Here is a 278,732-nt window from a genome sequence, read left to right on the forward strand (position 1 = left end):
TCCACCTAATCAATAAAATTTAAGATTATAACGTTCTAATTTTACCATATTTACATTTTTATGTAATAGTTTAACTAATGTACATTTTTTGTAACGTTCCTGCATAGTGGTGACTTTGGAGGGGGAAATTTTCATCCAAAATAATATTACATCGAAATTATTTCATATGTAATGTATGTTAATAAATACGTTATGCTTACACTAGTACATATATGTTTAAACAGTCTGAAATATAAAAAGAGTGTATTAGATTATTAAAATAATTGTTAATTAATCGTCGAAAATGTATATTGTAATCCAAAAGCACGGATTTTGCTTTCGATGTTCTTTTTTCTTCGAAATCTTCTGTTAGACTTATACGTTGTTACATAAAATAGTTTTTATTATCGAAAGTTTTTTATATGGCTTTCTGGAAGTTGCGCATGTGTGCATATCGAAAATATTAATTGTCATTAATAGAAATTAGGATTATAAAGTTATGATTTTCCTTTTTTTAAATTTCATATAATTGTTTAAATTAATATAAATATGTTTTAAATTTTCTGTGCAGTGCTGACTGTGGAGGGGGATATTCTCATCAAAAAGAATATTATTATAATATATTGTAGGAGACGGTAAGCGTAGMCGTCTTATCTTTTAGATCTGCCGACAAAGACGCTGGTTTTTTAGCATAAGACGATAGGCATTTGTTCGATTTTAAGTAACCGAATAAAACGGACGAAATAAAGGACGTTGTGGATGCGACGAATGAATGCACGAGCGACAAAGGAGAGTGAGTGTTGAGCAAGTAAAGAAAGAGGTTCTGCGTTTTGTAATAGAGATTAAAATAAAACTGTTTTTGCCATTAAAAATCCTACACTATTTTTATGTTTTTTTTTTTTAAAGACGTTTTTCGTATATTAAAGATAAGAAGAGCATATTAGATTCAATTAGATTTTACTCAGTTTTTCATACATATTTTTTCTTCACACATATTTTGTATAATATATATTAAATTATTATGATGCAATATATTTATATATTTTTATGTATTAATTCACATTCACAGTTTACAGTATTGCAATCTCTATTATTTGTTTAAAAAGTTTCTGTACAATATACATTTAAATTTCTGTTTCAGTTTTCAATATTTCTGAAATCAATGCAGAGTAGTTTCATGCCTATTACTATCGTTACAAAAATGTCTAATCTAAAAGAAAGTATCAGTCGCAAACAAACGCGGAACGTTATAAGGCGTAGAGGCTGCGAAAAAAAATGTTTTGTTACGCGAAAAAAGTATAACTTCTCACGTACGTACTTAAGTCCACACACCAGTCTTTTTTTTGTGGTGTTGAGCCTAATTATAAAGAAAATTGATTTTATATATAAAAAAGTGAATATGGATGAATAGGTGTAATAATAACATATGCAAACATTTAAAAATTAGAACTAATTGTGGTTTTTTATAAAAAGGCTTGAATGACAAGATTTAACACTTAAGGCATCGCACGAATGAGTAACAGTTTTTATTTTCGTAATAACAATAATGTTATTCTATATATGAATTCAAATCGCATAGGGCTTTCAACGTGACGATGATTTTGAAATATTATTTTGAACATTACGAAATGTACGAATCACTTGAAGAAAAGTCAAAGAGAAATCAAAATTGTCAAGTGCCCGAATAGCTTAGTCGTTGCAGTTATTTGAGAAGAGTAAAGACGATCGTGATAAAGAATAATAAGAAGAAAAAGTACGAAATCGGGCTGGTATAAGTCGAGTTCGAGGAGCATAAAGGTAGGAGAGGAATTGCGAGGGAACTCGAAGCAAGATCGGTTAGAAATTCGAAGAGGTGGGAGATTAACGGGCAGCAGTATCTCTTCGCGCGCCGTACAGACCCTACGTGCTTTTATTGCTTGTATTCTAGTCGATTTCTTCAAAGGACTCGCATCCTTTCTTCTTTAGTTCAAAATAATATTCTTAAGCTAATCAATTTCCTTCCGTGTTTATGTAGATTTATTTATCAAAATAATTTCGTTTATGAAAATAACTATTAATGAAATTGTTACTTTGTTTTTTTTTCTATAGAAAATATACAGAATAATACGTGTAAGATCACGCGATGAAATTTCTTATATTAACAGAAAAATTGTTAAATTTAAAAATTGTTAACAAAATTTTTCAAATAATTGACAAACGACTTTTGAATTTGTGGATAAAGAAAAAAAAAAAGGAGGCCAACGATGGGGAATGATGGTCCGTGTCAAGATTTGACGTATATGGAAAACGTTTGACGTTTAAAACGAAGCGGAGGTTCCAACGTTTTCAGTTACTTTAACCGTATGAAGCCGTGTATCACGAAGGATTTGGTTTAAATTTCCAACGAAGTCGAGTCGGTAACGTTTTTGTTACGAGTTGTGTCGTTCAGATAAGAAGAAAAAGGAGCAAGAAAAGTAACATAAGAAGAAGAGGAGAAGAAGGTGAGAAAAAGAAGAAGAAGAGTAAGGGAAGAGGAAGAGGAAGAGGAAGAATGGAGAAAAGCCATCCAGCAGCATATAGCGAATATACTTAGGAAAAAGAAGAAGAAGAAAAGAAAGAGGATAGCGTCTCTTCACAGGTGTCGCTCTGGAGCACTACTACTCGAAAGGCCACACTTGCTGCTGCTGGTACCGCGAACGCGGACGGTAAACCGGTGCACCAATGTCGCTCGGAAATTATATTGCAAATCAATATTAATCGCCGTAAACTTTAATCCATCGCGTAAGACGTATAAAATAATCCTTCTAATCATCAGCATAATATCACTTATGAAGACCATAAACAAAAATAAACAGCTACATTAATACTATGTAAACAAGTATTGGTGAATTGCGTGAAAATAAAGTAAAAGTTACAATAAAATGAACATTTTAGATTGCAGATAGATTACTTTAGATTCATGCCGAATGTGTGTGTATAGAAATGAAGTCAACTATTTTCAATTGTGGGAAAAAGAACATGAGTTTGTTTCCGATATGAATAGAACTGAAAATTTGTTTATTCTTTGATGAAGAAGAAGAAGGGGACAGAAGGAAAACTTTTTTTTTTTTTTTTGTTTTGAGTTTGTTAGGCAAGGTGCAAGGTGCAAGGTGCAAGGTGCGATCGGGTGAGGATCGTTTGGAGGGACGAGAAGACCGGTCTCTCGGTAAATCCACGAGGTAAATATCGTGCGTGCATGCGTACTCGGTGCGATTGCTGTTATGTAATTGGCTCAACTCGACGCCACGCGAACGAGCAACAAAGTAAAAATTGAAAGTAATCGACCGATATGAATCGTTTCGATTTTCATGGAAAAAATTATCTCCCGAATTATGGAAATGATCGATACCGATCATCGTAGTCTGTTTACAGTTCCATCGATTTTATTTAGCAAGTCAATTTTCTAATTAGGTTAACAAAAATCTACTCTTGTTAAGAGCGATCTGATGAACTGCTGTAACTCATCGATAAGATATGGACGACGACGACGACGTGCAGAATAGTCTACATTCGGAACAATGGTTTTCGATGTTTGAGAAAGGAGATAAGCGACCAAGTTCCATCGGTAGCGGCGCTCTACGTTTCATTCATACTCGCAACAGCATTCGAAAAGATCTTAAGAAGCACAACAATAGGTACGATTTTAATATCAATTCAATTTTAGATTCTATTAGGTTTTGTGTAAAAATAATTGCTGCTTTTAAATATTCAATTTTTTAAAGCATGCCTTGTTTCTTGTACTAATATTATATTTTTTAAGAATCTTTAATGATTGTGGCATGAAAGGATAATTTGTAATATATTAGTTTGTTTAAATGAAGAATGCTTAGTTCTTTGGCAATTTCTCGACTTGTTTTATTGATTTCCGTTTTACTAAACCTGAAATTGATTTGTTTCAAAGTATTTGTAAATATACGAATCTCGAGCGGAAACATAATTATAATAATTATTACCGACAAGTTCGTTATATCCGTATCTCCAAGCGAGAAATTTCAAGTCTTCTTATGTCGCAAATTATCACTCATGTTGACTCCTCACGAATGTAATTACCTATGATTACTCAGCAGATGTATGTATATTGATTGGTTGTCATACATATCCATTTTTAGAAACTTTAAATGCATAATTTAAAGTCGTTTATGATCCTTCTTGAGTTACTTTTATTCACTATTGCACTCTAATTCGATACAAAAATGGAATATACTCGTCTTACAATTTATGATACATTGCTTTTTCTTGGCTACGTATTTTCCTCAAAAAATAACGAAAAGAATAAAGAAATAAAATAAAAGTAGACAGAAACAAAAATTAAATGATCGGATAGAAATAATAGACCGGCATGGGCATTCTCCATGCAGTAAATCGTCGCGGGAACGATCACAACGTTTCTCCTCAAAAGGAAAAGCATCCAACAACCGGCTTTAGCCTTCAATCCTTTTTAAACGAGAGCCGATGAACGAAAGGGCTAATGGAGTGTAACAATGGTAAGAGTATCATCAAGAAAAATGTTCTACCTGGTAAACTTTTAACAAGCGAATCTAGTTTTTTCTAATATCGATGCGAGAATTAGTTTTATTCTACTTGACTTTAAAATTAATGTTTACATGCTTATTTAGATTGATTTGGTTCATACTTTATCGTCAAATGTATTGGAGTAATTGGAGAAGTATATTGCGCTCTTTCTCTCTCTCTCTCTCTCTCTTCAAAGAGCCCCCTAACGAATCCGTTAAATAAAACAATCCCTTGAATCAATCGACAGAATGAAAATGGAGAAGACTGATCTACCGGAGCATGTTCGGATACCTGTATGTAAATCTAAGATTCCGTGGCATGTATGGTTCAGTCAAGATCCATCTCGAACCATTACTTCTCATAGTCATTACTATGTAATGTTGAATTCGGGCAACAATATTATCCGATAAAGACTGATAAGCTTTTTAGACGGTTTCTCGCGTATTCTATACTAGCTTGCCGCAAAAATAACAAAACAGCACAGTACTCGTAAATTCTGTGAGTGAAGACAAGCCTCTACTAAAAAGTTGCTATCGTTATGAGTTTGCAAGATTAGATATTGTACAGAAATAACGAACAATAACATAATTATCTACCTGTCGTTGCTAGAAACTAATTGCTTCCAGAGTAGGAAATAAAATAAGCTCTCGTCGATCATGATACAACGATCCGTGAAAAATTCAACCATATTTATAAGTTTTCTTGCATGTTCTTATTAAATTCTTTGTGTGTGCGTGTACGCATAAGTGATGTACCGTTATCAGCCCTGATCCAATCGCGAGAAACGTCAAGGAAGAGAACGCAATGATAAATAACATTGCAAGATCTTCTCTTCCTCTCTTTCTATCCCCCTTTTCTTCTTCCCTTTCCTCTCTTTCTAACCCCCTTTTCTTCCTCCCTTTCACTCTTCCTTCTTCTTGTTCTTCTGTTTCTTCTTCTTTTTCTTCTTTTTCTTCTTCTACTTCTTCTTCTTCTTTTTCTTCTTCTTCTTCTTCTTCTTCCCTTTCCTATCCTTTCCTGCTATAAGCCGAGAAACGACGTTTCGGCTTTCTTCAAAGTAACCAGCCTTCAAATAACGGGGCAAACCTCTTCGAAAGCAACCGAAATCTTGCTCATACATGTACACAATATTCACTATGCACCTTCTTACTGTCTGAACCTCCTCAAAATATTAAACCTTATGCGTATTTAGGAAAATATTTTTCATAAATGTTTCATAATCATTTCTTTTCTCACTCGCATTCGCATTCACGACCGAGAGACTCTAAGATAACGCACAATAGTTCGCTCGCGTGTAAAGACCGACAAAGAGACGGGGCTTGTCTCCTACTCTTAAAAAAAATTTTACCAATATTTCTCGCTTATTTTTGCAAATACGAAGATACACCTTACAACATTTTTTATGTATTTTTCAATTTTGCACAACTTTTGTTTGAAACTTTTTTCGATTAAATACCTAGATTCTAAGATATGGCTTTTTTACCCTTTTTCTCATAAATGCGCCATCCAATTGCAAAAAGATATGCACGAATCGGTTCAGCGTCGTCGATTACCATTAAATCAAGTTTTACCAAATTTAACAAATTGTCAGTTTTCCTTTATTTGAGTGGACTATAAAAAAATATCCTTATTCTGAGATGCGGGATCATAGTATCCGCACTAGGTTTATGTAACATCGCTTCTGATTCACCCTGTATATATGCATGTACCTATATACATATGTAAGTACGTTGAGCCATACTCTAAGGAAGATCCTTAAATATAAGAAAGTAACGAAGGTAAAGGTTTTTCCGTTACGTCCGCTCCGTTTGGAGCCGTCAGGGGTCAGTGAGCGGCTCCGGTCGGCCAAGCTGGTTCTGAATTCTCTCTTCTTCTTCTTCTTCTTCTTCTTCTTCTTCTTCTTCTTCTTCTTCTTCTTCGTCTCCTTCTATTCCTCCTCCTCCTCCTCTTGCTCCTCCTTCTTCTTCTTTATCCTCAGCTTCTCCGTCCGCTTTTTTTCTTTCTATCTTCTCACTCGTGCGGGCTTCTTTCCCCGTTTGTGTCGACTTCTCAACATGTCTTGAACGAATGTCCGAGTCCAATAAGTCTCGCACTTCTATTGCCAAGCTCCAGAGTCACAGGCTTCTTCTTTCTTTCTTTCTTTCTTCTTTTACCAGTGAAAACAATTAAACATGGTCCACCAGCGCCACCAGTCCATCAGAGGTTAATCGGAGTATGCCAAGTGTTGCGATTCGTCTTGATCTTGCATATACTCTTGTGAAAATTATAAGAGTGGTGTAAAATTCTAGTAACAGGCTAAATAAGAAAATAAATATATATTGATAACGCGTAACTGGAGTAATATTAATCGAAACTGACGATACTTGCGTCAGGGTTGCGCAAATCGTAGAGTTATTGGAAATAAAAGTTGTGATATTAGCTTATTCATTGACAGTCAAAAGTTATTGCGTCTGGAAAGTGTGTGAGTGAAAATAAAGACGAAATTTATAATATACACATAATTTGATATTTCTGACAGATACATATTATGCATATTCAATAATACATAAAGAAGAAATATATGATAAATCGCGTTTTTTAAATAGTACTAATAATCAGCTAATCGATCAGATTCATTCGCGTAGCCATTTCTATGGATATGAAAGCGTTATCCATAAGAGATGTTTAATTAATCATGCTTACGTCGTGGTAGTTTCTACTGGTGGGAATACAACATAAAGAACAAAGTATACTTTATAGCAGAGACGCGCGTGTGGCATTTCAGTGGTACGGAAATTAACAGAGATGTGTATGTAAAGTTTAAAATCGGGCAAAGGTTCATATTCAAGGTTTCGGGCTTAAGTTCGAACCAAAGTTGCAGACCCCAGAAGTTGAATATAATTGAACGTAGTGCTCCCTATTTACCGCTTGATCAACGCCGTTGACAATGATGCTGAGGTAGGTGGGGCAAGGCGTTATCCTTTCCAGTTGCACGAACTTCTACAACGGGAAGGTCTATGGGTGGAGCAAAGTTCACTAGGTCGGGTCAAACGAACAAGAGCTTAAACATTACAAAGATATCGAGTCGTGTCTTTTCCTTTTCAAAATAAAACGGAAAATTTGACAAGAATCAAAATTAAGAAGTTTTAAGTTGTTTATGATTTTTAAGAGAAATTTTAGTATAAGGATTATATGTGTATTTCGAAGATTATCTTGTTAGTTAAACAAGTTTTTTCAATATTTTCTATCGAGCAATCTTCAATGTTTAGTTGTCTTTAGTAGTCTTTAATTCATGACAGTTTATGACCGCCAATTTTGTCCATAAATTTATCGGCGAAAGGTTGATAAAATCTTATAGTCGACCAGAGCGAAGTATATCGTAGATATCTCAAAATTACCAGATATTTATATTACAAATATTATATTAATTACCATGAATAATTTGTTAAACTCATTCTTTTTTTTTCCTAATAAAATTTCATAATGTATCATATAATTTTGCCTTTATTTTCACTCAATTCAAATACATAATAACTTTTGACTGAATTATTAAAAATATCTCATTTCATTTTTAATCTTTTTATGGAGCGAATTTGTTTCTTGACTATAGAAAAATGTATGAAACGTTAAATCATCCAATAGCGACCTATAATTAAAGATTAACAAGAAATTCAACAGTTTCAACAATTTTATTAAAATGAATACATATTGTAACTATGAATTGAAACGACGACTTGCAATGTCTGCACTTTTATGGGTATAAAAGCTTACTTATGGTATTCCATAATACAATTTGCGTATGAAACATCAGAAATATTGATGTACGTTGCAAGAATTTCACGTAGGATCGAAAAAATATCATACAAATGTTACCGATTACCAATTCTTCCACAAGCATTTTCAAAGACACGAATCTTATTTTGTATTCATCCTGATCAAGAATGGCAATCCTTTTCCGTGACGCATGATAATACATAGTAAATGATCATTGGTGGTATTCGTGAGCACGATGCAAAGGAGAAAATGTTTCCGAGTAAGGAGAACAGTGACAAGAGCGTGCCGTGTGAATGCAGGACTCTTGAATGATCCATCGGATGGTCGTTATTTTGGTCGTTATTTTGGCCGTTGTTTGGCCATTGTTTATTCGCTGTTTGTTCGCACACATGCTCCCAAAGTTTCACATTGTCTGTTCGTGCTGAATCTTCTCAGGTATATTTGCTATCACTGTGCAAACAGAGAGCCTAGAGCTTTCGGAATCGTGTTCATTGCGATCACCATGATGATCATAAGCATCACGATCGTGTTCTAAGGTATCCCTAGGAAGACGTTAACAAAACGTGAGCGTGCTTTTGTTCTAGCACCCACACGTCATCCTCTTTAATCGGTGTGGTACACGTTTGTGTTCATCCTCTTTTTCTTCTTCTCTTGTTATTTCAAATAGACAAAGCGGGATCTAAAGTGTACGTATACGTATATAGGTGTACACATCCACTGTTGTGGAGTTCCAATGACCTGAAAGCGAGAAAACGTAATGAATATTTTATAAGGAGCAAAACTAACTTTATAGATATCCTTATATATATATATATATATATATAAGGATACCGAGTGGCGGCACTGAGCATAATGCTGTCACAGCCTTAGGGAAGACGTTATTCCGCCGTTCGATCGTTATAGCCAAATGAATTCACTGCAAACGCGATTTGCATGATACCTTTTAACCAAATTATTCATATTACGCATGCCTTCCTTTCGGCTATACGAGCATACATATCTAGTCGATTTATGCAATTAAAGTGAGAACGGTCAATTTATCGACGAACGCAAAACAAACGAAAAGGATCTCGCGCGGCATCCTTGGTGTCGTCGTTCGAGAATTCTTATTCTCTATTACCGTTGCTTAAAAGTGCTTTAATTTATTGGTAGAAAGTGTCAATAATTAAGGAGCCATGTCATTTATTCTCTCCATTTGTTTTGTCGCTGTTATGAAAGATCGTATCATATGGGTTCAGTCGTAGAATGACTTATCTATAAAAGAAAATACTCAGAAAATGATCGTAAGAATAAATATAAATAAAAATAAATAAATAAAGGAAATATAGAGAGAGCTTTTTTGGATGTTTTTAGGAATAGCTGAAGTGTAGTGGCAGCTGTACGACGAGCTTATCTCTGCTCGAGACTCGTTGGAAAAGTAAGAGGAGTCTTTTCTGCCACTGCAAAGACCAAGATCGGATACGATCTATTCCAAAGTTGTTGTTGCGTTACGCTGCTGGGATACGATCGTTGTCAATGTGGTCGTCGTTGTAGTAGACTGCCTGAAGTCTCAATCTCTTCTTGTTCCTTAAGGAATCACCGCTAATACAATCATAGTATCCAAGCACATATATCCATGTATGTGTGCATATACATATTAACATATGAGACAGCACGTAAAGCACGTAGGTACGTGGATAATCGCGTTCACGCCGAAGCATCAGCGTGATCGGTACGTATTTCATGCTATGCAGCTGGGATCATTTCAATCGAACATTATCAAGCTGGAGTAGAGTCACGTAACGAGCCCACGTAGAGTTAGCTACGGGGCAATCAATAGAACGAGCGACCGCGTGTGCCTTGTTTTAAGTATATGCCTATGTATGAGTTTCATATGTTGGTATATACGTGCGTAGGTGTTACATATACATTCGTAGTGATACTTACATAGAAGTATATACGCGTTGTACAACGCTCTCTTGCTTCCCTGAGCTTTCCTTCGAGGGAACAGCCAAGAGGTCAGAGCCCTACGTATTCGTACTCTTTTATTTTCCAATATTTTTCCCTTGTTTCGTTTCATTTCTACTGGATAGTTCCGCTTTGAAAGATTTAATACGACCTTTTTTCTTGGATCATTCTCACTAATAATTTTCCTAATTATTATGTAATATAAATATTATTTCTTATATCGTTTATGGCTTATTCAACATCTTTGATTTTCTTTACTTTATTACTTTAGTTCATGGTAGTTATAATGTTAGTTATATTACTATATAAGCAGTACTTTCATTACTTTATAATATTTAGATCTTATATTGATTTTTCCACAGGATCTTCAGATGAAAACATTTGATTTCTTTATTACTTAAAATGAAATTATTTAAAAATATTTTCTATAGCTTACGCTATTTTCCTTTTACATATTTACTATCCTATACGAGCTTGTGTCCTATCGAAAGGAATGTACATAAGTTCTTCACATGTATTGTCCTACGGTAATGTTTCCACAGTATTCCATACTACACCGAGCGGATAGGGACCTTCTTAGATAGGTTCCTCCCTTTGTGCGTATACAAATTATACGCTTAACATAACTACATATCGTAACGTCTGGCAGCGATTTCGTTGCACTCTTTATTGTCTGCTCGCACGACACCAAGGAATTACGCGATGTAGCTGAGGTTTAAGGTAAGAAAACTTCGTCTACCGCATACTTTATATTCTCAAGAAGGGTTACTAGTCTCATATATGAAAGGTTCCACCTTTGTGAAACGTCGATTGGCTTTCACAATGAACACGAAATATGATCGATAAAAATTTACAATGGTTTCGTAGATTATCGTTTAATTTACCATCTTCGCCATAATATACTTAAGAATTTACAAGTAGATACTATCGTAATATCGTACATGATCAAAGGTGCATTGGCACCGTGCATAGGCACTAAGCAATCAACTGCAACATTCTTTATTTTTCTTCTTTCTAATCCAATGTAATTGTTTATAAACTTTCTGATTGTTTTAGTTCGCACCATTTTGAAAAAAATTGTTCATAAATTGTTCGAACTGCACATATCTAGCCTAACTTTTTGTATAATATAAATATTAAATAAATCCATCTAATAAATATTTGTCCTCATTAAGGATTCATAAAGCGGCACTTTACTTTTCGGACAATATTTGCATTCGTAAGAAATATTATAATACATTCCTTCATAAACTAAAATATCCAATAGAATTAACTATTCGGAGTTTTGCTGGAAGGAGTTAAATTGTAAGCGAAGAATTTTCCTCGAAATATTAAAACTTTGTGCGAATACTGTGATTTAATATAAGTCGTTGATTACATTGCGATCGTTAGGATACCAGTATGCTAACGAAAGAAAGCATGAATCTCGTACTCCTACAACCTTCCTACGCTGGTTAGAAGAGTTCGACGACTTTTCTTAAGCAATTAAGAGAAGAACGTATAACAGAGAAAATTGATGTACTTGCATACCAGTCGATAATCCAGTGGTTTTGTTTCTCTAAAACCACCAGTCGTGGTGTATAATAGAATTTATTACAATATTATAGACAAAATTTCAATGATTTTAGTAAAGTATAGTACAGGGGTGTGGGGTAAGTGCAGAAATAATTTCCATGGAACAATTCAAGTAATTTTAATGAAACAATCATGAAAATAATTATACATATATAATGAAAATACTTTTCTTTATTTAAATTATGATAAAGGATTTTGTAATTATTTTTTGTCTAGCTATGATTTAAAATTAAAAACACCTTGGATGCTTTGAAAGAACTGCGATAGTTACGTTTAAAGGAAACAAGCATTTTAGTAATATTAAGAATAACAATCTACGTAAATTTGAAAAAGCAAAAGGAAATAAACCTTCCATGAACATACCACGTCCATTACGATGTACAACGTTCGGAATTCTCTATACGGTCGGAAGAACAATTTATGCGAAATGTAGAAGGGTGTGTGTAACAGGGAATCGAGAGTTCACTATACGCAAGAAACATGAATTTCCTTCGTTTTGGTAAGTCGTAAAACCGAATGATAACGACGCTTAAAATCCCATCGATGTATCCATTAAAACCTATTGTGCTGCTACTCGTGTAAAAATCGAATTCCATTTTAAGTTATCTGTTTTATTTTCAAATACATATCAGAGATAAAATATTTGATTGAACATGATAAAGAAGCTTATGGGAAAATTGCAAGATTCAAATGTGAAAGTAACAATAACGTGTATTAGTCTGCCTGTTAGCTTCTCAAACGTTTTTTTTCCCCGACACGCAATTGTTCGTAAATTTTTCTTACTGTTTGAAGTTTGGAGTAAAAATTGATAGTACAAATAAGTCTCCGACGTTTTAATTAAAAAATTGGACATTTATAGTGAAATAACGGTATTTAATGTTTTATTCGAAATATTGTCCATCACCAGCTACTACTTTTTTCCATCTTTCTGATAATATACGGATGTCGTTTTAACGCTTTTGACGCTTAATCTTTTGAAACTATCATCCACGAATCGACCCAATTTTTGGTATCTTCATATGATGTGAAGGGCTGCTCAGACAGATTCAGATTTCGATCATTATCATTAATTGCAGATTAATTTATCTAAAAAAGGAGAATCGGTTAAGGGTTTGATAGTAATTGTTAAAAGGAAGATCGTAAGTTACGATTTGCCAGCGCGTGTTAAAGCGAATGTATCATATTTACAGATCGCAAGGATATGCATATGTATTACATGAGCTGGATATGTGTAATGAGGTAAGAAGGAAAGTTAAGGAATGGAGAAGTACTACCGAGAAGTAAAATAAAACGAACATAAAGAAGAAGACAAAAGAGAAAAATAAAGAAGAAGGATGAGAATAAAGAGGTGGAGGATAAGAAGGAAAGCAGACAATAATAGCCAAGGACAAGCAGTATTCAAATACGATCGCCACTGTCATTGCTCGCACAGAGAGAAACATTTTTGCAGACTATCATGGTTACAGGACAAGCATCATTTATTCTTTTTTTCTTTTCTTTCTCTCTCTTTTCTCTCTTCTCTTTCTCTCTCTTTCTCTCTCTCTCTCTCTCTCTCTCTCTCTCTCTCTATCTCTCTTTCTCTCTTTCTCTCTTTCTCTCACCCTTCTTCGTGTATCTCTTTCAATACTTTTTCCAAGACCTTCCGTTGATTTCTCCTGCGCAAAGAGAAATGAACTTTTAGGCCGTACATCAGTAGGCTTTACTACCCATATATAGTTCTGTGTACGTAGTACACGGCGGTGACGCGTAAACATAAGTCCATCCTTCCAATGGCAATTCTTTTAAGAAAGGATTCTCTACTGTTCATTACAATTCTTTTTCTTAAGATTTCGAAAGGCAAGCTTTTAAAGCAATCTCGTGACGTGTACAAAGATGTTCTCAAAAAGTTACACTACACCTACCTTGAATTCGTATTTAGACTAAACAGCAGGACAATAAGATAGATAAAAATACACGATAATAATTAACGGATCAGGATAATTCAATGGTTTGAAGATATTATCGGGATATGAAGCATATAAAAATAGTTTGAACTGAAATTTGATTGATTTAATTAATACAATTTAAATGATTGATCCAGTGTCATCGAAATATTTGAACACATGTGATATTTTGTATCCATAGAAAAAAAGTTTTTTGAGTTCTGCTGATAACATATTTAATTTTATGTATTTAATAAAAATCTCATGATGATGTCTATGCTTTTCCATAATCTGTCGACATTTAACAAGTCTTTCAGTTGATTTACCAACATAAGTGGAATAACGTGCATCAAAATTAAGATTGAAATAAATATAGGTGACGTCGTTGGGAGGATTTAACTGGATGGTAAATTAATAAACGAGAATAACATGAACTTGCTTCCTCGGAGGATCCTAAGGAGAAGAAGAAGAAGATTCAGGGTCAGCAAGTTTCGGATGAGCAAAAGAAAGCGAGTGAACATGTAAAAGGATGCTTGCTAAGGATAGGAACATAGTCGGGAAAAGACATACGCTTGTCGCGACCACGAGAAAAGCAAAGAGAGAAAGATAAACGAATAGGATAGAGAAAGAGAAGAAGATGCTGTTTGTGAACTAGAAACATGGAGAAGGAAGAAAATGGAAAGTGTGAATGAGAGAAAGAAAGAGAGTAGGATGGAGAAGAAGATGCTGTTCCGAAGCTAAAAAAGAGAGAAAGATGAATGTTCGAAGGAGTATGCGAAAAAGAGAAGAGAGAAGAAAACGCGAAGAAAGAGAAAAACAAAAACTGCCATGAAGCTCAAGCCACACAAAACCCGAAGAGACGGACGGAGAGTAAGAACTAGAACCAGCCCGAGAGTCTTCAGACTATACAACCAGCCATGGAAAGGTGTAGGGCGAAAGTGGTAGATTCTATACAGGGTGCTCCGTAAAATTGCGAGTTTTCATGTGCTTCGGCCATACCCAAGGGTATTTTGAAAGAGTAAATCGAGAAATTAAAAAGCAAGTAGTTTTCATTCGTATGATTATTTCGTATTTAAATCACGTTAAGCATGATGTTTGATGGAAACATTTATTATGTTTTGCATAAAGGCTGATTAATATTTTGAGTTATTATTATGTGGAAAATGTAATGTTTGCGACTCTTTAACGCTTATAAGTTTCGACGTTAAAGTCGTATGTCTTTTGTAATGTAGTCGTCTTCGTCGTAGTCGTCGTCGTCTTTGTCGGAGATCGAACGGTAATCAAAGTAAACGTGTTACAATCGGCGATACTTGAATAAAATAAAAATGAGAGAAAGAAAGGAGAATAAAAAGACACGATGCTTCGTCGTAATTCAGTCGAGGAAAGTTGCCAGGACGTCACGTAGAGATATACTCTCATTGTTTCATTTTAGATCGTAAAGTTTGATTAATATGAAATAACATTGGTAGGAAGTTTGAAACCATATCGGTTGCTTTCATAACGGATTGGAAGAAAACGCTGTTAAATGCTATCGTCCGCACGATTATAACTATATCATTTATTATTATGATAAAAATATAAGAAAAGGGAGTATAAATAATCGAAACGATAAGTGAACATGGATATTAAGAATATTTCTAATTTTGATCAATTGCGATTACTCTAATTAATCTCGAGGTTACTTCAGGAATAGTTATACGGTCCTTTTTGAAGATCCACAAGACGACGACGAGAATGACGACGACGACAACAACAGCAACAGCAACAACAACAACAACAACGGCAGCGGCAATGGCGACGACAGAGAAGTACAAAAAGGAAGGATGTGAAAAAAGACGAAGAGATAAAGTGGTGTACTGTAGGGGAAGGGGCACCCTTAAGACCGGACCGGGAAGAAGACCGGACCTGCGGTGTAGGCAGGGCCGAAGAACCGGAATTTTCAACAGTGGCGTAACACGCCAGATAATACACTCGCTGGAGTCACGAAACTTGCTGTCGATGTACCGAACCATTCCCTTTCTTTTTCTCTCCTTCTCTTTTGCTTTTTTCCTTTCTCGAGGTCGAGATCTCCATGTCCGATTAGAGCCTTGGCCGAGGTTAACCATTCCTTTTATCACGAAGCTCAGAGACTTGTTCCTTCCCGATCAATTAAGTAACCTGCGTTACGCGGCTAATTAATTTCAGCGCAATTAATTAGGCCCATCTTGGTCAAATCGCTCACAAGGAGACGGTCAGTAAGTCTCACCTCAGATTTTTGAAGTTATACTTCTTTTGGCGCGTTTGGGAAAAAGTGATGAGAGTGAATTTTACAATGCGACCGAAAAATCGACACTACGAAGTTGTAGATATTTACGATGCGTGGGCAAAGTAATATTCTACACGTAGACAAAAGAGCGTACTTTAATTTAATATAAGATTCATTAAAATCTATTCATTTTTAGTATACTAAATATTTACCGAAACATTTCAAAGAAATTGCAAAGATGCACAATTAGCAGCATTACATTCTCTGACATTTAATGAACCTTTGCAAATCGATTTATAACTCAATAACGTATACGCATAGACAAAAGAGTGTACTTTAATTTAATATAAGAGTCATTAAAATCTATTCACTCTTAGTATAAAAAATATTTACAGAAACTTTTCAAAGAAATATCAGAGATTGCAATGCTGTAAATTGTACAACTTTGCTATTCCTTTGAAAAGTTTCAGTAAAAATTTATTATACATACAATTAAGGATTATAGTAGGATTTTAATTAGACTGGGCTGTATTAAGCTTGCTCGACGCGCGTGCGAGATGCGACAGTATGGGGGTTAGACAGCATTGATATAATATTTTTTTTTGTTTACGCTATTGGTATTACCGATAAAGAAGAAATTCATGAAGATGGTCAACGAAGTTGGGATACCAGTAAGAGTGGAGTCGCGGTGCTGAACGGTGATGGCTCCTAGTGGCGTTGGCCAGAAGTACCAGTGACCTTGCCAAGGTCATCCTGTCCTAACTACTTCTCGACCCTTACCGTCCCTCCTCTTTGTCGCTGACTCTCTCTCTCTCTCTCTCTCTCTCTCTCTCTCTCTCTCTCACTCGCCCCCCCACCCCCTCAACCCCTCACCACTTCCTTAACCATCTCCTTCTGCCTCTCTCACTTCCTCTTCGTTACACAGTCAGCCCTTATTATTATAAAGCATTCGTCCTGATTCCCCCTGAGGCCCGTGTCCGTGTCCTTATACCATTCATACACCTCCCTCCCCCCTTTGTTTTCCACACTCGTCTCGTTATTCTCGTTCAACCTCTTCTCTCCTACTTAACCAAACTTTCTTACTTTTACTCTTTTTTCTTTCCATTTTGTCTCTTTTACCGAAATCGGAACCACTGAACATAGACCATCGTTATGGGGATCATCTATTCTACAATTCGACTTTATTCCCGATATAGGGATGCGTATAGAAAATTCATTTTTAAATATTTCCTTGTTTTAAAGTTTATTTCTTTTTTGTACAGTCAAACTCTATAAGAGAGAGAGGAGATGTCGAATTTTGGTTTATATTTTTACTCGTCGCGTTTGCTTTACCTTTGATTATCAATGATTAACATATTTTTTGTTGTATTTTACAGAAACAAATCAGGTTGCTCGCATATCGGAAATAGTGTTGAAAATAACGGTGGCGGAGGTGGAATAGGAAAATGGCTGCGGGATCATTTAGGAAGCGGTTCAAAAGGAAGCCACGATATTAATTCGTCATCGGCATGTAAAACAAATATTATAAATCTCGTAAACGTCAGTTACGAAGAAAAGTATTTTTCTCGAGAAACCGCATGCACATCGGAAAATCTTTACTGCAGCCTGCCAAGAGATCATGGACGTCACGATTATAACAGCATACGAAAGATCTTTCATGAAAATGATTGGAAGTCTCGAGGTCAGGATAAGCCGCGATCTAGTGGTTTTAACTATCACGAGAAGTTCATTGGCGTTGATTCAGGTGGTTTGACGAGAGGTGGATCAATTTACAGCAGCGAAGGTAAAAGTTTGAAGAAACGAAATCGCGATCGGCGTAGGCATTCGTTGAACGAGCTTCGCGTACACGATCGGCAACGTCGTAGAAGGTGAGTAATGATATTTTATTTAATCCTCCTGTCGGATAAGATCAATGATTATTTATCGCTGAAAAAAAAAATTACAAAGTCATTACGGGGACATCTGGATCGAGATTAACGGTTTTAAATAGTATAAGAGGGATATCAAGAAAAGTTTTCTTGCTAAATCTATCGATAAATCTTACCTTTCCTTTTTGTTAAAATGAGCTGGCCTTTATCGTTCACGATGACATAGCAACGAACGGGACTTATTGACGCGATGTCGTTTGTTTTTAAGCCTAGCCTCTGTTCGTCGAGGTGCGTAGAAGGTTTAAGGTTTCGTAGAAAAACGAAACAGGAAGCACACGTCCAAATCGATAATCTCCGTCTAAAAGATGTCCTTTCAATCGACGCGGAACAAAATCTAACGTATCGAGATGCTAATACCTCTCGCGGAATAAACAAACGAGAACCTCATTCTGATTTATTTCTTGTAATAACAGAATTATAATCTAAGTTAGATCGTAAAGCAGTTTTAATTCTAAAGGCTCTTAAATTCGAGCTAAAAGCTCTTTTATTTGAGTATACTTACATACGTTTGTTCAATTCAACCGTCAACGAATCGAGGCGAATTATTGCCTCGTCATCGGAGCTTGCGATCGTAGCAGCATGTTCGCAAAACGGGGCGGGGGAGGAAAAGAGTTGTTGTTGGATTGAATGCGCTTTAATGCCAATTCATCGAACGAAATTATAAAATACACAGGCGGCCTCCTCGTGTACTCGTCTTCTTTTGTTTCGTTTCCTCACGTTTGGCAAGGTCGCGCGCCAACGTTCGACGTTTCAATGGGGGACAGCGTGCGAGAGTCGGAGATACAATGATCCTCGATTTTGTGCTATTTTCCTTTACTCCCCTTTTATAAAGCCAGGATGCGTGATTACTCTCTCCCTCTATCACCCGGTCGGGCGTGTAACTTGCTTCGTGTTTGAAAACCGCCCCTTCGTATACCATCGGTTTCTATTTCTGTCTCCTTAAATTACAAGCCTGTCCAGAATGATTCAGTGCATCTGCGTAAGACGCGTGTTATGGTTAAAGAGAGAGAGAGAGAGAGAGCTAGGAACGAATTTCTCGTTCGAAAAGTGGCTCTTTCGCATAACCGAGCTCTCGGAGATAGTTCCTCTGTTCCTCTGTTCCTCGTTGACACAGCATCGTCAAAGTGGAATTCACTTGACTAGGATGATTTATTATCAAATACGTGTACGTACACATATTTCTGACTCTCCTCGATGATTACCGCGTCGCAGTAGGGAAAGACATTTTTGTATTATTTAACAATCCCTTTCTCTTGTACTTAACACTTACGTTAATGTTTTCTTTTGTCCGAGCATTGTCGCGTACAGAAGGATGGATCGACCACGTAGAGTTACGTTTGAACGTTTCGGGAAAACAAAAGTTATCGAAACGTGGAATGTTTGTGGGATCGGTTAGGATGATTTAGCGCGGCAGTCATTTTGCGCCCTCGCGAATGCCCGGCGGTCATGGCAGTGGCTTCAACATTGGACCCCGTACACCGGTTGTAAGTGTCCACGTCTAGTATGCGGCCGGTGTGTACATTCAGAATATATGGCTGTCTTCGTGCTCGTCCCTCGTATAAGTTTCCTCTTCCTCGTGGCACGTAAAACAGAGAAAATAAGAAGAAGAAGAAGACAAAAAAAGACATTTACTTGGACAGTATCTCTTCTCCGCGAGACCGCGAAATACCAGCATGGCCAGGTCGGGTTCATCGTACGTAACCCAGAAGAGTGAGAGTGGAAAAGGGAAGAGATTTCAAAAAATAAGCGAGTGGGAAAGAGCTGGAATCTCCTACGGTCTTCGAAAGTAAAAAGAGAGTGTAAGAAAGAGAAAGAAAGAGAAAGAAAGAGACTAAAAACTAGTGTTGTTGGGAAGCTGAATTTACGACTAAGGACGCGATAACCTCGATAGTCCGACACGGGCATATAGTCACCCCGTAACCAGCGAAACGTCTATCCCTGTCTCTCTTCTTTTACCTTGAAACTTTACGTTCGCCCGGTTATCGTACCACGGAAGTCTCCTAGACACTGCTACCAACACTCGCTAACGCAGGAATATAAACTGCCACTTTGAGAGTGAATACAGGTGTCAATGACTTTACATTTCAACTTGGAATTTTTTACCAGATGAGAGATTTTGTGCATACGATTAAACTTTGCATGATTTGATTTTTTTTTGTGTTTTATTTTTTTTTTTCTTTTTTTTAACAATCTAATTAAATATTACGACAGCAACACATACTCTCTGTTTGACGCATTAACGTTTTATTTTTCCTTATTTTGCTTTATTTTGCTTTCTTGCTTATCTAATATTAGATTCAACGTTTTAGCAGAATCATTTGAAGAGAAAAATTTAAAGCACCAAAAATGTTTTTAATTCAAAAATTGTGAATTACGAATCATGTATCGTTAATCCTATAAATTATAAAATGATCGGACATGTAAGTAGAAAACGTAAGTAGAAACCTTTTGCGTTTCAAATAATATAAATAGAATACCCTCGTGGTTCGGGATGACTGGAAATTTTCTTCCTTTTCTTCTTCCTTTATTTTTCATCTTCCCTGCTTTCTTCTTCATCCTTACTCTTCCTTTCTTTCTCTCTTTAAACTTCCAATTCCCTAAGCACCATGACTTCACTAGTTCCCCGAAACTCTTTTATCTTTCTTACAATCCACTCCACGACTTTAACACCTTTCCTTCTTACTTTCTTGACAGCCCCCACAGGGGGAATTCGAGTCCTTCGATAGAGGGTCGACGACATCGAAGATTATTCCACAGGCTATCTGCTAAACTTTCTGGGACACGGAGATATTGTGCGATTAAGATTACGAAAATATCTGAGAACGTTTAAACCGTTATCTGTATATCCTATTACAAAACAAACTCTTGCTCGACCAAAAAAACATTAAATATCGATGTCATATCCCAAATTCTGGTAGGAGCGAGTAACACACCAATCAACCAACGAATTATTCTTAATAGAATAGATAGGGAAGGACTTTTTTTCGTGAAAAATTAAACAGGGACTCCAACGAGGCCGTACTTTGCACAATATCTTTCGTTTATCATCACGTGCGGAGGTGGGAGGAAAAGGAGATCGAAGTAGAAGAAACGAGTAAATTAAAAATCTCTCAAAAAAACCTAAAAAATATTACAAAAATAAAAAGAAGGAGAGGGGCCCTCGTTGGGGCTCTAGATTCGAACCTGGCCAGGGACGGCGTATCGATGGGACTAATGGTAGTGACATCTCGCTCGTGGCCAGATGAGATTCTCCATCCCACGCTGTGAGCAAGAGAGAGAGAGAGAGAGAGAGAGAGAGAGAGTGAGAGAGAGATCCGGAGGAAGAAGCAGCAAAGGAAGAAGATGAAGATAAGAAGCAAGAGAAGGGATGAAAAGAAGGGCCAGAGGGGGGAGAGACATGGGTACTGGTGAGAAGGAGGGGTAGAGGGGACTTTACTCGATACAAGGCGAGTACGTTGACCTTAAGATTCAAGCCACGTCCTTGAGGATACCAAGATGGCGGGTTTATGCAACCGGCCACAATGGTGTCCGGGCAACATTTCTCCCTCTCGCTCGCTCTGTTTCTTAACTTCCTTTCTCCGTGTATTCTCTCGCGTCGCATTCTATTTGACGCAGAACGATTCGACGCGCTCTTGCATTCTCGAGTGAGATAGAGAGAGAAATCAAAAATGAGCGAGTGGGAGAGGGGTTGAAAATAGGTGCGCGTTCCTGTAGACGTACACACGCCCGAAGTTAAGAGACGCGCGCGTTTAAGCCAGTTTCCATCGTAGCCTGCACAGACGAGCCTAGAATAAGCGGCAATTCGAAAGGAAATCAAATCTGAGGAAAGGCCAACGAACGGCCCAACAAACGGCCCAACAAATGGCCACGCTTATGATACCGCTCGCTCGTTTGCATTTTTCTCGCATGCGCGTGTCACCCGATGTTACGTCGCAACCGACACACTGATACTTGCATAAAAACTCTCTATAGCATCCGAGTTTAAGCTATAACTTGTACCTTTCTATTTGTCGATTAAAATTCTCATTTTATCCTTCTTTTTAGAAATTTGTCGTCAAATTTATGTAATGTATGTAAAATAAGAAAATAATAATGATTGTGTGCTCTTTTTATTAAAAGAGATATCTTTTACAAAAATTGAATGCTCGTTATATACAAAGTTTAGAAATAATAGATAAGATTGATTTTATGAAAGATTTGATTAAGATTGTTTGATAGATATATTTGAAAAGTAAGATATAGAACAATAATGTATTATAAAAGTTTTCTTACAAGGGTTTTTATGGTTTTATGCATGGAGAGGTTGAAATGAAAACTTTGGGATAAATTCGTTTGAGGTCTCCTTCCTCCTCTCGACTTGGAAACTTCCCGAGTAGGAACTCACGAAATTGGTACGTCAGTGTCATCGGCGCGGAAAAACTTGCTCCGCGAGTCGAAACTTGGAGCCGCGAGAAAAAAGCAGTCGGGTCTGATACACGCTGAAGGAGAGGCCAACACGGCATGGCGTTCACGTTCGAATCCTACTACGAGAGAGACGACGAACTCCTTGGCGCGTTCTACGTTCGCGACATGCATGATGCACCTACGAGATGAAGAAGGGAGGACAGAAGAGGAGAAGAAGGATCCTTGATCCTACAGGAATGTAGCGGTGGCGATCCACGCGCCCTCCGCTAGCCCCACCCCTCTCTCTCTCTCTCTCTCAACCCTCTTAGTCGCAGTTTTTCTTTCTCTTTTTATCTTTCATATCTCCTATCTTTCATCTTCGCATTCACGAGATCTAATCCATGTATGGGCACTTATGCGAACGCTCATAGCGCGATACGGCTCGACTCGTTCTCTTCTTGGCTTGTTTTTCATCCTACCAGAACCTGTAATCGGGCTAATGGTTAGTGCAGCACCTCTTGTAAATCTCATCTTCTTACCTCATTCTGTGCTGTTTTGATCTTAATTAGAGTATTTATGTACCTATCTAAAGGAATGTTCAATTACGTGCTGCTAGCCTAAATCTTATCTGATCTACATATTTTGGATCTTTCAAATAATTATCCTCATATAATATTCGAGTGATGATATCTGTGTTTATATTAAATACATGAGTTAGAGGGTGTATAGGGTCTACAGGGTGTATAGGGTCTACAGGATGATTTTGGAAAATGGGCTAAGTTACCTACTCCTATTTCTTAAGTCAAAATAGAGAAAAATTCTATGGCGTCATACGTTTCAACTTCCTATAACTCAATATTTGCTCATACGATAATTTATACCAGATAAAAATATGATATGAAAATTCTTCAAAGTATTTGACAATTATTCTTCTTATTGCTTCTAATCATTAGTAAAGTTTCAACATTTAAAAAAATCTGGATGCTAGCACCCTCTTGCAAGTACTGCACACTAATACTTGTTGGAATCTAGCGTCGTTTCGATGGTTAACGATAATAAAAGAACAAACTGACATCGTGTGGGAAAATTTGTGACGAGAGCTTGAGAAACTCTCCGGTTAACTCAAACGAGAAGAAATATAAGAAAGATAGAGAATGAAACAGATTTATCGTTAAACTTGATGTTTGATCGGTCAATTAACCCAGTCAAAAATGTATAATGTTTACTCTTCTAGACTTTTACAATCGATAAAAGTAAAAGCGGTTGTCTGAACGTGGCATGATCAACTTACAAATAATCATGGGCGATTATCTTAATTTTTCTTTCCGTAAAAACCATCTACAAAGTATTAGAAAACTTAAAAAGAAAAGATGAGAATGAAAGTATGAGTAAAGTTGTTCTCAAGTTATGGCGTGACCAAGGGAAACAGGGATTCATTTTTATATAATATATAGATAGATTATAGAGAATTCGTTCAACTGTTTCCGTCGAGTCACAGCTGTCAAAAGCGTTGGAAAACCTTCTTATCGTTGGAAAAACTTTTTATCGTTGGAAAAACTTTTTATCGTTGGAAAAGTTTCGTACCGTAATTTTCCAATCTCAAAAGAATCTCTTCGATAACCAAATAACATAATAAAAAACGATGGAAACCGAAAATGAAATAACTGAATTTAATCTGAATATCGACAATGAAAATCCTAACGTCTTTTCACATATTTTTCACAACAACGATGACGACGACGACGACGACGACGACGAAGAAGAAGAAGAAGAAGAAGAAGAAGAAGAAGAAGAAAACCGAAAGGGCAACGATAAAGAAGAGAACAAAATTTATCTGACGTGGGACGAGTCAAGCATCTTTAGAGAGGAAGAGGAATACGAATACGAGTTTGAGAAGAGGGAAGAGAGCACAACAACGCCACGAGTTTCTCCAGCAACGATGGAAAAGTCCAAAGAGGATGAGAAGGAGGAGGAAGTTCGAGACTCGGTAGAGCCCGATTACGTGCTCGCCGAGATACCTGCAGAGGTTCGCATAAACCTGTCATTCTCTTTCGTTTTGCCCATAGAATTGCTATTCCTCACGACCTTCGTAATACCCTAAGACCCTTCCCATTTTCTTCCATCTTCCACCTACGCGTACCTAAACCTTCGAACCTTTCCCCAACAACAATCCCACCCCTTGCTGTTAACCACCTCCCCAAACCTCTCCCCAACCCTGTTCCTGTCTCTTTCCGCCATTTCTACACGTTACTATCCATCATTATTTGTTATCTCTTACGAGCCAGGACTAAGCCAATAAAAGGATTACACTTTGAGAATCCATCATAACGTATCTAAAGAGATAATATATCAATATTTTTCTTTTCCTTTTCTTTCTTATTATATAGGTTTTAGATGATCGGGAAGCCACGATCGATATGATGAAAGGATTGATTTCGGAAATGAGATTACTCAGGAGAAGGAATAAATTTTTGGAACGTCGCGTTTATCAACACTTCCAAAAGGTCCACTTTTGAAACAACTTTAGATGGAATTATTTTGATTGAATTTATCTTTTATTGAATAATTTGAATAAATTTTAATTTTGAATTCGTTTGAAAACAAATTTTCGCGTATAGATGCAACAAAAAGTAACAGCCAGTGAGATCAAAATTAAAACGGCCGAAGAAATGGAGAAAATTTATGGAGAAGCTTTAGAAGCTTACAAATTGCAGATCGACGAGGCAGTTGCAAAGGAAATGCAATTTTTCTTCGAGATAGAGAATTACAAGGACAAGGTCGAAACCTTGAAAGACGAGGATGAACGCCTTTTCAAAGAACTTCTCGCACGGGAGAAAGAGATTGCCGTAGGTCTATTTTACGTTAAGACTGGAGGAAAGATCTCGGAGAAAGTCGTCGATGTGATCGCAAGACGTCAGGTTTTATTTATCATCTTAGTCCATTATGTTTATTTTTTCCAAGTACAAGACAAGACAATTTATTCAACGATACAGCGGTCAATTTATGTTAGACGGTACGCCGAAAGGTATTAGCACGTGATCGTTTTGAAAACATCGTTCTCCAGCACCGTTTTGACCGTATCGATAAATTCCAACAAAATCTCGAAGTTTTAGGAGAAGGTATGACGACTGCGGATTATGAGACTCTTCGCATGGCAAATGTTAATCACGTTGACAAACTTGACGAGCGCGTGCGGGATCTGGAAAAATTACGGATCCTGTACGTTATCAAATTTTTATAATATACGATAGATATTTTCACCATATCCGAATAATTAAAATATAGTAGAGCTCCGATTACCATAAACTTTATTATTTAAAAGGTGTATGAGTAATTACTAATGTGTAATTGCACGCACAAGTGCATTACTACTAATTTAAAAAAATTCATATTTGAGATACTTCAAATATGTATCCACACACAATTTCATCAAATAATTCATATTTCTTTACACACAGCTTGGTATTATTAAAAGTAATAGAAATATTTAAGTATTCTTGTATAATTAATTATCATAATTAATTGATGAATAGACTTGTAGAAATGATAAATGCGCTGGCTCATTTAAAAGAGAAAGAAGTATGCGTTGTAGAAGACATGGAACGCGAACGAAATAAATTGACGAAATCACGCGAAGATACTACAAAGGTTAGAGAACAGTTAAATCATTTTCTTCTATCACTACGAGATTTAAGAGAAGAGTATAGTTATAAAAGAGAAGAAGCTGGTATGCTGGGAGTACAGTGAGTTTCCAATATTCTGACAAATTCAAATGAATTATTTGAATCGTATATTCATCATTCTCCATTCATGTTTAGGCCTATTTTGCGTGAGATGGATAAAGCAACAAGATTGCGAGATAATTTGATTAACGATATTGAAAGAATAAAATCTGTATTAGAAGAATATAAACTTGCACCTGAGAAAAAGAAAAAAACTGCTTCGAATTTATCATCTGGAACGAATTATTCTAATTCAAGTTATTTAAATTTGTTTTTTACTTAAGTGGTAAATAGCTTACTTTTGAAACTTTTTGTGGGAATATGGTAAGTGCAAGGAAAAATTCGTTTAGAGGTCTCTTTTATTTGCTTTTTCTTTTCTTTCAACAACGTGCAATGCAAATTTTTCCTATTGATCATGTTTTATAATGAAAATATTGAAAAGCATAGATTTATTTGATGAAAGAATAAATTCGTTTGAGAACGTATACTAAAGGAATGAATAAATTGATTTGAAAAATTTCTGATCGGTCGAATCGTCGACAAAACAAGTCTATGAAATTAGATTTAATTAGATTTATTTAAATAGTTTCGCGAGTCACTGCGTATATAGACATACTCTTGAATGAATCATAGTAAATTCTAAAGCGAAACTTTTCCTCTCCTAGTATAAAAAGCACGCGAGCGATCTTTGGTACGATAATGCAGACGTTTTGCATAGTTAAGGCGCGAGACAACTTAATATCGTATGAGACGAGTATGGCAATGAGTATAAACCATTCGCCTTGATCATAAACGTCAAAGAGGACGTCATAGTATCGTTAATAAATCACCAATTGTGCGCGATAATTATCGATATTGTTCGGTCAAGTATCGATACCTAGGGTATCCAATCGCGAATATGCGAGCGACGCCGATGAGATGTTGTTTAAAGTACCTATCGTTTTCCACGCGAACCTTTTCGACGTGCTATAAACGGGAAACATGGGATTTACATCGGGTTTTACACGAGAGTTTATAATTTATCGCATCGATCGATATAGAACTATACTAATGTAAGATTGTAGTGAACCGTTTAGCATGTTATCGATGTTGATAATAATAATAATGATTCGATAATAAGATGTCCGAATTATTTATACAGAGAATAAGTCGATTTATACAACTCATGATTTTCATGAGGCGACACATGGGATAAATATATGTCCCATGCATATCGCTCTTATGTTATTACGTAGCACAGGATGCACCGATTAATATGCCGATGAAGAGTACACAACATCTGAGGTTACAAGTTAATATGTCAAATAGAATGCGTATTAAAAGGGTTAACCGCAATTCCATTTAGTACAACTGTTCAATCTTCAGATTTATTTTCCATTTCTTTTTATACCAATCACTTTGGATTCAATTTCAAGAAGGCGCTACAACTAAAATCATAATTATGTTTTTGCTGGATATTTTATTATACCGAGGATAATAATATTTTTGTTTGATTTATTTTACAATTATACCATTGAAAATGATCTGCTCTCATTCATTAGATGTGTCTCTTTTAATAAAGTCGTTTTATCTTTGTTAAATAAAATGTTTCATAAAATTAAAAATGATGGAAGTATTGAGGTATTTCAAGTGATACAGTTAAATGTTACACTCATCTCCAACATAAGAGTTGAAATACAAGAAACGTTGGATCGATTCAGGTGACTCATACATAATTGTAGCATGCTTGCGCTTAATCGTCGTGCACACGTAGCTCATTAATTTATTATCTCCTCGCAGCAGGATCGTTCGAATCTCGATTACACGATTTTTCTCTTTAAAACGGACTCGTTTCGTTCAGTGATCCGTTGAAACGCCTACGAACCTTTTAAGCGGACTACGTCGACCCGCACGCGCGCACACCCACACGCACACACACGTTATATGATCGTATTAGGTAGATAGTAGAGAATATCAGGTGAGTTCGTTGAAACGTCTTTTGACGCAAACAGCCTCAGTTAGAATACGTATTAATGATGGGTTTTACCATGGAAAGAATAAATCTGCATGGCAATTTGAAAGACCAGCCGAAGGATTTACAGAGCCCCCATCGCGTGACTTCTTTCGAGCTCCTGGTTAACTGGATTACTGCATTAAACTGAATGCACATCTTGTCATCGAATTTACAATTTTTTATGCTAATCGTTCCGATACATAGGAAAAGAATCTAAATAAGTCGGGTGGGTCTAACGTCGATTACAGAAGTGTATTATTAATCGATTAATGCAACTGCAGTGTTGATGTTCGAGCCTCGGATGTTCGAGTTAATTGGAATAAAATTTCTGTCGATAATGAGTTTTTTGCATAAACGGTCTCTGAAATAATCCAATTGGTTATTAAATGAAAAATTAAGCAATTCTTTATAATCCGCGAATGATCTACACATATATAAGTAAACGAATAATAATTTATTGAAAAGTTGTTCGACTTTTCGTGTGTATCGAAGGATGAAAGTAAAGTACGTTTCTCTTTTCCCGGACGATTAAAACGTTCTGTCATAAATCCATCCACTACTCATTGCCAAGCTTCATAGAGCAGGATCCACGCGACCCCTTTCCTTTTGCAAGTGAATTCGTAAGCCCTTTCCTATTGCTGCTTCATTCTATAAGTATTACGTTATGACGTCTTTTTTTACAAACTAGTCACATCCAATTAGTATTCTATTATTTAAGAGAAAGTTATGCTATACGATGATACAATTGATATGATACAATTGATATGATACAATTTTCGATAATTTATCATATGTAAATGTTGTTTGGTTCTTAACATATTGAGCGCCGGCGTTTACATTGCTTGAACTGTACGTCGTCCAAACGGATACTGACCGATGAAAAAGAAAAGGTTTAGTGTTAACAAATGACTTTAGCTAACCTAAAATATCTAACATGTTACAGCAGATTACTTGGAACACCCTGTATAAACGTAAATTTATACTCTACCCAACAAGTTGACCGATTTCACGTAGGCGTAGAATTAGCTTGGCTTATGGCGATGCTAAGGTATACATATGTAATATTGAGAAAAGAAAAGGGGAAAGGGAGCGAAAGAGGGGATGAAGGCGGGACGGTTGTTCATTTTTTTGTTTCTACAGTTCTCTTTTTTCATTCGTTCTTCTCTTACCTTAGGCAGGAATCTTCGTCGTCGTCGTCGTCGTCGTCGTCGTCGTCGTCGTCGTCGTCGTCCTCGTGGTTCGATCGAAAAGGGCGCGGCATGTATCGAAAAGGGATCTCTTGAGCTTCCTTTCCATCTTCTCTTTTCCTCGGATGATTTGGGGGGCCAATTAGGGCCGGCGTTGAAGCCATTAATCCTTTTTGGTAATTTGTCCGTACTCGGAATTGATTTAAGGCCGACGCGTGGACGAAGGAGGAGGGCAAGGGTAAGGGTAAGGGTAAGACGAATGTGTATTCGTAAGGTGTATATACTACGAAAAGAGATAACGTGTCAATTAAGCTACCCTGCAATTCACCGCGGGAAATTATGTACAGAGGGCATGACACGCGAGACGATAAATCACATACGAATAAGCCGCTAACTTCTGTCCTCCTTTCAACGAATATTTATATCATGTCCGATTTAAGAATGATAACCTATCTTTTACTTTTCTACTCGTTTATTATTATTATAAGCACATATTAACTTTATTTTATTCACAAATAAATAATAAGATACGCCTAAAAATGTCCGTTACTTATAATCATTGAATTAATTCCAATTGACTTAATTACAATTTCCAAAAAAACTTTCCAATTCTTCATAAATTGTTAAAAGTTGCATGTTATCCTATTTGCTTATATAGACCCTATATAAATCCGTCTAAACGTTTAGATACTAAACTGGATACACCTATACATATTGAAATTCGAATACGTAACATTAAGCTTCAAAACGTTCTTTTGATACGTCAAGTCAAACGGCAATCGTCTGTAACACCTTTCGCTTACTTCGAGATTGTAAGTAATTCTTTGCAATGTAACCTAAAAAGCAAACAGATCGATCGATCGAAATCGGCGTAAGCCGAGTGGCCGGCCAAGACAAAACCGTGGAAAACTGAGAGAAATCTTGTGGCAAATTATGCAGATCGATATAGATTTGCATTCACTTAGCATACACCCTGGTCGTTTCAACATGCGCCCACACTTTGTAGAAGACTTTCATCTGTTTACCATAGGAAAAATATATGCTATCTAATCCGGATGGATCTTGTGATTAAAGTTGCTCTCACGGCACCTTGTCTTGTTCCGATAGTTCTCCGAGAATCTCGAGGTATCAATTCGTTCAACGATCTTACACCTTTTTTTATAATACTTTAATAGATTCTTGTCACACGGTGTGTGCGTATTCTTTCTGTTTAAAGTATTACTGCGATTATGCACTGCTATCTCCAACAATCTTATTTTAAAGAACTCATCTAATCTATTTAACTTGCGATATATTTTTCTTCTTACTTGGGTAAAAAAAGTATTTTAAAGTCTCGTCTCCGTGAACCCTTTGCATTCTAGGCCTTTTTCGTTCGGATGAACCAGCAACTCGAGGTGATTTTTGTTTTGATTATTATCGTATTATATTATTGATAACGAATCGCTCTATTAATTTATCTATAGACAGGAAAGAAAAGAAAAAGAATTGAAACAGTTAGGCGCATACTTAATATAGAATTTAAGCGTGTGCGAGAGACAGCTGGTCTGCTCACGAAACGAGACGGTGCCGACTCGGCGCGGTGCGTTCGAATTTTGCAAGTCGACCGATATAACTCTGCAATTACCCGACACGCGGAACCCTTCCGTAAAAGGGAAAACGCAGGTTAAGGAATCATGTCCATTCTCAAGGTCGACCGGTATCCTACCGGCTCTCTTACCGCGAACTACATAACGCGTTTCTATTACGCGGTCATTTGCGGCGATTGTTGCGTGTCTCTTGTAATCAGTGCCTCTTGCAATCAATGCCTCGTTCTTAGCTACACACCGCTGCTTTCTCCTTCTTCGCTTATCTCATGCTCGCCCTTTCTCCTTTCTCTTCCTTTTCCTCTTCCTCTTCCTCTTCCTCTTCCTTTTCCACTCTTCTTGAACGGGAAACTTACTTAGACTTATATACAAATATAGTAGATGACTAATGTAGGCTATTATTAAATTAGGCTGAATTAAATCAAATTTCAGGATCATATAGCCAAAACATATTTCTATTTTGGCACCAATTTACCCATTTCTATCTAACATTACAAGTCGAGCTAGAAAAAAAGGGAAGAAGCAGAAGAAGATAACAAGGCCGTTCGGTGATACCACGAGCGTTATCGGAGATCGAAGAAGGTTTTAGTCGTGGCAATAATCGAATCGACCTCGGGTCAGAAGCAGCATCAACGTACTAGACGTCCTTGGCCAGAGACGGCAGATGGTCGGCAAGGAGATACTCGGTGCACAGCGCGCGCACACGCATACACACACTACACAATAAACCATCCTAACTCGTATTCGTGAATACATACGGGTATAACTTACGGACTAACGTCTCCTTTCTTCCGATCTTCCATCCAGAGGGAGAGAGAGAATGAATGTTCGTTCGTCCAACGAACAAGAGCAAGAGAAAGATCGTGGGCGCCTCGAGTACCTCGAGAAGCACGAGAATTTCCTCGAGGGTGTATCGTATCGTCGTTGCTTCTTCTCGAACGACAACTTTACATCAGCCCCCTCTTAATCCCACGAAAGTCCCCTTTCTCTCCTCTTCTTCTAACTATATGCAACTGGTATTCCTTCGATAACACTGTGTATGTTCACAGCTAGCTACGAGGAGATTTCTGGCTAAAAGTATTCATAGTTTCTTCAGAATTTACTGTGTTAGTACAGTGTTTAGTACGTTAAAATTTCGTGCAGGTGAAAGTTGTCCATGTCGTATCAAATGTGGGGAAAAATATCTTATGATATTTTCTATTGCTTGCTATATAAATTGTAATGTTGATATATATTACATTATTACTTTCCTTTTTAAGGATTTAAGGAATTTTCCTATGACACGGTGTTCTGAAGCGGTCACTCTTTAAAATGCCAAAACCAAAATGCTCTAGCCAGGTCCAAAAAAATATTCCGGTACCGGGAATCGAACCCGAGCCTCCTGGGTGAAAGCCAGGTATCCTAGCCACTAGACCATACCGGATTTATATTAGAATAAAACTCATGTATATATAATTAAAATAAAATAACCAAAATTTGATCGATAGGACACCTATGTAAACATTTTTATAAAACGATAAAGTAGGTTAATTGGAATAAAACAGAAGAAATTGTGAATATCATCGTTCCACGATCGAATTTCTCAGCTATTTATTGCACCTCGGAAAGATAAATCGCCTTGTCGAACTAATTTTAATATCGCGAAAGGCCTTGTCGTCGTCTACATTCCAATCTTTGAGCAGGAAGAACGCGACGTATTCGTTAGATCTTACTCGTTTATGTAAATCGCTTAAAGCCTCGCTTTTTTATTAAAACAATTTATATAAAGAAAAATTGTTTTTCTACACTTTTAGAAATGTACAGTATTAGAAAATCAGAAAAAATAAACTCGAGGAAAAATTGCAAACGGTGTAATAATTAATAAGAAGAGCCGTTAGAGTTAGAAAAATATATTGAAGCGAGATAGAGACAGTGGCAAAGGGAAAGGCGAAGGGAAAGGCAAAGGCAAAGGCAAAGGCAAAGGCAAAGGCAAAGGCAAAGGCAAAGGCAAAGGCAAAGGCAGAGGCAGAGGCAAAGGCAAAGGCAAAGGAAAAGCCAATGGCAAAGGCAAAGGCAAAGCCAATGGCAAAAGTAAAGAAAGAGAAGAAGTAAAAGTGGACGGGGTAAGAGGTCCACAGAAGTGGAAGAAACGAAGCGGGTAGAGCGGTCGTTTGCCTTGGATCGAGGTTCGAAGCAGTGCACCGGTATAGAGTATACCATGCGTGCGGTTTTGTACAGCGCGCATGGTAAGGTCCGGTGTGCCTCACGGCGGCAACTTCGATCCCGATTCGAAGCCGCGCGCATTCCATTTCTTCGTTCGTGAGTAGTCGTTGATATTCGGTCGGGCTCGTCGATTATCGGCGTTACTCGGCTTCTTACCGGTACGATCCATCCTTTCGGCCATGTTCGGCAACAGTCGTGTATCGACGCTCGTTCGGAGTGGAACGTCGGTTCTCTTGCTTTCTCGGCAACGTATGGTGGTAGTTGCGATGCTGCTGCTGGCGCTCTTCTCGGCACGGGACAATGTCGTGGCCCGAATTGTTTTCTTCTAATCGTTATTTCCAAATATTTCTTTACTTTTTTTATTCGTCGCGATCAAATCATTTTTCTTCTAAAATTTAGCGAAAATCGTTTATTCGTTGTGTTTAATCAAAGAGCAGTCAAAGACAGTGTTCAAGGATTGACTCGTTTAGTGATCTTTTTTGATTCTCTATTTTTTTTCGTTTCTTTTTTTTTGTTTATCTTATAATCATATATTCTGTGACGTGGGTTGTGTACAGTGGATGTGCTTCGATCCTTTATTCTTAAACTATTGAAATTAATATACTCTTCAATACTTTTCCCAGTTATTATTTTCTTATATCAACAACCCCCCTACCTCTCGCCCCATTTCTGGTGTTCATTCTTTTCGAATTTTCCTGTGCTACACACACCGTGCTTGGAAGATATACGACAGAAGAGTGGCTTGGATAAAGCCAAAAGAAGAGCTATTTCCATCGAGAGAACTCCTTCAGCAAGAGAGAGAGAGAATCAACAGGTGGGAACCTGCTTGCTCACAGGTATTCTTTCTTTTTCCTTGCCGCCACCTGGCAACGCAAGAACGAAACGACGAAAGAATATTTTCTTATTCAATCGGACCAAATATTTGCAATTTTATTTTTTTTCTTTTATATTTTTTCACGCTTTCCTCAATATTATCATATAAAACGGCAACAACTACGAGGAGTCATCTTTTTTTATTTGGATTATAAAATTCTTTCGTTTTCTCGCGTATAACTGAAGTTGTTCTTAACGTTTCTTTAACATTTGTTTACCGTGAGAATCTAACAATAAAGGTAGAATGCAATTCTCGTATCTTCGCACGATTCTTTTTAATTCATTCGCACATGGTCATGAATATTTACACGATTACGGTATCGTAATGAGGATATTTTTTTATTGAAAAATGTATTTAATCTTCGAATCGTAAGAAATTTGCAATTTTACAGTCGAGACTCCTTTGAACGGTCCCAGACTTGTTGGCTTCGTTTCATTTTTGCTTGATTTCATTTCGAGACGGATTAAATATTTTCAAATTTGACGTAAAAATCTTTGAAAATGGATAATGGAAAATGGTTAGGTAGATGTGAATGTAACGGACATTGGTTTTTAGTTTATAAACCAACTACTGCATGAATTTTAATGAGTTCCTCTTGTTCTTGTACAATTTCTTTTTCTGCTTCGTCTTCGCCTTCGTCTTCGTCTTCGTCTTCGTCTTCGTGGTCGTGGTCGTCTTCTTTAGTGCGAGCAAGTTATAGATAACGATCCTTACCGGATCTTCGGCGTTCGCGCATTTTCTCGTGAGCCAACTTAGGGTCAACAACAAGAACAGGATATGAATGTTTCTTTTCTTGTATTTGATTATTGTTCTATTATTATATTGTGAAATGAAAACAATTATGAATCGGAATCGATTACAATTATATTCCTAAATTAACGTAATTTAAATCAAATATTTGGATTTCTTTTTTATAATAAATATTTGCAGCTTCAAAATTTATCTATATGTTTATTTACTTCAATTTTTTTTTTTTCCAAAAGAAAATATTTATTTCCTTGTATTTTATGTAAATTATTCTTTTGTAAAGAAAAGAAATTGAATTATCATTTTTTAGCTTAAAATCACATTTTCTTATTCTTATCAAATTTTCCTACATTTTATTGGCGTAAAAAATATTGCTGAAAAATAATTATCCGAAGAAGTGTTTAGAAACTTTTGACCCACCCTATAAAGAGAATGAATTTCATTTTAATTACATACGACGTTTGAAAATCTATCTTATTTTTCTGATTAAATATAAATACATTCATTTCGACATGATTTAAATGGAATATAAAATCGGGAAAAAAACTAAACATTACCGTAGCAAAGCTTAAAAGTTGTAGGTAATATTTTTTAACGTAACCAAAGAACGTTAGCGTATTCGTGGATAGAAAAGAAAGACGAGAATTGCTACGCGTGCAGCAATACGATCGCGTTAAGCCGCCATTAGCGAGACGCTTGACATTCTCTGGATATTTTTCTCCCACAAAGTAAAAGAGTATGCGATTTTGCCTGCACGCATATTTTCCCATTGGATCGAACAATTTCTTTACTCCTTCAAAACGAATCGATTCTAAATAAGTAGGTACAATAAAATAAAAAGAAAAGAAAGTTAATCGAATTATCGAAGATTTTCTTCGATTTTGTTTTTCCTCTGTTGACTTTGAATTTTGTCCGAAGAATACTTTGCCATTTATTTTATCGAAATTATTAAATAACATTTGATGACAATTTTTATGTATTGTAACGTAAGAAATTTGAAATAATTTTTGGTTTATTTAGAAAATTATGAAAATATGTTTAGAGAGAAATCATAAATAACACGTAGTAGAGAGAAAGTGTAATTAATTCTGTTTCAAATTTCTCTAATTAATATCTCATCGACCGGTATCTGTATCCTTCAAATAGAGAGATGGCAAACGCATGCATTTTATGTAACGTACATAAATTGAGAAACAATTAAAATAACCGAAGATTTTTGCCTCGACATATTTAACTTGCAATCTTTACGAGGATAACATATTTTCTATCTCACTTTTCTTAAGTTACAGATAATGCAAAATAAATCTTATTAAAAGTAAAGATCATTATATTAATGAAAAAAAAGACAATCGGGACGAAAAATGACCAGTTTCATTCTTCTCAATTCGAAAGAAGAAGTTTGAAATGTATAGTTCGTTTCTATTTCACGCTTTCAACGCTTATTATTATTGCGGTTTTGTATTTGCTATATTTTTTCATCATCATGTTCATTCCTCCTCTGGGAAGATATAAAACAAGCTCGTTTATCGTTGGTAGTAGAAATCATGCTCGGAAACAAGTTTAGCATAGTAGTTTTCGAGTCGGCCTTGACGTGAATATTCGAAGGTACGGTGTATTTGAAAGATCTTTACTTAACTCACTGTATATAAGATCGAGGACTACAAAAGTTAACCGCTGAGGGTTCTTCTTTTCTTCTTGTTCTTTCTATGTCGATCGAAGGTTTCTTTCTCTCTCTCTCTCTCTCTCTTCCTCTCATATCAGTTGCTTTCTCATGAATGAATCATGACTACCTTTAAGAACGAAGAATTCTGCCGTACGAGGAGAATGCTCACTTGCGGGTACGAGCATGGATACAGGTAGCTACCTGCTGTTGTTAATTATGGACGAGCAGCAGACGTACAGAGCTATGGCATCTCAGAGGGTCCAAACGTAACGCTTATTAAAATACCATCAGCCAAATGCGTCGATCGTTGTACTCTCGATGTGGACCCTAGGTCGTGACCCTTTTCCTACTCCTTTTTCTTTGGTTCCTTTATTTTTTACTGCTTGGGACGTTTCTTTGACACCTTTTACGAAGGGCCTACCTTCGTAAAAAAAAAAAGAAGGAGATGAAAGGAAAGTCGAATTCTACAGTTTTATGACTTTCTTACCTGTATGTGTGCGTGTATTTGGAACAAAGACTACAAAAATAAGAAGAGAAAAATAGAAGTGTGCAAAAGTTTCTTTCCGTATGAGAGAAAAATTGTGCTGTCTCATTATTTGCACGAGTTCGCTGTCGACGTACCGACAACAATCACACTACGAATGGCGATTGCTATTCCTATGGTACAACTATTGTTCCGTGTACGCTATCGCTTTCTTGCACAAGTTCGTGTTGCTTCTATCGTCGAGTTGCCTTGCGTTTTTTTCATTTTTTTTATAGTATCGTCGTTTTCCCGTAAACGTTCTCATACTATCCTCAGATTATCCTTGTCCACGAACTCGACTTTATATAAATAAGTCTGTACGGTTAAGAACTGGAGGAAAAATGCGATGAAAAAAGTTTTAGATAGTACTCGTTTAATGTATCTTCTACCTGAATGATCCTGTATAGGATCAACTCGACGAACTTTAAAGGATAATAGATCTTCCAGGATGATTCATTGTAGAAAAAAGTAATCCAAAATGTTGAGAAATATTGACCGCGCAGAATAGAAACGAATGGATTTTATTGAAAAATATTTTGTCAAAACAAAATCGAAAGACGATAATACACGGAGGAGAATGATTTCTTTATAGTAATTATCGATTCGATTTCGATAAAAAAAGTGAATTTGAATGGTAATGTTCAGCCATTGTAGCGACAATCGAGCGTCCTCAGGGAGCGTAGGTGAAACTTGATTACTTCGAAAAGAGCAAGCGCGTTTCTCTTTATCGATGGGTGCCCTTGTGTGCGGGAGGTCTCTCTCTTCGATTATGACAACGTAGGATAGTGGGCGGCGAGTGTCTAGCCAGATCTTGGTTCCTTGGTTCTGATATATTATGTTTCCTCTTCTCAATCGATTTCATTTCCAATCGGAATACTTTTCCAATCAATTTCAAATACTTTCTTTACGTGACGAAATACAGAATGGTTTTTTGACTTTACATTTATTGGCTTGCGCCGAAGGTTTTGGCTATTCATCGTTTATTTAACTATTTTCTACTATTTTTTTCTTTTCAATTATACGGGGATGGATATACTCGTCGTAATCCAACCACACTTCGTAATTTCTACAAACGAACCTGGCTGTTAAGTTACATTTATGCGACCATACCTTAGCAACTAAGTATGTTCAATAGAAACGGTACTCTTAATGAGACGCGGTTTAGGGTCGATAAAATATGATTCGAAGGTAGAAAGATGAACGATTGTCCTACTTTGAAGAACTTTATTACGCTAGATTCGTCGGAATCTGGACTAATATGTATCTAACTATAACTCATATTTTCATCCGTAACTTTTATAGAATGGATATGTTCAATTACGTAGTATATTTTGCGCGTGTGCGTGTGCGTATACGTAGTTATGTGGAACGCATAATTCCAAACACTTTATTTTTCTTCATTTGTGTGATTTAACATCTTGACTACAGACGATAGTCACCACAGCCAGTTTTCTCTCATTAGAGTCAGGATGCTCACTGATAATTAATTATAATAAATTTTCAAAGTCTATTTGTTAGTCAAATGTATATCGCGAAGAACAAATTTTTAATTGCACAAATAAGTATAAAGTGTCTTTATTCATAGTTGTTATTAATAATTATACAGAAATGAATTTTGAATAATAAGAAAAATTTCATTTTTCTACTTAAAATATTTATTTAATTCACTTAACGCGTTTGATTTGTTAATAGTATCATCGTTACTACAATGGTGTGAAGAGATTAATGAAATATAGAATACATAAAAATAGTTACATTTATAAATGTAGCATCTATGTTTAAATATTGTGCACACATATTGGGATTTAAAAAAATTAGTTTAACTTAAATTTGATGTACGAAGTATTATCGGTGTAAATTAAAAGATAGTCTTACAATTACACTACTCAATAATGTATTATTAAATGCTATTTTGACCTGAGGCATAAAGAATTCAAAGATTCGCATAAAATGTATTGAACATATTTATGATTGCAACGGCAATGTTTAAGATCAAAATCATTTGAAATATTTTATTCAAGGTAATGCACCGAACAAAGAGTTAAATCTCGAATAAAGCATATATTCCGAATTAAAAAGAAATTTGTTCTTTTACTTACATTGTGCATACGTATACGTTGTAAGAAAAGGAAAAAAAGAAAGATAAAGATGCGGGGGTGGGAGTAGAAGAGACCGGATGTCCTTCGTAAAAGAAAGAGAAAGAGAAGGATTCGAGTCGTAGTATGAGAATAGAAGGAAACAGAATAAGAGAGAAAGGGAAAAAGAGGAAAGCGAGATGGTGCACGCGCAGGCTAACCTATTTCGCATTAATATTCCCGTTGGCAGGCAATAGCCATTGAAATTGCGAGGTTCCAGAGCGAGCATAATCGGGGAACGGTCCGTAATCTTGGGAATCGATACGAGCGCCCATTTGTTCTTGTGCTGAAACTATAGCGAGAAAGAGGAAGGGAAAAGAGAGGAAGAAGGTAAAAAAGAAGAAAGAAGAAGAAGAAGAAGAAAAAGGTGGAAGGCGTAGATATGCATGTTGATGCCTTCGGCTATCGTCGGTAAGCGTTCGTTCGTTTGTTCGTTCGTTCGTTTGTTCGTTCGTTCGTTTGTTCGTTCGTTCGCTCGTTCGCTCTCGTCTTTGATTTAAGAGTCACTGGTACAAGATGCTACTTGCTAAAATAACGTATCGCGAAAATCATGTACATATGTTTGTATTTTGTCTATATAATATTGTTTATTTTTAGAAATAAATTTGTAGAAATAAAACACTTGTTCATTGAAGCACGTGTATTTTTTTTATCTACGATATTTTTTATCTCATTAAATGCACTTGAGTTTTTCATTTTCTCTCTCTCCCTCTCTCTCTCTCTCTCTCTCTCTCTCTCTCATTCCGTCTTGTATAACTTACATTAGCTATTAACCAAATGGAGAACTCGTGCGGAGATCTACCGATCTGATCTGTTCGAAGCAAAAGGCGATTTATAACGCACCGATAATAGATAATGGCGGCACGGCGATTGTGGTTAGTCGATTTTATGGGCTCGCAGAGTCATTTTGCACGGTGCCAAGTCGAAGTAGAGTTTTTCCTAGCTAACTCACAATCAGAGTCATTTGCGACAATAAGCGATTCCGCAAATGTCGATGACACGGCCTCGTGAACGGAAGGGTCATTATATCCGCGGTTAGCTCGCGAACCGTGAACGATCCTTGGAAAATTATCCTTCCACGCGTCACCGGTCGCTGCCCACTGTCCGCTGCCCACTGCCCGCTGCCCACCCACTCGACCACCAGTTTCATTTTTCTCTTTATATCGCCGTTTTCTTCTTTGACGTTTCATCAGAAACTAGTGGGCTTCTGTTTTCAACCGGACGTTTAAAGGAATCAAAAAGGGAGACCGTTTAATCGATGATTATTATCCAAGTATGTACATATTATGAAAATGATTTAGTCGAATGCGTCTTTCAACACATAGCCAAGTTCTAAATTCCGACCGACAACGAGGAAATAATCTTCCAATTGCAAATCACTCACTTATATCTTCAGGATTCTAACGATTCTAATTATTATTTTCTGCTATATATTATTTGATCTGTCGCGAGCAGCTGTTACGCGTAACGGTTACTTTTCAACGGCATACTAACATAAGAAGTACGATCGACTATACGATTTAACGGCTCTTTATTAGTTTTTTTGTTGTTGTGTTGGTGCGTAGTTTAACGTAATACCAACTTATAGCATAGTTTAACGATCGAGGATGACGATGCTTCGATTTTATTATCTCTCAACGCTAATACGATCTTCGTGTTTAACTGCAGGAAAATGCTAAAGACCCGAATTCAAGGAAAAAATGTTGAGCAAAAAATTCATGCGTGTTGAAAATGTTGTTTGCTAGCAATTGGAACATTACTTCAGAGTGAATGGTCTAGTTTTAGGACTAATGTTGGGTGCTATAACTACTTGAAATTTTGGATTATTTGTACAGTTGTAGTTAGTTGTAGTTATGCTTTCTGTAATACATAAGGAGTTATATTTTCGCGATACACGTGTACAATCAATATCATAATCTGCAAATCCGGTTGCATTCTTGAACTATCGCGTTTCACTCGAGTAAACTTGATAGACTCTATTACAGAAAATCGTATTGATACATGTATATCGATATTGATGATCGTAAAAATTTATAGTCCTTGACTTCATTAGAGATCACGTATTACTTACTTACTGGTATAATTACTCATCGTTATTTCCATTTTATTTAAATCTCTATTTGAAGAAATTTTACAAGATTTCAAAGTATATATGCTTTTAATAAACAGTAGGTACATTTTAATCGTCTTCTTTAAGACTTACTTTTTATAAAAATACAATGTAAATTGTAGAAGAAGGCTTCCGAATTATTGGATTGTTATTCAATATGGTATAAATAATATATGGATTGAACATTACATTCTTATTAACGTACTTTCAATATTAAATAATTTTGATGTGATATTCTTTTCGATAAAAATTTCCCCCTCCAAAGTCAGCAGGACTGCACGGGAACGTTTAAACAATTACATAAAAATTGAAATAATGCTAAAATCAGAACGTTTTAATCTTAAATTCTATTGATTAGTAGAATACTTGATTATTCTCTTTATACACATGCGCAACGTTCGGAAAATCATATAAACTACATTTAATAAAAGTAATTTAATAGATGACAATGACTCACAATCAGTTCAACGGCGAATTTCGAAGATTGGATTGTTACTCAATATAGTTTATATCACTCACAAGTATTTTCTTTTAGTTTGCTTTTTTATTGTAGCGTGTAAAAGAATGTTGAGGGATAACTAAATGAATTTTTAAATGCTTTGCAGCGAATATCTACTGGTGAAATATATGCAACTTAAATGGTAATATGTTTAGCTTGAAAAAGTAAAGAAAGATTGTAGATCCTCATAAATGTGAGATTCCTCAGATTTTTTTTCCTTCTTTATTTTTTGAGGTAAGTTTGTTAAGGTTAAACGCATCGATCGTATTACCCAATGATCCAACTCCATCCACTTTCTTTCGATTTCTCGTTCTCCTGTGTTTGGAATGTAGATCGATTTTTGAACTCGTGGATTGTTGGGAGCCAGCTTAGGACGTGATCTCATTATAGGTATAATTATGAGCAATTACGCGAAGCTCTCCGTGCTATCTATTGCTGTTACCATTTCGAGACTCTCTCCTTCGATTCGCGAAGAATGCCAACGATTAGACTTGTTCTTTCGTTATTTCTAATCCTCTCGTCATAGTCATCGGATAACTCTCTTCTACTAATTCATCTTCTTATTCTTCCATTCTATTCGTATTCAAACGTAATCTGTATTCATAGCAGTTGCTACTTACCTTTATCTTTCTCGATTAGTAATACTTGAAGTTGAGTTAAAGAAGATGCATCAGCAATCCACTTGCTGTTGATTCTAAGCCTTTCTACGAGTTATGCGTTCGCAGATAATAACCATTGCTAGAAGAGAACACAATTAAAGAAAACGGGTGCTCGTCGTGTTTCCCTCGTATATTTTAGCAAGCATCAATTGCACAAGATTTTATTCTTGCGACAGACAATTCCTTGAATGTCAGGTTGAACATAGAAACGGCGGCAACTTCTAGTGTCAGATGTCTCACTGTCAGGTGTTCAAATCCGAGAAATGTTCGAATAGAGAGAGGACGATCTTGTTAACGAGTAATTAGGATAAATACATTTTTACATTTATGAACTATCCAAATCGTTTTTATGGCTCTTTATCGTAAAAAATAAAGGGAGAAAGAGAAGGAATAAATTTAACTAGGATGAGAACATTTGTACGATGATCTTTAGTACGTAGATCAAATATCTTTAGTACCGAATCTTTAAGAAGTATTGTTAACTTGTGCAGGTATTCAAGGTTTCGTTGATTTAGGCTCGTGAGTAGTATAAATAAAAACTGGTTATTATCTTCTCCTTTTACTATGGTGACTCACAAGGAACAATTTACTCGGCTGATCTTGCTCCATCGTGTCAAACATCGACTTTGATTATCGTCGTGGCAATTCGATCTCTGTTTTTTCCTTCCTTCCTTCCTTCCTTCCTTCCTTGATACGCGATTTACGATTACGATAATGCGCGCGACGTTTATGGCGATTGGAACGTTTGTTTCGTTTACGCGTTTCAACCTTTTTGCACTTTGCTTCCGACGTACATCTTGAAAGACAACCGTGTTCCTACGTCGTCACTTGAATTCGTCACTAATTTATTTCTCTAATATTTTCTTACTTTTTATTTTACTGTTACTTTCAATAATCAATTTATTGGTCATGCAAGAAACTGTACTTCGCTTCAATTATAGAATATAAAATCAAGAGAGAGTTGTTCAAGATTCGAACCAGGAAGATTAAACTCACGTGCGCGAGATTTTACGCGTGCGACTAAATTTTAAATTGTTTTAACATCTTAACGTGTACTTGCTCGCTTATCGTAAATTTCCTGATAAAATCAGAGGAGCCACGTTGGGTCTGTAATTTCATTTGCCATACGCGATAACGGAGTATGCGCTTAGAAATGAACGATGCGTTAAGAAGCATCGGCGGGCATGCCTTTCGAGCCTATTTAATCGGTTCGGTGTAAGATATGAAAATAAACAAAAATAATCGGAAGAAGAACAAAAATAGAAATCTTAATGGAGCACGGAATGATCGGCTCCGGTTACCGATTATTGCCGAGTTAACTCCGAGGACGCATTCTTGCGTAGAACCACACGGCAAAATCTTTCATTTCCTTTTCCGTTCTTCATTTTAAAATCCCACATCGAGTATGACAAATATTTTTTATCCAAGTTTAAACGTATTTCCGTATCACCCAAACACAAGGCACTTATCTTATCGCTTATATTCTTGAGTGTAGCGTTGTTTTCTCAATGGCTCATTCTTCAAAGATTTACGATATTCGTGTAGCTTTTATCGCTTTTGAAAACATTCTTGCCAATGTCACCTAAGGAAAGGAAAGTGGGCGTAGACTCTCTCAACATTTTGCGGTTTACGTAAATGTTTTTTCACCAATCTACTTGGCGTTTAATAATATAAGAAAATTTCATTGGTTCGATTTGTTTTTTATTTAAATAAACGGGAATTTTGTATCAAACACTACGCTACACTAGTCGAATGACTATGATTATTTTCAACTTGAAAATTTACAAACTATAAAATAACACATTTTTAATGATTATTTTCATAACCAATAATTTTGTTCATTTAGAACTCGCGGATTTTGTAGTCTTCTTATCAGAAACACGAGTCAAATAAAAGAATCAAGCTATCAACATTCAAAACGATACATTGATTATATTCATTTACGTATGCCAAAGACTCGGCACATCGAGAAATGTAATAAAAAGCTTAGCCCAGAACATTTTGATATTTAAATACAATGTATTCGCTTTAATGCGATCGTAAATAGGCATCTCGAGTTGTTTTCAAAGAGCTATCAAGCAGCAGTCGGGTTGGTTGGTTCGTGCCAGTGTTCAAATCGAATCGAGTAGTGGTGTGTCGATAGCACGAACACGTTCGAGACCATTTAGCACTGTCATACTTCGCGAGCTAGCGTTTATTCCGCACGACACTCGTAACTTTCTCCCTTATCCTACACCCTCTTCCCTCTTAACCCTCTTATCCCTCCAGCCCCCTCCGCAATACCAGACACACGTTGACCTCCTGGTACTGCAATTTTGCACTCACACGCACACTTACATTTAGTACAACGTATCAGAATTGACATTTGGAATGCTAATGTCGATTAGCGAAATCGATATTATCGCACGCGAGTACTTACGTATGTTTTTTCGATTACGAACCACGAAATACGTATTTATCTATCTGTATACGAGTAATATATTTTCGTCCTGTTCTGTACCTTCTCTTGCGGAAAAGATAAAGCAAAATAATAGCTGAATTTGTTGTATTGGACATTTTTGGATTTTTAACAAAATACTACACAGTTGTAGACAAAAAAATAAAATTATAGAAAAAAAATATACACAAGCGGGTTGAAAAGTTTCGAGCTTAATTTCAACTATGGATTCACAGTCACAGCAAAGTTCATAGTTATGTTTATACGTATTGTCAGTTATCTTCGAACGCTGAGAAAAGGATATAGAAAAGATAAAAAGGATATTAGAAAAGTATCAAATTATTTCGCGTATATGTGTGCGCTGTGTTTTGTTGCTATGCAAGTGATATGCATATATGCGCGAATGTGTAACATATATATGATATGATATGTAAGTACTTATGTTGTCCACGAACGATGGCTCTAATGTAAGTAAGAAACGAAGAGAGAAGGATAAAGGCTTATCGGTTGTGAATGCGAATAGGGTCGTAAAATAATAGGACAGATGACTGTTGGATGTTGCGTCACGTTCTTCGTTGTACTCGGTGTTCGTGACACCATTCCTGTGGATTATTACGATTAAAGAATCAAGATTAGAACTCTTAATATCACTAAGTCTAAGTGCAGTTTCGAATTAGAATTATTTTTTTGTTACTTTATTTTTTATCTCATATCTTCCGCAATACGATAATATCGTATCTAAGATAGAAAATAACGCTTCCTCTTACAATTTAATTGAATATTTTGTTCTTTTGGTTTTTAAGATCAGAAAATGTTGTTTGCAGCAGCAAGTCACGTTCGTATCTAACAAAACGTACAAAATTTCAAGATAAAAGTTCTACGTATAATATTAAATCGAAGTAGTCGATAATTAGAGCGAGTTGAGATTTGCGCGTACACGTGCACCAACTAATATCTCCTGAACGTGCCTCTCGATATTGTATAACACCTACGCGCCACGTGTCCTAATAGGATTTGTGTTTACCGCCTTTGGTGTCATAACGCGCGCGCGCGCGCGCGCGTGCACACACACACACACAGAGTCGAGAGCCTTGACGTCGTGTCCAAAGAGAGACACGAAATTAATTTGTTACCGGAAGACGTAGGCACGTTCGTATCTGCCCCTGGGGGGCCTTAATACGTAAATATCCCGCTAACATCCTGATGGAATACGCCGACGATCGATAAGTTTTGTTGCCAGGTGTATTTATAGCACACCAAAGGGATCCCATAAGTATGTACTGTGGATCGATAAGTACGCATACTGTAAAAGAAAATATTTTATTCTGAAAGGTTTTATTTATTTTTGATTGTCTTGTGTTATTTATTTTGACTAGAATGATTTTTGTTCGTAATGCGATTGAAAATGTTTTCAATGATTAAAATCGAATATGTTGTTTAGTTTTATCGTTAGTTCACTTTCGCCGTCTCCCCAGCAACATAAATTTCAAATCGTAAATATCATTATTGGAAGATGGAGGACTAGTATATGCATTACAATAAAACGACTTGTCGTCTTATAGCGTGTAGAAAAGGAAAGCATAATACGAGTCCATATCATTACTGCTAAGAAACGCGGTAGACAGTTATTACGGATCCTCCGGGTGTTCTTTCTTGAGCACAAAGGCGTATTTACCATCTCTCGTTGTTTCTCTTTCAGAGTTTTGCTCCTTTTGCTTCCTTTCAGCCACGCAAAGATCGAACGGCTCTATAGCCTTGAGCTAAAAGTATAGAAAAGAAGAAAAAAATGAAAAAAGAGAAAGAGAAAGGGCGGGAAAATTTGTTGTCTATTGAAAAAGAATCGATTGGCAAAGCAATACTAAGAAATTGAAAGTTTGGCAACGATTAGAGAAAATGCTATAATAATATGGCCGAGAGGCATCTTTTCCCGAATATCTTAATACTTCAAATCGAGTCTTGATTAGTCAACTATCGAAGCAGATAACCATAATACTGTGGAAAAATGCAAGTCTGTCACCTTGTTCTACCGTTTTACGAGGAACAGTTTAAGCGAACTTATTTTACGCTTTAACCGCAAAATTCCGCTAGAACTTTTCGACTTTCCCATTTTTAGTAGTTGGGATTGCGTAGTACCGTTAAACGTCTCTCGTCTTCGTTGTCGTCGTTGTTCTTTTTAGCGTTATTCTTCTTAGCGTTGTTCTTCTTAGCGTTGTTCTTCTTAGCGTTGTTCTTCTTAGCGTTGTTCTCTTTCTCTTACGGGAAAGAGAAGAAGGCATTCTTTCAAAGAAATAATCGTCGAATACTCAAGCTACTCGAGAGTAAAGCCAATGGAGGTCGGATAGAATTTCTCACGGATCGGTCTCTTACGAGATTCTATTTTCCACGGGCAAGCATGATGCTCTCGTTTCCGCTCGTGGTAGTTCAATGAAAGGCCCCATCCCGGTTGTAATTTATCTTGATGCATTGCGGAAAGAGAGTTAAGAAGCCTTTACGACGAACAGTAGCCAACCACTTTAATAATTCGTGCTCTTCTACGCAATCATCTACATAACCGAGTAACCCATTCGATTTTGTTTCTACGTGTTAAATAAGTCACACGCCTGATTTTTGATGACTTACTTACATCAGGGAGATTACGGCCAACGTTACATGCTAACGTTACATGCTAACACGCAACAACATGAGCTTAAACGATCGTTAAGGTGGTTTTAATGTGATTTAACAAAAGGTACGTGCGATCGCTGGCATAATTCGACTTTAAATAAGATTCATATTGTCATAATTATTCCTTTTTTACATTATTGGTTAAAAAAATGAGTGAAAAATCAATATTGCGATTGATTTTATAATACAATTATTATATTATATTAGAATTAGAAACGAATTGGATGGATTTTTCTAAAGCAATGTATGATTTTGTCAAGCAACCGAATGAATTTCAACACGTTTAATTCGCTATTGTAATTATCGGCATGCGAGGGCGTTCGAACGGATGCTCGTCCGTTCGTCGGAAACGTACATAGTGTTGTATATATCTGGACAGAATCGAAAATGACATCACGCGGTGTTATCTGCCGGTCATGGTCACGAGGATAAAAGCTTTGCCGCTCTTCCCAGATAGACTTGGAAATGTGTTCTTTTGTGCGTGCGTCTGCGATACGCCCGTCTTTTAATTATGTCAGTATTTCGTAAGATAGAGAAAGAGGGAAAAAGAAGGCGCGCGCACACACACACACACTCTCGGACAGCAGAGTTGTTCAAGCAGATCTAACAATTTCTTCAAACAAAAATTAAATGAATAATCACTTTTCTATTATCGTATATTTAATATTAATTGCAAGTGCATTTTTTCCTTCATAATTTCTATCCTTTGTTAATTAAAAAGAACAAGTTATAGGAGAGAAAATATAAGAATAAAATTAATGAGACACGTGGAAGGTTAACCGGAAGTTGGAATATTTCTCGAAAGAAAGGAAGTACGATCTTGTTCAAGCTCCCTTCCTTCCGGTCAATCATAGGAGACTGGCAGTGACCTCGTTGTCTCATTTGTTCAATAGGATATCGGGTGTCCAAGGTATCGACTGCTGCTTCGTCGGTACCAGTGGATGTAAATAAAACACGTGGTCTACCGCATTCGTGTCACTAATACGGCATCCGCTCATTGCCTGTCGCAAGCCTTTTTTGTTACACGTATGTACACACACGCAGGAGATGAAGTAGCAAACTGTGCGGAAGCCATGTTAGCAGCGAATCTAGTTTGCAGTAAGTTCTTAAAGTCTTAACCGATTCTGGAACGAGTTGTACGACAAAACGCGAGTATCCATCGTTACCGTGTGTTGTCCTATCGATGACGACCATGGAAAGATAAAAAAAGGAGAACGTCGGTGGATTATGACGAGTAGTTCGTTGTAGCCTAGGAAAAAGAGATTTCATTCGACTTTAATAGAATCTTTTCTAATTGGTGTCAATCTTGTCATTTATGTTTTCTCATGTTAACCAGTTTGAATTTATTTTATTATCGTCCAATTATAATAGTATGATTGCTTAGAAAATATAACATACATTAAGCATTCAAGTTTCTCTAACAGTTTCATTTTTAACAGTCTAATTTTAGATCTATTCATAATTTTCAAGAGATTAAGGTATTCGAAAAGTAAAATAGATTCTATGAGAAAAAGTTGATCATAAAATTGGAGAAAAGTAAACAACATCGAAATAGAGCCAATTCTTCTATCGCGAAAATTCAAATCATATACCAAATAGCATAAATCATAAATCGTTACGGTACCGTAATCTTAACAGAACGACTCAATCTCCTTAGCCTACTTACTAAGGTATAATCAAGGAGATAAAGTTACTTTGGAAGAAAATAAAAAACAATAGAAAAAAAAATATTACAAAGGATTGTTTGCAATAGTATAATACACGCCTGAGCGTCTAGTTGTAGTTGTACTATAAATCGTGCATCGAGTTAGAACTTGGAACGTATACTTTGGTACTGACGTCATCCCGATCCAGCGAACTTTACGATCGGCGACCGATCGATAATCGTGAGCTGTGCGAATTCCTTAGTATGTGGAAGAGGTGTTAAGGCGCGAACCGAGAATAATCGCATGCACCTGACGAGAAAACAGGAAGAATTCACTTTTTACAAGAATTACAAACAACTTTTCTTTAGTTTGTTATTTGATCATTTTTAATTATTTCAATAGGGCTACATAAAGCCCTTTCACACCCTAAAGGAATGTAAAATAAGTAGGAAGATGGCAAGATATTTCGATCTCGATTTCAATACATTGAACGAACTTGTATCATGAACAGTTTCGAAACCTGCGAATCTGGTTTTTCTTCCTTCGTCCAGCATGGCGCATTAGCATTCGTCAACGATTATGCGAATTCTCGCGAAGACTACGAGCGTCGACGAAAGATTTCTCTCTCTCTCTCTCTCTCTCTCTCTCTCTCTCTCTCTCTCTCTCTCTCTCTCTCTCTCTCTCTCAGGTTGGTCTTGGATCCATCCCGAGAAAGTCAACGTCCTACGTGTTCGTAAATTTCGCGAGCGTGAAATTCCCAGATCTTGTCGTCGACTCGACGATTCCATATTCCTCGAATCTGACGAAGTGATCGCTAAGAAAAAAGAGAAGAAAATTCAAATGTAGGTATTTTATGAACTTCTGATTTTATTTGTACAAAGAAAGAGGAATAAGATACAAAGTTGGCACGGTACGAGGATTCGAGGTGACGTTTGCGATTCGCATCGAACGTAAGGAGAACAAGATATAAAAGGCGACACTCTCTCGAATCCGGAATGTTTTTCCGTTGACAATAATAACCGCTTGGCGGGGCAAAGTGTAACTGGACGCGGATGAATTTGAGTGGAAAGTAACACCCGAATGCACGACGTGTGCCAAGGTAGGCAACAATCAAACTAACCAAGCAAACAAACAACAACCGAGACTGTGGGAGTTCATATCGAGCGTATTCATCTTTCGTGTAAGACACGGCCCTGTCGTGTCGATCCTTGCTCCATTTTGCCCTGGTAACATCCGCTAGGCTAAGTTAAGTTAGGCTAAGTTAAGTTAGGCTCGCATCGCATCGCATCGCATCGCATCGCACCGCACGAATAGTTTCCTTCGTGGCGTAGGTCACGAGGTGGAGATCTCTCAATGTGCCAAGAGTTTGCCACGGCATCACGAGAACTCGCCTGCCGCAACAACTTTAACGATTTACTTCTTATTGTAACATTTGTGTGTATGCGCGCACCAATAGTTGTGCTTGATACAAATACGAGTTCCGCTTGAGAACGTGACCCTGACTATCGCGCACGATTCCTTCTCAGAGGAACTCATCGATACTCTGCTCTTTTTCCTTTTTCAGTTCTCTTTTTATTCGTCACTGCTGACGATTATTTCCTGAGATAATCTGTAGGTAGTTATAACGTCGGGATTGGATTCTTAGATTTATAGATCGATTGTAATATATTACTTGTCAATTCCACAAAATAAACTTTACATATTTTAACCGAAGAAGCTTCCGGTGTCAGTCATAAAATAAGAAAGAATCAGTTTATCATGAATGGATGGATGGATGGATGGATAAGAAACACAAAATCCTATTGACGTATTTGCTTTCGATGATATTCGATAGTTCAATGCCATGACATCGACGACCGGATAATATTCCAATTCATTGACTCGTGGAGAGGAGAAGATGAAGCCCTGATGCTGGTGCCCCAAAGCACCATTTTGCTTTGAATGTACAATAGATAAACGTATGACCACCATTGTGACAGAGTCCGTCGTACAAATATTGATTCCCGTCGAGAGGAAGACCACCTTCTTGGCTTGTTTTATTCACTTTCCCTTCCTTTTTTCTTTCTATCTTCATGAAACCAAGATAAGAAATTATCGAGACGAGTCAAAGACCCATATGGTCGAAGCTGACATTTTTTCTTTCTTATCTTCTTTATGACAATACCAATTTATCATATGTTGGATTTCGGAGATTTTTTGTTTTGAACCAAAATTTTCAATAGGTTTAACATCCGTTTCTTTTTGCTTCTTTTCGTTTTTCTCATTTATCATTCTCGTTTGTCTTCGCTCCTTGCAGATTAGGATATCTTATCTATGGCGCGTGTCGTGTTTTCGGTGACGATCAAAAATCGAAGAATCCATTTGTTGCGTATTCTTATATTATATCATCACTTTGCTTATCAATTTACGATGATTTTTTTTTTTTGACGATGAAAACTCGACGAATCTATTTACCGTACATCCTTGTTAGTCATCCGCATAAAAGAGGAAAACGGGGAGAAAGTAGTTTTCCTTAATTTATTATTCGAGTATACATGCATTTCTATTACTTCATATATTGGAAACTTTACTTTTTCATGTAATCGAAAGATTATGCTTCGCACGTTTATTTAATAAAAGAATTTCATTCAAAGATATGTTTATTACTTAAGAATTAGTCATTTGATAGGTTCGGCAAGTTTCATGAAACTTCAAGAAACTATTAGAATTTCTTCTTCTTTATTGACAAGACCACCATGGAACTTGGATAAATGTTTCTTTCTTGTGTACATTTTAGTGTAAATTTCATCGGAACGAACGACACCTGCGTATTGCCGATTCGTTATGGTGGATACTGCGACGCCGACAAAGTGCATTTTTGCACGTACGTCTTGGCGATAAATTTGCCGTGAAAACAGGTCCTCTAATCTGAGCGACGGTTATCTTATCGCCTACACCGCCGACTGCACCGCCGACTGCACCGCCGACTGCACCGCCGACTGCACCGCCAACTGCACCGCCGATTGCACCGCCAACTGCACCGCCAACTGCACCGCCAACTGCAACGACTACGCGATCCTCTTGGTCATCTGGATTGCCACTTTTATAGCAACGATTCTTGGCTTCCTCTTTCGTGTTTCCTTTTATCCTTAATATCTTTTTCTTTCCATTTCGAAAGGAAAGACGAAAGGAAATCTCGATCTTAGGACGGAAAAGAACGAAGAAAGGAAGTTCTCAAAGGAAATAACGCGTTAGAAAGGGTCGATCTTTTCTTTGTAAAGTCCCCCCGCCCCCCTTTCCGGCATCGTCCGGCGAGGATGCGAAACTCGATCGTGCATCCATCAACAACCTTGACGAAATTCTTTACCGCCAATGCTTTCGCTAAACTATCATCGATTCTATTTCTATTTTACATCTTTATTTCGTTCTTTATCGTTACTAGAAAATATTATTGAAATTTAGTTGGAAAATTAACGAAATTTTCGCTAATTACGGCGAGTTTATTCAATCGTAATATTCACTGATAACAGTAAGAAGCGTGTCGGTTCTTTATAATTTCTTATCGCATTTACAAATAATCTTGCATACCATACTAGTGATAGATTATTTTTGATTGAAAAGAAGAGGTAGACAAAGAAAAATATAAAAAGGTAAAATGTGGGAAATAATAGGAATATGTCGGAGTATTCGATAATTATTGCACTAAGGAATCCGCGGCCTTGAACGCGTTCGCGCTCTCGATCACGCTAATTCACCTAGCACTTGCGTGTGTCGTACTTGTCGATATGCGTCCTCACTAGTATTTCTATAGCTATGGTATTAAGTCGGAAGAGAGAGAGAGAAATAAAGGAAGAAGTGCACGAGGCGTTCTTGAGTTTGGAATGTCGTTCCTTTCCGTTGACGACGCTCAACGATTCTCGTTTCTTATCTACCTAAGGTAGCTCGTATTGACGAGTATCTTCTTTATGGACTTGTTTATTATTATGGGGTAAAGTCGGTGTGTGCGTGCGTCGATATTTACTTTTATTGCCGTTTATTCGAATACTCGACGATTCTTACATATCTTCGAAACTTGAACTATAATATGTATAGGATGTTTAATTAGATCCAAAATAATAGTCTTAGCGTGAATTTCGAGTTGAAAGTTTGGCTGGCACGACGGACACTCTGATCCTTTGCCGAGTGAATCAAGTATGTGCACCAGGATGGTGTGGCGTGGGCGAGAGCGTCGACAAGAGCTCTCTCTTCGTCGTATATGGCGAGAAGAGAGTCGAAGGGCACAGGATGCGCCATTTATTTATGACTTATTTCCTCTCCCTTCTTTCTTTACTAACATAAGCGTGTTATCGCGTTGCGATCATTAGTCCTCTGCATTGGTCCAACGAACTGGAGATCGTGGGTCGAAGGATCGAAAGGACGATCGAATCAATGGATTCTTTCGACGAGCTCTTATTTATGACTGTCAATTAAACTCCAAGAATAATTGTTCTACCAGCCGAACCTCTCTCCTCTCTCTCTCTCTCTCTCTCGCACGCGTATTTTCTATTAATATTAGTCGCGCGCGCGATGATCTTGAATATCATTAGATACCGTCAAACTTTTTAAGGATAACAAAGAACATATTTTTTCTTCCTGTCCAAGCTGGGGGAAATTTCAAATGATGATTTATGGGATTTATAGGATTTATTCGATAAAGGGAATATAAATAATAGTGCAACGTTTATTCTTCCTAATTCTTATCTTACGTGAGTTTATTAGATACAGGATGTCGACTTATCAGTACAACGCCAAAAAATCAGTCTTTCATTTTAATGAGATTTTGTAGATTGATATGGAAAGGAAGATTGAAACTTTTGTGTCAAGTAAGTGTTTATTAAAAATAAACAAAGAAAGGATTAAATCGAAAGTCTTAGAATGATAACTCGAGGAAGGGCACGGCACGCCCGGCAACCGCTAGTTCCACTGTTCATTATCCTACGGCTCAATGCAGGATTATTTTTAGTGCACGCGTGGGCATAAATCGGCGCATAAAAATGCACATACCTGCCGTCAGCTTGTTCGCCTGCCCCCCCCCCACCCCCCGGATCACCGATCTGAGCGAGCTACGACCGACGGAGATAGAATGTGAAAGAAGAAGGAGATATTTCTCGGCGCTAAAAGAGAAAAGAGAGAAAGTGATAAGACCATTCGGAGAGACAAATGTGCAACCTAAAAGTCAAGATATTCAACCGAACAAAGTATTGGCGCCATTGTAAGTGTTTCACGCTTGTCCAAATATTAGACAAGATCAAAGTTTTCAGGTGATTTTAAATATCAATCATTTCCTTTCGTGATTTTCTAGGCCAATTTTTTGTTACTTACTAATGCCACTTTCGAACTTCATAAAGTTGATAGAAAATATTGTTCTGCGTCAAATTATCTTGTTCTAAAAACACGTATCAATGTTTCTTTTCTAACATGTTAATTAATTTAATCTTTTAATTGGGAACTCGCGTCCTACTGACCGCTATTAGTAAGCAAGCAGGGAAATCGAATGAAAGCATTCAATACGTTATTCTATACGTCTATGACTCGATAAGTAAGCATCAAGGAAGAAGTTGTCGTAATGTAGAAGATTTGAAGTAACAGGTCAATGGACTCTTGTTCCAAGGCAGTTGGGTTGAGAAACAGCAGCAAATTCCATTACTCGTGTGGACAAGAACGAGTAGCTAAAGCTCGCGAGTTTCGTAATACACGACACGCATTTGCAATTTCACGATCGTCCGATGCATCGACGCACGATGACTCAAATCTCCTTGTTGCGTACGTTGATCGTAAGCAATACGATCGAGAGATACAGAAATACCTTTCTGAATCATCGCGTCTTCTGTCGGTCCATAAATCGAGGTCACAAGTTGGCTCGAATCTTTCCTCTGGGTCCCCTGGAGATGGGATTTCCGGTTCGGTCGAATGCTTCTGCGCTGAATCACTAAATCCAACGACCACTTGAGAATCTAAAGTATAGGGAGAGGGAGAAACGTAATATATTTCTGAGGAGTCCCACGAGCCTTGGTAATCAACAACGGAGAGAAAAAACAAAGGAAATAAAAAATAAAGAAAAGAAAATGATAGGTTTGACCAAGAAACGTTTCTAATAGTAATGTATAACATTTCGTATGATTAGACTATATATATCAGGAAACAAATAAGATTATTTACAATTCGAGCAACGTTAAAAGACAACACGTGTCAGAGTTTCTCTAGTCGCGTTATTTAAGAGCGTGGCATTAGGATTCGTTTAGTTGGTATTTTCGATAACCATCGGAGAGGATTCTCGCTGGAGGGACGAGTCCAGCAAAGACGACGAGGAGGAGGTCCCGAAGGTCGTTCCTTGACTTTCCACACGGTCGTTGCAAGACTCCTCCTGTAAGATCTTGTCCTATTATATACCACTTTTTCCACGAATTTTGTCATCTTCTTCGTCGAAAGATGCAGAAAAACGCATAAAAAGACGAAAGGATTGGAATGAATCTTGGAGCTGGTCGTATATCGTTATTATAGTCCGATCTGTTTTCTCGTCCTTCGATATTCGTTCGTTTTTTTCTTATTGTTAGTCGAAGGAGTGCTCGGTTTTAATTGGATGGACGCTACGAATAATCCACGATCGGCCATCGAAATAGCTCGAGCGTGACGGGCAGACCCCATGGAGGACGTCAATTAGAAAGGAAAGATAGTCGGAGGGTTGGCCTGGCCTGGCCTGGCCTGGTCGCCCCCCTGGCCTGGCCTGGTCGCCCCCCTGGCCTGGCCTGGTCGCCCCCCTGGCCTGGCCTGGTCGCCCCCCTGGCCTGGCCTGGTCGCCCCCCTGGTCTGGCCTGGTCGCCCGCTGCTCTCGCAGAAAGGCTTGTAAATTTAAGCGAGGACGTTTCGCAAGTCACCGTCTCGTCGCGTACCAACCCGTGCAAATACGATCGCTAATAGAACGATAATAGCTGAATTACAAGTCCTATCTTACGATGAGTCCACGTAAGCGAGAAATTATATCCCTTTTTGATAGCTTTAATGCACGCGACTGCTGCAATGGCTTATCGAACTAACAATAAGATAAATTTCAACGCCCTATTTATAAGGATGAAATTTTACAAAGACGAGTTTTGCCCACGTTTTCTCGATTAAAAAGAAAAAAGACCCCTCGGTATTCATATTATTTCTTTACTTTTCTGTTGCAGGTACGTTCAAAAGAAAAATAACATAGAAACATTTCAGTAGGGGTAATGTACTATCATTTTTTTTTCATTCTATATGTAATATTTTATTTTATTTCTGGTATGTTAAAACAAGTCTTGAAAAGTGAATAGTTGTTTTGATAAAGTAAGGATAGATTTACAACAGGGATGTCTAACATGCGGGCAGTGGCTTGAAATTTGATACGAGTTAATACGAGAAACTTTTTCTCTTCGGAATACTTCATTATTTTTTTTCCATAGCTCTTACCATTAGACTTTCTTAATCCATTTGCATCATAGGAAAGAATAACAAATGATTCTTATGATGAAACATATTTGAATATGTAGTATACATTCCAGTAACTTGTAGCAATAATCTATCATATACAAATATATATTAGTTTAATCAGAATAATTCGATGTCATCTATACAGGAAGACGTTACCGTTCGACTCGCATAACCGCTTAATTTAATCGAGTTTTCTCGGTCCGTCGCACTCGCGTCTATTAATAGTACCGCTCGGAATCGGAATGTGATTCAGGACTTTCACTGTCACCTTCCTCGCGTGAGGTCCATGCGCGCCCGAGTTCCTGTCCATTTACTCATTGCCCCCTCTACCTAACTTTGAGCTTCTTTTTCTTCTTTCTAACTTATTTTTCCTTGCTTTGACGCGCTTCGTCATGGCAAATTTCGATGGTGGTGCATCACGAATCATTACATATGCGTCGAAATATTTCTTTTTTCTTTATTTTTCTTTTTTCTTTTTTCGTCGTTAGAGGTTAATGTCTGGCTTAATGCATAACCGGCTGTGCATAATGCAATTAATTCAATTCCAGTACTACTCTACTCTCTAGTAAGAGAAAATCGTAAAAGCAAATAGTGCTTCTGCTTCGGATTTCCTTTTTAAGTAATAATTATTCTTAAAAAGTTATTATCTCATTATATCATTTCTCGTTTTCTCGGTACAATTGAGCCCTTGCAATTTCGAGAAAAAAATCTGCCTGTATAGCCGAAGGGCAAACCTTGCACGCAGAAACGGAAACACAAAGAAACGCAGGAAAAAAGATCTCTGATAGTTCACTAATTTCGTGCTCGAGAAAAGGACATCGATGGATTCTCGTTGCGTATCGAAGGATTCTCGTGCTCGGGCGTGAACGTTCGCGAGGATGAAAAGATCATTCGTCCGGTTTGTTCTCCTTCTCGCATTTTTTTGCTTTTCAAAGACAGAACGTAGAAGAATCGCGTGAGAGCATGCCGTTTCGTTTCCTTTCCTTTCCATGCCATTACGAGAGAGAAAGAGAAACAAGGAACGTCCTACTCGTCCAATCAGAACCCTCGGGCTACCTTCCATCGTTTAACTTAACAGAAGGTTTAAAACTCGCTTTTCACGAGCGTTCGTCTTGCGGAAAGGAACGCTCTTCGAATTCCTTCTTACGGACATAGGAGCAGACCTACGGACCTGTGCGGAAGATCGGACCGCACCGATAAAAGGACTTTACTATTTCTTCATTCTCTTCGTTCCACGACCTGTTTTCCTATCTCCTTTCATTTACTTTTTCTTCTTCTTCTTCTTCTTCTTCTTCTTCTTCTTCTTCTTCTTCTCCTTCTTCCCTTCTTGCGTGTGCCCCTGAAGATACTCGACTGTGTTACTTACCACATTGCTATTTTACTGTTTGTCCCTTCTTTACATACGTCCAACTGGTTTCAATCTAGATATAAGTCGACTTGAAATGATGTCATTACTATCCTACTTACGTTAATATCTGCGTCCAAGTCATTAAGTATTTAAGAATATCGATAGGAGATGTAACTCGTCCATCCTTTTCTAATTTGTCTGAGTCATTTTTTATAATGTCTACGAGTAATCGAGGTTGCAAGATTTTCAATTTTTCCACCAATAGAAAAATCATATTCCATTTCTTTCCCAATACTTGTCAAACTATATTTAGCTCATCTAGATATGAAGAAATCGCACGTGTAATCGTGTCGGATTAAAGTAGTGTAGAAGTATCTATAAAAGAGAGGCGTAATAACAGTGAGTTTATTCTTCAGGCGGCCCTGATAATCGAGCGAAACGGAATTGTCCGTAAGTAATAATCGCGGTAAGAATAAGACTGCGGGTGCACTCTAAAGACCACCTCTATCGGTATTTATACTCGTGAACACCACGTGCTCTAGGTCGGACACCACGCTTGATCCAGGTGAAAGTATGCACTTATGAGCCACGGTGCGTCTAACGCGAGATTAAGGTGCACGCAGCAAGCTTTAATTATCCGCTTTGCGTGCCGTCCTGACGCCAACTCGCGGGCTTAAAAAACACACGGAAAGAAAACAAAAGGAAAATGACGCGGGGTTACATATCGCCCCCTCTCATGATACTTTATTTTCCTATTTTTTCGTCCTCTTTAGATTCGTGTCGCTCGCTTTGGGAATGAAAACCAGTTTCCTCTTATACGTCGAGTTCCACGGAAGACGAAATTTCGTCGACCTCCGCGAAGGAAGGTTCCGTGGGACCGCGTACGCGTTACTTTCGAGTGACCTTTTCATGAACACGCATCGCCCCGAAGAAAACGATCTGATGATTTTACCTGGGAAACCTGAGCTCACTTTTTTACTATTTTTTTTTTCTTTCTGAGAGATATTCTCATAACATAATAATTGTTTAAACGTTCTTTAGAATTTTGTCGGCCTATGGTCGAGAGCCCTTTGCGTTTGTAATCTGAAAAATTGGAGATTTGATTTAAGACTTATATTGTGTCGAAGTAACAGAGAAGTTTCGAAGAGAGTGTTAGACGCGCGTTTAGTTCAGATCCTTCGAATTAACAAGATATGCCGTGAGCTTAGCTTCCTCTCGAATTATAATCTAATAAATTGCGCTTGGTCAACGGGATTGCTAACTAGAATTTAGACTAGCTCCATTGTTTTGAGCACACATTCTTTGAGTAGGATTGATCGTTTCCTTTTTCGAAGGTTTCGCTTCGCTTGCCCGCATACGCATATACCTTCGCAAATATGTACATGGCAATCCAGTTACCAACAAGATGGAATATAATACGTAACACGATGACTTATGAGGATGTTAATAACCGCGACGATCTTTCGTACGACGAGAATTACTTTAGAGGTGTATCGTTACGCGTGGGTAGCTGCTACGATCGCGAATATTTCGTAACGTCGACCGGTTCTGATTTTACGTTCGCTAATTTATTATAATTTCATCGATAAACGATTAAACGCGCCGCGACTTTCTCGCCTGACAACGGTGAATCGGTCTTACAATTTTCCTCTCCAAGATTATGACGCTGAATAGGAAATAAAATCTATGTTTAATTATTTGTGGGCTGGGGTATGAGCCTATTATTCTTCTCAAATGAAAATAATACAGGCCTATTATTTGAAATATTTATTTGATCGATAATCGTGACAAGTATGACACTGGAATTATTTCGAAAGAAGTTTAACGAGAGTAAAGATTGCCTCTCGTTGTCGAATTTATGGCACGAGCATAAGAGCAACCGCATCGTCGGGAGCTTCTTCATACATTTCCATAACAATGCTTTTAGTTTCTTCTTCTTACTCGGAGAAGTTCTCTCTTTGGATGTGTGCTCGAATCTCCGCTAGTTGGCAAGATTCAATGGCTCCTCAGGATGTATCTACCCTGTTCCAATCCCCCTTTATTCCCCGCAAATCCTACCACCGTCCCTACCGCCGTCCCTACCAATGCAACAAGAGTCGTTGCACGTTTTGTCTCTGTCGAGTAGCTCGAGTAGCCCGTATAGGGATCTACTAACGCGATACGATCTTTCTCTTCTTGAAAATTTAATCCTTCCGTTCTGGGGAAATTAAAGTGGATACTGTGCTTTCAAATAAATCGCGTCGCGAATCGCTAAGAAAGTACATAGAGCTACGTTTAACGCTCCTCTTCGTAATTCGTTCCACCGTATTTTCTACGCATATTATTTTTCATCATTTTCTTATCGTCGAACCGTGACTGACCATCTTACTGACGGCCATCTTGGATGCTTGCCAAAGATTCTACATATTTTTTAAGAACAAATATATATTTCTTTCGGTTAAAAATATATATCGTAGACTTTTAAATGTATGACCGGAGAAAGAGTTTTCTTATGTTATCCAGATTCTCAAAGGTATAGGAACGTGTAAGTAATGAGTGTGGATTTCTTTCGTACTATTTCAGATATCAATTAATTTCCCCCTACCCTTTTGATTTTTCTTTTGTTCTAACATAAGAAAAAACTTGTATGCATGATGGATTTCTTAAAAGATTCAAATAAATGAAATTGATGAAACCTTGTGACGGATATCTTTGAGGTTAAAAAATGACAGTGATAAAATCTGAAAGAATTAAAAGAAAAAAATAAGGGGCTAGAAGAGGAGAAGCGATGCAAATTTTCGAGCGGTCGTTCGCTTCCTTTCGTCCGGTCGACCTCGATGCAAGTCATACTAGGGAGAGGGAGAGAGAGTCTACTAAGAGAGAGGAGACCGTCTGAAAGAAGCTTATGCTTCCCTCTTTGAAACACAGCAAAGGTTTGCGCGCGTCTGCGATCGAGGATAATCCTGGACGGTAGCCGGCGACCTTGAAAGGGTCTCTTCGAGTCGCGTGCCCTTCTTCTCTCTTTGTCGCTGCCTTCAGGCAGGCACATCGATTCCAATGCAGGATTGCTCGGCTACTGCATTTCGAGCCTTCTACCTTCTACCTTTCTTATACGGAATATCTACAAAGTCCTGTTTTTATTTTCAAGCAATTTTACAGGTTGATCGAGCAAATGATAATAACAGATAAATATGATATAAATGAAATAATTAATAATGAATCCACCATTGCGAATATGATTGCCGTCGGAGGTGCATTAATTGATCGCGTTCCTCTTATTTTTTTTCCAAGGTGACAAACGAGCCGCGAAATTTGGATAATTCGGAGCGTTTTACTGATCGATTTTATTCGAGTTAGTACTTGCAATCCTTTTATTCGTAGCGAGAGAAAGAGGAGGGAGGATTACGAAAGGATTGTTCGATGGAACGAAATGGTATGACGCGACGACGCATCGATCCATCCGATCCTCTTTCAGACGATAATGATTATTATCGTCTGTCGGTAAAGGTACGCGAATATAATAGGACACGAGTGACCGTAGATTAATGATCTCTCGGTAATTAACAGCACGTATTAATATCGTATAATTTATAATCTAAAGGTCTTCAACGATGAGAGGTAAAAAAGAAACGGAAGAAAAGAGAAAAGGGAAGAGGATCGATGTTAAAATCGTCTATCATCCACCGACGATTTTGTTCACATGCAATGTACTAAGAAAGTATCCTGCTTTCGGTAATATATATTATAATATTCAAAATGAACGCGATTTTATTCGTACTGTTATGTGCAGTAATCATGTTAATGCATTTGAACATGCAAAGAAGAAAATAAAGAATCGGTTATATTATATATTTATTGTATTTTCTCTTGATATTCTCTACTAGAGGAATGAAAAGGAATAGAGTTGATTATAAATTTGAAAGGGAAGAAAATGATTGAAACGATAATACTTTATTATCGTCGTAAAAGCAGAGCCAAGTTGAACTATGTAGTAGGTACTCGTACGGATTTGGTTCGATCGAGTGGCTTCGTCTTGACCACAGTGTAAATCCTAGTAGAATCTTATTTTGTGGTCTGGGAGATATATCTCGAAAGGACGTTTTCTGCGGTGAGTGACACCGTACCTCCCTCTCGTTGAAGTCTCCAAGTTAAACTCGAACTCGACCACACGCGGATAGGAGAATACGACCGACTACTCTCCCTTTCCATCGGAAACTCTAATCCTGAGAACGCTTCCGTTCTCTCTTCTATTTTGTTCGAGCGCGTTCGATTAGTAAAAAAATGATCTTTCGATTTGAAGTTGGTTCCTATCGATGTTCATATCATCGCGTGGAATGGCGTTTGACCTTAGGATCGTTCGCCGATCGGTAAGGAAAGTAACGACGAGACAGACTGCGTTACCGGATGATTCATTGCCTCTATTGGCGCGAACGCCCTGAGGTCTCTTCTTTCCTTCTCTTTCTCCTTCCCGCCTGAAAGAACTTTACGCTACTCTAGCGTAATATTAAATACTGAGCGTATTATTACTGTGAAATTCTCTAAACCGTTTTCCGAACATTTAACGGTAAAACTTACTGCGGACTACCAGCGAGCAGCAACATCGTTCATTTGGGGTCGGGCCCTTTTAATTCTTCTTACTCTTAACTTTATAATAGTTTCTGACACGGCACATGATAATCCGTCCCTTCGTGACCGAATCTTCGCGGTTCAGAAATCGTTAACCCTGTTGTTACTTATTTTCTTCCAATCTGTAGTCTCGCACTCCTAAATGTTGTCTGTATTGCTTTATTTTCTTCTCACGATACTTATCATTTGTCCGTATCCGAAGCCTATAATATTTGCCACAAGTACCTATCCGTTTAATACAATTTAATTATATTAATCAAAGTATTTATTGTATAACATAGATTTTGTTAGACGCAGAGTAGTGTAGATTCAAGGCTCAGTTTTTCCTACCTATCTATCTCTCTTCAAAAAGAAATAATAATATAAAAGATCTAGCAGATCGTGAGTTCGACATTTGATATTTCCCCGATCCTATTTCCTTTTCTTATCTCGCATCATCAATTTTGAAATTGAAATCAAACCGAACTTCCGCCTCGTTACTCGACAGTCCCCATTGCTGTTACGCAAGATGAGAAAGGAAGGAAAATTTGAAATAAAAATAAAAGAATCGAAGAAACTTGTACGGGACGACAACGCAAGTCGTGCCGAACAAACGACCGTGATCTATCCGTGCACGATCTCGAGATCTATGGTGCAGAATGAATAGCCATGAGGAGGACTAATAGCGACTCGCGCGAGTGCTCTTATAATATCGGGGATCACTTTCACGGAGAAGAAACCGTGAAACGAGGCCGCCGACTCCCACGGTGTTACATCGTGAGGCCTCGTCCCCATACTTCTCCTACTTCTTTTCTCTTTTTTTTTTCAAACTTGACTCCGCTTTTTTTTTTTATCTTTTTCCTCTCCTATCCATTTGCATTTGACAACGAAGCCGGGGCTGAAGCGTAAAGTTCCTTATACTTACAATAAATATACAAAATAAGTAGCAATAAAAATGTTTAAAGAGAAGATAAGAAAAACAAAGTTATAGAATTAAAGTCAGTTATAATTTTACTCTTGCACTTTTTTAAATAAATTGTATATGATTATTACCTCGGGTTGTGAATTATGTTCATATTATTGTTTTGATTTATTTTGTGTTAACGTTGAATAGAGTATATAATAATTTGAAAAATTGAATCATGTAGTAGAAGATGAAAGGAAAAGAAGGATCGTGATCGGTCGATTAATTGTTCGATAGACTCGGCAGCTGTTGTGTTAGAGGACGAGTCGAGTCGAGTCGAGTCGAAGAGAATGTCATTAGCCAGGAATTGACCATGCTCAACGTCTACACGGATAATGTTCTCATTAAGTGTCCTTAGCAATTAAGTAGCCACAACGTAGTCTTTTGCAGTTAATGGTCGATAAAAAAAAAAGCTTTTAGCGATTATTTCGCGCCTCGCTCGAGTGTTACTTGTACTCGCATTAATTTAGTCGTTTTACGCGATCTTTCGAGATAATCTTCTTTAATTCTCCATGTTTTCAATCTTTAGGGAGTGTCGGAACATTTATCGATCATTCTTGACACATGCATATAATTATGAAACATATTTCTTCATGATATATTTGTAATAAACGTTCCTATGCTGATTAATGGACGAAGAGGAGACTAATTATTTATTATTAAAAGATTATTTAATCAACTTATTTAACTAGTTAACTGTATGGACTCCTTTGCAAAGTGTGTACCTAAATTATTGTTTTAACGTTTCTGGCCAGTGATGAATTTGAAATGTTCATCTGATATATTATCAGGTCGAAATCGTTTAATATTTCAATTATATTAATAGTCGTAAAATGAAGGAAAGTCGAATCCGTTGATCGCTTTGATTAATAAAAAAGGAAGACGTTTCGCTTAAGAGGAAGATCGGAGGTCGTTGTTTGCCTACGGCGATGGAAGGTAAAGTCGATGATAATTTCCAGCTGCGAGCGCACGCGTTGTCGATGTGTGGCCCTCGCGCAGGATGGAACGAAGGCTAAGTTCGCACGCCCTGCGTTCTTAGGACGATCCCCGGTTATAGCTTTCTGTAAACTCGAACAGGTCATTCCATTAGTGGTTACAGAGAAAGAGTGGGTGTGTGTTACGGTGCCGCGTGCAACAGAGTTTATCCAAGTTTTTACAGTTATCTTAGGATTGTCCTCGACGAGACCAACGCATACGATTATTTATTTACTAACTCTCCTTCTATCCTTATTTCCTTATTTATTTATTTATTTCTCTTTTAGCTGTGTTTCTTTTTAGAGCGACGGAACGATCAATGATTATTTTCTTCCGTTGATTCTCTTACGCGGACAAATTGATGGCATTTGAACAAGTCTTGATATATGTATAAGTAAACCAACAACAAATAACACTTTTTTTTACAATTAGTTGACAAATAAAATAGTCTTCAAAGCGAGAAGGGCTTGGGATATCGTAACAGTTTTCGACCTACCGCAAATGAAAATTATTCTTAGGTAATTTGCTGACACCTTGATAAAAACCTACTTATTCTGCGTGTCAGTCCGGGATCAGGTCTAACGTATCTCATCTCTTGCTTAAAACCGCAAATTATTTCCGTTACGTTAAGACGTTGTACCCCTCTATGAACGTACCTACCAACCTAACACATAAATTGCATTTCGTTGACACGTACCTATGCAGGCAGAGTTCAAGAATATACTGCTGTATTTTGTCGTAGAGTTGATTTCACGGAGTCGCATGACCGTCGCTAAACTTACCGCTAGTCGGTCGCATTTACTTTGAATCCTCCTAATGCGACACCTTTCTCATTGTTTCGCATCTTCAAACGCATAGAGGATTCGTCTCTGATTCATGGTTTATTCGTAAATCATATAGCATGGTTACGTGAGTCTCCAAGAATGTAGCCAATGAATTCCTTTAATAATATTGTTATGCAACAAATTATAAACTCCCGTTGATGCAACTCGTTAGTTCGATCAAAATTATTCAAATATTTTTAGGTTTGATATGATTATCATAATTAAGAGATATAATAATAGATCAATAAAAGAAGACATCAACAAAAATAAGCATAACAAAGTGTATGGGGTTTTTATTTTGAATAGAGATCGTTAATTCATCTCATTGTATCATGCTATTATCCATGCCTAAGTAAGTACTTACTTACGTGCACATGTTTAAAAAGGACAAGAGATTGGCTCGAGGCACGACTTTGTAGTGCGATTGTCCGCGATCTAAATTAAGATATATATCTCTGTGCAATTAAGAGCCAATCTCATCGGTAGGAGTCCTAAGGGGCCATTATTATCACGGCAATGAAATTGCCGTTCGAAACACACGGTGAACCATCGATTATCCTGCGTAAGAAAGTGCCGTTAGGAGAAGTAATAATAATCGCGCTACGGGATGATCGAATTCCCATACGTTTCTACCTTGCATTTTTATCAACTTTTCTCTCTCTCTCTCTCTCTCTCTCTCTCTCTCTCTCTCTCTCTTTCTCTTTCTTTCTTTCTCCGATTGTGAGTAATTCCCTAATCGTTTCTTCGAAATTACAAAACGTAGTACTTTGATGATCGTTCCCGTCGCTACAGATTGCCATAAGTTATCAAGGTTAGAGATCAAATTCAAAAGATCGCTCTCAATCTTGCCGTTCAAATCATTCAATTTTGCGTGTTACTATTATGAATTTTACTTGGCATCGCTACCTAGGTTGGTAGAATGATAGTATTTTTTTAACTAACTTCACTTATAATATTCCTTTTTCCAGAGTGATCTAAAAAATAACATCAAACACATAAGTAAAAATTCTAGTTTTGTAACCTTCAAAAAAGTTCTTTAATTATACGTTACAATCACAAACGAACTGTAGAGAAATAAAACATCAATTCCTGAAGGATTTACCGTATATGGAGTCGAACTCGTGTTGCGTCCTGTGTATTCTTGAACCCGGCACGTAACAACTCTTTCATTCGCTGTACATATATTTTTTCTTCTATATCTTCAGGTTGTTAGAAGTTGCGAACAATAGGAAATAGTTTTTCTTCGGTTAGAATCCGTTACTTGGTTTCGCGCTTTGGGATTCCTAAAGAACGAAAGAACTGTGAAGCAAGCGGAAAGCGCATACCTACCAAACGTTGCTAAAGTTCGAAAGAGCGGGCACGCCTCGTAAACCGGCATTCGAACCATGCAAATCGTCGTGTTAGCCTCTAAGAATCTTTGAGGTCGTGCGAACCGTAAATTTTAATCCTTGTCCGCATAAGGGTAAGGCCGTACTCTCTTTTCCGAATGGTTGGAATCATCGAATCGTCAAATTTCTGTTTCATGTCGAAGATATAAATCGGAGGAAACGGTTTAAATGGCGATTTATAGCCAATAGCTTGCCGTCAATTTCTAAGTCGGTGAGAAATAAGTCAGATGGAAGGAGACTCGTTTCGTCTCGTAGGTGGCGAGACGATTTCTTTGCTGGATTTCATCGTTCCACCTTAAAAACTCATTTCACCTTCCGTTAACGTTTTCTACGACGAGCGGCACCAAGAGAAAAAGAGGAGAGAAACATCGATCTTCTTTATTTATAGCCGACCTTAACGGCGCGGCAGCTATGTTATTTGTTCGTTCGTTCGTTCGTTCGTTCGTTCGTTCGTTCGTTCGTTCGTTCGTTCGTTCGTTCGTTCGTTCGTTCGTTCGTTCGTTCGTTCGTTCGNCGTTCGTTCGTTCGTTCGTTCGTTCGTTCGTTCGTTCGTTCGTTCGTTCGTTCGTTCGTTCGTTCGTTCGTTCGTTCGTTCGTTCGTTCGTTCGTTCGCGTTCGTTCATTCGTTCTTCTACTTCTTCTTCTTTATGTCTTTGGCATTCGTGGAGAGAAGATTCCTGAGCCATTAGGACGCCGCGATTTTTGTACGATTTTTGTCTCTCTTTTCTCGTGTTAGTCAACCGAAGACGTAACTGGGCTGATTGATTTTCTCAGAAAATCTAGTCATGTTTTTAATACAAAGATACTTGACTTTTTAATATTTATCTTGGTGTTTTTTGGACGGCAACAGCGCCGTTGCGCGAAATCTTTCCGAAACGTAGGAATCTCTATATTCCAAGGGACGAACACGGCTAGTATATCCACATAGCTTACACATGTATATTAAATATAATATATAATATAAAAGTTCTGCTTACCACAGGTGGTCTCAGAAATGACGCGTTGGCTCTACATTCAAAGGGTCTGCTCGGTTCGTTCTTATTGCTTCTCGGTTTACATCCTATACATATACCATCTATCCACCAAGAAACGTCTCGATATACGCGTAGGACCTTCGACGAAGGGAATGCTTTGAACTTTCCATTTCGTAATAAAAAGAAGCGAACTTTTATGACGAAGGGAGAGTTTGTAGATGAACAGGAGAAGGTGTCGAATTTCAGTTAAGAATTTAGTTTGCAGGTGGGCTCCTCTTCTTCCTCCTCCACCTCCTCCTCCTTCTCCTTATGTACATCAAATTTTTATATTACCAATCTAGTAGCGAATTATTGCTTGATAATTTGGTAGAAATTCTATTTATGCAATATTTTGCGATGTAATATTTCATTAGATATTTGTAAATTAAAATCGCTGGCAGATGCCCATATCTGTATTCCGTTAGTTCGTATAAAGAAAGTCTAGAAATTTGATTAACTTCGTGGCTTATCAAATTTTAGCCAATCGCAGCTCGTTTTCATTCCGGTCGGGAAAGTAAGTAAGTGCGGAGATAACAAAAGAGCAATATCGTCGTTAAGACGCGCCGAGGTTCATGAATATTGTCCGCAATTACGTATATGTGCGGGAATATACATTGCTCGGGGATATAATTAAGGAGAATGGTGAAGAAACGAGGAATAGGGATTCCATGTGGTTTTACGCTCGAAGTTGGCTCGTGATAGCACCGGCCACAGAAAAGAACGGGAGGAGGAGAAAAAGGAGGAAAAAATAAAGGAGGGGTTGGAAGTATCTCTACGTGCACCGACCTACCTGCACTTAATTGGACAGTCTTCCTTCCATATATACACTGGGGAGTGCATAGGTGAATGCGCATAGTTTTATCGTTAAATCATCTTCCAGGGCTCGCGGCAGGTCATCGTTAGGTTATTGTCTCGATTTCATCGACAGACGACGATCTGGAATGTTCAACCTCCTCCCCGTTGTAAAAGTTACAAAAGGAGAAACTTCCGGATCTCGAGATCTGAGTTGATCTCCAAGAGAACAGAATGCAACGTTGAAGCTTTCGCTTTCCCTCGAAAGTCTTCGCCAAGCATCTCTCAATTTTCACGCTCGTTAGAACCTCTTTGAACGTTAGATCGATGATTTCGTTTAGTTGCTTGGTTCATGAGAAAAGGAATAAAGGAAATAAAAAAAGAAAGAGAGAGAGAGTCGTTTAAACGGTCAACCACAGAAGGTCGAAGGAATTTGGTCGAGTTTCTCGTTGGAAAGATAACCCTTTTCTCTCTCTTTCTTCTCGTTCGAGGTCGTAGGTAGCCACGTGCTCTGTACGATCCTTGCCGGATAAAAGGAGAGGAATCTCCGGGTTCAGAACAAGCGGGTCACGAGCGTCACCCCGTCGCCGTTGTCTCCACCCACCCACCCTGTCTTTCTCCCGCTACCAACACAACCAAAACGATTCGAAATCTGGGCTAGGCGGAGTACACTGCTGTAGCCAAGCAACCAATTCCCCTTTCCTTCTTTTCTCTTCTCTTCTTGTTTTTTCTTCCTTCTTCTGTCTTTCTTGCGAGCAAGGCAATTTAGTATACGCATATCTGGAATGACGTATGGTTCTCCAGTCTTGCAACATTCTCTTTCTTTCTCCCTCTTTCTCTTTTTTTCTTTCTTTCCATATAACTACGGGCAATCCTGTGTCTACCTTCCTTCGTCTACCTTCCTTCGTCTACCTTCCTTCGTCTACCTTCCTTCGTCTACCTTCCTCCGTCTATCTTCATCTTTCTCTTTCGCGTCTCGACTCTCGGTCGCCTTCGTGTCTGCTACTTGGCTGCTGCACCGTTACCTAACCTCCAACACCCAGGACGCGCGAGTGCGATTACACGCATGCAGCGACTCCTCTTGCTAATCTTTAACTTAAACTATTATCTTTTGTCTACGTCCGTTGTGTTATGACATTTTTCTTCTTAACACGATCTATCATTTAAATCTATTTGCACCAACTATACTACTTCGGGTAGAGAAAAATATTTTTATTTTTGAAGAGGAACATTAGAACATATAAATCCACGGGAGCATAAAATTTGAGTAATAAGCCAACTGGTTTAAACGGAGACTAACGTTTAAATATTATTGCACAATACGCACACTGTTAAGACGCGATCTCGCATCGAGCATAGAAGTTTTCTAACTTCGTGACTCGTGGCTTGCGTTCGAACGTTTAACCGGTCATAATAATCCACGATTACAGATGCAATCTCTTTGGTAAGTGATGTAATTGTAATATGTCACGAGTATGGATTTAGATGCGTTGTATAGCATTGCTATATGACCGACATATTATTCTGTCACTCGGCGCGACAATAGGCTCGTGGGGAACACCTTTTACGAGTTGCGTAAAAGACCATTGGGTCTTGGATTGCGTAATAGGTATATAGTATATAATATAAGGCTTCCTTCTCTACGATCTATGTTTTTCTTCTTTATCTTCTTTATTGAATTCATTTCTACACAATATCCTACGTGTCGAACATATCCGTTACCGGATGACGCTCATTTTTCTTTCATCGAAATCTAAGTATATATATAGTATATTTATATGTACGAGTCCAATAGTAGTGGTACTGTGGTTTAAAACAGTCATCCTCCTTTTACTTCCTACCGATATGCATCTGGATCGTCTAAGAACGATATCCTCTCGGAATAATCGCGGGTATCCGCCTGGCCGGACAATCGGTTCAACGTAAACGAGATTCGTAATTAGTATAATTAGCGTTATCGTATTGTAATTGCAGCTTCAAGCCAAAACGCTCTAGTCGTAAACGTTCCAAGCTTCGTTAAATGAGAAGACACATTTTTTTCTTTTTCTATTTTATGTTCTTAAATAATATGCTTCTTTACGTTTTTCGAATTAAAGACCTCTAGAGTACATCAGAGTCATCATTTTGCAAAATGTAATAAAATCTTTTCTACAATTTTGCTCTTTTAAATGTAATAAAGAAAGATTGGCAATAAGGTTATTATTTTGTATTCCTCTTTATGATGCAAATAAGGTAGACACCATTGAATTAGATATTCCTAAGCTATCGATTATGCGTAGAATGGAATAAATATATATGCGTATTTGACGGAGATTGCGTAACCTGGATTTCGCAAGATTATTACTTTTTCTCTCTCTCTCTTTCTCTCTCTCTCTCTCTCTCTCTCTCTCTCTCTCTCTCTCTCTCGTGACGTCGAAAGGCCGTGAAGGTTGTAGATTATCCACGGGTTGAGGTGACCGTACGGTACTCGCATTTAAAAAGTATATTGACCTGGTAATACGTGGGAACATTTAGAAACGAGCGTACTTCTCGGTTACTCATGGATGCATCTAACGTTCCTTTGTGTGTTGTGCGTTTTAGTTTGAGCGTGACGTACTGCTATATAAGTAACATAAGATTTCACAGACGCGCTCGTGAATTATTACGCATTTAGTTGAACCCCAAACGACTTTTTCTCGCTATCGTTTTCATCATTATCATCTAAGACTACTTTTTTTTCCTCTCAATTATTCAATCTAACGAACCGTGCATACGCATGCATCATTTTCTTTCGCTTATTATTACAAGTCGCGAAAGTGTTTGTTTCCATTAAACAAAATAAAGTCGATGGACGTTCGTCAAAGGATGTTCCGAATGTTTTCGAGAATAATAAGTTGAAAAATTAATCAAGTACGCGTGCGTGCACGCACTCGATGCAGTTTCATTATCTTACCCCAGAGCATTAATATAAGTAAAGTATACAAGCATAGTATAGAGATTGTTGAAAATAGATGATTCTCTGTGTGCGATCGTGGATAGAAAAGCGGATGTCGTGATTCTCCCTTCGAAATCCGTCCACTGGGTATATTTCACTTGTTAACACGGATCTCGCGGTTTTATCTGCCGCGTGAAATCTTCGTGAAACTAACGCCTGATTAATTAGCACTGCTCGATTGCATTGGTGCATGCACGTGAATCTTAGCGTTGGTATATAGTAACATGAGTATAGAGTAAGCAATATTCAACGTTGGTTATTCGTCGTTAAACGGGTTGCACATCCTAACCAGTCTGGCTTGTGCTACGTTAGAAGGATTTGTGGTTTATTTCCAATTCAATATACGATGGAAGTTTCTAATTTGCATTTTATAGATCCTAACTGTGGATCGTTAACATATTTATAGAATAATTTGGAGAAGGACGTCGTTTACATAAATCTTTACATTTAAAATGTCATTATTATATGTTCATGAAAATGAACAAACAGGTGGTTTGTTTAACGGAAACTGTAGTAAATATAGTAAGTGAATAATGTTGGTAATAAAATGAAGGTTTTCATTTAAAAATATGTAGAAAATTGTTGATAATTATACGATTGGAATAACGTTACCCCTAGCACGACATCATTGTATTGTTAAAAAGACTCGACAATTAACCAAAGAAACGAAGAAGAAAGCTTTTAATCGATCGATCTCTCGAAGGTGGTCGAGGTGACCCTCGAGCATCCGTGTTTCTTCTTCTTCTTCTTCTTCTTCTTCTTCTTCTTCTTCTTCTTCTTCTTCTTCTTCTTCTTCTTCTTCTTCTTCTTCTTCTTCTTCTTCTTCTTTCTCTTGTTCTTCCTTTTCTTCTTCGACTACTTCTTCATCGTCTCCTTCAGTTTGTCGCGAGCATAAGTTTACGTCCGATGGCAGTTGGAAACCCGCATTTCCGGCTTCTTCTTCACGGTTCTGCTGACCTCGCTAAAGGGAACGAAGACATATATAGGCAAATGTAGACGCGTATACGTATATACTTGTCTGCATTGCATCTATTTCTTAACAAAAAAATTGCAATCAAATATGCACACATAGGTAATATAAGTTTGAACGTGTAAACGTGTAGAAACGCGTGTTTTGTGTCGATTTACTGCGACGTTCTGCATTGCCCTCCTCCTGCTCCTCCCTCAAGCACCCCCTTATACATTCACATCGGGAGACCTGAAGCAACGTCGGGAAGATTCTTTCTTTCTTTTTCCATTTACTCGGCAAAAGGAATTCGCTAAATGGTCGACAGGAGTGCAGAAATGCTGTACGGAATTGCGATTATCAAAGTTTTATTTCTATGAGCATTTACTATAACCTGAAGTTAGAATTTTTTCATGAGCTTCCGCACACTCGATTCGTTTAACGCGAATCCCGTTGTCCGACATTCGATAATCTTTGTTAAGTTACCCCATGTACGACTAATTATTTTCATGGTTGTTAATTAAAAATCGACTTTAAATGTGACACTCATCCGATTAACGTCTTATTGGACTAAGTAAGTGGATCGTAAGCAGCAGGCCGTGCCACATTTTCGAGAGAAAACCGTATGATCTCCTTTTAGAGTACGCTAAGATTCGTGGAACTCTTAGCTATTTTGTTGTCTTCTTTATGTGTTTTTATATATAACCCGTACGTGTACGCGTACACCTATACTATGCGTATACAAGGTGTCCCAAAAGTCGCTTTACCTAGAAAAAAGAAAAACGAAACAAAAGAATATTATTAGTTTAATAATATTTAACGCGTTTAATGTGACAATCATTTTGCATTGTTTTACCTGTGCGACGCTAATGAAAATTAATTATTAATAGCAGCTGAAAAATAATTGAAGATTTTGAGTTAGGTAAAGTTACTTCTGGGACATCCTGTATGTACGCTCATCTCTTTCTTTCTTTTTGCGTTACTCTCTTTTTTCGGTACAAAATAAAAGTACTGTGTACTACGATGTTACGATGTAGGTGCGATAAGTCCTCTCCATTTATTCCAAACTAGGAAGGCAAGAGAACGTAATCCAGTTCTTTCCCTCGTATCGTGAGAATTTGTCTTTATGTGTTGCTCGGTAAATGCGTATACACTTAAATACTTGCACAGGTAAGAATCTCCAGAAAGATGATACGAAGATTCGTGTCACTAGGTGACAGAAGTTTAATTCTCGTCCTTCCTCCTTCTCTTGACTCTCTTTTTATTTCTTCTTTACCTTCTTCTTCTTCTTCTTCTTCTTGTTTTTCCTTTTCTTCTTTATATCTTTCTTCTTTCTTCTCCTCCTAAATAGCAAGCCGACACAAAGAATCGTCAAGTTGGCATGCTCGGAGATCCGGTTTTTCTTTTATTATCTTTTCGACATCGTACCATTCTGTTTGGTGGCGGATCGAGTAGAGAAGAAACAGGAACGATGCTTATGCGTTTAATATTTCAATGATTTTAACACAATGCCGATCTTTAAATTTATTTATCGAAATTGATCTTAGTTTCTTAAGGTTTCTATTGAAGTAATGCTAAGTAATATCCAAGCACTGGCTTTTTATTGAGATATATGAGCGCAGAGGAAAAGATATGTTGCTTAAATTAAAAGCGAAGTAGGGAAAACTGGTTTTCTTGGCCTGCTTCTTTTATTTTCGTCATGAAATTTTAGTCCAAGTCGTGGATTTTCTATTTGAGAAGTTGCATAATTGCTAAAAGCTTTGTTTATTATATTATTTGTTTTTAATTAAAGATAAAAAAGAACAAATCCGTTACTGTCAGTGTGCAAGGCAAGAATTGAAGGCAAACGCAGTAAGTAAGAAACGAGATATCGATCACCTAAGGAGTATATGTTACCGATAGCACTTATCGATTTCAAATGTCCAACAACTCGACATCGTTCCGCAGTCGTCGTCGTTGTCTTTGCCTAAGATCGTCGCCGAGGTAAACTCGTTCCTCCTTCTCCTCCTGTTCCTAGCAAGAAATTGATAAATCTACTTTCGGTTTTACGATTGCACATCGTGTGCAACTACGAATATATATGTATACGAACCACCACGTGAGCTACATATAAGGTAACGGAGAGTACAAGAAGTTATAATCTCAAAGTTGGCGCTGTGCACCAGTACGAAACTAAACGAACGAAAAGTTACGTCAAGAGTCCAACGGAGACTTTCTGTGAGAACGCGTCTCTTTCAATTATCTTTTAAAAGTTGCATAAATACGCGAGCCTAGTCACCGGCCGTCGTGAATAATACGAGATACGCGATCATCGTGCTCGAGGCGGATGGCCTTTCTTACTTACTTGGATTTTATATCATCCGTCAAACCTGTAATTATCTCTATGGAAAGCAGTTAACGCTTCCATCGATCAAACGACCCTTTTCCTCGTTATAGATTCTAAAGAAAATAAATCAAAATAAAATAAGAAAGAAGAGAGAAAGAGGAGAGAAAGAAGAGAGGAATTGTAATTACGTAAATTTCCTTGCCGTTCTTTGATTTTTCACGCTAGTTTAATGGCCAGTAAAGTGTAGTTTCGCGGAGATAAAGTCTTGTGCGGGAAACTTCGATGCCCGCAACGGCGGTGACACTCCTCTTTCCCGTCCTCCATTAATATAACCAGCGTACCGAACGCGATATCTTAATGCACGCGCGTGCTAGGACGACGATGATACTTTAATTTAATATAAGTTTCATTAAAATCTATTCACACTTTCAGTATAAAAAATATTTACCAAAACTTTTCAAAGAAATAGCAAAGTTTTACAATTGACAGCATTGCAATCTCTGATATTGTGTGATCGTATGGCTGCGTGTGTCTGTGTCTGAGAATGTATTCTTTTCAACGTTGTTTAAATAGTTATTTGATATTCTATAGAATATCAAAGTATTATGTTCGATGCCTACGAAAAACTCTCCAAAATGTCTTATTTCCGACTTCGTCTGAAGGCTCTTTGCATTCATAGTAATGCCGAGGCATTGACTGATTTCTGGCTTTGACGGTAATATATATATATATATATTATAGTATACGAGTTGTACTCTTTGCATTATATTCGCGAGGGCGAGGTTCATCCAAGGAACGTCGTAAACGTTGACTTTCGCATAAATACTTAAAGATGGTTTAATCGAGCCGAATTTGCTAGTAAATCGAAATATATGTACAATAGTTTTGAATTATTTCAAAGTATTTGAACGAGTAATTTTGAAACGGAACGAAGCTTTACGATTGGAAAGGACGTCTTAGAGAGACGTCGAGCTTGTTCGAGATGTAAGGCGTAGGCCAAATAATAAAATCGATGCATTGTGTGTCGGTTATAGAAGCGCATAAATAGAAGGGTTCGCGTGCACGCGCGAGTTACAACTCCGACCATGGCCGCCCACGCGTTGAACGCACGCACACACACGCGCGCAGGTCAATGTATCCGTGTATGTGGCCTAAGTGTTGCTTTAAAGCCGACTGGTTTACCTGGCTTGACCGATCACGATGCTTCCAAATGGACAATGGACGCCCAATTCTAGGCGCGAAAGAGACACACCGGGGGGTGAGGAAAGTTCAGTAGCTATTTTCGCTCTTGTAGGAGTAGAAAGAGATAAGTGGGCGTCCCTCCCTTTCGTTTCGTCGATGATACAATCGCCGAGATCTACGGCTGTCCCTTTTCGTCCGTGACACAAGTTATCCTTTTCTCGAAGACGTTCCACCATCACTCGACAATGTAGATATCTGTATATATTTAACTCGACTTACTAGAAACTCCTTCTCTCATGGTTATTTATTTTCTTGTGTTTGGAAGACAGTGTTAATCGTAAGATGATTCGTTCCGCTAGTAATTCGTTTCCTAGTTCCTTAGATTTATCGCTAGATCGGATTGAGAGTTGTTCCTTGAACACAGTTTATAAACGTTAGGATGTAGTGACTGATGATTGTTGTCTGGCTTGTTACGATCTTGAAGTTATCATTTTTATTTTAGTAACATATATAATAAGAAATTAAATCAACTATTGTTTTATTTATATATTTTTGAGACGACAAAAATGAAAAGGCGATAACCCGTTGATCTCGTTCTTTTCCCGCTAGGCCTTTCAGCAGCATCAAAACGTTTTCATCCGGTCTACTGTCTTTCTCTCTCTTTTTTTTCTGTCTTTTTCTCTCTCTCATTACTTACCTAATGAATAGCAATAGCATAAAAGATAATCCATTATGAAATACGTTAATACTTCGGTAGCTTTCTACAGAAGCTAAGAACGCCTTTAAAAGATCTCACAAGTAACATGCTTCGTGGATTTAAAAGCTGACTATTCAAGTGTACTCGCTACTTATAATAATCCATCTTATTGTTAGATTTATCGATCGCATTAACACCTTCCCATTAGAGATTCACTTTCGCGATGCTAAAGTAATCATAATCTTCATTGCGAAATGACTCAACCACGTACGCGGTAGATTTCATTTGACGAGTCTCAAAAGAAACGAATTCTCATCAAAATTTTCTCTCATTATCAACGCAATAGAGATTCGTTCGTATCGTATATTAATCGATAAAAGATTTCATCTGGAATATTTGCGTTAATAAAGTTTCATTGTATCGGCCCCACGAGATAAACCTAGGAGTGGAGTTGAATGGAGTGGAGGGAGGAGAAGAGTTTCAAACCGAGTCAGTCAATGCAACATGGAAAGAAAAAGAAGCGCGTGGCGCGCATTTTAATAGCATACTTTTTCGAGTCATTATGTCAATTATCCTCCCCCTCTACCCTTCCACACTGTCTTTCTTTCTATAGTATATGGAAGGCGCAGGGTGTCTCTGTAATTATAAAACGTTTTACATCGCACGGGTCTAAGACGAGAAACTGCGAACGAGGGCGTTAAAGAGAAAGAACGCAAGAATTGTGTGTGTGTGTGTTTCTTTCTCTCTCTCTTTTTCTTTCTCGCGGAGACCGTAGAACTCGTAAGAAGGACAATCGTAACGAGCTTCTTCCTCTTGGTCTAAAGTGTTTCTCACTCGGAGGAAGGTTTTTCTTCTTGTTGGAAAAAGATGAGGAAGAGAAAAGTTCCGAAGATAAGTTCCGAGGAAGTTTAGATTCCTAGTTGGTCGTAGTAGAAGAATTCACGACTCGTTGTCAAGTTTCTTGATGTTTTCTATTTCTCTCTTCTTTCGTGGTTTTTTTATTTGATTCCTAAGAACGTTCGGATGATGGGAAAAACGTGGAATGTCACGGGATTAATTGAAATCAGCATAGCTCGGCGCTGTGGTAAACGTTCCTTCGAAGAAACTCCAGCGACGATTAATGACCACGATCGTTTCATTCATCCTTCCTTTGGATTGAACTAACGCCGAGTGCTTTCGTGTCAAAGGTCAATGCCAAGCCCTTACTTTTCTCTCCCTCTTTATTTCATCGAAGGAATTCCTTATTTTCTTCATTCGCTTTTCCTGGCAGACATCGACGTCGACGACGACGACGACGACGACGACGACGACGACGACGACGACGACGACGACGACGACGACGACCATGCGAGAGCTCGCAATTATTCCTCAAATTACGATCGGAAGGTGGAAAGGGGATTGGGAGGTTCGAGCTCGCACGAGAAACGGCGGTTACCTTGCTAAATTATAATTCTAGATTCACATTTTCAGTTTGAGAGTAGATAAACGTCGAAAGGAGAAGTTTTACGATCCTACTCGGCCTTTAACACAATGTTAAGTATCATACTCTTCTCGACGCATGCGCGCGTCTACTTTTAGTAAGGGCGAGAGAGAAAGGTAGAGATAGTCTGAAGAGGTAGTGCAGAAGCATGGTACACCTCACAAAGCCCATTGTTCTACCTCCCTGCGGTAACACGTCGCTAAATTTTAATACCAAGTGCAACTAATTGTCTTTATGGCGGTACACGCGTTCCGCACAATCACCTCTGCTAACACGGAATTAATGTTCGTGTTCTTCCCGTTCCTTTTCCAACGTTCCGTACCACGTGTCCTAGGAAAATATCATTTATCTCGCGTATTTTATTTATGCGTTATTGATCGATATCGAAATGTTTTCTACTCGATACGTAAGACTTTATTTAGTTTGAATATAGTGGAGGTAAATAGTTGAGGATTCGTGTTCATTTCCAAAGGGAAGAAAAGTCGCGCGACACAGCATGAAATCGAAGCTGGGAACGAAGTTGGATAAGGCGCGCAAGGTGTGGCTAAACGCTTGCAACGAGCAATCATGTGCTATTAAATGGTGCAACCCGAGAGAACGGCCGGCGGAACGGCCGGCGGAACGGCCGGCGGAACGGCCGATGGAACACACCACCACCACCGCTGGTCGTCGTCTCTTTCTCTTCTAACAGCAACCAAGTTTTCTGCTAAGGACTCGTCAAAGAAATTTATGTGTGCGTATCAAACGACGTCCATTACTTTCCTCTTGAAAAGCTCCCTCGAGAATCATGGCCTCGACCCGAGATATTAACCGTCTGTCTTTTTCCTTCCACCGTAGGAAGCTTCAATCTCTATTGTTCTCTCTTGTTTTTTCTCTTCTATCATACTTAGTCATTGTTGACAATGGGAATCTCGTTAAAACGTTACTTTATTGCAGAAGAAAATTATTGATAATAGGAATGAGAATCCTAAAATGGAACGTAATAAAAAGCATTTTCGTGGAAAGTAACTGGAGCAGTTTTCGAGGCGAGCATGAATTTAGTCAAATGCAAGCGTCGAGAATAGAAAGAGTGTAATTGCGCGCGCGATTTACGACAATTTGTACGACGTCGTGTCCGTGCCGCGCAAGAGTTACGCCAGCATATATTTGACGCTGTGCCACGTAACTTCGATGTAACCACAACGCCGTCGTCTTTTTATTTCCTTACGTTTCGTTCCTCCTCCTTTTCTCTCTCGCGGTTTATTCCTGCGAATGGTCCACCGTCGATCGATCCTTTTCTTTCTTTCTACGAAACGACACCCACGCAACTCGACTCTTGTATGGCCCACCGAAAAAGCAAACTTGAATTTCAATCCTCTCGCTTTCTCTCCATTTACCGATCTTGATGTGCCAACCACGGAACAAGTAACTCTACGATTCACGATCGAAACTTTCTTAACGAGTTACAAACGTGTCCGAATAAATTTCAGATAATTGGATAACATTGGCTATATCGTCCTTGCGAAAAATTTCAAATCAAAGCCAGATCGCATTTGAAACGGTACGTTTGAGAAATGCCCTTACGCCCGGGGGTTGGAAATGGCATCGCGTTGTTGTCGCTTCATTTCGACGAGGACGCTGCAATCGGTAATCGTATCGATCGCAATTACTGCTGACCAACGGACAAAACGAACCACATTTTACGCCACGCACTCTCTTCCGCGAGAACGCGGAACAACCCGGGAACAGATGTCGTTCCAAGGAATGCCGAGTAGGGCCGAAGAATCAAGTTCTTCCTCGTTTCTTTCCTTTGCTCGAACCAGATACAGGAATCGAGTTCTCCGAACTTGCATCCTCTGATATAGGTTGTATATTAATTCCATTTTCCACAATCTTCCTTTCCATCCGATCGCGAACTCTAAATCTACGTTACATCGTTATTCATAAATAATCGACATAATCGATTTTACTTTCATCTTTTACACGCGCGATCATCGACTGGCCCGCCGAATTCCAACGTCCATACTTTATACATTTAGGTGTGTTTTTTTTCTCCTTATAGTTGTCCGCTAAAATGGGTCATGGATAGACCGAGATTCGGTTTCCAGCATTTTGTGGGCGGTGCTTCAGCCGACTAAATTATGCAAGGCCCCGTTAACTTTGCCATTTCGAAACCTTTTTATATAGGGTGTCTTCGCGTTTAAAAGAAAATACTTTGATAAAGAAGAATTTTGATTGAAATAATTTAGAATTTTGTCAAGGTGTCGTGCAATAAATTCCATTACTCGTTCTCTTTCTCTCTCTTCGCCAGTCAGTTAATAATGACGCGAGATACGCTCGTGCCACTGCACACGTTAAAGGAAAGGGATCGTGAGGGTGCACACACATCGTACCAACCTCTACGTGATAAAGTCGCTGAAGTAAGTATTTATCTTCCTGAGGTATCCTCTTTCTTCTCTCTTTATCTTACTACACTTCTCCTTCGGATTGGCGTCCTGCCGTGAAAAAGAAGGTCCTGGCCATGCACCACCACTAGTGATTCTTCTCTCTCTCTCTCTCTCTCTCTCTCTCTGTCTGTCCCATCGCGACGATAAATCCTCGTTCGTTCTCGCGCGAGCGAGTGTGCAACAATGAGCCCCCAGATTTCCCTTTCTTAAGAAAAAAAGAGAGAGAAGGAGAGAGTTTAGCTCCCCCGACCAAAGAAACGGAGAAACGAAAGAACGGCTGATGGTTGGCGGCAGAGGGGGGGGGTTAGAAGAGACTAGTATACGCTTCGAGTATATACCAACGTATCTGATAGTTCGAGCGTGAGTTATTAGTGTAGGGTGTATATAGCATCGTAAAAGAGCGCAAAACTCGCCTTTACGCCATGGACCTTGAAAAAGAGTAGAGTCGTGTATACACCACTCTCGGCAGATCCACCGATAGTTGCAAGAAACGACGTGAAATTACGGCGCGAGACTCTTTGCACCGATTTAATGGAAACCTTTTCTCTCTTTCTATCCTTGTTCGGTCACCGCTCGATGATCATTTTTCTTCCCCTTTCGTTCCGAGTCCCTTGAGCCTTTACAAGTCCTGGAGAAGTTTTCGTGTCTCCGAGAGTCGGACAGAAGATTTAGATTTCAAGGAGGGAGACTTGGACGATCTTGGATACGTTGTCTTTCTTTCTATTTTTTCTTAGCGTCAGGCTCGCGTTTGGACTTTTACCTATCTTCTCTTGCGAATAGTCGATTAATCGTTCGACAATTCCGTTCGTTCTTTTCTTTTAAACAGGACGAATTTCTTGCGTTATCTCGTGTCCGTATGTTGTTTAAATAAAATGTGTGGCAGAAGTGTGTCCGAGAAAGAAAGAAGAGGGGTGGGTTTGTGTTAAGTGGAATTCTGCAGGAAGTAGAAAGGACAGAAAATACGATGGTAATAAAAAGTTTTCTCTCGGCGTAGAGACACAGGTGGAACTTTATTATCTGGTTCGTTTGTTTTTTCTTCTTTTTTTTTTTGTCTACTTTATTACATCCGATAAAGCAATTTTCGATCGTTCAATTAGGTGACCGTAGCAGGGTTGATTTTTGTTCTCGTAATTCGTTCAGAAAGATCTCGTTTCTCATCGCGTCCGGTAAGAGGACAAGTTCATTGTCGCACATCGAAAACGATCGATTAATAGGTGCAGTCTTCCGATAGGTATACATAAACCAACAACTGCGGCTGCTGATGTTACTGTTGCCACGACTTCGATTTACTTTCTTCCTTCGTTAAATGACCAGTTTATGGTATTAGTTTCAGCGGTTTTGCAATTGATTACAATAATGATCAAATTAAAATTGTTTGTTCTTCTAATTCTTTCGTGACTTCAACAGAGAGCCACAAAAAAGTGGCTCATATTATGATGATGGCGATAATAGTAGCGTCTTATTTGTCGAATCAACATTAAGAGAAATCCTTAGAAGACTGAAAAAAAGGAAAGAGATTTCGAGATCGTTTATTATGGCGTTGCTTCATAGATGCGAACCTTGATGCTCGTATGTTTTTCTATAGCTACCAAAGGCGCTGGTACCGCGAGTTTTTAGCGCGTATACCGTGCAACGAGACGGGAATAACAAGGATAGTATTTGATTTTTGGAGCAGCACGTGTCGACGTATTCGAACGAACGAAGAAGGTGTCGCTACCTCATACGGTCCCGACATCGTGCCTTCTTGCTTCTCGAAAGACCGCTTCTTGTAACCCTCGCGAAACCTTACAAGGGACGAAAGGCTGCGGCCCGAACCGAGAAAGAGACGTACTCGGTGCATCACGTTCTTGGCCTTGCACGGTGACAGAGACTTGACTTTTTGGAATCCTCTCTGTTAACCCCTTAACCCACTTGATCTCACGGAACCTCGAGCTCCCTCGACCTCTCAAAACTCATCCTTCTTATCTCTAACCGTAAATTCATTTTCCTCATTTTTAACGCCACATTTATTTTCTTCCTTTCTAATCTAAAATACGATCTCTTCATTTACTTTTGTATTTAATGGAGGAAAAAAATATATTTATAAATAAAAGTTAATAGATCAATCCTTTACCATTCTGGTATTTAATCTCATCAGGCTATTTTCTTGGTCGATGTTCGTCTCATAAAGCCGACTGGATCTGAAAGACGTTCCGCGAGTCTGACAGGCAAGCTCTTGGAAGCAACACGAGGTATTCGAAGACTGAAACCGATACCGTCGTATTAAAGTCGTGTCCTCCGCTTGCCTTTTTCCGCGAGGTTGCCTTGGCCGATGACATCTGGACGACGGTCAGGAATGCCGAGCAATAACCGGTCCCCCTTTTCTCTCTCTCACTCACTTACTCACGGGGTGCATTTCAACCTAGCTGAAATTCCTAAAGAACGGACACGAGTACGTGTCCAATGTGAAACTCGTGCAGACTTCCAGTTGTCGTCGTTAGGTTCTTACGATCGAACGAACGAAAGATCTTCGTTGATCTTTGAGAACTTAACAAAAGTATACTAATAATTATAATGATACAAGACTTAATTTGATAGTTGATAAGATACAATTAACGTATTACGAGTAACAAAAATTTGATTATTTTGAGAATAATTATTCCCATCCAGTGTTACTCAACCATTAATATTAGTACATTTCTTAGTATGGTAGGGCTTGTTTCAGTCTCTAGGTCATACGTTTAGAAGGTCCCTCGAAGCATAAAGAGGAAGAAGTAGGTTCCACCCTGACCTTATGCGTGTCTCGTAGCAGCTGCACTTCTGCTGCCGGAAACCAGGCAGGTGGGATGCAAATTATTCAATTAACGTTCGAAGCCGTGGGTCTCGACGCTGTTGGGTTTCTGTCGTTGTCTTTTCGATGGCTACTAAAAAACAGACGAAGAAAAAGAGATTAAGTGGACATTTTGATTGGCAGAACGCGTATCTCTTCGTAAAGACAGTCTATCTCTCTCTCTCTCTCTCTCTCTCTCTCTCTCTCTCTCTCTTTCTCTCTCTCTCTCTCTCTCTTTGGAAAGACAGCTAACATCGTCGTTTATCTTAAGACTCGAAGCAAGGATTCTGAATTCCTTACGCTCGACCCGCATTCGCCTAATTAGCATTAAACTCGGGAAAAGAGTCAGCGATAGGAAATAAGACACGTGAACGTAAAAATATCTACACCATGAGTCAAAGTCAATGGGTGTTCAATCTAGGCTGAATTTTTGTTCTTTTTAGCAAGTTTTGTACTGAATGATTATTGCTAGAATTACTCTATGCGGCTGAAGTAAGATAAAAGGTTGGTCATCCTTGGTGTAGATGGAAACGGGAGAGAAAGTGGTGGGTGGGTATTGAGACGATATCAGAAACGATCCTTGCCGGTGTTCGTTTCTTTTCTTCGACCTGACCTCGTCGTTGATGTTCCTCTCCCACTCCTCCCTCATTCTCTCATGGACACTCATAAATCCAGCCTTTGGCGATGTTAATCGGCATTAATTAAATTACAGCGCTTATGGGAGGCGCCGCGTGCCTTCGCATTACCGTTATACTATAAGTACTACACTGTTTATTATAGTATAGTATAGCATACGTAGACACTTACACCAAGTTAGTATATGAATGTAATTAGTAACTCTCGCGGGTTTTCTGTCTGGTTTTGAACGCTCGCTTGCTATGTGCTATGTCGAGCGACTTGGAATGTCCATTAATTTGTCAGCCGGTTCTAAACGATCCTTATTATTTCGTAGAGTTTATTAAATAGCAGAGAGGACGATTTACGTTGCTCTTTGATCGGCCTCGATCGTGGAAATCGTCTAGCTTTTTCTTCTCACGTTGTCGCACGCCTGTCCTTCGAGATTCTTCCGAGGTTAGTTTCCTTCGACGATTCTGCGCCAGCAATGCCACGGACATCCCTCCAAATCGTAAAGAGCTCGAAAGGAGTCGCCGTTTATTCCTTTTACTCTATATAGTACTGGAGATAATTCCGGGTGCTGTAGTGGCATTCGCTTACTACTACTAACCTTTTTCACCTACTTCTGTGATCCAATCGAAGTATCCTTCGCGATTTTTTAATTTGTCTTACTTTTCTGTTGCAGGTACGTTCGATTCAAAAGGAAAGAAAAATAACAGAGAAACGTATCGCTTTGCGAGGGTAATGTACTATTATTTGATAATATCATAAACTTTATTTCGGATGGGAAATAATTCGGATTAGCATGGGAGCTGAAGCCATGAACGACTTGCTCATCTTCTTCGAATAATAGGTGATCAACTAGGCAGAACGAAGACTGAAAGAGTAAAAGTCCAGTTGTAAACGGTAATCGAAACGGATCTCTATCTAGTAGTATCACCGTTCCCTCTTTATGGCTGCAACTTCGATAGAATAGGGCAATGTCAGAAACGTCTTTGTAATAATCCGCGAACAACATCGTTACCACTGACAATGCGAAATCCTCTCGCGACTAGTCGAGATATTCTGGGAAATATTGGTGAGAGGCGCCTTCGAGGAAGGATAGGTAATAAAGTCTAAGGCGCAACCTAGTTGGTTCAAAGAGATATAGTAGCGGCACACAGATCTCATAGATATTTTATTATCGCACATTGAGTAACGACCGGCCAAAGGCGATGTTCGTCTTTCACCTTGGCAACCGATCTCGACGCTCGAGACTTCTACTATCCATCATGATGCGTAATGGATCTCCTCGAGTAACAGGGAAAGAAAAGGGAAAGAAGAGACGAATAACAGACGCGAATGCAAATCGCTTCTAAGATTATTCTTCGTTGACCCAGGCGTCCATATCTCCACTCTCGTATTCCTACCTCAGGCCGATTTGAAATCTAGGCGAGCGAGATAAAAAGTGTGTTCACGGGGCAGAGCAAACAGAACCGAGGAGCAGCTACTCTCCAAGCTAGCTCTCTTAGGGTCTTCTCTGTCAGCGAGTGCTGCCACGACGGTTAACAGTATCTTACTCCCACCATATATTTTGCCTGCTCGAATGATATGCGAGCAACGAGTAATTCTTCTTACTCTCGCAGGTGGGTGTATATAGATAGTATATGTTTTGCTCATGCGAAAGATGCGCTTTTAAGATTTAAATTAGAGAGAAAGAGAGGAGTTTGGTTATGTTCGCTTGACAGCACGTTGACAATGGGGTAGTGATCTAACGGCACTCCTCCCATTTACGTATCGCAGTTCTTCTTCTTCATCTTCTTCTTCTTCTTCTTCTTCTTCTTCTTCTTCTCCTTCTTYTTCTTCTTCTTCTTCTTCTTCTTCTTCGGAAGCATTTCTAAACGCGATCCTCTTTCCCCATCTTTCTTCCTATCCCAGAGTCTCGCGTGGGTGGCTTCGATTACCATCCTCCTTACTTTTCTAACTCCATTTCCCCGTTTCTCGGATTCTTCAGTTAGAATTACCGATCCAATGTCGAGTCTTTCGAATCGATTGAATTACTCAAAACGGTTGTTGCCTTAGTCGTGAAATCGATACGTCAAGTTCTACAAATTCTTTGCTTTTTTCTTCAACAAAGGTAGGTTGAAAAGTTTTTAACTCAAGATGGAAACAATTTATTAGTCTTCTTTCAAGTCCAGTGGATCCTGGTGGCAAAGTCACGTCTTATCGAAATTTCTTAACACACCATATATCATTTGAAAGACTTGGGAACGTCGATAAATAATTGTAATATTTTTCAAAAGGAGAATATTTATTTTTGCGTATATGCGCAAGTGTTATCGAAAGAGATTAGATAATTTGAAAGTGGGACGAGTTGAAGTTAAATCGTTAAATTATGCGATAGTTTACGTTCGATAAAAAAGACTAACGCGATTTCCAATGTTTATTTTATCTATATTTGTGTAGCCGGGAAGAACGGGAAACGATCTCGACAGTTTGACTTATTATAATATGACACGGAAGAGAGTACTCGCGAGTTAGAATTTCGAAATCTCGTTTGTAATCTACTTACATATTTCTTTTTGCGTAAGTACGTATTTCTGCGAGCTTCCAGCTAGTAGGAACACAGCCTGGTGTTAATAATCTTCTGGAAAAATCTTTAATTGACAACGTTATTAGGATTTTAGGTCGACAGAATATGGTAGGGTGTTGGGAGATTTACACTGAAACTCGATTACTTGATACGTATTTTACACGTACTCCGCTTTCTGCGTACAGCTTTTAACACGCGATCGAAAGTAGGAGAGATTCATTATGTCTCGTAATTGATCTTTCCTTCGTTATACGCGAGCACAATGACACTTACAGGAGGGAGTAGCTAAATTTTCTTTTCTCTTTCTTATTTCTTACTTTTCAGCACGCATACAAAATACATACATATATCATACTAAATGGGTCGTTCTAATATATGTTATTGGCTATATCTCGAGCTCAAGGAAAGCAGGATTTAGAATGTTACTGTATACGACGATAGGTGAAATTATGAACCAATCTACAATACTATATGACGATTTTTTTCTCTATGAAATTGTACGATAAATAATTAGTTAATTTTGCTGTTCTTCCTAAAAATCATTTGCTTATGTATTCATGACTGTGTAACATTTGCACATCGGTGCCAATATTTTAGCTGCTCAAGAAGATACCGACAATACATACATACCTACAAGCATCCTGACTCGACAAAACGCGATCGAATGTAGAAGAGATTCATTACGGCTTGTAATTGATCTCTCGTTCATTATACTCTCGCGTAATGACATTTACCGAGGGGTGGGGAAAGGAATATTTTTTGTCAACGTTTTTTTGCACGCTTTTATTTTGAACACGCATACAAGATGTATCTCGCTAAACGGGCCAGGGTTAACGACCTCGACGAAGAGAGGAAGAAGCAACGGAAGAGGAGAAGAAGAAGAAGAACCAACGGCGAAAAGATACCTCCTCGATTCTGCGTGCGTGGTGTTTCGAGTTAATCGTGCATGTCCATACCCTTGCTTTTACCGTTCGTTCGTATAATAATAATGATAGTAAACTTCTTGAAGGATTTGAAACGATGGTGATCGGTAGGACAAGGTAATTCGCGCTTTGTTTCATCTCATCTCCGGTTTACAAACAAGGAAAGTGCCAAAGGGAAGTAACTTCTTAGATATATCCGTGATAGAGTTATAATATTGGGTTAAGTTAAAAGTTTCTTTGTATTTTCCCGTTGGATACCTTCAGAATCAAATGACTGCGAATATTACAAAGGTGCTAAACAAATTTGATGATTTTCATTTTATGAATACGTTTGACAAAAGGCTGCTTTATGTTTTTTCAATGTGGAAACTCGAATGTAATATTTTAGCTACTTCAAAAAATATATATATATATATATATTACATACAAACTACATAAACCTAAATCTATTCAGACTCAACAAAACACAGCACTCTATCATTCATTCGATATCTTCTGAAGCAACATCAAAGTAGGTATTGTTGCATTGTTAATTCTTTCAAATACATTACTTACGTTCACCTTTCATATTCTACACTACTTTTCTTGTTCAATTACATTCTATGGAACTATACTTTAAGAATCGTTCGCTACTCTATGTATAATATCAAAGATTTATGAGATGACAAGGAGAAAAGTGGTCGTTGCACGTATTCATCTTCATCGACTAATTATCCAGTTAATTACATCGACGAGGTAACGTGTTTCGAGTTTGCGCCTACCCTTAGAATCTCTATGTCAATGGATATTATAAGAAAAGAGAAATATTAAAGTGTGCTTATAATTGGATCGCGAGAATATAGTGGTATAGTTGGCGTTTGTGCAACAAAATCACTCGTCTGGAATGGATACACGAAGGGTGATCAATTTATTTTTATGACAACATTACTTGCACAATTCTATTATAATATTTCTAATAGGATAAACAAAATCAATTGATTTTTAATTGAAATATAGAACAAAAAATGAAAACTAATATTTAACTTGAATTCTAAGACCAGCAAAACACCAATAAATCACAGGAAAATGAGCTAAATATAATTACCCTAATTGTGTGTAAAGGCTACTTAAATAAAAATAATAATGAAACGATGGTCGTAAAAGTAATAGATATCGTCATTGGCAATAAATAATAATCGGTAAGCTAATCGTCATCTATTTGCTCGGTTGTGCTCCAATTATATTCTAGTCTCGAAACTGTTTGACTTACGCAAGAACGACGAACGACGAACGACGTTGTAGAACTGAAAGAAGCAAGTAAAAGGAGCAACCTTGCGTCGCAAGAATCGTGGTAGGAACCGTGGTAGGAACCGTGGTAGGAACCGTGGTAGGAACCGTGGTAGGAATAGTGGTAAGAATCGAGCACCCACGCCAACAGTATTCCTTCCTTTTTCTTTCTTATTGTTAGGTGCCTTTCTCTCTCTCTCTCTCTCTCTCTCTCTCTCTCTCTCTCTCTTACATTAGTCGGTAGTCCAGTCGAGCGAGTCCTTACTCGAGGAGTCGACCAAGCCAAGGAAGGAACCAACCGGTTCTCTCTCTTCTCGACTCCATACGGCTTTCCCCTCTCCACCCTTTGCTCCACTCAGTTACCTCGATCCGCAAGACCTTCTCTCCTCTTCTCTTTTGCCAAGCCTTGCGCTCTTTTCTTCGTTAAGTTCTTCGACAACGAACGACGTGAACTAACTTCGAAGCTCCAGCAGGGCCTGTCCGACGACGACCTTGAGCCACCGATATGGGTTCAAGTCGGTTTATGAGAATTCTGATGACTTCTACCAGGTTGTGGTGTGTCTTAATGTTCCTAGAGTTCGCATTGAGTTTTATTTTGTTACGTTGCTCTTGTACGAAGGTATCTTGAGAGAAGTATTTAAATTTAGTTTTATTGCAAATATTTCATTAGATCTCCGAGAACTTTATGCCAGGGTTTAGAGCCACCCTGTATAAGATTCGATCGTAGAATTCGACGGTGGTATGGTATGGTATTTCCAAAAGAAAATGTAATTCCTTTATTGTAAAATTGGATATTTGAAATAGCAAGAGACCAAGTTGATATTAAACATACCTAACTGGTTGCAGTGTAGACTTTATAAATGATTCCGCCTCGACCTCGAGGCCGGCTTTCCTGCACCTGGACTATAAGAAGAACGAATCGGCTTTCTTTGATTACTCTTCTGCGCGGCTTACTGGTGTGTTGTACATAGGAGCGCGTATAGAAGCTTCGGTAACCACTGTAGGAGGTAGAAACAAGCTCTACCCTCGGCCTTTTTCTCGCTCTGCTTGACGCGATGGAGCACGCTAGCAGCGTTCGATAACTCGCCAGGGCCGTGCTTGATAACTCGCCAGGGCCGTGCTTACGCAGCAGGACGATACCGATCGCCCCGATAAGAGTTCCTTTCTCGATAAGGAAATACGTCTTTAACTGAGATCATATCCTTCGAGAATAGCTAACCTATGCGACTGCTCAATTAATCAATATAATACAAATATTTTCTAGTAGAATGCGTAGTCAGTTTAGGGCCGTGGATTAAATTTCGAATTTTTATTAAATGATCTTCCTAGAGAAAATTTAATACAACGATTTCTATGACACATCGTCCTGTTCTATTCAACTTTGACTACTATTTCATTACAATGGAGTTGGCTACATAGTTCTCGAGAACATCAGCATGCAAAGTCTGCCTCCTTTGTCTTTGAAAGTTCTCGGTGGGTTCCTCCTGTATCTTCGTACTGCTCGAGAAAGACGAACGACCAACTACAGCACGCGAAGTGCTGTCGCATAATCAAGCTGGGAGTCTTTTAATAGATTACGTTAACTGGGCCCACCCATCTATACTAACATGAGTACTTGCTCCCTTGTGTCTCTTTGCATACGAAGACATTGGCCGATTAAAGTTATTAGGAAAGTACGTATATATTTTAGATAATTTTGTGTGTGTATGTGTGTGAATAAATGAGCAAATAGATTTTTCTCAGATAATATGTTTTATTTTCGTTTCGATAGACAAACATATCAATCACGTCAAACCTAATCGAATTAACATATATATAGTGTTATGTAATTTTTCAATAAATCCGGTTCCACGAGCCAACCCGGATATAATAACTATTAATCATATACTATAAGTTTTCTATTGGCTAAGCTAATGCGTTGTAAAATCTAACTAAAGGAATTATTTACCGTTTGCTGAAAGATTGTAATGTACCTACTCTAATATTAGTGAAACTTAAGTTAATATAAAGTAAATAAATCCGTAATAAAAAATGTCAGAAACAATGATGAAACATTTTGTCTTCGTGTCTTTCGTTGTTTTCCTAAAATTAGTGAGAAATAGGAGGAAAGAAAGCATGATGACATCATAATGGTCGAAGCCGTTACTCGAGGAAATCGTAGCCAACTCGATATAGTAATCGAGGATCGTACGCAATACATTGATATATGTGTAGACATTCGAATCCCATAAAGACATTTAAGAAAGTAACGCTAGGCGTCTGGACTACGTTGTCATGGCTTTTTCTTTCTCCATTTTCGCGAGGAAGAACGCACACGAAGACGAGTTTAAACGCGTAGATAAAGAGAGTTCAGCCGTGGGAGGAAAGAGAACTCGGCGAATCGTGGCGAATCGCGAAGCTTAGTGCTGAGAGCCTTTTCAAGTTTCCACGATGTTGGTGTTTCATACAAACGAGTGTAGTAGTCGATCGCGAAATACCTATCCTCTTCCGGATGAGGGAATTTCTTTGTGAAAAGTATTGTAAAATAGTACTGACGGGAAAACGCGATGTTACTTTGAAAAGCATTACTATGATAAGCTATTTCAAAGATGTCAGAATGCGGATGGACTTTTACGTAACTGTTTAGTAAGAGTTCACATACGCGAGGAGAACACAATTGCCCGATGGTTGGATAGATGAAATGATTACTTAGGGTGAGATTATATTTAAATGTGACTCAGTTTACATCGTATATGTTATGAATTTGATATTCAATTTATCTGGATTGATTTATTATTATATTTTTTGATAAATAACAATTTTATAATAGGACAATTCACGAAATGTTATGTCAGGAATATGTTATTCGATTTTCATAAGAAAATCGTCCTGTGCTCGTAAACATTTCCGTAGATAGACATTTGTTTCCTCCACAAGTATGGTTTTATCCAATTTTTCCCACGATTTCTCGAACATCTGTAAAGTAAAAAATCATGTTTCGAAAATGTGCGTTAAAAGAAGGTTAACGTTTATCTGAAAAGAGATTTCTAGCCAAGATTCCAGAATCCGAAGTACTCTAGCGAGTCATCGTGCGCGCGTAACTTCTTGCAGTAAGCTTCTAAAGAACCCGTTCCAATCGTCTACTCGACCAAATCGACTAAATTCATAATTGTAAAACTCGAATGGTTAGCCGACAAGAGTAAGACCCGTTACTCTTAACATTTCTACGAGTTGAGATCTTTCTGCGAAAGAATAGAAGCTACGTTAGCAAATGCAATGGTATCTATGAAACGTTTACAAGCAATTGCTTTTAAAATCCAAAAAATATCCCAATAATTAATTAATTCATTGAATTCGGACACGAAAAAGTTTGAAATATGTACGAAAAAAGAATTTGGGTTGCTACAAAATTGTAGTGTCATTGTATCACGATTGATATGAAAATTGCAGAAGTACAATGATGTGCTGAAAACGAGCAGAAGAATTTTTCACTTTCCTACGAACAGTTCTGTGCAGATTTATTTCCACGTGTATATAAGAGTACATGGAAGGAATCTTCGTAAAACGAAACGAAATGTGGACGACGAGATAGAAGAGAAGAAGCTGCACCTGCATGGGAATAAATTTAACGATAGTCGTTAAAGTATCGAATTACAGCGATCAAAGATAATTAGCGCGTTGAGAAGCTTCCGAGAAATTGCGAGAAAAGACGAACGATGTACTTTTTTTTTATTTAATCCGGTATATTTATTTCCTTCATAGATATAGTCATTTGAAATGATTTTGGAACTGAAAATAATAATGCATGTATCGGTCTCGGACTTGAGAAAATCCCGATTGACGTCGATCACATTTCGCACTCGGTGAAGGTAAATCTCACGTGGCATGGTAGATAGAGCTTAATTGAACGTTGTTGGACCACTGTTGAGTAGTCTTGCAGTAGATCAGTATACTTAATTCCTCTTCGCTAAAAGAGATTACTTTTGGAATCTGAGAATGCTACGCGAGTCTCGCACAAATACAGAAACGCACACATGCATATTTCTCGCTTTCCTTTCAATAGAAATTTCCTTCAGTGCGGTGGATAATTCGAAGAGAGGATAATAAGCCGAGAATCTTGAAGATAGAAGGTTTATCGTCGATTCCATCTTGGCGAGAATTAGTTCAATGAACCGTTAGCCCTTCTCCTGATTCTCCTCGGCATAAAAAGAGAACCCTTCCTTTTTTTGCCGTGATCGTTGTCCTTCGTCTTAGAGAGAGAGTCTTTCTCAGAGGGAATTTCTTCTTGCGAAAGTCAGTCCTCGGGGTTTGAATGTATCGCACGTAAACCACCAAACGGGCCTTCCGAGTTATGGTCGGCCGTTTTGAAAGGGAACATCGGCCCTCGCTTCGCGCCGACCAGAACAGAAAGAAATTACGATCTGTTCGTCCGTTGGTTCGCGTGCGAATGTGCGATACCTCGTATTTCCTCGATTTGTCCTTTTTCCTTTTTCCTTTTTTTTTTTTTTTATATTTTTACTATTTTATTTATTTCACCCCAGCTTTTTTTCCCTTAACGTATACTTTTACCTCTTTGCCTCTTCATCCTTGCTCGTCTTATCCGTTTCGAAGTCGAGAAATGTGTCGCCCACGAGAACGTACGCCGTAAACAGTGTTCTTCTTTCGATCGTTCCTTTTCCTTTCGATAAAGGAAAAAGAACGATCTTTACGTCTTCTTGATAATAAACGACGAGCCGAGTCGAAACTTTCCAACGCACCTAATAAAGGATACCAAAATTATATGCTGTGTCAATATCTCTTTGCTAAGCTTTCTTTTTTATTTCTTTACAAGCAAAATATATTAGCAAATAATTACCAAATTGTAATAACTTTCAAATCTATCGATTAATTGATATCTCCTATTGACTAAAAACATGCAATCAATGTCCTTTGAACAATCTTTTGTTAAAGATGAATTACACGTCTAGAAAGTTGAATAGCGAAACGATCTCACGATTCATTGTTCCCATCGCAAATGACAACGGTATTGTTATCATGTTGAAGTTTCACGGCTTTTTGATAAATTTTCCTTTCGGTTGACGATCTACTTCCGGATAAAAACTCGGAACTTTACTTTTATGGAAAGAACAGAGAAAGTTATTTCCTCGCTCTACTTTTGTTTTATTAGACAAAGTCGCACGAGTTGATCACCAGGATTTTGTTTGTATACATGTTTCGACTAAATTATGCAATTTTTTGTTTTAATTAGTATCTGCTGCTTGAAGAGAAATATTTTGCAAATGAATATGCAAAGGGTAGAATCTGTTCAGACCATGTTACGAATGACGTTAGCAGGTACCACCTCTGGTTACGATAAAAATCGACATGACTGGTCGATAATAAAATGACTCCATTATATGTTCTTGTAACTGTATGCCATCTAACCGATTTCCAATCTGATTGTGAACCGTTCATTTGCCAAAACGAAAAGAGTATAATAAAATGAACAGTCAATCCATTTGTTTGACACTAAAATTTATAATAATTCTAAAAGTGAACTTAATCGGTTTAGCTTGTGAGCAGCTAATAGAATTTTCTCTTCTGTCTCTCCTTCTCTGCTACCTGCCCGAACTTGGATATCTTCCAGATAAAATCACTTCGAAAGCAACATAAGGATTAGCAAACTCATCTTGACACTTAGTTTAAACGGTCTTAGTTGCACTAACACAATTTAACATTTTTGTATATCTTGCAGATATACTTGACAGACTCTTTACTAAGTTAAAACCGAGACGTTTGAATAAATAGGAAGTAATCTCTCTTTCCTTTCCGAACGATTTAACTACCCACTCGTCTCGATGACTTTAACGCACAGGCGTAGCTATTTCAATCTCGGTCGGTGATCAGGATTCTCTGCAAAAGCCGCTTCAATGACGAAACGCTGACTACTTTGATGAAATCAAATCCCGCAGACCTTTTTGTTTAAGGCTGAATTAATATGCATGAAAATAAAAAAGAGAGATAGGTGATAGAAAGAAAAATTCAATCGTAAGAGTTGGAGGAAAGATCTCGGGGAAGGATGTCGAAGGTGCGATCAAAACAACCATAAGTTTGAGAGTTAACGATCGAATGCTCGGCCCAATGTTGAAAACTGACGTAAGAGGGGGACACTGGTTTAACGGCAGAAACGAGTTTTGAAAAAGTTCGCTTATAAAGTAGCTTCACCTTAACCCTACTCTCCTCTCTTTAAGAGTAGCCCTTAATAAAATGGAATATCGCGGTTAAAAGTCGTAAGCAAATGATCGCAAGAGAAGGATTTATGGCGAGTGAATTTAGATATACGACGTGGCATTTACAAGCGGACACATGTAAACGAGGAAGCTAAGTTTGCTTAAATTCCGTCAAATTCGAATAATCCAGCAATAATATAGCAATAAATAGATAAACCTGAAAGAAATCTATGATAAGAATCTCTTTATCTACGACGATAATTCATTTTCTTTAGACCCGTTGAGATTTACAAGCAAGAGCTTTTTAAATATTTCTTCTATGCGAGCACGTGTGTTGCAAATTCGAAAAATTAAGAAAAAATTCGAAAATTAGAGCTAATCGGATCTTTGAGCTCATATCTCATTCATAGTATGTTCAGTAATAAAAAAGTCAACTTGTCCTCTTAAACTTTACGACTCTTCCAACCATAAAATAGATCAATTAAGATAAAGTAATTGGATGATTCAGTAGGAAAGCATACTTTTCTTCTTGAATAGTAAACAAAAGAAGAGGATATTTAAAAGATAAGATAGGTTAATTAAAACTCAGAGAGTAGAAAGTTGCCTTACGCCACTTAAAACAACGGTCCAGCAATCTCTCGATGCATTTGAGATGCACGTCCGAGTCGCATTTTCGTGTCATCCTGATGGCTACTGTTGAGACAACGAATTATATACATACGCGAGTGGAGATCGTTCGTGACTACCAAGGACCCACGCAAAACTTATTCTTTCGAGCATGACTCCAACGCTAAACGCCAACGCTGTCTTCTGCACCAGGCAACATCATTCTTGCCAACGTACTATGCACAAAAAATATTAAACCTAACAAAAATTAGACTTGTAATACAGACGAAGCCAAATTAAAAACGTTTGCTGCACGTTTTAAAGATACTCGATGTATTGTCACAGTTAATATTTTAATAGCAATATGAATTTGCATTTAACTTAAATTCTTACCATAACCCCTTATTAATCAAAGAAGATGACTAAACTCGTTTAAAGATTTGATTTCTTTAATAATACCGGAATAAATAAATCATTTGTTTCTCACGTCTATTAAAAAGACATTATACTCCGTGATTTATCTTTTTACAAATCATTAACTCGTGCAAAGCTTCCTGTCATCATTCATACTAGTTCATTCTGAATTCAAATTTCATATTTCTAAGTAAAATGATTAATAATCTCCACATTTAAATTAATATTATACATTTTTTTATGATATAAAATTTGTCCACCTTAACCGATCGAAAATCTTGTTAATTAACTAGCTAATGGATTTTTTCTCTTACCATTCATGAATGAATCCGTACTTTCTTGTCTTCATTTTTATCATTTTATCATGAATGAAAATAAATTTCATACCTGCACGTTAACTTATCAAATATTTCCGTAATAAAAAAGTTGCTATAGTTGTTAGGACACAAATGCTGGCAGTATTATTCGGAGACTCACCCGGTACATAAGTATACATATATTTACATATATTTGGATGAAGATTCCGCAAGTAACAGGAAAGACATTTACGTGGCTTGGTCCTCTGTCGCCAAAGATTTTCTTCCTCTCGCTTCATATAGTATAGCACACTATCGTTCCCCGGAATTACGCGTACACACTGAGTTACCACAGTCAACGAACTCGACGCGCATTAATTACGTGACGTAAGAGAAAAAGAAGGAGAGCGAGAGAGAGAGAGAGAGAGAGAGAGAGAGAGAGAGAGAGAGAGAGAGAGAGAGAGAGAAAGAGTCCTGTTTATATACAGTGTGATTCATAAATGTATGTCAATACTTCAGTAGGCAAATTTGAATCCTTATCATAGAAGTCAGGAAAGTCTGGTACAGTGTACGAAACCATGATTATTAGAAAAATACAATCTCATTATCAGTAAATTTAAAATAAGCGTTGGATTCAACGTGTAGATTTATTCCATGAAGCATTGACATTTATTTATGAAGCGGCTTGTATATCTACAATTCTTTCTCCTTCTCTTTATTCTCTTATTTGCCTCTGTGGATCACGGATAAGGGCGTGGTTCTTTTCTTTGGATACTCCCTCGTACTTCTTCCCCTCCAGCAGCTTTCGCAGTTGGCTCATGTAATTCTTTAGGAAGCGGCACCAAGCATGGAGAACATTAACGAAGTGGATCGTCGTCGGTGCACGACTTACATGTTTGCAACGTAGGTATTGTCCTTTAGCAAATGCATTCGTGTGCATTAATCGAGCTCCACCAGTGTGCTCGATTAATTCTCCTGTCTCTTAAAACCGAAGAAAAGTGTGTCTCTGCTATAGTTGAATTGAAAAAAAGGAAAACGCAATAAACTCGTTAACGTTCTTAGAAATTTTCATAAAAAATTATGTAACCTTGGTATTCTGATTAAGAGAAAACATCTTTGGTGGGCAATTCCAGTCGTAAGATTATAGGATTTAATGTACCCAATGGTAAAAGGGTCTTTTCAACGTTCACGTTAACTGGGTTGCGAGAGAAGAAAGCTCACGACAAGTGGCAATTAAAGGGTGTGATTTAGGGGCACGAATGAACTGCCTTTAATGCACGAGTCACTTCTAAACGCGCGATTTCATAGAAACGTGAGAACCTTCTGGGGTCGGTAAAAAGAAATTCTTTCGCATAACAGCTTGCTGGTATGCTAGTTGCACCACTTTCGTAGCACCTAACATTTAAGCATTCTAACCATTAATCGTCTCTTAATATTACTCTTAAAATAGTCGAGAAAACATACAGCATTCCAAGCTCGAAAAATTTGTCATACAAAAGTTTCTTGTATTTCTTCGAATCTGCTAAAGTTTTATATAATGAGTCCTTTTCCTCATTGCACTTTATATACATACATTCGTGCTTACATTCTAACGATGACGTCAGATTTTCGGAGAAACTCATGTGCAACGTAAGATTCAACGTACGTTTACGCGTACATACAAGGTGTCCCAGGATTTACCAAGCAATTGCGGGAACATATTTTACAAGAGTATGTTCGTGCAGTTTGGGAGGTAAACTTCGGGACACCCTGTTTGTACATACGTGTACCTTGGTGTATTATTATACAATGTAGGTATATACATATGTATATACATACGTAACTATACTTATAGTTATGTACGTGGACTGAAACGCGAGCGGCTTGCGTTTGGTCCTGACTTTATTAAGTCCGTACACGGAGGAGGACACGAACGTAATCGAGATCGTATTTTATCTTGGTCCAAGAGTACTCTAAGAGATAAATGTCCCGCTAAATTTATTCAGAGAACGACAAGAAACGACGAGAAACGACAACTCTTATCTTACCTTCTCGTACCGTAGATGCACGTAGATATTGGCTTGCCCACAAACTTCATCCCAATTTTTAAATATGTACCTTCAAAATCCAAAAATATGTAAGTACTTTTTAAGGAATTAACATTATTGTTTACATATATTTATTAAAAATCAGTGAAAAATAAGAAAATTGGGAGAAGAACTGTGTTTTGACATCTTTCTTATGTTGTCACACAACGTACTTGTTTAGGACTCTTGGATGATCATAACTTTATTTTACGTAGACCAGTTCTTATTATGCAAAACTAGCAACACCGACACGCCTACAACGACAAATCCAATTTAACGTAGACCGCTATCGAGAATTCCTAATGCGCTCTGATCTCGACTTTACATTCAATTTATTATCGAGTTCGTTTACTGACATTTTTTATTAACGATATGGATCGGGAAATGTATCTTTCTTAAGGCTAAGATCTTACACGTTCGGTGCCACGTGTTACCAGATAATTGAAGAACTAGTACTACAGAACTAGCAAAGCTTTGCGAAATGTAATGGCATAGAGAGATACTAAAATGATCACAAATTAAATGGAAAAATGTTATTTAAATATATTTAATGTAACTTAAAATTGATCTTAAATGAAATTTAATTTAGGAAGTTAAAAAAAGTTAGTCAGCAAAGATTGTAGCAAGTACCGTTATCGGAACACGTGTTCTGCTAATGACACTTGCTCAAAAACGGCGTAGCACAAAACGTGTTAAAACCTAACGTCTTTCAAACCTTGACGAGAAACGCCTCCACTCGTTCCCACTATCTTTCCTCTTCCTTTTTCTTCGAACAATTTTATCGTTACATTAAAATCTAATACTTCATTATTTTATTCGTTTACTCGTTAAATGAAATGCGTAGGAAATTCCCTGTATGGTCATTTCAGTAATTCTCTTGGTTCCAATTAAAACGCACGAACTTTACTACGATTATTTACGAACGTCTTCTCGTATATCAAATACTTTAATACCAATTTGGCTCCTGTAGTACGAAGTAAGTCCTAGGTATTTACGTATTTCTAGCGTGTGGATAGGTACGTATCGTTCCATGTTTGCTAAAGTTGCTCTCTAAAATTGCTACATTGCTCTCTTGGCTATTAACCTCGTTGCGAAAGTCTCCCTTTTTTCATTTCCTATTAATATCGCTATTCTCAATATAGTTGCGATAGTCACGATGAGTTATGTTGATGGCATATGTTAATTATAAATAATATATGTTTGACATCTGAAAAATTGCAACTCTCGTTTCACTAGCCTATAGTTGATTTTACAATAGAACTACAATTACGAAATGTAAATGACCACTAACTATAAAATAAACATACTATTGATAAGAATCTAATTTCATTAAATCATAATACACAATAACTTGTGATATGTTTATAATAATAAAAAATTTCTGAAGACTGCAAGAGTGAAACGTAGGAAAGTTGCATGTCACTGACACGCGTGTTAACACGCGAATGAATCAACGAATATTTCTCAACTCGGTATAATAAAAAATCACGAGGAGAAGAGCTTCGAAAGATCGGTTCGATATAAATACGATCGTAATTCGATTTCATCCGAGTGAGTGAGGAAAAATTTAGGACGATCGTACGTCGTGTACAAGGAACACGGTGACGGACGCATTTCGGACGAACAATTGCCGATAAATCATCGAAATGGATCGTACGTATCGTGATACGAACGAAAAGATCGTCCCAGATTCTTTTTTCACTGATAGCCCCAACCAACCACATCCCGAATCTTCGAATACAATCGTCGTCGTTATTCCCGAGAGAGGATCAAGATCGATGACATTATGGGCCAGAAGATTTCGTATCGTCTTACGAGTAACGTTTTAATATCGTTTGTTACCTTTTTGACGACGACGACGACGACGACGACGACGACGACGACGACGACGACGAGTCATCGACTGCAAACGTTAAACTTCATAAACAAAATATTTAATATGCAGGTTGGGGCAAATTAATCCTTTCTCAAATCAATTTCAACTATTTACAATTGTAATTCACCCTTTGGCAAGTCATATTATCTAATTATTTGCATTTATACAAATTTTCTATTCGATGACATTTAACTTACAGTAGTGAACTCTACGAATGTAGTGATTGCGATCACCGATGAATACAATGGCTTCTGAAAAGAAAAAAATAAGAACGGGCAATGATTGCGTATAGCCACCATGACAGACAATATGTAAAACATCACCGAAATGGAAGATCGAGGTAGTGGAAGTTGGCTCAATCGGTAGTAACGAAGGCGTGGCATACGAGATCAAGCACGTTCTTGCTTCTCAACACCCCTGAGCATAGTCTAACTCCCGAAGAGAACAATGTATCGACTTCGTCGATCATGCTAATGCCGTCATTAACGCCGATTATTGCTTCTTCTCTCTCCTCATCCTCCTCTTTCTCCTCTTAACCATGGCGCTGTACTTTGACTCTCTCTTTCTTTCTCTTAAAGGTTAAGTAACCAGTCCTATGAAGTTTCCATGGACTTTATCGTCTCAACCGACATGCCTTCCATCCAGTTCTACAAGCTCACGCTTACCGGTAGATAATGTAATTCAAGCCGCGAACAAATTGATTCTTATGGTATGTACATACTACCTGTACGCGAACCATGTTCGCACCCAAACCGTTCCGAGATTTCCAAGAATTTCATATCTGAGTTGCCTGTTAAATTCATCGCTTTGTAATCGAACGTTTTGAAAAATATTTGCACTGTGCGAGAAGCTACGATTTAATCGCGTTTGCTATGCTCTTTATTACGATGTATCTGGATTTATCGATCTTCCTTAGAACACTTGTGATCCTTACGTTTCTACATTTATCTTGTCGGATTTTGTTGCTCTTCCATTTATTTCTCAAGTTTTAACTGTCTACGGTTTATTGCTAGTCATTTATCCTTATTTAAAAAAGAAATACAAAAAGATTTGATTACTGGATATTACTTCAATTATTACCAGTCAAATCGGTATGGACTTTTTGGTCAAGCCAATAAAAATGCTAGAAAAATATCTAAAGTATGTGCAATACTTAGTAAAACTTTGAATGACTTATTTTCGCTGTGTAATCTATGTCGTAGGTGTATCCCGGATGGCGGGGACGTCGGTTACACGATGACGGAATTGCAACCGTCGCCGCCAGGATATCGTGTACAGGATGAGGCCCCAGGTCCACCTTCCTGTCTCTCGGGGACCTACAAGTATACGAGTCACGGGCATGACACCGAGACTACCAATTTCAAGGGTGCCACGTCGTATACTCAGGAAGGCTATGGCCATAAGAAGAGTCCGTCCAGGACGGTGCCGTCTAACCAATACTATCGCCGCAGAAACGACGGCAGGAGGTCAACGGATAACGAACACGAAGGCACTAACAACGTCGCAAGCAAAAAGACCCCGATTGCCGGTTACAACGAGAGTAACAAGAAGAATACTCCGGGCTACAAGAACGACAGCGGGTAATTTTAACCATATCAAAGTCTTTAAGATTGAACATTGGTGAAACCTAATATTGATCAAAATCGAGTAGAACAGAACATGATTTTTTTATATCTCTTTCATCTTGGTAGTTTTCATCGTTTACTTATATAATCTACGAATCATCGCAGTAGGACGCAATTTGTCTTATGTTAATTTCACTAGTTAGGCTCGTTATTCCAGTATTAATAACATTGAAACCGGAGGAGGAAAAAAGTCCGAGATAATTGTAGGTCGGTTCTATGGTCGTCCGTCCGTCCGTCCTGGTTGCTGCGCTTCCAGTTACATCGAACTTATTGACTATTCCATAAATTATGCGGCGTGCACATATCCTGGTAATAAAGTGGTTCAATGACACCGTATAAGAACGCGTTCGCTTGCTCGCTGACTTCGCTGTCGGGATTACCACGTATCGTAAGTGATTCATCGCGTTAAGCGCTAATAACAAGTCTCCGTCGTATTCATTCGTTCTTGTTCCCACGCAGAACGATGCGCGCGCTAAGATTGTCGTCTTATTGTAGTGTTTATGTTCTCTTTATAATTGATTGCTTTTCGCACAAAGGCCTAATCGATATTCCGGAATAAATTATACGAAATTTATCAATTATACCTTTTGCCTGTGTATACCTTTAACAAACGATTCATCAATGACATTGATGATTACAACTCGTTCTACTGCAAACTCGATAGCATTCATTAATTTCTGCATTTTTATTATTCATAGGAGAATTAATTCGAACGATTTGTAAGTAATACAACAACAACTCTTGGATTCTGTTAGGTACAGCGAGACACTTGGATTCGAGAGTTTCACTCTCGCACTCAACGAGCGGGACGAAGCCTCGCCACCACCAACACCACCAGTCAGAGACGCATCCAGTCTCAAAGGTGTCTGCTACGGACCAGGACACGAAAAATATCCGTCCTGGCCGAGCGCACCCGAACGACATCCAGACGAAGAAATCCACAATTTGAGTCACAATGGATCGCATCGTTCTAAATCCTGGACCGATCATACCAATTATCCGAAAGAGAAACCAGCTCAGTATACCAGACCACATACGAAGAGACCTAATCCGGCCTTCACTCAGCAGGTGAATTCTTCAAAGAGCATGCATGCAGATATTTAACACGTGTTTTATTATCTTTCAATGCAATTACACAAGTCGTCGTTTATTTGCATAAATCATCAGACAAATAATACGTATACCGTTTAATAATCTCGAGATTGTGGTCGAGAATTATATTGAAAAATTCTTATCGATAAACGTCACGTTTATTCAAGAAGCATTTATATATTGTCCGATGATACTTTGATTATGAAATTTTGCTTAAATAATCAGCGCTGTTTTGATATCAGAGTGAAATTATTTCTCTTCTTTTCTCTGTGTAATGACATACGAAACACGTCAGTTGGCCTCAAACCGTTGTCGAGTCTCCGCGACAAGAAATAATATCGAATCGCGCTATGTGATCGTTGTTTTAATGTTAAAACATATATGACATTTTTCATACGTAATATATTGAGTCGCAATATCGCTAAACTTTCGTCAATTTTCCTTGCGCATCGACGGGCTCGATAAAATCTTTCTAGACGCACAGTCTCCTTTCTCTCGATGACGTAATCAAATGCTAGGAAATATCTACCGTCATTGGCTAAAAGTGAATCCGCACTTAGGGATTTAATGGTCTCTTTGCTCGCGTATATTTGCAATTAGATGTGTACTTGGTGTAGCTATTTGCCACACCGATGCAATTTAAACGTTCTCCCGGTCTAGTAGGATGACTAAGAGACATCGTGCTAAAAAATAAAATTAAATCAAATGGTGTAAGCTTGAAAGGCAGCACTGCTCGCACGAGGAAAGTTTACTTTACTACGAGTTACTAACGCGAGGTTCTCTTTTACAGTTGAAAACGGTGATGGAACGTTGTGAGAAAATACCAGCCGAGACTTTCGAGTCGCGTAACAGAAAAAGCGTCGAGGATGAGCCACGTTTGTGGCCTCGCGTAGATCGCGAAGGCAAGGTATTGGGAGACGCTGAATACGTGGTTCCGTCACCACCGGAAAGAGAACAACAGTCGGCTCAAACTCTTAGCCATGCGGATCTTGAAGCCTATGTTAGAAGTTACCAAGATCCTCAAGTATCGCAGGTAATTGAATTACACATTAATTGCTAATATTATGAAAAGTACAGGAATTTTGGCGCAAACTCTGTAAACGAATTTTTCGATTAGGTGGATTTGTACAGAGAAACAGCATTGACGCAAGCAGGTTTGGAAGAATACACGAGGGTTCAGCATTCTCAACAAGCCAGCTACGCACAATCCGAGGGCTATCACAGTTACGTTTCCAGCGTTGATTCCACTACCAACACACCATTCCTCGACAGGTAACTTCAATGTGTCATTATTTATAACGCCATGATCTATTTATGTGTTTCAATGAATTTGTCATTTTGAACAGACTACGAAGAGACAGCGAAGCTGTTGCGCAAAGATCAACACCTTCTTGGGAAGACACGTCTCGAGAGGGCCGAGACAGTGTGGTGACAACGTCGAGCGGCAGCGCGTCTAGCAGTGAAACATTAAAATGGCATGGCTCGATGTCAGACGTAAGCGTCTCTAGTGGATTACCAGCGAGACAAAGTACATCGGATAGGTGGCATCATGGCTCGATGTCCGACGTCAGTAGCGTCAATGGTGGGATTATGACTCAAAAGTCGAATAACGTTTGTCACGATAAGTGGCAAGATTCTATGAGCGACGTCAGTACCAGCGGTTTGTTGCCAACGACTAAAGGAAGGCATAGCGAAAAGTGGCCGGACAAATGGCAGGCTTCGATGAACGATCGGAATAAACAAGCCCAAACTCGAACAAGTTTACCGGCAGTTATTGCTCACTGCGTGGCTTCTACTTCTGTTGGAGATATTTGTCAATCATCGACTGTTCGAGAAACCAATTGGCAGGAGTCCAGTATCGACGAGGTTTCTCTTGATAGATCGCAAAATAACCATACTTGGGATGGTTCTATTTCATTGGACAATGATAAATATAGATCGGTTTCTCAGCCAATGCCGCAAAGTCCGACCAGACAACAAGTTGTATCTACGAGTCCACTAAGTCCCGATGGTTGGGATGCTATTCATGGTTCAATGTCTGATGTAAGTCAGACGAACGGCGTGCAGTGCAACAAGCAGTTAATCGCTTACAGCGCCAGAGTGCAGACACCGCAACGACATCTTTCGGAGAGTGTATTATACTTGGATCGCGAACGTAATCAACGGAAATTGTATCCTATTAGTACTACACAGCCTCAGGAATCGCCACAGTCCTCTAGGTATTAAGTGCTTTTTAATATCATTGATGGAAGATATATGGGAGCATTAACCTTTGAATTTTATTTTTAGAATGGCACCCACGTCACCGCAGCAATCCCCATTGTCGGTAGCTGAACGAATTAGCGAATTGGAGAAGCAGCAGCAGCAACAACAACAACAACAACAACAACAGCAGCAACAACAACAACAAATGCGTTACACGTATTTAGATCCTGAGAAACGACACAGAGTTTCTGACCCGACTTTAAAAGCTATTCAAAAGAAAGCACTGTTATCTTTTTACGAAAGACACCACCAAGGTTCTTGGAGATCGGAACCCCAATTAGCCCAAGGCTCAGGATCCTCTCCGCAAAGTCCTCCACCGCAACCTCCACCACGACCAAGACCMCCTTCGTCGAGACGAGCCAGTTCTGCGTCCGATTATGCGAGTGGCACGTGGAGAGAAAATTCTGCTAGAGGGCAAAATCAAAACTCTGATCTACCGAGTCCTAAGCATCAGCATAGTAACAGTTGCGGTAGCCTTTCTACTGATTTATTGGGACCAGTTATCGTTGGACCTGCTATATCCATCGACGATTGGGTCCCAGAAAGACCACCCAAGAAGCCCCATCTTAGGAGCGTTTACAACGACCGTGTTCCTAGTCCCGATTTACCGCCACCCTCGCCACCAACGGTTACAGAAAACGAAGTCCACGAATGTGACGATCCTTTGCCACCTCCGCCGCCTGAACTCAGCGAAGATTGTTACCCCGATACCCCACGAAAATCTAGTTCCACTCATCACCAACTCGAGGAAGGAAAAATACATCGTGAAAGATCTTGCGAACGACACAAATCCGAAAGACATTCCATGAGAAGATCGAAACACAGCAGCAAACGAGATCTCGATAAAACTTCAGGCAAATCTTCTCCAAATTCTCCAACTACGAAAATATCTTCCCAAGAACAAGATCAACATCAATTCGTAAGAACTCCGACAACATTAAAACACGTCGATTCCGAAATGGTGGTCCATGAAAATAGTATTTCACCGGGTTTCGTTACTCACAGAATGATTAATACTGGTCGTTCCAGTTTAAGATATCCGTCGACTCAGAAACTTATGGTTAATGGAAGAATAGCGAGTACGAGAAGAATCTCGGAAGAAAGACCATTCCAAGCCAGACCACCTGCGCAATTACCCGATCTCATATCTCAGCGATACAGCGATTCTGGAAATCAAAGACCAGCTCCTCAAGTTCCTGTTGAACCACGAATCATCCGACAAGAATCAATGAGAGTAGAAAGTACCAGGATCGATGCATCTGGATTATTGCGTAACGATTCTGGTCAGAGATTGGAATCCTCCTCGGGGCAAAGGCCGCAGCCTCAAGTACCCAAAAGTACCGATAAAAATTGCACCGCAAATCAATCGAATCATCAACAATCAAGACCGAATTATTTACCTGTACCGGAGAATTCGAAAAATCATAGCTTTTCTCTCGGTAGTCCTGTAAATATGGGATACGAGTTGGCTTCAAAATTATATTCACCCGAAGGAACTCCTCAAAAATATCACGAACCACCGAAGTACATGTCTAATCATTATTCTCGTCACAGTGACACGCCGCAAAGGAATTATTACGCTCTACCACCGAAATATATCGATGCACCGAAACAAAAACCACAGCCTCAGTGTCCCACGGATCGGTACAGTGCTTCGTCGCCTAGTTCTCCACCCCCACCTTTGGCACCGAGACAAAATACTCCTGGAAGGAAGTCTTTACCTCCACCTCCAAGACCTGCTCCTCCACCTCATGCCATTCAAGGGTAAGTAGCGAACAATGAATTTCATTATTCATAGTCTATTAAATTTATAAAAGGAAACCCACGCGAAAATTAAACACCAGTTAAAAATCATAAATGTTAATAGTATGCGCTCTCAAGTGCAGTAATTGAATTGCGAACAAGTGTCTAAATCTGGAATGTCTTGTCTAGTGATCGATCAATTAAATGAAAGATCCTCTTTGCGATTTATTAACGATCTGCGAAAGTTTGCAAATCCTTCGAGCAACGTCTGATCATGAGATCCTTCAGAAGCGAGTAATAGGTTTAAGCACATCAATCAACGATGAATTACAGATTAATTAGAAATGCTTTCGATCGTACGGAATGAACTGCAACGATGCATTTACTTTCAATTACGTATATGCAAATTGCGACGATATCTACAACATCGATCGTACTTTATTTAATGATTCCGCGAGAGCGAGTTTGTAATGAACATTTTTTTTCTACGATTATATAATATAAGCTATATAAAATATCATTGAAATTACTTCTTCTTATTCCAGATTTCTTCCGACGATTTTTTTCAAAGTTCCAAGTTACAGATTCGTTTCAATCCGTTTATCGTGCAATTTTCTTATTTGGGTTTTGAAAGATTTCTGAGGATCTTTCCTCATCCGTCCGCAAAACTCGGATTACGCGGGATCGTTAATTATTTTCTTCTTTTCTTTCGGTCGACCGAATCGCATGCATTACCATAAGATTATCATTGCAAATCTAACGGCACCCATTACCAGTCTGATTTACGAGCGTGTGACTTTCTCTGAATTACACACCGGACACGGATGGATTTAAATAGCTTTGTGTTTCACTCTGTTCTTTGCTAACACACGTTAAACCTGATTTCAAAGAATTTTCAATATTCGATTACATTTATTCGCAAATACTCTAACGATTTATTGACAGAAACACCTTACGAATATTTCTACCAAGTATACCGAACAGTAATTTGACTAAAAATCTCGATTAATCTGCGTGATATCTTTTTAAAAGGTCAGGAGTTATCGCGTGCATAATTTATCACGAAAGTTTAGATTTCAATTCATTGTTAGAGCAGAGAAAAATAAAAGTGGCATACAACAGACTCCCGTAGAACGCGAATGCATACAAAGTTCCGCGTAAAAACAGTGTTATACGGGATTCTACTGTAGTTTTTCTATCGGTGTAATAGAAAGGAGAGCCTATTTGATCATCGACGCATGATTTTTCTCGTGCCACGGGGTCTGATCGAATGATCGAAATATCCTTCCTTCTATCTTCCTCTTTCTTTTACTTGGAAAGAAATAAGTTTAACGATCGAGCAATACTAATCACGACGTCGGTAAATTTGTGGTACATAGAGTAGACAGGATGTAGACTCGATCTCACGACGCGATAAATCTTTTCACCTTTCTTTTGTCTTGTTCTCGCTCTGATTGGGTGACTACTTGACTTCAGTAAAAGCCAAGACGTGGTCGTCTTTCCTCCGACACGCACTCTGACCTCCGCGATACGGTTCGACGAACGATCCCTTTTACTTATTTCGGCCTTCGACAGGAAGATCTTTACCAAACGATTATTTTACTCTTGTTTTCCTTCTCCGGCGCTTATAACCTTTAGGATCACACCAACCCAACAGGTTCGAAATGTCAGAAAAAAGGTTAAAACGTGCGCCACCACGGGCGTGTTAGACTATTCTGTGCCAATAGAATCGTGTTCCTTGTTTTCTTGATAGAACCTACGTACGGCGGAAGATCGAACCGTGTGAGAATCGGGCAAACAACTCGCCTAACTGGGACAAACTTGTGTCGAAATCGATATTAGAATATATGCTTATGGTTTCGATAGGATCTTTTTGTCAATTGTTGATTATATTAACTATACATTAAGTACCGAGTATTCTCGTTTTGCACGCGTTGCCGTTTCAAGGTCCTTTGCGAGGATTCTCCATAGAAGGGTAGAAAGTACTCCGTACGTGGATTGCGATCGCGATCGTTAGATTTATGCAAGACATCCAATGAGAAGAGGCGTTCCCTTCGAAGCCACTCGAAAAAGAAAAGTTACGTGGCACCGGCCACGCTACCTTATCGCACGATCCTCGTTAAGTTTGAGGTAGCTTCAAAGAAAAAACAAAAAGAACGGAAGGGAAGGAAGAACGAAGGGAAGAACGAAGGGAAGAACGAAGGGAGTAGTCAGGGGGAATAAGCGAAGGCTTATAACCCGTCGTACCATGTGTTTTCACTTTTCGTATCGTTGGCCGTGCTGCACCTGCGCTAAGATAATTGGCCCGTGAATTCTTCCTTCGAATACGTTATTGGCCTCGTGACAACGTCGCAGCTAATGTTTTCTCTATCTCCTTTTTATTCTTTCTTTCTCTCACTAATTTTCTTCAAAGTTTCAATCGGTAATCACTGAAGAGAGTTTCTCGTGAAAAAGAGAGAGGAGACTACTACTAGAATAAATGAAGAAATACTTCTACCAATACTAGCGATCACCAACGAGCATTCGTGAGTCACGATTTTATGCATTGAATATCATTTAAAGTCTATTTACTTTCTTATTCGAAAATTAATGTCACTTCAATTAGCTTTGTCTTTATTCTGATTGTCATTTCCTCTTTCATTTATTCTACATATGTTTATCTTGACCTTGTTCTTACTTTATTGAAATATCTAGATTATTATCTTGTCTATATACTTGTTCATTTCCTTAAGTGGAACGCGTATCAGTGAGCGACAAGTATTTTTCTACAATAGCTTCGAAGTCATTTGAAACATTAATTTCCTTTCTTCCAAACCTCTTAGGCTAAATTTCTTGACAGATTCCAAAACTGCAAGCTTAAAAATCTCCTTCCAATTCGAAAAGACAAACCTAATGACTCTCGCATAAATAATCAATTCCTAGTATAACTTAGAAACTCTTATATACTATATTCGCAAATTTTTATTTATGAAATATTTTTCAATATAAATTCAAAGGTACAAAAATAAATAAAAAACAAATGTAAATGTATTTATAGACAAATATGTGACCAAATTTACGTGGTACTATAATCTGTTAACGTATGAAACTTGACTTATTGCATATGTAGATAATTATGGTTTGCAGAGTATGATAGAAGTTATTTAGCGAAAGGAAAGAAAAGACGTTCATTTTATCTATCGCTATGTCTCACCTATGGAAACTTCGTACAAGTATATATAAACGCATGCACTCTCTTTGAACAACCTTCCGTAAGGTGTAAACGTCCTCTGTAGGTAGATTCTGAGACTCGTTTGGCGGCTCGTTAAGAAACCGGGTCAATCTAATGCTATCGTGACTAATTCTAAGCGGGTTTTACGAATGATAGCGCTAATACATTTCTTGGCTGATTAAAATTCTTCAAGGAAAGAGAAAAAGAGAGAAATGTTTCTTAAGGGAGATCAACTTAGTATATGGTTTCGTATAAGATTACAAGGACGCCTCGAAAAAGGAAAGATCACGAATGCAGAAAAAATTAAAGAAAAAAAAGAATTAATAAAAAATAACACGTCGAGTAATAAATTATTTTCAAACAGTTACCTCGATCATTAATCAAATTGTCCGAGATTTTTAATCTGCAATCTTTAAGAGTATAAGCGAACGTGATACGCGAACGAGATGAATAAAAGCTTGTAAGAGAGCTCGTTTCACAAAAGATTAATTAAAAGAGTTAATAAAAAAAAGTAACCATATAGAAGTAAAAGTATATAAAAACCGACGTATGAATAAAAATAAAATAAAAAAAATACGCGAATGTGCATCTGTGTTTATTGATTTTTTTGCGGAATGCGATAAAAGAAAAATGAACAAAATTGGAGGATCGTCCGACGAGCGTGAATCGTTCTGGTTAGAACTTACAATTAGTTAAGAAGATGGCTTTCTAAGCGTGGAAGAAACTCTAAGAATAAGCGACAACGAATAGAAAAAGAGGGACGAACGAGAGGGACGAACGAGAGGAAAGAAATAGAGGAAAGAAATTGAAAGAAGAGAATGGCCACCGACTCGAGACCGGACGACACCGGACACGAGCTCACGGAACCGTCTCGAGGAACAGTACATATCTTTTCTTGGTGACATTGTCTTACGAATAAATGCTTAAATTGTCGGGTATTATTAACCAACCGATTTACCGTTATAAAACGAGTCGAGGAATAGCTTGATTTTAACATTTGCTTTATCTCTTCCTTCGTTTTACTTTTCATTTACGTGTTCCTTTATTATTTTTAAGTAATATCAAACTTTTGCCGCAAAATAATAAAAACGAAATAGCAAAATTCTTGGATCTTCAATGAGAAACGGTTCCTCGCCTTATATCAAAGAAAACATTTTTATTCTCTCATGTAATCGAAAGTCTAGTCTAAGAATAAAACACAAAGGGCTCTCGTTATTATAATATTTACTCCATACGATTGTAGATTGTGAGGAGCAGCTGCGACTGTGGCCACACTCGGGACTCGGTTTGTTGACTCGGACGCCAGACGATTCCATGTCGTAAACATTTGAGATCGTTGAAACGTCTTCTCGCCTTTTATCGTAAACGTCGCGTGAAACGAGCCCGGGGAACAACTAGAAGAAAATATTTCAACTGATCCACCATCTTCGATGAAAGATTGATCAAGTTATACGTTTAACATAGGATTTTATTTCTCGATCTTGTTCCTTGTCTATAAGGAACTTGGAAGAAACTTGGAGTAGTTGTGGGCTTAGGGTTTGAGTACATTGTTGCTACAAAATCGTTGGAAAATGACTGTAAAGGTCGCTGACATCAAGACCGGTGGAAGAAGCACCGTAGGTGCACCTGCGTTACCGGAGGAAGAACCTTGGTTGGTTCTCTCTTACCTACGGACGTAGTAAACCGCAGAAGACAAGGCAGATGCATTTACCTTGGCACCTTCTCGAGAAGTACCTAGCGCCTTATATTTTCTCTCTTATTTCTATTTTATTCTCGGATATCTTCTTTATTTCAATTCTATTTTATTATCAAATTCTTCATTTATTATTTATATCATTTGGTGTAAAAAACTTTTCAATCATCGAGTAATACAATTTTGTCTTTCATTAAGTCTTTTTCATTGGAATTTGATTGACCGTTATATATTATAGTAAACGTGTGATTGTTTATTCATCCGAATCTGATTTGATTCTGGAGTCGCCTTAGTTTGTACGATGAGATTATAGGGAAGTTATAAATAACTTGGCACGTAGCAGCGAGCTGCTCGCATTCCCATCTTCGTGGAATTTATTCGCGAGCTTAAGAATAATCATAGACGGAATGGAAGGAAAGAAGAAGAGAAAGAGAGAGAGAGAGAGAGTTAGATTCCTGAACGAGTACCAGGAATAATTCACAGTCGACGTTTCGTATATATCTTTTTGGTAGGAAGATCGGTTATTATTTGTAGAAAATAATCGAACAATAATATTAATGCAGAATTTTAATGAAACTTTTCAAACCGATAATTGAACCGGTTCGTTGTACATTTAACGTTAATACCGATCAAGTAAAAATGATGACAATGTTAAATGCAACCTGAAGTCTGCTATTTTGTTCCTCGACCTTCTTGGTGCCGACTAAAGAAAGAAGCCGAGACATTCCTCCTTAATAAACCACCTAGTGGTCGGTGCCATAAAGAGAACGGTAGATCTTGATCTCTAATCGACACCGTCGAACCAAGCAAATGCTTTTGCCGTCAAGAGGATGGAATTACGAGGGTCTGGAAACTCGTGGAACTCGTCGAATTTATTGAACGAGCAAAAGACACTTTCCGAGAGAAAGAAACATCGAATCCTAATGCAAGATCGATTGCACACCTTTCCAATCCCCTTTTTCCCTTCCCTTTCTCTATTTACTAGCTAGCATTCAATTAGACAGAGATTAGATAACATTAATCGAAATTCACGATCAAAATACATACTATGCTTCTATACTCATTGAACATTTTCATGCAACAATGAATCTTATTATTCATGCACTATTTAGAAAGATAAAAGACCAAATAAAAAAGAAGCTTTTCAATGTAGATAATATAAAAATCAATATATATTGTACGCATAAATCTGGAAAGGATCCGTTCGTTCGTGAAACGAACGTGCAAAGTATGGCTTCTTTTGCGTGGCCATTTGCGGTTAATTCGAGGCACGAACTTTCCCGGCTCTCTTCGTCAGACAACGCCTTCGAACTCTATTACGATAAGAAAAATATCTTGCGAAGAGGTACCGTTGCCCTCCTTTTCGCAATCTATCTTCCATTTCGCTTGCAGGAACGAGAGCGAACTTTAAACGCACTTTCTACAGTGAGTGTGCTTTTTTCTTTTTTCTTTCAGCGCGCTTTTCCTTCTCTTTCTCTCTTTTATTTTACGGAAGTGCCACAACGATAGCAACGAAGCACGACAGAGATAAAACGATCAAGTAAATATGTAATACTTCTGATTTAGCTGTCTCTCATAAACGAAACAAAATTCAAAATACAAACAATTGGCTGATAATATTAAAGATACAATTTCAAAATGTACAGTTTGAATCTCTTACTTTTGTTCTTTTTTTTAATAATTATGTATTTTCTCTTTGCTCGAAAATAAAGAAAAAGCCAGCCAAGATGATCAATTTGCGAAGTGAAAATAAATTATCTTTCTTACAAATAAGAAAAATATTATAATAATTTATACGACACTTTGTCGTCGTCCACTTATTAATCCAATACTCTCGATGAAATGACTGTGATGATTATTAAAGATGTCGGTGGGTAGTGCGAAAAGTGCAAGTCTTGCTTTTGGAAAGTAGCCAGGAACCCCATTGGGCGGTCTCTCTTCCATCTCTGTATTTTGTCGAATCACGCTGGCGAAAAGTAAGAATAGAAGTTTTCACAAGCCAAGAATTTATGAACGAATCGTAAGTTTTTCTATTCGTAAACGCGCAGAAAAAGCGCTGGGATTTCGCGTGGATAAGCTCGTCGTTCCGTAAGAATAACGCGCAAGCGTTGGCGTTGACAAATCAACGATGACTTTTGAATTTTTTATTGTGTTCATATTATTAAGAAATGTTAATGAAAAAAATGAGAAGGAGCAAGAAGAGAAAAGTAAGATTATGGACGTAAATGCGTACGTCAAGCTCCCTTACCTAGGACAATCGCCGGAGGCTGTGCTGGTTTTCTGTCTCGGGACAGAAAAGCTGGTTCGGTCGATCCTCCCGGAGACCTGTTATTACAGGGGAATGCGAAAAAGGAGGACCGGACCTCCGTGGATCGAGGAAACGATAGAAAAAATCGACGTCGATGTTCGAGGTTAGCTTACCTTACCCGGTCAAAGCCGTACTTTCAGCCGTACTTTCAACCGTATTCGACAAATATTCAAAAAAACACTCTTTTAACGATTACGCTATATTATTTTCTTTTGAATTGTTACAATTGACTAAATAATTAGAAGAAAAGTAATATTTCGTGTTGTTCGAGCACCGTTCGACGCCGTGGTGTAATTATCGAAATGATATCTTTCGACGACAGAGAGAAAGAAGCCGAAAAAATAAAAGAAAGGAAAAACGTGGCTGTTAAATCTTGTTAGGTATTTAGCGAGAAAGCTTACAGGGATGAAATCGAACCGGTTTTTGAGAAAAGACGAATCAAACTTCGATCGTCGACCTACCGTAGTATGTGGTACCGGTAGCAACTTGCTGCTCATCGGAGACCTGTCAACAAGCGCACTAGCTCGAACATTCTACCTACTCGTTGAATCCAGATCGGTACCTCAGATAGGAAGACGCATCTCTTGATCGTTTTTTTTTTCATCCTTTTTTCATAAGCCCTCGGCTATTATTGCCCACCAACGATCGCGCGAAATCACACTTCCTTTTAAGCTATTATTTTGTTCATTACATTTTTCATAACATTCAAAGAGAAGACTGATGATGTGGATGCAAAATTTGTATCTAATTCCGAAAACAAAACTAGTACTTCTTGTTCATTTAACTATAAAAATATAATAAAAAAAGAAAGAAGAATGTGGTATCGCAGTTTAACTTGTTCACGCAAGCAGTCTGTTCTCTCGTATAAGCGGTACCCCTACCCAGCAACTTACTCCCAACCTTTTACTTATCTTCCTCGGCCCGACATTGCCCCTCCATCATCCTCCCACCAGTCTTTCACGAACCGTGCTCCGAGTTATATCGTTGACAGCGTTCTGCAAATCACTCTGTCTTTCTTTATCTCCCCTTTGAACTATTTGAACAGCTTTCTTGACAACTGTCAAAATCAACCTGTTCTCAAATATGCATTGTATTTCATCGTTAAAAAGAAAAATGTGTTTTGCCTCCTCTTATTCTCAATGATGGAATATAAATCATCCATCGCGATCGTGGAATTATAGTTTTAGTGTTATCCTGTTCTGTGCTGTTTTATTGTGAATTATTGGCTTATTTTTCTCGTGTGCGACAATATGTCGTCGGTCGAACGATGACCTGACGCCCATCCGGTGACAGCTTCTCCGTATCGGTCATTGAACAGATGTTGAACCTGAATCCTCAAAGCTTGGTTTATAACATTGGCACCATGGTTTTCGGAAGTAATAAATTTCGGATACGAAGGTACTAACATGACTTTTTCTGCAATCATAATAATTATTATACAAACTGCTTACATACACGTTGTACGAAAAGATCCAGGACAAAATTTATAACACGTGTTATAACTTTCTATGACGGGCTATAAGTTTGTTCATTTTGCAGATAGACAAAATTGCACACCACTCAAGTTCTGCAAGTTTATTTAAAAATAAATTTAAAAGTATTGTAAAAATGTTATTACCCGTAGTTAGACTGATACGAAAAGAACAACGACGTAATACCGACAAATCCATTATTCATAAGTGCGTTAAACATACAACCTACTATATCTCGAGAAGTATTATCCTTATCACGAACAATTTCGTTTGCATTAGTATTAGTGCACATAAGCTTGGTTTCACGTTTCGAGCGCTTGCTTGGCTTTGGCGTCGAGCCTAATCGATACTGTCGATTTCCCCTTGGCGACCATCATTCCACCGTAACAGTCACAAATTTTTTCACTTCACTTCTATTGACTAAACTTAAACACGTTTCTTTTCATCTGTCTCGTCTCGTTCGTTGCTTGGAATCCTTTATCATCGTCGTTCGAACCGATCTTAGGTCATTGATCTCATCAAATGTAAATCCAATACTACTATCTTAAAAAAAGATTATTTAGGAACATCGATTACGTTAGTGGTTCCGATTTTCTCAAGACGCGCGTTATGTCATATTTTAACAAGTACGCTTTGCGAAATAGCTAATCATTTTTTTCCTGAGAGTTAAGTGAAAATAAAACACATTTGAGATCACGAACAAATTTCAAAATTGAGCTTTGTACAAATAGCTTGTAAATGGAATTGAAATTATGACACCTCAGAGCATTAAAGTACTCATTTTGGTAACCACTGGACTATGTCATTTTTTTGCGTTCTTACATATGTAATCCTTTATTGTCAGTTCATAAAATATTGACAGATAATAAAAGAAAACATTTACTATCTTAAGAGCGTCGTTGAAAAAAGAATATTTATTGGAATGTTTGTGTTCCTTGTGTTTACTTATAAATATTAAAGATTATTTTACAATATTATCATCTTATCGGAAAAAATATCATCGATAAGCTGACAAATACTCTCGGCTATCCTTCGAGTAATTTTCCTAGACACGTGATTTACTTTACTAGAAAGTATCATTTAAAAAAAGTTTCAACTTTGTGCTCGAAAAAATGTGCGATTTTAAGAGTTCTCGTTTTTTAAAATGCACACGCAGCAGACATACACGACAGAAAACAGGTTATTTTATTTAAAATTTTTCAAATTCTCTTCAAGATAGTAGAATAAATTTGTTGTCTATCTTTGATAATTATATACGCTTTGCTAACAGCGTACACGCGACAGCTTCATACGTGTAGGTCGCTAAGTTTTACAGGTGTCGGTTTACCTGGTCTAAGAACTAACCGAGCGAGCAAAGCCTGGGAACTATTCGCTCGACACGACCGCAAGAAACAGAAAGAGCAGCTAAGCAAAGCGATTGTAGCCATCTTATTATCTCTCTCTCTCTCTCTCTTTTTTTATTTCTTTTCATCTTCTTTCTCCCTCCTCGGTTTCCTTCTACATCCGATGTGAGACCATTCTCCGATCGATATTCTTTTCAGCGCAAGGACGCCTTTATTTATCGAACGACGATCGAGATTCATCGAGGTCGAGAAAGAACTCCTTCGATCTCCAATCGTTTCGAACGGAACGAAGATGACTAGGTTCAATTCGTTTCATTCAACCAAATGGTGTTCTCATTTAATCCCTTGTAGTGTGATACCATGTAACGTGCAGCAGCAGCGCTCGGTTTAGTTGGCCCAGTTTGTTCAGCTTCGTTCACACTATATAAAACCTTTTCACGATAATTATGCATATAATTTCGTTTGCTTTATTTATTCTTCGTCTCGAAATATTGTTAAATATTAATACACAATAACGATAAAAACAATAAAATCATTATATAGCGTAAGGTAAGATCATTCTTCGCGAGTATTCACGTAGCTCCCATTTTTTGTCGAGAATAATTCGAGCGGAAAACATTCGGCCATTCAATGGTATTCTTATCCTTAATTGGATTAATACAATACGTTGTATTGCTCGAGCGTGCTAATTATATTGAAATTATAGCACAAGATATTGCTATGTTATTATACGATTAACCGGAAAATAATATACCAGATGTAGTATCTAATAGTAATAGTCGAAAGTACGAAACTACGTCCGTTCAAACTGTTAATCGTATAATACTCTGCAGTCACTTTGATTAGAAATCTCTTGAAACATATTTGACAAAAAAGTATGAACTCGTATCATTCGTGTAGACTTTCGGAACACCCTGTAGATACCAGCAGTACATATAATATTAATTGGAGAGACCTTGCAAGAGATAAAAATAAAAAACATGTGTGAGATAGAGAGAGATATATATGTAAGCGTATACTTTGACGGGACGTAATTTTGCGCTCGGTGATATTAGCAGCGACGATCTTTCACTAGATCGAACACCGAGCAGTAATATCGTCGACGTACAATTAGCGATACACCAGACCCTAATTGAGCTCACCTCGGATGGATTAACAGGTACCTCGTGGTATATCGATAAGGTCTTTCTCGATCGATCGTCGTTTGGCATTACTGAAGAAAGTGCGCGCTTATCTTCCTTCCTGTCGTTTCAATGAATCTTTAGCGAAAACTTTGAGTAGTAGTAAACTCGTATATCTAGTATCCTCTCTCTTTCTGGTCTAAGCACGCTTTCGGATTGGCCTCGGGGTGAAAGGTAATGAGCCGGCACGGTAATCTCGCTTAGAAAGAGGAGATACGTCTCGATACACAGATCTTTCTTTTCTACCATCAAACGGATGGGCTCGTTTGTCCTACGTCAAATAACTATTTCACTTTTCATTTGATTTCTTTTTCCCGTTTCCTCTACTCTTATAACTTAATAATCTTCAATGCGTCAATATAAATCATTTAATAATTATAAACAAGTAAATTTGGAATTCGAGCGCGAAATAATTCGAGCTAATAAAATGACTCTTTTCTAAATTTCCTTATAAAAATAGACAAAGTAACGTCCGTTCGGCTTTCGAAGGAAGCGAAAACGATTGAAAAAGTATAAAACACGAACGATGCGTATTTCCGTGCGATAAAGACGTTCGACGATTTACGGCAGGACGAGTCCGTCGTCCTATGACTTTCCGCTTGATTTATGGTGCCCCTTTCAAAGGGGTTTTCCTGAGCTACGAAAGAAAAAGAGATGGTCGATTCGGTGGCGAGATCGATCATGCCAGAAAACTCGACGTTTCGAATTCCCTTCCGTAGAGAGAAAGCAAGTCTCGCGAATGAAAACATCGGGTGATGATACTAATTATAAGTTCGCTTAGTATATTTTCAATATCTTTGAATATTTTTTAATTAGGTAGAGGAAAGTTTTCAAAATATTCTACAACTTATATTTTCATGCAGATTAGTATTAGAAATTGACGTTTCAAACACCTGTTACGTGTCTGACTTTATTGAGAACGAGGTGGGAATAGTTAAATATACAATTATTAAATATTCAATAGCACTTAAATTATTATAAGATATTCATTTTTCATTACATGTAATTCATTTTATTGATTTATATCGTTTAATGTTACGTTAAGCATAAGAAAAATAATAGTTCTGATTCCGCATGAGCAGAGTAGCAAGATGAGAGAAGCTTATTATTAGAAAAATCGATCGAGCATTGAGTTCTGAGAAATCGAGCATTGGCTCCGACTGCATCTCCGGCTGCATCGAAGACTGGTATCAGTAGACTACTGCAGTTGTCCTCTCGGTTTCTTTCCCTCTTTGCCATTAGCGAGGAATGTCAGAAGAAGAATCATTTACCGCGTCGTAATTGCTACAGCGAAATAGAGTTCTTAGACGAGGTGGAATTAGTCGAGGTCGAGTCCGTAGAGATGAAATTTCTACGATGGGAAGATGATCAAACTTTGTATTTTTGTTCATTCGTTTGTTCGTTGAAAGAGACAAAACGATTTGAATTTTCTTGAATCTTCTTCAAGTCTGTCTAAATAATTTGAATGTCACGTTGGTGCATCCTCGGTCAGTTTGCAGAAGCTTAGTTCCAGGTAGTATCTCGAGCATAAGGTCGAATGTTCTTTTAAGGTGGCAAAGCGAAGCGTTCTTTTAAGGCGTTAAGCAGCATGCCCTTTCGGATTACAACCGTTAACTATGTCGGATTCTTTTTCCTTCGGTTGATGCTCGCTTCGACTCCTTTATATCCGCTTCGCCGGCTCCATTGCTTACCTTAAAAATCCATCTTTTCCGTTATCCTTTGTCTTTCGAAACAACTTCGAAAGAACCGCCTAGTTCTCATAATCCTATCGCCTTTTTACATGTCGCGCCATTACATTTCTTCTTTCTTTTCATCTTCCTTCATTTATTACCATTATTTCAGCACGGTAGCTCTACCTTTCCTATCATCTTATTGTTAGTATTTTATTTATTATCGTAGAAGTATTTTTTCCTCTTGTTAAAACAGATCTGTCCGTTTTAGCGAAGCAAATTCCAAATTAAAGAGAACGCGCAATAAGATTAAGACTAAATAATCGTAATACTCCGAAGAGATGATTTTTTATCTTTAATGCCGTTTCATTTCTCTTTGCGAAAGCACAGTTATAGAATCTTCGTTAATTGATTTTTTAAGCAAGATAATCATTAATAAAGAAACTAGTCTGAATCTAATTTCTAGGAAATAGATTAACGATTTCTGCTATGTAATCGCAAGCGATTCCCACGATTGGTACACCGATTCGCAATTACTCTTCGTCATCGTCAATTCGTTTAAACGTTGATTACTCAAACGAGAACAATATTTTCATTAAAGGATGTTCACTTTGTTAAAAAGAAGTAAGATATTGTAAATACAATGCTAGATCGTTTATTATGACATTAATCTTTGTGTAATCGTATTAGAAAGTATCATACTTTCATTTTTTCAGGACGAGTTCTTGCATTCTCCCTGTCTCTTCCTTTGCGAATTATTCCAATTCGCTTGCTTATCTTTATTCAAATGTCCATGTGAAAAATTAGCCTCTCGTCTAAAAAAAGAACAAGATCGTGCCCGTTCTGTTCGGTAAACATTCACTTTATGTTTGATCTATAGGTATAGTTGAAACTACGTAGCTTGAAATCGATGCAACGATCGAGATCTCGACATCTGTCGTCACAGCTGTGTCGAACCGTTTGCCAAACGTTTTCCATTCCTACCAACAGAATTACCTGCAAATACAATGTCGTGTGTTATCCTTCATTTCACGATTGATATTCTTATCTCTTTGTCAATAATTATACTTTATTTCGTTTTTAATCGACCGAAATTAATTTTTTTCTCATTCTTTGATACAAAAATAGCTACGCCTTTTTTTATTTTCAGCTGGACGCTAACTTTTCTACAGAAAAAAATGTAATTTAATTTAATTAAATGAAATTTTGTTCCTAACGTTAGATGTGTGTGTGTGTGTGTTTTTTTTATATACAATTCTTACGACCGTATTCGTTCTCTTTTTTACGTTGAAGTATATCTATAGAAAGGTAAAACATACAACTCGTTATAGTCCGAGTCATGGTGAGCGCGAATTGCGAGAAAAGTAAAACTGGAACGACGAGTGTTAAAAGCGGAGAATGCAAGGTATGCGAATGTAACGCTAATGTAAGTCTTGAGACTCATCTATGCTCCGATTTCGAAATACCGAGATTTACAATCCTCGAGCTTGTGCTGCTGCATTCTGTCCTTCGTGATTGATCGTGACATAATCCCTGGAATATCACTCGAGACCATCAAGAGTATCATAACGGTAAATATCTTTTTTATTTGTACATTTTAATCGGATATAAATCGAGTTGTATTAATAACTCGAAGAAGAAGTCTCGAAGAACTTTGTAACGCGAGTAACGGATTATCCAGTTTACATCTCTGAAACTCGACAAACGCTTTTGGTATGGCACGGCCCACGCGAAAGTGCTCGACTAGCCTCGATTCAGATTTAAAAATTCCTATTTTTTTTAGAGAGGGAGATGCGTTCGAACGATCGAAACAACGAATTCAGGTAGCACCTTCTTCGGGTTCTCCTTTCAATAGCCCATTCTTTTCTCGACACTGACGTCCGTAATCTCCTTTCTCCGGTCTTTAAACCCAACGAGAGGATTCCTAGAATCTTGATCTTCGATCTTTACCTGCTCGGACGATTCTGATTCACATTCGAAAACTTTATTTCATTATTCCAATCTCAAAACTTTCTCACAATTTATACTTCAAAATAGTTTGTTTGAACAAATGATATAGTACAAGAACAGCGATTGTGATTGATTGAACATGATATAATAGAAAAGAAGAAGTGCGTGGGCGACTTCGTCGAACTCACCTCGAGCCTGCACAATAACAATAAGTTCATTAGCAATAAGTTTATTGTTCAAAAGCTCTCAAAAAGTCGATTGCCTTCTCGGACATCGAGTTTCTCTTTCGTGTTCTAGAAGGGAAGAAAAATAGGGACAATTTTTACGATTGTCCTTGATATTGAAGGCCGCAATAAAAAGTGCTGGTCCTGTTTAATTTTCTATATAATTTCATCGATTTTTCTCAGCGATTGCTACCGAGTTTAATTAAATCCCTAAATCTTATTTATTCCTATATTCGAGCAAACATCGAACACCGGTCGAATATGTCGTAAAAAGAAGAAATTTATCCCGGATGTGCATAATTAATAGCTAGTGAAAGGGAACGAAATAATGATTATCTTTAACGTTTCTCCTCGAAGATAATTTAAGTATTTACGTAAGCGCGATCGATGAGATCCATGTTTATGGATTCAACGTGTTCCCACTGTCGCCCGTATAATTCCTTGTCCTTCAAACGATTCATTCGCATTCTTAACTTATCTGTTCCCATAAAATTCCATAAAACAATTTGTCGTACGAGTTCGAGCGATATCATCAACGCGATATGAGTCATTCTTTTATACGGGCTTAAGGCTCTTCGTGTTATACGAATGGTCACAAAATATGTGTCATGTAAAATTAAATCTATATAGTCTGATCAAGAATACATTGATCACAAAAATAGCTACGGTTTTTGTCACTTTCAGTTGGACGCTAACTTTTCCTTTTTTCTCCTTTTGCACTTATTTATTGTTTAAATCATACAAGATTTTTCATTGAACTGTAAGAATCGTTATTATTATTGAATCAATTGAATATTTAAAGAAATGAATAGCTGGTTATTATTTCCGAGGACGTTGCAAAGAATGAATAATAAACTGAGAGAATGAGCGTGGGTGCATTGTTGTTGCATTTGTGTTTGGAGGTCAGCTAGAATATTGGTATTAGTGTTAATATAAGAAAAAAGAAAAAAAAAATAGAAAAAAAGAATCTTCTCCCCGATTTTTGGAAAGTAGAGGAGGTCGAAAATTGTTAAGTGTGTTAATCCCGGATCGTACGAAGGATGCGCAATCCTATTGATCGCGCGTCCTTGTCAGGGAAGAGACTAATGTAAGAAGAAAAAGGAAAGAACGTTTTGTTGGGTTTGCTCGCGGCCATCAACTAGTATCGCATTGCTGATTGGTGGTAGTGCATTGGTCGTATGATTCACTCGGGTCGAGACCTCGCATCCGACCGGTTGTTGTTCGAGCAAACGATAACGGTTCGAGACTCGATTAATACGTAATCCCTTAATTGGCAAACGACACGTGAACGCACTCTTTTCTTTTCCTCGCGTCAACTTTGAATTCGCGGAAGCGTAAACATCACTGATGACGATGATCGTTCCCTCTTCCCACGGACAATATTTCACGGATAGGAAAGTAAGAAAACAAAAAATTCGTGGAGAATTTATAAGTATCCTATAAGAGTAGGCTTTTCAAATCGACGTTAATGCCCACTCATAACAGTCGTTCTTCATTATATTATATGTGAGACACAAGACTAGTATTGTCTTGCTTTCATTTATAAGATCGATCAACTTGACCTAAATATTGGATGGTGTAAATAGGAGCTCGCTTTTGAAATAATTACTCTTCTCTTTCTATCTCGCATCAAAGAAACATGATCGTTGGGCGAAGATATAAAGTTATGTAAAGTTCTTTTATGATTTTCCTTCCTACCTCGTTTCGTCACGCTGCATTTCACGGTATAACGGTAGTAAAGATCGCGATAATCGGATAAATCGAGCGTATTTTATAACCATTTCTATGTTAATTCGACTAAAAGAGAATGCTCTATATACTAGCAGTTATCTTCCGACTCATTTTATCTCCATTTTATCTGTTTATTTGACTTCTAGATCTCTTTATCGCGTCACTTAATCTTTAATTATACACGATAGACTAATAATTCTAAATGACTATTTTCCTAAGCATTTAGAAACAAATTCGTTGTTTGTATATAAATATTGTGTATACCTACTGTTCAAATATTTTAGTATTTTAATGTATTCTTAGATTTTTATATAGAATTAATTTTATTGTATGTCGGTGATTGATAAGACAAAACGGTGAAATAAACGGTATTAGACAATTACGAATGAGCAAAGATAGATATATGAACTACGATCTCGTGTCAGTATACATACTACGATACGTACCAGTATAACAGCTAGCTGTCCGATAACAAAGAATAAGCAGCACATAGCGATGCGGGTGCTTCCGATAACTCGATAAGCACGCTCTTCTCTTCCCACGCCATAAATGTTTTGTTTCAAACACTTTTCCCCTTGTATTCGAGAATAATTTCAATACTAATTAATAATAATGAATAAAAGGAAAACAAATACAACGAATGGTTGCTTTGAAAAAAATGAATTTATGGATAAAAGTTGGGAAATTGTGTTACCTATAAATAAATTCGAATAGAAGATCATTTCACCGAAAGAGACATTTCCGACAAGAGTGGCAATCTCGAGAAAAACGAAATACGTGTCGTGGATGTCACGAAATGAGAAACGTCGTGCGAGATAGTCGATCTACGAGCAAAACGAGAGATTCCAGAACAAAACGTGACGTTTCGTTTACTTTCGTGATAAATCCGCTCGGCTTAATCGCACGGTTCATCTGTGAGTTGTCCAAAAACTCTTGAAATTGCATGGTAACCATGTCGAGAATTATATTAGGCAACCCTAAACATTCTATCCAAAGTAGACTTTTTCATTATTTGTTTTTTTTTTTTAGCAGTTATCATAATTTGCAAAATGAATCCAAGAAATCTTGGCCCATTAGATCATTCTATAATCCATTGAAACTAGAGAAAATCTTCTAAGAGATGATTCGAGAGTGAAAATAATTAAAAACACACAGATTGCAGATTAGATTTTGATGTAATTTCTCGAGGAGATGTCCTCGATTCCAGCGAACTTTCATCGTCGTTCCATTCGTATATGTACATATATAAATCATGTATATTTGACTTGTACTCTCTATCGTAAGGTTTCGCGTACGATGTAACGTTAATTAGTATCGACGATTATAGAGCGAACATGCATGATCTCGAGGACGATTCATTTAGGTACCTTTTTCCCTCGGGTCAATTCACGAGGAAAGTTTTCGTCCCCAACTCGGCGAGTCCTAGTTTTCCATTGGGTACTAAATACGAGTGCTCGAGGAATCGAGAGCTCGACCCGAATTTCATTCCTGGACGGAACGTGCTCCGGTATAATACATCCGTCCTTCCTACAAAGTACTTATGTTGACTTTTTAATGACTGTTGTCACAAAAATGTATTACGCTCGAGAATTGACATAAGCTAATTTTACTTGTCTTTGATATATCATTTTTTAACTTTAAGATGCTAAAATATTGATTATAAAATAAATGTCATTTTAATAACACGAAATAAAAGAAACTTTCTATACTGAAAAACTTCCTTACTGAAAACATTGTAAGATTGATTACTTCAACTGATTCCGGTATAGTATTTCATCGGAATCTTAAACTTTTTACTCAACGCTAAAGGATAGCAAACAATGAAGCTTTTCTTTTAAGTCATCGTAAATCTTCCTATTTACTTATATACACTTATAATTTCGCGATCATAAAAGCAGATAATTCAGTTGGTATTACGCGCGCTAACGAAACGTAATTACGTTCCACCAACTCTTGCCGACGAATCCTACGATCCACACGCGATTTCTACGAATTTTATGCTCGTGACTCCTGATTCCTGAAGAGATCGATCTTTCGTTTATTCAATTCAATTTGTCATCTTTCGCAAAATCACGTTCTTACGTCATTAAAAATTCATGCGAATGCCTGAGCTGTTATCCGATTTTTGTCCTCTTTGGAAACATTGCTGGCGTTACTTAAATCTTGACGTTTAAAATATTAAACGTCAAGATTTACAAATTTATAAATTTGTAAGCACACATAAAGCTTCAGTATTAATTCTTTTCATAGTAATACATAAAATACTGCTTTAGTTTTCACACCAATCATGAATATTTCTCACACTTTAGTATTATACACAAGATCCGATAACTGTATTGTGAGCTTTTTCAACCTCGAATGAGAAAAAAGGCTATCAAGCTGCCCGCAAAAATGGTCTCCACAAAGTGCACTTTCCATGCGCAACGGAACCGACCGAAACCGCTAAGATCGACCAAGAGAAACGCAAAAAACAAAATTGATTTTAGTTGCGAACATCTTCCTTCACGCCATCTTTTTACCTCGATAAAAGACATTATATCTGAAAGCTTCCGTCATTATGTAGGAAGTATAAAAATACTCGTTTGCTTTTCTTTTTTGTGATCGTAACAACGATCCATTTGATGGCACAGATGATTCGGCCGAGGCCGTGAAACGCTTTTCGAAATCGCAAGTGAACCAAGGCCACCTACTTTTAAAATACTCCTCGGACAACGCCAAGTTTCACTCGAACACCAAACGTGTTTTTACGCAAAACATGTTTACGTATGTTCAGCGACGAACACATATTTAAAAATACATATATGCATTATTTGTTTATATACATGCGTGCTCATATACTTACATACAGGCCGTCGCAGAAGTTCCTATGCCAAAGTGAATAATTATTTATTTTTTAAGTATTTACAAAAGTTTTCTGCTTTTCTTTTGTAAGTTTAAAATATGCAGCAAATGTTTATATTTTATCCTATTATAAAAATATTATTAATAAAATATATTAGGACGGGGTCTTAATTCTCAGTTTGTTAAAAATGCAACTTTTGCGACGCCCTGATTTCTTAATGGACTTTTAATGGAAATGAACGATGAACTTCCGTATCATTAATAAGCCTTCAATCCTTTGTCGTCAAATTCTTTAGATGTCCTCGAAATTAAAAAATGATTTTATCATTTAAACGATCCATGCTACTACAATTTAACTTCAGAAAGCACTTTACGATTTGACAAACCGGATGAAAGAAACATCGAGCCCCGAATTCGGTACTTTTCACTTTCAGTCTCTACTTATTTTAATGAGTTCAAATCCGACTTTGTCCTCTTAATTGTCCTTTCGTGTCTTTTCATTGAATAGATTTCACTTAGAGAGGACCACGTAGTTTTTTTGACCACTTTTATAAGCACTGTTGTCTTTCAATTTTCGTATTCGCTCGACGCATATTTTTGTATGTTTTAATAAGGGTACTTAAAGATGAAGAAATATTTTTAGAATTAAAACAAGGACTAATTCTTGCGTTTGATGTTATTTTTCAAGCTCATAATGAAATCAAGAATGCGTAAATATTGTTACTTCGCAAATTGAAACGAATTGCAATAACTTAATGAAAATAATTTGGCTTTAGACGTATATTAAAAGACATAACTTGCAACATAATTAACATTTGCGCAATTATATTTCTCCATGCTAATTCATATTCATCTAATAAATTTCATATCCGGGGAATAGAATGAAACATTGATTCGACTTGTAGATCGTAGTAAACTCTATCGACATAAGTATGTTTCTCTCTTGTCATTTCAAATCAAACGAATATAACTCTTATCCGATCATCAATCACTGAATACAACGGGATCTTTATGCGACGCGAAGTTTCCTTCTGTCTGGATTTTGCTAGAAAGAAATTAATATTCGTCGCTAGCAGAGTAAAAGACTACTTCCTTTTCAAAGATGAATATCGAAAAGAAAAAGTGAACGTTCGTGTAACCGGTATCCTCTTCGGTCTTCTACTTCTTCTTAAATCATATCTACAAGAAGATAGGATTGTCGAACTCGATCGGAGTTAATTACCAAGGTGTCGTAATGACCGATCGTCTTTCTCGGTTTACCGATGTCCACCCATCGTAGGTCTGTCTGTCCTAATGAGAGTACTCGATACCAACGTCCAGACGTATCGATGTACCTACCTAAACGTGTTGTCGGTTCAACCAAGAGAACCTACAAAAAGAATCTAAGAAAGAGAAAGATATTTATCTATTCTTGTAATCGAAGTCTAATGGACGTACATACAGGGTGACCGGATAACACAATTTTAATTAGCTCCAATTACATTCTTTATGTACCATAAACAATGAAGCCTTTGAACGGTTATAACTATTCGGTAAAACATTTTTCAACATTAAATCGTTTAAGCTATCTTGCCTACTTGATCTTATTAACAGGTGATATAAAGAGTTAATTTATGACCGCTTAGTACACCCTGTATACGAGTAGATGATACTCTGTATTCGTTGATCTTTATGGCTCCGATCTATTCGCAACCGCTTAATTTTCCTTCCTTCCAGATCTATCTCTCTTTGAAATCGTTTGAACTCTAATTCATTTGGTAATTACTTCGTTATTGTAATTATCTTATTACACGAACCGTAGGCGTAACGTTTCGAGACTCTTCAAGATCCAAATCTTTCTCTTTCTAAGTATCCAATAGTATACTTTCGAATGCAAGATAAATCGAATTTATCAGATTAACCTAACGTTCTAGGCGTCTATTTAAGAGTATCTAGATATCGCGATATTAATATATTTTTCCTAATAAAATGATATCCACTCATTAGAGAGAAATATCATCGAAGTTAGTTTGATTTAGTTTCGAGTCTGACAATTACTTCAAAGTTCCCTCGAAAGCCATAATTCTTATCGATCGGTTGTGACGAACTTTATTAAACTGAAAAAATGATAAATTATTCTTTCGACAGGTATTTACCTTTCGTAGCAAACTAATGCATAAGCACAATTTGCTAAGAACAAAATTCCTTGCTCAGCCAAATTATTTTTCGTTTACCTTTGCAAAGCATTTTTTCGCGCGGACAGCCAGTATAATATTAACATTGAAAGAATTTAGTGAAAAAAAGGTGGGTCTTATCGGGCTCGCAAGCACTCGTGTACTAATGTTTTTGATACAGAACGAAAGATTAAAATACGTGTCCTCCAAAAGTAAAAGAAAGAGAGAGAAACGCACTAACACAAACGTACATACACGTATAGCTGTTATCGATTTCTCCGGTCTGATTGTAATAATATCGATAAGCACCTGACAGTTATCCGGTATATAAAAGTTTTCGGTATACGATAGACTCGAAAGAACACACTATAATATGAATTCAGCGATATGCTCATCGATTATGATGATGTATTTGAAACATGCTTTTGCTACCGGTCGGAGGAATGGAGCAATGTTCAATTTACCCATAAATTATACCAATCGTTCTCCCACTCTTTCGTTTATGCATATTTCATATTTTTTTTATATTATTTTTCGATCGAATGAAACGATAATCCTCATGTGAACAGAAATTTCAATTAAATTTATGTTTAATGTTCTCTCTCGTTAAGATTCGATCATACACTCGTGTTAATCGTAAATGAAGTTCAAAAGAAAAATAAAACAAACGAAAGAGAGAAAATTTTATGCTTTTCTCTTTTTCTTTTTATGACATACTTTTTAAAATATTAGAATGTCGATCGTGTCTCGTGAAGATTATTATATCGAGTATATACATTAAAACAGGAAACGCTCCTGTGTGGTCTCTTATGGTTGATATTTTTTACCTTTAACCACCATTCCATTACATAATTCTATGTACTTATTAAATTATAGATATACACCAGTGTCGTGCATACTCCCATTGCATAACAATGAAGTTTATTACATAAAGTATTCTTTAGAGAGATTATTATCGTGAACATTAGGTTCACTTTCTTCCCGTTCCATGTAATTCTCCTTCCTTTCCGAACGTTCATTTTTATCATTACATCAAACTTGAATATTGAAGAAATGTTATCGTCAATTAATTATATCAAATGTCTTCTTATTTTCTATTGTAAGAAATGAAAAATGAATTTTTTTCTATAAATGTGAAAACTTCCACGAAGATGGACTTGGGGATCTTCGTTCACTTTTATCGAAAGATTATAAATTTCAAGCGATAAGTATTTATTATCTTTGTTATCTGCAAATTAATCTTACGAAGTTTACCATAAATTTCCTTTATACACCTAGTATACTAAATTGGGGTAAAGTTTCGCAGAAGTTATTGCGCAAGGAAATGAATAAGACTTTATCGTCGTAGCATCTGAAAAATTTATTGTTACTTACTTTCGGAGCCGTTAGTAGAATATCGGACCATATATACCCGGTGACGCGTTATTTTGTCTTTTTTCGTTATCCAGTTTACCGGTAATTGACGGAATCATCGAAGAACGATATCACGGTCTCTCAAAGGCTACGCGTGTTCCGACGTGTCTTGAATAGATTTTCTCTGGAGCACGTGTAACAACGGTTCTTCCAGTTTGCCGATAAGAAAAGGAATATATCTACGTATGTATGCGTGTACTCATGTAAACATGCATGCATGCATGTATACGTATGTAGTTAAATGTTGCAAAGAAGGTAGAACCACCGCCCGACACGATTTCACGTCTCGACCTCTTCGCGTGATTAGAATCCGGACGCGAATTTTACTTTCGTCCTTCCTTCCTAAGAAACTTTCTTGAACATTCAACGAATCAATGGGAAAGAGAGAAGAAGGATTGTAAGAACATTAAAGTCTCGTACGCGTATATGGAAGAATACTTTCGTACATCGAAAGAGTACGAAAGTGGAACGTATCGTTACGGGGGACGGAACGGGACAGCTGATTGAAAATAAAAGAAAAAATAATAATAGACGAGATCGTTAAAGAAGTCAGCTTTTATAAAAAGAGAAGTTATTAAGAGGAACGAAAGTAGCTGTCCGTGACGAATGATAATTACGACAGATTATACGTTCGATCATTCTTTATTATCAGTTAAAAATGAATCCATTAGTTTTAGTGGATGTTTGTTGAATAGGACAGAAAAAAGGATTGGAAAAAGAAGGATATAGTCGGAGAAAAATAGCAGAACTATTCGAGTATCTGTTGTTTTAATAAATTGAGAAATAATCTCAAACGACTTAAACCACCCCTAAATGGAAAGTTGAATTCTCGAAGCCCTCGCATTGAGACTCACGTACCATCGGATAAGTTATTATATCTAAAAAGGAAATTAATAGCAAATGCTAAATCATTAAAACGTCAAGTTAGATCGAAAAAATAATTGAATATGTTTTTTTGTTTTACTCCTTCTTATCTCATCTTATCAAACGAACAGAAATAATAAATCTTGGAGAGGATACGTGCATAGCAAGTATTCGTTTCGCCTGGACGATTACACTGAAAGAAGGTTTGCTTTTAAGAAGCGGACGTTGCTTGCAAGCGTAGAAATTTTACACGGCTTCTTGATCTCGTTCATATGCACGATGGATGATCGTCCTGCATTCCTTATGCAAACGTACAAAAAATATAACGTTTAATTCCAGCAGCAACGATCCGGTCCTGCTGCATTTACAATTTATCAGTTTACTTTTATTGCTAAACGCCTAATCAAAATATTATACTTTCCTAAGTAATAATGGTTTTTATATTTAAAGCAGTGTCTGTTTCCAATCTTCTTCCAATTATTCTAGCAATTTATGAATCTTCCAAAATATCGGTGTTAACAAGATCGTATAGAGCCTTTGTTCGTGATTTCTAAACTTTTTCAGTTCACAGCGCATTAAATGAAAGAGATAAATATATCTACCTGTTAAAATAAATAAACATTAATACAGTATCAACTTAGTCCCATCTCCCCCCTACACATTATGCATTTTATTACTATAAATGTTATTATGGTCTGTGCGTGTACTACAGAAAGTTTCATGTCCCGTTTCGGAAGACGGAAAAGCATCTGTGGGAACGTCGAATAGAAGAACCTGACGAATTAAAATTCTAGCGGCAACGCTAGCCCATATCCGGTACCGATTAAACCTCCTTTTCATCTTAATACGGTTGTCGATGTTAAGACCCTGAAGTCTCTCACGGATTTATATTACCGGTTCGATCGACCATTAATCAATACGGTCAAACGATTAATCATCGAAGATTCATTTCTATTGTTGCACAAACTTCACATCAGACACAATGGTTTCCTTTTATTTTCGAATTCTCATCAGAGATTGCATTGTTTTCTTTCTGTTAATACCTCGAGAATTTTGTTAACATTCAATTATACCGTAGAAAATTAATGCACATGTAATCAGCATTTTCATTGAAATATTTCATTGCTAAAATTATATCTATCAAAATATACAATTATTATGTCAATGATAGTAATTTTTTGTTATCTGAATTTATAGTCAAAAGCAATTGAAAATGTATTTATTTAAATGCTCACAGTAAACGCGTGTTTCTGGATTACGTGAACGAACATAGGAATTGTGTTTTAGGAACGAAAATCTTATTCTCAGAGCACGTCGCTGCATTCCGGATTACAGAAGAAATCAAAGGCAACAGCCGCTTACTAAAAACGTGATTGGACAGTTAATATTAAAAGATCCATTAAAATAAGTGATCAGAATTTTTCGATAAGTCAAATAAAACCGAAAGACATTCGAATCTGCAAGGAAAATCTTAACTAATCGGATTTTTTCGTTTCTTTTTTCAGAAGCCAATCAAAGGCTTCTTACTTGGCGTACAGAAGAGAACGTGGAGCCCCTGATAGTGAAGGCAGTTACAAGAGAACAATGTCTCCTACTTCTCGTCTAGAAGATTGGCCACCTCCGAGGGACCACGATGATCCTGTTTTATTGCGTGTCACGCCGCACCATCAGTTACAGCACCATCATCACCATCATCATAATAGTCATCAACAGCAGCAGCAGCAGCAACAACAACAACAACAACAACAGCAATCGCACGAACTTACCAAATCTCATAGCGTCGATGCTCTTCATCATCGATTGGAGGAAACTACAGTTCAACACCAACACTCCGTTGAATCGATCGGAAAATTATCTCATGAACTAAATAAGAAACTTCAAATTGCTGACGCTAGAACGCGTAACAGTGAGAACAACAACAATGACAATCTAGAAGATCGACATCATCATCATCGTCATTACCATCATTATCAAGAAAAAAGATATCAAGAAAAGAGGCACGATTACGAGCAACGAAGAGAACGATTGTCTCCGCAAAGCGTCGAGGTTCTCAATGATAGGAACAGACAATTGGAACGGGAACGTCGAAAATTAGCTGCCAGTTGCGAACCCTTGTCAGAAAACAAAGAGGTAAGTTATTATTCATTTTATTGATTTTTCTGAAAAGTTCGTGCAATTGTCTAGAAACATATGAAGAGTTTTTCTCGTTTCGATATGATTACTTAATAATTACCAATACTGTATTTCTGAAAGTTAAACATTATGAAAGAATGTGCATTTATTTTGTTTACTTAGAAACAGCTTTGTAATGCGGACAATGGTAGTCAAGCAAGTGTCGGTGAAGATCTCTTCCGCGAAAGAAGTGCAACGATCGAGATGACCTCGCAAAATATTGAGCTACTGAACCGTAGGAATGAGAAACGATCATCAAGTGGAGGAAGTACGTCAACCGGTACGGTGTGCTCGTACACGGTAAGCACAACAACCTCCTCGACGACAACTACGATTACAAGCATGACCGGTAATTGCTGGTCGAGAGGACAGGAAAATGTCTTAGCCCAGAAGGCTGTAGAATCGATGTCTCATCATGACAAACCGCCACCACCGAGCAGTTCACCACCAAGATCACCAGAAAGAGAAAGCTTGAGAGGAGCAGTCCCACGAAGATCCGGAAGCTGCTCGAGCTCCTCCTCTTCCTGTAGATCAAATGATACCACATCGTCTCCTCGAATCATGACCTATCAGACTCCAACTAAGAGTACACCAAATTCCCCAACGAGAGAAGAAATCACCAATGATCAAAGGAAAGTATCGAGTCCAACTCAAACGGACAGCACAGTTTCTTGGAACGGATCCAATTCTTCTGGTCAACAATCGAATCAGCGTTCGTGCCAAACGAAAGAGTCGGAGAATCCTAAAACAGAAAGGACAGAGAGATCGTCCAGTAGTTTGAAGTCGAGATCGACGGGAAGTAGATTCTCTTCGAATTCTTCTTCATTATCTTCTTCGTCATCTTCATCTTCATCATCATCATCGTCGTCGTCGTCGTCATCGTCGTCGTCGTCGTCGTCGTCGTCGTCGTCGTCGCCGTCTTCTTCGATCTCAAGTGTATCCAAATCCTCAGCATCTTCCTCGCCAAGGAATTCACCTGTTGACGAACAGGATAAAAAATCATTCTCAACGACTATTTCACCTTGCGTCTCTCCTCAACCCGGTATCGAAGGCTTGACTTTGGTACAACGTACCGAAGTCGTACTCAGAGTTAACGCGGCTACCAGTGACGCGGCATCACAGACCGATCTCATGGAACAAACCGCAGAACAGAATGTTGTCAAACAGGAGGAACCTCTTATACCGGAACCTAGAAAAAAATTACCGGAGGAGATCGAGTGCGAAGAACTCAGCAGAGATCTTGCCAGTCAACTCAATCCAAACGACAAATTGGTCCCTATTCTAGGTAAACATTATTTCCAGATATTATTCATTTATTCTTAATCATTTAAATCTTGCGAAGTTAAGCCGATTATTCTATGGGGTGGACTCGTAATATCCTTTGTTCAGCCTCGTTGCATATAATCCACTTATGCGTATAGTTTTACATTTATCGCGAAGAGTTTTTAACTTCTTTTATTATATTTACATCATTTTCTTACAGATTTTTTAATTACGTCAAGCAATCATTTTTGAAATGGAAAACTTTCTTTTTTTTAGGACAAGCATATTTGTTTTTTTTTATAAGTAACATCAAAATCACAGTAATCTGTGCATCATACTCTATAATAAATTATTTTGAGCGTAGGAAGTTTTCTGCATAACTTGACCTAATTGATTAATCCTCATACACGTGTACTACGCGTTGGAGCAAGAAAGAGAAGAGAAATAGAATTAAAGGGGGGAATCGGAGGAGGTTTAAATGACGTGTAGTATTAGTATAGCACCAGAGCGACGACCCTTTATTTTAATAAGCGTTAAACGAATCAACGACCCCGGTCGCGTTATTCAATTACACGCCATTGCTCTTTCTTGCTTTGTCTCTTTCCCCCCTCTAACTCTTTCTAATTCGTGATAGTAATAGATGCAACAGTCCCTGAGGTATTACGGCTTCTATGCGGTACGCACGCGGAAACTCCTGAAGCGTGAAACACCGAACGAACAAAGGGAGCAAGCGCGCGAACAAAGACCTTCTTCTTTCTTTTCCTCTTTGACGAACTGACTTTGCGCTCGACTCAACATTTTTTTTCTATCCTTATCAGTTCCAGTACCGGAGCACAAGAAACCCACCGACTACGTTTCCGGTCTCTTTAGGGTGGAAGCGACCTTGCAATCAAGACCAAGGCAGAGACTCTCCCTCGAGGAGTCGATGGCCTCCTTTGTCGTCAATCAAGATGACGATGAGAAAAAGTAAGTTTTTATTATTATTTTTATTCGATTTTGATTTTTATTTATTTGGAATTAATTCAAATACAATTAGGTGTGTGTGTGTGTGGTTCTGGGATATGTTTGAATTATAAATTATTAATCAACAACGATTCTGTGTAATATACAATCGATAATCAAATTTATAAAAAGATTTTCTTCAAAAATGATTGCTTTCCGCAATTAACGGTAGATAATTTATGCGCATCGTGATCTGAGCACTAGATCCTATGTACTCTATTGGTGGAATTTACCTTTTACACCAGTAATAAAGATTTGGGATTAGTTTTTTATCTCACCGCTCTCACTTCCCAGGATTTTTGTTACCACCAATAGTCCCTTCGAAAAATAACTCGACCGGTTATACGCATACATATATCTAAATACACCTACATACGTACACACATACATGCATATATATCAAGGAGTGCGTTAATTAGTTCCAACTAACTGAATGCTATTATACAGTTGAACCGATTGCTATGGTTAGATTGTGTATTTTAGAAGCATAGATTTTCACTCGGATTAAAGAATGATTTCGTGCTAGTTTTAAGCTCACAATCTTGAAAGACCATTCGGACGTAATTAATCACCGTAAACGGTGATCACGATATAAATTCTATGGACGATTCGTTGTTCTTCGCTCTTTTGGATCGGTGCCAAGGATGGAAATTTTCTCCGTTCACGATATCCCGCTGTGAGGAAGCTAAAGATATGAAATAAGAAGATAAAGAAAAGGATAAATAAAAATAAAATGAAGTAAAAGAAAGATGATCTCGGCACGTGCTCGGCTGAATATCGCGTGCTGCTGTCTCCTCCTGCATGTGCCAAGCGAGCGTTCACATAATGATTCTTTATTATACCGACGAGTGACGTTTACGTAGGCGTAGACACACCAGGATTCCACCCATGTATCATTAATGGAGATACATTAATGCTCGGAATTTAATTGTCTTTTTTTCGAGCCCGATCGTTTCCAACGGCACACTCCATGATCGATCGCTAGCGTCGATTTCATATTCTATTTCAGATACGATTTCAGATACGATTTCAGATACGATTTCTCTTCATTTCCATGAGAATTTTATCCTTTCTATTTTCTTTCCAACGTTCTCCCCATAAGCATGAAATTTCATTCTTTTGATTGGATAGTTAAGTCAACACTTTTCGGTTGTGATAACTTCCAACTCTCCAATGGGAACTGCACTAAATAGTTCAAACTATAATTATTCTGGCACCAAGCTAATGTTTATATGTCGTATTCAGTAGTCTTGTTTATGAATAAATTCTATTGCATATACACGTTTAAAGTCAATTAATCTACATTTAATGATTTTAACAATTCCTCAAATACTCCAAGTTCTTCTTTATCGTATCGGAAGATAGATAAAGAAGAACTAGGTTTTAGAACGAAATGTTTTATACATGCATTTTATTGAAAATCATTCTAAGAGCACATTAAATACAAATTTTATTTTCAATAGAATGCAGATATAAAACATTTCATTCTAAACCCGCTTATAAATAGCCAGTATTAAAAAAGCTGTCAGTAAACTGACGTAATCCTAACGTAATCCTACAACACAACTTGATTAAATAACAAATTATAATTTGATACTGACACGTATTTACGCATACCAATTATAAATAAAAGAATCATATACACTGATTAATTATTGTATTAAAAGTACGAAAACAAATAATTAAAACTATATATTTTTTATTACAATTTTTTTTTATAAAATCCCCAAAAATTAGATTTCTTGAATGTACTTTAGAAAAAGAGCATTTTGAGCACGAAATGCATAAAAAAAAAAGTGGTCTCTTCTTTTTTAAGATTTAATATTTTCTATCTCTTTTCTATCCTTATTTCTCTGTCTCTCTCGATTGTTCGAGGACAATACTTCCACCGGCATGCTTAAGGAGAAAGTACTACGAGCATAAGATAGTTGCGTAAGCGACCATAAATGATATTGTCAGGCAACAACTACTAGCTGGTTGTTGTCTAGATATCATATTATTTGCCAGTCTTGAATGAATAGTTGGTAGCATCGTTGCAACCCATCGTAGTGCTTATCGTATCCGTGCCAAGTTCGATAACCGTACGGAAAAATGGAAAAGAAACGATCGGAGAAGTACCGGCTTGTATAATAACTTGAAAATTAACCTTAACATATTACTGACTAATTACTATACTTCTGTTTGCACATGACTAATACTTAATAAATTCATCACGTATAAAATTATGTAAACATTTTAATATTGTTTTCTATAGTGTCTGCTTATCACCAAAATTATTTTAGTTAGAATATCAATTGCTATTGATTATTGTTTGCGATAATTCAATTTGATACCATGCATTTTTCCTAAGTTAAATAATTTTTAAGCATTTTTAATTGGACGATTATATTAGATTTAATAATACGATGACTCGCGATATTTCCAAATGTTAAAACGCTAAGTTACTTTCACGTTAGTACAATAAGTAATGCTTTAGAAGTGATAATAAAATATTCACTGTGCTAACTCTGATACTTAGGAATTCTCTTCCGCTTCTCATTAATTAATACCGATCACGAAACGTAGGAAGGAGACGTAATCTACCACTACTCCATCGATGTGGCATCTACTGCAATTTGTCATCGATGGAAAAGGCACCCGTTCTTACCGTTAACAAGATACAAACGCCTTTTTTTCTTCTAACACTTTCTCCTCTTTTATAGATTCATGCGAATGAAAAGCAAACAACATGTATTTATACACGTAACCATAGCGTATGCGTTTATATACGTGTGCGCGCGTGTAATTGATAACAGATGCGTTTAGAATAGAACTTTGATTTTACTTAAACTGATTTTTCATATTTTTTCTTTAAATAAGCAAAAAATGTTACGTCTTTATTTCGCTTTCGCATGAATTCATAGTTTATTGTTAGTATAGAGAAAAATATATGTATATACATTTGTGACTTCAAAGGATACTCGCTCCTTGTACGTCTTCCGATGATTTCATCAAAGCTCGGAAATGTTTTTTCTCTTCTTTATCTAACAGCAAAGATTGACTTCGTCGATCGCTGATTCATGCGTCTTCATCGTGTACATAATCGCGATTAGTTATTCTTCATATCGATTACTCAGCCTAGAATTTTTATACTTTTAAAACTAGTCTCGAAATAATCGAGAATTCTGATAATGAAAAATAAATATTGACTTTGATTAGACAGAAAAACTGAATTTAACAAGCATTTGCACGAGAACACAAAGTTGAAGATTTACGTAATTATTTTGTTATTTTTCAGACACGAAAGTATACCTTCTGTTCCTGTCACCCCATCGTCATCTGATCCAAGCAGTCCGCTTTCATCCACTTCGGCGTATTTCACAACGTCCGAAGGTAAAGCGAGGTTTCTGACGAGATATTCTCGAGAAATAAGTGTCGAGGATTCAACAAGATCGGAAGATACGACAACGACGACGACGACGACAACAACGACGACGACGACGACGACAACGGCAGTCGTTACAGCAGATAATTCGGATCTCAGAAAGAAGAAGGTAATTAAGAGAGTTTTATTGGAAAAATAAAACGTTCATTTCTCTAACTGTCCGTGAAACTTCGCTTAACGAGACAGACGCGAATCATTCTAACTTTCATCCGTATTTCTATCCTACATACACATATATATCTATATATACAGTACCAAACAAAAGTATTGAAAGGCTGAAATTCTGCAAGAATTGTAGAATTATTGAAAACATTATTAAATAAACACATTTTTGTATAAACTTCATTTTTCAAGTCTAAAGTTTATGTATTAGGTTGTCTCATAAATTCTTTTTGTTGGAAACTGTATATATAATATATATAAGAATATATGTATATTTCGACTATATGTAGACTCGGCAATTTCTCGTTTTAAACGTTACGAATATAAGAACAGAGACGGTAGCGGAGAGACGGTAGCGGAGAGACGGTAGCGGAGAGACGGTAGCAGAGACGGTAGCAACGACAATAGGGGAAAGTTTATGGGTCGCCCACGTTCAGCTCATTAGATTTATCTCGATCCAAGATCGATTCGTCTTCCGCAAAAGCGGAGGAGACTCGGCCCGCTTTCTCAAAATTCTCCTCGTTTCACTGAACTAACGAAGAAATCGGTGGGGCCGGGATGATTCGTTTGCTTTTCAGGAAGAACTCATGATGCGATTGGATAAGAAACTAGTGGTCCTAAGGGCTGAACAAGAGGCTGTTAAAGAAGAAGGTGAAGTTAACGATGCCCTTGGTGCAAGAGTGGCTATGCGTATTTCCGCAGAAGCTCGACCAGCTGAAGCTTCCAAATATCGACTTCACGTAGAGGAAGTTGGCAAGATTACTAGCCTCCTTCTTAGTCTTAGTGGAAGATTGGCTCGTGCTGAAAACGCCCTTTATGGTATGCCGGCCGATCACGCGGAGAGAGTGAGTATTTCCCCTATCAAATGGAACTACATTTTTCTTTCTTCATTTTCTATACCGTTAGCAAAGTTCTACAAAATACCGTATGCTAGTTTTCATTTGATTTACTTCTTTATAATCAACGTAGTTGATTACGCGGTAATTTATTTTGAAAAAATATTCAGATGTTTTCAAATGAAAATAAAATATACTAATATTATTTTTCGATCATAGAAAATACTGGAAGGCAAACGAGACAAGCTGATAGACCAATTGGAAGAAGCAAAGGTACTGAAAACCAACATCGATAGGCGTAGCATCAACGTATCAGCAATTCTAGCGAAATATCTAAACGACGATGAATTCATCGATTACCAACATTTCATCAATATGAAAGCGAAGCTGATAATGGATACTCGAGAGATTCAAGACAAAGTGAAGCTCGGAGAAGAACAATTGGCTGCATTGAAGGAAGCTATCGACTAAATAACGATAATGAACTTTCATGGAGAACGTGTGGGGAATTTTAAATAATAAATGTTAAGTAAGATATTCGTAAGGAACGGTCGTAATTTTAACAAAATCCTTACACGATAATACTCGGATATTTCTTGAAAATGTTAAGTAAAAAAGACTTCTCATTCATCGTCTTTACGATGCTGAATAATCGATGTCTGAATTTAAAAAGCAAGAAAATGTGAATAAATAAGCTAACGTCAATCATATTTATAACCAAAAAATATATCTGTATTCGATCAAAGAAATACAATAATAATGTTTTTTCAAGTTTTAGGAATTTATTCTTTTTGATAAAGATAATAATTTAGAATAGTACACAATCGTACTTGCAAAATTATTCGAAATTTATAATTAAAAATAATTTTAGGTAACCAAGTAAGCTCGTACCGTTTTAAATACTAGACATATAGTTGAAAAAAGGGCACGAACTTTCTGGAATCCGAAATAAATGATTTTGCAGTTTGTAAAATTATTGACATTTTGAAGAAATAAAATAACATTGCATGTATTTCACATATTCTGTGCACATTTGGGTTCAGACAAAAAGAATGATCCTCGAGAGCCAAGTACCTATGCTCAAGTGCCGCCTAGTCCTTTTTAAGATTACACGTCGAACTTCTCCCCGTGTGACCCCGATATAATCCGCACTAGAAATAATCTTTCTCTTTAACTTTATTAAACTATAAGTTTACTAGAGGGTAACATGAGGAAATAAAAAACGAGAAAAGTAAAAAAACAACAACTACTGTACGGGAAGCTTCTTCTTTCGATCTCGTCTCGAGGAGAAAGCGACATAGTAATCGCACGAAAGTGATACGAAAAAAAAAAAAGAAAAAAAGAAAATAAAGCAGAAGTGATAAGCATGATATGTAAATAAATTAAAACAAACGAACGAGTCGAAAATTGATTGCAAGCTCCGAAATGATTTAGATTATTTACAACGTACAGAAAATAATCTTTGATTATTTTTTGTTCGTCATTTCTTGAGAGAAAAATAAAATAGAACAAAATTGTATGAAAAGATTAAAGGCAATGCTTCGTTTGCACGAATACGCATCCGTACTAGAAGAAAATACAAAAATTATTATCGTATTAGCCTATTATTTACAAATTTGTGAATATTCACTTGTAAGAGAGAAAAAACGAAAGTATTTGTATTGTATTTATAAATTATTAAAAAAAGAAATGAAAATTGTTTTACGTATAAATTGAAATAAGTGTTGGATTGTTATAGGAGCAAAAAAATATGCCGTCTGAAAGATGGAACGAAATGCCACGCCACACCGCCATGTATTATTTCGGTGTAAAATTGAATTTGAAAACTCTTCGGATAGTCTGTTAGCGCTAAAAACGAGATAAGTGACTAAACTATATAATTAGAAATAAAAACCGAAGAAGAATGTAGATTTGTGGTCGCTGTCTGGTGTGAGCATTATTATTTTCGCGTAGGTTTTTTATGAAGAAGCGAGACATTTTGAATGAAAATAAAAATATATAAAAATTAAAATAAATAAATAAATATGCTATACCTGTGCTGCCTTCTTATATACGATATGTGATATAAGAATAAGGAGCGTACGCTTTGCGTAACGTCGCTAAAAAAACCGTTTTCAACGTTTCGACGTTGCATCTTTCCGCGATTATGCGATGTTGTAAATGTACATATATATATTATATAAATGTTTAGTAAATAAGTGCATACACACGATATACAATTAATCGTATTATCGAAGTCACTTACACGTGTTTATGCATACGCATTTACACATAATATGTACACCACGTACACGAACACATATACAGATAGAAGCCTATATAAAAAGTACTATTTTTTACACTTCATTTTAACCACGGGGTTCCACGCGGATCCCTATGACGCTTGTGATTTTACTTATTCTATAGTACCGAGGACCAAGGACTCTCGAAAATAAAAAATACATATTGTAATAATGCGTTGATACAAATACGCGAATAGATTTCGAGCCTCCATGGTGAAACGGTTATCGAGTAAAATTGTATCCCTAATTCGTTATTTGACATTTCCGTTTGATTAGATCTCAAATTACAATCCATTAATCTTCTCCGTTATCGATATCGTTTGGTCATCGTTCAAGTTTATCCGAAAACGGGGAGGAAAACTCTGTTGGGAAAAATGAAATTGTTAAAGCAAGGAATACCTCCGGTTTTTTGAGCTCGGTAATGAAATATTTACCGTAGACTCAAAGATCTCGCGATGGAATCCTATTTTTCATCGTCATATTTCTTTCTTCTTTTTATCTCCTACATTTATAGAAATATTTACCAAGCGATACGAAAATGCGATTATTTTCTTATTGTCAAAGACCGAGCAAAGGGCATACAATTTTCCGACATAATAGTCAGTTTCTGTTCCTTGTTTGTTTCTCGATAAATTTTTTTTAATGTCAACTTCATATTATTAGAATATTCTGCAGTATCTCGCCATTAATCGGAAGATAATAAAAAGTAAAATAAAAAAAAACGAATTAAAATAATGATAATTAATAGTTCGCATCGTCGATTTGTAGTAAAAGATTAAAAATATGGACGATGACGACGTAAGTTGCAGTAAGATACAAAATCTTTTTCTTCTTTATCCACATGAACGCCCCATGGTGCGGCGCAGTTATAAGAATTGTACATAACAAATTATCCGACAACATGGTGCTCTGGAAATCTATTTTTTACGAGAAGAAACGTTCCATTAATTAATTCCTAGATCTATATCGTCTTTAAGATCTTTAATATTAATTTTACATTTTCGCTCTGTAAATATTATTAAACATTATTCTCCTGCGTGATGCGAATATTCATATCCAGTTTATACGTMTWCAATATACTTGCGTTATACAACTGCAAGCGACTACGTTAGGACGTCGTTAAGTTGACAATATTATCGCATACGAATGTATTATGGAATGAATCATTACCTTTCTCAAATTCGCTTGAAATAAATAACATGTTGAAAATTATTATTTCCTGATTTATTTCTCATTTATTTTTTTTTTATCATTAAGTAAAAGTGTATTTTCGCTAAACTATATATTTATTATTACAAAACTAACTAGTTAAATAGTTCATCATTTCAAATAAAAAAACGATTTTATTCGATTGAATTCTTGCACAGCAATCAATGTTATCAACTAACTGTTAATATTTTCAAGATTAAAATAGATAGCTTCTATATCTAGAAATTTGATATCTTTATGTGTGAGAGAAATTTSTWYRAWTAAWWMAYWRMYRKWWWKAYAAGRTWCMYWKMCARMRTWYSWWMRRKWWAWRWKARKMWRKRRTWTAGTWKRAAACTYGWWRARRAKTKWYTTWCYSRYWMTRMRWTWAWYKYAKWRYSRGWAARWMAMTYYTYWWCRAGTTTYMWACTAWAYYMYWKMYTMWYWTWWMYYKWWSRWAYKYTGKMWRKGWAYCTTRTMWWWMYRKYWRTKWWTTAWTYRWASAAATTTCTCTCACACATAAAGATATCAAATTTCTAGATATAGAAGCTATCTATTTTAATCTTGAAAATATTAACAGTTAGTTGATAACATTGATTGCTGTGCAAGAATTCAATCGAATAAAATCGTTTTTTTATTTGAAATGATGAACTATTTAACTAGTTAGTTTTGTAATAATAAATATATAGTTTAGCGAAAATACACTTTTACTTAATGATAAAAAAAAAATAAATGAGAAATAAATCAGGAAATAATAATTTTCAACATGTTATTTATTTCAAGCGAATTTGAGAAAGGTAATGATTCATTCCATAATACATTCGTATGCGATAATATTGTCAACTTAACGACGTCCTAACGTAGTCGCTTGCAGTTGTATAACGCAAGTATATTGAAGACGTATAAACTGGATATGAATATTCGCATCACGCAGGAGAATTGTCGTCAATTTCAATTGTAATTCAATTGTCAATAATAATCTCAGGTAATTAAAAAATATTTTCTAATGTAAATAATTTTTCTATATACTAACCGATTCTTCTAACAAATGATTTCCAAATAATATAATCGAAAGATTAAGATTAAGATATAATTGATACAATGAATTCCTTCGATGGGCTTTTTCAAAAGAAAATCGAGGACTACAATACTTGGTAAGAAGTAAGAATGTTTTGGAGCTATTGCAGAACTCCTAATGTTCATTGTTTATATTCCTTCGATCGAAGGAACCACATGTAGGACCTAGAAGGTAGCCTCGATCGATCTGGTCGAGCTTTAACCAAGCTAATTCGAGAACGTGTTCAGTGTCAACGACACGGGAACCATGTACACGTACGTTCACGTAAGATCCGCCCCTAAATGGTTCACCAATAACAGTAAAGACATACTTTGGCTATTGTCGCCCGTGGAAGACGTGCTATCTTGACTATAAATTCAGAGAAAGGGTAGAATACCGATTGTACCGATCAAAGCAACTACGAGGATTTCAGGAATGCGTTGTTCCTACTGACAACGTACATTACCAAACTGAACAACTCTAATTTTAATGTAATTTTACATGTTCATAAAATAGACCAGTTCTTCTCAACATTTATGCAGTGTGATCTTATTTATTTGTTTGTATAATTGTAGTATTGATCGAATATTTGTTATATACAAATTTTAAGATAATGAAAGAATTACGATAAACAAGAAAAAACATATGTTCTTATTTTCATCAATTTTTCAGATCTGTCAATTAATATTTATCCTTAAAACTATCATGCACAAATTATGTAAACGTAAATCTGAAAAGGAGAAAAACTATTAAATATCAGGATAAAATTGAATAACCAACTTTCATAAATATGTCGTCAGAGCTTAGTAAATAGGAACGTAGAAAGTCTAGTACGAACGTAGGTATGCCGCGAACCTTACTAGGTATATGCACTCGATGTACTGTGAAAGCTCTTGGCGGTCGTGGTCGTAGTCGTGGTCGTGGTCGTGGTCGTAGTCGTGGTCGTAGTCGTGGTCGTAGTCGTGGTCGTGCTACAGCATGGATTTAAAGCCAGAAAATTTATTGTTTCGCGAGGAGGCGGACAGAAGCGACGAAAGGGATGAAACGGGGGGTTGTACATGCTTTGGAGTATGCAAAATACAGAGAAAGAGACACAGATAGATAGATAGATAGGTAGATAGAAAGAGAGAGAGAGAGAGAGAGTGGGAAGGAGAGGGAAGAGAAAAGGGGAAGGTGCGATGTAGATAGAGAGAGAAAGACAAACGAATTCGAAAAGCTCTGGCAGACGACCGAAAACCAGTCGCCTAGGATCCTGTTTTCCCCCATCCAATCTGGCTCTGTTTCAGCAACTGCTTCGCTGAATCTTTCCAATTTCTCTCTCTCTCTTTCTCTTTTCATCTTTCTATCTGAATCTATCTCTATCTCAATGTCTCTCGTCATTAGGAATGAACGCCGTACGTAGTGTCACCGATCTTACGAGATCTGAAGAATTCACACCCTAACTCAATGTGAATTGGGAACGCTTTTAGCTTTCCCACTTAGTCCTTTTGAGATCCTTTTAACGTGGAACTTTATCGCAATCGTAGATCCATGATTACGTGTCATATGTGAATTATTATTCACGGAAAACTACGTGTGCTTTCTTAACTCGTACAATTTTTCGATATTCTTTTAGGAAGATAGTTGGTTTGGGTTGGTTCGGCTTGTTCAGGTGCTCTTCTGATGGATGATCGCTAGTTAAATAGACGTTCTTTTGTATTCTTCTCGATCTATGTTATGTTCTTTTCTTTTTTTCTTTTTTTAAATGATATTATTCAAACAGGTGTCTGATTGTTAGCATTGCCTGTTAGTCGAAAATATGTGCTACATTGTTTTGGGAACAGCATCGGCAGATGGTTACTTGTCGAACTTTTATTTGAATGCAATTGTGTGTACAAAATAATTGGATATTCTAATGTTTTTCTGAATTTGTCTTTTTCTCCCTCTCTCTCTCTTTCTTTCTTCTATTCTCTGAACCAATATCGGAAGAGAATTATTTTTTTATTTTAGAATTCTTCTTTGGTATATTTTAAATTTTTGGATAAATCACACTTCATTTGATCTATAAGAATTAATTGTTATTATTTGTTACATAACTACCATAGTTCCATTAAGCAAAGTAATAGTATTTCTGCAAATGGTTACTATAACATGTAGCATAAATATGCATAGACTATCTTATAAAAAAGACGTAAAATTGTATCATCATATTCTAGAATACGACGATTGGAAAGTCAAAAAGTGACGTTTCTTATATATCCATTTTAAAGGCTAACTTAGACAGGAAAGAGAAAACGACGTTAGACTTCTCGATCGTGTCACTGGATAGAATATCCCGCTATTCCTGAGACATATATACGATGCCAGGCCTCATATGGTATTCATGAAAACGACGTATTCGTCAATGACATGATCGGTGTCTCCGAATACAAATCTACGCTCGAGTTGCAACTGCGTGGAAACGTTCCTACTATTTCTGTCCTTTTCCATAACGATTTTCTTATATTTCTTTCTCGTATTTTCCTATCATTTTTGTACGGTATATTCAGAGTTAAAGAAAGAGAGAGATAAAGAAAGAAAGATTATTCTGACGAATGACAGCAAACGAGAACGTCAACGTATACCCGATCTCGTATATGCGCAGCTAGTCGCGTGTGTCATTTGAGTTATTTCACACATGGCGGTCGATCGATGAATATCGCATTCCATTCCAAGAGTCCCTATCGTCCCACTCTCTTCCCCCACTCTTCCCCCATTCTATCTCTCTTACCTTCCCGCTATGCACACTATCTTTTGCGTACATACCAACCGATGGGTACAGTTCGGAACGCATAACTACGTTCCTTCGAATATCTTTTAGAGTGACTTACGTTAAAAGTGACGAACCTATCAAAATTATGTAAGGGATTTATACCACTACTATAACCTTGTTTCATATTCCTACCTTTTCCTCTACTTATATCGAGAATTGTTATTTGTTCGATGGAAGTCCCTTTAATCGGTACAAAGTAACAAATTGGATCACGAATCGGATGAGAACCTGGAAGAAAATCGATAAACGCGTTATACGGCGAATGTAAAGGATACAAGAATCAAAGAGAGAGAGAGAGAGAGAGAGAGAGAGAGAGAACAAGATAGGACGATTGTGCTTTGATAGGGAGCACGATCGTCGAATAAATTATCAGTATAAAATCCCATTTTCTCGGATAGAATTTCACGCGAGTGTTCCGCAGGACGCACAAGGCTGGAACGGTCAGATTCGTTAGTCTAGTGAATTGAAAATACAATGGCTGTCGCTTACAGGTGCGGCTGTGCATCTCTACCTGCATGCGATACTACTCGTAAAATTAATTCCTCGCTAGCGAACCGACATTATTATGTTCTGCATGCTATGCGACTAAATTATTAACCATCAAGTTTCATTCTGCTAAAGGATACACGATTTATACCTATTCTGCTTTCTGCTTTTTATTTGTCTATTTTGATCTGAAATATTAGAGTTTGAAATGTGATTTATTTCATTTTTTGTTTTATAAGTACTGAAATTGGAAGATCACATTTCGTGTAAGCCTTAGCAAATATGGTGAATATCGTTTTCCTAGTGTCATTGAAATCAATATTAGAATAATTGAATATATCGAACGTGAGGAAACATATCGATCTATTAATTTATGCACCGGATGTAGGAACGAACGCGAGAACACGTTTTCCTAGCGTACGATCTGCTGCCTTTAATGGAGCATCGATTATCGAGTCAATTTCCAATAAGATTCCGAGTACCCTACCAATACCAGATTCCGGCTTTTACTAGAAGATCGGATTCCTTCCGGTATTTTCGTCTATATTTGTCTATTTTATTTTTAAACGATATCGAATAATATCTCACAATTAGTTATATGATTAACACTTTATGTAATATTGAATCATTGCTAATAAGTTTCCAAAATTTCATATGTCTAATTCAATCCTTCTCCCTGTTTTCCTACTTAAAAGAAGATATTATAAAAGAGATGTACATTTACTAAAACCTGAACGACGACCATTCATCGAAGGTATCGTTGAACATTCGAGTAATCTGATAGGACGATAATTCAACTCGCGAATGAATCTCGTTGAAAGATGATTAAGCATCGTAGGACGAATGGTATCGATCGTAAATCAATCTGGATGACAATTTTCTATAGTATTACACGAACGCTTGCTCAGAACTCTCGTCTACTGAATACAAAAATAATGGATATTTGAAATTGATAATTCATAAAAGGTGATGATAGAAAATCTATAAATTACTAATTGATTTATTATTTATCTACACAAAAGTATTTACGGCAAATGGAAAAAGGAAAGAAATATTAAATCATAGTAATTTGAAAATACTTAGACAGTGTTCTTGTTTTATTAGTATAATACTGACCACTTATATTTCTCATAGTTTTTATTATTATTATCGACGATTCATTTTTAAAATACAAACGAAAAATATTGAAAAATGTTGACCCTACAAATACTAACCAGTCATTGAAAAATTAGATTACATACATAAAAAAGAAACATGAAAAGAGAGAAAGAGAGAAAGAGAGGAAGAGACAAACACTACTGCAAAAGAGGTTCGTGTTGAGCGGCGTAGTGCGCTTATTGTAAAGCGGAAGAAAATGCAGTTAATATTACGTCCGCGTCGGTACACGAACGAATTGCAGGACGTTAGCAGTTATTTGCGAGCCGTACGAACGAGTCGTATACACGTTAAACAGGAACGAACAAACCAACGAACGAATGAACAAACCAACGAACGAACGAACGCATCGGAAACGACCGCATAGTTGCATGAATCAAAGCAATTATCGTCTATGCCGCTCTTGGGTTCTTTCACTTTTTCACTCTCGCACTCTCTTCCTCTCTCTCTCTCTCTCTCTCTCTATCTCTTTTTCTCTTTCTTTCTTTTATTCTCTGCCGACCCTCTCACCCTCCACCTACCCTTCTTCCTCTTCTCTTTCTCACTCTGTCTCTCTTGTATCAATTGGTTTCACCAGTTGGTATGCTTGCTTGCTCGACAACTCACCTTAGGAATCCGTACAAAGCACTTTTATATTATTATTACGCTTCATTTTACAGAGGTATACCGAACCGCAAATCACTAAAACGCTGACACGCTAAAGAAATTTAAAGAAGAGAGAAAGAGAGAGTGATTAAGCAGCCTGTAATAAAAAAAATATACTACGTTTGCAAGTAAAATACTTCCCATTGAATGTACATTTAAGATCTACTCTTTTCGATTATCTTTAGTAATAAAAAAACTGTTTAATACGATTCAATATTTAAAAAAATATACTTTGTTCAATATTAAAAATAAAATGAATAAATCAACTAGCCTCATCGTTTAACGCGCGTGTTAATAAACTAATACTAATTTTCTTTAGCGTTTTTTTCTTTTTTTATCTTTTTGGAACACTCGGTATATTCGATAATCCTTATGTTATTTACTTGTATTTACTACGAATAAAGAAAATAAGTAGTTATCAAGTGCTTTATTCGATAATTTCATCGTCTATAGCAATATCTCATTAAAGACATATATCTGGTGGTTATCGTTCGAATTACGATCTTCCGGTTATTGGGTGCATCGATAAAAAAAACACATAACAATCTCGTATCTAACCATCCGTCATAGGTGTACCTAAAAATGGAAAGAAGAAAGCAAATCGTTATTATTAGCAACGCACAAACGATGGATTATTCGCACCGATCGCGTCAGCGTCCGCTTAACGCTTTGAATTTATAACTCTCGTTGCCGGTATAAGCGTCCGGTAATACTTTCGCACTCGCTTTTAAAGCACCGTCAAGCCCCCTTTCCCCCTAACACCTTTCTGTTTCTCTCTCTCTCTCTCTCTCTCTCTCTCTCTCTCTCTCTCTCTCTCTCTCTCTCTCCGTATCTGTGTGAATCGAGATTTATAAACTCGGAACTCTCGTGAATGCAGCATTCATCGAACGATGAAAACTTCATTCGCTCGTAGATATCTCGTAAAACTTTCTTTTTCGTTCGTTCGTTCGATCGTTCGTTCGATCGTTCGTTCGATCGTTCGTTCATTCGCACGGTTTCGTTTCGAATGGATACATTAGTTCCACCCTTTCGTGTTTCTAAAATGTCGCGATTTATTAGCGAAAGAAAATTCTTCATGGAATTCTGCTTTAACGTGTAAATTCTTCTAAAATCGATCGAATCGATAACGAGAGAGTTTGTTGAAAATGTTAACACAATTCCTACAAGTATGTATTCCTTTCTATTCCTATCCCTCTACGTAAATTTCATCTCTTAAACGTAGACCTCTCTAAATGATTTATATTATGGCAATTAATGAAACAAATCACAATGACGTGTATATGTAAGAGAAAATGTAAGAGAAAAAGAGAGAGATGGAAACAATAAACTGTAAGCATAACTCTCATCGAGAAACTCGCATGATTTCGTCCAGTTTCAGACGTTACGAAACACGTATGTGTTGTTCACATGATTCATCTCTCCCATTGCGATGGTACAAGCTCCTCCGGACGGTGGCGACGAGGGGAATCAGTGGGGGTGACAGTGGGGGTGCCACTGGCACAATGTTGCCCTCCTCTCTGCACGCGACAACTCACGAAACACGCTGCAATACACGCTCATTTATCTGTAATTAATTACACCGTGACCTGGTGTATTCCTCTTCTCTTCTCTTCTCTTCCCTTCATACCCCATTGGCCCTCACTCCTCCTTCAACATTCCCCGACCTCCACTCGTCTAGCAAATGCATTTCTCTACATGCAAAGTACTTAACCGCGGCTAAATTGGCAGGAAATAATCAAGATTCCGTCCTGACAGTATTACGTACTTAATATTCACTGATTATGTATCATTCGCGAACGTCAATGCATAAATGTGCGCACGAGCGCGCATCCTACTCATTGGAATGTGCGATCGTCGTCCTCGCTGAACTTTTTTACACGCGATCGTTACGAATCACTAAAAGTTTCTTATTATATGAATATCTCATTGGAGATAATTATTAGAAACATCGTAGATAATGTCACGAAACATGTAGCATTTAATCGTGTATGTATTATGTTTGAAAATTCATTAAAGCTGATCGAGCAAGTCGAAGTGGGGTGGTTCCTTTAAAATCGATAAAACAAGATAAAGAAATGAGAAGAAGAAAAGTGACCACCCTCGAAGAGGCCGAGTGCATGAGTAAACGTTCTAGCAAAGAGTCCGTGAGTAGTACTTTCGTCGATATTTATGCGGTGGCATGCACGACGAAAAATGAGCATGCTCGTTCCCATGGGTATAACTGAGAGGGTAGTAGGAAGGGATGGTACGTTCAACGAAAACCATAAAAAGACGGATAAAGTTGGTACGGTGCCGTTGAAATAAATGTCACGAGTTAGTTACTGCCTCGCAGAGCGTACCACCACTGGTTGGACGATTCTCCGCAAATTTAACATTCCAAGTCCTTCCCCTATCTCATTATTTTTATGCTACTATTTGTAATCCACATTAAGATCCGTGTTAATCTTCACTTTTCTCTTCCACCGCCTTCGCGTTGACCGTTTTAAAACAACTACACCTTTTTAATTCAGATTACTTTTTCCGTACATCAAGTATTTTTCTCTATTCACCATTGTTATAAGCTGAACTTCTTGTTATTCAAATATTTTCAATGTTTTTATTAGGTACAATTGATTTTTGATTGCTTCCATATGGGTCGTAGGTGTATAAGTTGTGAAACTTTTAAATGGACGAAATAGAAAGTCCTAAGATAATCCTCGTAATTCGCGTAAGATTAAGTCAATTGTATATCCTTTTAAATAATTAATCACATCGAGCTATTCTCATTTAAATTGTTGGACTATTAGTATTATTTAAAAATCTAACTACGAAAGATATTTTCTCATTAGCGTTTGTATTCTTGAAGGAATCTCAAGCGTCACTCTTATCTGAGGACGTTGACAGGTGAATCACTGCAACGAACGGTCTAATAGCGGAGAAGAGAATACGGAGGTTCCTAGCTGTTTCTCCAATGTTATCTTCCGCCACTTATTTTTATTCTCTCCCTCTGTATATTCTCGACAACGAACCCCCCGATGCGTGTAATAATAAACGTTGGTTTTACGGTGATAAAGCAACGTCGAGACCGGCCTCGTGTCGCTTCCCTTTACCACGAAAATTCCTCTCTTCCGAGGATTTTTTCATCTCCCTTACTCCTCCATGCCTTTATTATCATTCTCTTTCTTTTTTTTTCTCTCTCATCTCGTTTTCTTCTTTTTCTTTTTTTCCTGGCTTTCCAAAACAGTTATCCTAGGATCGACAACAACGGGAACTGAACGTTAACCCATTGTAATACTCTCGTAATGTCTTTTATGCAATTAACGTACCATTCCTAATTAAAAATAACATATCTATTTTAAAAAGTATTTTAGGTTCGTAAAATATCAGACCCTAATTTTGACTTCCTTGTATAAATTCATAAATCTCGATAAATATTGTCCTCTTCCACACGTGCAACGTACGGATTTACGCGAGTTGAATTCGTATGGAAGTCACATTTGAATATCGTTATTACGGCCGTGTTTGCGAGCGTGCTTGCTAACTCGGTAAGATGCGATGAGACAGAGAAAGCGACAAGGAAGGGTAGAAACGAAGAGAAGGACGACGACAACGACGAAGGTATCTTCGCAATTAAAATTTCTAATTACTCTATTAGCATATTGTATTACAGACATGTACCTTCTTAGAATTCTTCGAAGACACTTTAACTTGAAATTTTCCATCTTGAACTTGATTTTCCACGAATTTTAATCATTATTTTTGTTCTAAAGTTAGATTTTGTTAATAGGAAAAAGGTAGTTTAAACAAAATTGAAGAATCGATAAAATAGAGATCTTTCTTGATCGTACTATCACACATTTCTCATCGAAAAGATGTTCGAAGAGTTTGTTGAATTTTTCCTATTGGCGTCCACCCGCATTGCCATTTATACGAGATTTGGATTCGTTTCTACTACGGTAAATCGTTTTCTACTTCGACATGTTCATCCGATTGGTTAGTAGGAAAAGGACGATAGGGAAGAAGATAGGGAATGGAAGTAAAGGGAATAACAGGAAAATCGAAGGATGATTCACCGCTTTTGGGTAAATTCCTTTATGGCCCAATTTCTGTAAACCGCACGGAACGCGAGATTGAGTGGAAGAGAAACTGAATGAGAGGAAAAGAGAGAGAGAGAGAGAGAGAGAGAGAGAGAGAGAGAGAGAGAGAGAGAGAGAGAGAAAGGTAAAGGCGATAATCCCGCCAAGTGATACGGCCTTTAGATTACATAAGCGTCGTTCGTGCGAGATCAATACGAGGGCACGCGAGAGCCAATATTAACGATCTCCGAAATATGCCGGTAAATATTTGGCGACCATGCCTAGCCCGCTCAACTCAAGGATATCGTATGCTGCTCCACGTATGTGTTCATGAGTGAATGTATGCATCATCTCGTTTCTATCTAACATGCATACACGCACATGGTCTAGCACCTATACTTTGGTATATGTAGTTTATACGTTAGCAAGCAACACAACCGGCTTTTAGCAGCCGGCTGGCAGAAGGGCGAATGTCGACGATCGACTCGAAACAAAATTATCCTCCAAGCGCGTTCGCGAAAATGAACATTGATTGGAAGAAAGAATAGAGAAAGATAGGAACTAAGAAATAGGGTAATTGTATTTGACATGTTAAATGAAAAACGCTTAAGTACTGTGTTTTTATCCTATAACCTACTTTTCCAAGCTCTCTTTAATTGAACACTTTTTTGTCCGGAAACTGATTATCTTAATAAGAATTCCTTATTTTCAGGTAATTTTGAAAGTTACCTTAGACGATCGTTACGTTATCGATAGGAACGGTCACACATTTTCGTCCACGTAATTCTACCGACGATAGATTAATAGTAGAGTGTGAGGGAGAAAAACAAGCTGCCTACGGCGTAGTCATCCAGCCGGCAAGAAAAGCCTTTAGAGAGCACAGCTGTACGGGAACCCTTGTGTCGAGCGCAACTTGCTTACATACACACGCACAGATATTTAACTACATAGACATTTAACTACATAGACGATGGGAGGAACTGCAGAGTTTTCTCTCTATCGCACTCTGGTCAAGAAGCATGAATGAAATTGCAGTTACGTAAATACAGGCCGCGCGATCGTGGCGTTGCACGTTGCGCAATTAATTCGTAAGAAGTATGTCGAGTCGCGCAATTAAGGGGCGCCACGTTGGTTAACGACGCGAGAGCTTTTTCCTACTTGCTAGATGTTTTTTCAAATAGAATCGTCTCCGTATAAAATGCTAGATAATTCTTCCCTACGTTTATTAAGAATTCTAAAAGTAATATTTATAAAAAACTAGGATAGTCATTAGTGCCGTTCCTACAAAACAGTCGTATTTTCTTCGATAATCCTTTATTCCTAATTACATCGTACAATTAGGTTTCCCGAAATGTTCGTACTGATCTTAAAAAACTTAAATGTATTAGAGTATGCATTTATTCTAAGAAGAAACATTTTCTGGACAACTCAATACTTTATGTCCATTGCACCTGACATTTGCTTATTAACATAAATAAGATGAAAGGATTCGATATGAGTATATTTCTAATCTTCCATTGTCAGAAGCAATGCATACGATGGTTTCCGTTCGCACGAAGGAAAGACGATTTGCCGCTTTACCGAGTGGAATATTACATACGTTTCTCGCTCTAAAGCCAATTTCATACGTTACAAAGGCCAACTCTTTACCGTCGACCTTCTACGACGTTCGTTTCTCTATTTTGAAATTGTACCACCCTCCTTCTCTTACTTTAGAGAGTGGAAAAGAATGACAATGGTATTGCTTTGTAAAAAAAAACTTATACAACCAATTGAAATAAGAATTTTACGTAATCTACAGGGCAAAATTTATGTCAATTTTTTTCTAAATGTTCATTTCAATTTTTTCATTTTAAATAAAGATGGTAAAGGTGAGAAAATTTATGAGACATGGAGCGTATTTACATAGAATGATCTTAAATATTTCTGATACCATCTTGACAAATGGGATAAGATAAGATACTTTATAGTTTTATATCATAAGACTTAGACCTTGCGAACTTCAATAAGCAGGAATCGTTTGGCATTTGCTTACGTAATTGTTCGTGAACGTTTTCTCAAACGATTATCGTCCGCAAGGACATTACAAGCATAACTCGTGTGGATCGTGGATTGCACTTCCTCGAAAATTCGACGACCAAATTCGATCGTGGTATTCTCCTGCAAAGTTTCGAGACGACGAAATCTGCGTTGGTCGAGTAATTAGCTCCTACGAAACAAAATATTTGCGGTGATCGTTACATTCGATTTTCTTCCTTAAACTTTCTTGGAAATAATTATTTTTTAGCATTTATAATACTATTTTGTATATTCTTGTTATTATTAATGTTGAGTAAATCAATTTCATCCGAATACTTTGATTACATCAGCAGTATTAATGAAATTATTCGAGTAGCCTGTTTGAAACGTTTCACCCGCTATAGGAATGCATCGATAATCAGAGAAACAGCAGGAAGTTTCCGGACTTCAATAACAATCCGTAGATCTACGAGAGTGATCTCGAAACGGGGCGATGCATCGTGTCTCATAGTTCATCGAGAACGGTTTAACAAGCTTTCGCTTAGGACGAAACAGAATTTGGGGGAGAGATTGGCGCCCGCGAAAAGATAAATTCACGAGGGTACGTCTTCCTCATCAATTTCATGCCGCGTTATGTGCGAGATTCCACAATTTCAATCAGGCAAACGCACGTCGTTTATCCACCGAACGTATCTGCGTTTATCGCGTGCGCTTGTGCGTTTGTAGCGAAGGATAGTAGGGGCATAAGGGGTGAGGTTCATGGTAACGTAGAAGAAGAGTAACTAGGGGTGCAACGAAGAGAGGCGGAGGGCATCGAGGGAAAAGCAATTTGCAAATAGATCCGCCGGCAATGTCGGTAGAGAGCCACGGTACCGCACAGGACGCACCATAGGACTAACGCACAGGATCGTGTGCGACGCCCCGTCGGCTCGAATTCGCGTTAACGCTGACGTCCGCGTCCACACACACACACACACACACACCCTATACTTCAACGAACCTTTCTCTATCGCATCCATTCTATGATATCAGATCCGTCGATGAGATTTCACCACTCGTCCGTGTCAAAATACTAATTAGCTGTTCGATGCTCCGCTCCCTCCCCTCTAGCTCTTTTGTATCACTTTATATATGTATTACCTTTATGGTTCGAATCTTGCTTTCTAGATAATTGGCATAATCCCAAGGACCGGAGCCTTCGCTATCGTTTCCTTTTTTCTCTTCCCCCAATTAGACACTTCTTTGGTCCAGCCCCCTTTACCGTAATAAACATTAGTCTTAATGATTAGTCTCTTTGCGCCATTAGGTATGCTAATAAATACGTATGCTAATGGGTCATCGAATCGAAACGAGCGTGCGAACAGGAAGGATTGGTAGGTGTGTAAGCAGGAGATAATGGACGGGCCAGTGCACCCGTCGGGTTGCACCGGCGACGATGCACCGGCAACGATGCACCGGCAACGATGCACCGGCAATCCGCATCCTTTGCCCAGATTTCCGACGATAGCATTCTGCTCTATTAAACGATCCTTCCCGAGATTACGCGTAATTGCTAATACTACGATTACTCATAGGGAGGACGTTACAGGGAAAGATATTCATTCCGAGTTATCCATTTGCAAAGATATTCATTTTATTTTTTCGAATCATTATTTACGGTATATTGTCAAAATAAATAACTTTCCGAAAAACCAAATATAACTTGTTATAATCGCCATCTTTCTTCAATCTACACAAATTTGTTCGATTATGAATAACAAGTGAGTCCTTGTTTTTTCTTTTCTTACCGACTATAAAAAGCTTCTAACCATCTCTCACGAATATTCGAGCCGGTGAATAATATAGAATCGTTCGTGTAGTCCGCTCGATTCATGAAATCTGTTTCTCTCTTTCTCATGATGTTTTCGAACGTCTTATTCCAAACTCTAATTAAACTGAATTATGTATTTTGTCTATGGCACACGAACGAAACCAAGGGGGATTGAGGAAAACTTGTTGGCGGTGGTAGAAGAGTTCCTTTCGACGAACGCTAGCTAGTTCGTTTACAAAGATGTTGTATTCATGAGTTCTCGGAAGCTTTCAAAAAGATGAAAGTAAAAGGAACGAGAAAAAGTGGTGAATATCGGTTTGTCCTAGGTTTTGTTAGAATTCTTTCAAAATTCGAATAGATCAGATATACGAAAGCGTTCAAATTTTCACTACTTTCAATTGAATGTAATTAAAAAACCAACCTGAAATTTCACCCTAAAATGTTTTGAGAAAGAATAAGAGTAGAAAAAAGTGGTACCGATCATAGCAAGTATGGATTTATTAGCCTAAAAAAATAGCCCCGAAAAAAGTGGTCTAATCATTGCAAGTATAGATTTATTAACTTGCAACACTCGTTAGAACCTTTTCGTTATTTATTTCACCGAACGGAATACCTCTATTTATGGTAGCAATAATTTTCTCGCGCTTCGCTTAACTTTCATTGGTGTGCGAACACGTTAGTATAGTATGGTTGGTAATGCCGTAGATTCGCTCGCGCGTTAGAAGCCTTTAAAGCATCGATGACTAACCACAGAAACCGATGGCATCATCCATACTAGAACCTAAAAAAAGCGATTGCTTGGGTCGAGTCATCGTTTCGCGTGATATTTTATAAGATGTACCCTTAAGATGTGGTAACACCGTAAGATCCTCAAACAGTTGTAAATCATTTAAGGTCACCGCCCACTTTCCTACGGTAATCTTTTACTTGGAACATACTCTTTGCTTGAGCTATCCTAGGTCTTGTTTTTTAATTCTTTAACTGTTTTCTTTTAATCGAACGATTGAATCAAAAAAGTAACAAAATAAATTGAAAAGATTACCAAAAAATCCTAATTTTCCTTTTGTCATAGTCATTCTTGACAATTGCAAAGAACGATGGAACGCGTTCGAGAAGCATATAGCTGTTTTTTTATTCGGTAAAACGATTGCGTAAGGAGCATAGTTACAGTTTTCGCGCAACAAATGACTCGATTCGCTACGAACACGAAAGGTACTTCTTGCTGGTCTGTAGTTTGCTAAGAAAACAATTTTCTAAGGATGGCGAGCTTAATGATAACCGCGCTCAGGTGTTATATAGCTTCAAACTGAGAGAAATAGTAAGAGAGAAAGACCATCGTTATCTTTACAGCACGTATATACAATCGCCTCGTAACACTTTCGACCTCTTTTTCCTTTCTCGAGCGACACGTTGTACGACGTTTCTGGAACGATTCACCGTCGTGCACCGAGTTTGCGGGTGCATTCGAATTCAAGAAAACTTACATCTCTTCTTGGCTTTGCGTGTGCATTTCATTTTTTGTTAAATATTTATCGGTCAGCAAACGATTCAAAAACATTGGTAAGATATTAATGCCGATGATCGTTGCTCATATAATATCGCAAAATGCACGACATCAAATACACGCATACGTATGTAAGTATTTGCTAAATACGCGTGTTCGTCGCGTACCGTCTGTTGCACGTTTTAAACAATTCTTCTTGTAGATTATTCAAAGATTTCGTGTCTTATCGCTAAGTTTTCCATACGCATACATACACATATGCATGTACGGTGTACGTGTAAGTACTCGAAACGATCGGATTTCATATATCGTACGGTTTAAAAGTAAAACACCGAGTGAATAGGTATATGTACTTACGTAGTTGCTTCCTTTTAAAGAGATTTGTCATCTCTTCGTCACGAATTTCTCCACTGATAAGAACAAAATATTCATTTCTTGCAATGTGTGTTTGTGTACACTGTAAATCGTGTACAGGGTATCACAAAAGTTGCAATGACTGCATATAAGATAGTAAAAAATAAAACTGGAGAACAAAAAGTCCAGAATGAAACAAGCACGAGACACTTACAAGTAAATAATTAGTCAGATTTTTCATTTTGCATCACGTACTTAAATGTATATCTCATTAGGATACACATAATTAGCCTTCATAAAATTGCACGATATGAATATCGTAGGAAAAGGAATGCACACACATTTACCATTTTCTTCATCAAAAAGCATCCGAGCACAATTTTCCAACGATTATTATTATAGCTCATAATTAGAAATCATTCGATAACGGAGGCATTCGATAGCGCAAAATTATTTCCATCAACGATGTTGGTTCTCGCGCAATAGTTGGAACTCTAAGGAATAAAAAATAAAAAATAAAAGTAGAAGAAAAAAAGCAGGAAAGTAACGACTTGGAACGTTCAGTGGAAGTAAGTAGTTCTAAATCACGCGACCCTCCGACGTAACTTAACGTTACGAGAGCAAAATCTTTCGATTTCAAAGCAATTAATTTGCCCTCCCATAAACCTCCTCTTCCTTCTCCTGCTTCTCTTATGAATGCTCACTGTGATTTTTATTTCCATAATTTGTTATCGTTAAAGCTCGTACGAAGGATATCCCGGTTTAACCGGTTATGCGTATGAAATCTTTGAGTGCATGTGTAGTATAAACACGTATAGGATCGTAGCATAAAAATGGAAATCTTTCTGTTGCGAGATGTATCGGTAAATTGGTTCGTTTTTTTTATGGGAAATGGATCGCGACATATCGATAAAGATCGAAGTTACCGCCTTCGTGTGATCCTGCTTTTAATTAAATAATCTATTATTCCTATAATCTACGAGTACTCACAACTTTTATTCATTATTGAAAGGATAACCTCGGTAAATTTCATGCGTACAAAGAGGTATTGCTTTTTTATGGTGAAATACATATTCATACTTTATTTATAATTATAACGCAGAGATATTATGCGTATGACTGTTAAAACATTATTTACAGGTAAACATGATACAAGATATTTTATAGGAAACGAAGGTAATCAATTATTTATCGAATATAATACTTAATACAGGACAAAAATAATATTATTTTTTGACATAATTTTTTTCTTTTTAATCCTAGTAGTTATTGCAATTTGAAAAAAATTCATATATTTACCCATGGTTAATTAATGTAAGTATTATAAAAAATGTTCTAGCCATTGAACAGTATTGAAAAAAAATTGTAGAAAAATGTTAAGAACAAAAGAATTAGGAATCATTTGCAGAAGTTTGGATTAAAGTGTGGAAAAAAATAGTATTTAATGCAATCTTATCTTTCACCAATAATTCTCGACACTCGCAGGACTACCTCCGATAGAAATAGTCGAATCACCAGCACTGACTCATGCATAGAGACGCTAGAAAAATTATTCACCGGATGCGACTCACGATAGACTGCCGTTGTTGGTTGCGTAATAGTAAGCACAGAACCGTGCGGATACTTCTTGCAATCATCGTCATCTCTTTCTTTAACCAACACAAATATGCACACACTCGTACGCAGTACTATCGTGACTCGATCGTGGAGGAACTTACAACTACTAATTGCTCGTTTACATGAGAAAAAAGTAATGAAAAGAAGAAAATCATTTCCGGTGACTCGATCAAGGAATCATAGAAACTCGATCGAACTTACGCGTTGGTAAGAGCGCAAAAAAGATAAAAAAAAGAATTGTAGACCCTCGAGGACGAGGTCGTGTTAACACGAAGATCCTTTTCCCATCTATCGAGGGAAATTAAGTAAGATTACTTGACTGTAATCGCCGTGGTAATAATTTATAACTACTGCATCCTGAGTTGGTCCCAACACGTTCGAAGCATCTTCCATCTCACTTTATATTCATACATTCAAAATTTGTGTTATGCGACGAAGTAGGGCTCGGTCTCGGTGTGTAAAGGTCAAGGATACAGTTGGAAGAGCTATAAGGAGCTCCTTTACGTAATCTCAGTTGTGCCGTGCTGTGAATTCCGTTCATTCGAGAGTAACGTTCTTCGGATTGAACGAGTATATACCTAAAGTATGCAGTAAGTATATATATGCATATATTACTACGAATACGTTGTTATTTCTATCGCGTAGAAACTCGTGACGCATCTTTTCATTCATCGGCGAGTTCTTTAAGTTAATACGATTTTCCGTCAATTATTTATTGCGTGGCTGATGATTTTATGTGTAAAAATATATTATACAAGAGAATGTCTCTCTGTTCGATGCATATCTTCTTACTATCTATTATACGTATTCAAATTATTGTTCGAAAGTATTTGTCAATTGTAAAAAAGTTGCTTCAACCATTTTGACAATCTTTTGAACATTCCGCTGTGGTCCGTTGAAATACTTATGATGCAAGCGACAATCTTGCTCGGCGCTTTCACGCATGAATTAATCATCACCCTGTTGGAAAAGAGAACTGCATTAAACGGGCCAACTAAAGGACAGAATAAGGTGAATAAAAAAGGAGTGGATAAAAAGTTATGAAACTCCAGGCGTAATCTTCCAAATTCGCTGCGGCATAAAAGAAAGGCGACACAAGAGAAGAACGAGGTCGAGTTTGGTTCAGAAAACGCGAAAGTTACTTCTCAAAGTGTCTATTCTGCATTCAACGCGTGCATAGTCGTTGTGAAACAGGAAAACACGTCGTTTCGTATCGCGCCGGGTCGGTAAATCGATTTATGGAATTTTTACAAAGACCAGATATTTTATTAACAATAATTAATAAGAGTACAATTGAATGGACTACATCACTAAGTGTAACACAAACGCATCGTAGCGTTTACTATTCGTAGCGTTAAACTATTCTCTGGACCAGGGCATCTAAATTAACAACGCGTAGGTTTTTGTTAAATAAAAGGAGGTCTCGCTTGAAAGAAGCTTCTTTTTCTACATCGTGGCAACGGCCGGAGGAAGAGCAAAGCATTCAGATCGAACGGTGAGGAGAGGGATGGAGGGGAGTGGACAGGGGTGGAGAATCCGTGCTATTGTTGTGCCACCATAGTCGCGAATTGTGAAAGAGACAGCTTTGCGAGAGTGGGCGACAGAAAGAGAGAAAGGAAGAGATAGAAAAATAGAAGAAAAAAAGAATGAGCAGACAGACGGACAGACAGAGAAGAAGATTCAGAACGTGGGTTGAGTTTTAGCGCAATGCCGAATTTTCCGCGCTGCTTCTCGAAGACAGACGCCACATTGTCTCTGAATAGAAATCGCAAACGCGCGAGAAAGAGATAGTAGTAGAGAAAAATAAAGAATAAGAAAGAGACGTAGGAGGGAAAAGAGTTGGACTCGCAATTTCCTGGACACGAGAGGCCGTTTAGCGATTGCGAAGTAGCTCCTAACCTTTCCGATTCTTTCTCGAGAAAACTTCGACTCGCACGATAAAGAGTTTTTCAACCAAGACAGAACCCTTACTTTTTTCTCTAAAAACAAATTCTTAGGTTGTACAAATAAATGAACAAAGAAGTACAAAAATAATAAGTCGTACGCGCGCGGTAGAATCCTTTGTAAAATAAACGTGTTATATTTCTTTGATAATATCACCGTACCATTCTTTTTTCTTTGCGTCAACTAAAAATTATTTAGGCAAATATTTTAAACGTATCGTCGAGCGACCATGTACAATCGTTTTGTTCCTTTTATTTTATTTTAGCCTGGCAGTTGCAGTCAGGTCATAGCAAAGTAAACGTCGCACAAGACTGAAATGTTACTCTCAACAATGCCATGTAACTTTTAGTGCCCACTCATATTTCAGTTTTATTTCATATTTCAACCAGAAAACTTACTTTTAGATTATGTTAAAAGGCTAATTTTGTATTTATTTCTAATTTAAATATTGTAATTTAGGTTTTAATTGAAAACTATTTGTATGATTCGAACAAACTTATTCTCAAATGATCCATAAATTATTGGTTTTAAAAAAACCCAGCTAACAGACACAATTTCAAATGAAAGTTTGAAAGAAACGAAACGAAACTTGGTCATAGCTTCACATTTTCTATACCGATAGTTTAGTAAAAATAAAGGAATAAACATCTCTTTTGTTAAAGTTTAATCGAGAAACAGAGATAGAGAGGGGAAGATGATATTGTGGAGTTGTCAACGTCTTTGAGATAAGATAGGTGAAATTGTGTAAGAAAAGTCTAAAGAAGAAAACTATCCATGATTGGTAGAGAGGATCAAGGATGTTCTGGTTTTCTGGGACGAAAACAAGCGAAAACTGCGAGACAGTCTTGCGTATTCAAGCGTCGGGACGCGTTGCGACGGTGAAAAGTTTCCTTGTCGTGTTTGAAACACGATCGGACGATACATCGCTCGTACGTGCTGTGTATATCGAGATGGTAGTCGAAATGGTAGTCGAAATGGTAGTCGAAATGGTGGTCGAAATGGTAGTCGAAATGGTAGTCGTCGGTTAACGTCGAGTTTCGTGCATATACGCGCGCCGAACGAAAAACGCTGTTGGGGTGGCGCACGTGAGCACCTCGCATACGCTATATAACGTGCAATCATGCAGGGAGTATAGGAAGTCTTTGTTCTCGACTTTAAATAAGAGGCTACAAATGTTCAAATTAATTAGTTTCATCTTTAATCATTGTTGGCGCATCTATCCTATTTTAAAATTCATTATAATTCATCATTCGTATTCAGTAAGAAGGAAAAAAAAGAAATAAAGAATTGGTGAGCCAAGATTTAAACCGAGGCACGCAGATTTGGCAAGTCTCTCCCTACCGTAAAATATATCCTCGTACAATGAAAAATGAAGGAAAGCGCGTGTATACTCGAAGCGGTCCCTAGAGGATTCGCGAGGGAAGATCCGGGAGCTTCGCGGGTACGACGAGACGAGAGTGCGAAATCTGCCGGAACCGGAAACCGCGTCATCGTCTGCATATCAACGAATGGCTCACGGGAGGAGCTCGAGGAGGAGCTCACGGGTTAAGGTACGACGAACGGGAGGCCAAGAGAGAGAGGTAGGATGCGGTTTAATAGTGGTGCATTTCCAAGTAGCCTCCTGGCACGCGGTCTACGTGTACCATAGAATCTACGACAAGAAAGACTTGCTTGCTTCTATGGTTAGGAAAAAAAGAAGGAAGGATGAAGAGCCGACGAGTCGATAATTGGCGGCTCGGTGCTCTTTTATTCAAGGTCGATGCTAAAAGCTTCGGCCCCGATGCAGCTGGTTCCACCGAAAAATCCCTCATAATTTCCTAACTTACCGTTATATCGTATCTACATCATTCTACTCCTTGCTATTTTATTCATTATCTAATGGTTCTTAACGAACACTCCAATTCGTTTCGGGTGTCTTTATTTCGACATCCACTTTTCTTAATATCTTACTTTTTTTTTCATAAGGGTATACCGGATAAGGGGATAGTCTTTTTTCTTAAATAATATTAGGTTGTCCCATAAGTTCTTTCCGCGCCACACTATGTATGACTTCGAGTCGGCTATGTTTCTAGACATGCAGGCTTATCTATTGTCCATTTGAAGCATCGATTTCAGTCGTCTTACAGCTCTTTCAAAGTATATTTCCTTGCTGACAAAGTCTCTTTTCAAATTTTTCTCTACGCCGTTTAATATGGATCATTGTGCAAAAACGTTACAAAAAATGTATATTAGTTTAAACAATTACATAAAAATGAGAAAATGCTTAAATCTGAGCGTTGTAATCTTCAATTTTATTGATTAGATGTGAATTATTCCCTTTATACACATGCGCAGCGTTCGGAAAGTCATATAAACAACTTTCAATAAAAGAATTTTCATTGACGAGAAAGTGCCAGTCTCAAGGTGCATTTCGAGGAAGACGGATCACAGAACATATACTCCTAGCTTTTTAACAACAATAGACATTTTTATCGATTAATTAACAATTATTTTAATACTCTAATGCACTCTCTTCACGTATTACAGATTGTTTAACGCATATATATTTATTTAAACATTGCATACATATATATTAACGTACTTTGAATATTAATTAATTTCGATGTTATGTTTTATTAGATGAAAATTTGTAGCCCACTTCTTTGAAATCGCCCCTGAGATGGAAAATTAAAAGAAATATTCTTGAATGTTTTTAAAGATCGAGAGATTAGATCGAGAGATTAGATCGGACACGTCCATTTTATCTCGGTGACGTAGTTCAGCTTGAATAGGATCAAAATCCGATGCGAGAACGTCAAGCCAACGTTCTCTCCGGAGGACTCTAGGACTCCCGACGGACGTCGCTACAGGTCGTTTCGAGGTGATCGAAATTCGAACGGACGAATGTCACGCTCCATACAACGTTTAGTGTCCCAAGTGTTTTTTCTAAACGTTGACCTAACCGAATCGAATGCAACCGAGTCAGGGTTTGCCATTGCCATTATTTCCACTATCACCATTTTCTTCTTTTCATTCTGTCATTCATTCGAATAGAAAGTTCATTCACTGTTCGTTGTTAAATAGATTTATATGATGCAACGATGACTATCGTAAAAGTACATCAAACGAACTTCACTTCCTTACAATTCTCCTTCATTCTTCCTTACCTTTCGTTGACCATTCTTTTCCTTTCTACTCTTACACTTCACTTCAAACAGTTTCGATTTTTCATTCTTTCTATAAAGAACTTCGACGGATACATTTTTCTCTCCTTCCTTGACTCCCACCACTTTTTACATTTTCCTCTTTTAGACAAGCTGACAGACGGGTGGAGGGAGGCAGAGAGAGAGAGAGAGAGAGAGAGAGAGAGGGAAATAAAATATGAAATAAAATTTGTTCCTAATTTCTCTCTCTCTCTTTTTTTACAGATGAACATATAGAGATAGGGCGGGAGAAGCGATTTAACCGATCGGCTGGCACACGACACTTTAGTTCGACGGTATCTTCTGGCGGACACGGATTTTCCTCCCCAACCCCTTCAGTTAGAAAGGCTCGAGCCACGAGTCGCGTACACATGGCGCATGTGTTTGCTCGGATCAAGTCGAAATTCGAATGGAAAAGCCGTGTTTTTTTTCTCCAACGATACGCACTTTACTAGGCTAAAACGTCGTGTAAAGGGTAAAGCTCTGAACGCGAAAACATTCTAGGAATTTCGTCCGCTCACCCTTGTCGTTCCTCCTCCTCCTCTATCACCTGCAATATCCACCGACGCGAAAACTACGATCCGATTCGCTTTTGTTTCCAAAAGTGGACTCGGAAAAGAGTTCACACTTGTGTGCCGTCTATTCCCTAACGATTACACCTATTCCTTTTTCTCGTGCAAATATTTTTCTTCGATATCAAAATTCGGCAGTACAGTATGCGTAATTTTTCACGAGCGATAAATTTGCTTTCACTGGTTTAGTCAACGATACGCTGTTGGCGTCACAAGGTGTTTGCTTGCTGTATTATGTTTTCGAGATATCTAATCGGTGTCATCGGAACACGTATGTTTCGTTATTTTTCTTTTTTTTATCTCTTTCTGTCTTTCATTTTTATCTTCTTTATTTTCTCCGTCCTCCTCGTTTAAATTCCACTCATGACGCTACAAAGATATTTCGAAAGCGAGCTTCTACGAAAGTTCGTTCACGGAATCTAATGAATCCTCTCTTGCAAACTATTTTTACGTTTCTCTTCGTGGATATTCCCAACGTCGAATATAATCGATGTCTTAATCGACTCTACGCCAGATGAATTCTAAACAACTAATTTCATTTATTATCGATTTCCAATTTGCATAGCCCCTAATTAAACCTGATCGATTCTCTAAAAATCATGAAAAATCTAAAATGCCCTTCGAACTTTCATCTAAACTTCAAATAGGAAGTCGCAAAGTTCTAAAGGAAGACTAAAAGACTAATTACAAGGATAAATTTCCAACGTTGCTGTTGCTGCTGCTACTGAGGAGAATAAGAAGAAGAAAAAGTGCAGTCTTTGGTAGACAAGACTACGGATAATAAAGTGAACGAGTCCCGTTTTTCAAAGTAGAAAGGAGAAAGTGTGAAAAGAATATAGGAAACGCAGGACGACGAGTAGAAAGCTAACAAAGGGGTAGCGAAACAAGAAGGGAAGATATTTAATTCTTTTCTTTTCGCCAGAGGCACGCAATGCACGAACCATTAGCTTCGATCGCTAAAGAGAAGGTAAAGGGAGGGGTAAGTATAGCAACGTCTTGTAGAAAAGGAAAGATGAAGCGTAAATAAAGAGGGGAGAAGATGGGAAAGAATGAAAGAAAAAGAAAAGTAGAGATGGGTTTAGCGGGGGTGGAACTTTCCAACGATCTTTTAATCTAAATTAATGCTTTTAACGAAATTACCCGAAAGCTCGCAACGCGTCTGCCTTTTTCACGTGCCTATGTTAGACTCGTGCTCTTCCGGTATTTCAACCGATCGCTAATCTCATCGTTCGCACGTATAAAAAGAGAGAGGTTCTTTTGTCTTGGAAGAAAGGAAGAAAAAAAGTAAGAAAAATGAACGAATTCGAGATCGTGAGATTAAAGTTCTTTTCCAATAATCGATGATAAGCGAACAGGTTCATTTCATACCAATTGCTCGATAATCGAAATCAACGAAAAGCATATTTTTAGGATACTGTTCACTGAACGCTGTTAGTAGATAAATGTGAATAAAGAAATGTAATTAACATTTTTTTAATGAATAAAAAAAATGTCGCAAAGATAGGCAAAATAAAAAAGAGAGAGGGAGAGAGAAAAGAATTGTTGGATAGAGGGAACTAAAGGAAGGGTTTGAAATCGATGAAATGCCGATCGTAAAACGAGCCGAGTAACGTAGAGAAACTCTGAATACGTACGCGACTATGAACGCGAAGGTAGATAGTCGTGATTCTTCTCCCTTCGATCAGGGACAACGAGTAGGAGGATGACGACGGCGACCATAGGTACTCTCATTTGACTCGTTCCGGAGATAGTACTACGTTCGTTCGTGCCTTGGTCTCTCCCCTAATGGCGGAGCAATGACCTTGCAGCATTTCGTAGTGGAAACTGCAATTCACTCGACTCTCTTTCTTCTTCTACTCAATATCTTTCTCTTTCTATTCAATCTCCCCAGCCCTTCTCTTCTTTCTCTTCTCTTCTTTCTCTTCTCTTCTTTCTCTTCTCTTCTTTCTCTTCTCTTTTCATACATCGATACTCGCGTATATAACATGTTCGAAAAAGAGATGCGTCGCAATCTATGACCATTGCAATGGTCGTTTCAGTGGAATTCACAGGAACCCCGACCACTTTAAAGATCCAAACGTGGCTTAAAGAGAATGCATCGTTCAGCCCGTACTTCCTATTTTCTATAGACGTTACATCCCCTTTTTCGCTCATTCTTTTTACTGTCCCCCGAGCGTCTGGATTTCGTCGTAGACGATAAAGATTTCCGATCGTAGGACGAATCGACCGATATTATTCTACCAACGACGAATGTTTCATATAAAGGAAACGACTTCAATTACTTCTATTCTTTCTCTCTTCTGTTTTACCACAGAATTGCTATGTCGTCGTAGGGGTATGGGTGGAAAGTTGGTAGAAGCTTCCAAATATCTCCAGTAATTTCCACCGTGGTACAAAACAGAGAATCGTGCTTAACGGATAACGCGAGTAACTTTGAGATCAGAGCACATTGTTGGCTTTTTGCACAAACCTACTCGAAATTTAGCATAAATGAAGGATTCCTAGCGAGAAGTTTCAGAGAAAGAGAATCTATGTCGCTGGTCGAATTTACAAATTAATTGGAAGGCATGTAGAGACTACCGAAAAAAAGGGGGAAGATTGCTACGGGTTTTAACGTCGCCCTTAACGAACCTTTAATGCCGATTGTAACAGTCGGTGATGAAGGGCCTGACAATTCCAGGCCGGTCCGAAACTGACACCGAATTCCCCGGCATTTGACCCTGGTGCGTTAACCTTTTTGAAACCGAAGCAATTGCACTCATTGCCGGGAACGGTAGTCAACTGATGCTGGAAGAACATAGCAGCAGTAGTAGTTGTAATAGTAGTAGTATTGTAGTAGTAAAAGTAAAAGAAGAAGGAGAGAGCGAGTGATTCAACGTTTAATTGGACGTATGCTTTTTTACGAGAACTCCCACTCGCAAGTGTGGGTGAATGTCTGGTGCTATGGGTGCGAGAATTTAAGGATTGACTGACAAAGAGAGAAAAAGTATAAGATATAGAGAAGTATCACGTACGACACTTGCCCATTTTCGTTTTATTCGCGTGCTCGGTAGCCTGACCGTACACCGCGTAGGTATGCAAGTCACGCGGCACCCGCGGAAGGTTAACAAATACGGCCACCGCTAATTGACTTTTTAACCGCTAATTAAGCCTGGCATGTCCGGCCGTGATATCGTTACGCCTTCCTACAGGTTCTAGTGCTTTTATACGCTACAACGTTCCACAATTTTACTCGTTTATTTGTTTCAATAGTTTGCGTCGTTCGATTCTACATTTTTCTTAGAAATGATGATTTGATCGTTTCGTGGATATAATAATGCACCCGTTTATCTAACATATATCTAATCTTAATGAACTCAAATTAGAGAATAATCCGAAAATTCTGTTTTCAACGAAAAACTTGGTCTGTATAAAATGTAAACATTCGTCTGATTCTCTCGAAGTTAAGTTTTCCAAAGGTTTCACTTCTACCGCGTGTGAACTGCACGCATGTATTTTTTTGAAAGTTAAGTATATTGTTCGTTTTTCGGCTCGCGCTCGCGTTACTTTCTCATGACCGTACTTGAAAATGTGGGTTAATGGACGCCGAACGATTTCGGGAGACGCGCGCACAAGGGTCCACGCATCTCGCGGGAATCGTTTTTTCGCTGGAGAAAATTCACACGGTCCAGTTGGTTCAAGGACTTGAACCAACCACGAGCAAACTCGAGAGGGAAGCGAACCCAACAACGTTCGAGCGCGGAGAAACAGGTGCGCTGTAATAATAAACGCTCAAACGTCTTTCCTTGTGGTGACCCCGTTAGCAGGTTTTCATGTGCCCAATGCTTGCGTGCGCATGTGAACACGTAGAAGACGCAGCTGGAATTAGCCTACGACGATGAGAACTCGTGCGAGTGCTCTCGTCCCCTGAGTTTCGTTTCAGTTTTACTTCTCGTTCGAAATGCTTTAGAAAAATTATTCGCTTGCACAATTTCAGTACTTTATCGTGTAAAGGTGGGACTAAAGCGATATACGCAATGTTACCAAATTTTTATTTCGGTTTAAACGTATGAAAGTTTGCAAATACTGCTCATTGAAATTGTATTTGTTTTCTTTTAGAATATACTTATATACTAAAATGATAAAAATAGTTTCGATTAACGCAGTCAATTTGTAATCAAAATGAGACCGCATGCGATAGCAAGAACACTAGTTTTCAACCTCTGATCTAGATAATCTCTCACGATATTCTCCTTAGATTTATTAGTCTTTGAACTAAGCCAATATCCTAATAACAACAATCAAACAGTCATTAAATCAATATGTCCCTTTGGATTCACTTATTGTTAGTAGTAACGTGAAATTAGTCTCTCAACTGTCCTAGGTATATTACTAAACCTTCTTCGTTAAGACCACTTGACCCCGCAATCGTTGCAACGAAAAAAATAAGGGACACATTAAAAGATGAGATGTAGCGAAGCAAGCCTACTCTTCTTTATTTTCTTCGTGCCCATCCTCGTGCTCATGCTCGTCTATCTCGCGCACATGACTAAGAACGAATAAACGTTACCTTTATTTTTAAACCGTCGATGTAATTTGCTCTTAATTGCCTCAATTCGGGTCGTTGTATTCTTACGTTCGCGTGCTTGGTGATTTCACTTAATTAGGACCAAGATGCATTTTTCCTTCTTTTTTTATGACCATCCCACACATATTTTAAAATAACAATGATCTTTGAAATCATGTTATATGTGTAAACCAATAAATGTTTATATGTTTTACATTGCATTATTTCTTCATGACATTAAAAAAACTATGATAGTATTAAAAAATCATAGAAAGGTAGAAAAAAAAAACTGATATGTAGATTAGAATATGTAATTTATCATGAATTTGCTGATATACTTCCAGTTGTTAATAATAATGATAATAAATATTATTTCAACAGAACGATTTCTCTCGTTACAATAATGATAAACATCCTTTGAGCTGCTTTAAATTGCGAACTGTGTAGAATTATCGTTGATGCGACGTAACAATGTTCTCTCACTCGAGGCAAGAAACGATCCACGGTATATTACATGGAACGTGCAACTACGAGGTAAATATTTTCGCATCCGTGCGTTAATGCGAGCGTACATGCGTATGAACGTGCCAGTAGAGAACGGTGACTTCGTTATCGACCAACTCCGAGTAATGCAAAGTATGATTCGTGTTTCTCCAAACTTTCAATGGTTACCGCAAAATTTATTTTTCTATTCAAACGTTAATTTCGATACTCTCAATAAAAGATCCTCCAAATTTGGGATCACTTATAATGCAAATGATTTCTAATTATTGTAAAAATGTATGATTAGAATATAATTTAGTGTGAAAGATATGGTTTTATCTTATCTTAAAAAGGTAAGATCTATAGTCATATATCAGATGGAGAAACGGTTGAGAAGCACTGTTTACCTTCTGGTAAGATCGGCACTCGACCCCAACGGGACCTCATTCTGGTGTACGAAGAGACATGCACTCAGCCCAAATTTACGTGCGAGTGTTTACGGAGTAAGATGGCGCCAGGTTGCCACCCTTACGTGCATTAACGGGGCTCTCTGAGAGGTAGTATACCTGATACCCTTCTTGCGTCTCTACCTAGACAATGGGGGGACGTTCCTACAGCATCCAACAACAATGCTTTTGGAACACACTGACGTCTTTTCGCGTCTGGAAAAAGAAAGATGGTTTCTATCGTACTACTTGAGCTGGTACTACCAGATAGATGGTTGGATGGTTGGAAGGAAGGAAACGTATTATCTTGAAGAATGCTGCAAAGATCTTCTAAAATCACCTTAAGATCGCCTTACCTTGAAACCAAGGATTCCATGCTACAGTAGAAAAGGAAATACATAAATATCCAATTCTTTTGCAATAAATTCTATACAATGCAATTTGAAATCAATGTCGTTGATACGAGTTATGTTGGTTTTAAGATAATCGATAATTTCTGCAATTTTGTGCAGATTTTGTAATGGCATTTTAGCACTAGAGCCAAATAGATGATCGTCGAGTGCAAATAACTGCATTATGCGCTACATAGGTGTATATAACACTATTGGTAATAGTGTTTCCCTTTGTAATCATATTAGGCAATAATTAATCCTTGCACGCATATAACATGAATTTAACTATGATTTGTGAAACGAAATGTACATGTTAAATAATGAACGAATTAAATAGTAGATATTTACCGTGCATCAATCTATAAATGCAGCTGCATCGATTAGTAAAGATCTTTGAATAAAATCTGAGTAGACACAGATTCGTATCGTGCGTGACCAAAAGGTAATTAATCAATGCACCGTTCGAATCAGGGTATCGTTGCGGATTTGCGTCGATATTCTCATGCATGCCGGCTCAATATATCCTTCGGCTAATAAGTCAGTGGTAAATGCGCGTCGGAACGTTCATCTTTCGAGCATCATAATCCATCGAATGACTTGCATAATTCATTTAGTCCATCGTTGGACGGCTTCGAAGTCTGCTGTCGAAGTCTACCGTCGAGTCGCGATATCGTCGCACACAAGCTACGTTCTACGAATGGTAATGGCATTTGCCTGCATATTTAGCATTCGAGTTAGCATCCTTCGAGTATCCATTATAGCTTCGAATCGATCAATAACTTCGATCAATTTTAACTCAACTTTTTTCCTATTTCGTTAATTTTACTTAATATGATTAGTTTCAAATTTATGAACGTTTAACAAAATCATGAGTTAATTGAATGATAGACAAACAAAAAACAAGATAAAATGAACTAAAGCAAGAAGGCGTTAACGATGGTGTGCCTATTTAGCAGGATTGTCTAAGAAATTGTTGCTAAACTAGGTCCCTCTTGTTATCCTTTTTGCAGCGAAGGTACCCTTTGAGAAGGTAGACTCGAGCACTCCTGGAAGAAGCAACGCTAACGCCTTGCACCATTAGCCCCCTGTTACAGGGCCGAGTTGTAGCAGCGAGCCGCACTACTCCTCGCCTAATGGTCTCTAATATATCATATTTTTTTTCACCTGTCACCTGTACGTCATCCATTTTGCGGCAGCGTGCTCCGCGTCACTGCCGTTGGGGACTGGCATTTCATCCATTCTCCGTCACTTTGCTACCACGTACTTACTACTTCTTACAACTTTATACCGTAACCTTTTCCATCTTAACTCATTTCCATTCCTATTTCCAAACGGAATAATAATCATTTGTAATCTATTTTTTCCTCATTCAAGCTTAATATTTAATCTCATGTTATAATAAATCGTATTTTCATATTTTTATAACTTTTTTCTTTTATTTCTAATGAAAACAATCTCTCGATATTAACATAATTCGTTTGAATCGTATAATGGGACTGGTCGATTCGAAGAGCAAAATTCAACGAGTATGATATATGATACGCTTTTGCCAATAAAAATGGTTTTTATTCTTTTTATTTTCTTTTTCCTTCTATACAATAGAATTCATCCTATACTAGAAAATAAATAATAATATGAGAGAATCCCAAAGGCGCAATCTTACGTAATCGAGGAAAGCTTACGGTACCGTTTTCTTTCCTTTCGATTTTACCTTTGTCAATTGGATATCGTCTTATCTTTTCAGAAATTTCACACCATATCTACTAGTCTATCTGATCTGCAAGCCGATCTGCATCTTCCATTTCTAACGCTTCGTGCTTCTTATTTTCTATAGTACACGAATTCCATTTACAATATATACAACGACTCCCAAAAATATTCGAGGTAAGATTATTCGTGTTACTTAGTAACCCGAATTTTTTAGTTATCGTTATTTTAGTTATCGCATTATTTTCTTGATTTTAAACCTCAGAAGACGTCGCATTATATAAAAGAAAAAGAAAATAAAAAGAAATTTAGCAAAGAGTTTTCACGTATACATGCTTGCAATAATTTCAAATGTCTCTCGTACGGTCGCGAATTATCTTAAGATACGAAAGTATCTCTCGACTTTCTTCTCTCGGAATCCTGTGAATTAAATATAAAGTTGATAAAGCAGAAAGTATGTTTGGACTTTACTCGGCGAAATACTGCGTAAAGTCGAAAGAGGTGGTAGGTAATAACAAAGCATTCCTATCCTGCGGAGTGTCTTTCATCATAGCATGCTACAAACTGCAGTTGACGTACACTAACAGTAGGTACTACATGCGCGTTTTTAGAATTCAACTATGAATACTTGTCAACGTTTGCTCGACTTTGCGAGAATTGTGAGGATTGCAACGCTTATAATAAATCATAAGAGTATAATATATTCAAATAATGTTTTACAGTAAATAAGTTTCACACACAATTTGTAATACAGTTCTACAGTTTACTTGTTTATTATTTCAAAAATGAAAGCTTAATACTTTCAGAGTCTTACTGATGCAGACTTTTACATGTTAGAGGAATCTATGTATAGAGAAACATTTTGTTAACTATATAAAAGTAATAACAAAATTGTCAAGTATTCATAGTTTGATAAAAGTGCTTGAGAACGATCAAGCTTGTTATTGTTTCACGAAGTGGAAGGCACTCGTCGTCCAAATTGTCAGCGCACACCAATTTTCATTAATCTCGAAAGATGTATGAGAGAGAGAGAGAGCTCTCGTCGATATTCCCAAACATTTGGAATCTATTTCAATAGAATCCTCAAAGTTTAGTTCGAAGGATATCAAGAAGAATCAGGCAAGTTTATCAATGCAAAGTAAAAATGTCAACAATATTTTTCAACCTTTTCGTCAAAAGGTGCTACTTATCGGTTACGGTAGCCATTTTTAACTAATTTAACGATCTTTCTTTCTTCCTTAGTATTAATTTAAAATTTTCAAATCCACGACCGACGCGTTCTCGCTGCAGAAAAGAGTTCGTTCCGCTTTATCTGTACCGGCCAAACGCCTTGCCTAACCCATACTTAACGTTTCTCGACATCCTAATCTCGCCGGGATACTACAACTCCGATAAAGACCGCATCCTCCGTGAGATAAAGAGCCACCACCGTCATCCGTCAGTCTACGTTTTTCTTCTCTCTTTTCTCTTTGAATACTCGTCGAGGAAAAAGCTTTACCATTATCATGTTAAGATACTAATACACACATTATGTTGTTAATAATTATTTGGAAATTAATTTATTAGTAACTTCAGAGCGTAATGTTCTATTTTTGATTGAAATAATCGAAATATGTAGAAACGAGCCGGCTTTTAAAAATCTTAACATCACATTTATATCATTATTGATTGATGGTCTAAAAAGATAGAGAAGCAATTGCAGGTATACACTTTCTCTTCGTAATTCGCAACGAACGACATCGATAAATGGACCAGCGGTTGGTGCGTGGTTTCGAGGACGGAAAGTTTAAATGGTACATCCAACGATTACATCGAAATACCCTATCCTTGTACAACATTACGCAATCAGGATTACAAGGGAGAAATTTTACAAGTTAATTTTACAGATTTGTTCGTGCATCTGATGTATATCAAAGTAGTTTCATTAATTTTCTAATATACACTCACACAAACATAGTTTCATATTATGGAAATAATTCATTTGAACATTGTCGAGAACCTAACTTTGATTGTTTCAAACGAAAATAGTTATATTTAAGGTTGATTAAATGAAATTTGTGGTTAGCAACGAATACGAGGTCGTTGCTTATCAAGGAAGGAAGGAATGCCACAGGAATTATGAAATCAATTGCATTTGGTTAGAGTAGATAGGTAAAAGAGTTCGTGTTCGAAAGTGGAAGTCACGATTCCGTTCGTTCAGTAGCAAGAAAAAAGGAACTTTTTGTAAGTCACGTGAGTCAGCGATGTTGTAGAACACAGAAGAAAGGATTAGCCTAACGGAAAAGGAATGGGGATGAAAAATTAGGGGGAACGAGTAAGGGAAATCTCACGTTTCTTCTACCGAGGACTATAGGAGTCGTGTGTTCGTGACAAGTCGTATACGTAGTAGGCGTATCGATGGGATTAATTGAGTGCTCCCAGCGAATATAAGCGCTAGTTGTTCATCGATTTTCCCCGAGTTCATAAGCCTAAACCACGCGTACACGCTTCGGGCTGGATGAATGGAGGGATGAAATAGATTAACGCGAAACGGGGGAACATTTTTCAGAAGCTCATAAGACCGAACGAATTTCAAATCTTCGAGGAAAAAGAAAAAATAGAAAGAAGGGGAAGGAGAAGGAAAAGGGAAAGAGGTTGAGCTATCCAAGCATAGGAAGTGACAACCTCGCAAAAGTGAGGCGCTTTTTTCTCTTTTTCTTTTCTTCGTTGTCTAGCGAGAAATGTGTGTGCCCGGAGGATCAATCGAATGATTTGCCGAACGTGCTTTCAATCCGTAATGGAAAATCGATATCATCGTGGAGTAAATGCGCGTTCGAGTATCTATTCTAAGAACTTACGTATATTCTCTCAAGAAATACTAGTACACTTACTTTACTCACTTATTTACTTATTGACAGCACTGTAGCGAATGCTTCTTAAGTCTACTTATTAAATAAACATTATTTTAAAGAAGCGAGTCTAGAGTTTGAAAAAGCATCGAATTTATCGAATACTTAGAAGGGAGTTTTCAGCTGGGGGAGGTAAAGGATATGAAATAATGAATAATTCTGTGGACGATACTGCACCGTGTTAAATCGTAGCGAACGAATACCGTCAGTTTAACCTCCGATCGATATCAAAAGCTGAAATAAAGCGCATTACGTTTGCGAAACGTTCGATCCGTAAGCCACAAATACCGCTCTTCGTACGCTTGATCGCGATGATATTGCACCATCGTGCGCCTACATATTTCAAATTTTACGAGTAACCAAATAGACTACTACTACTGCGAGTTTGGCAACTTACCAAGAGAAATAAGTTTCGTGTTTCGGAAAGAGTGTGTGCATCGATACTTTTTACGGGTAGAAGGGGAATATGTACGAGTACTTTGTCGTTTACACGAGACGTACTTTAAATTGCGAGATCGTATACGAATGATGATACGAACGTTCGAACAATACTCGATACTCGATAAAGTAACCAAATTTTTAAATACTATTTTTAGAATACGAGTGAAGATTCTTCGGAAATATACCGTAGGGCTTATATACCCTACGAGGCCTCAACCAAAATAAACCGAATATTACTCCGGGATTGTACGTTTTGAGACAAGTGAACGAATTTTTTCCTTTATTAAGAAAAAAAAACCCACAAAAAAGAGAGAGAAAAACGGAAGCGTCGTATCTGTCAGCTTCGTTATCTTCGTTGAATACTTTTTCTCCGACGTGTCTAGCGGATATAAAAGAAAGTGAAAAAGCAGTTGGGTAGAATGGGGGTGGGAGTACGGGGTTGAGAAAGAAAAGAAGAAGAAGAAGAAGAAGACCGTTAGATTCTTTCTTCGCCATACGTAAAAGAAAGAAAAGAAAGAGATAGAAAGTGGGTAGGAGGAAGAGTTTCTTCGTCCTATCTCTCATCTTTTCTGTTCGTTCTCGCGCTCGTTTTGCTCGTTCGTCGCGAGTCACGTCGCGAGTCACGTCAGGAAGGTTTTGCGAGCTGCTGGATGACTGCCGGCGGGTGATACGAGAAAGAAGAAGAACCCGCTGCCACCGTTCATCGTGGGTGGAAGTTAAATAGGAAGAGAAGAGAAGAGTAGTAGGGTCACCGTTGCGAAAAGCTCGCTTAGATGCGTCAGACGTTCAACGTGTTCAACGTTACAAATGACCGCGGTGCTATGCATATCCAACCAGAGCTCAGCTATTGGAACTACCTAGATGGAGGAAACCTTCTCGGTTTTCGCTAGACAGAGTTCCCCTATGTTCATGAGTCCTATTTTTATTCACTCCTTTAAATTTACAAAGTAATCTTCAATTAACTAAAACATGAACATATATTGGAACATTTTATCAGCGCGGGACTCGACAGACAATCCATACACGTTGAGATTGTTCTTTACCTGCTATGAAAAATTTCACTCGACAAAACAACCATGACTGCTCGTAAAAGTCAGCTTTGCGAGAACAACGATGCACGACTTTATATCTCCGACGACGTGGATGGGTGTTTATAAATCCAGGGGAATAAATCGGCGCGTCATCCGGCCCAAGATACCCTACCGATCATATGTGTCGAACAAATGCTACGGGAAGGTATCCCAAAACCTGTTGATACGTCCTACGAATCGCCACGTAGGTACTAAAATAAAAATAAAGCAATGAAAATCAGAGGAAGAAAGAAAGAAATAAAAACGCGGCACTAACAGACCCCCATCCAACATTCCACCGACTTTCACTCTTGCTTAAAAAAGAAAAATCAGAAGCCGCTAAAAATTATTCCTATTTCCTTTTATGCGAAGTTAAAGGAAACGTCATCGAACTCGCAGAAAGAATACAAAACGCTATAAAATAAAGTGGAATATACTCGGTTATACATACCTACGTGAAAAGACAGAGATCGACTAACAAAAAAAGCCGAAAAGAAAGAATAAGGAAGTGGATGGCAACGAGCATGTAAATGTTGACCTCCCTGAAAAGAAAATAGTCGGTAGGGGAGTTCATTGGGTGGTCGGAGGGGTGGACCGGAAGATGGGACGCGATCGCGTTTGCATGCAAATGTCCCGCACGCCTCGCGGTAAATGTTTCTATGCGATAAAAGTCTTGTTGCGGGTGCACACCAGCCATGAAGCGAATTTACATCCTTTTTCAAAGCAGCCAGCCTTTTCCTCCTCGAACCCCTGAAACCCCTTGTACTCCTATTCCTCTTGTTCGTTCTTTTTCTCTCGCCCATCTCTTCGACGTTAAGCTCGTACAACCGCTAAGCGTGCAAAGGTGTATGCACGTATGCATACACGTATATACAGAGAAGGATCACCAACCAGCTTCATACGTGGCACTTCAGTGCAGCCGAATTATTAAGAGCCCCTAAGCCACTCTAAGAGAGCTCTTTCTCTTTCCCTCTCGGGGGGCTCGGAAAAGGGGGAGAAAGGATGGTTCGTGGTTCACTCGGTCGTTTTCCTTTCGAGCGGCAGGCACCCTCGAACGTGCTGCTGTCTGTTACATTATCAAGAACGAGCGTTGCTCGTATCCACGTCGAGCACAGTAAGAGCCACACACTCGCCCTTTCAACCTTTTTTTTTTACATTCAATGCTCTTGTCTCATAGCTTCTCGCTTAAAAGTCTACTTTTATACATTTTTTTGTCTTCACATATATTGGTTTACCAAATTTCTGTTGTTTTTCCAAGAGGATTATTTAGTTTAAACTAACGGAAATACGAAACTGTACTTGCAACCTTTTATGACAAGAACGAACAAGTGTTCGTTTCTTTTCTAATTATACTTATCGATTGTTACTCGACAAAGTCTATAAAACACAATATCTTACGCATGCAGTTTCTCTCGCATAGACGTTTTATTGTTCGTCGTAACGTACGTAAGCTGTTCCACATTCGAATCGGTTTGGCGTGTTCTCGTGTTTCTCTCTCCTTCTCTCACTCCTACGACTAGCTCTAGCTGCAGCATGTCGGAGTTTAAAATCGAGGTCGACAAGAACATCGGATCGAATCGCAAGAGACGAAACTAATAGAAGCTTAGTTTAATCTTACAAAGCAAGATTCACGATAGTCTTTTTATTTACAATATCTTCTTAAGTAAAAACAAACTTTTTATCCTTTGCATTAATTTTTCATTAAATCTAATGTAAAAAAAGTGGGCTAAAAATTTTACGTCGCGTCGTATGAATTATCTTCTTAATGGAAATACGAGCGTGATAAAATTTTTCAAGAAAAAAAACTACGGCTAAACGAACTGCAAGTATTATTTATATGCAGGAAACACCCTTTAAAGGGTTCGCTAAACAAATCGCTATCCGGGTAAACCGCGTAAAGGGGTTTTAGCCGGTTTCGCCTAATTTCTCTCGCCGCGGAAAATCCTAATTGATGGGAGCGAATTAAAGGAGCCAGCCAGCCAACCACCCAGTCAGCCAGCATCTCGAAGTTCGACGAGAACTGTTGGAGTTGTACAAGGTGTTCCATAAATACCCGTCAATACTTTTGATGGAACATCTACACCCTAAAACAAGACAAACCTGTCATGTGAATCAATGTCAAATATACCTTAGATTCCGAGCTATCTACGATCGAATAAAATGTTCCAAGTTTTCGCCCTTTTATCGACACACAAATTGCAATATACCTTGTATCATTCGTATTGTTCTTATTGAATGTTTTTAAATAATGTTCCTCGACATGAAGCGTACAAAGTTTTACGCAGTCAGTATTCTCGCGATTCGTGTTAGCGGCATTCAGTAGTGATCCGAAATCGATAAAATGGTTTTGCATATTTATGCTGAAATGACCAACAAGCATTTCATGTATGCCCGTTCCAACGGAAATGAATTGAATGCACTTTGATTATTCCCACAACGTAGAATTCCTGATCGTACAATGTTATCATCCACTCTTAAACAGCTTAAATTGTGACCAATCGTATCGGTACTAGGCTTACTTGATCTTAATTCAATAAACTTTGTTTAAAAACGATTGTGTATTGAACGTAAGTGAATGAACGACATTTGAAAAGTATCGACATGCACTTGTGATCCACCCTGTATCCAAAGGGTAAATCGGAAGGAGCGTAGAAGTGGGCTGGAGGATGGTCGACGGAGATGGAAGATTCGCTGTTCGAACCTTGAGGTGAGAGGAGACTTTGAAATGGTTGCGTCGTGCAATCCGCGAAGAAAGATGAGGGCCTCGCTGTTCGAGTGGGATGGAAAAAGACGAAGGTACAGAGAGAGAGAGAATGGTAGTAAGGGAGGGTGGGAACTTGGAGCTGTTGCGGGGTTACCAACTAATCGGGTAATTTTTCTAGCATCAGTCGGTGAATATCAACGCTGGCGTTGAGCCCCGCTGGCGTTAAGAACGACAAACGATCGCCGATCCATCTGGCTCAAGGCGACTTCGTACCATCAGCCGTTCACCTCTGCTTTCTCTCTTACCGCGCGCGCGCGCACACACACACACACCTCTTTCTTTTTAGCGATCTATCTATTCATCTCTGTTTCAGTGATCTTCCCAGCAACCCTCCCTCTCTCTTTCTACGTGTACCAAATTTGTTCATAATTTTGTGGCAAAGCGTTTCTCGAAAAACTGGAGAAATAATTTTTAACTTGATTTTAGATTTGGATTTAGCTCTTGTGCAATTTAGCCATCTAAGTTTGGGACACTCTATATATAAAGATCGATGGGAAAAAAGTATGAGAAAGAAAATGACGTTAGGTAAGGTAAGAATAAACGTTTCTAACTGTCCGGTTAACCGGAAGCGGAAAAGGTCACATCACATCACCGGGCAAGCTCGACTAGCTCGAGGAAGCGCCACGATAATTGGAACAAAGTGAGTCGACTGCGAGAGTCGAAACGAACTCCCATCCTCGGGGCATTCTTTCCGTTTCGTTTTACTCTCTTTCTCTCTCCTTCTGCGGTCGCGATAAAGTTTAACTCTTTCAAACACTGTTACTGGCTTGCTTCTTCCGCCACACCAGGAAAAATTCTCTTTTTATCTTATTCTCTCGATACTTTTTTCTCTCTTTCTTTTCTACTTTTTCTTTCCTCATTGTTCATTTCATGTCGCTAGTTCTATATTTTCCATTATAAAGTATGTAATAATAAATATGAAAGTAAGCTAAGTCTCAAAAGTAAGTATGTACAAAATTGACTTGAATGAATTTCTTTAAAGGAATTATTCATGATTATTTTATGTTTTAAATTATGATTTATATCATGTTATTCTCAATTCTTACAACTGCAAATATCATTTAATTGCATTACATATTTGCATTTGAATATTTATCTCTTATTAAATTTCACGAATAGTAATATAAATACGCAAATCAGCATAGTTCATAATAATTTTGCGTGCATCTAAATATAACTAAAAGATTTTGAAGAATTTTTTCATTGAAATTCTTTTCTTTCTTTCCTCCTCGGCCTTGAATGTAAATGATATACTGTGCTTTGCGTAATAAAAAAACGTATCTACTCATATCCACCGTTGTACAATAGAAACCATTCTTTTTGATAATAAATACTTCAAACGACGAGAAAATAATATTAAATGATCGTTTTAATATCAGTGCTTGATCTAAGCTAATCAAGGAAACTCATTAAAATTCGTGGTAATACGCGTACAAGAATACAAAGAAACAAACGAGTTATACAATGTGAAGAAAAGATTGGACTACGCGAATAGGTACGTTGTTTAAACCGTAGATACTCGATGAAACGAGTGAAAAGTATAGAATGAGAAGAATGTTGAGAAGATCGGGGTAGAAAAATAAGGCGGAAACGATATCGCACCGTGTTGTTGAGAACTCGTTTCGTCCATTAAAGCGCGTTTTCTTGCCAGCAGCTTCGTTTTTACCCCCAGAAGGTATCCTTCCGTGGGCTTCTCTTATTCTATCTCTTTTATTCTTTTTGTCTTTTTATTTTGTCTTCTTCTTCCTTGTCTCTCACTCCTCGTTTCCCCAACGCGAGTTAGAATAAAGCATCAAAATATAGGAGAGAAAGACGACAGTAATACATATATTCATACAGATACTACCACACGTAGACGCATATTTGTATACATGTAGGAAAGAACGAAGAGCTAGCTACGATTCTGAAATACCCAGGAGTGACTCACACCCCTTACCCCTGAGTCAACCCCCCAAGTGAACCTTCCGACAAGAGCCTAAGTGAAATTTCGTGCCGCTGTTCTACTCTCTTTCTCTTTCTCTCTTTTTTTTCTGCTTCCTTCCGAACCCCCTCTATATTTCCTAGTACTTTCCCCATCTCTTTTTGTCTGTGACACTCCCACATTGGTCGTCTTCTTCTTTAGGACCAGTCGAGATAAAAGATCCTTCCTTCGTCCCTAGAGATACTTTTACTCGCGAAACGTCCGCCAAATTTTCCTACACTGTTCCTCTCGTTATCCTTGAGACAAACAAAATTATCTTCACTTTCCGCGATGCTAATGCAACTAATAATAATAAAGTAGATCTTCAAAGTTGTTTTAAAGAGAAATTTACTACTTTTTTCTTACGTCGCAATTGCTTCTAGTTAGGCTTTTTTTACAATCTTTCATGGGATCTTTTTTCTGCTTAGAAATATGTGCAAAATTTGCTTACACCGTCATCACACTTTAATCAAACTTTACGTTAACAATTCTATAGGATAGTTCAGCTTACAATAATGTAAGACGTTAACTAATCAAAGCGTTAGAACGCTTTCGTTAGACGATCTGTAAGCACGCGAACACGTCAAGCATAAAATAACGGAAGAAGATCGTCTAGCTGTTGTAGAAACTAACATATTGTGGTCTGGTATAAGCAGACAAATTTGAGAGAGAGCGTCAGCTTTCAGCTCGTCTCATGAGATTGTTCGAAAACTTTCCAGATAGTCGAAATAAAATCAATGCGAGTTCGGGAAAATACGACCAATATGTGGAATCCAATTTCTTATCGCGAAATTTTTCCTACGAACCCTAACATCATTATCGTTTATGATATTTACGGTGATATCATTTGAGACGTTTATGGTTGTTTATTACGGCACATTTATGACGATTTCATTAGGATAATAAACGGATAAAAATAAAGAATAGAAATAGACCTGATTAACCGGTAACTTTGAAAATTTTCATCAAAATCAGCACAAACTTCTTCAACAACCCGATACTTTCGTATAAAGAGATCTACTTGGAGAAAAGACTTAACATCGATCAGAACCCTTGACTCCTTCCAAAGTTTATATACTTTACTTCGGACATTTGAAAATGAAGATAAAAAAAAAACGTAAAAATATTTGAGGGGCAGGTTTGGCGCGACCAAGTTTTTACTCTTACAGTTAGTTAGACGAACAGTTTTATACACGCGTGCTTTGACTCGAATAAAGGGGATAAAGTTTGACTAAAAAATATTTTTGAAATATTAGTACAATAAATTAGAATTATCTCAAGTAAAAAATCTACTGAACCGTTTGGAAAAAATATCCACTGGCGAGAAATTTCATTTTTTATTTAACTTTTGCATTAAAATACGAAGAAACTTTGTCCCTGGCATTATCGTTCCTTTCCTCGTATTGTTAAGCATTCAAAATGTCGACTAAACGTTGGAAAACGTTCGAATGATTTTAGTCTTGAAATTCAACATGAAAGCGAACATCGACGATCAACAGCCAACTGTTGTCTCTTACGTGATCCTGTTGCGAGTTATCCCTTGGGGTTACGATTCAAGATCCCAACCTACTCTGCCAGAGAAATCCAAATATGGAATGGGGAAGACTTAGGAATGGAATGAAATGGTGGCAGAAGGGACTCGATTTTAAGGGACTTTGACTTTCAACGGGCAAACTGTTTCGAGCGATACGAGAGAACAGGTTCCAAAACAGGTGATCCCCCATCTAAACACATACACACACGTATATCTATAGAAGATTGTAATTCGACTTTAAACGGAGTACTACGTCCATCAGGTGTAGGGTTCTAGAAAGGGTCACTTTTTTTTGTCCTACTAAAAAGGTTTTTCTGCTCCACGGGAGACGAAGTAAATATCTTGAATCGTGCGAGATGAAGTTTCTCATTCTCCTTCCTAGTACAATCATAACGATGAAATTGCGTTAACATTTGAATTTACATTCGAATTCCTCGCTTCGTTATTCGAGAACGTATATATGCGTCTCGGTTTAGGATGCAAATTAGTTTCATCTATTTCCGCGACGTTATCGTTTCACCCCCGTCCTACGAAGCCCCTTTTGCGAAGAATATTAGAATTCGTTTGTTTGTTTATCGGTATTAAAAGAAATCTATATACATAGTTTGATGGGTAAGATAAGATAAGAAGAGAAAAATACTTAGGTTGCTTTGGTCTTTTTCAAAGGACTCGAGAAAGCCTTTGGGCGTCGTCGAGGCCAAAAGAATTTAATCTCTCTCTTTCTTACTTTCTTTTACCCAAACCCCTTGCTCTTATTTTTCTTTTCCCTTTTGTTTTTCACAATTATTTGCCAATTTCATTGTAACGAAAGAAAGGAAAACAGAAGCCGCCGAAGGAAGCTCGCAAACGGGAGCTCGGAAGAGACCTTCCTTCTCTCGCGATATCCTTTTTCGTTTTACAAGCGATAGTCCTCGTAGTAGTAGTAGACGAGCTTATCTCGAGGAAATGTTACCCAGGAGGAAGCCTGCTCAATTGATCTCAATCGTCCTTTTCTTTCTTTCTTCTCCTCTCTGGTTTTCTCGTTAAAGTCTCGCTCAAATATTTTTCTTAATGACCGGTAGAGATAAGTCGGCCTTTAGTTTGGGCCACCCGATATAACCTAAGAGAAGTGGAAAGCATTCCTGCAGATAGCACGGTTTTGCGGTTCACGAGGACCAAGCCGCTTCCTCGGTGCTTTAATGGACCATCCGAGGAAAGTCACCGTGCCAGGAAGTGCGCCCTCGAGGAGTGACACGAAATCGCGGTTAACCATTAGATTTTGCGCACGCGGCTTCAGGATACCAACAGCGCGTTCAAATTCACTACGCGTCCGTTAACGCCCTTCCATTTTCCACTTAAATCCTTTATCTCCATTTTAACGAACTAGACGTCCGAACAAACCCTGTTAAACGCTTGCGAAATGCTTGCCAAATCCTTGCCAAATTGTTAGCGAAATTTATCACAATTTATGTTGGATTATTTTTCTATAAATTACAAATTTAGAACGATCTTAGGGGTTCAAAAAAAATATCAAAAAATAGGATGTCCATTCGTTAAAAAAAGGTTTATCATCTTTATGACCATTGTGTTATATCTTGGATCACGATTTACGAGAATACTATCCATCTAGACAATAGGACAAAATTATCCGCACTATCTTCGATACTATTCGATCTCGATGGTTTTTCTAGATCGCATCTTCCCTTAATACCATTCCCAATATCCCCCTCACACGTGTCCGAATATTTACACGTACTACGTACTTACTAACGTCAGGAAATGACGTTGGGAGTCGATCGTTGCTTGCTCGAGGGAAGAGGGACCCTCGCCTCGAATCGTCAGAGTTATGGCGACCAATTCAGCGACATAAGGGTCGTTCCACCGATGCTGGTTCCCTTATATTCCTTCCATCTTTCTCTCACATTTTATGTGCATTGCTTTCCTTTTAGAACATTCCCTAGCAAGAGTGTGAACGATAATATTTAATTGAGAAGAAAGTTTCTTTATATTTTAACAAACCAGATCGCTCGTAGAATCCTTCTTCAAGCACTGCGCTACGACTGCTAGTCTTATCGGAGGAGTAAGAAAAAAAGCATCGAAGCTTACGAGTCGAGAGATCAAGACTAAAGAAAGAAAGGAACGCCTTTGAATTTTTTTCTCCTAGCTAGCTAGCGCGATTCTCTCATTAGAGAGGATCAGAGTTGGATTACCAGCCGTTTTCAAAACATTCTACTCCTCTACCTATCCTAGCTCCTCCTGCTTCACTTTCCTAACTCGTTGGAACTGGCAGCGCGAATTTTCAGGCTGGCTTACACACGGCCATCTGTCTTGTGCGATAGGATTACGGGATTAAGGATTTTCACCGTCGAGCCGTTAATAATAATCGTCGTTTGCCACCTCGACGTTGACGTTGGAAGGAATGATGAGAAACAGGGACGGAGAGTGGGCCAGAAAGATGGAATGAATGAATGAAGGATGGATGGAAGGAAGGAAGGAAGGAAGGAAGCAAGCAAGCAAGGAAGGAAGCAAGCAAGGAAGGAAGCAAGCAAGGAAGGAAACATCTTTGATGGTGAGAGTTGTCGTATCGACGTTAATTATCCCCCTTTCTCCTCCTTATCCTTTCAGTTTCATTTCCTCTCCCTTACTCTTCTCGTCTTTATTTAAGTCGAACCAACAGAAGGAAAAGCGTCTCGCCAATGAACGCATTCGCGCTACGAGAGAAGCTTATCCGTCCTCGTCCTATAAATTCCAAGCTCGAAGGACACAAATGCGGAGTCCGATCGACGTAACCGATGGTCGTACGAAGAATAATAGTTTGACACGAATAGTGATCTCAACTATTTGCGTGAACGGAACGAAGGTGTCTGCTGTAGTTGCCTGCAGCAAGAGCAGCGATAACATACCAGCCTTCTTGCTTGCTGGTTGGCTGCCTGAGTATTGCGCAATATGAATTACGTCAACCACCGTTTCTCGCTTTGCTCCAGACACTGATCGTCTTTTAACCGCAAACCTTGCGAAGGAAACGTCATGTATAGCGATATCGATCTTAACAAAGAATAATTGAATGGTCGTAATAGGAATAACGGGACTTCTTGGAAAGTATGGATGAGAAAATGTGTTTTTAAACTGAAAATTTATTCATTTAAGTGTTAGTAAGAAATATTATATATACGTATATAGAAAGTTTTCAAGTATCGACAATTATAAATGAGTCGAGGTAATATTCAGTAAGCTTAATGGTAGTCCATTAAAATTTCTAAACTCAGTGAAACAAGCATACATTTAGAATTATCTTTTTAGAAACGTAGCATATGCATAACTTCGAATGGAAGTAAGTAGTTTTCCCAAGGAAAACTTGAAATTACTTGAAATTATCGTTGGCAGCTTGAAATACTTTAAAGGTAGCCTATGAGTGATACGTCCAAGAATGTGCGAGTACCTCCAGGTGTTCCATTTGAAGTTGCATTAAAGCCGCGAGCCAGGTAGAAATCGAGGTTGGTTGGGAGGCCCTTTGGATACGAATCTTTTGATTGGACCATCAAAACGACGAGTCAAGCGAGACATGGAAAATGACGCGCATTTATTTTGCATACATAATCGGGGAGAGCTAAGCGAACGAAGACGTCCAAGTTCCACCGAGTCCTCGGATATTACACCGAGGAGACCTTAGCTCTCCGAAAGAGGGTTAACGATCGGGTCATTGTACTCTCCCTCTCTCTCTTTCTTTCTCCTACTTTCTCCCTGTTTCTCTGCTTGATATGCCCTTCCGAGCCTCTGAGCTGCCTTACGCAACTTTCAACGGTCAGCTTCGGTGGACCGAACTACTTACACCTTCCTTCCTCATGCGGGTAACGATCCAAAAATTGATTATCCTATCGAAAATTGGTGGTTATCTTAGTATGTTTGAAAAAACTATTGTACTTGATGCGAGGAATCCAAAATATTCTCTTAGCACAGATCTTAAGACAAATCTATAGCATAAAAAATGCACTTTTTGTATTTCGCGAAAAGTCCCTGTAAAAGAAGAAAAGCTTCTCTCGAGTGTTGGGCTAGGATCCAAGAAGGAGTCGCCATATTTATGGTCCCCGGCGTCTTAACCCAGTGAGCGTCGAACGTATCCGGAAAACGAAGTCGAAGTTGAGAGGTTACGCGAGGTCAGGCTTCTTCCTTCGGCTTTTGCTATGTATTCTGAAGGAAACGCCGAAGGAAACGCCGAGGGAAACGCCGAGGGTAACGATTTTGGCACTGCTCTACGATAGCTTTTCGTAGCACGCCTTGGCGATAATGTTCCAAGAGAAACGTGATTCGTCGATGACGATAACTCTGCTTCTAACTCGACCCGCGTCGATAATGCGAGAGAATGAGAATGAGAGAGAGAAATATAGCGGCCTGGGAAAGAATGGGAGGAGAGGGAGAGACAGTTTACTGGGATAGAAGTTTTCTTTGGATGGAAAATGATAGAAAATGGTCGATTCGTCTGAAACGCATATTTCATTCTCGAAATCGACGAGCTTGGAGGAGGACGACTCTTTTGCTTTTTAGGAAGGAAGTTTCCATTCTCGAGTCCTTCCTCCAAAACACGCTTCGAATTTACAATCAAATCTATATATTCCACTTGTATTTGTATATACGCGGATATACGTGTCTCTAGCTTTCTTTCCAAAAAGAAACAAAGTTTCGAGATCCGAGCAGGACGGAAATTTAGAAATAAGACATACTGTAATTTCGGATTTGGTATAACAAATTTGAAGTTTATCCAAAGTTTCTAACTTCTGACCCGAATTGGAATAGAAAGTTGTTGTCTATACTTTTTTACGTATCTCCATATCGAATAGATCGAGACGTGATAGATACTCGAGGTCCTTTTTTCTTTTTTACCGTTTCGAATAAGAAATTTTATTGCCAGTTTCATCTCGCAGAATAAGACGACGCACACGAGCTTATCGATTTTTCTGTCTCGCGTATATCCCACGTTTCGTACTTTTCTATCTGTTTTGCAAGCGAAATTTCTTGTGGGAGGTTACCGGAAATGCTCAATAAAATAAAACATGTTCGCATATCCCTACTCCAAATCCGTAAACAAATGCTTTACTAAGTAAACCTTTTTTAACAAAGTAATGATTATTTTGAGAAGCATTTTAGAGTAGAAATAAAAATCTGAATATTATAAATGTTAACGTCTCGACGAGTGGCAGTGGCATATCTGAAAAAGAATCGTTGCGAAATCCTTCATCGTCCGCAGTATTTCCGCAGCATTTCCGCACAATCGTCCGTGGTCAGCAAATATCAAAAGAACTGTGGCCAGTTCGCTCGATGGTACGATAACTCGGTGATGGCGGTGATTCCTCGAACGGAAACGAGGTGCAGGTCCGATAAGAACACGCTCGTTCCTCTAATTCCATACGCTATAAACGCAGCTTACGTATCTAATCTAACATTCTTCAGCGCTCCCGTAGAAACGCTAACGCGTACACGAAACGTGCTTTTAAAGAACGCGCAGAATCCATGAATCATGTACGCAACACACATACACAACTACTCCCAAAAATATTTCAATAATAAAGGATGACTAATTTTGTAGCTTCCGTTGTTTACGAACAAATTATCCGTGTTTTATCTCTTGTTTCAAAAACCAGGAAAATTTATAAACGGCATAATAAGCAACATTCGTTCTGTAGTTTTTTTCCAAACATTTTTTCGACCAACTGTATGTTTATATATAGCGCTTTAAGTTCTGCTCCACTCCCACCACTGCCACAGTTTCTCGTATATCAATCAACGATAAGAAAGAAGCAACGTTTGACTCACTTACGATTATTCATTTGCAAATCATTTCTGGAGTGGCATCCGTTTCCTCTTGTTTGGACAATCGGATATGCGTCGAACAATCCACTCGGCGAATCAAGCTTTATCGACTCCCGTTCATAGTTAATCCTTGATACTCGACAAATAGCCATTATGAAGCAGCTTTCCTATCAGACGACGTACTAAATTATTTTCAACGTGTAAGCTACTCTAACCCACCGCCAATGGCCCTACTACCGTTCGGAATAACTTTGTATTTACACGTACCATTGTTAAAACGTTTGCGCAAACGAATCGATACTCTCATTTTATTATTCCTTTATTCTTTCGAGTGTACCAAATGAACGAGTAACTATTTTCATTGATATTGCAGAAACGATATTCGATAACCATTACTACTTTAAATGTCTTTCAAATTATCTCTGTTAGAACTTCATTTTCATTAAGTCTACTTTTTATACGATGAAAAAAAAAAGTCCAACTTAGGAGTAAGAAATAATCCAATCTTTCTCGATAATTCATCTACCAAATGACAAGTTACTTCATTTTAATAGCGATCATTTATCGTAGATATCGCATACCCGTTTATCTTTCTTTTAAATCATAACGCGATCTGCTACATGATTTTCTTTGGGTTTGCGTAAGGACACCGTTATGATGCTTGTGCGCGGTCGTTGAATAGTTCCATCGAGTTAAGTGCATACATGTACATACCAGTAAGGTACTATTCGAACGAGGTTAAATCGGTTATGGTCTATTTCGAAAAACTCGATAAATCCGTAAGCTTATGGATATCTTAATCGATCATAAGCTCGCTTCCTCGTACCGAACTTTAATCTTACAATTAGATCTTATTCGGCTTTAGAACGATACAAGTTATTATCTTGATCTAGATAAGAACCTAAAAAATATGATCTAACGATTTCACACGAATGAAACACGAAACGTTACTTGCTTCCAAATTGTTTGTTATTTCTTTTATTCGAGGCTAATAGCAAATGAGTTATTCCTAGGAGTATGAAAAATAAATGAACTAGCAGAGTAGATATATCGTATTTTTGTCAGTAAGGTATATAAAAATATATAACATATGTCCAGGCATATGTCCAGGCAGGCGTCGCGACGCTACCGAGCAGTGCTGCCTCTAGGACGTCGTGCCGTCGGTAGTGGCGAGAGTGGTCGTAGCCGGCGAGACGCGAAGGTAACCTTCGGAGTTAGTCGGTTGTGTTCGGGCTCGGTCGTTCGGCGCTCATAGCAAGGGAACGTCAGTCACTCTTCGGCGCTCGCGCGGAAGGGTTTGTACGGTGTTGCTGCTCGGGTTATCACGTCGCGGTCTACCTTGCGAAGTAGTAGTGTGTGTTTCAGAGAGAACGCTAACAAAATAGATATAGATCTCTGATGCAGCGCGTTTCTTCTTCCGAAGCCGTCCCCGGCGTCCTCGGCTGCCGTCTCTTTTGATCTCTTGCGCGGTCGATCGAGCTCGGTTTTCGCGTCGAGGAAGGAAAGTGATATACATACATACGTACGGATACATTACGCACACGCGCGAGAGCGCGCACTTACACTTGCACATATATATAGAAATATATTACCACTTTGTGAACGAATACGCGTATATGTATCTATGTATCTTGTGCAGGAGCAAATTATCAATGAACGTATATATGTAAATATATACGCGCGAACGCACGCGGAATTCGGAAAAGCCGGCTTTGAGAGAACGAGTGGAGGGGAGACGCGATCCGCGCGTGTCTCTCACAAGTGCATGACGTTTAACTGAAACGTCAAGTAGAAGGAAATTCAAGGGATAGAAAATAGAGATAATCGTCTTGTCCCTTCGATTACAGCGATCAGAGGATTCTTTATTCGATAAGGAAGGTAGAAAAACAGGAAATAAGTTATTTGTGCCAGCACATTTTGACAGTTCCATTGGTGTTTTATTGGAAGCTTTCTGTTTGTTTCTGTTCTGTTGTTTGACGTACGTTTGGACTCGCAATCAGTTAAAAAGAAAGAGTTAACTGGTCTCATTGAGAGGAGCCAGTTAGGCACTATTCTCGTCCCTCGTATGATGGATACTGGCGCGAGTGACTCGTGTACGCGACGCCACTCGAACCAGACAGAGCGTCGTCGTCGTCGTCGTCGCACAGTGAAATCAAACCTAGCTTTCTATTCCTTTCTTTATCTATCTATCTAATTATATCGTCATTTTTATTTTATTCCATCGATATCCCATTATCTTTCATTTCCTTCGAGGAGTGCAACGCGAGAAGTGTGCGACAACGTCTCCAAGTCGATCTTATCGAAGATATTTTCCTTTCGATTCTCCTGGGAATATCGATTGGAATTTAAATCAAATCAAGAAGAATATAGAAAATAATAACAAGTCAAACGAAGTGGATTTGATATCATCGGGATCATCAGTACAATACGGGTGTTGTTTCTTTTTCGATGGTACGCGCACGTGTGGTGCGTGCCGAAACGTGCCGTTCCTAATAAAACGTGTATTAGTAATTTGTTGGTTGGTTCGTCTCTATAAAAAGATAAAATATATATATATATATATATATATAAATATATAAATTAAATATATATACGTGCGCGAAATATATAAAAAGAAGGTAATATTCGTGCGAGAATAAGTGTGATATCGAAAATCATGTTTTTTGGTTGTTGTGCATCATCGTTGTAATATTCATCGTTGTCGTCGTTGTCATCGTTTTAAGAAAAAGCCTCGTCGTTAGTTGAAGCTATTATTATTATAGCTCTAGTCTACAGGAAAATTATTATACTTTATTCTTCATCGTTATCTACTGTTCTCTATCTACCTATCTATCTATCTATCTATCTATCCATCTATCTATCCATCTATCTATCCATCTATTTATCTATCAATCCATCTATCTATTTCTATGTGATATCGAAAAAGTTTTGTGATCAACGTGTTTGAAAAAACTTGCAAAGCTAAACTTATTCGACTAACAGTAAAAAACGACGAAATAATAAAGGAGAAAAAGTAGAAATAAAGTCAACGACGACGTCACATAACCATGGATATCCTGCCGAGCGGGAACATATTTAGGGAGTTGCAGGACATACACGACACCGGATACTTTTCGGCTCAACCGTCGCTCGAGGATCACTGGCAACAGGTAAACCGAGATCTGACAGTTTTTTTTCTTTTTTAGACACTCCTTTACTTTCGTTGCATTATTATATTCTTCTTTTTTTATATCAACCGCCAACCAACACTTCCGAAATATAACGGTCGATATTCGTATTAATACCGTTTTCCTACCTGTTATTATGACATTAGTATTAGTCAAATATATTAAGCATTAATTATTTTATTACGATAGATTTGTTAGATTTTTTGTAACTTTTGTCAATTGCCATTATTAATGCACATATTTTCCTATTCTAATAAGATATCTAATACTCGGTGATTAGAGAAAAATGAGAAGTATATATAGAAGAATCCTTTCGAAGGTGTATACGTTGACGTCTATCCAGTATTTATGGGATTCAAAATGCTGATTAATTATTATGAATATAGAATAGGAAGAATGCATCTCGTTTCTCTCAGTGTTTCTCTCTGTCTCTCTGTCTCTCTCTCTCTCTCTCTCTCTCTCTCGCTCTCTCTCTCGCTCTCTCTCTCTCTCTCTCTCTCTCTCCGTGTCTCTCCGAATCGATTCCCGATACGGGGGCTAGGACTATGACGGAACGACCTTGGCTCGAGTGTAATAGGTCGGTGAGTACGTTCAGTGACGCGCCGGGTCGGTACCATAGACGCCGCGCGTCCCGTTTGTTTACGAGTGTGCAATGACCTTACGCCGATCCAGGCCGACAAGAGCGAGTGAGTTCCCGCGCGCGCAAACGATGAGAGATGAGAGAGAGAGAGAGAAACCGAGACGTTTGCCCTCTATTCGTTACATCTCAGACGAGGATATTGTGCTTTTCTTTCTTTCTTTCTCTCTCTCTCTCTCTCTCTCTCTCTCTCTTTCCTTTTGATCTCCTTTCACTTTCATTTATCAGATCGTATCTAACTTTACTCTTTCCTCTTATACGAAACTTACATATTTTATTATTATACACGACATATATATAATATTCCTATTTAAAATTCATTTGATCGAAGATTTAAATCATTCTAGCCTTCGATTTAAGAGTGTGCTCTATTTTTTATACAAATTCTTATTGCTATTCTTTTATTGCTGTTTTTTTCTTTTTTATAGATAATCATCAATCATTTTTATTTCGTCACATTTATTCTACCTGCATAAAAATCATCGATTATTCCTCCGTTGACACAATTAACATAAAATCGTTGTAGAAAGCGAACTTTCGACGATGCAATTATTCGATGATTTGTTATAAAATATGCCTATAACTACATATTACTTATACATGCACATTTTATTGATAAATAAATTTACCTAGATTACTCTAAAGGCCTTCAATTTCTTTAAATTTACGTAGTTATTTGAAGCTTTTGGCCAGTAGGGTAAATCCTTCCGTGTAACGTTTATCATGTGCATGCATCTGAGATTCCAATGCAGTAGTACAGCGATGATTTGCATAATAAATTTAGTCTTACCGTTCGATCGAGGTTAGGATCTATTTTTAATTTACAATACATTTATACCGTTATAAGAAAACGTTTATTGAAGTTTTTTTCATTTCTTGAACAGAGAGAGTATAACTTGTTTCATTTTATTTTTTTCTTAAAATACCCTGCCATTTCTATAATTAAAGTTTATAAAATAATTTCCATTTATTTGTAAGATTTTTACGTAGATTTTTGAATCGATCTATATTTCTCTTTACCTGCAAATATCACTAATAATTCCTCCTTCATTAAACTAATTGTAAGTAACGTATTAAACACCGCATTTATATAGAAATAAATACATACATATCTAAATCGAGATAATTTCTATTGCAATTAGTTTCAGTTGGTCAACGTATTTAGTTTCGTTACCAGAAATATATTTAAGTAATAATCTATGATGCGTTTTGCAAAGATACGTTTCGTTGGCTGGAAATAGATAGATAATTAGTTTTACAAGTAAACGTGCGCAGAAATACAGAACGGTTAATTATATATGACGAATAATAATGGCTTTCGGACATTTTTTTTCTCTCGAGATTTATTTAAAGTACGGGTGCTTAAACGTCGTAGTATAATACTTATCATTCGTTCGTTTGTTCGTTATCTCATGCACAGCTAGTCATTTTACGGGATATTTCCATGCAAACGGAAGTAACACCAACGCGCACTCTCGTGTTTTTCTTCTTTTCGTTAATACATTGATGGTAAAAATGGTTCGGAAGTGCATACCAGAATTTTTCTCTTTTTATCTCTCACTTTTACTCGTTTCATTTTGTTCCTTTTCTTTAAACAAAAAAATCGAATAGTCTCGTTGAACCCCTTGAGATTTGTCCGTGCCATCGCAGAACGAGAAGAGACTTTTATTTATTGCATTGAAAAAAAGAAATAAAAATACAAAGTTAGAGAACTATCATTTCTAACAAAAACATGATGGGACCCATTTTATTGGGTCAGAGAAACGCCTGTAAATGGAAAACAAATTTTGATATAAATAAAAAAAAAGAAAGAAGAGCAAGGACGATAGGCAGGAACAAGTCCTAAGGGTATAAAACGGTACGGACAAAAATTTGAAAAAGCTCGCGATGACGAACAAAATTCACGATATAGAATCTATTTAGATGTTTCTTTTGGATTCGAACAAAATTCGAAATATTTTTATGTCGCCGAAACGTTTTCTGTTAGTGGATGACACGTATGCGTATGCGTGTGTGTGTATGTGTAACTCTGGGGAAAACATTCAGAAACTAATGAAAGATCGACGTGCGTTTTGTACATTAAAATTTAATATTTATATGGTTGGTAGTGCGATCGTACCTTCTCGAATATTTCATAGGATTTGATACTGTCCCAGATGCGTTACTACCTACGAAATGTAGTGGTTGAAACACGATGGAAATGAAAGTTATTCAGCTTGCATATATTCCCGAATGGAATATCCTTACCCACTCGATTTTCATTTACTAAACGTTCCAAGTTAGACATTGTTATTTTAAATATCATATACAATAGTACATTTTTGTATTATTATCGTAATGTTATATATTAGTTACCAATATTTTGTCTTACTCGTTTTATTTTTATTTTATTCATAATACAATATGAAAGGTGATTTATGCATTCCTGTGATATATATTTTATATAATTAACTAAGATTGAAAACAAAAGTATGTGTGTTTTTGTAAATGAACATATTCTACTAATTTTATTAAATTTAATTTATTGTGTGTGTGTGTTCAATGTGATTTATAGATTGAAATTTACATTGACGTGCCATTTCCCTTATTTAATTCAATAAAATCAGTAGAACAATTTTATTGAAAATAAAAGAATATTAATGAAAACGAAAATTACGTCTAGAGTACAGGTGTTTCTATTATTGAAAATATATTATTTTGAAAGTAGGAAAGATGGAGTTAAAATTTGTTGAGATAATGAGTACATAAAGCTTAAAACATTTAAAAATTACTTTTAAAGGTTATTGTAAAATGTAGTAAATTATTTTAACCTGTTATCTATCTATTTAAAATGTACGTTTATGTTGATATCTACTTAGGTAGCGTTGTAAAATGAAAGAAATAGCGAACGTAAAATCTAGTGAAATGTATGCAACAGCTGTAATATTGAAATGAATTGTGAGGAAATGTTTTTTTTGTATGAAGTTTAATACCCGGATTGGGGAAGTTAGTAGGATCGGAGGAACGATTTTCCAGGAGTTGGATGAGAAAGGTGCGCATCGAGCGCGCATCCAGCGCGCATCGAGCGGAAGGAAGAGGCAATTTTGTCTTTGCGTTTTAAACGGTCGCGAGTGCCGCGTTTTCCCTCTATCGAACTCATCCATTCTCTTTCTCGTCCTACTCCGCGCGTGCATTAGAATAAGAATATCCAAACGCACAAAGGCGTTTTTGGTGAATGAGCCTGACGTAACTCTTTTGTTTCGAACACGACTCGCTGCTACTCTTCTTCGTATTTCCTCTCTTTTTCCACCACCCACTCACCTTCCTCGTACTCTGTCCTGGGCCGCAGTGCGCGCAATGGGACGAGAAACAATGGTTTGCCGGTACAATGGGCCGCAATGTGAGTGATGCGAAAGATGCCATTGTAGCCGCGGCTGCGGAACGTGGCATTGTTAACCTTCGATGGCACAACCTCCTTTTCTGACTGCATGATTCCTCTTCTTCAGCAACCACCACACGCACCAACGAGCATCATCGCCACAATCGTTGACTACCTAAGCCCTTTTTCCCCTGAGTAGCCAAAACAAGTCTTAAAGTTGTATCTTTCCAAGAGCCTACTCTAAAGTATTCCTTCCTCCATCATTTCTTTTGCGCTTCGCTTTTTTTTTCTTTCTTTGATGCGCGTGGCGTCGGCGTGAGACCATTTGGAAACGAGCACGCCGCGACGGTTATTTCTGAGTTTCTGCTAGCGGCGTGCTCACCATCGTGGAATTCAGTTTTATGCTTCCCTCTCCCTCTTTCTTCCCCCGTCGTGTATTGCGCACAACCCAGAACGATCCTTGCGGCTCTCTTTCAGTCTTTGGACTCACGTACATACTGCGTTCCCTCGTTCATCATAGCTGGGTCACTCGTAAGATGGATCTATTAACCCTACCGCTATTACGCTGCTGGACCGAGGGAGAAATATTATCCATTGGCTGCTTGCTTTCTTTCTTTCTTTTTTACTTCTTGTAGAAATCTGCTTGTAGGGTAGCCTAGAAATTAAATTGCTTTTCAAAAGAGATCGTTTAGAAAAGCACCAAGTTAGTTTCCTATCGATCGTTTGTTAGAGTTTTTCTTAAGTAGCAGCAGTAGCAGCAATAGCTTTCGATCGAAATCATTGTGAGAATTATCCATGTAACGGAACCGTCTTATCCTCTTCTATGTATATACGCCTGTAGGTACTTATCTATGATAAAAAAAGGAGAAAGATATTAAGGTTGATCGTCGTCGTTGGGGAAAGCGGCTTAGAAAAGAAGGAAAAGGTATTGGTTGGTAATCGGGACAGGACTGGTCCGACCGTCGTGTTACGGTAGCCTCCACGAGTTTCAACGTTCCGCTTCATTCGCGTCTTATCGAAGTTTTAAGTCTCCGCAGGGTTTAGTTTCTTCTCGTGGAAATAACATTGATTATTGCTTTAGAGTGGATCACGTAGTCGAGATAAATCTAATGCGTAACCAATCGATTTACAAACCTTTTCTATACGTATTTTATACCGATACATGGACTGTTATTTTTTTCTTTTTAATATTCTTTAATTGCTTTATATTGATTTTCTAACAGATTATATATAGCTTGTAGTTTTAATTATTTCCATTGGTTATTTTGTAAATCTTTTCCATTCTCTCGCACAAAGTCTATTTCTGCTTATCATAGTCTGTTTAGTTTGAAAAGGGTTGAACAACAGTGATATCAGCGAACGCTTTAAACGAAAGTATGAAAAGAAACAAACTCGATACTGAACAAACAGTAACTCGACCTAGCGTTAATAGTTGACCGTTTGATCGTCAGGTAAAATCGGCGAGGAGAGGACATTTGTGGAGATAGTCACGCTCGAATTAACAAGCTTTGGGTATTCTAGCGTTCGCAATGAGCGTGCGCCAGGAACAACGTGGTTGGTCCGATATAAAACAGTAGTAGTTTGTTTGTCCGATGGTGCGAGCGAAATTATCGACGGTGAGCGAAGGGAAAAGGGGTAGGAAGGAAGGGAATTGCGGTGCTGGTAGGAAAAGGAAAAAGAGGAACAAAGGACCGATAAACACAAATTGGTTCTCTTTCCTCTCTTTCCCCTTTTTTATCCCTGTCCCTCCCTCTCTCTCTCTCTCTCTCTCTCTCTCTCTCTCTTCCTTTCTCCATTTCTCTCATTCCAGGTTTTCGTTGAATGCATTTGATAGGTCTGACAAATTTTGTGGTCGTTTTGTCGAATCGAACGAGTGTACGAGTGGGTACTCGAGAACTAGTGTTACTAGACAAAAAAGTCAAATAAGCTCTTATCGCAATTATCAGTTACTCCTTCCTATTTCCCTTCGGTGCATAGATGTTTTAACGCGTCTTCGCTGATTGGAAAATGGAAACACCTAAAGCATTTCAAATGCGAAAGAGAGAATGGATAGTTTCTCCTTTCGAGGTGTCACGTGAAATACGTTTAAACGTTCTTCATCGGTCGGTAAAGTGCAATGAGGAGAGGTAATTAAATGAAGTGATCTAATATCAAAGTTCGTCCTTACTTGAAAGGATATTAAGCCTTTGCATCTTTTGAAGGGTCACCGGTTCGCAAGCGTACTTGCAGATACCTTGCTAGTTAGCCTGCTATCTTCCTAGATAGCTCTTTGATAAACATTGTTTCAATATGGGTTGCTTTTGACGCTACGTTTTACTTCCAGTTAGGTTCAGGAGAACGATTTCAAATATTACTGTGTTCTAAATTCTATCTCTGCGTTTGTGATTTCTAGATGAGCACCAATGTATGTACTTACACGCGAAATACGCGAGCTCAGAAATTTTAAATTTGCGAACAAGGAGGTAAGCGTTATCTTCATCTTTCTAATGCTACTCAAAATCCGTTAAGCTCTTTCTGCTTTTGCTCGAACGAAAAGATCGCGAACCTTTAAAGCCTGTTATTCGAAGCTCCAAAGTAGATACAGGAAATGGACGTTCATATCTCTCATATAACAGTTACTAGCAATTAGACGTTTCATATACGCTTGGTCACCATCCATGGGTCACTTCAAATATGCATACGCATGTGTATGCATGTTAAATAGCAAATTTGATCAATGAAAGAAGCATAGTTGTTTAATTTAATAATTAAAATATTTCTGCAGATTTCATGTGTTTCCTATTCGTTTTGTATGACAGAACGTTCCCTAACGTTTGCCCGTTTTGTAGGTAGGTATCTCTCTATCTAGTCTATCGAAGGCAGGGAGAATTGACTTTCTTCGCAAATAAAATCTCCATATCTGGCGAGGAATATATTTGCATGCTTTTTGGATATTTTTCGGGTACGCCAAGGTATTTTGGGATGGTTCGTTCGTTCGTTTGTACGTTGCTCTGTTTACAGGAAGCTTCATCGTCGCTTGTTCTTTGGATCGTTTGTGCGCAACGCTGTTTGCTCTCAATATCGAGATAAAATGGAGAAAAAAGGAATATTGCGGATCCTTGTCCTGGATAAAAAGGAAATGCACTTTTTACGTAGCAGCATCGGACGCCATTAGAACAGCGCCGCTACCTGGTTAGCCGATGAGCGTAAATTACTTGCCGAGATTTACGAAAGTTTATTCATTAGCGCATTTAATGCCGCACGTATGTGTGTTCTACGTATATACTTACATACGTCAGTCTCCTCATAGTTCTCGGCGTTTGACTAACTCGCAAATCCATTAACCGATCGTTATTAACATTCCTGACTTTATGGTACAAATTTAAGTTAAATCAAGTTATTTTCAATTACGGACACGATAAAGGTTTTTTCTTTTTTTTCTTTTATTTATTATAGAAGCCATTGAATATAATATATTATTAATATATTTATGTGTGTAATTTGACGCGTTCAAAATTTTCATTGTACGTGCGTATATTTTTGTTCTTGTTGCATTTCGCAAGGAAAGTATTTATTTCACTTGAAGTATTTGCTATCTATACAATATAATGACGTCTAATTATATATAAACTAGTGCTTAATTTGTTCCACGAAGAGGATACGCGCGATAAAAATGTAAATGAGGCACCGGTTAAGCACCGAAACTTGATAAAAATGTTATTTAATAAAACACACTTTACCAAACGATGTTTTTCTGCATGAATTCTTCGAGAAAACTATTATATCTTTGATCATTTTTTTATTTCTCCTTCTCCCTATATGAATCATGCTAATCATTATAGTTCATTGAAATCGATAAAATAATCGTTTAATTTAGCGAATCGATCGCGAGTGTTAGTCAAAGATCGATCGTTTTTAAATTCAAGGTTTTCTCGTCGATAGATAAACTCGTTAATTCAATTGGCAAAACAAGGAGGACCTTAATTAGAATCGACACGTTTATGACTAATGAGATTGTGTGTTCGTGCTCGCCTTTTAAATTTACCCGATAATTGTATAAGCTTATATGTATATGTGTACTTATATTGTTTATATATATGTATCGTGAAAAAAAACACCGAGGGTATTTCGATTAATTTTATATAATTTCTAGAGAATAGAATTCTATACGAATTTTTATAGGAATTTAATGACATTTTTATGCCGATGAAATTCACTATTGCTTTATTTTAAAATTGACAAAAGTTAAATGATAAATCGTTAAGAAAAAATATTGCAATTTCTGAATCATTAATAGTGTATTATTTATTTTGAATCATACTCTCACGATGTGTCGCTATATAGCATGATTCATTGATTTCTCCGATAAAAATGATTCATGACAAGTACAGAATAGTGCAATCTGCATTTAATGATTCGTAAAATCGCATACGACTTTTCTAGTATATATCTCGTACGACAAAAATGTTTATATCTTTTATCCGATTTAGTAATCTAGACGTACGATGACAGATGGAGTATTTTTTACATGTAATACATAAACCATGCAATTGTACGTGATAATAATTCATTAATGCTAAATACTTCGAAAGCAAATAATCGGAATTCCAATTGAGTAATTTCCTGTTTTTGTGGGATTTATTAGAATGTTGATATTAGATAAATGGAATTGATGTAGAAATTCTTTGTTTGACGATGTAATTAGAATTCGAAATAATAGAGAAAATAGAAAAAGAAAAAAAAACATATTCCTACGTTATTAATCGTGAAGCGTAAACGTTAATAATGTATATTTTAAGATGTAATCCCATCTAATGAGTAGGATGAAATTGAATCAGTCGAAAGGTAAGATTATTAGAGTTAGTATTTGCTTGTAGATGATTAATAAAGTCCTAAGCCTTTCTCGTAAGCAAAGGTGCGTCGAACGCGTTACAAACGGCGATTAACGGAGCTACGGTAGGACGAGTTTAATGTATTTACAGAGCTGAAACCCATTAACGCGTGTCTGCCAGTTGTTAACGGCATGGCTGAGCAACCTGTACGTAGAGCGACTTATCGTTTAGCTTCCGGCAATGGAGAACGACGACGTGACGTTGCACGATGCACAAGCGTTCTTCTCTAATACTCTTCTGTAATTTCAGAGACAACTAAACGATTGAGCTACCTAACTATATCTATATCTTTTACCTTCCTTCAAGTCCAATGGGATTTTCCACGTCGATTTAATGTAAGTGAGGATCAAGAGAATCGTGATTAAGCCAAAAGCTTTTAAGGAAAACATCGTTTCTTTGCATTCGATTTAAACGTCAAATTCATTTTTCCTGTTGAAACAGTTGGCTTGACCAATCATTTATATTTTATTTAGTTATAATATGAAATAAATCATTTTGGCCTTCTATTATAAAACAATTTCTAAAGATATTATTCGATCATTTTAATAGACGTTAATATCTTATCCAAATGAAAAAATGTAGTACAAGGCGTTAATTCGCTATCAATACTCCGACTCACGTTTTGTCCTCGTTTTCTGCTTGTCCGATCGCGTATCTACGACATCGTCCATGCGTTAAAAAGTTTGAACAAAAAGCAAATAACCGGTATCATCGTTTCCAGATGCTTCCAACGAATTTCACGTTCTCATTTAAACTCGTCTCAAGGAACAACGACGACGTACACGAAAGTGCACGTAGTAAAGGAGAACCATATATCTCTTCGCGTTCTTTCTTGCGCCAAGGCAACTTGAATTATTTTTCATTAAAAAGAAAAGCCCCCTGAGAAACGACTTGGAATAAGACTTATGCAAATTTCAAACGTCCAATTTGACGTTCAAATACAATTACATTTCGGTTTGTTAGAGAAAAATAATTATTTACGAATGATAGAACAACGAAGGGTTTCGTTGCAATGCTCGATCATTTTATTAGAATTGCATTCTATTTTTGTAGTAACATTTTCATCGATCGATCGTAGGTACCTAATTGATTTACATAAACGTTTCTCTCTCTAAATGCTATGGTTATAACGATGTTGGAGCGTGAAGACGGTCAAACGTCAAGCGTTAAACGTTTCTGCGAATCCAAGGCCAACATCGTTCTCGTATTTCCAGTCTCCCAAGATATATTCCTTCTCTCGCTCGCTCTTTACCACCCTCCTCTCTCTTTTTTTCTATTTTTTTTCCCGTTGAAAGGCACGTGCAAAGTGTTACTCTCGAACATTATGAGAACCACTGGAGCTCTCGACTATCGGCCGCGCTTGTGTTGCAACGGAGCATCATTGATGTTAATGAGCTAGATTGGAAAGCTGTCCTGCGTTTGAAAGTTACTGAGCTTCGAGCGATCGTTGCCTTTTTTAGTTATATTTATATATACGTACGTATCTATAGAGAATACGTGCATAAATAATTTTCCTACAGGGTGTCCCACAAAAGCTTGGGATTAAACTTCTTACCAGAGTTATGCGATTTTAAAATCATTTATTAACTCTTTGCACTCGGACGAACCAGTAACTCGAAACGATTACTACCATTTGTTCCGCGTAAGTATGACAAAATCTTGACAACAATTTGAACCCCTCTGCGTAATAGTCGTCATACTTTTTAGTCCTCTTTTACGTAGGAGAAAACTGCTTTTCTTTTATATATATATATATATATAAAATACTTTGATGTGAATTATTGTGTTAAATTCAGCAATGATCGAGAGTAATCTGTCGAGTATAAGGGGTTAATATAATAGGAAGAAACTCCTTCCCCAGCTAAATATGTATCTAAGCATGTTTAATTTACGTGCCTTTATGTGTGCATTTATGTGTGCATATATGCACGTAAATATATGTAGATTTCTGTTTGTTTGCGTGATAGTAAAACAAAGAGACGTCAGAGCCAAAGACATCGGGGGAGATAGAGATGGAAATGGAAGACGAGCGAGCGAGTATCTGTGTAATAGAGAGAAAAAGAAAAAAAGGAGAGAAAGAGAGAAGGTAATTTCATGAATGAAATCTGAATAAATCAGCGTACCGTGTTATTACCAGCCGTAGCGGACGATAAATCTCGCTAATAAACAATGACCGAGAATCGAGCATCGCTTTCAAAACCTGACACGGGGGACGCGAGATTGCAGAAGATTTTTCAACAACGTTTATATTAACGTTTTGTTCCCTTAAACGCGATAAGAGATCGGTTTGTTTCTTTTATTGGTCAAAAATTGACAATAATGTCTGTAAATTCTTTCTCTGAAAATTTCAAGAGACAATTCATTAGGGAAATGCACAAATTGCAATTATCCATTCAATTGTTTCCTACGAGATAATAAAAGTAGGTAAACGATGTTTTAAAGATAAAAAGAAACGATATTAAAGACTTTCTCTTTCTCAAACACGAAAATACTATTTGTGTTGGAAGAAATTTAGATTTTCCATTTGATCATAATTTTGATGATTTTATTCAATCGACTGCGTGTTTGATTTCTCTTAGATACTAAAAGTAGGTTGATGCTGTCTTGAAGAGAAAATAAAAAATGTCTGAGCCAATCTCTCTTTTTTCTTGAATTTAAAGAGACAACTCGTTTGTTATCAAAGAGCATAAAATTTGATCGTATTGATAATTTTCATAATTTTATTTAATCAACTGTTTGATCTATTCCTGCGAGATAATAAAAGTAGATCGAGAGACGAGTGTTTTAAAAGGAAAATAAAGAATATTTCATTTCCGTTTCTTTATATTTCTTGCAATTTTCTTTAATTTAATTCGATAAATTAATGAATCATTAGCGTCGTTTGCATGGATACGAGGTAACTCGGTTTTCAAAATAAAATCTAAAATTGTAAAATTAATAGAGTAGAGAGAAGAAAAAATAAAATACAATTATTATGGGCATTGAACAGCGTCGTAAAAAAGTTGTTGTTTGTACGCACTGAGTCATCGATTGAGTTACGAAATAGGTATATATAAGTATAATACTTACATATATAGATGGTGTAAAAATTCTTTGGCGTTCGTCGCTTTCGAAAGTCCGATCGAAGCAACGAACGTTATTATAAATGCGAGGACGGAGTGCCGGCAAATAGAGTGGAGTACCTGGAATCGAAAGGAGAAGATGGAAAAGAGATATTGATCGGGCAGTCGTGTGTGTATAGTAACGTCTCTCGCACTTTCGCGAGTACTACGCGAGAGACACACGTGCGCACCTCGTCATTGGCGTAAAACGTCGCGGGAAAGAGTAAGATAGCATTACGTATGGATACATTAAAGGAGCACGTGTTGGCGCCACTGCGCGGGCGCACGCTTACCTGCATCCAAAGCTACCACCGATATTTTTTATCTTTTTTCTTTACAGATGGAGGAATACTTGGTATACCATCCAAATTCCTAATAGGAATTCTTCTTAAATAAACATTTTTTATCTATATTTGCTTGGTTTCGTCGATAAAATCGAACTTACAAGGATATCGATCATTAAAGGCTCTTTCTATCGTCATTTTACCGAGTAGAAGGAGAAACGAGGTATCATTTTCTAAACGAAACACTGCGACCAGAGTCAAAAACAGGTGTCACTTGATAGGATGATGGTAGACGGTAGTTTCAAATTAATTCGACGTACTTGCAAGCGTTGTAACTGCGAGCATGCTCTCCTATATATATATATATATATAACTTTCTTTCTCTTCTTCTCTCTCTCTCTCTCACTCATTTCCTATTCCCTTAGGAAATACGATACGAAGCATGATACCGATATTGCAGATACGATAGAATGTTTTCGTTACAGTGCCTCGTCGATATCGTAACTCTACTTCGCTGGCAAAACTGGTAAACACATCAGGTGGTAAAGCTCTTTTGAATGCAACCAGTGTGTACTTTAAATACGAATTTTGATGACTCATTCAAATGGTTTATATTATCTCGAATCTAAACTTTGTTTCAAAATATATTGATGATTAATTTCGACGATCGATTTGTTTATCATCTCTTTATTTCTATCACGTAAATGTGTAATAATTATATCGATCGCTTGTGAAACTTGGAGTGACACGAGTTAGGTGTATGTAAGCGAATGAACGAACGAGCGAACGAGCGAGCGAACGAACGAACGAACGAACGAACGAACGAACGAACGAATGATCGCTCGACCGTGCCAAGTGGCGTGAGTTTTCCTGCGAGCAGCAGCGAGTGCGAAACTGGATGCCTGTATTTTCCGTACCAACGATTTAACAAGTTGCAATGGCAGCCTGAATGTTTGCCGCTTACACGCGCGTATATTCCAGTCCTAGCAAACCATTAATTAATTCAGAAAGGTCGGTAAACTCTCTTTCTCTCTCTCTCCCATTCGTTAAGTCAACCCTATTATCGACCAATTTGAGCGATCGTTAAGATTCTTTCTCTAGATAAGAAGAATGGCTTAGAGAATTCTCCAAATTGTTAAATATCGAGAAAAGTTCTTCTTGAAAATCGTTAGTCCCTCCGTGGAAAGAGCATCGCAATACCTAATTAAATACCTAGCCCTGGAGCAATTTTTTTCCACGAATCATATTTCCTCTCTTTTTCTCTTTGAAGACTTGATTTTTCTCGTTACGACGTTTTTCAATGGTCCTACAGGTAGGTTTCTTTTGCGGGATCGATAAATCACCGAATCGTGGAATTCTTGTTATACTCTCTCTCTCTTTCGCCCCTCAGCATTTTGTCGGTGTCTACCTCCTTGGAACTTTCTTCGTTTTTTTAGTACTATCTTTCTTATTCTCCATATTGTTCCTCCTCTCGGTTTTATTTTGAATAGAAGAATAAGGGAGGAAATATTCGCGATCGGCCGAGCGAGCGATAATAAAATAATTCTTTGCCACAATAGACAATGCTTGCCCGGGATGATAGTAATTCAAAGCGGATGGAGGAAAAAGGGAACAGTCGTTTTCCGTACTTACCACTGGTGCGTCATGGTTTCCCTCCCATCCTCCTATTTTCCTCTCCCCCTTTTTTCCACGCGAAATTTGTCACCGATGTGAAATAATATTGTCCGCTTCTGCGATCTCGTCGTCCTCGTAACTCACGCGAAAAAACTTTTCTTCTTTTGCTTTTCCTTTCTCCAACATTTTTCCATTCGATATGTTATCATATTTTCGTTTGGTACCTCCAACGTGTGAAACTTACGTCCGCAGAGTATACAAAATGGACGATGAATATTTTCTTATCCTTTTTCTTTTTCGCAAAAGAAAAATGTTTTCGTTTATGATTAATTTAAGTTCTTTTCAAGCAACTCGATCGATACTTCATTCTTTATATTTGCAATAATAATTAGACTCGACAACACTAAGTGAGAATAATTTAGTCGATCGTTCAATGATAAATTATACAATTTCCAGATGATAGAAACCGTCTCTCTCTCTCCCTCTTCTTTTCTTTCTATTTGTCAATAATTTCTGATCACGTCATTTTCTTCTCTTTTTCCTATGCTCTTAACAGTTTCTCTATGATACTTTACTTTCGCGAGACTCCATTTTCTCTTTTCCTTCTCCTCTCTTTGATCTTTCTTCATTCCTCGGTGCCATTTCCAGACAATCTTATTCTCGTTCATGCTTCGAAGCTTCGCGAAGCTCGCGTTTTAACGAAAAATTAATATCTCGAGTAAATCGAAGACTTCTTTTGATCCTCTCTCTCTTCCACATTTCCACTCCCTCCTCCGTCCACCCCTACTTCCAATCTGCAGGATCCATAGACGAGCCCCGTTCAATTCTTCATACTCTTCCATCGATCTACGAACCATTTTTCCATCGCTCTTTACATATTTTCAACGGATGATTTTTCAGTCGAAAGACTAATTTTTAGATTCATTAACAACAAGTTTGTTCTTTATTTAGGATCATTAACTTTTGACTTTTCCTGTTTACGAGTTCACGAGAAAAGAGTCGAAAAAAGAGAGGGCGCGAGAGAAGGACAGAAAGTTTTGTTACCCAAAATGTTTCCAACAATATTCCTCTTTCTCGATTTTAAAGTAACGAACTCGTTTCTTTAAGGGAGGACGAGGGAAAGAGAAAAAGCTGCATTCGTTATTTAATTGCCTCGAAAACGCCAAAGCTCTACTCTCCAACTTTTCCTTTTTCACGAGCACCTGAAAAATGTAATCCGTTCACCCCCAGTTATTTCGTTGTTAATTTTACCATTTTTGTCAAGATAATATTTGTTATTATTCGTCGGAAATGACATGGTAGCAACCCTGAGCCAAGATTTCGAACAAACAAATTTTCATTAAACGTATTGGCTAATCGGCGGAACTAGGATTACTAAAAAAGCATCATTTCAGTAGATTTGGGTTCATTTAGAATTTTCAGTATTATCCGTTGACGATGCGTTTTGCGTAATTCAACATAAATATCAAGAAAGTGTGTAGATTTAAAACAAAATCAGTGTCCCGTCGACTCGGTTCTCTAGATTTTTTGCATCGTTCGAACGAAGTTACCTTTGAAAGTACCTTCTGTCTCTGTTTTTTTTACGTCTGTTCGTTCATTCGACCCTTTCCTCAACGTTGTTAATGTTACCTATAGGTGCATAGCCCTTTTCGTTTTTCCATCGATAGCTCCCTCTTACGCACGATTACACCATTCATTATTGTTAGAAAAGCAGTCGCTCGAAGACTAATTAACTGAACTACTCGGTCAATTAGCTAATTAATGCAGCTAGGAAACATAAGAATCGCCGCGGGGACGTGCGCGCGATTCTTTTAACTAGGTTAGGAGCTTCTTGTTTCTCTCAACAGCTCGATACGATTATCGATAAGTTGTTTTTTCACTTGTTTTTCATATACTTTCCAATTTCTCTACCGAGAAATTTCTTTCTTTTTCAAACTAAGTCAAATATGTATGAAAATGTTGTATGAGCAACAAGAGTTTTCACTAAAATTATCGAATATAGAAACTTCGATGGACTGCCCAAAAAGTTCTTGCTGATTTCTATCGAAAATTTAATAACAACATTTATATATTTTATATTCATCAAAAATGCTAAACACACGACAACGCGAATTTGTCATGCAATTAGTTTTTTGTTAAGTTAATGAAAAGAATAAACAACTGTAATGAGTTGTAGCTAGAACTATTTTATGACTTTAACATAATTACGTTTGATAATCGATCTTACTTTCTTCGTTCCTATTAAATTAGCGATACGCGCAAATATATGTACTAGCAATTATGATCGACGAGCTACGACTGAGTCGAAAAAATGAAAAAAGTATATTACACGACTTTTTTTAAACAGATGTGTAATTGCATTAAAAAAAAAAGAAAATTGTGAAATGAATATTTTCAAATTTTTTACCTAATTCCTAATCATAATTACTGGTATATTTATACGCGCGGATGAAAAGTCGATTTCATTGAACGAACACCCTACAATCCTAATTCGTTTAAAGTTCTACGAATGTATCGATTCCTTTTAAAAATATATAATATCCATTTATTTTTATTTACAGGTAAGCCGAACGATCAATAGACAGGTTAAAGAACGTACAGAGTCAGTGACCATCGTGCCGCGTTTCTTCACCGATCGAAGAGTACGCTAACAGTATGTATTCTCCTTACCTAACGCGTTATCTTTCATTCTACCGATATAATCGTGAAGATAATTGCATCTACGATAAGAGCGTAGTCTTATTTAATTACAAATTGCGATGAGTAATCGAAATTTAATCGGACCAACTAGAAAAACAGGCTCGTCTTGTATATAAAAATCTTATCACAAAGCCCATAACTAAGCTACAAGAATTTCCTGACGGAGCGAATGTGAACTAATTCAGCGGAATTACCCATATCCATTAGACGAAAGGAACGATGACTCGATTCGGGGAAATGTGACGTCACCGTTTCACCCTATTCTCGATGACGCTCAACTTTCGTCGATTTGTCAATCGCATAGGGTTTAATTTTTGTTTCGTATACACAAAAGACAAGATCCTCCTCTTTTTCCGAAAGACTTGAGACGTTAGGAGGACGCGGGAGGAAACTGCGGGAGGAAACCGCGGGAGGAAACCGCGGGAGCACGGCGGCATTCCGCATCCCTTCTAGACACGCGGAGTCCGTAGTTAATACCAGCTGCGTCTCAGTCATCGGCATTCGAGTTGTGTAGGGTCTTCGGATACTCCGCGTATAGAAGGAAAATGCGGGCTTTGGCAGACATCTGGCAAGCATCCACGCGCGGCAGATACTCCAAAAGCCTTCGGTCTACGCGGTCTAGCGCACGCCTGCCACTAATATATAGGGTGTTTTACCTTACTCCAGTATCTACAATTTCTTCCTCCTTTTATATTACGCCTAACGATATCAGTAAACTTATTTTTTCATTGCAGGCAATTCGAAGTTATTTCTTTGCATTATCTTTTCTATCGAGAGTATAATTTTATTTGATTGTACGAATGTGCTAAAACTACGGATGCAGTCCACCGAAGTTTATCTATTTTTGAAACAAAGGGTGGAATTAATAGCGTTGCCTATATTAAATAGAATATCTTGGGAATATTTGATCGTATAAAGGATTAAGGGAAACGTTTGAATTGGTAAGGTAACCGTGGAACACCCTATATACAGATGTATACACGAAACCGAATCGAGTCGAGTCGAGTCAACTTCGACGTTGAAACAGCCACGTTATGTTGTTAGACGCGGATGCTGCGTTGCCTCGGGGATATCTGGGTCTAGGTATTTCGAGATACCCGTCGAGACGAGCGATTTTCTGCGAGCCCTGACGTAAGACGCCTTTTCTCGCATCGATTTATCGACGCCCTCCTCGCTCCTACTCGATACGCGCTACTCATCCTGACAAAAAGTCATTTTAACCTCGTCATTGGTATATAATACCTATGCCTTGTGTAATTCGGAATTCGATTCGATTCAAAAATAAATTTTACCCCTTTGTTATGACCTAAATCTAGTAAGTCAAAAGAAGGATCCAAAAAAGTATTAAGTTTACGTACACAACCTTCGACGAAGGATACATCCTGCCAAACAACCAGCCTTACTTTTCGTTATAAAATTTGCTTTATTTGGCAGGAATTAAGTCGTAACGACTGTAACCATGTGTTCGCAAGCTTTTAGAAACCCAATATATCTTTCTCTCTCCCTTTATTTCTGTGTCTTTTTCTATTCCTTATTGCATCTCTTTCGCGTCGTAGAGATCTTTTACGACGATAAATAAATCTGGATGGAAAGACTATCCTTCCCTCTCTCATTCTTACGTGTCGACTTTTCATTGGACGCATCGTCTCCTTCCGTTGCGCAATCCCATTGCTACCGTGAACATGGTGACATGGTCGATCGATGATCCGGATTGGCGCGTTCCAGGAGATAAAGATTTTACTTCTTCCTCTAGGCACCTAGCTCGGTGTTTTCTCCTTGCTAACGTCGCCTAAAGTTTTATGCGTCTCGTACCTACACGAGTATAGATCTATATACGATAGAACGATAACTCCTATACATTTATTCCTGCATACGTGCATCTATCTACATGCGTACGTATTTCTTTTTAAATACTTTTTACTTCAATTATTATTATTCTAGATATGTGTCAAAGTAAAGATAATAATGAGATCTTAAAAAAACGTAAAAAGTAAGGAGCGATATCACCTAACAAGAAGGATACGGATAAAGATAGAGAGAGAGAGAGAGAGAGAGAGAGAGAGAGAGAGAGAGAGAGAGAGAGAGAAAGGAATATAAAAGATAGATAGAATACCGGGGGCTATTTTGTTGGTAAGGAGTGCCGCTTGGGAAAGCACTTCGTTCTCTAACACCAAGCAACCCTCGTTCAAAATCCTTATCTCTCCTTCTTCCTCCTCCTCCTCCTCCTCTCTCAACCCGTTTGCTAAGTTATCATCGGTATTTCTTTCTTTCTCTTCCCTTTCTGAGAAAAGCACGTGGTGACCGTGAGCTGGTTGGAGATGGTTTTCGCCTAAAGGCCACGTTGCGGAGGGCTCGAATCCGCTTTAATTTTAGCCTTGCTCCAGCAGCCATGCCTTGGGCAGGCCATGGTATGCAGTATGGTGGTGCTCAGCACCAACAGCAAAAGCAGCAGCAGCAGCAGCCTTGGCATCGCAGACGCATTATTCATACCTTAATGAATTCTCTCGTGCCCTCCCACCTCTTTCCCTACTTCTCCCTACAAACCCTTCGCTGCACTCTTCTATAACCATCGCAACGAATACTATCACCATTACTATTACTATCGTTTTCTTGCACCAACTCCTCCTCCTCCTCCTCTTATTCTTTCTTTTCCTCTATCTGTTCTCCACCCCCTATCCTCGAGATACCAAAGTCAACTCCTTCTTTTCTTAAACGCGATAACCGCTATTCTTGTTATTTTTTTCTTTCTTTCTTCTTCGAATGTTTTTTCTATCTTACGAAAGAGCGTGTATATCCTTCGAAAAAATTGGAAGAAGATTGGAAATAGGAGGAGAGCATGTATTTACTCCAACAGTGATATGTTCTCCGTTAGCATATCGCTCTGCTAGTTTGTTTCTTTTATAAAAATGGACATCGTTTCGAGTGATTCGAAAGAAGACTAAAACAATTCCGGTACTAGCGCTATTTCTTGCAAACAAAGGTAATATTTTGAAACGATCTACATCTTTCCCCAGAAGATTTATCGTATCGAGTATTCGGTAGGACGTGGCGTGCCGCGTCAGGGTTGCGTCAGGGACGTCATATCGCGTTTTCATCGAGTGCTATACAGCCCTGCTACGAGGAGGAGGGACTAAACGCCCAGTCATTCTTGTTTTTGAATCCCTTCTCTTCTTGTTTTTTCTTTTTGCTTTTGTTCGTTCGTTCGTTCATTCGGCCGGAGGGTAAGCCTGACTTCATATCGTTTATTACTACTGTACGTCCGGGATCCTTGATTGATATCCCTACGGTAGATTTCGTTTTGTTATCAATCAGAAATTTATTATTCAGGATGCATCGGATGTGTATTGTAAAATAAAATTCTAAATTGTTTCCGATTGATACGACGGGATGCTGCATCGAGATTTGTGTTTTAATTTTTAATGAAATCAAAGTTTCGAATAGTTAAATAATATGCTTTTTCCGTGTAGAATTTAGATTAACATTTAATCGCAGGAGAAAAACGAATAATGTTAAGTAAGTTTTTCCATGAAAAAAGATCTATGCAATATTAAAATAAGGTATAGTAATCTAGTTCCCTCGTACGCTATGTAGCTGTCGCTAAACGCGAAGGAATAAAGCAAGAGAGTAAGAAAATAAGAATGATAGAGAGAGAGAGAGAGAGAGGGAGAGAGAGAGAGAGAGAGAGAGAATGCAAGATGGAACGGATAGTATACGAGGTTAGTTAGCCCATCTCGTGCATTGCATATTAAAAATATTCAAATGCCGACGTGGAACGGGTGCGCAGACCCTTTTGAAATTTACGAGGTGTACGGGCGCGATAGTGCAAATTATGTTTATGAAACAATGCACCGACCACCGACCAACCCACTCTAACTTCTCTCCTTTCATTCCTCCTTCTCATCGCTTATATTTCTGTACTGGATAGTAGCAGTTCGTTGTTGGGTTGTAAGCTTTCGTGTAGCAAGAGAAGGGGGCACTCTTATTCGAAGCACCCACCGACAATAGCGTCCTCTTCTCTCGCATCTCATTCTAATCGCGAGTGCCTACTCTCGTTGGTTGCTACCTTAGTACGTTAGGATGCATTTATGCGACCCTAGCTGCGGATAAGAAACGACGCTGCTCTTACTCGAGTTGGTCCAATCTTCTTGCCATCTTCCTGTGTCCTTCCACTCCTCTCCTCTCCTATCCCGTCCCTATATGTTTGCCTGTCTCTTTTACTCTTCGATAACATTTGCATGCGAACCCTATGCTCGTTCCTGCCCTACTCGCATCACCTTCAGGGTTGCTCGGTAGTAAACGACGATTTACATTCACGCGACCGACTGTTCGTTCACTTCCTTGCTTTCACTCCCCTCTCTATCTGTGTGTTGTTCTTAGTTTAGCTTTATTCTTTAAGAACGATCGCGATCTCAATGATAGGACGGTTTGTCTCGTAAAATTAGCAATTAAAATGAACGTTCTTGTCTGATACATATGCGATTGTTTCTGTTACCTTCGCGTTAGATTTATACAAGGTGGGGGCAATAATCATGGTATATTACGCATAATCAGCAGGGGCTGATTCCGCGTAAAACGTTATTTCTTATCATTTTGAAGATAATCGTGTTTGTAACATTTACCTATTCAGTACGTTTTAATTGACATTATTTCGACGGACAAATGTTATTGAAAAGCTTAGCGAGAATAACATTTAACATTAAAAGAGTAAAGGATAAAGAGATTATTCTCCTCGAGAAGATTGTGTCATGGGTGGAGGGGGGAGGGAATGTAGTATGCGTTGGTAACTAAAGTAGCGTAATTAAAACATATTTTAATAACGTATAATTGAAACGCTTTAATTCAACTCACACAGGAACGGAGGAAAAGTCGGCGGTACTTTTTGTAGGAAAGAATGTACGAGCACATTTCTCTCTCTCTCTCTCTCTCTTTTGTATTTTCATTCTCATAAAAATGACATGAACGAATTTAGCGGAGTCGAAAATTCCTTGTTAGTTGGAATAAATGTTGAATACGGATAAAGAAAAAAAGATGTGACACGTTTTCCTTGAACACTCTCGGCTTCGTATAAAATGTAAGTTACTCAACTCACGTAATGCTTAAATGTCATTCCCGAGACGTTCTCGTCGCATCATATCTCTCTCTTGCATACACACGCATACGTATTCTCTCTCTTATTCACTCCTGACGCGTATCCCGTCCTCCGGGCATCCGTGTTACCTCGATGACATCAACCGAGAAAGAGAGAACGCTCCGAGTTTCTCGACAAAACAATGAGTGTGTTCGTAACGCATGCCTTGACCTCAAAAAGTGCCGAGAGCGAGTTTCAACAGCGACTACGTAAAAGGGCTCCTCGTAGTTAAACTCCTCTTTTTTTCAATTTTATTTCATTTTTTATTTTTGTACATTTCTTTTATTCTTTAATTATTTTTCGCGAAACTGCAATCACTGTTTTGCGGTAGAATATTTAACGTCTAGCGTAGGAATCATCTAGGGTGTATATTTATATTCTTCTTTTTTATTATATTTGTATAGAGAATAGGAGGTATTCAGGTGATCTCATGACAAGCACTGCTATCTCATTACGTATTGCTTTACATATCACCGATACCATCTACTGGGTGTCCCAAAACATTTTCTAATAACCCAAACTGTAATATTGAGCTAGTTGAAAAATTCTTGCCGATCTACGAATACTTTCTGGGACATCCCAGTAACCGCAAGATTATTTCTTCTCGCCAAGCTGACATTATTTTCTCAAAAGTTTCCTCGCTTCCTCGTCAATTTGTCTTACTCTTGACATTTGAACGAGTAAATCGATGCTTTCACGACAAGTTCCGGTTTCGTCTGTCAGGGTCATGAGCGTATGTGATGTCTCTTGTTTGCACGCGACATTTCATCGAAAAACTAAACTTTTATTCTTCTTTTCTCTTTCTCCTCTTTTCTCGTTCTTTTTCTTCGCACGAGGAAGGAAAACACGAAAAGGGTAGAGACCAACGATGTTGGAGAAAATAAAAGAAAAGGCAAAGTAAAAATGTGAGTTAAAAAAAGAAAATTTGAAATTGTCGCTCGGTGGTGTTGGTGGTTGGCACGGTGAAAGCCGAAAATCGGGATTATTTCAGCACGCTCGAGAAAAACGAAGATTTATTATCGCGACGTTCCTAGGGAGAAGATACTTTTTTGAGAAGGTGGAGGTAAAGTTGGTTGGGAGGTTTTACGGGGTGGAAGAGGGATTTAGGAGGAACGTTTCTAGAATCAACGGACGTATATAAGTCGGACAAAGCCTCGGTTTTGCAAAAGTACGCGAGCACGTGTGACAATTTTTTATTGCGCGCACGTGTGCGAATACATGTATGTGTCTACACATATACGTATTTTATTATATATAGTATACGCGCTTGGAGAAGGCTCTTTCCAAAGGGTTAAACGCATTCTCTTTTTCTTTTTCTTTCCCCTCATGTTTTCTTCGTATTTTACCTTTGGTTTCTTTCCTTTGACCTCTTCTCTTCTGTCATTGCTCTCTCTCTCTCTCTCTCTCTCTCTCTTTTTATCTTCGGTTGTTTTTTTCGCAACACACACGTGTACGTGTATACGCGGAATTCACGTTCCGTTCTACTTTTCCATCGAGACGGGAATAATAGATCGTTTCAAATGTCAACAAGAATTTGGTCTTTTTTAAAGGAAAAAAAATTAACATAAGATTAGAAAGCATGTGTGTCGAGTGTCGCAATTGTTTTATTTGGTTTGTTTGAAGAAAAAAATAAGAAAGCAACGAGGACTACGTGTCGAACGTCACGAAACGGAGCAACAACAACGCTCGAAGTGGTAAACTTTGAAGCGCGTACGGATCGCGATCGTGATTCGAACCGAGAACCGAGTGATTCATCGTCGATCCTACGATTCTCTCCTACTATACGATCCTTTCCTACGGCTACATATATGTACGCCTCTTAACTTTCAACGGTTCTTTCTATAAATATACATATATGTATATCTGATATACTATACTCTTTATCTTTCATTTTTCTTCTTCCTCCTATTCGTTTCCACATTTTACTCTTTCTCTTTTCATCCCATCATTGTTTTTCTAAAATAATGAACATCAAAATTAAACTAGATATTCAATGTAATGTTTTCCTTTTGAAATTAGGCAATTTTTGTAGCGAGAACAATTGTATCGAACATATAATTTAAAATGAATGCGAGTTTCCGAGCATGTTCGGTCTCTCACCACCCTGTGGATTGACTCGAAACGCAGGATTTCCTGTTACCCATTGTCCCTATTTGCGAAACAACAATCGCCTGTTCGAAGTCGCCTCAGTGTCTACCTTCAACGGAGATAGAAAGGGTAGATCGACGGGGTAGATAAAAACTTATTACACTGAGTTAATAACTCTCATCGGCCTTATGATCGTTCTATTGTTTTATTAATTACCTGATGAATTGCATTTAACCAAAAGTACATCCATAATTCGGCACTCCTCCTTTCAACAAATTTTTGATAAATATAATTAATCATTTTAGAAGACAAAATTCAGCAAGACGACGTATTAATAGTAACGATGATGTCAGTAAAGAGCTGAACAGAAAAAAAGTCTTAAACAATTAGAAGAAGGCTAGAATGAAAATTAAAGTAAAACTTGTTTCACTTTTGTATTAAAATGCAAAGAAACTTTTTCTCCAACCCAATATTTACCCTGAAATTAAGTAATAAAATTAGAACTAAAAACCCCAGTATTAAAACAACTATTCGGAATAATAGAACCATTTATGTGCATCCAGATGTCCGAATATGTATAAGATAGTAAAAGAGAAGCCCTCCTACACATGCATGCGCATATATAGAAACGCGTTCGCACATAGGAGGGAAGGTTAAAACGAGAGCAGACGGAGATACGGTTAGTGGTGGTGAGATAGGTTGGTTGTGGAGGAAGGGTTGCTTGGTCAGAGCTAACGGAAGCTGCCATTGGGAGGGGGAGGGAGAGGGGGCAACGGGATCGTGTGGCATTATCATCGCTAATGAATATTCAGTTCTGCTTGGGTTCGGTCATTGGCGGGCTCAGAGCGATGTCGTGACTCCAACTGCGAGTCCCCGTGACGATTATCGCGATTACTCCTGGTAATCGTCGTTGCCTGTACGATCGACGTCACGTGAAATTTCCTACCATCTCTCTCTCTCTCTCTCTCTCTACATTAACACTGTTTATCCTTTTAGAACTTTCTTCTTTTTAAATGTATATTACCACATCGTTTACTTAAGATACTAATCCTTTACCAACACTATTTACAAATCGATTTCCATAAGAAATCAACATTGGATAAAAATAATAAAAATCGTTTCGAGCAAAATGTATACTATCAAATAAAGGCGACTGCCTCTGAGTATTTGATTACACATTGACCGTGCTGGTAGTCAACATCTTACGAGCCTATCTTACGTAACACGTTTCTAAGCGGTCATCGAGAGAACCGTAAGCCTTCCTTCTACCCTTGGTGTCACAGCACTTAACTTAATTGGCACTTCCTCTTTATCATTGATCACCGATCGAGTCCAAGAATACGCGAGATAAACTGTTCTTCTTACTCGTTCCATCTCCTTTCTATCTTCGTCTTCTTCCGACTAACGAGACTCCTACACTCGATATATAGATCGATCGAAGAGTCGAGATAGAGAGAGAGAGGAAGAGAGAGAGGTGGAGGTAATGTCTTTCCTACTATGTAGTACTCACGCATGTACTCACACGTGTATATAAGTCAATAGCTATGCAAACCGTATGTAGGAGGAAGAGTAGTTTAAACGAGCACCCAGGGAAACTTTATTACCGGCCTTTCAAGCCGTTACTCCTGATTTGCATTTGTTATTATAATTGGGAATAATCGATTCTCTCTCGCCATGTAACGAGTAGGATATCGGCATTGGTGTACTGCCAGAAATAGATCAGGAATAATTAGTACCATTCTGGAACAATTATGCTACTCTTTCGATTTTGTCTTTTCATTTCCTTTGACAAATTTTACGTTTTAGCCCATTGATTATCGTTGTTTTTTCGATACGATAATTAACTCTAAAAGTAGAATTTAGACTGCGATAGGTTCTTAACCTCGCGTTGCGTTGAAACACGGGAAAGGAACGTTAAAGGTTTATTTATTTATAAACATAAACGCGCATGTACACATACACAATGCGACCATAGTTAATGAGATCGTACAGCTATTAAGCTGTGAAAGCGATTAATCGCACCGCAACGCACAAGCGCTGATCGAAGAGGCTTTACCTTTATGTGTCGATCCCGTTTGAACCTCCCTTCTGTCACACGTCTCATTATATTTTTATCTAACTGCCAACAGTATTTCTCGCCTATGTTTCAAAATAAACTGTCCGATCTATCATAAATTTCATCCGAATGTCCGAAATTAATCCATTGAAATACATTCGAACGTGGGAATAATGAACAATTTGTTAATAAAATATCTTCATGGTATTGTCACATGAAATATATAATCTTTGATGTGTTCGTACCACCAACGTAATTATTCCTTCCTTCTCATAATTCAAAGTATTTTTCGACTATCGTTACCGTTATAATTTATACGAAACTTTCTCTCCCTGTTTGTCTGCCTGCTTTGCTTTGGCTGTATATGTAAACGTGTATGGGTAAACGTGTATGGGGAAACGTGTATGGGGAAACGTGTATGGGTTTTCAGTGTATGCACCAACAGAAATCCCTTATCGCGTTTCGCTCGAACTCGCATTCGCGTGACAAGCGCGTTTTAACTTCGATTCCCCTTCGTTTGGTGTTCTCTCGTAATTCCCGTTAGATCTCTTGCATTCCCCTGTTTGTACTTGTAAACGCGCGTGTGTAGTATGACTATGGGGAACGCGAGAAAATGGGGGCGAAGTTTTCTACTATGGCTAGTGTTGTTAATTCTAGAACATCGAAGAGAGAGAGAGAGAGAGAGAGAGAGAAGAAGAAGAAGAAGAAGGAAAAGCAATTGGAGGAGGGAGGTGCAGAAGAGCAATGTCCCTACGGCGGTTGCTCCAGTTAACACAGCCGAGCACTTATCGGAAATTATCAGTGAGACGTAACTTCCATTACGTGGCGAACTGCAGCTCGTTAAGGCCTACCTTCGATACAGGTTAACCACGTTTCCAACCGTCCCTTCATTGCGAGCGCCATTTATTTCCTACTTATATCCCTTTTTACCAATTATTTCTTTCCTTTCCTTTTCTGTTTTATTTTTCTACGGAGAATTTTGATGGGCAGACATTATAACAGACAGAGTTCGACGTTTATCGCAAGGCTTCGTCTTGTACATTGTATGAAGTTAGTTGTTACTTCCTTCTTCCTGTTCTTCTTGTTCTTCTTCTTGTTCTTCGTGTTGCTCTCATTTGCCTCAGGGAGACAGCAAGTAGCACGTTCCCCGATAGTTAACGACTCCGAGCAGTGACTCATGTCGTTTCCATTATCGTGCTTTCTCCTAGGCCAAGTCCTTGAAAAATAATTACACCGCTCGTTTCACGGGCCATCGACGATGGAAAGGAGGTCCTTCCGACAAATTGAGTAATAAATCGCGTCGATTACCCACCCTTCTCTCCCGGATATTTTCTGTCCAACCATTTGCCTTCGTAGGATTCCAAGTTCTCTTCCTTTCTCTAATATCACAAGTATGACAGGTGCGTTTATTCGAAATATTAACACTCCAAGAAATATTTCTTTTCCGTGGGAAAAAAGGGTATAAGTTTACCGAGACCCATAGAAACTATCGTCACGGATTGGCAACTTGCTAATGGTTTCCTTTTTCCTTTGGGTGTTCAAGGATTGAAAGAACTAACAGGAAGAAGAACAAAAAGAGTCGTCTGTGTTCAGGTTCTATTGGAACATAATTGAACCTTTCAATAGTATGCTGATAGATTCAGAAAAAATATGGAGATCATTTTTCGCTTGAGACGAGCATACTTGTCATCGCACGCTTTTCAAAGATGTCGTCAAAGTTAACTGTTTAAGAATGGGCATAACTTTTTTCGGAAACCTAATATTTCTTATATATTTGTTATCGCAATAAATATCGTTTCAATTCTGCAATAAAAAAAGATTGATAAATAACGATTTAAATGACCAATATTTATAATCCTATATATAAAATGTATGGAAAATATTTATCACCGTGGCACTTGTCAGAAATATAAATTAAAGATTCACCAAACACCTATCTATATATAGTATTATAAATCGCATCATATTTGTTTTCTCTGAATTTATACTGTTATTTATTGACTATTCTGGCCATTTATTCTGAACTCACAAAATATGATTATCCCCCCAAAAATGAAACAAATACTCGTAAAATACTTTCAATGAAAAATTGTAAAAAAAAGACGCGAATCAGATTTCCCGTTAACAGAATTAGCAACAGGAGTAAGAAAAAAGAAGGAAATCCAAGGTGCTAGTCCCTATCTCTTACTTTGAAACAAAAAACGTATACCCTTGGAATCCGTTGATCAGGATTTTTCTTTGGCCCGAAGATCAACGAGCGGAAAACGATAGACCGTGCTAGATAAAATGTTAGCCCATGACTCGCCTAGGTGTCTCTCCTCGTTGCTCTCTTCTAAGAACGGCTAAAACCTCGTAAATCGAGGGTGAACCAGTTATCGGCTGTAGGGAGAATAACAAAGATAGAAAGAGTAGGGTTGAAGGGGGTTTGTAGAAAGAAAGATAGGGGAAGATGGAGGAAGAAGGGGAGGATAGAAGGGAAATGTTAGTTACCCTGGTGAGGTTGGGTAGCGTCGTTCCTATCCGAAGGGTGGCCAGAGTCTAACGGTGGTTGAAAGGGTAGATATTCGTTCTACTTTCAGTACATTGGCGGATCTCGACCTATAACGTATCCGGATATTACATTTGCTTTAGCGCATACAAGTATACGTAGTAGGTATATCAGCACGCGTTAAGTTAGATTCACTTCGATTAATGGAACTCTTCTCGAAATGAGCCCAAATTTTCGACCACGTATGTAAGCTTTAACGAGGAACGAAATCGTTTTTGATCATAAAAAGGAGCCAAAGCTAATCGTAAAAAAGGAGGTGGAGTAGTTCATCGAAGAAAAGTCCATTCGACTTGTCTAATCTTACGGTACTTAGTCCTAAGTACCGATCGTAGAATCCTATCTTTCTTTCTCTCTTACTTGGTATCAGAGAATCGCGTTTGCTTGATGGATGAGACCGAAGGCTTTTCAACTATTTTGCCTGGTCATAGTGTGAGGCATGTAAAAAGCATAGAAGATATCGAAGGTCGGAAAAGAAAAAGAAAAAGAAGCAGATAGTGGTGGTGGGTTAAGTTGAGAGCCTCTTGCTCGAAGCCTGCCGTCGTTGTTCGTAGTTTCTTCGAGGTGAGAGAGTTCGTTCGAGAAGGAAAGATCGCAAGAAACACACTATCTGTCCGTCTCTTTCTCGCAGATTCCGAGACACGGTCTATCGATTTTTCTTATACTTCGTGTTCGTCTTCGTGTTCGTCTTCGTCTTCGTCTAGCAGTAGCACGTCATGTCATTGTCGTTGTAGGTAACTCGTCGAGCTTCGATTCGTAAGATTCTTCTTCTTCTTCTACTCTTTTTACTTTTTTTTTTTTCTTCCTTTTCTTTTTCTTTGCTCGTCGCCCTAAGGCTCGAAGGGTGAGAACGAGTACGAGTACGAGAGACCGATCGAGGGAGAAACGAATCGCGATGGTGGAAAGCGAGAGCCCTCGTCGATCTTTCAACGTTCTTACTTTTTTTTTTTTCTTATTTTCTTCCAAGATGGAAGGAAAGGATAGTAAAACGTATTTCTCGTACGACCCACTTCTCCTAGCGAGTCAATGTCCAATTGAGTCAAACTTATCCCTGCAAGTTAGTCAGACTTTCTTTACAAACATCTCGACGTATTCAGGTATCTCCTATCTTGGTATCTTACGCGTACCTTTTGGATTCCCATCACTTTCCTGCGCTTAACGCAATAAAGATATAAATCAACGCGAGCTTTGAAGGCCTACTTAAAACTAAAATCAAACATCTCGTACGTATTTACTTTTTTACCGAAACAAAATGCAAGCCCTTTTTAATCCATAAAAGAACAAAATACCATGGTACTTTAGAAATACTAAGCTTTCGAATGAACTTTCCTTGTTAAGAGTCGAAGTAACGTAGTAGCTAACCATTGAAAAAGAAGAAAATTTCGCGAACGTTTGAACGTATCTCTTTTAGGATCCTTAAAGCATATAAAACGTAAATGTATCCATCAATTCAAAGTCCATTTGCCTGGTCGAAGGTAAATTTTCTCTTTATGGCGATCGAGTACAAATTTCTCTTCGATGGTTCTCTACATAATACGTTCCCGTGTTCGATGACAAGACTATCATCCGGATAAGAGGTACCATAAAGCGTTTCAAGGCGAAGTATAAAAAGGGTTTTGCTTTTATCTAAGCGGTCGAAAGAGCGGCCCGTTCAATCGCACGTACTTTCACATATACATTAACACACATATCCCTTCTTGTCTTTCATCCCTACGTTCTATGACGTTCCTTAGTATTTTATCGACATATACCGGGTGAAGCATTTCGAACAGGATACCTAAATAAATCAACTAGGTGTAGATATACATTTTTGTAGGTACTATTAAATTGAACTTTTTAATGTGCATAAAGAAGGAATGAAAAGGTGAGAGTTTGGGTTGGGCAAGTACGCTCAAAGGGTCATCGGGGTTTTATATTTGGCCCTGGAGAGAGGAGACCCGGCAAATACAACGCGTGTAGTACTTTCGTTACTTTCCTCTGCTTGGAAATGTTGCTCCAAGCAAATACACTGCAGATATAATAATACGAATATGCGCTATTGAATATCGCTTTCGAGCAACGTTATATGTATAGTACGTACGACCATGTTCCAGAAGTCAGATACGAAAGAAAGAAAGAGGACAAACCGAGGAACGCTTTGAAACGGTCTGAACAATTTCATAGAACAGTTTCATAGAACAGTTTTCGAGTCGCTATAAAAAGAAGAAGTAAAAGTAAAAGACGAGGAAGAAGTTTTCCATGAGAAGAGACGTTCCTGTTTTCCAAAGTAGCTCTTTTTCGATCGGCAGGCAGGCAGGCAGGCAGGGCCGTTTTCTTTCCTTCCTTGCTCGAGTTCTCAGGGGTAGCACCTTGGTGTCATAATACGCTATTCCCTGCGAGAACTGGCCCGCCCTAATGGAGTTTGCGTGTAAAAGAGAGAGACAGGAATATTTGCTTCCTTGCTCGGTGTATAGGAGATGGTAGAACGAGGGACTAGGAGGGAAAGGTGGTAGAGAGGAAGTAGCGAGGTGGGTAGGGGGTGGCAGGGGTTGGTGGCAGGGGTTGCACGTTCTTCGTTCCTCCTTCTTTTTCTATTCTATTCCTTTTGAATCGAGTAGGGGTGGGATGGAGACGGTTAAAACGCTGCGAGCGCTAATTTTATTTAGCGTTAGAGGGACGCTTGTACGACTACGACGTCTTCGTCGTCGTTAATGGTCGAGCTGCTCTTTGTCTTTCTCTCTTTCTTGTATTTTCGCGCGTGAAAATCTTCACTTCTTTCTGTTTCTTATTTGCGTCTCTTTTCAATCCATACTTTAATCGATAGAGAGACGAAACTTGATAAACAACGTCTCCGTTTTTTTCCTTTTTCTGCCTGTCCGTCTCTCTGTCTGTCTTGTTCTCTCTATCGGTCTTCTACATCGAAGAGAATCGAATGGTTCAGAGAACAAACGCAGCTCAATATTTAACACGTTCCAGTGAACAAAATGAATTACTTGTGCTCGCGATAAAGTTGACTAGGCGACGGGAAAAAAAAGAGAGAAAAAAGAAAAACGCGAAGGAAACTGGAAAGGTGGGCTTAAGTGAGAAAAAGGTGCGAAGAGGATAGCGGCAGGGCTCTAAGAGTGTCGGGGGTAAAGTTCGAGTGGAAGAAATGAGGAAGAATACAGAGAGAAATGGTCACCATTTTCTTATTTTTCTTTTTTCCTTTCTGTTTCTTCCTCTTTATCAACGATAAGCTCGTAGGAGAGTATTACGTTCTGATAAAAGTGGAATTTATTATTATCGGTGTTGATGGTAAAGAAAAAATAGAAAAGAAAAATAATATTTAAGTCGGTACGAAGAATAAAGCGGAATTCGCATTTATCATTCGCTGATCATTCTCGAAAGAAAGATATGATTTGATTTCATTCGTGTGTGCGTTTCTATTCATCGTATCGTAAAATTACCTAAATACAAATTATACTTACTCGTTATCGTCAGCGATAATGAATAATCGAGATATATACATTCGCAGAAATATCTACGCAATAATGACGTGCGCGTGAATATGAAACAAGTATATAAGTTATGTATATATATATATATATATATGTTACCGTCATAGCCGGAAATCTGCCATTGCTAGTAATTCCTCGGCATTACTATGAATGCAAAGAGCCTTCAGACGAAGTCGGAAATAAGACATTTTGGAGAGTTTTTCGTAGGCATCGAACATAATACTTTGATATTCTATAGAATATCAAATTACTATTTAAACAACGTTGAAAAGAATACATTCTGATTCTGAGAATCAGTAATGACTGATTTCCGGCTTAGACCATAACATATATAACTAAAATGAAATTGAAGAAGAGAAAGAAAAAGTGAAGAACAACTTTAGCTTGCACCTAAAAGTAGTCATTATTTACTTTTTACGAAATTTTATTCCACGTATCGCTTTTAGGATTCTCTTTGGAAGCCATCCAAGTCTATTATTTATTGTTCTTCTTATGTTACTTACACTTGGATATGGGAGGGTTAGTATGGCAGGGAATAGTAGAAAGAGAAAGGTATAAAGTAAGGAACAAATGGAGGATTCCAAAGGATCGTCTCGACGTTTCTCGCTACACTACGGAGAGGAACGATAGGCTTATACTTCTCGCCCACTCACCCTCCTTTCTGTCTGTCTTTCCTTCTTTCCCAACGAATTCTGCTCGGTGGCCGACATAGGCGGTAAGTAAGATCTCTTAGAGTGTTATTTTCGCCGAAGCAGCCTGGGTCTCTCCTTTGCTGGCGTTAGTATTTTTACAGCTAAAAAGAGAAAGAAAAAAAAAAAGAAAAGAAACTTCTTCTTCCAGCCTTTCCCTCCATCCACTCCGCGTGCGTGTCCATCTTTACTTACCTCCCTTCTTACCCTCTCGCCTATCTTTTATATATGACAAGAAGCCGCGCGAGAAAGTAAGAAAGTATTAAAGTGCCCGCGGCTATATACAGTTGCCAGCTCAGCCTCGAGATTTTTCGCCCTGGGGTGCGTTACCGAGAGAGAACAATTTAATAATTCCTTTTATTTTATTTATTATTCAATTGCCTATCATCTGCATTTCATTGATTATGCCATAAATAAGTGTATACAAATGTTAAGATTTTTTATATTATGCACGAGTTCATTACGGAAAGAATTTAAAACGATATTCGTGTTTTCCGTGTAAACAAATTATTTTCAGGAATTTCTTCATTTAAATGGTATTTTTTAAATGCGAATTATCTCTTTGTTTTCGCTAAATTTTTATTCGCAGTTAGACAATTTATTTAATACACTAGTATATTAAATTGAACTTTGAAACATAACATCAACAGCACTCGAAGATAAAATATATTAAAATTAAAAAAAGGAAATTAATCGTTTTTGATTGCAAAACGTTTTTAATTGCGATAAAAAATATATTTCTACTGTTAATTTTCTACATAACAATTTTTCATATCAGAGAAAACAATGAAATAATTGGAGATCCTTGTGGAAAAAGTAATTAGCTTACGAAGGAATAGAAAGGCGTTTCGAGAAAAGACACCACGGTAATTGTAAGTGAAACGTTGATAACTAGCGTACGAGATTGTAATCTTTAAAAGATACCTGTCGATTAGATTACACGCGAATTTCTTCGTTCCTTATCTCCAATTTTAACGTAAGCAAGTAAGTAGGTAAATAAGTACACATAAAATGCTTAACCACACATATAAACGTTCATTCTTTATTACTTTTGGGAATTACACAAAAGATTAGATCCACGTTAACATTTTATCTCGTAATTTTTATCGTATCTACATTTTATAACTATCATAAAATATTTTCCAAATTTATTTATGTTTAACATCCCTTTTTTTATTATTATTATCGTAGAATGCCCCAAAATTTGGCCTATTTTAAAAATATAAATCAAGAAATACAAAGATAAAGTAAAAATCGATTAAAATAAAACGAAACGATGATCTAAAGTAATATCTACAATGAATCACAACACACGTCACAATATAAACACATATATCACATACATATATCAATACCTATAAAATAAAAGTACGAAAACAAGAATGGTGCATCATACTTATCGGTCACCATGACGATTTCTACTCACGTAGACACTAAATCGTCCTCTTTTTCTTCTTCTTGTCATTTCTTTCTATTTCTTAACTTATTGGTGTGTCCAGAAAATTCGTGTTCATTTATAAATAAGTCTAAAAATATAAGAAGATAAATTCATTTTGATAATCGGTCTAAAAGAATGAAACTCTAAATTATGTTATAAATTCATTCAAAATTAAGCAATTTTTTAATCTGAATGGTTTACAAGAAAACGGATACATATGCACTAATAAATAAAGTGCAATATAAAAAATTAGCCATTGCCAAATTATGAATTCTCTCTCATAGGAGCAACATTTGTAGAGCATCTATTTCATTTGGGTGTTTTGCTCGTCCCAAGGCAATACTTAATACATTTTCAGCTTTGCTATGTGTTGAAATGGTATTATATCTCGTCGTATCCAATATTTATACTGACATTTGTATTATCACTCGTCTCAAACATAGATAAAATAATATAATCATCTTAAATAATTTCAAAACCTGGATTATTTTTATCTATTATAATCCATTCTTAAATACAATGATATCCAACTTATGTTCTAGTTTTCACATCGATTGTAAATAAAAAAAATTCTATGTTGAACGCATAACCGCTCATTATATAAATCGGTACGAGCTTTTCAGGTAACCCAAAATACATACCTATGCACATATACACACCAACGGTAAATATGACAGTCATGTGTACACTGCGTTCCGATAGAAAGAAACTCGAAGGCGCGCACTTGACGCAACACACCACTTATGTTTACGTAAAGAGATATCGCACGCGAGTTATTTAAACTTTAACTTTTGTGTCACTCAACCAAGAAAAAGATCATGGTGTAGGGGAGTGAGTTGGGGATTAAGTGTGTGGGATAGTTGATTGGGTAGGGGAGTAGTCTTATGGCGAAGGAGGGAATAGTAGGAGAGGGGGTCTCCAAGACAAAACTGCAACTTCATCTATGAACTCGTAGAAACTCGTCTTTATTTCTTTACGAAAGAGAAGAAAAATAAAGAAAAAAATGAGAAAGAGAGAGAGAGAGAGGTAGATGTTATCGAGGCTGAAATCCGAGTCCTCTTTGCGATAAGAACGACAAAGCGTTTATGCAAATGTTTGGATAACGTTGCACGACTCTTCGCTACCAGAACGCAAACTTCTATGCAAATTCCATGTCGACCTTTTCTTTCTTCGAGAATGGAAAAGGAGAGAAGGGTAAAACGAGATTCAACGGTACGAAGTCATTTTCTACGTTTATTTCCGTTCAATTTAACTAACTGTTAATTGCAATCATTTTTTATAAGATCTTATTAATGTCATTATTATCTACATTCGTTAACTTTCAAGTGTTTTTACTGACAAAATTTCTTAGTACTCTTTAAGGTTTCTAGAATATTAATCTAACAGTTTATTTTGTTTGCCAATAGAGGGATAAATAAAATTTGATGAAATCAAAAATTCATCGGCCGTACGTAGAACGAAAATCTCACGTAAGTTTCTAATTGTAAGTTTTTTCATCGAAAAATAAAAAAAAGAATCAGACGAAATTTGGAAAAGTTAAAAATTGATCAGCTGTACGTTGAACGAAACTTGTAACGTCATTTTGACGATAACTTTACGTAAGTAACGGAAGCCGATCGAAATGGCAGCAGACTTATGTTAGGTATATACACCTACGGATAAAAGTTGTATCGGTTGGCGTTAGAAAATTTTCTAAAAAAACTTTTCTAACCGAAGTATGTAGGTAATAGTAGTCTTTAGGTATAAACCCATACTACGAGGACTTCTCGAAGAAGAAAAAGAAGATGAAAAAGAAGAAGAAGTTCTTTTCTACGTGCTCTTGAAGAAAAGATGAAACCGGAATGGAGAACGTCTTCGTTACATGTGGGAATAGCTTGTCGAGTATATAAAATTGGTTAGGAAAGTTTTTTGAAAGAAATCAGTACGGTATTTCTTCTTACAGTATCTACAAAGTTTAGTGTGACGTTAAAGAGGTATATTATGTGTGAAAAATGGTCTTTATCTTCGATATTACTAAGGCCTTGTCTCGTCTAAAAACGAACGAACAATAATACGTTCATTTTCGACTCAGGTTTTTACAATTTTATTTTATAATTATACATTAAATTTTGCGCTGAGAAATAAAATAGAAATCAAGAATCGAAAATTGAAGAAAAATATAAGTGATAGAACAACAAAAAGAAAGAATCTTCGAATACAATGTTTTACGAAAAAGATCTCGGACTAAAGGGAGAGGACAAAAAAAAGATAACGAAGATTCGTTCGATGGATAGCGGAAAAGCCGAAGGGAGAGAAGAGATAGAAGAGGGGAAAGAAGTAGAAAGAGAGAGAGAGAAGAAGAAAGAAGAAAATCGAGGGCGGAATTGCTTCTCCATCTCGGCACGGAGTATTATTTTTTTTTCCTCCTCGTCCATTTACTTTTCCCCCATTTCTTCCCTTTCCCCTTTTCCACAGTCCTCCCTCTTCACGCTCGAGGCCGTTCCTAGGGTACAAACTGAGAGTTTCTCGATTTGTTATAGAAAAACGCTATTGTATATATCGTCTAAAATATAGATTTCGACAAATAACTTCTTCTCTCGCTTTCTTCTTTTCTTTATGCGAAAAATTGATGTAAAGAAAGGTAAACAGAAGTGAGGAGCCCATATATGGGGTGGTTTGGTACCTCCATCCAAACCCTATAACTTCTTATCTGTTTCCTATTTAGGCTCGCACGCGTACGTTCGTTGAGAAAGAGTAAGATATAAAAGAGGAAAGTTCTATATAAGGAAGTAAAAAGAAAATGGGAGAGAGCAAGCAAGGCTGCGAGCAAGGCAGCGAGCAAGGCAGCGAGCAAGGCAGCGAGCAAGGCAACGAGCAACCAAGCAACCCCAGGCAGTGTGACATCAAAGGGGCGCGCGCCATGGTCGAAATAGAAAAGCTGCAAATGCGCGAAAGAATGGGTTAAAAACCCGAGGCGGCAGTGGCAATGCTCCCTGTGTACCCCTACTCTCATACCCCCAACCCTTTTCACCTAGCTAACTTGGAGTGGAAGAGCCAGTGGATTCCGGTGGAAAACTTTTCGAGGATTTTGAAGGACCTTAAATGAAAACATTCCACCCTCAAAGCATAGGTACCATCCCAACTCCTTTTTCTGTCCCTACTCCCATGCTGTTCTCTCGGACACGCTGTCCTAATTATAACTCTTCCTAGTTCCTTCTAAGTTTCTCTCGTGAAATTTCTCAAGTTCGCGTTGATGACGGTCCTAGGACGGACTGCACCCCTTCAAACGATAGAACTTTTACATTTAATGCATTCTTATTAGGCACATAACTGAAAAGTTGGAAATGCAAGTACATGAGTTATTCTGCATGTACTAACGAAATTTCCAATGCATGTCTCATTTCTGTCTAGAAATTCATTTTATACGTATAATAGTTATCATTCTTTGGGGTGAATCGCGAGGTTGTAATTTTTGAAAGTTCCCAGTGACGAGCAGTATTGCAAGTTTGATTCGACGAAGTGTAGGCTTGCTTGCGCGAGCGTTCGTTTCATTCTCATTACCAGAAGTAGCGTCGAGGAGAAAGAAAAGAGGGACGACTTCAAATTGGCGCAATTACGACTTTAAACGGCTCTCATTCTCCTTCCTCTTCTTCTTCCTACTATTTCTCCTCGGTGCTTCCTCCTTTTTCTTATGCGCTCTCATAACCCTCGCTATTCTGTATCTGTCCGTGCCATCCGAGTTACGGAGCTTCTCTACTGGATTGTACCTTTAAACTTTCATCCCCGTCTCAAATCCGTTAACTTTTCTACGACTTTACACAGTATTTCATTAATAATTGCGATCATCGAGCTTTTTGAATTATTATTTTTTCTATAATTGCAACAAAGAACAATTTATTTAATAATTATCATGTCAATATATATACGGCAATAATGACAATAATAATAACAATATTTTAATACTAACATAAAATAAAAAGTTAGTCTTAGAGTAGTGTCCAAATATTTTCAAGATCCACTGTACGTGTACGATATGATATGTATGAGTGTATAAACGAGTAGAAAGAAAAAGATAAAAAAAGAAAGGGATGGTTGTCTCTGGAAAATGAAACATTCAGGAGAATATCGTAGATTCTTCGTATATGGAAGGAAGAGGTGGAGGAGAGGAGGGTAGTCTAAGAGGAAAGATAGAACGATACGCGGAAAGCCGCAGGAGCATTCGACCGTGGAAGAAGCGGGGATCATAAAGAAATGTCGTCATCCTGCCCCGTCGTTCGCGTGCAACATTATTTTTTCATTTTCAACTTATCCTTTGCTTTCGTCGTCGTTGGAAAAGGAGGAGGATGAGGATGAGGAGGAGGAGGAGGAGGAAGAAGAGGAAAAGCCAAGTGGTATAAAAAGGGCGATATGATACATATGTATAAGTTGTGCGGGTGCAGTGTGCCAATGCTAGAAATCCTGCCGTTATCTGAGAGCAAAGTGTGGAAGGAAGAGAAAACAAAGTAAAATAGAGAAATAAAGAGAGAAAGGGAAAGAGAGAGGAAATAGCTAATAAAAAGTACAAGATAAAAGTAAAAAAATAAACATTTCTAATTCGAAAGCATCCCTTTAAGTAGCGCTGACTAACAATTGGGACAAGATACATCAACAAAATTACCAACTTTTGGTAATTTAAAATGTTGAACAATTTTTTCAAGTTTTTAATTTACAGAAATAAATGTAGATTTATTTTGGAAGTATTTCAATAAATTTTCTTCATCGTTAGGAATAGCTAGGTCACAAAACTTGGCCAAATTTGCAATCGAATATATTAAAAGCGAATACAAATTCTGAAATAAGAATAATAGGATTTGCAAACGTTGTATTTCGTCATCGGTCAGTCATTGAATTCTTTACCATCGAATAACGGTGGTGTCGTAAAGGTGAAAGTTGGAAATCGTAGATATCACCAAACTGCCAAAACTTTCTCGGTTGCTACGAGTTCGATGCACTGTGTCGGTTAAAAATTTCTGTCCTATTGTGTACTATAAACTAGTAAAGTTTGTACTCGCACGCACGCACACACAGTTATACAGTATAAATATATTTAAAAGTATAAATGTGTGTGTGTGTGTGTGAGGAAGATAACGATCGCATATCTATCGTAGATATTTACCTATCGTATTGATAGGAGACACGTTCGAACCTTCGGAACTCGAGTTTGCCGGTGGTCGATCTCTCGCTGTTTTTCATCGGTTCCAGTCAATAAAGCGCATTGCTCTTGTTTTGCCTTTGGCTGACCACTGCACCGCTCTTCCGTTCTTTTACTTTCCAACTACTATCTTCTTATTGCTTGTTTTTCTCTTTCCCTTCCTTCCTATCATCCTTTTCTCTCTCCCTCTTTGCCATTCAAAACAGGTTTTTCAAATGAACAAAATGATGAATAAACCTACCAAGATAATTGTTTAAAATAACAAGCAGATGAATTTACAAAGATGTTCGTATGTAAGAAAATATGAAAAGACACAAACACAGTTATTAAACTATCGTCCGAAGGTGCAGAACGTCGATCGATTACCACCATACAAGGATACCATACGTCCAAGGAGTAGAAGCAGCAGCAGCTCGTGCACAGGAAGTCTTCTTCTTTTTGCCAGACGAAAAAGAGGTTTCGCAGAAAAGAAGAGAGACGTCGTGCTTGCGAACCTTTATCCTTCGATTCGATATTTCTGCACAATGGGCAGAATCCGCACTGCGGTCTCCTTCTCTTTCTCTCTCGAGAAAAGGGGGGAACGAACGTCCGTAGTCGTGGACCCGTGTTTTCGCGTTGCGAGCAGGAAGAGGACCGTGTAGAGATACTGCTACCGGATTCACAGTCGGTGCCCCCGATACAAAGCTTCCACCCTCCTTCCCTCTGAAAGAGAGTAGAAAGACGAAGAAGAAGAGCTGGAGGAGAAACGCGCACACACCTACACAGATATATGTTGCCGTTATTTTCTCTCTTCTATTTCTTTTCTTATGTTGAAAAGAAGAAAAAGCCTGAAACCAACCCAAAAAAGTCCAACTGTGTTGTGCTATTACGTTGAGGATATCGGCCGCAAGTTCTTTCTGTTTTCGTTTTTCTAACGACACCACCAGGAAATGAACAGGAAAAAGCTTTGGACGCGTAGATACGGATACGTTTTATAATCTATATAGTCTATAGACCGCCAGGAAGAGTTTTACAAGTTTATTTGCCATGTTGAAATAATGAGATTGTTTATAAGCTTATTTTTATTTGAATTATTCTTCCAACAAATATTATAATTGATTTTATTTTTCATTAATATATTATTTTTCAAAATCAATTGTGAATCTAATGTACGTTTATAGAAAGAGCTTGTGAAATATCAAAAAATGGACTTTACACGCTCCTTTGAGAATTGAATTGAATTTTGAATTAGTTATATCTTTCATCAAAGGATTATAAATACGAGAACAATTGCGACATGTATAAAAAAGTGGAAAGAAGTTAATAAAGTAGGAATCGAAAAAGGAAAAGATCGAAGGTGCTAGTAGTATCCTTCCTCCCGCGATTTGTCTCGCAGAATTCCGAGAGGGCTGTCGCAATGACTGATTGACCGACTGCTATCTCTTGTACGGCAGACGAGACGTCACCCTCGGACTCCTGCTTTAGATTTATTTGACCGGAAAACGGTGCGAAGGAGTCTACAAGTACGACACCTCCTACGGTTGATCGAATAGATTCGGATTTGTACGTCTAAGGTGATAATGAAATTGCCCAAAGAAACTACAAAGTTATACGCTTAGATCGGTAATATTTTGTCTATTTGTTAATGCGAAAGACATACAGAAAGACATACAGAAAGACAGAAAGAGAAAGAAAGTAAGAGAACACGTGGCGAAGTGTGGGGCCATAAAATACGAGCACGCTTGAGTTAAGCCGGCTATAGATCGTAGAAAGCCCAAAGAAAGAAAGAGGAAAAAGGAAGGAAAGAAGAAAAGATAGTGGGTAAAAGAAGGGATGACCAGCCAGAGGGGTTCTATCCACCTTACTTTTCCAACCGACTAAAGGAGTCTGCTCTCTCGATTCTGGAATCTTCTTACGCCTTTTCACTCGCGATTGTCTTTCTTCTTCACTTTCTTTCTTTCTTATGTTATATATCTTTTCTATTTATTTTTATAATTTTACAACCGCGTACTTGGAGTTTTCGCTGGGACGATCCAAGTTTTACTTGTTGTATGCTGGGTTTGATAGGCAATTAAATGGGAATTTTGTGAGGATCTTTATTTTTCTTCGATAAAATTCAAACTTAAGTGTTCTTTGGCTAAGTAAGATGAAAGAACAAGAAAGATAATTACCAACAGATAATAATGTAAACGAACTTATAATTACAAATATTAGCGTAAGAATGAGCGAAGAATGAGTCGAGAAATAATGAATATAGTAGCCTGAAGCATTATATTAGAGAAGAAGTAAGGGGTGGGTAGGCAATTTAAGCGATTCTACACGAGACCCTCTTCAACTTTTTACACTTTCTTTAGCGTATTAACTTCCTTCCTATTATTTTATTTCGTTGTTACAATAATTAGTTCTATCAAATATTACAAAATAAAAGATAACACGTTTCTAAATAGATTATGCTTTTAAACAAAATTACAATTTGTACCACGGAATTTACGAATGAAAATATGCTTTTTATTTCACGCGAATATATAAGAAATTAATACTTTATTGAAACCGATAAAAATCAATTGGTTTTTCATTATATTGTTTTTCTATCATTTTTTTCAAAGTGGTAATGCATTTATCATTAATTGCAAAAATTGCTACAAGCTTGAAAACAGTGAGTAATCAAAATAACTGCATCTAAGTATTTTTTTTTTTTAATTATTTTCTGTAGGATGTTTTCTCATTTGATCCAATGGCTTTTACGATTATATGGTATATAGGTAAATAATGTAACGACCAAGCCAATTATTTTCGCGAGAAATGACTATCAAGAGAGTGGAAAGGATAGAGTCAAAGAAAAAATAACCCGAGATTATCTCTTCTACCTTTTTTACGGGCGAATAATTTCCCATATCGCATACATATAATTCATACGCGCATACACACTACTCGCAATTCGCATAGAAGATATATTCAAGGCTATTTTACCTTATGTATCGTAACATGACGTAACGAGAATTAATTGCCTCTTGTTTCCTGTAACACATCGTCGAGGGATACATTTTCACAAATTCGAAGCGAATGCCGTGAATTATTCGCCGCTAGAAACATCGATCGATCTTATTCCAACGAGGTCCGATATCCTCTAATGCTTCAAGATTATTTCAATATAACACTATCGAATTTCATCGTAAAGAAACGAAATTAAAAATTTAAAAACTTCTTTTTTTATTTTGTGATTTTCCTCCTTTCCTGTTTCTTAGCGTAAGAATTTTGTGTTTGTATTACGCGACAATAGAATTATATAAAAATATTGGTCAAGATAGAAATAACATATACCTAAAGATGTCGTGAGTATTATTCGATTCGACAAGCATAATACCCCTCAACAACTGTTACATTTTTAACAATGATCATCATTACGAATCTGTCGAAATATATCGACGTATTAGAAATGTTATAGATAATTGTACTCTTTTATACACAGAGTATAGAATATATATATATATATATATTCGTTGTAACTTTGTTTTTAGTTTTCGCTCGTTCGAGTAAGTTAAATTACTTTTCGTGTAACGTATTTCCCAGCAGAGTAAAAGGTGTTGGACGAAACATTGGAAAGTTTCGATGGTGAGACATTAATATCAAACACTAGCTGACATAAATTTTGATTCTATCCCAAAGAAAGCGTACATAGACTCGCTCATACACAGAAACACCCATCTATAGATATGCGGATTTATGTATAGAGAGAGAGAGGCATTAGCACGTACGCAGCATACGTAAATTCGCGCGCGAGAAGGCCGCTAGATGAGAGTACAAGGGATGGGATGAGATGGAATGGGGTTGGGGTGGTTGGGTGGTTCGACGTTGGTACGTGTCACACAAACCCTCGCACGTTCAACGTGAAAGCTCTTGCATGCATCGGGTCCGTCCCTACTTAAAATGGATATTAATGCACTTACCGCGGGAGCGCGACCTAACCTTAAATCCTGGCTTATGAATGCGTAATGACCACGGTTGCAACCCTCGCGCGACCGTCACAAACGTGTTCTCTATCTATTTATCTATCTATCTCACTTCTCTACCCTTTCCATTGCTCCTACAGGACCCTCCTGTCGTCCACTCTAACGGAATATAAAATGCAGCTCAACACGATGTGGATAGGAATTAAAGTTGATGCCGCGATTATACGGATAGGCACGAGCTCGAGCCCCTGTTCAACTTGGATTTAACGTTCCGTGCCTTTTCTTCGCCCTCTTACGTTCGACTCTCGATTAGAATAATTTATTAACTCCTCGTCCTCCTTCTATTTCTTCTCCTTTTGAAAAAAGATATAAACAAATGTATGAATATACTTATGATTGATCAAAAAATCTCTACCGCCGCGTATGCTTTCCTTATGCTTTTAGAGCTAAAACTTTTCATCCGGAATCTGACTATTTTCTTTTGTACGCGAGAAAAAAAAAAGTAGATCAAAAGAGAAATGAATGAGAGGTGAAGCGTAGGAAAGAGGGAATTGGGGAAAAGAAATGAAATAAAAAATGGTGGAAGATACGATTTACGGATTATGTCACGGAAGATAAAGGAACGACTCTGCTCGCGGATAAGCTAGTGGAATATCATTATCGCTCTGCCGCACGTGGGTATATAGTGTGTATATGTACCCACCATCGTCCGGCATTGAATTTCAGCACACGTGTGTGGTGCAGCAACGATACGACGCCATAGTCAACGGTGTTCCGTCACTATTCTACTCCATCCCTACCTTTCTTTTCTGCCTTCCTCCTGCCTTCCTTCCTTCCTTCCTCCTGCCTTCCTTCCTTCCTTCCTCCTGCCTTCCTTCCTTCCTTCCTTTCTTCTCTATCTCTCTTCGATGCTTTTCTCTCGCAAATACGCCGAACAAACGTGCGTCCTAATGGAATTCCATGCACGCACGTGACGCTGCGTCGAGCTTCTCGCGAGCTCTCTATGAACTCGCTTGCTTTTTTCAAGAAAATACGAGGCAGAGGTAGAAAAAATTACTCCTTTGGATACTGTCCTCTATAATTAGATGTAGTATAATATATATTCTCTTTGGCAAAGAAGAAAACTTGACAAAATTCATGTTTTGCGATACATTTGTTTTTCCAATTTTTTTCTTTCGCAATTGATAGTACTAAACAGATATGTTCCGTTTAAGATCTTAAGTTCAACGTTTGATAATCTTAGAAGAGAATTGGAGAAGGCGATTCTCGAACAGTAATTCCAAGGTTCTCGGATCTATTGGATAAAATTGTGGGATGGAAGCTCGGTAAAGTTCAGGAGAGTTTCTGGGGAACCTAATGCTCTACGATCTTCTTCGATCGTGGATATCCTATTTAGCCAAGGAACAGATAAGCCGAGACGTAAACTTTGGATCTTACCATCTGAACTATTGAAAACGATCAGAACAACGTGGTTACGTGTATTTTCTAGTTAAACGTAAAAATGAGTCATTTCTTTTAAATTTCCCCTTATGGTCTCATAAGCAATAACACAAGAAAATATAGAAAGAAAAAACAAATTGTACTTGCCTAATATCTTTTTGTTATTACAATATTAATTAGGTTATGCTATTACACATACACTTTACATTATCAATATGAAATTATGAAAATTATTTATTAATAATGTTTACTTTTTCCGAGGAAAAAAATGTCGATAATCACTCGCTTGAATGCAGAAGCACAAATAGTTTAGATTTGAAATAGAAATATTAAATGAACGTTATTTTACAATAATCATATATAAATAACAATTATATGCATACGTGTGCAAGCGTGTTTATTTCTGGCTGACGAAGGAAAGAAAGAGAGGTCTAATGTTTTTTGTACATACCTCTCCTTCCTCGAAAGGAAGTGAGGTGCTCGGCTCGTGTTGTTGTTGTCGTTTCAATACGCTACAAATCTCTTCGTTAAACTTTAAGAACATTGACCTCGTGTTCATTCGGTATATGATTCGGTATCCGTCGGGTACACTGAGTAATTATTTCCCATTTCGTTGCTAGTCTTCTTCGAGCGTCGGAAGATGTAAGATCTATATAAAATAAGTATTCAATTTATTTCGCGTCGCATATACGCGTGTGTATTTATTCCTATGCAAATTATATTGCATATGTGCGCGAGTGTGTGTGTGTGTGTGTGTGTGTGTGCTGTTGTATTGTGATATAACATGTGCATATTTGGATATAGGAGTATCGTATATAAGTCAGCAGCCGTCAGGATTGTATCAGGATTACAGGATTTGGCAATGCGGCAGACAATTTTACGAAGTTTTCATACTAATCTCCTAAAAGTAAGCACATACATTTATTAATTGTTTTTCTTTGAGTCATATCGTAGCATGAGACTCATGATCGAAACGAGAAAGTAAAACGTATTGCTTTTATCGCATGTAAAATAGTAGAACGTAATTTAAGTTAAAGAATCGTGCAACTTTAACAGTTCGATTTGTGTAACGTTTCATGATAACCACTAGCACAATAAAAGAAAGATATATTCCTTTTCTCTTCTCTTTCTCGGAGTCTGCGGAACGGCAAGAACGATGATCGTCGATCTCTCGGCTTTCCGCGTTCTTAGAAAATCGTTCTCAAACGTGAAATCGGACGAAAGTCGTTATGCGTGGCCGGTTGAATCGCATCGAATGTGGTAAGCAATGCAATGGCAAAGTTTTTGGCTGCTGGTTAAAGTTTTCCCTGGCTTTAACTGCGGACTCGTCTTGATTCATCGGCAAAATCGGGTTACTCTATTAGAAAAGTTCACTGGAATATCGTCTGGTAAAATTGCCTATCCGAGCGTATATTTTTCAGAGAACGCAAAAACCTTCTCTTCCTTTCTTCTCTGGATATGGGTGTGTATGTGTGTGTGTGTGTGTGTGTGTGTGCATGTGTGTAGATTGGTGCTGGAGTTACCAAAATTCGACTTATCGATGACGTGGAATTGTAAGCAACTCGTGCGAAATTTCTGACAAACAACGCCACGAAACTTTGCCAACAATTTTTACGATTTTTCCACATTCCAGATTAACTTATTTAATTTTTACCTTTCCATTAAATCTTATATTTTAACGATTTTACTTTCAAATATACCGTTAATGTTTTTAGCAATAAACAACAGTTTTTTATTATAACATAAGAGACCTCATTATGGTTTTGTAATATGAAAAAAAAGAACCTTTCATTAAACATTATTTCAAATATTTAAATATCCATTTAATTCTTTACTTTTCATATTAAAATGTAAATGTGTGTGCGTAGCCGACCATCCAGTTGAAGGATAGATGGATTAATTTACAAATTTATACCGAAAATCTCAGGTTACGTTCAACGAAGAGATTCACGGGTTATTTCAATTTATTTCAGACTTCCTGTTATTAAATATAGATCATTCTGAAAATTCATATGAAATTATATATGCAACGAAAATCGTTAAATCTTTATAATAATATTGCAAGAAGAAAAACACTTTTAATTATTACAATAACTTCATTGTTGGTTTAGATTTGATTGGCAAAGAAAATTCCTAAAATATACAATATTAAGAGTTCAAGGGAATTTTTAAATGGCAAGAGAAAAAAAAGAATAATAGTAATCGTGGATAACGTATTATCGAGTGAATAAGATAAGAACGAAGAAGAAGGATAAGTATATCAAATCGTGGTAGAATGAATCTCGAAATTCCGGAACGTTGCCACGTAGAATATGGTTATTCGTGTTTGTCGAGCGTACACCGTGGAAATACGAGCGGATAATATAATTTCGCGAAGGTTTCGTGTCCGTTATCCCCCTTCACTATGTGTCTCTAACGGTGAACGAAGGAGGAGAGTTGGGGGTAACTACCTCAAACGGATAACAGGAGTCTAGTAACCAGATTCGCCCTTTCCCTTTCTTCTTTATTCTATCTTGCTTTTTTTCTCGTTCTATTTCTCTCTCTCTCTCTTTCTCTGATGAACAGATTCCTCGACGCGCGAGCAATTCACTCGCTCGCAAGTTTCTTCATCCGAGTATCCTCCAACCGTTCGTCTTTTCGGTCTTATCGACCGCAGCCTTCTAATAAAGTTGCGGTTGGGTCTCTTCTATCTTTATCTAGAAACAGAAAAAAATTGAGAAAATGAGATAGAGAGAGTGAGTGAGAGGGAATGAAAGGGAGGAGAAGGAAAAAGAAGGGGAGAAGAAATAGAATCAAAGATGGGGATAAAATAAAGAAAATAAAATAACTGAAACATTAAAAAAGATAGAACATAAAAGCAAGACAGAGTAGAAAAAAAGAGAGATGGAATTAGAAAAAGTAAACATCTTTATATTCGGCAAAATATTTTCATAGGATAATCGATTTTTTGTCCCTCTTTGAAATAAATCCGTGAAACGGTAGTTACCAATGATAAATATTATTGAAAGAGTACCTCTCCTACTTACCTCTTTTAGGTTTAACATAAGATCGAATTATTCGTGAAAGGAATCGTAAATCGTTCCTTCGATATATTCAACTTTATATATTTTCAAACTAAATTTCGTAAAGAGGATAAACTTACACGCTTATAGAAATTTACATTTATAGTATTCACTATATACAGGGTGCCCTAAACCACTGAAACAGCTTTATTGACAAAATTAAACCATAAATCAGTCTTTAAAAATTGTTCTTTCTATGACGACTTTTTAATTAATGCATTCCACACAGATACATTATTTATTTTGTTTTTATTATTTTTTATCCACAGAATGAACTAATACTTTTTGATTCGACATCAGATATATTAGATTTTAGAGTAATCTTAAACTGTATAAAATAAAAAATACTATCATAGTTTATAGCTCAATAGTATCAGATATCGAAATAATGTGAAATTCATTTTCTGCATTAAATTCAACTTTCATAAAAATTTAACTACACATTATATTTCTTAAATGCAATACTAGATTTTTGACTGCACCGGTTATTGCAGTTTTTATTTGATGCATAAAGTTATTCAGTTACTTAATACACCCTGTATATAACCATATATATATATATATATATACATACACATAGACATTGGAGAAGAGGAAATTGGAGAATATATTCACTCGATCCAACTCGTAGAGAGGAATATCCATTGGAGAGGATCGAGAATCGAGAATTGAGAAACGGAAATCCCGGGCGCGAAGACATCCAAGTCTTAGGATTCGGTCGTACGATCCTTTGGTGATGCTGCCACCACCTTCGCGGCTTTTCCTACCGAAAATCCCCTTTACGGCGTGTCCTTCGACCCCACTCTACCCGTAAACCTCACAAATTACGTCCCAAAGGACGAGCCCCCGAAAACTTCCAAGGGAGCAGGTGTTCGAATTTCCTAGTGATACGCGAACCCCCTGTACACCCTCCTTTTCCTATCCATCCCTGGACACATACACATATACGACAGGACTACGTGCTTCATCTTTTCTACCATGCATTGCTCTTTATCTTTCTCTTTCTCTCACTCTCTCTCTCTCTCTCTCTCTCTCTCTCACTCTCTCTTTCTCTTCTTTCCTTTCTATGGTTTAGCTCAAATATATTTTCTATCTTTCTATCTCTCTCTCTTTTACACGCGTTTCCATACCCGATCGCACGTAGCTTTGGAAAAGCGATATAGTATAGAGGGTGAGAAGGAGGATACCGCTGGCCACGGTATCGAGCATTGTATTAGCATAATATCGGCACCCGGTGCTTTTGAATACATTGCACTGGACTCCCAGAAGAATTTTATTGGGACGTTTTCGAACGACCGTTCACTTTTCTCTTTTTTTCTCTCTCATACGTGGGCGAACCTGGTACCTATGGTCTCATATGTATACAGGGTGTCTCAGTTTTATTCTATCTTTTTTTTTCTTTTTATATTTTAATCCATTAATATTTAAAATTTGTTCAACTTTGGATATTCGGTAAATTCGTTTTAATGATATGTGTTTCTAACGAGTAAACGTTTATCTCTTAGCAGGAAGATCGATAATAATTGCATATATACAGTAGTGTTATTATTTAATCTAATATCAATATATTGTCCAATTTAAATAAAGAGAAAAAAAAAGTTTTACAAATTTATAAGAAATAGGAAAAAATGACAAATGTGTGCAATGAGATACCCTGTATATGAGATTTTAGAAGAACCCTCGAGACTGCTATTACGTTACCTTCCAGTATAGTAGGTTAGGTTCTTCTTTTCTCGGATAGGAAAACCGAGGTTCATCGTAACGATTCATGGCGGACGGAGAGTATCCACCAACTACTGGACACGATTTTCCCAAATGTTCAGCTTTTATCATTCAGCTCTTTCTCTCTCAGTCGACGTTCCAACCTTCGCGCCTCACTGGATCGAGTGTAAATCTGCTGCATGGATTCTAACGATAGCTCTCGCTCCGATAGAATTTTCAAATTCGTCTATGGGGCTTTCAGCTAAAGCGGCTTTTGACTTTTCGATCGAACACCATCTGTATGATATTTAACGTTTCAACATTTCAACCGACCCAGCTGACGCAATTTTGTCTTCGAACTTTTTTTCTCTTTTACACACGGACGTTTATTTTTTTCTTATTTTTACCTTTTTATAATTTGTGGAACGATCTTTTGGAGCAGCCAACAGATACTCGAAGCTTCTTTATCTTTTTTTTTTTTTTTTAGCAACGAGAGTCATCAAATCTGTAACAACTAAGCCGGAAGAACAAAGTTGTTTTTAGTTAAGGCTTCAGGAAGTCCCTTGACCGGAGTGGACGGGAAGTACTCGGTTTGGTTTCTCTCTTCACTCATTTGCCCTTCTCTTTCTATCCGTCCACGCATCTGTCACATTCTTTATTTACTTCGCCGATTTATTCGCGTATCGTTGAGAACAGCCATTGATACGTCGGCAGTAGCGCGAGTCGCGCCTATATGCAGTTTACGACTGCACTTCCGCTCGTCCGCTATCCCCTCTTTCTCCTCCTCTTCCTCCTCCAACCCTTCACGCATCCGGGAGTTTCGAGTATTTCGGTTTTACTCCGCGCTTACAATTACAGCCGACGATATTTTCGCGTTATTTATTAGCACGTCGACAATCTACCCATCGCATTTCGTTTATCGCCTACCGTCAAACTATTCGCGTGAGACGCCTTTACGATTTCTTTTTTAGATTTTCTTTCTTTCTTTATTTTTTTGTACAAATATGTTGTCATTGATTTGGTAAGAAATGAAGAATTTACTCGAAAATGAAGCTGCAAATGAAAAAAATGTTATATCAAATTTTTGTTTTATTTTTTTCAAGTAGAATCACCCTCTGTGTAATACACACACATTCAGTCAAAGAGTCATAAATTCTTTGTGCGAGCACGTATTTCATAAAAGGAACTTTCCTGATAATTGCCTTCTCTCTGTTCCTAGAACAAAACCAAATTACAAATCCTAGAATTCTTCCATCTAGAAACATAATTTTCTTTCAGAGAAAGAAACAGGAAACTAGGTTTTTGCGAAAGGTCCGTATCCGTGACCATCCCTCGTTCCTCTATTGGGGGAGATATAAAAAGATATAAAGAAATAGAGTAACCGTTGGTTTCTGAAAAAAATCTTTGTCATCGTTATAAGAGTTGGTCGTTAAAGGGGACAACAACATAATATCGATAAAGAAGCAGAAGAGGAAGCAGAAGAAGAAGAAGAAGAAGAAGAAGAAGAAGAAGAAGAAGAAGAAGAAGAAGAAGAAGAGAAGAGCTAGCTGGTCGTATAAACGACAGGGTACACCGATGATATTACTTGGAGTGCGGTGTGGAAACCGCAAAGGCAAAACTGCGAGATTATACGCGCCGAGCCCACTTCTACTTGTTCCCTCTCACTTCCTTCGTCCCTCATCCGCGTCCTGCAACTCGCGGTAGAAAAAGAGAAAGAGGAATTCTCGTAGGGTGAGGGAAGCTGAACCCGCGAAGAGAAAGAGAAAGGTACAATGCGAGCTAGATAGTTAGAGAAAGGGGGTAGAGGGGTTGAGAGGAGAGCAGGGAAAGGAAGATAGCGAATGTTGGCAGAAGAGAGAGATAACTTTGTAGCTATAGAGCCGCCGACGATAAAATTCAGGCGTTAATCAGAATCTTGTTTCCACGGCAGGGCTCTCTAACGAAGGACCGTCGGCCATTGTACCATTTACACAATTACACGTTTCCATTCCCCCTGGACGTTTCCGCGTTTATACATCGACGACGGCAGCAGCAACGGCGAACCAGGTGCGTCCACGTCGATGTGCGTCCACGTCGATGTGCGTTCACCTAAACATACATGCGTACGTTCTTCTGTTCGCAGTATGTGTTTGTACGAAGGAGCGGGATGGTAAACGCAACAGTAGAGGGGAAAAAGAGGGATGGGAGAACTCGTGGATACTAGGATAGAGAGAAGATAGTAGTGGTGGTGGTGGTGGTGGTGGTGGATCGTTCGGGGGTGCCCGGAACACCAACGTCGTTCGATGTAAAAGTGCGTGTGCTTCTAGGAGTGTGTGTGTCGGTGCGTGCACACGTGTTATTGATCGCACAGCACAGCGCCACGGTTGCTCGGCTCAGCTCGTTGCCGCTCGCCAATTCTCTCCTACGTCGGGGACGTACCAGGGGCGCACCAGGGGCGCCAACCACATTCCCGCTAACTCTATTCTCTTAGGAAACCCCCTCGTGCGTATACGCACCTCCCTCAATTTCCCCCGTTGCTATTTCAAATACGTCCATGCGTCGACCGTGTATCCACGCTCACGTCTATGCGTAATTATGTTTATTTATATACGCGTGCGTACGCGTGTGTTACTTCATACGATATAGAAATATAGGAAATAATCTTTAAATTTGCGAGAGCTCTTTCTTTTTTGTATTTTTTCAATTTAAAATAGAACAAGAAAAAAGAAGAAGCGTGAATTTCGCACGAAGCAATTTCGTACGAGCCACCTGGTAGAGAGGGCGAGAGGGAGAGAGGGTTCGACTCGGAGAAGAGAAAATTATCCCATGTGCCTCTTGCATGCGAACAACTTGCAATCTCCGTGGAGTCAAAAACTCGGAAGGAAGAAGGAGGTAGGAGAGGCACCCTTGCCCTCGAGGGGGCGGTTTTGTTGCGCTCGGCGATTGCGTGATACGTACGTTTCTCAGGGCTCACGCACGACTTTGTGCCCCAATGCACACGCAAAACGCGACAGTCATTAACGTTCTCCCTCTCGCTCTCTTTACCCCTCTGTTCCTCTATTCGTTGCCTCTTTTCCCCTCCTTTTCCTTCCTTCCTTCGTCCGATTTGCCAGAAAGTTGGACGATAATTACGAGGGCTTCAAAGGGTCTGCCTTTGGCCTCGACGTGTAATTTCGTCGAGCTATAAAGCGACTTGTATAACGTTAACGAAAGAAACGAGATTTAAAGGAATATTTTATATCTACCAACTGTGTTATAGTAGTTTAGAAATACACTCGATAATAAGGTTACCTGCATGCATTAGATTTACTATAGATAAGTACACCGAGTTCGCGCCGATGAATATTTTCAATATTTGTTACATTTTTCCTTGAACAAATTCATCAAGCAATTCGTCGAGCAAATGTTGCTTTCATTTCCTTCGACGTATTTCTTTTTACTTTCGTTTACTCTTGGAAGGAGCCCATGTAGAAGGAAAAATCGTCCGGTCATAGGAGAAGGTAGGAGGGAGCAATCACAGCACTTTTCTCCACGCTCCAGACGAAAAAACTCGGTACAATGGGGTAACGTAGTCGAAGACGGGGGGAGGGGGAGGGCTGAAGCTGGGGTAGAAAGCGCGTGGCGGAGCACGCGGAAAGATCGAGTCAGCATGGTCGAGAGATTCGTTTGATTCCGTTTCCCTCCCTTTTTTTTCTTTTTCCTCTTCCTCTTCCAACAATCTTCATCTCCCTTTGGCCTCTTTCTCTACGTAGAAGATTTCCGTTCGAGGAAGCAAACCGTACGAGGGATAAAGGGCTCTCTTTCGTCGTACCGTTTCTGTGCAAATACACGAGCACGTAATACGCATGCTACATACGCGAATCTTCCCCCCTTACCTCCCTCCCACCCCTTCTTTCCTTTTTCTACTTTTTCTTCTTTTTCTTTTTTGATTGTACTTTTGCCGTATGTCACCGTCGTTCTTGTCAATGCATTACTTCTAACACTATTTTTCGAAAGAACACACGTCATCTAAGGTTATATATAATTATTCATTTTAGACGGATACTAAAAGATAATCAATTTTTATCATTTTTTAATAATTTCAGATTTTTTTTATTATCTCCAAAAAAGATATTTTGTATTTTCCGTACTTGAACTAATATTTTTATGTTCTATACTAAATAGGCAAAAATTATTCGAAAATACGCTAAAGAAAACATTTTACTTTTTTCTATTGAATATAATCTTCACGATTTTTTTCTACTATTTTTTTTTCTCACTCGCAAAATCGTATCTACCTCTTTTGCATAGAAAAATCGACAGACGATGCGCGATACTGTTGTCGCGTTTACGTTACGGAAAAATAGGATTATCTTAAGTTTACCGCTCACTGCTTCGAACTTTCACGTTTTTTCTTGATTCTCCATAGGTTCTTTGGAAAACGGAAATCTGTTTCCTTTTTTTCACACTCGGTTGCATTTCAAATGTTCCCAAAATATTTTCAATTAAACCAGTTGTCTTTACAAACTAACAACATTAATAATAATCGTTAAACTGGATAGGATTTAACAATAGACATCTTTCAGAAATGAAATATTGTTTTTTTTCTGAGACATCCCGTAGAACAAATCAACGAGATAGACATGGATGCACCACAGCTAGAAAGAGAAAGATAAAGAGAAAGACAGGCAGACATAATCCTGCTACGTCGCAGTCACTGTCGCCGTCATCGTCCTCTCTCACACTCTCTCTTTCTCTTGGTAGAGAAATATACCATGTGTATACTCATACACTCGCTCAGGGTGCATATTTATACGCGAGACGCACATAAAGCAGCTCGCTCGAGCAGCCCCGCAGTTCGTTCTCGCACGTTAAATTAATTACGAGCGACGCTATCATTTATTTTCATTTTCCCCGCGGCGAATCGTCCTCCGCTACCCCTCAACCAGCCCTCAACCACCCCCAATCCACCTTCGTTTTTCTCTTTCTCACTTTCTATCTGTATTTGGATCTGTATCCGTCTCTTTCTATCTCACTAGAAACACACATCTAAACACAGATATTTATACGTGTCTTTTACTCGCTTTCAGGGAGCCCTTCGTCCCCTGTAAATTCACCCTCCTCATTCGGTCCCTCTCTCTCTCTCTCTCCCTCTATCTCTCGTTCTATACTCGGCCCCACCTCCTTGCCTCTCTGACGGATCCCTCTTTTGCCCTTCGCCCATAGTTAACCGAACGCAGACTACAAGCAACCATCGCGATGCATCGTCTGGCATCGTTGCCGTCCCAGAACCACTGACTATTACCGACCGAATTATCGCCACCTGACCCTACCAAAAGCGTGCTTTACCTTCAATGAAAATAGACACCTCGACTAATACTCCGAGATCCGGATATCCGTACTCGCTTTTAACTCGCACTATAACAGTAAATACTCTCGGTCTTTTTTCCTCTCTTTTTCACTTCCCTTTTTACATTCTGCCGTATTTTCTAATTACTTCGATCAAAGTATTTTGTGTTGCCTTTTGAAAAATTACATTTTAGGAACGTTTGTTTATCGTTTTTCTGTTGTATTTTTTATTCGTTTCTTTGGAAAAAAGTTATTAATAAAAATAATAGTTTCTTTTTTCTCAGGAAATCCTTGACAATTTAGTAACGTAGGATAATGTGCGCTGAACCGATCAGCGAGCACTTCGTGTTTCACCGAAATTCGCCATATGCGCATTGGATTTTCGGCACCGTTGGTTGGGGGAACGAACAACGTTTCGATTCGTTGCCGTTCCATTGGTAGAGTTCGCCAGTGGCATAAATTATCGAACTGTAAGGACGGAATCGTCCTGACGAAACGAGAGAGAGGGAGAGAGAGAGAGATAGAAAGGCCTCCAACGTTTGAAGCAGTCGAAAGGGACGAATACGCTTGAAGAATTATCCTCGGATTAGTCTGCAGTTGCATTTAATGCGTACACCGATAAATCGTCGAAGATATAAAATATTGAGTTAATCGAATCCTCCAATAGAGAAATTCTACTCGTTAATCCATTTCATGTTGCTGCAATTTTTATATACTGCCATTATAAAGAAAATTTGCATTGATCATTGCGTTACATGTTACATAAATTTTGTTTTTCATTTTTTATCTTCGAATTAAACCATATCCCACATTGCTATATAACTATAATTTGATTTTATTTGAACGAGGAATAAAAATATGTAAAAGTATGGTTAATTTGAAAATTGTACAACAATATCTGAGCTTGGGAAATCTGGTTTGTACGGTGGAACGTTAAAGGAGAATGATAACGACTGTTCGCTCTTTTTTCAACGTGCTCGACGAACCATATTGCAAGAGGATATGCTGCACGCTTCTTATTCTACGAACGACGTAGATAGAGAAAAGAGAAGAAACAGTAGAACGAATAACAGAGAAGGCAGATTGCAAGGAAAAGTAGCTTCTATAACGTCAACCTTTATGTAACGGCCATTGTCAGGTGACGACATTCGAATTCAATGCGAACGTTTCTACGATGCTCCCTCTTTCTCTTTCTTCTGTGTCTTCTTACCATCTCACAATCAGTGAATCCTAGTGTTGCTGAATAAAACGGGCTAGTAGAGTTCGCAACGCGTAAAAGTTTGTGAACGATATCAAACAGTGGACGGAAAGAGAAAGAAGACAATCGCGGAAGATTGTTCTTGTTAATGTAGTAATGGCTTATTGTTTGCTTCTCAGTACGTCAAGGAATACAATATTTTACAATTAAGAGAGAGGAAAACGTATCAATAATTTGATTTTTTATTTGAATAAATATTCATTTATAAGAGCTATAAAAAATTGGCTTACGTAAGACTAGAAACAATTTCATTTAAAAACTTGCGACTCTGAACAACTCTTGATATTAGAATTTTAGGTTTTTAGTATAACTTCATGACGAAAGCATTTAATTGTGTTTCTAATAAATCGCGAACAATGCATTTCATTCGCAGAGATTACATTTAATTACGAATATGCTAAAATGAAAGGATTATAGGTTCAGTATAATTCCACTCGTAGAAATTGACCCTTTACCAATATTATTCTGTTTACATTTATCATTCAGTTGTTGTATCAGATAATCATCGATTGATATTACAACTCTTACATTAATTCGAAATAAGGATTAGCGTGTACTTTCCAATGTTTTTCTTTTTTTTTTCTGTTTCTCCGTGCTCCTCTTCTTGAAAGTAATGGACCGCAGGGGTGTCGGTACGGTTTTTGCAGAACCTTCGAGAAGATGAAGCCGTCGCGTAATTACTGGCCTCGTTAGGCCAAGTCTTTCTCTCTCTCTATCTCTTTCGTCCTGGTGTGTCGGTGAAACTCGTATTTAATTAGCGTTATCGTCGCATAACCCGATTCACCGCGTATAAGCCGCTTTATTAGAGACTTCACGACTTATTTCTTTTTTTCTTTTTTTACCTTCGTGTATATCAAAGTTTTTCTTTCACTTCATAAACATTATCATCGGTGTTCATCAAGGAGCACGACAGAGGTTAATCTTCATCCGAGTAAGATGAGTCTGATTAATTTGCACGATTATTTCCTGATAAGGGTTGGAGAATTTTCAGCCCACACATATAATTAATCTTTCCTATTTCCTTACAAATATTCGATTTCTCTGAATTTTCATTTTTGTCCGGTAATGCATTTAACGTGAGGTGGTAGAAGATAAAATGACCTAAAAGGGAATCGTTCGGTGAACGGGCACTATCCTCGCTCTTGATCTTATGCTACCTAATTATTTCGTTCTCGCAAATGCATTATGTAACTGAAGCAACTTGTTACATTCGATCTGAAACGACGTCTCTCCAAGATGCCAGGTCTCGGCGACGTGTAATTAATCGCACGGCCGTGTCGTAATATCACGAGAGAGCCATGCGGTTACATGCCGGCACTTCGCGGCAATATGCCACGTTGGAAAGAGCTTGGTCCTTTTGATCTCGAGTCCTCTCTGATGTCATTAACATTAACTCTTTCCGTCTCTCTTCTCTACTTCGTGTCTCTCTTTTCGCGCACTATCTTCCTGGTGGTACACGACAACCTCCAGAACTCTCCTGCTCGGCTTACATCCAATTCACTGGTGTCCACTTTTCCAAAATAGTTCTATCGACTGACCCTACATTTTCATTCTATTCAAATTTTCAATAAATTAAATATAGGAAGCCTTATTTAATGCATAGATTTTGGGCTGCCGACAAATTTTCGTGCCGATCTAGAGAAAAATGTACGTAGAATAAAAATATGAATCGGTATGATCTTTTAGGGTAACCCGAGTAACTCGAAAAACTTGGCCCGAATAGGGTTAAAATGTATAAATATTAAAAATGTAAAAGCGCAGGAGGATTCGGATACTATAAAGAAATAAAAAATGGATGCTTTAAGTAAAACTCTTTCAAAATTCTAACCTATCTTGTATCTTATTTTATATTTTTTACAATACACTAGGGTATTTTTTTGACAAAGAAAACATATAAGGTGAAAAAAATGAATAGAGGGTTGAGTTTGATATAGGAAGTATTTTGTAAAGAAGTAAAAGGTATCCCTGGCGTACGACGCTTATGATCAGAATATCGTACCTGGACCGGGTATCCCTTGCGTTCCACTTACTCTGGAAAACCGGTTTATCTTTCTCAGTCTCCCTTTGCTTCTCTCATATAGTATATATTCACGCGTGTGTGTATATATTCCATGTGCATATAGGTATGTAAATGTTTATCTCTCTCAATCCTCTTCTATACTTCCCTCATATATAATATTATATATCCACGTGAATGTATATGCATCTATGTGTATATATACTAATGGCAGTAATTATGATAATCGACTAGATCCGAAAGAATTATCTAATGATTTTTTTCATTTATAAAAATAAATCATAAAATGTAACACTTACTATATAACATTAATCGTTGTTCCTCGTAATATACTTTTCTCTAATTTCGAGACATCCCTCGTTGTTTATTCCTTAATGAAAGAGAGGGATAGAAATATAAGGTTGCAGTTCGATTTCTTCTCTTGTTCACCGTTTTCCAAGCAATCTCGAAAGTTTTCGAAGTTTACTCGAGTAAGAGATCGTTTCATCCCTGTTGGTTTGTCATCGTTCGCGAATCTCTATCCACCCTTATCCCAATCCTCTCCCTCTTCCCTACTTTGACTACTTTCTTACTAAGAATCGAAAGCGAGAAACGAAGGTGAATTGGACTGGCCGTATTTATCGGTTACGAGGCACTGAACGTCGTCCTGCTATCGTGAAATACTATGGTTATATTCGGTTTACGCCGTCGTCGTTTCACGATGAGAATGAAGGCGACGGACCTACGGAATATTCTCGCAGGAAATGGCTTTTCCAAACGATCGGGATGGAAGGGCAAAATTTCACGAAGTTAGAATCTTTGGTAAAGATTATTTGGATTCGCACTTAACGCTCTTATTGATTTTCTTGTGCTATATGCAACAATTTATATCATTATTTGTACATAACATATATTCAATTGAATCCACAAGTTAATCAGATATGATATCGTATTACGATCACAAAAATTTGCTGATTCCTCTATGGTATACACACATTTGTTGTAAACTCAGTGATATTGGCGCGTTTAGAAATATGGGAATAAATAATCTATATAGAAGATAACCGATACGAGAACATATAGCAATTTTTCAAACAGAATAAGTATCTGTTTAATACAAATTGACTACGTGGTAAATTATTTCTCGTGATAAGAAATATGGGATCGAATATATGACTTATAAACGAGATGACTATCATATTTAATTTTCGCAGGATATAATTGGAACATTACGCGTTTTATTTTGCAGAGACTATCCGAAGTAGTTTGGAAAATCGTTTGTTTGCTCCCATATAGAATGTATCTATGCGTTTATGTCGGCGTATAGCAAAACCTTCTCGCGTGTTTTCTTTTCTGCTCGTTCACCGAGAATATCGGACGGGACGGACGGACGGAACGGACGGACGGGAAGAGTCTTTAACGACGAGCGAGCGTACCCGTGTTACGGTATATCGATCGTTCAGACCGATCGTTGAACAAGTCAGGTATTCATTATCTTTATTGCGAAATATACTTGCTGTATCGATCACTTTCATAGACGCACACCGTTAAGACACTGTCGAGACTATACGGCTTACTATTTTGTAAAAGAACTTATGCAGTCATCAAGATCTTTTTTTGCCAAGGTCACTCTTATGTCTTCTTTGAAAAAAAGATCTGAACCGTGTCTCTATACTTTCTAATTATGATAATCATAATGAGTTATATTAAAAAAATATGAGAAGATACGATAGAAGGATTTAGTCGAAGGTCTAGAGCTTACTAGTTGCTTACCCCCACTAATACAATAAATAAATATAAAAAATGAATTATAGGAAATTGAAGTTAATATTTATAAAAGTAATGTAAAAAACGTTATCGTATATATTAGGTCGACTAGAACGGTGTGTCATCGTAGTCATTGTCGTTAGATCTGTCATTGGTTTCTCGGCGATATGCAAGGAATAATTTAACGGTACCACCTTCTAAAGGCTTATAAAGCACGATAAAGTGGACAGGATATAAATAACTCTCGAACAATCCGCATTCTACTTGCAAAACTTGGAGAAGATAAAAGTTTCAATGAAACGAGGTGGGTTACTCGTTGGGTTTCTCGTTGGATTCTTCTTCTTTCTTTTACCTCTCCTCCCTACTCTTCTCTTCTTCCTTTTCGCAGTAGAGATATATACGTATAAGTTTCTTCCACGAATCGTTACGTCGATTGCAAAACTAGCTCACCCGAGAAAGATAACCGTGTGTACAGAGAACAAACTTTTCCTTCTTGTATCTTGAATCAAGGCGCAACACGCTAGATAACCTATAGCGTATACCTCTACACACATTTAATCATGCATGCACACATACATATACTTTTACATAGATACATTGATATTTATCTGCATGTGCATAGATATATAATACTTTTACGCATACACGTAAAAATATTATTTATTAATAATATTACGAGTACTATATTTGGTTAAGCATTTGGTTAAATGTATCAATGCGATTATACTTTATTCATTTTCATATTCATAATCATAACTCGGGAAAAGGTAAATTTGTCATCGCGCATCGAAACGTCGAAAAGTTGTAACGAAACAGTTGTCGTGTTTTTAAAACGCCCGATCATCGGAATCAGCTTATATACGATTATTATTAAATTAAATATGATATTTCATTCTCTTGTAAATGTTTTTACAAACGGTTCATACGGTTAGTTACAAAATTTCTCTTTTTTCTTGCAACCGTATACCATTACGTCAAAACGTGTACCTAGAAGTGTTGGTCGCGGTATTGTTTATAAATCAGAATAAAGTTTTCATGGAAAATCGATTTTGGGATTATCCATAACGTCGAATAATATTCTTTCATGCGTATTTTCGAAAGCTGGCTTTTGCAGCGAGCCCAAAAGTATCGTTTATATGCGACAGAAATTCGTTTTTCTCCGCATCCTTCACCGCCAACCCCTTAACCACCCTACTCCTCGCTCGCTTTCTCTCTCCCTTTACCGCATTTTATCGATTCTATATAACACCATAGCACATTTGACTGCGCGCGTACGCGTACGTCGAGCAAACTGACGAGACAAAAATGACGGGTAGAGCGAAAAGGAAAGGGCAACGGGCGATGAAAACGAGCGATGAAAACGAGCGATGAAAACGAGCGATGAAAACGAGCGAACAAGGTAGACCGATGATCGATGCACCTACCTAAAACGATCAATAGGACCATATGAAATTTAATCGGGAGAAATCGTTTAACAGTTCCTCAAAGAGAGAAAGAGAGAGTTCTTTATAATGTCGTTGACGGAACAATATCCAGTGAGTTTCGTGTCAAAATCGCCACGTCGTGTTCATATGCTACATATTCGTCATTTTATGAAGTATCGTCGCGATGCATTCAGCGCATACTATAAATCGAATATGTTTCTTTGCTCTGCACAAATTTTTCCATGCTTCAGTTCGGCGCTAAGTATAATTTATTTACAAATAAATTTAAATATTTTTCTCTCTGAGGATTAGCATACTTATTCTTATATCTGACAGATTAAATTGATCCATGTTTTTTCTCTCGAAAATTTTGCAAAACAATAGAATATCTTAGGTATGATAGATTAAACATAAATGTTTTTCACGCGGTTATATCATGGGCGCATCTTGTTCGTTGCATTAAATATTATCCTGGATTTATCACCAACGAGATAAGGGCCATTCTTTATCGTTGTATTCATGGTAGAAAGATGGACGTTCCGGAGGTAGCACCGTAGACTTTCCTTATTTATTATTGATCGAGCATCTTCATTCTAGGTAGTAAAAGAGAAGGGAAGAGAAAAGACCGGTGTGTGCCTCACCGGCACTTTTCTATCGAATGCTCTCTTCTTGCCTTTCCCGCCCACTCGTTCACCGATATATCCGTTTCTATGCGTAGTACGTAACTACTTATACACATACATATAAATACACATGCATTTGTATTAGTATATGGTACGTGTTCCAAAAGTACGTAGCCGGAGGAAGAAAATCCCAAAGTGATTTATTATTGAACGTGAGCAAGGTTTTATCTTAGAAACATCGAGAGAAATATATTTGCTTTCGACGTTAATAGTTAGCCTTGCATAAGTAATAATACACACAAAAATCTTTAATCTAATGTGTATATATTTAAATTATTTCAAATATAAGTAGATTGTGTGTTAGAATATTAAAATAATTGTTACTTAATTGATCTTATTGTCTATTGTTACTTATAAACTCGGAGTATACGATCTATGTACCATCCTCTTCGAATTCCACCGTTAAACAGAGTCATTTTCCTCTGTTAAAGTTCTTTTCTTAAATGTTGTTTATATGACTTTCCTTATGCAAAAATTGCAGCAACGTGTGGAGATTTATTGCAATGTTTTTATTTATTTATTTGAAATGATATGCAAGAATGTGATCAGTAGTGTGTGTGTTGTACGTAGGCGTTAATAAGAACGACGATTACACGGTTCGTACATACGTACAGATATCGAACTGCACCCAGGCCACGACTCGCGAAGTTCTAAGGCGATTTATCGAGGGATTATGAGCTAACGTCTCGTATCACGCAGTCGGTTATCCGACGTGCAGGATCGTTGGTCAAGGGGTTGCTTGGAGAAAGGGAAGGAGCACTTTACCACCGAACGAACCGGGGAGTAAACGTACCGATAAATTCAACTAGATGAATGGACGTTTAGAGCTTTATATGGTGTAAGGCTTCTTTGAAAAATGGTCTCATTGCGTCGTTTCACTTTGACCTACGTTCTTCGCGAATTCATTATATTGCTTACTAATATCTTTAAATGAATGTGTTTCTACGTAGAGTGGATTATTGATTGCTTTTGTGTAAAGAGCGTTAGACTGGTTATAATTGCAATTAATTAGTAGTCGTTCCGTCATGCGCGAACGTTTTCCATGTAATTTTAATCAGTTGGTAAAGTTTGTACTTATAAAGCGAAATGTATGCAGTATAACTAGCAATAAGTAAGAAGATTGAATCTGCGAACTGAATTATTATATATACGAATAAATAATTGTAACAGGAAATGCACGGGTAGTTAGATATACACACGTGTACTTATAAACTTGTTAAAGAATATATAAAGCTTTGTACTGAAGGAACAACGTAGAAATTGAAAGTATGATTGTTATCATAGAATTCCAGTGATTCCAAAACGAAACTAATTTATTTTTGCGTAAAGTATAAAATGAAAGATTTGTAAGATCGAAGGGAAGAAAAAAGTTGTGCAAGTAACTCTAATGGATCAGCACAGTAATGGTTTTACGAAGGCAAGGCTACCGAATCGATGCGCGAATCAATAAAATCATCACTGCGAGAAAAGAAAGCCGTTCGATTTTTATACCTCGACAAGTAGTTTATCTCAGCCTAGCTGTCTGCAGCTTTTACGATCCAAATATTTGAGCTTTGCGTTTGCGCGGGAACTTTGCCGTCGGCTTTTGCCACTGAATACCCATACCTACCAACGAACATAAAAAGAAAACCACCGAGAAAGAGGGAAGGAAGATAGCGTTGGAGAAAAAGTAAACGAAAATATTCGAGAGAGAAGAAGAAACAGAGAAAGAAAAAAGTATGATAACAGAAGAAGAGAGAGAGAGAGAGAGAGAGAGAGAGAGAGAGAGTAGTCGGAAAAAGCCTGATAAGAGAAGAGAAATAAAAAAAGAGAGATTGAAGAGATGGCGAAAAAGAAAGAGAGAGAAAGAGAGAGACGTAAAAAAATAAAGTAAAAAGACGAGAAAGAAAAAACATTTCCAGAATCCGTTCAAGATAAAAAAATAAAAATCAATCCTTACCTTTTTCTTTTATTCTTCATTTAACATTTTCATTTTAGTAGGAACTAAAAAAAAACATATCCTCCTATCGATATAAATCATGCGCGTGCGTGCGTGAATCGTCTTACGTGAGGAGAGGGTATCCAAAAAGAGAACGTGTTCGTTTAGGCTCGTAAAGGTAAGCATAAAACTTCGGTTGTGATAACATCTTAGACCTTTTCGTTCTAAGGGGTAAGGTAATCAAACATAAGACGAAATAAATTGAATTTTCTTGTCGGTTTTCCTGGAGACTGCCAGTAAATCGATATAGTGAAATGGATGTTGAGCTAAGAAATCAAGAACAATATTCTGTCTCTGCAAAAATTTTGTCGTTATCGTATCATTCTTTTAAATTGTTATTACATCACTTTTTTCAAATATAAGCTCACAAACACGCATAATGCTTATTAGGATTCTTACTATACGAAAATTCCTTCATTCGAACAATTGTTTTCCTAATTATTCAGATACCAAAGATTTTATCACTCCCACTTTTTTCTTTTGTGATTTTCTTCCTGGTTTTGATCGTAAGGGTTCTGAAAAAAGAATCAGCACGTTAGTCAGATTTACCGTGTTTGGAAGGTGAGGGTAGGGAGCCAAATTCCACCCTTCAGGTAAGAGTCGCGTAATTCGAAGCGTTCCTTCTCGTTCTCGTCTTCAGTTAAGATACCGCTGGATCGTAAAGTCGCTTAATCGGATGAAGTTCCGTCCTGGGGTGGAGAGTAAGATAGAAATAGAGGAAGGAAGGAAGGAAGGAAGGAAGGAAGGAAGGAAGGAAGGAAGGAAGGATGGATGGATGGAAGGGTTGATGGGTGGGAGGTCAGAAGAGGGAAAGAGAAAGTTGCCGAGAAATGGAAGCGCTCGTAAAATTGTAATTCTCGAAGCGAGGTCCTCCCGTTCGCGTGCTACAAACGTCCCCTTTCCTCTTTTTCTTACGTCTCCTTTTCATCTTTACCTTCCCCTATGTTTGGAAGAATACTTGCTCGCTTGGAGACAGGACGCGCAAACTCAGCCGTTTTCCATCTCACTTATATTTATGTAAATTATTTACCTGCTCGGAGGTATTAGCACTAGGTGTCTAACCAAAATTTATCTACAAATTTCTGTAGCCTTTATTTGTAAAATCAATAATATAAAATCTTTTGATCTACCCTATAAACCAAGGAAAGAAAAGTGTGCCTCGTGATTACTGTAGTAGATATGTTTCATAGCAATGATCAAAAAAATTTGATTCCAGGGAGAACGTTAGTAAGATTAAAAAGAATCGTGACGGGATTTCATTTATTTATGTAGTAAACATACACACCCCAGCATATCCCTCGTTATTGTTAAGCGTCTATTTCGTATCGACGATGTTATTTCTTCATAAAGAAGAAACGCGACGCTACGCGACGCATCGTGCGCCCTAAGAGAAACTCGTATCGATTTCTTTCCGCAAAAGCTCACGTGTGGGAGCGTAATTTCGCTCGAAATTCCATTCCATCTTCTTTTACACGCGATACGGTTGCGTTCAAAGTTACACACGGGGTATCTAATTTTCTTCCAAGGTTTATATTTACGTAAGAGTCCACACAATTTTGTTGTCTGATTATTTTTCAAGATCCTTTCAAAATATGACGCTGTTTAGAAATTTATACCCGCTGAAAAAGCAACTTTTAGAATCTTAGAAAATAAAATTTGCAATAATCTCTGTCTCGTTATTTTTGCCCACAATGAAAGAATCATTATCAAACATATATTTAGTTAAAGAATATAAAATAATTATCGATCGGATAATATTATATCTTCGATGAAAGCGTAATTTACAATGTTTCTTTCATCCGGCTGCCACACCTTAGGTTCCTCTTTCGAAACGTTTAGCCGCCTGACTCGGAGTTTCCATCCTCGATAAACAATGTCAAGCATTCTATACTATGACGAGGCGCTTTTACATCGGCTTCGTTAAGGAGAGACTTTTTAACAAGGCACCTTCTCCTGCTTCCTTCGAACAAGCTTCTGCTGGCTCCGCCTTTTTGTCCTCGTCGTCGTTGTAACTTTCCCTTCATTCGACGCGACGCGCACTTTTCTCCGGAGACACTTTGATAATTTTACTCTCTTACTTTTTTTCCTTATTTTTCTTCCTCTTCCTTGATCCTTTTCCGCAACCTCGTCAGATATTTTTCTCCTAACGCGCCGATTAAAACTGTCTGTTACTCGAATTGCGTACGAAAAGGGAGCAAATATTAAATAACAAAAGTTGACAAATGTGTTGCTTACTTTTTAAATCTAGCATGAAAGAAAAAAGATACATTTCTAAACGTGCTTGCAGTGTCCAGTTAAATCGTCAATTAAATCAATTCTCCTGTTATCTATACAATTACAGATAACGAGATGGACAAGTGTCACTCTTAACGACAACGTCTATTCTCTCTATCTAGATACTCTATGTATTTGATTACTAGTACCGACCAGCCGCGATCGATTAGAGAAGCGATAGTTTAATAGTTTAATAACGCTGTTTCGGCAGCTATTAATTACGACGTTGGGCGAAGCAATAAACGACGTAGAATTGCGGACATTGTAACGACATTCTACAATGTCCGTAGAGTTCCATCGTTAACACGTCGTAATTAATGTCTCATCCCTATGTAATAACATCTAAACCTATACTAGTGTTCTGCTTAAAGGTATATACTCGGTGTTATTGTTCGGCGGTAAGGTAAGAAAGAGGGAGAGGGTGAGCGTTAGACAGCTGCCGCCCTTTTACTTTCATCCAAATACCGCACACGGGACATTGCAATGGGCCACGTGTCTGTCCTCTTTCGAGGGTTCGTCCATTTTTACCTGGTTCCTGTTGTGTGAAAGTACTACCTGTTACCGTTTGGCAGGTGCATCATTGTTGGCAGCTAACAGAGGAACCCAAAGTCATTGACTGCTCACTACAGTTACGCTCGATAAAACTAACGCACCAGCGCGGAAAATATTATATCCGTAACAAAATTGTTTCCAAGTTCAATTTGCGTGTATCTAATGTAAGTTTTGATATAATGTCGATAGAAAAAGAGAAGGAAAGAAATATTATTAAAGTTAAATATTTAGGAAGAATCGATGGGCAATATAAATTGTTTTCAATATCCGTAATAATAGGAGTGTATCTGGAAGGTAAAACGTAACGTTAAAAATGAAAAGAGATAGATTGTAGGGTATAACAGTAGCGGCGTTAAGGGATCGAGTAGATGTCGGTGTCCAGTCAATCAGCAGTCGGACGTCGAGGATATGGATCTCTTCGGTGAAATCGTAACGTGAAAGTCCCCTTGTTTCCAGGCCTCTGGCAGACTCTACCCTTCTCGGGAAGCTCAGCCGCAAATCGGACAGGCCCTCGGTCCATATTCTCTGTCTAATTTGCCAAGCTAAGCCGTCGAGACCGTCCGGACAGAGAGCTGCACCGACGGTAGCCCAACTTCATTATTCTCCCATTGTATCAGCACCCCCACGGACATAAATCATGGAGGGTCCACCCTCGCTCGACTCTATCTCCACCCACACCTCCCCTCCACCTACCCATCCTCTCGATGCCCAGGGATTTCGTTTGATTCCGTCCCTGAAATGCCGTGAATCCCAGCGGGGACGCGGGAATCGAGCGGCTTCCTCCGTTTATTCGGTTTCGTTTGGTCCACGCCACCTCCAACGAACAAGTGTCCACCATCATCCTCCTCTCTCGCTCTCTCTTTTCCTTCCGCTCAATGTTTCATGCAACGCGGAAGGAAACCTCTATTGGATTTCTCTCAGCTATCCTTTCTACGATTTTTTATTATTCTAGTAGACAGAAATGCAACGCAACTGCCAAACAAGACTGCCGATTATCTAATGAATAAATCTAAACAACAGAGTATCGGAGATATTTCATTCATTAGAAACAATCGTTCACAAGCATTTAATATAGATCGGATATTAATCCGGACGAGCCTAAATTATACATGTAATATGCATCTATTTGATGGACGAATGACTATGTTATAATCATTCAACCTTAAACATATTCATAGATATCTATTCCACGTGAATACTTTGACTGGACGTAGGTGAAACACACATTCCACTTTTTCAGCTATTCCATTGAGATTGCATAAAAAGTATCGTAATTGTAGGACGAATTAATTTGATTATTAATTCGAAAAATGTCTAAGCGTATAAAGATATAAGAGTTAATTAATTGTCACAGGAAGTATGCGCTTGCGTTAAGAGCAGTTAGGCAGCGATGCAAAGAGGCTTTTGGTAGAAGCGCGTAAACCGATACTGATTTAACGCGCGAGAGGATGCGACGATGTTTGTGTATTCGGCATTGGTAAGGCGTGCCTCGGGGACTTGAAACTTATAGCGAGCGATCAAATTTAACACGAGTAATAACAATGTACCGTTAATGTCAGGGAGAGATTATATTACACACTTAAGCGTAACTTACGCTCCTACGCGTAGTACTCTTGCACCTCCTTCTTCTTCGCATCCCCCACCTTTCTACTCTATTTCCAACGCTTTACCACGCTTCCGACCATACCAACAACAGCGTTTACCAGCAAGAATATGTACCTGCGCTTCTAAGTATCTACGTACACTCGAAGATCGTACCTTTATGGGTGTTTACATATTAATTCAGCGATTCTGGCCCGTTCGGAATTCACGCACTCCACATAAGTACCTAGTTCGAAGTTTCGTCAATGAGAAATAAAGGGCCTGACCCAGCCTCTCGTAGAGGCCCTTCTTTAGAGCATCACTTGGATCTAGAAACTAGACTTTAATGAAATCCTCCATGCTCGATCGACGAAAGGAAGGAAGGAAGGAAGGAAGGAAGGAAGGAAGGAAGGAAGGAAGGGTGGGAAGGAAGGGTGAAAGGGAGGAAGGAGGATACCTACTCTCGATTGGAGGTTAAGGAGATATTGACTTACCGATAAGATCCTTCTACTACTATCGCGAATCTTCTTGTGACGTTAACTTCCTTCCTTGTATATAACTGAAAGTTCTGTTGGGATCTTCTCCGAACTCTGTCTGATTCGTCAGAGTTTGGGGGTTAGGATTGTTGGGGAATGGGTGGAGGGGTTGGAAGTTACTTGTAACGGACGACTCTCCATCACTGAGATTTCGATTTCAAGCGTTGATGGTAGAGATAAGGTTGAGAGAGAAAGAGGAAAAGGGTGGATTGCTAGAGGACGGATAGGACCGCATTAGGGCGTGGATAGCATCGCGAACTATCTTTAGAAAAGGTAGAAAAGACAGTGCGTCTGTTCCACCCAGATGATGTTCCTGAATACCTGCTCACTGTAATCTTCTACCATGAGAATGTAATAAATAAGAATGAGAGAGAGAAAGATGGTTTGTAAAAGCTTTTATCTTGAAAAAGATATTTTGTTTGTCTTAAGTTAGGCAAAGAAAGCCTTTTCAACTAAAAGGATTTCAAATTGAATGTGACGTTTTCTCGGCATGGTGGTGACAGTATTCCATTTGGGAAAATATGTAATTAGATGAAGATATAACTACGCGAGTTGATTAATAACAAAGTTAATAATAACAATTTGTAAAATTCGTATCATTAAGAAAATTTAAATAATAGAGACTTATTAATTTAATCAGTGATTTTGATAATTCAAGTATAAAAATCGAACGTATAACTCGTCTTAGAGTTTATGATTACTATAGTACAACGTAATATATCTACTTTCTCGAACTCTGCAGGTATTTTTAATTAGACATGGCACCTTCGCGCATCGATAAATTAGAAATTAATCAGGCTATACTCTCCCAACCTTTTCTTTCTTTTTCCTCGTACTTTGCCTTTTTTGTTCGTTCCTTTTTATACCGTTAAAAAATTGATGCAGCTTCGTAACGAAGTAAAAATCTAATGAAACGTCCAGACGATTTTTCGTTAAAACGAAAGAGAGACGACCCGTTCGTTCGCAGCGTTCGTTTAAACTAGCTACGAAATTAATGCGATTTTCGCGAACACTCTCGTCTGAAGCGTAAAACTCGCGTATCGTTTTTCCTAAATGTGTTAGTAACAGTCACACACCCGCGCGCGCACACACACATCAATACACATAAGCACGAATTAATGCATAGGAAGTAGAAAAGGTGCTCGTGCAAGTACAACTTACACACAAACACACGTGAACAATACTATCTTAAACTGATTTATACTATTCTATAAAACACTACGCTGAACTGCACTATATTACACTATAGTGCATTACACTGTAGTGCATTGTACTGCATCTTACTATACTATTCTGCGCGTTACACTGTACTATATAAAACTAGGAAGTAAAAAATTGTTTGAAATTCTTGTAGGTAGCAGGTATAAACATATACACATTCGCAAACATACACATAGGTATATTGGAAGGCGTCGGAAACTCGCATCGCGAAGATAGACGATCCACTCGAAGGGCGATCGCAAAACGATTTATCGGAAAAGCGATGGATCACCGGATCCAATAGAAGTGAAATTCTCGATCGCTGGAAAACTTGTTACTCCTCGTCGTAGCAACTAAGGTAATACATATGTAGGTAAGTTCGAAGGGCACGCTGTAACTGTCAAACTCTCGATCGTTTTCCTTCGTCAAAGCGGCAAAAGTGTTTTCATTAAATCCGAAAGTAAACTATTTCCTCTTCGCTGTATATCTATACACGCATATATATATATATATATATATATATATTTATATTAAAGCTATAGAAAAATAACGAGGGGAAAAGTTAAGGTTATTTTCTTAGAAGATAAAAGTGCACTTTCAACTGTATAGACTTATCGTTTGACTTTATTTATACTAAGCCATTAAAAATACGAAAAAAGTATAGAGTACGGTTGTTGCAAGTAGAAAACAGACTAGGAATGAGTATACCTAATGCACTGTAAACGGAGAATATGATGCATGTATACCAATGAAAAACAAAGTCTTTCGAGGAATTATTTCAATATTTATTTTTCTGTAATCGCTAACAACGATGTCTCTCTTTCTTTCTTTCTTTCGCTACGTTAAAAGCTTTGGAAAATCAAATGGGAGATTTCTCCTATAGTTCAAACTATATAAACGTGCTCGTTTTATTTCCTTCCTACGATTTACAGTCTTTTTACATGATTTAACAATCGGTAGTGTACACCTAACCTTAGTACTCAAATACGTGTACACACGCGCGCATACATTACCTGCTGAAAGTTTGAGCTCACGTACACGTAACATGCATTTACTAGCATTGGTCGAGGAATACATCGTGAAATTTGCAGTAGGTTGTCCAACCAGAAGCAAGGATTCTTTCTTCATTCTCTCATTCGCCAGTGCTTTTTATCGGACCATTCGTTCGCGAAGGTGCAGTTGCATTACCAGCACCAATTCACTAGCAGCAGTACTAGCAGTAGCAGCAGCAGCACAGCAGCAGCCCTTTCCACCAGGAAACGTCGTGTCTACAAAGTTTCCCTCTCGAAGCCTCCAACGGTTTCTCTCCCTCTCTCTTTCTCTCTCTCTCTTTTTCTCTCTCTCCTCTCTCTCTCTCTCTCTCTCTCTCTCTCTCTACGTAGAGTACATTGCTTCTCCTCACGCAGCCTTGGTCCTTTTCCTATCTCGAAGCTTTCGGCTTTCCTAAGGGTTTCCATGGATACGGTGCGAAGAGGTAAAAGGGTGGGTCAGGTAGGGAAGAGGGGGCTACAGGGAGGAAGCGAGGAGTTACACGAAGAGTGCGGGTGTAAGGGGGTGAGTTGGAGGTGGTGAGCTCCGGAGAATCGGAGAATGAAAGAACGAGGGAGAGAGAGGGAGAGAGAGGGAGAGAGAGGGAAAGAGACAGAAGCAAGCGAGGTAGCAAGGATATCCGAGCAGTGTGTACAAAGTTCGTCCTGTGCCAGTAGAAAGGAGAGAGTTCTCGGTTTAAATTCTATTGCGCGGACAATACGATCACGATAATGCTCGTTCGGCTTTGATTCATTGCTTGAAGTAAGGAGAATAGAATAGTTAGGAAGAAAAAAATGTTAGTTCTTAAGAATCAATTTCTTCTTAACGTTTAAACTTATATCACTCAACTAGGTACTGCTTTCTTCTTGATTATTTATCTAACAATCTTAATTATATTTTAAATTGATTTTTTCGTAATACGACAAATTGTAGATATGTGTTTCAAAAAACGAATACAGGAAAAGTTGAATAGAATTCTTATCGATCTCTCGTCGAGTAAATTTTACCATTACATTTTATTTATATACCGTATCGATGATGGTTAGCAAGTACGCGTAAAATTTGTTCTAGTAGGAAGTAACGATAAAATAATTTTTATTGAAAAAATAAAATTTGACGAGAAAGTTCGACAGCAAAATAAATAAAATAGGAAAGAATATATCTACATGTATGTATATACATATTCTTTCAGGTGGAAAGTATCGTTTTACTCGAGCGTGCGTATGCAAGCCAATGACCTTTCCCGCAGTATAGTCGACCCATTTTCCGTAGTCCCTTTTCACAGTGATCCAGCTAAGGGAACAGGAATGAGAAAGTAAGAGGAAAGAAAGCAAAAGATAGACAGATATATATATATAAAGAAAGTGTAGGGTCGAGGGAGGAGAGGGTGGGTACGTTGGCCTTCGCGGCAAAGCGTAACGAAAGAAGTCAATCGGGAGAGTGCTTTTTCTCTTAGCGTGAGAAAGAAAGAATGAGAGAGAGAGAGAGAGAGAGAGATAAAATCACGGTATGCTGTTGAACGTGGCACGTTCCCGTGGGCGAAAGGGAGAGTAGGCCAGGAAGGTCGAAAGAAGGAAGAGAAGAGTAGGGAAACGAAGAAGAGAGATAGAGTACGGTTCTAGGCCAGTGAATAGATGGACTTTGGAAGTATTTCCTAATGACTGGGCAAGCATGAGTGAAAGAGAGAAAAAGAGGAAGAGATAGCTAGTAGGAGTACGAGCTGGCAGCGTGGGGTTAGTATTCTAAGGGTTACGATGAAGGAGTACGGGAGTACGGGGGGGGGGGATGAGCCGAGGATGAAAACGTCGGTCGATATGCCGACGTACTAATGACCCGTACGAAGTCGAGCCAACACAGACTGTTTCACCGGCTAGACACGACGGCACCGTTCTCTCTCTCTCTCTTTCCCTCTCCCTATTTCCCTTTCTACCTCTTTTTCTCTCTCTCTCTCTCTCTCTCTCTCTCTCACTCTTTCTCTCGCTTATACTCATTCGCTATCGCGGTTTTCGCTCAATTATAAATTGAATTACTTGCCGGGCCGCTCAAAATGGCCACGGTTATGCGCCATAAAAGGGGAAAGAGGGGCGGGAGGGGAGAGGGTGGGATGAAACCGAGCGGCCGAACGACAGGCCACAGTGGTCGATGTGTGTTGAAAGTGCATAAAGGGGGTTCGAGGTGAACGGAAAGAGGGTGGGGGGTGGGGAGTGAATTAGGGGGAGGCTTTGGGAGGTTGGTCGGAAGAGAGCAGGAATCATCGACATAAAGGGCGGTCCTTCACCCCACTTGTGATATTCGCTAACCGCACACCGGTCGACGACTTTGGTAATACGATACTTCACCTTAATTTAAGCTCTTCCGCATTTTTCTTATACATTAACAGTCGTCTAACAAATTTTTGTATTTTTTAGGATCGTCTGCGAAGCTCCTACCGATAAATATTTTTTATCTTTATTACATTTTGTTCTTTTTAAATCGGTCAAAACTTTTGGGGAAACCTAGAGAGGTGTGTGCATTTGTTGGCCAGAAAGTTTCTACGTCGATTTGGGCAAAAAATGTATTAATGTGCATTTCGAAATTTTCCTTCCAATCTAATATTTCGATTTAATAGCATAGCATTGTTTTTCTTTCTTTTTTTGAACGCCGATGTTCGGGGGAAAAAATGTTAAAAACTATCCGCGAGTGTTTACTTTGTTATTTATGAAAACTTGAACGTTATTGTAAATATATAACGAGTCATTTCGCTCGTTTGATGGATTTGTTTTTTTAATCATAACGTACTCTGTATATACACATATATACATATGTAGGATATATAAACGTTCAGTTTTCCGATCGATTACGCGAGCGATTGGATATGTTTTATCCATATATAGACATGTGCGTGTATATTCTTCTCCTCATACTATTATTAGCGTATCAGGTTACTGCATTTATTAAATTTAACTTTATTTAAACTGTTAAACATTGAAATCATATTTTTGTTGATATTTATATTATTTAATTTATTTTTGATCGTAGCATATATACATAGTTCTGGATAAAGCAATTAAATGATGCATCAAGACATCACTATTAATCGATAATCTTAATTTAAGGTAACTTATCGATCGTGAATCTGAAAATACTTAGAGACTAGCTCGTAATTCGTCTCGTTTTGATCATCCTCCTCCTCGTCGTCGTCGTCGTCGTCGTCGTCGTCGTCGTCGTCGTCGTCGTCGTCGTCGTCGTCGTCGTCGTCGTCATCGTCATCGTCATCATCATCATCATTATCATCGTTGTCGTGGTCGTTTTCGTCGTCGTTCGACGTCATCCTAGATCGGATAAGATGCGCGGGGGTGCATTAGTAATTAGCGATGAATCGGTGCTCGGCCTACGGCGATGCTCGTTAACCGCTTTACGACGTACTTATCGGACTGGTCGTATACGTTGAAGGCGGTCAATATCCTTAGCTATTTACTAACCGCCGTTGCCGTTAAGGCTATTAGCTCTGGGCTCTTGGCCGCTTCTCTTACTATCTCTATCTCTTTCTATACATTTCTCTATATTTCTCTCGCATATTGTTATCCTACGAACGCATGCGTTTCTTCCGTTGTTTAGTAATGCGTTACACGAGAACTTTATAATTTTAACTTTTTTTTATTATTATTAGCTATTTAATAGGGTCACTCGCGTTCAGTTGTTTCGAATCTTTTTACTGATTTATTAAGTATACAATTCGGTACCTTTTTCAAATCAATTTTTAGAGATTTCAGACGAAAAATATGTAATACGATGTTTTTAAATCTTCTACGAAATTGTGCGTTAGGATATTTTTGATTCGTTTTATGCGTTTCACCTTCATATGATACTTTTCCTCGTCATTTTTTTCGCGATATGCGAGGGGTGATGCGAAAAAAGCCGTCTCTTTCTAATTCAAGGAAATGGGCACGACGTCGACGAGACTAGTATTTGCGTTACGTCAACGGAAGCATGGAAAGTAACGCCATTTCGTAATTTCCGGTAAAAAGCGACCTTCCAACGTCGTCGGCGGCGGCGGCTGCTCGAATGTGCTTTCTGTATATCCACTCTCTTTCTTTCCCTTTTTTTTTTCTTTATCCATTAACTTCCTCGCACCCTGTACCCTTTCACTTCTCGACCCTTTTTTCTCTCGAAACTTACTTCGATCTTTTAAAAAATGAATAGCGCGATTATACTGCGAAAAATTAAACGAGTAAGATTAGTTTGACTTATTTATTAATTCCTTCTTGACGAGTTTAACTTGATTGTTTTTCTTCCTAGTTTCATTTTAATTATTATTAATACTGTCCCAGTATATTTAAAATAACAGATTTTAGATATTTCTCTTGACAATTGGTAACATTTGGTAACATTAAAGAAAAATTCATCCCTTTATTTACTAAAATACTGATTAAATATAAAACAATAAGTAATTATTTCCTTGCAGATATTTTTCTTATGTAACCAATGTGAATATTTGTTTGAAGAAACGCGAAAAGATGAAAAGTAACTTAAGTCTCGTGTTCGTAGGCGAGTCTCCAAATGCGTGGGTGTATAAAGAAACACTGGAATGCGTGGGGGACCGCACGCATCACGACGTATAAGTAATCGGGTCCCATCGATGAGATTAAATGTTTCTTAAAAAGTACCTTCCTAATCGCGATGCTTCTTATCTACAAAAAATAATCACAGATTGCATGCAATTTTATTATCTTTCTTTCTTTACTCTCGCGTATTTTCATTATCGTCATTTTGTTAATGATTATTTCTTCATTGTTTGAATTTTTAAATATTTTTTATATACTCATTTGGAAAAAAATAAAGCAAAATGCAAAAGAAAACCATTAACTCGCGAATACGCAATAATAAATTACGTAGATTTATGTGACAATATTTCTTTAGCTTTATTATTTGATGAAACCTCTTTTTCACTTAGTTTATTTTATTTTATTTATTTTTTCTGCTTATCCGGAAAAAATGGAATAAATAAAAAAAAAATATAATAAGATAGGAAAGAGACAAACGTCTACTTTGTTGGTAGACATTATGAAATTACGTTCTTCCCCTTTTCATACAGTAGATGGAAACGCAAATCCTTACGTCGTCGAGAATACGACGAAATACACTGGGAATATATCTATATATATATTTACGTTTTGAAAGGAGACAGACGTCGAGACAGGTGGGTGAGGAGGTACAAAGTTAGAGGAAAGCAGAAGTAACGTGCGTGGGAGTACAGACGACGCAACTCTCAAGCTGCTATGCATCTAGATACAGACACACACACGCACACGTGACATCTACTATTTCCGAGGTTCCTTGTGTCGTTGTATTACGTAAACTTGTAGAAAAGAGACGAGATATACGACTCTTTCTCTCCTCTTTCCTCTCTCCTCTTTCCTCTCTCCTTCTTCCTTTCCATCACTCTCTCTTTTCCTCTTATTTATAATGTTCTTATTATTACGAATGGCGTGATTCAGTGATATCACATGATACTATAGATGAAATATAGAAGCTTGTTAATATGTTTTCAAACATGTCATTCCGAAAGAATGTGCATATATACATTTCCTTCGTCGATAAGCTAATTATACGCAATCGTGTAATCATGTTCTTTCGTTATCGTCGACTCACCCACAATTCTCTTTCTTTCTTTCTTTAATATTAATTTTATTCGTCTACTAGCAAAACTCGTCAGTATATTCTTTGTATTTCCACAATCGTATAATTTACGTATGTACAGGATGTACCAATAATCGGCATTAAACCGAACAGGTCCCCGAGACCTGTATTAATAGGTTTTTCTTAAAAGTAACCATGCTCCCTTAGTTACCAACCAAAAAATCCGCAATCACTTAGTTGACAACCCAATATATTTTGTTTCTATTCTTTCAGTAAACTAACTTTTGGAACACCTTGTACGTGTATTTTTTTTACCTGCGTGTTTTCTCTTTTTTTTGTTAATTTCTTTGTGCATTATTCTCAGTCTATTTTTCGTTGACTCATTTGCAAAATTCTTTATTACTTTTGCTAGGTGTTTTCTATGTTAACAATTTTATTCTCACGTGCTTTATGACACTCAAAATTTTGTTTAATAATGAGATGGTATTTTATAAACGACGTTATTACATGTATGCATAAATACAATTAATTAATTATGATATTAAGTTGCGTATTTACAAAGAGGACGTTTGATCTTGCGTAATTAAAGTGCAAAGTCGCATTATATTACGATAGTATGTACGCGTAATTAGAGCAACAACGTTATTGCGAACGATAGTGGAACGTGTGGAAAAGGATCAAGTGTAATCGTATGCACGAGGTTACTCTTTGTCGTGAGAATGAAAATAAATTTATTATTACATCGATGATCAATTTGATCGTAGTAATTGATTTTTATGATTAATGAATAATACATTAAAACGATTTTAATGACACCCACCGTCGTTATAATTTTCGGTTTCTTCAGGCTATTTACGATGGTATAATCTACAAATAGAAAAGACAAATGTAATTACGATAATTGAAAAAGAATGTGCATCTGATCCTTGTTTAAAGTAATAGAATGTATTGTTAGGAATGTAGTTGGTTATAAAAATAGAAACGACATTTATCAGATTATCCGATGAGTAACATGCATTCTTATTGGTAGTCATTTTGATTAAGTATTTATTAACCCTTTGCACTCGGGCAAACCAGCAACCTGAGACGATTTTCCGTGTATTTGCAGAATATCTTACAGCTACTGGAATAATTCTTTTCAAAATTAAATATTACGCTTGTTTTTTTTACTTCATCGTAATGCATTATTTTCGAGATAACGTTATTTGCGCTATAAATATCTGTAATAATTTCCATCGAGGATTGGCCATGCTCACGCAATCATATAAAAGTGATGAGACCACTGTTGCATGCATTCCAGATACGTGGTGAGGAATAAATAATTATTACACGATACTACCCTCCATTACCATTCATCTACCCTTATCCATCGAACTGCTTACGACTTATAAACATTTTGCCAACATATAAACAAAAAATGATGGTTGAAAATTGAAAAATATTCAGTTGAAATAAATGTTGTAATATATAATTTGAAAGCTTTCGTCATACGTGCTTATAAATATCTGGAAAGATTTCCATTGAGGATTGGTTATGCTCACGCAATAGTGTAAAGGTGATGGGACCTTTGTTGCATGCATTCCAAATCCATAGTGGGGATTAATAAATATTACATGGTAATGCTTGGTACTACCCTTTATCCACGCTCGTCCATCAAGTCGTTTACGACTTCTAAACGCCGTTAGTACCCGCGATCGTGTTTCCAGTCGTAAAAGTCGCGACAGCAAAGCGTGTCCTGCTCCTTCTTCCAATCTTTCTCTTTCTCTCTCTTTAATCGGCGAAAGGAATTCCTTCCTGCTACACTCGAGCCGTGGAAATCTCAAGCGGGTTCAAGTCTCGGTTAGAAGTATGCTGAACGTACGTTTAACGTTGATAAATATTTTAGATCGGAAAAGCGACTAAATGGAATGATAGTTCGTGTAATGGTATGAAGATCTTTCTGTCCTATATTCTCAAGTGTAACATCTTTTCAAATTAAATTCACGCGAAATAAAATCTAATATAATACTCGTTGTAATCCGAGATAAACATAGCAAATATTACAAATCTTCGTTAAAAAATTTACTTCAAATGAACATACGGTAAAAACAAAAATAGTATCTAAAAGCTGATATCGATTTCTTTATTGCATACACAGCTATGTGACAATAGATACGAGAATATTCCCACGGAAGGAAAAAAACAGCTTCGTGCATTAGTGCAGATACGTTTATTCGTCATATGCATCATGTTCTCGTAAATCAACGTTAGCGTACAAGAAAAGTACATTATATACCTATTACCAATAAATGTAAAAAAACATATACGTATGTATAAACATGCATTGCGATCTCGAGCGAATTAAAAACAGCGAATGAAATGGTAGAAAGAAAACAAACTTTGTGTTAGATAATAAACTCGTGAAACGATCGTGAAAACTAGGTTACGGAACGAGTAATTTCAATTGGAATGAACTCCTCGCCGTTGCATCGCATAAGTTCGATTAATAAGCGATATTATCCCACGCTAATTTTCTTTTAATCGTTGGAATTTGCAATTTCCTATTCTCTCTCTCCATTTTTCATTATTTTTTTTTTCTCTTTTCATCGAGAAGTAATATTTTTTACTTAGTATTACAAAATCCTAATTGCATAAACTCGAGTGATAATAAAATAACACATTTTATGTAAGCACATTTAACTTCCATTCAACTTTATTCGATTTTTAACGCCTTTTTCGTGTTAGCGTGTTTTTCATTGCAAGAAAAGTTTTTACCGATTTACAAACAAAAAATCTCATAGGAAATTTTTTGGATTCTAATATAATTAATAATTTCGTACGAATTTTTTTGGCTTCCCGAAAAATGCATAGCATATTTTAACTTTGAAATTCTTGAAAGTGCAGTTAAAATTAATTTCTGTTTTCTGGGTCTAAAATTAAAAAATATTTCAGTAATTTTTCCAACTTGAAAGGTATTTTCATAATTTTAATTCCCAATAGATTCGTTTTTTTTAGATATATATAAATAGTACTTAAATCACCAAATATATTTGGCATTAAAATTGTATGGTCGCAGATGACTTGGTATAAAACCTGTTGGAAGCGCTATACTTGCCGAAGAGTGAGCTTTCGAATAAGACGAGGACGTAAAATAAAAAGAGCGAAATCCCGTCCCTTCGAAACAGCTTTGTGTAATTTTCTAAAATTCCTCCATTGGTATTCTTCTTGGACGTTTCTCGAAAAGAGCAAACGATCGTCAAGTTTTTTTCCTTTAAACTCGAAGGGTGAAATAGAAGGAAGGAGGGGAATCGGTACGATTTCGAAGAAAAGAATCGTTACCTTGCCGCGTAAAATTTACAATTCTACTTTTATTTTTATTTTTATTTTTATTTTTATTTTATACCCCGATATTTTTGTTCTTTCTTGTCAAAAGCTCAGAAACGAATCGAACGGGAAGTAAGGAGAAAAATTACCAAAGAAAATGGAACGACTTGCGCGTGATACCAAATTTTCATCGATTAACCACGTTTTTACGATTTCCAAGATTTTTATTTTATTTTATTTCAGTTTTATTTTTCTCCTATTGGAAGCTTAGAATCTTAATTGCGAATCAGACGAAGAAAAGAGAAAAATGGGGAAAGGAAATGAAACGAGCAACGCGTGGACGCTAAATTTTCATCGATTAGCAAGGTTTTTACGATTTTCGGCATTGGAATTCTCGAAAATACTTGCTTTTAACCGATCGCTTCTTACTTTAAGTTACATCGATAGTTTCTAAGTTTAAAGGTAGAGAATGAAAACGTTTTACGATCAACATTTCGTTGTTAAACTGTAGACAAAAATTTGCCTCGTAGGTATCACTTGGTTTAGTATCTACGATCGTTTTACAGATCGTACAAAATCCGCATGACTCACGTGTGCGCAAAATGACACTGTAAATAACGGCAAAGGCACATTTATGAGTCGCGTAAATCACCATGTAGGCCAATTATAGGATTAATATTTATAGCGGCTATACACAACGTTTCACGGTTATACGCGTGGGAGACATTTTTGGATCAACGCTAAAAAATGGCACGAATTTCGACAGCGGTATTACAGCAAGATTGCCAGTTTCATTCGTTTCTCATATCGTTTTAGTATTACAGTCCTTTTTTTAATTCTTCATTTGGCGTAATACGTTTCTCTCTTAGCACACAGTGTTATATTTTTTAATTATTATATATATTATTTTCATGAAGTTTATAATACATTTTTGGAAGTATCTTAAACAGAAAATAAAAGATACACATGTATAAAATAAAACAATAGAATGTTAGACGATAAAAGTAAAATAACTTTGAGAAAAGAAAAGAGAAAAAGAAAGAGGAAGGAAAAATAGAGAGCAAACTTTATTAGCTTTCGAAGAATCTTATTATTCAAAGGGGATCTTCTAGAAATTATGGTGTACCATCTTGGCCGACCTTTCCAAGCCGCCTCCATATTTTTGCAAGGACTAGGACTAGGACGACGACGAAGACGTAGAATAGAGTAGAGAGGAAAAATCGAAGGAACATTCTAGAAATATCTACTGACCTAGGAAAACACAGGAACGAGCAAATGTTTTTAGAATCGGTTCTGATTCTTTCGCGTAATGTAACGTTGACCTTTAGAACGTTTTTTTTGCAAAAATTCCTACCGCGTATGATTTAAAAATATTAGTTTCATTTGACGTCGTATTTCAAATCCGTTCTCATTAGAAGTAAAGTTAGCTCACCGAAAAGGTATCGTCAGCGGACAGACAAATGAACAAGGTCAATAACCCCCGTGTGCAATTTCAGTGACAATGGATAAGTAGGTTGTAAATGAATAGCTCCGCTTCTACTCGGAGAAGCAGGAAACTGTTACTTAGGTCGTAGGAGCTATTAAGTTCGGTCGATTCGGCAAAGTCAGGATTTCTTCGTCGATGAAGCCGTCACAGTGTTTCCATCGTTCAAGGAAAAGAGAGATAGCTAGATATAGAATGCTTTTCCTCTTTTCGATATCGAATAGCACGTTACTCGGATAACCCCCGCCCCCTATCCCACTTTTCCCTCTTTCCCCAATGGCTCTTCTCTTTGGAACACATTTAATCTCCGATACGATGATATCAGCTATTGCGATCTTTAAACGAAATCTTGTTCTCTCTGTTACAGGTAAGACTCCAAAGGCAATTTTTCTTGCGAAAGAACACGACTTCTATCCAGCATGGGGATGTGGATTAAAATGCTAGGGAGAACCCGATCTCGTCTCGTATCGTATCGAAAGTATCGTCTCGAGAGCACGGACTCGTTTCAACCACCCACCCCCGTCACTCTTCGAGAAGAAAGAGAGGGAGACGTAGGCAAGGCAAATTTCCCGTCCAATTTCGCATCCACACAGCTGCCGGTGAAGTCTTAAATCAATTGCTGTCGGGGCACTAGAAGGTGGGGCGTAAGGGGGTACGAGGTACGTGGGGGTGTCAGGAGAGATGGGAAAGAGGAGTCTACGTGGAAGACGATGGAACTGGAAGAGAGAGAGAGAAAGAGAGAGAGAGGAGTGAAGAGAGTCGGTCTAAGGTTGCACTCAACTCCATAATTAGTTGGGAACCCGAAGCCGACGAAGCTCTCGGATTTAATATCTTAACGCCCTCCTTAACGCGCCTCGAAATTTCGCCTCCTACTGCTATTGGCAAGTACGGTTAACGCGAGATTCTCTCTCTCTCTTTCTCTCTCTTGGTGTTTCGCGAAAACTTGCTGTTCTCCTTACCATCAACTCCCACTAATTGTAAGGGTAGGGTTAGGTGGTATTGGGGTTGAGTTTAGGTGGAGGTGTTGGGTGGGTAAAGACCCCTACTCTCTTTTCCGTTTCCTTCCTTCCTTCCTTACTTTCATCCTTCGTTCGTATATATATTCCTTCTCGTTTACATCTTTCTCTTGAATCTTCAAATTCTATATTCCCCGTTTCAAATTAACGCATTTTCGTATATCTACAGCCGGTGGTTTTCGATTCGGTGAAACTCTAGGAAGTAAACGGAAAGATCCGGGATCGTTTAGTTCGAATTTAACTAAATTTTCAAGGAGAAAGAACGAGAGAGAGAGAGAGAGAGAGAGAGAGAAATTATCAAAGAGGAAATCTTTTGGTTCGAAGACAAATTTATCGAATTTAACTTTGTAGTAATAATATCAAAGCAATCGATACACAACATCTTTAATAATTCGCAATAATAATGAAGAAAGAAAAAAAGCTTTTAAAAGTATTAACATTATGTTTGCATCTATCTACTTTCTTTTATGACACGCTCGGAGGATTTTCAGAAAGAGACCAAAAGGTTCCTTCGTAAAAGACTAAAAGGCTTTTCGTAGGAAAACGTGGCACAACGTCGTTGGCAACCTGACCTCGTTATACTACCTACCTTCGTACCATCTCTTTATGTATATTCCACGAATACTAACTCCTTAGTCTCTTCTTCGTCTTACATCTTAGGTATTTTACGCACATAGTCTAATGTAAGAAGTGCATGAGGATTCATCGAGACGAAGGAGAAGACGCTACGTGAAAGCCCGCGAAGCTTCCGTCACACGATACTTGCTTCTCTTAGCTCTTCCCCTCTTTCCCTCATCCCTTCCCTTCCCGACCCTTTCTTCTTCTCTTTTCCCCCTTTCAGCATCTCCTGTATACTCTTGTGCCTTTCTCTCGTTTCACTCGTCCTTAAGTTCTACGTCTTCCTTTATAATTAGAAACGACTCGAGCCAAATCAGCGTGAATCAAATGGAAACCGAGGTAACTTAGATATTCCTTTAAATTCAATATCGACTTTGAGCCTATAATATTTCATTATAAAATATAATAGGTCCTATTCAATTTTATTTAATTAAATTAGGGTGTTGAGTTAATTAGATGTAATGTGATTTAAATGAACGGTTATTAAATGAACGATGATTTAAATGAACGGGTTGCCTGAAAAGCTCGTGTCGAATTATAATATAAATTGCTCAAGATTTAATATATATATTTTGATAAAAGATATACAATATATTATTTATATTCAATGAATTTAATTTATACAGATTCATATTTTATTTATGTATATTACTTTATAATCACATAAGTATGTACATTCTTTTCAATCAAAAATATGCCTCAAATTATTTAATCATCGCGAGCTTTTTCGGGTATGCTATTAAAATTTTAACGTATAATACTTGTTTCAATAGAAAACTTTTTATATATGACGAATAAAATAGAATCTGAAGTAGAATAATAAAAAGGAAAGAAGTTGTAATCGTTGAGAGACGGAGAGAAAAATTTACAATTCAACATTTCATTATTATAAATCCTACGTTTATGTAGACGACGATTAACATCACTTTGCAAAGATTATTTGAAAATACGTGAACTGCTATAAGGAAGTCATTGAACATCATCACCGCTATTATTATCCTTATAATTATCATAGTAATGTGACTTGGAGATTTTAATTATCATAAATTTGCTTGCATAACGTGAGAGGTTAAAAAGATGTCTGCTTATTCTCGGTTGATATTTCGTTGATGATCTCCTCTCATCGTGTAATCGTAGAGCTAAGTTAAACACAGAATTGATTTTTAGTACGTTCTCGGTAATTTAAACAAAACGTCGTGCTCTTATTTTAAAACAAAATCATTGTTGTCTAACGTTTATGAACATTTTCTCTTCTTAATATGAAATATTGAGTTTTATAATTTATGTGATACCTTGAATATTAATTTTTTGTATAATTATTTGTAGGATAGGTTTGTAGAAATGTGTTAAATATAGAATCGAGAACAATCGAGTAGAGTTTGAAAATCGATCGATGAAGCGCTTCTTACCTTATTTGACCAAACTATTTTTATGTACTTCGATGACAATTCTCACGTCATCAAAGAGGCAGATGGTAACAATGTAATAGAAGAAGCGTGCCCGCATCTCGTGACCTAGAGTCATAAAAGTGGATAACCGTGTCATCGATCGAACGATATTAATGCATAACCCACGGCAATTAACCCTTACGCTGAGCTTCGAGCACACCGAGGTCACGGATGTTAAATGTCGAAAGAACGTAATATCAAGGAAATGTGATAAATACTTAGATCATTCTATTTTCAAATGATTTATATTTATCATATATCGATAGATGGACCATTTTTAATATGGGACACTTTTATTGGATAGATGAAAAAGTTTAACGGTGAAAATTACATTTGTATACTTTTTTTTTTCAAAAGAATAAGGTCAGCTCAACAAGTAAAATTGATCACTCGAAGCAATTATGCAGGTATACAACTATCTCCCTCTCTCTCTCTCTCTCTCTCTCTCTTTAAATATTTCCATTTGCATTATGTTTGGAAATAACGGGCCGATAGCAACGTGGAAAACGAACTCGCAATGCGACAAAATATCCCACGAATGTGACAAAAACTGGTGAGATTACGTCGAAAACATAACGGGATTCTGTGGGTAAATATTAAATGCAGTTGCTTTTCTGCGTCACGTATATACCACTAACGCTCGACAGCTCGATTTTTATGGAAAACCGGCGTCACGTATGAGTGACACCGAAGGACAACTCATTTCCATCTCTCCCTGCTCTAACACGCGAAATTAACAAAACGAGACAACCGTTCAATATATACAAATACTTCTAATCGGATGAATAAACTATAAATGATTAGAAATATTGACCGAATTCGTAGGAAACTTACTTAATTAGAATGACCAGTTTTTTTAATAATTAATGATAACATAATAAAACGTATGAAATCCCAAAGAAAGAAATTGCCGAGAGAGAGAGAGAGAGAGAGAGAGAGAGAGAGAGAGAGAGAGAGAGAGAGAGA

At 37.7% G+C, this 278,732-nt stretch overlaps 2 protein-coding genes, 1 long non-coding RNA gene and 1 other non-coding gene across 5 annotated transcripts in view; 2 read left to right on the forward strand and 2 right to left on the reverse strand.

Annotated features, from left to right (window-relative positions):
- Window positions 1-32,098: 32,098 nt before the first annotated feature.
- Window positions 32,099-32,170, reverse strand: Trnae-uuc. Its single transcript has one exon. It is a non-coding gene; the product is annotated as a tRNA-Glu (tRNA).
- A 1,512-nt stretch (window positions 32,171-33,682) lies between these two features.
- Window positions 33,683-143,061, forward strand: LOC106787730 (protein Shroom-like). 2 transcript variants are annotated; one of them, XM_014750346.1, is made up of 13 exons: window positions 33,683-33,785; window positions 101,129-101,506; window positions 102,307-102,619; window positions 103,434-103,676; window positions 103,761-103,915; window positions 103,990-104,862; window positions 104,933-106,672; window positions 132,211-132,835; window positions 133,001-134,162; window positions 134,959-135,106; window positions 138,420-138,675; window positions 139,307-139,573; window positions 139,784-143,061. In XM_014750346.1, the coding sequence occupies exons 2-13, from the start codon at window positions 101,163-101,165 to the stop codon at window positions 140,033-140,035; spliced, it is 6,378 nt and encodes a 2,125-aa protein (XP_014605832.1). In that variant the 5' UTR covers window positions 33,683-33,785; window positions 101,129-101,162; the 3' UTR covers window positions 140,036-143,061. The 2 variants fall into 2 exon arrangements, with proteins under 2 accessions (XP_014605832.1, XP_014605833.1); XM_014750347.1 differs by lacking the exon at window positions 33,683-33,785 and adding an exon at window positions 100,505-100,635.
- Window positions 65,643-89,702, reverse strand: LOC106787731. Its single transcript, XR_001381838.1, has 6 exons — window positions 89,313-89,702; window positions 88,713-89,051; window positions 83,014-83,198; window positions 82,409-82,709; window positions 66,174-66,354; window positions 65,643-66,045 (listed from the first exon to the last, which is right to left on the reverse strand). It is a non-coding gene; the product is annotated as an uncharacterized LOC106787731 (long non-coding RNA).
- Window positions 143,062-193,074: 50,013 nt separating the features above from the next.
- Window positions 193,075-278,732, forward strand: part of LOC106787728 (Krueppel-like factor 6) — a 237,372-nt gene continuing 151,714 nt past the window's right edge. The window contains exon 1 of the mRNA XM_014750344.1: window positions 193,075-193,389. Coding sequence (XP_014605830.1) covers window positions 193,288-193,389 — 102 coding nt within the window. The 5' untranslated portion in view covers window positions 193,075-193,287. The remainder of the gene's footprint in view (window positions 193,390-278,732) is intronic.

The sequence above is a fragment of the Polistes canadensis genome, unplaced genomic scaffold, assembly GCF_001313835.1.
Source record: "Polistes canadensis isolate GaletaPanama2010 unplaced genomic scaffold, ASM131383v1 scaffold_112, whole genome shotgun sequence".
Lineage (NCBI taxonomy): Eukaryota > Metazoa > Arthropoda > Insecta > Hymenoptera > Vespidae > Polistes > Polistes canadensis.